Source organism: Quercus lobata, chromosome 4, assembly GCF_001633185.2.
Source record: "Quercus lobata isolate SW786 chromosome 4, ValleyOak3.0 Primary Assembly, whole genome shotgun sequence".
NCBI lineage: Eukaryota > Viridiplantae > Streptophyta > Magnoliopsida > Fagales > Fagaceae > Quercus > Quercus lobata.
In genome coordinates, this window is record NC_044907.1 from 14,344,341 (window position 1) to 14,562,215 (window position 217,875).

A 217,875-nucleotide genomic window follows, 5' to 3' on the forward strand; every position below is an offset into this window, starting at 1 on the left:
TCATGGACAAAACAAGACAAGCCCATATATGGGCTTTGCTACTATGTGGGCTGGGCCTTGGTGCCATGCACCAAACATGTGTGTAGTAACACCCCTATATAGCATACACAATAGTTCTCTTTCTTGAGTGCCCCTGCCCCATGCTTCATCTTCAACAGTGGGCTAGATATGCTTAAGCCCATTATATACCTGGGGTTGAGGTTTTCCTAAGACTTCGATTTGTTCATTCTGAACCTCCTCTTCTCTTATTTGAAAGTGTACATTGTAGGTGAAGCTATTTCCAAACTAAGAAACAACATCTATATCTGAACTATCTCGCACGAGTTGATGTTACTAGGCCATAATTCCTAAACACCTCCCACGAGTATATATATGTCACTAGCCCAATATTATTATTCAGCCCAATGAATTTTTTCTTGTCATCGGTAATCTTGACATGTTTCCATTTAATGGTTTAGAGTATATATTAGAAATCTAAAAATGTATCCAGTGTCTTATTATTTAAATTTTTGAATAACATGACATTATGTAAATTATTAAATCTAGAAAATATAATTTTAACAGTAAAATAGGCTCTTTATTTTGATTGAAGTGGAAAATGATTTAGTTATGCTTATTTACAACCTTTTAAAGACTATTTTTTATGCACTACTATATTTAACAAAATTTTAACAATTAAGCAATCAACAATTAGTAACATCCAAATGCATGGCTAACTCAACTCAGGTTAGCTCTAAAAACCAACGAGTTGGATGGGGTCATCAGGTTGAGGCCATATTCATAATCCTAGAAAAAAAAGAAAACAAAAATTTTCAATCAACTATTTAAACTTAATATTCAATAAATGATTACAATTTATAAAATTGGGTCTAACATTCTAATTTAATCAAAACTAATATCAACATAAATCAAACTAATAAATTTAAACTGAGTCCCAAAAACCCAAAATAGATCAAATTAATAAATTTAAAAAAAACTTAAACATATTAATTTATTACATCAAGCTTGTACGTAAGTTTTATGCTTATGACTTTAATTTAACATTTTATTATTAAATCTAAAAACATCAATGTTCAAACAATGATTTGACAATGTAAGGTCTAGTGATATTGGGAGTTCCACTCCAATGTAGCTCTGCAAATTGTTGGTAAACCTTTTCGGAAAAGTGAGCAGAGTCAAAGGACAAATAGTCACTAACCTTCGCACATAATTCGTACTCTTTGACTAATCTCTTTCCTCAACAACTGGGAATTCCCCTGTATGGACCAGTTCCAAAACATGCAATCTTCACTTCTTTGAAACCTTTTTACAACAAAATTAAATCAAAGATTGATGCTATTGCCTATTAGTCTATGAAAAAACAAAAAACAAAGTACAACTACAGTAACATACCTACTGTACTATGAAAATGGAAGTGACAATACATGTGACATACCATATTTTGAAGGGTTATTAATTCTTTCAATTAGAAAAGTGTAGAAATCGGCTATTGAATATTTGAATCCTTTGAGCTCTCTCTCTAGCTTTGGAAGGACTTCAAAAAGTGCTTTATTGTGTAGTTTTACTATTGTTGTAAGTCCGTCGATGCATGCACCTGTGTTTCCTGGTTCTAGTGCTTTAAAAAGTGGGGTACAACCCCATGGTGCCAAGCTAAGGAATACATATTTTCTTCCTCCTTTCTTATACATTTCCTAGCATACCAAAGTATAATTATAAGCAACTTGGAAACGAAAACAAAATAATCTAACACAAAATTGTTTTATACATTGAATACAACAAAAATTGTAATTACTTTGATCACAATCGTCAAGTTGCCAATCACCATTTTACGTATTCTTCGTCAGAGTAGGTTTGAAGCAAACTGGGGTTTGTCGTAAAGGCACAAAATAATCGATGCTTCCTATGCTAAAAGGGTAAACAGCTTTGGCCACCAACGCCTTTGCTTCTTTTTTACCTATTTCATGCCTCAATAGAGTCTCCACTTTGTTGAAATAATTGAGTTGAGTGTTTAGGCTTATGACCTGATATGGAGGGAGTAAGAAAAGCAAAATATGAGGTCAATGCAAGGATTTGAAATTCGATTAGAACATCACTACAAAACGCGGGGGCATTAGGCCGCGTTTCTAAAAACGCAGCCCTAGACGGACTAAAGCCGCGTTTTTTAAAAACACGGCTTAATGTAAATACAAGAGCCGTGTTTTAAACGCGGGGCCATAGATCAGTCCTGAAGCCATGTTTTTTTGATCTATAGCCGCATTTTTGAGGGTGGACCTATGGCCGCGTTTTTTAAAAGTAAAAAAACGCGGCCATAGGACCTTCCTATTTAATTTTTTTGGCAAACCAATTTTATTTATTTTTTTTTTCCTTAACTATGGCCGCATTTAAAAAATGTGGCTCTAGCCCTCCTAAAGCCACGTTTTATAGACGTGGCTTTAAATTTGGTCTGAAGCCGCTTGTATAAAACGCGGCTTTAAATTTGTTCTGAAGCCGCGTTTCAGAAACACGGCTTTAGTTTGGGATGGGGCTGCGTTTCTTAAACGCAACTTCATATTTTGCCTATGGCCGCATGTTAAAAACACGGCTTTAGGCCTTGTATAACTAGTATAGTAAAAATTTCCAACCCTCTCCCATCGCACATCATCAACCTCCATCTCTCAAGCCCTCACCCTCCATCCGATCTCAACCCTCACCCTCCAAGCCTCCATCTCTCAAGCCCTCACCCTCCATCTCCGATCTCAATCTGTAGCTTCCGCTCATCACCGGGCTCGAGGCCCAGAGGCAACAGCGCGCCATGAGGCTCTAGAGCGTCTGAAAGCCCTTCGTCAGGGCAGATCTTGCCGATCAGAATCCAGTTTTAAACGTGGCCATAGGTCCTGGTCTTGGGCCACGTTTAAAACGCGGCCCAAGACCACAACCTTAGGTCGCGTTTAAAACGCAGCCTAAGACTAGACCCTTAGGCCGCGTTTTAAACGGGGCTATAGGACCTAGTCTTGGGCCGTGGTTAAAAAGTGCGGCCATAGGACCGTTAGTTCTATAGTCATAGGTTTTAGGCCACATTAGAAAACGCGGCCTAAAAAAACGCGTCTATAAGTTATAGTCACGTTTTTTTGACATATAGCCGCGTTTTAAAAATGCGGCCATAGAACCTTTTTTTCATAGTGCATGCTTATTTATAAGAACAGTGTCTGTATCAAAATATGATGGAATACATAAGAAAGGGGTCTTAAATTTTATAAGTAACGTGTTGCAGAATGAACAATAAGCATCTTGAATAATAAAAAATAAAAGAGAGAGAGAGAGAGAGAGAGAGAGAGAGAGAAGCATATGAGGTGAATGCAAGGATTTTGAAATTCAATAATATATAAACAATACTTACAAAAGAAACAATGGCAACCCTTCCCTTTCATGAGAAATGTAGGGGGCACATTTCACAGTTAAGAACTTATTTTTTGGATCGTATAGAGTGATTGGAATTTAAAATGACATTTCACTTATACACTCATAAATTTGTAATATCTAAGGAGCCTGTACTTAATCAGATAGAATGTGTACCAATCCTTTACGAGTTTCATCCAGAACACCAGCTCCTATTGATGCAAAGTTAGACCCATCAATATACCGTTTATAACCAGGTTGTAGATATGGTTGAAGTAGTGGCAATTTTGCATACTCAGCCGCAATAATGCTTCAAAAATTAATTGAGCAACAATTCAAATCCAAGAGAGAAACAACACTTAATTAACTATAGTCTTACCAATGAAATCTGTAATTAGACGGCCATTGGAAGATCTCCCAGTTGGGTACCTGAAGAAGTTTTCCTCATAAGGTGAATAATTTGCCTGGAAATCAGTAGTGGTATTGATGTAGTTATTGTTTCCAGCATCCACTTCTGAATCCCCAAAAATGAATAAGGCAACATGATTCTTTGGCAGAGAGATTTCACCATGGCATTGGGTTGTCTGGATACTAATGCTTGCATGCAAAACCAAGAAGCAAAGATAGAACCTTAAACTGATCATCACGTCAAATCTTGTTCACTTTTTATAAACTTCTTTTTAGTTGGTATATATAGGGTGCTTAATTTCTCATTTATGTGAGGAAATTGCTCCAGTTGAACTTTCATGACAGCTGGTTGAGCTGGTCACATACGTTAAAGATTTGAATAAACGCCTATCAAAAAAAAAAAAAAAAAAAAAAAAAAAAAAAAAAGGAAAAAAGATTTGAATAAACAATATCTAAAGACAAACACAAATACCTATAAATAAATAAATAAATAAAGAGAAACACCAATAAACATCCAATTACATGTACTCTGCTAAATTTTGACTAGTACAGGAGTTCCAGTTAAGTCTATGATAAGTCTTTTGCTTTTTTTTTTTTTTTAATCATGATAAGTCTTTTGTCTTCAAATAAGAGATTTAAGATTTAAAGTTTATCTACATAAAAAATTAACTGTTGTCATAACCTGATGATAAGAGTGATCATCATAAAGTAAACACTAGCTATAGATATAAATTTACCATATTTATCCAAATGTTTTTGAATAAGATGGCATTACGACACTATCAATAAAATTAAAGACAAGCACAAAATAATAATAACAAAAAAAAAAGTAATTATGTTGTTGATTTTTTTTTTCGTGGGTTGAGAAAAGGGAATTATGGTGTTGACTTCAACGGGGGCACATGTACTAAGACTATTATTTACTACCATTTTTGTAGTTTAAGTATTATTATTACTGGTTTGTCAAGAAAAAAAATAATTATTACTGGTCTAGCATATATCTGTTCAAAGCAAAAAAATTTGATTGCATATTAATTGAGAAAACTGCATAAACCTCCCATGTGATTTTCTCTTGTGAATCACACCCTCTTTTTTTTTTTTTTTTTTTTTTTTTTTTTTTTTTTTTGTTTAAAATAAGACATTCACCTTCATTAAGATGCAAATTATAAACATTGACCCTGGATGACTAAAAAATGCTTTAAAAAATTCATCTAATTGATAAGCAAGAGAATGGTAATACACTGCCAAGTTAAGGAAACGTTGCATCCAATCCTCAAAACTATTTTTTGTAGTGTTTGCCACCACTGGCCGAGTTGCACCTCTAATTTGATCTACTGTCCAAATGTGAGAGTATATAATATGATGATTTGACTTATTACACAAATTAATTTATTAAATTTAGTCTGCAAACATACTTAGATGGATGTTAACCTACCTTTTGTTCCAAGGATTGGCAAATATTTTTTGGTTGGAGAAAAATATAACTAGCATAATTCCTCAAATTTATGTCAGGCGGGTTCTTCCCTATCTATTAATTGATTCCACAGAAACATATAGACATAGTCAGTGATTTGGAGGATCAACTACTTTGATTTTTAATGTGGGTTTTAAGCACATAGTTGAATTTAAAATCTTGGGGCTTCTCAAAATTTAAAAACAAAAGAGCCTAACCCAAGGGAGCTTCAATAATTAATAATTTTGACTTGTAAATAATTGATACTAAACATATTCTGAATTCAAAGTCCATGTTTGTCATTAGTGTTTAGAATGCTATCCAAAATTTAAAAACAAATGAGCCTAACTCAGCGGACTTGGAGACTCAACGATTAATAATTTTGACTTGTAATTTATACCGTTATACTATAAAAATATTGAATGAAAGTCCATTGATGTTAACTCTCAAAAAATAAATCCATTTATGTTATTTTACTTATTTCTACTTTTGGAATAACAATCAAATTTCTTCTATATAAAAAAAAAAAAAAAAGGAATAACAGTCAAATTCTCTCACTCAAAAAAAAAAAAAAAAAAAAAAAAAAAAAAAAAAAACAAAAAACAAAAAGAAGAATAAAAATCAAATTAATATGCACAAGGTAGGATAGGGTAGCAGTGACCATTCTTTATTGTTTGAAGCCATCCAATAGTGCTCTTAGTTTAAGAATAATTTTGTGTCCACGTTATTGATCATATTCTATAGATTTGCTAGATCGACTCGTTTGGCCAATTCAAACATTGATATGCAGTTTAACACCATAAAAATGCAGTGCCAATTTTTTCTGTACACTGATATATATGGTTTCAACTTTCAATCCCACAATATATTTGGAAACACTACAAAATGGACGCATGGTTGATTACCTTAACAATATTCTTTCCTTCTAAGTTCCAACCGAACAAACAATTAATAATAATAATAATAAGGCATTTGAAAGGCCGGCCACTCATAGGCCTTTTTCTCTGGTGGGAAGGTCGACGACTACACGGACTCTATACTAAGTCATGAGCGATAGCACAACTCCAAAATTTTCTAAAAACTTTATAATTTATATAAATTTTGCAATTTTTTTTTTTAGATGGGTTCAAATTACACCTGGTGTAACTCTTTAGAATTACACTTTTTTTAAACCGTTAGATTTAAGTAGATCCAATAGTTAAAAAAAGACTATCATTATTTCAAATATTCTTATTAAAATCTCATTAATTACCCTCATTTATTACATTTTAAACCTATCTCTAAACCCAAAAATGTTTAATGTCTGATTCTCTCTCTCTCCGTTTCTCACTCTTTGTCTCCTCCACCATTGTTCCACCTCTACAGGTTGCCAGCAGAAGGCAAAAGAAAAAAAGAAAAAAAAAAAAAAAAAAAAAAAAACAAGCCGAATAAGAAACCAAGCCGAATAAAAAACTAAGCCCAATATCAAATTTGATAATCTATGCATCGGAAGGGAATAAGAAAAAGAAACCAGAGGATACCAAATTGATCAAATATATGGAACGGTGAGGGTGCCCAATTGTTTACTTTCCCAGATTTTAATAATTCCAATTCATTCAAAGTTTCAACTCAAATAAATAAATAAAATTTACTTTAAAAAATCATATTTACCACCAAAAAAAAAAAGTCAAATGATGGATCATTGACATTTTTGTTCATAATACGGAAAGAGAGAAAATGTTATTAAAGTGGTAGTGTATTTTAGATGTAGACTATGGTATTAAAAGATCGTTAAATGCTTACCTTTCTTTTTCTTTTTGGGATAAATCATGCTCACCTTTGAACTTCAGGAAAGGATTCATGGATTGTTGTTGAAATTTTAGAGGGATCACAGCTTTTTGATCTGTTTGGGAATTATGTTTCTATAAGCTCCTATTATTCATGTACTTAAGAACCATTGTCAAGGCTCATTCTTTCATTTCGAGCATACGTGTATACTTGTCTACAGGTCTTGTCAAATATTTACTTTTTATTTTCTAATAAAATAATCGAAGTAAGTTTTTTAAGAGAGAGACCTATACTTTTTTGTGTTTTTTAGGTTAAGAGATAGGTATTAAATGCAATAAATAAGGGATAATTAATGAGATACTAATCAGAATATTAGCATTAATGAGTGTCTTTTTTTTACCGTTGGATCTACTTAAATCCAATGATTTAGAAAATGTGTAACTCTAAAGAGTTACACCAGGTGTAACTCTAAAGAGTTACACCAGGTGTAACTTGAACCCATCTCATTTTTTTTAGATATTAGACATTAAAATTGATAGTTGGCCCCTCCAAAAAATAAGAGCTGGTCTGCAAAAAAGTATTGAACAACTAATTAAACATTGAGTTCTAAAAAATAATTGTTAAGAACAACAAACTATTTGCCTTGTAATGAAAAAAAAAAAAAAAAATTCTTTTTAGTTTTCTTCTCTCTTAATTGGTATGTTTTGGTTGTTGATTACAAATAGTAACTTTTTAATAAAATAAATTTCCTCATAGAGTTATTTTATTTTATTTGGGACTAAGTCTTTCGTTGTTGTTAATTTTTGAATTGTTTGTCAATACTTGATTTAGTCGCAAAATGGTAAATGAAAAAAACTACATACTTTGAGAATATATAAGTGACAATTCCTTAAAAGAAATTTTCTTTTGGAAATAAATATATATTTTTTATTTCATTTTCAATTTGGGACCAAGTCTTTTGTTGTTATTGCTATTGTGGTTAAGTTTCCAATTGTTTGTCAATGCTTCATTTATACTAAAAATGTTGAATGAAAAAATAGAGGATATTTAATGTTAGGGTTTGATAACACCAAAAAATAAAAGATTTAAAAAATTATAATTAAATAATGGTAAAACGTTTTGTACATATTAGTGGCAAAGTAGACAATTTGTGTATACACATTAAAGTTTATATAAAATGTATGTATGTATGTATCAATAAATGTAGTTGTGTAAATGTATGTATTTACAAATATGTAACTTGGCCCCTCCAAACCAAAATTCCTGGCTCCACCCTTAAGCACAGCTAAGACACCGCCACCTATAGGTGAAGAGGCAAAAGCCCGATGCTAAAGTAAGAAAGAAAGTACGTTAAGGTTATGAAGTAAAGTCTTATTAGAGGATAGAACTGACAAAACAATGCAAATGACCATTTTTATACTCTCTCTCGTCACTTTTTATTTTCCAATAATTTGATAATTAAGGGAGAGGGAATTTAAATCATGAATGTCACTAATCTCTATTGGAACTTGGAAACATTAAGAGGTTTAAATCAAGCTATTGGAAACAACATTAGTATTAAGACTTTTATATGATAAGTTAAGAAATACCAAACGAAATTAAGCAAAATATTATTCAACTTGAAAAATCATTCGATGTAGTGTCCAAGTGTTGAGAGTACAATATGAAGATTTGATTTACATATTAATTTATTTATTACATTAAGCTTGTACATAAGTTCTATGCTTATGTTTTTTTATTATTTAACTTTATATTATACATTAGTGTTCAAACAATGTTTTGAGATTGTAAGGTCCTGAGACATTGGGAGCTCCACTCCAAATTAGCTCTGCAAATTGCTGGTAGGCCTTTTCGGAAGGATGACCAGAGTCAAAATACACATAATCATTAACGTTCTCACATAATTCGTACTCTTTCACAGATCTTTTTCCTCCACAACTCGGAGTTCCCCTATATGGACCAGTTCCACAGCATGCAATCTTTCCTTCAGTGAAGCCTTCCCAACATAATTAAAACAAAGATGCTATTAGTCTGACATAAATAAAATACGAAGTACAACACTGATAAAATACTCTGCACTACGAAAATGTCAATGAGAATGTGACATACCATATTTCGAAGGGTTGTTTATTCTTTCACTTAGAAAAGTGTAGAAATCAGCTGTTGAATATTTGAGTCCTTTGAGCTCGCTCTCCAGCTTCGGAAGGACTTGAGAAAGTGCTTTATTGTGTAGTTTTACTAGTGTCGTAAGTTCTTCTAAGCATGCACCTGTGTTTCCTGGTTTTACTAGTGCTTTAAAAAGCGGGGAACAACCCCATGGTCCCAAGCCAAGGAACACAAATTTTCTTCCTCCTTTCTTATATATTTCCTGAAAAATCAAAATATAATTATAGCTTACTTAAAATTTAAAAAAAATAAATAAATAAATTAAAAAAAAAAAAAACAAGAATAATCAAACATAAATTTGTTTAAAATATTGTATACAACACTAATTGTTATTACTTTGATCACATTTGTCAAGTTGCCAATCACCAAATTCACATATTCTTCTTTAGAGTAGGATTGTAGCAAGCTGGTGTTTGAGTTGATGGTTACAAAATAATCGTTGCTTCCAATGCTAAAAAAGTAAACAGCTCTGTCTAGTAAGACCTTTGCTTCCTTTTCACCTAGTTCTTGCCTCAATAGATTTTCCAAGTTGTTGAAATAATTGAGTTGAGCGTTCAAGCTTATCACCTGACAAAGAGAGAAAGAAGAACACAAGATTATAATGCTCAGTATTATGTTATAAGAACAGAGTTTGTCTCAAAATATGATGGAATATAAAAGAACGAGGGCTATATTTTGTAAGTAATATGTCCCAACATATGCAAAAGCATATGGGGCCAAGGCAAGCAAATATTTGAATTTGGGTAATATATAAACAATTCTGACAAAAGAAACCACGACAAACCATCTTTTTCAAGTGAAATGGAGAGAGAGTTCATTTCACAATTAAAATTTTATTTCTTGGATGTTAGACAATTTGCAGAGTGTTATATCATTTAAAATTTAAAATGACATGTCATTGGATATGCACTTAAATCTGCAATATTTAATGTGACTTGAACAGAATGTGTACCAATCCTCGACGAGTTTCATCAAGAGCACCAGCTCCAATTGAAGCAAAGTTAGCCCCATCAATATACCGCTCATAACCAGGATGTAGATATGGTGGAATTAGCTGCAATTTTGCATACTCAGCTGCAAAAAATGCTTCAAAAATTAAGCAACAATTCAGGTCCAATAGAAATCAACACGTAACTATTATCTTACCAATGAAATCTGGAATTAGACGGCCATTTGAAGGTCTCCCAGTTGGGTACCTGAAGAAGCTTTCCCCATAAGGTGAAAAGTTTACCTGGAAATCAGTAGTGGTATTGATATAGTTATTGTTTCCAGCATCAACTACTGAATCCCCAAAAATGAACAAGGCAACATGGTTCTTTGGCAGACAGATATCACCAAGGCATTGGGTTGGGATAGTAATGCTTGCATACAAAACCAAAAAATAGAACCTTAAACTGATCATCATGTCAAATCTACTTCACTTTCTATTAGCTTCTCATCAGTTGCTATTCATTTATATAGTGTGCCTTAGTTTGTCCTTTAGATGAGGAAAATGTTCAATTAGACTGATTGTGTTGAACTTTCATGAAAGGCTGCTATAGTTTATTGGCTGGGTGATGAGCTAATCACATATGTTAAAAATTTGAATAAACAATGTTTAAGGACAATGTTTATTCAAACTTTGAACATATGTGATTAGCTCATCACACATGATACATGCATCTTCTAAATTTTGACTTTTACATGGCTAAATTCAATAATTCTTTGCCCAAGTGTGTTTTTTTTTTTGGTTCCCCTTTTTATTGTTTAGTTCTAAGAGCGCAAATTTTGATTTTGATTTTGAATTTTTTGATTAATTTTATAATTACAATGGGAAGAAGTAATTTGAACCTTGTATTTTTTATTGGAAATACCAAGAAGTACCAATTGAGACAAATTAATGTTTACGGTTTACCTTAGACCTTTTATATTATATAAGTTAATGCCATCCTTTGAAAATTTCCATGTTCATATATGTAGTTTATATTTTAAATGGAGTAAGATCCAATAAAATTTCTATAATGACTTTATACTGAAGTTCTTAAAATCTTACTATTCATTGTAAAATGAGTTGATTTGATTTTCTCACATCATCATTATCGTTACCTAAATAGATACCAAAACAGTACCAATCAATATTTCTCATAATACAAAGCCCAATCAACTCACTCAACACTTTCACATTCCTTTCCGTGTAGAGATTTGTCCTACAATCATCTGTTTGGAAGATTTCCCACATGGGTAACTACATCCTCAAACTTACAAATGTATGTATCTCAAGTGATAGTACTCTTTTCTTTCATATCTTTTTCTAAATTTAACACCTAGGTATGAACACCAGGTGCTATTGACAAACACCTAACTGATTTATTTTAGTATATGCCACATGAATGTAATTGAAGAATGCAATTAATTTATTCTAGCCATATAGTAATTTAAATAATATCAATAAATACTGTTTAGAAACTTGAACTTGACTTTATTCATTCTATGGGTGTCTATCTATACTAGAGCTTTTGGAAATGATGATTAGCTGCCTCCAAAGAAAATTTCTAATGCTTCATTTTAAAAATAAGAAAAGAAAAGAAAAAAAAGAAACATCATGTTAACTAGGTTGACAAAGATGGTGTAAACTATTTAGGTATAGCCCATTCTGCATGGTTCTTTTCTTTTTATTTTTTATTTTCTTTTCCTAATTAACTGTTTTCCCCTATTTTATGAGAACCTACAAATGCCCTTCACAATACCTCAGTGGCTGTTAACTACTGATTGTTGAACAATGGTGACTTCAGGAGCCAATGCTCGTTTGTAAATATTGGCTGTACTAATTTTTTAATTTATTCTCCTATATATCATCTCTAACAAGTATCAGTTGTGATAGTGACAAAGGATCATTGGATAAAATTATGTAGGAATTTGGTGGCAAACAACTTCAAATTTGACAAATCAAACATAAGGTGAGCAATACGTGAGTTCCAGTTAGCTCAACTAAAGTTTCTGATTGTTAAATAAGAGATTTGGAGTTCAATCTCTGCTTACACCAAAAACTAATTAGTGTCTTGATCTGAAGATAAAGAGCTAAAACTCTAAAAAAAAAAAAAAAAAAAAAAAAAAAAAAAACATAAAGTGAGCTATGGTTACTCCTCTCACCCTTTTTTTTTTTATAATTTTTGTAATTATTGAAATGAGTTGTTGGGAAAAATATTGTATCTATGCACTTACTGACTTTCTGACTTTAAAATGAATTCTCATTAAATTTTGTTCCTTATCTTATAATCATTAAGACCTGATATTATAAATGGCACAGTCTGGATGGAGACCGACTGCCATTTGTTTATTAGTCAATAAATTATAATAAAAAAAAGTGTGATTAAATAAATAAATGAACTTTCCAAGCTACTTTCTTCTTGCTACTTGACAAAAAATGTAATCAATGCGGTTTAATTATTTCCTATAAAAAAAGAAGGCGGTTTAATTATAGGCCTATTTTATGAAATAAATAGGACTATAATAAAATAACACCTAACCATGTTAGGTTTCTGTTTCTTTTAATAGAATAAATCAAGAGAATAAATTAATAAAAAAATCTTCTTAGAAGATTTAAGAGGAGTTGATATTCAAAAAAAAAAAAAAAAAAAACTAGAAGTTGACTGTCAAGAGACTCAAGACTTAAGAGTGTAACTAAATTACTTGGCACTTCCTAAGCCTTTCAAGACATTGTTCAAAGTCCTATAAGGGAAAAAATTTTCGTATTTCCGAAACAATACTTCTGACTCTCACAAATGGGTGAACCCATAAACAGTTGCATAATACAAAAACTTATCGAATGAGACTTGGCTTGGGCACTAGAACCAAGCCTTACCCATTCTAAATTTCATTGATGAAGTGCACTTTTTGACTTTTTGCCAGGTCTAAATTTGATGAAGACTGATTCCTAAATTATAATAACAAATAAAAAGGGAAATTTACAAAGTCTTGGAGTATATTTTGATCATTTGTTTAGACCCTTTAAACCAAATTGTTTAACCTAATATATTAATCAAGTGATTACTTAGGTTAATTATTCAAATCTAGGTTAAACAATAATAAATCATATTATGTACAGTAGCGGAAAAGTAAATAACATCATGATATGATGAACTAGGAAAACTAGTAAAACGAATCGTTTCAAGGTAAAAACCTGTGGAGGATTTAACCTAGCAATCCTCAAGGTAAAACAACTCCACTATAAGAGAATTGAAGTTTTTACAATCAGATTTAACCCTAAATCTATTGCTACCTTAAGTAGTAATTTACTGACACGACCACATACAAGTTTCGAATCCACAAACTCCTTCTCTTCTTGGATTTACTATAACACAAGCACCCACGCTTGTGACTTTGAGATCCCACTCAAAAGTTTCAGATCACCTTCAGTTGTTGATCTTTGTAGCAATAACTAATTTCTACCATCGCTTGATTGTAGATCTTGCTCCAGTAGACGCTTGTGTAGTTAGAAGGTACAAAACCTTTCAAATCTCACAAAGACTTGTACATTTTTAGACCCCTTAAAACACAAGTTGTTTAACCTAGTTATTTAACCAAGTGATTACTTAGATAAATTATTCAGTTCTAGGTTAATACACTCAAATCATATCATGTAAATAATGCAGAAATATAAAGAATACACATATGATAACCCAAGAAAACCAAACCAGTAAAAAACTTGGGGAAGATTTAACCTAACTATCCTTAAGGTAAAACAGATTCACTATGAAAGAATTGAAATTTTTACAATAGAACTTAGACCACTAAGATCATATTACTACCTCGAGTAGAAAACTTACTATCACGACTACGTAACAGCTTCGAGGTCATGGACTACTTCTTTTTTTGATCCACTGCAACCACAAGTTCTCCTACTTGTGACTTTGAAACTCCACTCAAAGATTTCAAATCTTCTTTAAGTTCTTTATGCAGCAACTGAAGCAATCACCAAGTTTTTGACATGAATATTGATCTTGATAACCCTAAGTGTGTATGAAGGTAAACACCTCTATATCACACAAGAGATTCAACACACAACACATCAAAGACTTCTAAAACATAGGTAGGGTTTTTCCTTTTATATTTGGAGTAAAACATAAAACTCTACACGTCATATGGGCTTGGGCTGAATTGGAAATTCTGCAGAAAAATAAATCTGCATGAGATTCGATCGATCGAGTCTAATTTTTGATCGACTGAGACTTGCAGATTTAGTCCAATAAATTCTGCAATCACTCGATTCCAATTTTACAAATAAACACAATTTAAGCAGCCTAAACCTAGACTCTATGTTTTGATCATGGTTTGCCAACACATTACAAATTGAAGTTCTACTACATTTAGTTCCTAAAGTCTTAGAACCTAACAAGAGTAACATAGAAGTCTTCCAAAAGTCTGCAAAACGTAGCTAGGGTTTCCCTTTTATATGTGGACAAGTTATATTGAAACCCTAAACGTTTTTGCAGGCTTGAGGTTGGTTTATAAATTCTGCAGAATTTGATTTCTACAATTCTCGATCGATTGAGCTTGGTAGATTCTGACTCTTCTTTTCTGCAGTTAGCTCTAACTTGAAGTTTGAAACTTACACCTTTGAGCAATGCCTAACACATAGACTAGACATGTTTTTGTTCTTGGTTTGTCAAAACACACAAAATATAATTTTAAACATTTAATCTTAAATCTTTAGAACCTAACATATTTAATATGTATATGTAGGTTGATAGAAATTAATCATTCCAATCCAGTTTTGAATAGCTCTTCTGATTGAACTTTGCAGCCAACAACCTTCTATAGTTGGTGATTGAAGTCGTGTACTGTGATCCGCGCAATTGATTAGTCACGTACTTGGAGCCGTGCATCAAAAGGAGAAATTGTCACTACAGAACAAGTCCAATTGGGTATTGGGGTAAGGGTTCAATTGTAGGTTGGTATAAGGTATTGGGATTCCTTTACTTGTAACCGCTTGTTGTGATAATAGTGGAATTTCGGGAGTGGTGACCTTAAAATCACCCAGTGGAGTTTTTGCCGTATTGATTTTCCTCATTCGTAAACAAATCACCGTGTCAAATTTATTTTCCGCTGCATACTTAGGTTAATTGGTGATTTGTTTATGCTACCATGTGTTTGCATGTTAATTAACTTAATTAATTCACTTGGTTAATTAATTGGTTAATTAATCACAAGGGATCAATTCGTTTTTGGCTTATCACAGAAATCCAACAAATTGACCAAATTGATCATTATACATGATAGATGACAGTTTATAATGATGAAATCAATCAATCAAACCAGCCAATTTCATAAATTAAAGCTCAATTGAAAAAAAGCCCCAAATCAGGTACTTTCAAGCCCTAGAAATTTATTATTTTCCAATTCATCAAATTGATCAAATTAAACACCAAGGAACAGTTTAATAACATCCAATAAGAAAAACCCATCGATCAATTTTGAAAGAAAACATAAAAAACCCCAAATTTTCTTAGGTTCGAAAATCACCCTTAAATGCATGAAAAATGCATGAGGAATGAAAATAAATGAAAAAAGAGGGGTATAAAGGTCTTATCGATGTTTGAAGACAAAAATCCTTGAATGCAGCAACTGAATTGATCACCAAGTTCTTGACATAATCTTGAAACTTGGAAACCCTAAGTATGTGTGAAGGCAACCATCTCTTGATCTCACAAAAGATTCACACACACAGCATAAGGAGCAACCTAAAATGTGGCTAGAGTTTTCCCTTTTATACTTAAGACAAAACATAAAACCCTACACGTTAAACGGGCTTGGGTTGAGTTGGAAAATTCTGTAGAAAAACAATATACACGAGCTTCGATCGATCGAGTCTAATTTTCGATAGATCAAGCCAGGCAGATTTACACAGTAAATCCTGTAGAACACTCGATTCCAACTTTACATATAAACACACGATGAGCAAGTCTAAAACAAAGACTAAAACGTTTTGATCGTGGTTTGCTAACATTACAAATTGAAGTTCTAATACATTTAAACCTAAAGTCTTAGAACCCAACAAACTCCCCCTTTGACAATCCGTGACAAAACACAAACTAAACAAAATGCTCAAAGTTACATAAAAACAGCCCATTACAAAACTACTGCCCAACACAACAAATTCAACCTAACTACCATCTATTAATTGCAAGTGTAGATAGCAGCACGACTGAATCAACCTATATATTTCCTGAAACACTCAACAAACGCATAAACATATTTGTGGAAAATACAAGTAAAACAAAAATAACTTCTTGATTTCACATAACACAAAATAAAGACATATATCATGAATAACCTCATAAATATAAATCAATAAGTAATGTGAAACAAGAAACATATACAAATCAATGCATCTCCCTCTATCATGAATAACTCAATCAAAACAACGAATACATCATGAGCCAAAAAATGTAAATACATACTGAAGCACCTAGATACAATCTAATAGCTCCACAAACTCCACAAATTCCAAAATCTCCCCCTAATTACAAAAACTCCACAAATGTACTCTCCCTTTTTTTGACAGAATGCTAAAGGGAATCAGAATCCATCATCAAAAGGAGGTGGCGGAGGCGACCATCGAAGATGCTCCAAATCTGCTCGCAAAGCACGAAGCTCATCAAGCATGTCCACCAAAATTTGACCAAGAGTCGCCTAAACGGTCATGACGGTCTTCAACATACGTCGAATGACTGAATCATCCGAGGTAGAAGGTGGAGGAACAGCAGTAGCAGTAGGATCAACAGACTCCTCAGCCGTAGTATCACATGTAGAAGAGGGAGGAGGAGGTGCGACACCAGAAGTCTCTACCCTAGGGCGTTTAGAACTCGCTCTCATTTGAGCAGCCCTTTACCTAAGAAAGGTGGCACCTATAGGAGCAATAATATGGACAGGCTCAGAAGCAAGAAACTCATTTAATCCTAGATGCAAAAGAATTCGATGAATAAAAACGGGGAAGAAAAGAGCATGAACAGTAGAATTACTCCTGTGAACCTCAATCAAAGAACGAATGAAAAGATGAGGAAAACTAATAGGAGCAGCAGTAACAAAGGCATACAAAAATGCACAATGCTCCAAAGAAATGGTGTGCAAATGAGAGATAGGCCAAAGAGAATGACAAGCAATCCTAAAGAAAAGATAGTGAATCTCAGTGAGCTCAGCAGTAGCGATTCGAGGATCAAAACCCCATAAAATAGAAGACCCAGTGATATAAGACATGATGTCGTCCAGGTAGGAGACTCATCATAAGGGTAGACAGGATGCTGGACCACTGACACCCCAAGAGCAGCAACCACTACTAAAGGGGTAATGGTGTACTCATCACCCCGTATCCAACTTCTCACAAGAGTGTTGGCATCATAAGAGTGGACAGAGAAGTTCGAATAGAACTCTCTGATCAAGGTAGCCGGAGGAGGATGATTAACATCCAATAAAGGTAACCAGCCCCTACGCTCAAAGTTACGCCTAATCTCAAGATCAAGTTCATCTAACAGAACCTTTCTCTGAGCCCAAATGTTCCTCTTAAGGTTAAGTTTCTCATACGCTTCCTAATTTTTCTCACTCAAAAACCTCTCACTACTAAAGGTGGGGGAAGGAGTAGAGTTGGAGGTCCTATGGGCTCTAGTCTTCCTAACCATGATGCTAAGAATCAAAGGATAGACACAAAAGAGAGAGAAAAAGAGCAAGAAGAAAAACCAAGGGCAGGCTGCAAGTTAGCACATAAAATATAGAAATAACAATTCTATATGATGCATGAACAGTATAAGCAAATGATGCATGCTCTAATGCAGTGAGAATAAGTTCCATTTAACTTTAAATTCACAAATTTGGCTTGAGCATAGAGTTTGTATCAAGAACAATACCAAATTTGAAAACCCATTTTTAGAAATCTAACAAATTGACCAAATTGATCATTATACATGATAGATAACAGTTTATAATGACCAAATCAATCAATCAAACCAGCCAATGTCATAAATTAAAGCTTAATTGAACAAAAGCCCCAAATCAGGTACTTTCAAGCCCTAGAAATTTAAAATTTTCCAATTCATCAAATTGATCAAATTAAACACCAAGGAACAGTTTAATAACATACCATAAGAAAAACCCATTGATCAATTTTGAAAGAAAACATCAAAAACCCCAAATTTTCTTAGGTTCGAAAATCACCCTTAAATGCATGAAAAAATGCATGAGGAATGAAAATAAATGAAAAAGGAAGGGTATAAAGGTCTTACCGATGTATGAAGACAAAAACCCTTGAAGAAATTTGGTCGAAAACGACAAAAATCTTGCTTTGACCCTTAGACCGATCGAATAGAGAGAGAAAGTGTTTTTGAAAAAGTTTGAATAGTGAAGAAAACGTGAGAAACAAAGGTTTTAAAAAACTCTCTATACAATTTTCGATTGATCGAAAATTAGATTCAATCAATCGAAAATCACTTTCGATTGATCCAACAGCGATCGAGTAGGTCAAGACATATGTGATTCACTTGTTAGGAACATATGTCACTATTTTATGGAATTGGCTAATCTTTTGACAAAACACACTTTACTTGTATTTGGGTAGATATAGGATGTGTTTAATACTTCAAGAAACTTTGTTTCAAGATTAAGTGTTGAAAACATGCAAGTCTGTCCAAGAAACAAGCTGAAGAAGTGCCTGTCATTAAAGCTCGACAGCTAGCTATCCATCGAGCTTAAGAAGCTGTTCCAGCCTCGTGGCTTGACAGCATCTCGACAAACAGGTATCTGTCGAGCTTTATGAAAAACAGAATTCCAGTTCTGTTTTGACTCAAATCTGGTTTTATGTGTTTGGGCTTTCTTTTCTCACAACCCTAGACATATAAAAGGATTATTTTAAGGGCCGTTAAAGTGTTCACAAGTTTCACAAGTGTTGAGCAAAGTTTGTTCAAGCAAATAGTGACCGGAGACAAAATTTGCCTTAGTTCATCGTTCTTAAAGAAGTTTCTGTGTTTGTGTACCGTAGGGTTTTGTGACCAAGCATCTGCTTGATCTTCATCGTTGGGATGAACTTAAGAACTTTGCAGCTAACAACTTTCTCTAGTTGGTGATTGAAGTCGCGTACTGGGATCCGCGCAATTGATTAGTTACGTACTTGGGAGCCGTGCATCAAAAGGAGAAATTGTCACTATAGAACAAGTCCAATTAGGTATTGGGGTAAGAGTTCAACTGTAGGTTGGTATAAGGTACTGTGATTCCTTTACTTGTAACCGCTTGTTTTGATAATAGTGGAATTTCGGGAGTAGTGACCTTAAAATCACCCGATGGGATTTTTGCCGTGTTGGTTTTCCCCATTCGTAAACAAATCACCGTGTCAAATTTATTTTCCACTGCATACTTAGGTTAATTGGTGATTTGTTTGTGCTATCATGTGTTTGCATGTTAATTAACTTAATTAATTCACTTGGCTAAATTAATTGGTTAATTAATCACAAGGGGTCAATTCGTTTTTGGCCTATCACAGAAATCCAACAAATTGACCAAATTGATCATTATACATGATAGATAACAGTTTATAATGACCAAATCAATCAATTAAACCAGCCAATTTCATAAATTAAAGCTTAATTGAACAAAAGCCCCAAATCGGGTACTTTCAAGCCCTAGAAATTTAAAATTTTCCAATTCATCGAATTGATCAAATTAAAAACCAAGGAACAGTTTAATAACATCCCATAAGAAAAACCCATTGATCAATTTTGAAAGAAAATATCAAAAACCCCAAATTTTCTTAGGTTCGAAAATCACCCTTAAATGCATGAGGAATGAAAATAAATGAAAAAGGAGGGGTATAAAGGTCTTACCGGTGTATGAAGACAAAAACCCTCGAAGAAATTTGGTTGAAAACAATAAAAATCTTGCTTTGACCCTCAAACCAATTGAATAGAGAGAGAACGTGTTTTTGAAAAAGTTTGAATAGTGAAGAACACGTGAGAAACAAAGGTTTTAAAAAAACTCTTTATATGATTTTCAATTGATCAAAAATTAGATCCGATCGATCGAAAATCACTTTCGATTGATCCAACAGCGATCGAGTAGGTCAGGTTCAAACCAAAATTTTAATCACATTTTCGATCGGTCGAAGAACAAGTTCAATTGATCGAAAATCTAGAAAACACAATTTTTTGAAAAACTGAGCAATTTTATGCAGAAACTTCTCAAAGCATTGAATTTTATGAATAAAATGCATGAGTATGAGATGAAATGCTTTTCAAAAACACTTGTTTTGAACCCATTTTTTCCAAAATTAAGATTTTCAATTGATTCTCCTTAAATTCTTAAGCTTCAAACACATTTTGCATAAAATTCAAGGAGTTTTCAAACTTGGTTGGCCAAACCAAAATCACACACTGTAACATATACAATATTTAGCAAAGAGTAACTTGTGTAGTGTGTGCAACTAGGAAAAACTTGAGATACATGTGAGGTGATAAGTAAATAGAAATCATTCACAATTTCTACAAAATTCATCACATAAATTTGAGAGAGACTATCACCTAAAGAGTTGCATCATATATAACTCTCACATCTCCTAGAATAAAAGCTTGCAATCATGTAAGTTTCTTGATTTGTGTAGTCTAATAATTTGGTTCCTAATTCCATTTTCTATAGAGAAAACTCTAAGCATAAATGAATGTGGGGAGTGACGTCTCTTTTTCCACAGGGTCCCATCATGGAAAAGGAATGCAATAAGCCAATAACAAAGACAAAAAAATAGAAAATTAAATAGATGTGATGTGACTACAATGATTAAGATAACTTAATTTTTGAACCATGGCAAAAAACTGAAAGTATGAGAGTCAAATCCAGATCTATCTTCTCCTTCTCATGAGCGTTCACATTAGGGATTTCAAAAAATTTAGCACTAAGCATCTCAAAACCTACTTTATATATTTTAATAATTCACTTTATAATACACTAGGGCTGGCCCTAGGCCTAGGCCATTTAGGTCATGGCCTAAGGCCCCTCGACATAAAAAGGCCCCCAAATATTGGGTGGTAAGTTATTTTTTTTTAATTAAAGAAAAAGTGTGAGTTAGGTGTATATTTTATCCCAATTTTAAGAAGGCCTAAATTATTAGAGTTATACTAGTTTATTACAAGTTTTATTACATAGGTCCTACAAATTGATATGTCACCAATAAAATAATTCAATACTCATTTATTATTTTGTTGAAGTGCCACCTTATTGCCACATTAGTTTGTAAGCTTTTTGTAGTGAAATTTGTAATAAGTTTAGCACTTTCTCCACAAAAAAAAAAATGAATTAATAAAAATACAACACAGTCACCATTAAGTGTATGAAAAATGCTAAAGCTAATACAAATTTAGGAAAAAAAATTTACAAATTGATGTGACAGGAATATGGTCAGTGTTACTAAAATAATATAATAAAATGAATATTTGAATAACTTATCTTTTGTTGGTGGTATGCCAATTTGTAAAACCTATATAGTAATTATCATTAGCTCACTTTGGGTGAATTAGTCATATTAATAAGTAAGAATTAATGATGGATTTAAAATTAAATAAAAAAAAATATTATTTAAGTGATATTTAGATGTAAAAAGGCCTCTATAAAATTCTTGCCTTAGGCCTTAAACAATCTTGGGCCGGCCTTGCAATATACCCAACATCAAAGGTTTCATATCTTTTACCACTTCATTAAAATATTATTATTTTAATTATTTTTTATTCTCAATCTCAACTCTTCCACTACCCACAAATTCATTGCCATTGCCCACACCCATAAATCCATTGTCACTACCCACAATCACTGCCACTAGCCACCACTGCCCACACCCACAGCCACAGCCACAGCCACAGCCACAGCCACCACAGCCACAGCCACAGCCACAGCCACAGCCACAGCCACAGCCACCACCACCCAACTCCCAACCACCAATATCACAAACAAAAACAAACCACCAGCAAACTGACAGTCACCACCAACCAACCCAAACCACAGCAAGCCCAACCTAGCAAACCCATAGTCACCATCACCCACCCACTTGCCACCACTGTAAACCCCAACCCAAAATCAATCCACCACTAGCCACCACCACTACAAAACAACCACCAAATCACAAAGCCATCAAACAACCAATTACAAACAACCACCAAAACCCAACCATCACAAATCACCAAACACAAAACAATCACTAAAACCTAGCCACCAAATCACCAAATAGCAAATCACAAAACAACCACCAATGAGAAAGAAAGAAAAAAGAGAGAGAAACTAGTGAAAGAGAGAAAAAAAATAAGAAAGAAGAGAGAGAGAGAGAGAGAGAGAGAAGATATTTTAACTGAAGTATTAAAAAATTATTATTTTTATAAGATTTTGAGCTACAATGGATTGTCATAGATAACAGTCCACTATAGCTCAATTGCTAAAAGTTCTAATAATAACACATTTGTTGTAGTGTGCTTTTTTAGAATGAGATGCTAAAAAATAGCATTTTTATCTTTTGAGAGCTTTAATGTGAATGCTCAGCAAAAAGAAAATCACGTCTTCTTGAAATTGATTACCAAGAGAAAGGTACATGCATGTGAGCAATAGATGGGCAAATGATTGATGGTCCATGCATAATTTCACATCCTTTGGTGGCTTCATAAAACTAGACATGGCAAAACGGTCCTGAAAATTCTAGTCCGACCAGAAAAATACTTGACCCGAAACCATATTTTTTGACCTGAAACTAAAACAAGTTGACCCGTGATCCAACTCGATTTTTTTGCGAGTTAACCCAGTACCGTGACTCAACTTGTTTTAATTTTTTTTCGCTAAAAAATATTTAGACTACACCCTTGGGTGCTAGGTGCATAAAGCACAAAGCATGGCAAGCTGGCAGCCTACTACCTAGCCAGTACCCAATAAGAGTAAATAGTGACATGAATCACAAGACAGTGCATTTATTTATTTTTTTTATTTTTTTTTATAAATAAAAGAAGTTAAAATGAAAGGAAAACAAGTAAACAATGAAAATAGAAAAACATTAAAATCAAATGAACAATAAGAGTTTAAGACATTTGATTTGACTATACACTAATAGTAACGCTACTGAGTCACTCAGTGCTCCAGCTCCTTGAAAATAATATTTTTAAATAATCTAAATTTATTGTTATTTTAAATGCAACATGAACATGTGCACTTAAGGAGACTGATAACCTGACATAGTCCATGACATTTAGTTTTTTTTTTGAGTAATTGTGCCAAAGTTTTTTCCTATAAAAAATAGTGCTAGACATGGTTTGGCACAATCGGTGTGGGGGGAGGTTTTTGAGCCATGCGACCTCATTGAAAACCTTAAAAGACAAACCACCACCATGTTGCTTGATCGGAATTCTGTTTGTGTTGGTGGCAGTTTGGGTTGGTATGGTTGTCGATTGCTTCAATCATTAGGAAAAATAAACAAATTTGAGAACCCAACAACCAAAAGTCAGTATATCTAATAATCCAAACAACCAAAACTCAATAGATCTAATAACCCAACAACCAAGACTCAACAGATCTAACAACCCAAATGACCAAAACTCAATAGATCTAAAAACCCAACGATGAAAGAGGTGAGGGGGAGAATGATAAATCCAGTTTGAACAAAATCTAGGCAAAGATGAGACTTATGGTGGTTGTAAGGAGGAAAACTCACAATATGCAGTGAACAGAGTCAGTCAGAATTTAGAGAGAGGAACCACTAACCATATTGGTCAAAGTTAGAAATGTAAATACTTCTTTGACAATCACTCCATTCACTAGTAATAGTTCTATTACTAGGTTCGACCCGAGTTGTTTCGGTACAATTTGTTGGGTCAAATAGGGGCTTGAAAAGTCCTAATAAAAAATACTAACAAAAGAAACCATGACAATGTTGAGAAATTATTCAATACACTTGTTGTTCATACTACACTTCCCTTTCACATAAATATAGGTTCATGTGTGGGAGCTACATATGGCTAGTTATGTACTGGATTTATTAGTATCTTGATGTAAATAATACCCATTTTTCATTGAAAAAAAAAATCACCTAAAGAGGGTAGAGTTCTTAAACAATTTAATTATAGGTAAATACATGCCAAAAATAAGAAGTTATACTTTATTTTAACTGGATGTTTATGTATTGAATGATAGGGTAATGATTCTCTCATACTTATTATTTCATATCCACTTTTTTTGTTTTAAATGTAAATATCTCATTTTTACCCTTTTAAAATGTGTACGTCAACGCATGCAATATCATAAATATTGTGTAACGGGTTATATGTAAAATGAGCATGAGATACTATTTAGTGTATGTTTGGATAGTGTTGAAAAGCACTTTTCAACTGCGTTCCACATTTTTTAGTGGGTCCCATGCACTGTTTACGAGATCCGCAAGTACTTTTTTTCAGCAAAAACAACTTCAAAACGAAGACGCATTGTACTATTTACACATTTAAAAATTATTTTGTTATAGTATTTTTAGTTTTTAGTTTTTAATTTGCAGCAATAAGCGGTATCCAAACACACTCTTAGTCCAAATAATACCATGTTTAAATTTTGTACCCCCAACATTAAAAATATTAAAAATCTCAAGTGCTGGACTTCGCTCAGTAAGGAGTTTGGTGTTGGAATTATACTTGAAAAGTAATAATTCAAGAGAAACAAATATAATACATATATCAATTAACTATTATATCATGTGCATATGTAATAAAAATCAACAATAAGATGTGAGAAATTTACATACTAAATTATATTATTCAAGGACCTTACAAGCAATTAGGATGCTCTCCCCATCTGGTCAGGATTAACAAAAGCTTTATTTTCTCTTTCACACCCCCTTGCAAGTGTGGCCTTGACAATATTTATAATATTTAGAAAGGACATGACTAGCCATAAAATCCTTCCTATCGTAATAACACTTCATGTAACAGAAATGTTACATTTGTTAATAAACAACTTTATTAATTAGATTCATTAATGAAGATGTTCATTAATGTGTTATTACTTTTGTAACTCCATGCTAATACATGGATTCATCTATCGTTCATATCCAGAACTACTATAATGACAACACCTTTAATAGGAGTTCAAGTTACTGGTATTGACACGATAGATTTATTAAAGCCAACACTCAACATGCATGAATCTCATTATGGAAGGACTTCCGAGATTATTATGCACTAACCATCGAAAGACTAGCCCTTATTGTCTTCCATAGTCTGAGCAATTTTAACTTGCACCTCCCTTCCATCATGGTCCAACAATGTACCTATCAGAATAGGTTACATCATGATGGATATGGTCAAGTCAAGAACTACAATGAATGCATTCATAATCTTAGTCTACTAAATCAAGTAGACCTATATCAATATATCAATATCTTACATCATAAAAATATTGCATAATTTCACAAGAGACTAAATATTTATTTGTTAATAATAAAGGCATCATATATATATATATATATATATATATATATATATATATATATATATATATATTATGTTGGGCCACATTATTCTAACAGTTGGATCACATGTGAGATTAGTGCTAAAATAATAGTAAAATTAATAAATTTATCATTAATTAACAGATTGCTTTGGAACAAGTGGCTATTGTATCACTAATATATATATTATATCACACAATACCAAAAATTCAAGGTCGACTTCCTATAAAGTCTAAGTCTAATTTTTTTTTTTTTTTTTTTTTTTTTTTTTTTTTTTGAGAAACAGTCTAAGTCTAATTTGGTTCCCATTTTCTACGGAGAAAATTCTAAGCATAAATGAATGTGGGGAGTGACATCTCTTTTTCCAAAGGGTCCTATCATGGAAAAGGAATGCAAGAAAGTAAAAAACAAAAAACAAAAAACAAAAAATAAAGTAGATGTGATGTAGCTATACAATTATTAAAATAATTTAATTTTAGAACTATAGCAAAAGAACTGAAAGTATGAGGGTCACATTCAAATCAATCTTCTCCTTCTATTGGCAAAAAGAAAAGTACATATCTTCTTGAAATTGATAAGCAAGAAAAAGGAACATGCATGTGAGCAATGGGGTACAATCTTGAAAGACGTGTGAACCAATGATCGATGGTCCATTCATAATTCACATCCTTTTGATAAAATATCTTCCAGTGGAGCCGCCTCTCATTTCAAGGAATATTTTTAATTTGTTGGGTACGAAACAATGGATAATTATTTTAGGTTTCTATTCCTCTCAGTTTTAAACTATATGCTAGTCAAAATGACCGAGAGATTTGAATATGGATATCAAGGATACATAGACTAAGAGGTGCTAAATGTTGAGAGTATAATAAAACGATTTGAATTATTAAAATATTAATTTATTAAATTCAATCTATAAATAAGCTCAATAATTATGTACATTTTTATTCCACAATTAATTAAATCTAAATATATCAGCGTTCAAACAATGTTTTGAGATTGTAAGGACCCGTGATATTGGGAGTTCCACCCCAAATTAACTCTGCAAATTGCTGGTAGGCCTTTTCAGTAGGATGACCAGAGTCAAAGAATACATAGTCACCAATGTTCTCACATAATTCGTACTCTTTTACTGTTTTTCTTCCTCCACAACTCGGAATTCCCTTGTACGGACCCGTTCCGCAACATGCAATCTTCCCTTCCGTAAAACCTTCCCAAAATAATCAAAACATAGGTGCTAATAATCTTTGATAGAACTAAGATACAAAGTACAACAATAATAAAACACTATATATATATGCAATGAAAGTTGGGACAACGTGACATACCATATTTTGATGGGCTATTTATTCTTTCAATAAGAAAAGAGTAGAAATCGGCCATTGAATATTTGAATCCTTTGAGCTGGCTCTCTAGCTTCGGAAGGACTTTAGAAAGTGCCCTATTGTGTAGTTTTACTAGTGTCGTAAGTTTCTCCATGCATGCACCTGTGTTTCCTGGTATTTGTGCTTTTATATATGGGATACAACCCCAAGGTGGCAAGCCTAAGAACACATATTTTCTTCCTCCTTTCTTATATATTTCCTGATAAATCAAAGTATAGTTATAACCAATTTAAAAATGAACACAAGAATAATCAGACAAAAATTTGTTCTAAATATTGTATATATAAAACACTAATTGTTATTACTTTGATCACAGTTGTCAAGTTTCCAATCACCATATTTACATATTTTTCTAGAGAGTAGGATTGAAGGATGCTGGGGTTTGTGGTGAAGGGGACAATGTAATCGTTGCTTCCAATGTATATTAAGTAAACAGCTTTGACCAGCAACGTCTTGGCTTCTTCTTCACCTAGTTTTTGCTTTAACAGTGTCTCGATGTTCTTGAAATAATCGAGTTGAGTGTTTAGGTCAATCACCTGATAATGAGGGGGGAAGAGAACAAAAGGGAAGTACTCAACCATGAGCACAAAGTAGAAATATACAAATTAATCTCACAAGAACATAATCTATAGATTCTATACAATGAATAACTTCACAGCAACCCTAAATCAGATACAATGATTTTAATCAAAAGGATAGATGTTATAGAAGCTCTATCGAACTAATTAAGCAAAACTATGAGCCTAATTGTACTCTATTTATGGAAATCCTAATTAGAATTCATTTTTAATTAACCCTACATAATCAAATAGAATGCATACCAAACCTTGACGAGTTTCAGCAAGAACACCAGCTCCTATTGATGCAAAGTTAACCCCATCAGTGTACCGATTATAACCCGGATGTAGATATGGTGGAATTAGCGGCAAGTTTGCTTGCTCAGCTGCACTAATGCTTCAATTGTCAATTAAGCAACAGTTCAGGCCGATCAAAGAGAAAACAACACATAACTATACCTTACCAATGAAATCTGGAATGAGGCGGCCATTGGAAGCTCTCCCAGTGGGGTACTTGAAGAAGCTTTCCCCATAAGGCCAAAAATTTGACTGGAGATAAGTAGTTGTATTGATATAGTTATTGTTTCCAACATCAACTATTGAATCCCCGAAAATGAATAAGGCAAAATGATCCTTTGGCAGGCAGATGTTACCAAAACATTTAGTTGGGATAATAATGCTTGCATACAAGATCAAGAAATAGAAATGGAACCTTAAACTCATCATGTCAAATCTTGTTTATACTTTCTATAAACTTGTCATTTATATAGGGTTCTAAATTTAATGAATATTTGAACATTCATGATAGGCTGAATGAGCTGATCACATACGTTAAAGATTTGAATAAACATTATCTAAAGACATGAACATGCATTATTCTTACCTTATGTAGTTACATGCTCTGAATTTTGACTAGTATTGCATGGCGACATCATCAATAAAGACAAGCACAGACAAAATTATTCCAGCCTCATCCAGTCACATGTACTAAATTTTGACTAGTATGACAGGGCAACATATTCAATAATTTATGGCTAGAGACCATTTAACAAGATAATTTTCACTGACAACTGTGTAACTCAATTAGTCCCTAGCCTCATGATATTTCTAAGAAAGTTCAAACCCCTTCTTCCCACTGTAAATAGTTAATTATAAAAAAGATTAAAAAAAAAGTAGAAGATAATTTTCCAGTTGTAGTCATGGTTACCTGGATCAAGTCTACAACTGAAAGTGTGAGTGAAAGAAAAATGTGTTTTCTTGGAATTGATAAAGTATACAACAAATTTGACAACTTTTTTCACATATATTGAGTTGACAGGGTTTTATTAGTTCTTATCTAGACCAATCATTGATATTATATTTTTATTTACCACACTAACTATTTACCATAGTCAAACTGTCAATTTTTAGTAAACTTTTTTTCTACTGTCTTTTTAGACTTTCCCAATTGATAAGCAAGATATGTGAACCAACGGTGGTCAATGCATAATTTCACATCCTTTGGTTGGTGGCCTTCGAAAAACTAATACACAGGCAAGCTTTTGAAAAAATATCTTCTAGTGGAGCCACCTCTCATTTCAAGGATTATCTTTAATTTGTTGGGTACAAAACAATGATCCCACACCCCTGAATTATTTTAGGTTTTTCTTACTCTCAGTTTTTGACCATCTTCTAGTCAAAATGACTGAGGCTCTTAGGCAAATACTGAATCACTGATGATCTCTCTCTCATTTTTTTAAAATATATTTTTGATAACAACGAGAGATGAGATATTTAAACCGCGATCGATGTCATGGAGAAGTGTTAATTCTTGCCATTTTTTAAATTTTTTTAGAAAATTTAAAATATTAATTTAATTAAAAAAAAAACTAAATAACCAAAAGTTCTAATAAGTTTCTAAAATTATTATTTTAATCAACACCTATAAGTTTTAATTTTAATGAAATTCGGTTTTACAGGGTGTGCTTTTTGCAACATCATTTGGGATACTCTTGTCACGGCTTGCATTTTCATTTCAAATGAGAAATGGTCTTACTAGCATCCAATCGGTCTCAATAAAAACATTTTCCTTAATGAATTGTGTGCATTTGGATTGAAATGGAAAATAAAAATTATTTTACTATTAAGCTTATTTTTGCTATTATTCATGGGGCCCACTGCACTTTTTGGCACTAGTTATAGGCTTTACTGTATTATTTCTATTAAATTTTACCTTTATCTACAGTATTTTCAGTAATAATTTTTCAATTTCAACAAAATTAGTGGTATCCAAACAAACCCACGTATACCAGACTTGCATTCATAACAAAATTGGAAATAAAACTTCTATTTTTGGGACAAATGAAATACTAAAAAGGTTTAAGTAAAAATTATTCACATTGAATTCATAGGCTTCACTGTACTATTTCAATTAAATTTTACCTTTATCTACAGTATTTTCAGTAATAATTTTTCAATTTCAACAAAATTAGTGGTATCCAAACAAACCCACGTATACCAGACTTGCATTCATAACAAAATTGGAAATAAAACTTCTATTTTCGGGACAAATGAAATACTAAAAAGGTTTAAGTAAAAATTATTCACATTGAAATAATGTACTTTCCAAATGTTGAGAGTATATAATCAAACAATTTGAATTATTAAAAATAGTAATTTATTAAATTCAGTCTATAAATAAGCTCGAACATTTTTATTGCACTATTAATTAATCTAAATACTTTAGTGTTCAAACAATGCTTTGAGATTGTAAGGACCTGTGATATTGGGAGTTCCACTCCAAATTAACTCTGCAAATTGTTGGTAGGCCTTTTCGGTAGGATGAACAGAGTCAAAAAACAAAAAGTCACTAACTTTCTCACATAATTCGTACTCTTGGATCTTTCTCCACAACTTGGAATTCCCCTATATGGACCACTTCCGCAACATGAAATCTTCCCTTTCGTAAAACCTTCCAAACATAATTAAAACAATGGTGCTAATTGTCTATGATAAATCTAAAATATTGAGTACAACAATAATAAAATGCATAATGTACTATGAAAGTTAAGGACAATGTGACATACCATATTTTGATGGACTATTTATTCTTTCAGTACAAAATGAATAGAAATCGGCCAGTGAATATTTGAATCCTTTGAGTTGGCTCTCTAGCTTCGGGAGGACTTTGGAAAGTGCTTTGTTGTGTAGTTTTACTAGTGTTGTAAGCTCCTCCATGCATGCACCTGTGTTTCCTGGTATTTGTGCTTTTGTATATGGGACACAACCCAAAGGTGGCAAGCCTAGGAACACGTATTTTCTTCCTCCTTTCTTATATATTTCCCGATAAATCAAAGTATAGATATAACCAACTTAAAAATGGAAACAAGAATAATCTTACACAAATTGTTCTACATATTCTATAAACGGTAATCGAATTACTTTGATCGCAGTTGTCAAGTTTCCAATCACCATATTTACGTATTTTTCTGGAGAATAGGATTTAAGGACGCTGGAGTTTGTAGTGAAGGGGACAAAGTAATCGTTGTTTGCAATGCATATTAAGTAAACAGCTTTGACCAGCAATGTCTTGGCTTCTTCTTCACCTAGTTTATGCTTTAACAGAGTCTCCATGTTCTTGAAATAATTGAGTTGAGTGTTCAGGTCTATCACCTGATAATGAGGAGGAAGGAACAAAAGGCAAGTAAGAAAATATTAGAAATATACAAGTGTCATAAGAACATAATCTATATGTCAAAATATGATAAATAGATAATAGAGAGAGCTTTTATTTAACAAATGCCTTCTAGGCCAATGCATTGATTTAACCTTGGGTAGTATATTAAACATTTTTAATAATTCAAGTAGGCTAGGTTCTTTAGCTAAATTTAATAATTCAAACATATTGTTGTATAGAATATAATCGTGCTTAAAAAGAAAAAGAATTTTTTGTTTGTACTTTAGCTAGTGCAATCATGTATTTGAATTTAGTTGGGAAATATAATGTACTGCATTTAAGAAATTGTTCCTAAGTTTGTTTATTTATTTTGGAGTAACTGTGCCAAAGTTTTTCCCTATAAAAAATAGTGCTAAATATGATTCAGTAGAGTCAGTGTGGGGGGAGCTTTTTGAGCCATGTGACCTCATCAAGAACCCTAGAAGACAAACCGCCACCATATCTGATAGGTCAAGAATATATTGATCCCTTGTGATGAATTAACAAATTAATTAGTAAAGTTAATTAATTAATTCAATTAGCATGCAACACACGTGGTAGCACAAAAAAATCACCAATTAACTAAATGCAATGGAAATTAAATTGACACGGTGATTTGTTTACGAATGGGAAAAACCTATACGGCAAAAACCTCACATTAAAGACTGTTTCCCTTCTTGGACTTAATTTGTTGAGGAACTAAATATGGCAGATTAATCCCCCCTTTCCTTCCTTAGTTGTAATTAATTGTGCATTAACCGTACTTCCATCATATTCACATAGTCGTTTTTTTGTTTTTTTATTTTTTTTTGGTTTGTTTTTGTTTTTGTTTTTGTTTTTTTGTTTTTTGTTTTTTGTTTTGTTAAGAAAATGGTTTAAGTGTGATCTTTTACTAGCAGTAGACATATCCTTATCATATTATGTGCCTCCTGCCATAACATTTTTTGTAACAGTGTCCTTTGCTGTAAGCGAGTGATCAAGATCTTGGTGAAGGGATCCTAGCTTGCGCACAAGTTGGCTTGAGGTGGGTTTCAATCAAGCCAGTCTCGTCTCTCCTACCCCAAAATTATTGGGCCACAGTGCGGTAGGAAGCAATCCAACCCAAAATACAAAAAAGCCCACCACAATCTACCAACCCAAATGACTAAAACTCAATAGATCTAAAAACCCAATGATGAAAAGGCGAGAGGGAGAATGAGAAATCTAGGTTGAGCAAAATCTAGGCAAAGAGGAGACCTATGGTGGTTGTAAGGAGGAAAACTCACTATAGGCATTGAAGAGAGAGAGTTGGAATTTAGAGGGAGGAACCAACAACCATACAGGCCAAAGTCAGAAACCTAGATACTTCTTTGACGGCCACTCCATTCACTAGTAGTAGTTCTATTGCTAGGTTCAATCGGAGCGGTTCCAATACAATTTGTTGGGTCAAATTGGGGCTTGAACAACCCTAATAAAAAATACTAACAAAAGAAACCATGCCAACCTCGAGAAATTATTTAGTACACTTGTTGTACTTACTACACCTCCCTTTCACATAAACGTAGGTTTCATGTGTGGGACCTACATGTGGGATTCTCCTTCCCTTATATGAGAGGAAAGTAAACTATAGTGGATGTATTGAATAATTTCTATAGTTATTTAATACACTTGTTGTACGTATTGCACTTCCCTTTCACATAAATGTAGATTTCATGTGTGCAACCTATATGTGGTATTCTCCTTCCTTTATATGAGTGGAAAGTAAACTACAGTGGATGCTTTGAATAATTTCACAGCAACCCCTAAATCAATTCCATTGATTCTAATCAACAGGATAGTTGTTATAGAGGCTCTATCGGACTAAACAAAACTTTGAGCCTAATTGAACTCCATTTTTGAAAATATTAATTAATAACATTCATTTTTAATTAGCCTACATATAATCAGATAGAATATGTACCAATCCTCGACGAGTTTCAGCAAGAACACCAGCTCCTATTGATGCAAAATTAGCCCCATCAATGTACCGATTAGAACCCGGATATAGATATGGTGGAATTAGAGGCAAGTTTGCTCTCTCAGCTGTACCAATACTTCAATAGTCAAATTAAGCAACAGTTCAGGCCGAAGAGAAAATAACACATAAGTAACTATATCTTACCAATGAAATCTGGAATGAGACGGCCATTGGAAGCTCTCCCAGTGGGGAACTTGAAGAAGGTTTCCCCATAAGTAAAAAAAATTTGCCTAGAGATTAGTTGTGATATAGTTATTGTTTCCAACATCTACTATTGAATCCCTGAAGATGAAGAAGGCAACATGATCCTTTGGCAAGCAGATGTTACCAAAACATTTGGTTGGGAAACTAATGCTTGCATACAAAACCAAGAAACAGAAATAGAACCTTAAACTCATCGTCTCAAATCTTCTTTACTTTCTATTAACTTCTCATTTGTGCAATTTTCATTTATATATATATATATATATAGGGTGCTGAATTTGTTCATTAGGTGACAAAACTGCTTCCGTTGACTTTCATGATATGCTGGATTTGCAGATCAAATACGTAAAATATTTAAATTTTTTTTGAGGGGATAAAGATTTGAATAAATATTGTTTAAAGGCAAACGTAAACAAACAATCCCGTTACATGCACTTAATTCTGACTAGTATGGCATTGTAACATAATCAATATTTTATGGCTGCTATGGAGACCATTTGATAAAGATAATTTATACACTAAATTTTGAATAGCATGCCGATCGTTTGATAAGATAATTTATAGCATAGCGACATAATCAATAATTTATGCACTAAATTTTGACTAGCATGGCATGGCGACATAATCAAGATGCTAGAAGGTACCATCGTGCACCCTTGGCATGATGGTCACTTTACAAGTACAAGTTCTTATGGATTAGGGGAGGGTCAAGGGCTGGAGTTTCAGTTTTTAGGAGCGAGTTTCACACACACATACACTTAGATTATACTAAAGTAAAATTCCATCTCAGAGCAAAAAAAATAATAAATAATAAATAAATAAATGCTAGGAGGTGATGGCTTCTTTGAAATAAGGCAAAAAGTTTGGTGACTACGTAAAGGCATTTATTACCAAATCTTCACCAAAAATAATTTCAAGATGGAGAAGGTTTATGTAAGTTTTTAGACTCCTAGAAAACATAGTGTTTAACTTAATTTATTAGCCAAGTAGTTATTTTGGTTAATTATTCAGATCTAGGTTAAACATTCATCACACATAACATGCACATCGGAAAACTAAATAACACAAGATGTGATGACTTAGGAAAACCAATGAAAACTACTAATTTCAATTTAAAATAACCTAGGGGGAACGATCCCAAGAGAACAATCCACTATCTCAAATTGGGATTTACAGTCAAGAATACCAATTTGTAGTAAATCTAACTACAGTTATCAAACGGAGCTCTGAACCCCTCACACTTCTTTGAGGTAGATCTGCTCTCACATGAACCTTGAGTTCATGCTTTAGATCTCCCACATAGACCACCAGTCTATGACTCCAAGACCACCCTTGAAGGTTTAGATCTAACACATTTGATAATCGGTATGTAGCAACTTCAGATCTACAGGTTCTAATAATACATAGATTGATTTTCGATAGTGACTTTGAAAGGAAAAGGGACATAACCTTTTAGATCTCAAAAGAGAAGCTCCCTAGTCTCTACAGTACGTATCTTAGGATTTCCTTTAAATACTATGTAAATTAGATCTAAAACCCTAATCACTTACTAGGCTATTGGGATGAAATTGAATTATTTAGATTCGTCTTTCAATTGGTTGAACTATCTTCCCAATCGGTTGAGCTTGGCATGTTTTGAATTCTTGAACCTGCAACTTGTTCTTTTATTCTGACTTGCAATACCTTGAGCATTGTCTAATATACTCTATAGAATCTAAGATCTATATCTAGACAAGTTTGTGCGCATGGTTTGCCAATTATTCTAAACTTTTAGAACCTAGCAATCTCCCCTTTTGGCAATCCATGATAAAACTTACATACACAATGAAATGCTCAAATACGTACAAGAACAACCCAATTACAATAAAATGTCCAAATACATCACAAATCTTAATCTAAGACTTCTAACTTAGAAGTTGCAAGAGGAGGCAGAAGATCTTGATTCAAATGTACTTGTCTTCTTGAAACACTCAAAAGAGCACATCAATGCAAGTGTGGAAATAAAAACAGATAGACAACAAATGACATATATGCAATAACAACATACATAAAAAATAAAAATAAAAACTTTTATTTTCTCCCCCTTTCAAAAACAATTTCATCTCCCCTAAATAAAAACAGTTTAAAAACCTTTAAAACATAATTCCCAAAATTCATCTATTTCTCCCCTTTTTGTCATATATTGACAAAGACAATCCAATCAGAATGTATAAAACAATATACACAATAGATGTCAAGAGATAATAGAGAATCAAGTAAACACAAAAAAATAAGCTCCATAGAAAATAGAGACAAATTTCCCTATGAAAAGCAACAATTCCCCCTATGAACATCACAGGTTTTAAAAACAGCTTTCTCCCCCTACAAAAATATAGGCAAAACAAAACAAGTTTGTGGGAAAAACAATTTTCAGGAAAACTTAATTAGGAGGTGGGGAAAAAATAAAGAAACACAAACCAATTTTTATTTTTTATTTTTTTTAAAGAAAAAATTAAGGATTCACATGAATACAAATATTCTCTCTTTCAATATATGCAAACTTGACACTATGTGACCCATAAACAGATGCATGCAAACACTTCCAAGCACAATCAGTTTAGACTATACAATATAAGATCTCAATGATATAAAAGTTTAGCATGTAATGTGTTTTCTAGTGTCAAGGTGTTTTGAACTCAAATCAACCTCAGGAGTAAAGAAAATATTTGCACATTTATTATCCACCATAACTCTCAAAAACATTTTTAATAGTTCACACATCAAGAAAAATAGCATATATTAAAATGTACAAAACTAAAAAATTAATTAATCATTTTTTTAGATCAAGTTGAGTACCCAATTTGGCAAAGTGTACACGTGTTATGTGTGAATGCAAAAATATAAAGGAAACAATGCAATGCATGTCCTAAACTATATGAGTAGTGCATGTGAATTTAACCACAATGATGCATGAAAAGATTGATTAGTTAGGAGAATAAAAAGAGACATTTTTAAACTTCAATCAATGAAGAGGAATTGAAAACAAAATTTAAAAATTTTCGATCAATCAAAAACTAGGCAGTAGCAATCAAGGGAGGCTGAAGGTTTTATGCACAAAAGTTCATAGTTTAGATTGGTCAAGGGAAAACTTCAACCGGCTGAAGCAATGAAAATCTTCAAAACTTTAAAAATCTAGAATTTTTTGCAGAAAAACAACTTAAAAAGTAGTTTTTAAGACTCAATGCATATGAACATAATTCAGAAAAGTTTTAAAAACATGATGCCACTCAGATGCAAATATCAAAACCACTCAAGAAGTTAAAAACATAGACTTGAAGCTTAAAATCATAAAAGGATAAAAAATAAAAAAATTCTTCAAATCTCCCAACTAAATTTTTTTTTAAAAAAAATTGCATTTACACAGCAGACTATATGCTATTAAAGATGGTCAGATTATACAACACACACAGTCTCATGTACTTGATTTAGCAAAGATTTGTATGTAGTGTGTAATTAATATATGTACAAAACACAAAATAGGTGATATGTAGATAGAATTCAAACAAATTTTCTATATTATCAATCACATTAGTTTGAAAGTGACTATCACCTAAAAAGGTACATCTGATATCTCCTATATCTCCTAATGCAGAGTTACAATCTACTGACTAATGCTTTCATGATTTGTTTAATGCTTAAAAGCTTAATGCATAGTCATAAGCAACGGCACATATATTTTTCTTTTCTTTTATTTCGAGCCCACTAATGTACACTTTTAAAAAAAAAAAAAAAAATTGCATCACCTTTATTCAAGGTTTTTTTCATGAGATTTCTCTTGAATTCAAAATATGTGACGTCAAAATCAAGATCCTTTGATCAAAAACTAAAAAAAAATCACAAAATTAAGCATAATATAACACGAATTAGTGAAGTGCATATCAAAGCTAAATATGGTACACAATCATGAATGTAAAGTTTCAATGGCCAACCTTAATCATACACCAAATGGTGTGCAATACAAAAATAAATAAATAAATTTTATGTTTTATATGATGATCAAAAATCAAAAAGTACACATTATGCTAGATGAGCAAAAGACAAAAGTAATGCGTGATAACATGTAATGCATGAATGGCTACCTTAATAAGTGCATAGACAGTGCTTAACTAAGCTATAGAGGGTACACAAACAAGAAATATCAAATTTCTTAATTAACCCATTAATACATGTACAAACTAGTGCATACTCATACAAAATTAAAGATATCTTTTTCCACTATCTTTTCAACATGTGTGAAAAATACTGAATTTAAAAAAAAAAAAAAAAATACATATCAGTGCTTAACTTAAAAACTCAAGGTTCTCAATAAATATTCATTTGATAAAAATTAACCTACAAGAGAGTCTTCAAATGAGTAACAAGTATGCAAGTGCTTAAACATAAAACTTAATGCATACATAACTTTTATACAATTGACCCCACAATATGTATTTATCTCAAAATAGTCATGCACTCAGTTATGCAACACATACTTTTCAAGTTTCTCCACAATGTCAAGCAGCTCTAAGTCAAGAGAGAGACATTAGAAATCATGTAATACACCTCAAGAAAAATAAAACAAGACACAAAATAAATTTTTTCTTTTTTTGTCCTTTTGAAAATTTTCAATGTTTCTGGATTTTTGAATAATCAAAACAACCTAAGATAATAAAACACCAAAAACTGAAAGAAAACATGTTCACAAATAATTGAAATAATTAAATTTAGGACAAGTAAACAACACTCACCTTAGAAAATCTTTTCTCACCCATACAGCAAATGTCTTTGGCTTTGTGGGTGAAGAACCATGAAAACCAGTGTATTTAAGGGATTACAAAATTCTTTTGAGAGAAACAAAAATCCTGCAATTTCCTTTGACAAGCCAACATACTTAAAATTTTCAAAAGCATATGAAATAATTTTTCTGGACTTGTGGCAGGAGATATATTATCACATATCCTAGACTGAAACACAGAATGCTTAACTTTCAATGTATGATAATTTGGACGAATGTAACCAGAAACACCACAAAAGTGACAGACTGGAAAATTTTGGAAACAGCAATATCCCAAGACAAAGATTTTAATGACTACATAAAGGCATTTATTACCAATTGTTCACCAAAAATAATTTTAAGATGGAGAAGGTTTATGTAAGTTTTTAGACCCCTAGAAAACACAATATTTGACCTAATTTATTAGCCAAGTAGTTACTTAGGTTAATTATTCAAATCTAGGTTAAACATTCATCACACATAGCATGCACAATGAAAAACTAAATAACACAAGATGTGATGATCTAGGAAAACCAATAAAACAAACTAGTTTCAAGGTAAAAAACCTAGGAGAAACGATCCCAAGAGAATAATCCACTTTATCAAATTAAGATTTACAGTTGTTAGGACATATGTGGAACATGTTATGAACACATGTCATTTAGAATTGGCTAATCCTTTGATAAAACACACTTTACTTGTAATTGGGTAAATCTATGATGTGTTTAATACTTCAAGGAACAAGAGTTCAAGTCTAGTATTGAAGCCATGCAAATCTGTCCAAGAAACAAGTGAAGAAGTGTTGTTCATTAAAGCTCGACAGATAGCTCGATAGATAATATCTATCGAGGTCTCAACAGCTGCTCGACAGATACAGTATCTATTGAGATCTATGAAATCAGAATTTCTAGATTTGATTTTCGGCTCATGCTTATGTATTTGTGTAGGATTTTTTTTTTCTCACAACCCTAGACATATGAGAATACATGGAGAACACATGCAAAAAGTGACCGAGTGCCTTATTCTCTCTGAAAAAAGCTACTACGTCTTTGCGCCTTAGGGTTTTGTAATCAAGTGCTTCTTGATCTTCATTGTTGATAAAGTGAAGAACTTTGTAGCCAACAACATCTTCTTCAAGATGGTGAGTTAGTCACGTATTAGGAACCGTGCATCTTTGGTTAGTCACGTACTGAGATCTGAGCAAAAGGGTAGCGTTCATATATTGAAGAATTAAGAAGTTTTGAAGCGGTAGAAGGTTTCTACTATAAGTTAATCTACGGAGATTGTAGAGTCTAGGAACAAAATTTTTGTACTAGATCTAAAACTTCTCTTTGATAGTTTTTAGACCCCTTAAAACAATTGATTTAACCTAGGTAATTAGTCAAGTTGTTACTTAGTCCAATTTAACAAATCTAGGTTATCACAATAACAAAGATCATATCATACAAAGCAGCGAAAAAAAAAATAACACAAGATATGATCACCCAGGAAACCAAACTAGTAAAAATCTGGAGAGGATTTGACTTAGCTATCCTCAAGGTAAACTTGAATCCACTATTTTGAAAGAATCGAAGTTCATACAATAAGACTTACAAGCCCCCACGCTCGACTTCTTATTGCTACCAACCAGTAGAATTTATTGACACGACCACGTGCAAGCTCCGAATCCACGGACTCCTTCTTTCTTGGATTCACCACTAGACACAAGCACACCCGCTTGTGTTTTCTTTAAGTTTTAATGGCAGCAACTAAGTTGATTATCAAGGTATAGATAAATCTTCTCATTAAAAACCTTAAGTTTGTGTAAAGGAAAGCTCCTCTAGATCTCTCAAGAAATTTACACAAACCGCAATATGAGCAACATTAAAACGTGGCTAGGGTTTGCCTTTTATACTTAGGACAAATTAGAAACCCTAAAAACGTTTTAAAACAACTAGGGCTGAGTTGGAAATTCTGAAGAAAAAACATTCTACCCGAGCTTCGATCGATCGAGCCAAGCCGAAATGCATAATGCTATCCTCCATTAGCTCGATTCCAACTTTACATAAATGCACAACTTTGAGCAAGACTAAAACACTTCTAAACACATTGTTTTGATCATGGTTTGCCAATAATACAAATTAGAGTTCTAAATACATAAAATCCTAAGTCTTTAGAACCTAACACTCTTTATTATAGTGGATTTCTTTTCGGGAAGGTTTACCTCTAGGTTTTTACTGTGAAACTAATTCGTTTCATTGGTTTTCCTGGGTCATCATATCTTGTCTTATTTACTATTCCGCTATGCATGATTTTGACATAATATTGATGTTAGTTTGTTTTAACAAGGTTTATTCATAATAAATCTAATTAACAACTTGGGTTTAAAACTTGTTAATTCTATCAACCGGAGTCTAAATTTCCCAACAACAGTCAAGAATACCAATTCGTAGTAAATCTAACTATGGTTACCAAACTAAGCTCTGAAACTCTCAAACTTCTTTGATGTAGATCTGCTCTCACATGAACCTTGAGTTCACGCTTTAGATCTCCCACATAGACCTCCAGTCTATGACTCTAAGACCATCCTTGATGGTTTAGATCCAACACCTTTGATGACTGCTATGCAGCAACTTTAGATCTACAGGTTTTAATAATATGTAGATTGACTTTTGGTAGTGACTTTGAAATGAGAAGGTACAAAACCTTTAGATCTCAAAAGAGAAGCTCCCCAGTCTCTACAAAACGTGTCTTAGGGTTTCCTTTAAATACTATGTGAATTATATCTGAAACCCTAATCACTAAGTAATTTCATTGAGCAAGCCCTTGGAGTGGCTCCAAGATGCTTGGTAGGACTTAGGAGTTCTGAACACAAGCCTCATGGATTTCATGAGATCTCGGTAACCACTAATTATATCAACCACTTGGAGTTATTATAGTGAGGAAGTTATCTATCAAAATTGTGGTTAAATGATTAAATTCACTCTTTCTCACTAATTAAGTTTTTGGGACAAGTAATAGTATATCATAACTAGCTTAAATCCCATGCTTAGCACCGACACTTATTATTATTATTATTGAGAAGTATTTTAATTGCAGGACTATTTTGGATAGATTTGATTTTTTTTTTTTTAATTTTTAATTATACTTCTGGATTTTGTTACCTAATATGAAGGATTCTTTAGTTTTTAAAATTGAAGATTTTCTCAAATCTTTGATTTAAAATATTATATTAGATATTAGATATCATTTTTTAGATAATATTAGATACATTTATAATAAATAAACTTAGCTTATAACCTGCACTATTTGCAGAGCGTGTAAAATGATTAAGTATTAAAATTATTATATAGCATCAATATTGGAAATTATAGTGAGTTTCTGTCATTGCCCAGATATTGCTGGGCATGGGTATGGCAATTATAATAGAGCAATCACGGTGTTGACTTCAATGGGAACGCTTGGAATTGAATAATTAAAGTAATATTATTACTGGCCTAACAAAGATATGTTCAAAGCAAATCAATTTGATTGCGTGTTAAGATCTAACATAGATATGTTTTAAGTAAACGAATTTGACTGCATATTAATTTTGGAAGGTGATGCAAGAGGAAAATATAGAAAATCTTCTTATAATTTAACTACAAGAACATGTGCTTCACCGGGTTGCATCCAATCCCCTGTATCATTTTTAGTAGTGTTTGCCACCACTTGCCGAGGTGCACCTCTAGTGTTTGGATCCACCTCTAATTTGGTATATTGTCCATATGTTGAGAGTATAATATGATGATTGAATTATTAAACTGTTAGGTTCTAAGGAATTAGGAACTAATGTATTAGAACTTCATTTTGTAATATTGGCAAATCATGATCAAAACATTTTAATCTTGTTTAGACTTACTCAAAGTATGTGGTTTTATGTAAAGTTAGAATCGAGTTACTGCAGGATTTACTGTGTAAATCTTCCTGGCTCGATTGATCGAGAATTAGACTCAATCGATCAAAAGTCGTACAAATTGATTTTTCTGCAGAATTTCCAACTCAACCCAAGCCCGTTTGACGTGTAGGGTTTTATATTTTGTCTTAAGTATAAAAGGGAAAACCTTAGCCACGTTTTCTTGTTGCTCTTTATGCTGTGTGTGTGAATCTTCTGTGAGATCTAAAGGTGTTTGCCTTCACATACACTTAGGGTTTCCAATCTCAAGATTGATGTCGAGAGCTTAGTGATCAATTCAGTTGCAGATTCAAGAGGTTAAAGATACACAAGCAGGAGTGCTTGTACTTGTTGGGAATCCAAGAAAGAAGTAGTCCATGGACTCGGAGCTGTTACGTGGTCGTGGTAGTAAGTTTCCTACTTGAGGTAGCAATAGGATGTTAGTGGTCTAAATCGCTATTGTGTAAATTTCAATTCTTTCATAGTGGATTCAGTTTATCTTGAGGATAGCTAGGTTAAATCCTCCCCAGGTTTTTTACTGGTTTGGTTTTCCTGGGTAATCATATTGTTGTGTTCTTTATTTTCCGCACTTTACAATAATATGATATATGTGTGTTAACATAAATTTGATAATTTGACTAAGTAATCACTTAGCTAATTAATTAGGTTAATCTGATTGTGTTTTAAGGGGTTTAAAAACAAACATAAACATATAAATTTATGGGTATAAGGGTTCATATATTAAGGATTAATAATTGCTCAATTTTGAGTAGTACAGTAATGCACATTTTTCAAAGAAGAAGTTACATTTGTTTTAATGATTTATTAGCTTACATGCATAATTTCATTGTGGTTATTGTGTGTGATTTTTGGAATATATGCGTACAGTTTGTCTGTAATTTTTGTAAAACTGTAAATAAAAAATAAACATTAAATACATCTTAACCACTATCCTTATGACATTTGTTAACAAAATCATTAATTTATTAAACTTTAATATGCTCCATGTTTACAAGTTTTTAATTTTACATTTATTAAAATTTTAATGCAATCAATGATCAAACAACTCTTTGAGACTATGAGGTTGTATGACATTGGGAGTTCCACTCCAAATTTGCTCTGTGAATTGCTGGTAGACCTTTTCGGAAGGATGAGGAGCATCAAAGAACACATAGTCACTAATGTTCCTACATAATTCGTACTTAGGACCAACTGCTCTCTTTCCTCCGCAACTATAAATTCCATTATATGGACCAGTTCCACAACATGAAATCTTCCCTTCTTTAAAACCTTCCCAACATAATTAAAACAAAGAAGCTATTAGTCAATGGCAAAAATAAAAAGCAAAGTACAATTATAAAAAAAAATACATATTGCACTATTAAAATGGAAGTGACATACCATATTTTGAAGGATTAACTATTCTTTCACCAAGAAAAGTGTAGAAATCGGCTATTGAATATTTGAGTCCTCTCAGTTCACTCTTTAGCTTCTTAAGGGCTTTAGGAAGTGCTTTATTGTGTAGTTTCGTAATTGATGTTACTTCCTCCACGCATGGATTGGCGTTTTCTGGTTTTATTGCTTTCACAAACGGGAGACAACCCAAAGGGTGCAGGTTTAGGAACACATGTTTTCTTCCTCCTTTCTTATATATTTCCTAACAAATCAAATTATAATTATGACCAATGAAATCATGAATAACCTAACACAAATTTGCTCTAAATATTGAATAAAACACTAATTGTAATTACCTCGATCACAGTTGTTAAGTTACCAATTACCAAATTTACATATTCTTTTGGAGAGTATACACTGGAGTTTGAGGTAAAGCGGAAAAGGTAATCGTTGCTTCCAACGCTAGTTAAGTAAACAGCTATTGACAACAATTTCTTGGCTTCTTTTTCACCTAGTCTTTGCTTCAACAGAGTATCCAGCTTCTTGAAATATTTAAGTTGAGTATTTAGGGCGACCACCTGATAAGGAGGTGAAAAGAACAAAAGAGAAGTACACAACCGTGAGAACAAAATAGACATGCTTATATCATAAAAACATAATCCAAATCTCAAAATATGATGGAATATAGGAGAAAAAAAAGCTTATATTTCATAAGTATCCAATAATATATGAAGCAAATGCAAGGATTTGAATTTGGGTACGCAGTATATCTAAAATGCTAAGAAAAGTAAACAGAGCAGCCCTTAGGTTATCTACGTTGATTCATGTTAAAGATATCAAAGGAAACATGACAACACTTGGGTTAGATTCTTTGATTAATGCATGTTAAAGATATCAAATCTTAATCTTAGTCAAGGTCCAAATCTTAATCTTTGTCAAGATCCAGTGTTTGGTAGTATAAAAAAAAAAAAAAAAAGTCAAAGGAATTGTTTTCCATTAAATTTTTTTGGAAAACTACTCTATCTCATAGCAAATTAAATAAGGAAAGCTAAAAGATTATTTTTTAACTCATTTAAAATAATTACTAAACATAAGAAAATGAGATAATTTTACGGAAAATACTTTTAAGAAAATGACTCATTTTCTAGAAGATATTTTTGCCTAAACAAACAGAGCATTAATATCTGATTTAGAATGCTTGCAAAATAATCTTGCAAGTAAAGTAATTTTGATCTTACTCAGAGTACAAGTAATAAAAAAATCATAATCCTTCTTGAGGTGCAAATAATGTAACCATAATATTTAGTCTTCTATAATTATCCTTTATTGGGTTCATTATAATACATAGAACCAAATATAAAGGTGTAAGTTGTAACCATCAAAGGTTCCTGCAATTAATGGAGTCCTCTAAGGTTAAACAGAACTATAACTAATCATTCATTGTTTTCTCTCTTTTTTCCTTTCACTATTTTCCTTCTTTATATTCTCACGTACTTTCTCATTATCTCATAATATTGTTTCAATTATTCTACCATGGAGTCAGAATTTCTTTATCTTTTCTGTTAGTTCCAATCAATAGGAATATAGGATATATAGTTGTTAAGGAAGAGCTCTATAGGGCTATGCAAACAAACTTTAGCCCTAATTGTGCTTCATTTCTGAGAATCCTAATTAAAATTCTTTTTTTAGGAGTGTACATAGTCAGTAGAATGCATACCAATCCTTGACGAGTTTCATCAAGAGTACCAGCTCCACCTGATGCAAAGTTAGCCCCATCAACGTACCGATGATAACCAGGATGTAGATATGGAGGAATTAGCTCCAAGTTTGCATACTCAGCTGCAATAATGCTTCAAAAATTAATTGAGTAACAATTGAAGTCCAATAGAAAACAGCACATAACTATTATCTTACCCAGGAAATCTGGAATTAGACGGCCATTTGAAGCTCTCCCAGTTGGGTACTTGAAGAAGGTTTCCCCATAAGGTGGAATATTTGCCCGGTTATCAGTAAGGGTATCGATATAGTTATTGGTTCCAACATCAACTAGTGAATCCCCGAAAATGAATAAGGCAACATGATCCTTTTGCAGGCAGATGTTACCAAAACATTTAGTTGGGATAATAATGCTTGCATACAAAATCAATAAATAGAAATGGAACCTTAAACTCTTCATGTCAAATCTTGTTTATACTTTCTATAAACTTCTCAATTTTATAGGGTTCTAAACTTATTCAATATTTGAACATTCATGATTGGCTGAATGAGCTCATCACATACGTTAAAGATTTGAATAAACATTATCTAAAGACATGAACATGCTCTATTCTTACCTTTTCTAGTTACATGCTCTGAATTTTGACTAGTATTGCATGGCGATATCATCAATAAAGACAAGCCCAGACAAAAAATTATTCCAACCTCATCCAGTCACATGTACTAAATTTTGACAGGTATGACAGGGCAACATATAATTTATGGCTTGAGACCATTTAGCAAGATAATTTTCACTGAGAACTGTGTAACTCAATTAGTCCCTCCTGATATTTCTAAGAAAATTCAAACCCTTTCTTCCCACTGTAACTATATAATTATAAAAAAGATTTAAAAAAAAAAGAAGTAGAAGATAATTTTCCAGTTGTAGGCATGGTTACCTGGATCAAGTCTACAACTGAAAGCGTGAGTGAAATTCATATCTATCATTCTCCTTCTATTAGCTAAACGAAAAATGTGTTTACTTGGAATTGATAAAGTATACAACAAATTTGACAACTTTTTTCCACGTATGTTGAGTTGACAGGTTTTCATTAGTTTTTATCTAGACCCATCATTAATATTATATTTTTATCTATCACTAATTATTTGCCACAGTCAAACTGTCAATTTTTAGTAAACTTTTTTTTTTCCTGTCTTTTTAGACTTTCCCAATTGATAAGCAAGATGTGTGAACCAACGGTGGTCAATGCATAATTTCACATCCTTTGGTTGGTGGCCTTCGTGAAACTAATACACAGCCAAGCTTTTGAAAAAATATCTTCCAGTGGAGCCACCTCTCATTTCAAGGATTATCTTTAATTTGTTGGGTACAAGACAACGAACCCAGACCCCTGAATTATTTTAGATTTTTCTTACTCTCAGTTTTTGACCATCCTCTAGTCAAAATGACTGAGGCTTTATAGGTAAATACTGAATCACTGATGATCTCTCTCGCCTTTTTTTTAAATATATTTTTGATAACAACGAGAGATGAGATATTTAAACCGCGATCGATGTCATGGAGAAGTGTTCATTCTTGCCATTTTTAAAATTTTTTTAGAAAATTTAAAATATTAATTTAATTATTAAAAAAAAAACTAAATAACCAAAAGTTCCAATTAGTTTCTAAAATTATTATTTTAATCAACACCTATAAGTTTTAATTTTAATGAAATTCGGTTTTACAGGGTGTGCTTTTCGCAACATCATTTGGGATACTCTTGTCACGGCTTGCATTTTCATTTCAAATGAGAAATGGTCTTACAAGCATCCAATCGGTCTCAATAAAAACATTTTCCTTAATGAATTATGTGCGTTTGGATTGAAATGAAAAATTAAAATTATTTCACTATTCAACTTATTTTTGCTATTATTCATGAATCTCACCGTACTTTTTAGCACTATTCATAAGATCTACTGTATTATTTCAATTAACGTTTACCTTTATTTACAGTACTTTCAATAATAATTTTTCAATTTCAACAAAATAAGTGGTATCTAAATATACCCACGTATACCAGACTCGCATTCATAACAAAATTGGAAATAAAACTTCTATTTTCGGGACAAATGTAATACTTAAAATGGTTTAAGTAAAAATTATTCACATTGAAATAATGTACTTTCCAAATGTTGAGAGTATATAATCAAACAATTTGAATTATTAAAAATAGTAATTTATTAAATTCAGTCTATAAATAAGCTCGAGCATTTTTATTGCACTATTAACTAATCTAAATACATCAGTGTTCAAACAATGCTTTGAGATTGTAAGGACCTGTGATATTGGGAGTTCCACTCCAAATTAACTCTGCAAATTGTTGGTAGGCCTTTTCGGTAGGATGAACAGAGTCAAAAAACAAAAAGTCACTAACTTTCTCACATAATTCGTACTCATTGGATCTTTCTCCACAACTTGGAATTCCCCTATATGGACCACTTCCGCAACATGAAATCTTCCCTTCCGTAAAGCCTTCCAAACATAATTAAAACAATGGTGCTAATAATTGTCTATGATAAATCTAAAATATTGAGTACAACAATAATAAAATACATAATGTACTATGAAAGTTAAGGACAATGTGACATACCATATTTTGACGGAGTATTTATTCTTTCAGTACAAAATGAATAGAAATCGGCCAGTGAATATTTGAATCCTTTGAGTTGGCTCTCTAGCTTCGAAAGGGCTTTAGAAAGTGCTCTATTGTGTAGTTTTACTAGTGTTGTAAGCTCCTCCATGCATGCACCTGTGTTTTCTGGTATTAGTGCTTTTATATATGGGACACAACCCAAAGGTGGCAAGCCTAGGAACACGTATTTTCTTCCTCCTTTCTTGTATATTTCCTGATAAATCAAATAGTTATAATCAACTTATAAATGGAGACAAGAATAATCTTACACAAATTGTTCTAGATATTCTATAAACAGTAATTGCTATTACTTTGATCGCAGTTGTCAAGTTTCCAATCACCATATCTACGTATTTTTCTGAAGAGTAGGATTTAAGGACGCTGGAGTTTGTAGTGAAGGGGACAAAGTAATCGTTGTTTCCAATGCATATTAAGTAAACAGCTTTGACCAGCAATGTCTTGGCTTCTTCTTCACCTAGTTTATGCTTTAACAGAGTCTCCATGTTCTTGAAATAATTGAGTTGAGTGTTCAGGTCTATCACCTGATAATGAGGGGGAAAGAATAAAAGGCAAGTAAGAAAATATTAGAAATATACAATGTCATAAGAACATAATCTATATGTCAAAATATGATAAATAGATAATAAAGAGAGCTTTCAAACCCTAGTTCAAGCATGAACAAATGCCTTCTAGGCCAATGCATTGATTTGAAGTAGTATATTAAACATATTTAATAATTCAAGTAGGTTAGGTTCTTCAACTAAATTTAATAATTCAAAAATATTGTTGTATTGAATATAATAGTGCTTAAAAAAAGAATTTGTTGTTTGTACTTCATTAGCTAGTGCAATCATGTGTTTGAATTTAGTTGAGAAATGTAATGTATTGCATTTAAGAAATTGTTCCTTTTTTTTGGAGTAATTGTGCCAAAGTTTTTCCCTATAAAAAATAGTGCTAAACATGGTTCAGCAAAGTGGTGGGGGGAGGTTTTTGAGCCATGTGACCTCATCAAGAACCTTAGAAGACAAATTGCCACCATATCGTTTAATCGGAATTCTGATTGTGTTGGTGGCAGTTTGGGTTGGCATGGTTGTCGATTGCCCTAATCTTTAGGAAAAATAAACAAATCTAAGAACCCAACAACCAAAACTCAATAGATCTACCAACCCAAATGACCAAAACTCAATAGATCTAAAAACCCAATGATGGAAAGGCGAGGGGGAGTATGAGAAATCTAGGTTGAAAAAAGTCTAGGCAAAGAGGAGAACTGTGGTTGTTATAAGGAGGAAAACTCACTTTAGGCAATGAATAGAGGGAGTCAGCATTTAGAGGGAGGAACCAACAACCATACCGGCTGAAGTCAGAAACCTAGATACTATTCTTTGATGGCCACTCCATTCACTAGTAGTAGTTTTGTTGCTAGGTTCGATCAGAGCGGTTCTAGTACAATTTGGTGGGTCAAATTGAGGCTTGAACAACCCTAATAAAAATTATTAACAAAAGAAACCATGACAACCTCGAGAAATTATTTAATACACTTGTTGTACTTCCTGCACTTCCCTTTCATGTAAATGTAGGTTTTCATGTGTGAGACCTACATGTGGGATTCTCTTTGCTATATATGAGACGAAAGTAAACTACAGTGAATGCGTTGAATAATTTCACAGCCAGCCCTAATTAAATCAGATACATAGATTCTAATCAACAGAATAGTTGTTATAGATGGACTAAGCAGAACTTTGAGCCTAATTGAACTCCATTTACGAAAATACTAATTAAAATTCATTTTTAATTAGCCTACATATAATCAGATAGAATATGTACCAATCCTCGACGAGTTTCAGCAAAAACGCCAGCTCCTATTGATGCAAAGTTAGCCCCATCAATGTACTGATCATAACCCGGATATAAATATGGTTGAATTAGAGGCAAGTTTGCTCTCTCAGCTGCACCAATACCTCAATTGTCAAATTAAGCAACAGTCCAAGCCGAAAAGAAAAGAACACATAACTATATCTTACCAATGAAATCTGGAATGAGACGGCCATTGGAAGCTCTCCCAGTAGGGTACTTGAAGAAGGTTTCCCCATAAGGCAAAAAATTTGCCTGGAGATTAGTTGTGATATAGTTATTGTTTCCAACATCTACTATTGAATCCCCGAAGATGAAGAAGGCAACATGATCCTTTGGCAGGCAGATGTTACTAAAACATTTGGTTGGGAAACTAATGCTTGCATACAGAACCAAGAAACAGAAATAGAACCTTAAACTCTTCATCTCAAATCTTCTTTACTTTCTATTGGACTTTTTGTAGCAATTTTCATATATATATATAGGGTGCATAATTTGTTCATTAGGTGACAAAACTGCTTCCGTTGACTTTCATGATAGGCTGGATTAGCAGATCCAATACGTTTTGAACAAACATTGTTTAAAAACAAACATAAACAAACAATCCCGTCACATGCACGAAAGCTTTGATTAGTATGGCATGGCGACAAAATCAACATTTTATGTCAGCTTAGCTATGGAGACCGTTTGCCAAAGATAATTTATGCACAAAATTTTGACTAGCATGCAAATCTTTTGATAAAATATTTGATGGCACACCGACATAATCAATAATTTATGGCTGCTAAGCAGACCGTTTGATAAGACAATTTATGGTATGGCGACATAATCAATCATTTATGCTCTAAATTTTGACTAGTATGTCATGGCAACATAATCACAATGCTAAGAGGTTCCAACATGCACCATTGGCGTTATAATCATTCTATATATAGACAGACACAAAGTTTAGTGAGTATAGAAAGACATTTATTACCAATTGTCCATCAAAAATAATTTCAAGTTGGAGAAGGTTTATTTCATGTTAGAAATGAAATAGTTGAATGAATTTGTAACAACCTTAAATTGTGTTGGGTTAAGATAGCTTAACCCTATTTAATTAATTCAATTACTCAGGTTGATTAATTAGGTCAAATTACATGCAAATCGTGGAGACACTAACAAATCACAAAATAAACTAAATGCAACAGAAATTAAATTGACATGGTAATTTGTTGACAAATGAGGAAAATCTTTCGCAAGGCAAAAACTCCACTAGATGAATTTAAGGTCATCACTCCCAAAAATCCACTAATCAATAATTAAATGGTTACAAGTATGAGGAATCTTACCACTACCTTGACTTATCCAAAAATATCAACATACAATTAAACATCGCTCCAATACCCAATTAAACTTAATATTGTAGTAACGTTCTTTCTTTTGATGCACAAATCTCCAATTTGTGACTAACTCCACAGCAACCTTTTGATTTGATTGTTGTAGTTGATTTGCAATAATTTCACATAGAAACACCAATAAAATTTTCAATATTGGTGCTAGAGACTTTGCTTAATTACAAAATTCAAAGGCATACAAGAAACGCACTAGTTGAAATAATGCACTGTTCAAATGTTGAGAGTATGTAATCAAATGATCTGATTTATTAAAAATAGTAATTTATTAAATTCAGTCTATAAATAAGCTTGTACATTTTTATTGCACTATGAATTAATCTAAATACTGTCTATAAATACCTCGACCATTTTTATTGCACTATTAATTAATCTAAATACATCATTGTTCAAACAATGCTTTGAGATTGTAAGGACCCGTGATATTGGGAGTTCCGCTCCAAATTAACTCTGCAAATTGTTGGCAGGCCTTTTCGGTAGGATGAACAGAGTCAAAAAAACAAAAAGTCACTAACTTTCTCACATAATTTGTACTCATTGGATCTTTCTTCACAACTTGGAATTCCCCTATATGGACCACTTCCGCAACATGTAATCTTCCCTTCCGTAAAACCATCCAAACATAATTAAAAAAATGGTGCTAATTGTCTATGATAAAACTAAAATATTGAGTACAACAATAATAAATACATTATGTGCTATGAAAGCTAAGGACAATGACATACCATATTTTGACGGACTATTTATTCTTTCAATAAAAAATGAATAGAAATCGGCCAGTGAATATTTGAATCCTTTGACCTGGCTCTCTAGCTTCGGAAAGACTTTAGAAAGTGCTCTATTGTGTAGTTTTGCTAGTGCTGTAAGCTCCTCCATGCATGCACCTGTGTTTCCTGGTATTAGTGCTTTTATAGATGGGGCACAACCCGCAGGTGGCAAGCCTAGGAACACGTATTTTCTTCCTCCTTTCTTATATATTTCCTGATAAATCAAAGTATAGATATAACCAACTTAAAAATGGAAACAAGAATAATCTTACACAAATTGTTCTAAAGATTCTATAAACAGTAACTGCTATTACTTTGATCGCAGTTGTCAAGTTTCCGATCACCATATTTAAGTATTTTTCTGGAGAGTAGGATTTAAGGACGCTGGAGTTTGTAGTGAAGGGGACAAAGTAATCGTTGTTTCCAATGCATATTAAGTAAACAGCTTTGACCAGCAATGTATTGGCTTCTTCTTCACCTAGTTTATGCTTTAACAGAGTCTCCATGTTCTTGAAATAATTGAGTTGAGTGTTCAGATCTATCACCTGATAATGAGGGGGAATGAACAAAAGGCAAGTAAGAAAATATTAGAAATATACAAATGTCATAAGAACATAATCTATATGTCAAAATATGATAAATAAATAATAAAGAGAGCTTTTATTTTGAGAGCCAAGTGTCCAAGTCCAAGCATGAACAAATGCCTTCCAGGCCAATGCATGGATTTGAACTTGGGTAGTATATCAAACATATTTAATAAATAGTCGCTAACCGGTGCAATACACGAAAAACTAGTAAAAATGAGATCTTAAAAATTATAGTGTTAATTTTTCTATTAAATATGTCCACCTTGTTCTTTTTCTGTTTTTTTAATTTCACATCCACTTTGTTCTAATGATATTTTTTTTTTTTAAATCTTATTTTTAAGGCCAAAAAAAAAAAAAACCAAAATTACACATAATTTAATTCTCACCAAACTTTGATGAGTCTGAACTAAAAAGCAGCCAATACACCACAAAGAGAAATGAAGTTTAGAAAAACATGATGTCATCCAAATATATTATATAGTTGTTGCAAAACCGTGCAATCCATGGGAAAGATTTTGAGTATAAAATATTATTTAATCTTATTTTATTTGCAATAGTCATCATATCATAATTGCACAATATATTTAGAAATATGAGGTAACTACAAATTTTAGTAATTGAACCTACATAATAAATTATTTTAAAAAAAAAAATAACTACATAATAAATTAAGTACTATTCGCTCATAAAAAAAATCTATTCAGCCAATATTGTAACTCTTTTGTGATCAACGTTAAGTGCGCACAGTTTTTAGTAATTTTTTTTTCTAAAATGTATATAAATGTTTTGTAGATGTAAGTTTCATAAATTTTTTAAAGAAGATCTAAACAATTTTTTTTTTCATTTTTCTTTAATTGCACATTAGGATTCCAATCTCAAAAATCCCTAACTTCAATATGAAACATTCAATTTCTAAATGAAAAAGTTCAAGTAAACAAAAAATTAAATAAAATTAGAATATGAAATACAAAAGAAAGAAAAGCCATGAAAAAAAATTCACATACTTTAAGGACAAAGAAATTGTAGAAACAAAAGAATTAGCAAAGACAGTTTTGATGTGGTGTGTCATATATATATATATATATATATATAACATAATTTTACAATATGTTCATATGTAATTGAGTAGTTTTAATATCACAAATTATTCTACAATTTTTTTATCATAATTTTAATGCAAAAAACTATGAATATTTAATCAATAATAACATATAAACCCATTATTTTTACTTCATCGATCACGTTTTTATTTTTACTTCATCGATCACGTTTTACTGGGATATAATTGTTGTAAAAAATTGTGAAAACTATGTGACTCTAAACTTTTTTGCGTGAGTCAACCCACCAGTCAGTACAAAATGATAAGAGAAATTTATTTTTTTTATTTAAAAAAAGTTTGATTTTGAAATGAAGCTCACGTTGGAGGGTTGTCAGTGGCATTAATGATTACATCACCGCACAAAAAACTAAAAAGCAAGATTGAATAGAAACCAAGAGACACATTGAAAAAGAAGCAAAAGAAAGAAACATTTTTTTATAATATGTGGGAGCGCAAGAAGAAAGAAGAAGGTGGAGGAGGAACATGGTGCATGTGGTGTGGTGACAACTACAACAAAAACATGTTGATGATGACAGCAACGCGAGCAAGAGCTAGTGAGTACTCAGTAAGTTACAAAGAATGGAGAGAGATATTTTTAACTCTGAAAACCTTTTTTTTTTTTTTTGGTTTATGTCCGGTATGAAATTTCCGGTGAAAATCCAATATGTTTTCCGGAATGGGTCGATTTTTAAGTCAGCACAAAACATAGGCGTTTTTGTACTGGATTAGGTGCCGATATGAAATATTTCGGCTCTATTAATTTGATCCAACCCCTGCACCATATCCTAATCCAACAACCCATTCGACCAAATCATTTAACACCAACAATTTCATCATCCCCAAATTCTCAAATTCTATAATCAACCCAAAAAAACTACCCACATCTCCTAAGTTTGAAAAAAAAAAATCTACATTTGATGATTTAAAATCATAAACTATCAAATGCATACAATAATAACAATTAAATGAAAATATTGTTTGAAAAAAAAAAAATGTATTGCCTTTACCAACACTACCCATTGTGAAGGATAAAAGCCTCTTTCTACCCTTGCACTCTTTGCAAAAGTCTCTTTCTACATTTGCTGGCTCAGTAACTTAAATCAAAATACTAAAATAGAACATGGCGTTCAAACCCCAAAAGTTTGCTATATAAAGAGAAAGGGTGAAGAATGAATTCTTGTTTTGTTTCTGTTTTGTTTCGTTTTTTTTTTTTTTTTTTTGGGTCTAAAGAAAATATAAAGTGAAAATTTATAAGGAACGGTGTTAAATTGATAACTACCCAACAGAATGATGATGCAATTGTACACCGGCAGTAGGAAAATAGTCACGTGGTGCCATTAATTTTGTGTTTTAATTGCATATGTGTCATTAATTTATATAGTCACGTGGTGTAATAAGACGTGGTAAAAAAAAAAAAAAAAAATCAAACATTTCGATTATTAGTTATTATATAAATCCAAGTAGGTTAAGTTCTTCAACTAAAATTATTAATTCAAACATATTGTTGTATTGTATATAATTGTGCTTAGAAAAAATTGTTGTTTGTATTTTATTAACTAGTGCAATCATGTGTTTGAATTCAGTTGGAAAATTGTTCCTAAGTTTTTTTTATTTTTTTGGTAATTGTGCCAAAGTTTTTCCCTATAAAAAATAGTACTAAACATGGTTTGGCATAGTCGGTGTGGGGGATGTTTTTGAGCCATGTGACCTCATTGGGAACCTTAGAAGACAAACTGCCACCACATTGGGAGGTTTTTGAGCATGTCACTTAATTCAAATTCTGATTGTGTTGGTGGCCGTTTGGATTGGTATGGCTGTCAACTGCTTCGATCATAAAAAAAAATAAGCAAATTTGAGAACCCAACCAAAAGTCAGTAGATCTAACAATCCAAACAACCAAAACTCAATAGATCTAGCAACCCAAATGACCAAAACTCAATAGATCTAAAAGCCCAACGATGAAAAAGGTGAGGGAGGAGAAATCTAGGTTGAAGAAAATCTAGGCAAAAAGGAGACCTATGGTGGTTGTGAGGAAAACTCACTATAGGCAATGAATGGAGAGAGTCGGAATTTAGAGGGAGGAACCGCCAACCATACCGGCTAAAATCAGAAACCTAGATACTTCTTTGATGGCCACTCTATTCACTACAGTAGTTCTGTTACTAGGTTTGACAGGAGCAGTCCCGGTACAATTTGTTGGGTCAAATCAGGGCTTGAACAATCCTAATAAAAAATACTAACAAAAGAAATCATGACGAACTCTAGAAATTATTTAATACACTTGTTGTATATACTGCATTTTCCTTTCACATAAATGTAGGTTTCATGTGTGCGACCTACATGTGGGATTCTCCTTCCTTTATATGAGAGGAAAGTAAACTACAGTGGATGCATTGAATAATTTCACAGCAACCCCTACATTAGATACATTGATTCTAATCAACAGGATAGTTGTTATAGAGGCTCAATCGGACTAAACAAAACTTTGAGCCTAATTGAACTCCATTTTTGAAAATATTAATTAATAACATTCATTTTTAAATAGCCCGCATATAATCAGATAGAATATGTACCAATCCTCGATGAGTTTCAGCAAGAACACGAGCTCCTATTGATGCAAAATTAGCCCCATCAATGTACTGATTAGAACCCGGATATAGATATGGTGGAATTAGAGGCAAGTTTGCTCTCTCAGCTGCACCAATACTTCAATAGTCAAATTAAGCAACAGTTCAGGCCGAAGAGAAAAGAACGCACTAGTAACTATATCTTACCAATGAAATCTGGAATTAGACGGCCATTGGAAGCTCTCCCAGTGGGGTACTTGAAGAAGGTTTCCCCATAAGGAAAAAAATTTGCCTGGAGATAAGTTGTGATATATTTATTGTTTCCAACATCTACTATTGAATCCCCGAAGATGAAGAAGGCAACATGATCCTTTGGCAGGCAGATGTTACCAAAACATTTGGTTTGGATACTAATGCCTGCATACAAAACCAAGAAACAGAAATAGAACCTTAAACTCATCGTCTCAAATCTTCTTTACTTTCTATTAACTTCTCATTTGTTGCAATTTTCATTTATATATATAGGGTGCTTAATTTGTTCATTAGGTGACAAAACTGCTTCCGTTGACTTTCATGATAGGCTGGATTGGCAGATCAAATACGTAAAAGATTTGAATTTTTTTTTTTTTTTTTTTTTTTTGAGAGGATAAAGATTTGAATAAACGTTGTTTAAAGGCAAACATAAACAATTAATCCCGTTACATGCACTTAATTCTGACTAGTATGGCATTGTGACATAATCAATATTTTATGGCTACGATGGAGACCATTTGATAAAGATAATTTGCTTAATGCATAGTCATAAGCAAGGGCACATATATTTTTCTTTTCTTTTATTTCGACCCCAATAGTGTACACATTTTTTTTAAAAAAATTGCATCACCTTTATTCAAGGATTTTTTTGCATGAGATTTCTCTTGAATTCATATTTATATATAAATAAATATATAAATATAAATATATATATATATATTATCAAAAACACATAGATTGCTCTACACTAATGGTGAGATGATTATTTATGCCTTTCTCCTAAGATTTTTTTAGTCCTTATGATCAATATATGTGACATCAAAATCAAGATCCTTTGATCAAAAACTAAAAACAAATCACAAAATTAAGCATAATATAACACAAATTAGTGAAGTGCATATCAAAGCTTATCAAAGCTAAATATGGTACACAGTCATAAATGTAAAGTTTCATTAGCCAACCTTAATCATACACTAAATGGTGTGTAATACAAAAATAAATAAATAAATTTTGTGTTTTATATTGTGATCAAAAATCATAAAGTACACATTATGCTAAATGAATAAAATACAAAAGTAAAGCATGGTAACATGTAATGCATGAATGGCTACCGTAATAAGTGCATAAACAATGCTCAACTAAGCTATAGAGGGTACACAAACAAGAAATATCAAATTTCTTAATTAACCCATTAATACATGTACAAACTAGTACATACTCATACAAAATTAAAGATATCTTTTTCCACTATATTTTCAACATGTGTGAAAAATACTGAATTAATATATATATATATATATATATATATCTCAAAGCATGACTTAAAAACTCAAGGTTCTCAATAAATATCCATTTCATAAAAATTAACCTACAAGAGAGTCTTCAAATGAGTAACAAGTGTGCAAGTGCTAAAACAAAAAACTCTATGCATACGTGACTTTTATACAATTGACACCACAATATGTATTTATCTCAAAATTGTCATGCACTCAGTTATGCAACACACTTTTCAAGTTTCTTCATTACATCAAGTATCTCTAAGTCAAGAGAGAGACATTAGAAATCATGTAATACACCTCAAGAAAAATGGAGAATCTAGCCTTTTGCCCTATTTGGCAATATGCCCCTGTTTGCAAACTATATAGGTGCGTGCCCCTATTTCAAAACTTGATTAATTTAAAATCGAGTTTCAATGAAAAACTCGATTGGTTTAAAATCGAGTTATGCCTGGTCAAACTTAAAATAATAATAATAATAATAATAATAATAATAATAAAAAATGCATAGAACTCGATTTTATGGAGATCGAGTTCCAAAACGCCACTATAGGGCTCCCTCAAGCTGCCATGGGACAATTACATTTATAAAAAAAATTTGTAGGAAAATACCGCTATAGGGCTTTAAAAAGTCACTATAAGACCAAAAAATGCTACTATAGGGCTCCCTCAACTTGCCATGGGACAATCACAGTTGAAAAAAAAATTTGCAGGAAAACGCCGCTATAGGGCTTTAAAACGTCACTATAGGGCTTAAAAATTCTACTATATGGCTCTTTGAACCTAGTATGGGGTAATCACACTTATTAAAAAAAAATTTGCAGAAAAATGCCACTATATGACTTAAAAAGGCCACTATAAGGCTTAAAAACGCCACTATAGGGCTGCCTTAACCTTGTATGGGGCAATCACGCTAAAAAGTTTCTTGCATGGAACTCAAGTTCCATGCAAAATTTTTTATTTTATTTTAAAGTTTGATCGGGCATTACTCGATTTTCTACAAATTGAGTATTTAATGAAACTCAATTTGAAGGTAATTGAGTATCGAAACAGGGGCACGCCCTTATATAGTTTGAAAACAGGGGCATATTGCCAAATTCTTTGCCAAATAGGGGCAAAAGGCTAGATTCTCCCAAGAAAAATACAACAAGAAACAAAATAATTTTTTCTTTTTTTGTCTTTTTGAAAATTTTCAATGTTTTGGGATTTTTGAATAATCAAAACAACCTAAGATAATAAAACAACCAAAAACTGAAAGAAAACATGTCCATACAACAAATGTCTTTGGCTTTGTGGGTGAAAAACCATGAAAACCATAGTGTATTTAAGGGATTACAAAATTCTTCTGAGAGAGACAGATATCCTGCAATTTCCTTTTACAAGCCAACATACTTAAATTTTTCAAAAGCATATGAAACAATTTTTCTGAACTTGTGGTAGGAGATATATTATCACATATCCTAGACTAAAATACAAAATGCGTAAATTTCAGTTTATGATCATTTGGATGAATGTAACCAGAAACACCACAAAAGTGACAGACTAGAAAAATTTAGGAACGTCAATATTCCTAGACAAATTTTGGTGATTGCATAAAGGCATTTATTACCAATTTTTCACCACAAATAATTTCAAGATGGAAAAGGTTTATATAAGTTTTTAGACCCCTAGAAAACACAATATTTAACCTAATTTATTAGCCAAGTAGTTACTTATATTAATTATTCAAATCTAGATTAAACATTCAGAACACATATCATGCACAACGAAAAGCTAAATAACACAAGATGTGATGATTTAGGAAAACCAATGAACAAACTAGTTTCAAGGTAAAAATTTTGGAGGAACAATCTCAAGAGAAGAATCCACTATATCAAATTGAGAGTTACAGTCAAGAATACCAATTAGTAGTAAATCTAACTACAATTACCAAACTAAGCTCTGAAACCCTCAAACTTCTTTGATGTAGATCTGTTCTTACATGAACCTTGAGTTCACGCTTTAGATCTCCCACATAGAACTCCTGACTATGACTTTAAGACTATCCTTGATGGTTTAGATCCAACACCTTTGATGACTACTATGCAGCAACTTCAAATCTACAGGTATGTAGATTGATTTTCGATAATGACTTTGAAAGGAGAAGGCACAATACCTTTAGATCTCAAAAGAGAAGCTCCCCAGTCTCTACAAAACATGGCTTAGGGTTTCCTTTAAATACTATGTGAATTATATCTAAAACCCTAATCACTTACGAGGCTTAATGAGCTATTAGGCCGAAATTAAATTCTGTAGATTCGTCTTTCGGTTGGTCGAACTATCTTCTTGATTGGTCGAGTTTAGCATGTTTCGAATTCCTGAACTTGCAACTTTCTTATTCTTGTATTCTAACTTGCAAAACCTTAAGGATTGTCTAACATATCTTATAAGATCTATGATCTATGTCTAGACAAGTTTGTTCTCATGATTTGTTTATTCTGTTCTAAACTTTTAGAACCTAATAGTTTATTTCATGTTAGAAATGAAATAGTTGAATGAATTTGTAACATGCATAAAGTGAATAAAAAATTTACAGATATAAAGGAAAGATAAACCGCATCCTCCGGATTTGTGTGATCCCTCCATCCTATATGCACTAAGTAATTTCATTGAGCAATCCCTTGGAGTGGCTCCAAGATGCTTGGTAGGACTTAGGAGTTCTGAACACAAACCTCATGGATTTCATGTCGATAACTACTAATTAAGTAAACCACTTAGAGTTATTATAGTGAGAAAGTTATCTATCAAAATTGTGGTTAAATAATTAAATTCACTCTTTCTCACTAATTAAGTTTTTGGGACAAGTAATAGCATATCATATCTAGCTTAAATCCCATGCTTAGCACCGACACTTATTATTAGTATTATTATTATTATTATTGAGAAGTATTTTAATTGTAGGACTATTTTGGATAGATTTGATTGTTTTTAAAAAAAAAAAAAAATTTAATTATACTTCTGGATTTTGTGACCTAATATGAAGGATTCTTTAGTTTTTAAAATTGAACATTTTCTCAAATCTATGATTTGATATATTATACTAGATATTAGATATCATTTTAGATAATATTAGATAAATTTATAATAAATAAACTTAGCTTATAACCTGCACTATTTGCAGGGCGTGCACAACGATTAAGTATTAAAATTATTATATAGCAACAAATTGAAAATTATAGTGAGTTTCTGTCATTGCCCAGATATTGCAGGGTATGGGTATGGCAATTATAATAGATCAATCATGGTGTTGACTTCAATGGGAACGCTTGGAATTGAATAATTAAAGTAATATTATTACTGGTCTAACAAAGATATGTTCAAAGCAAATCAATTTGATTGCATGTTAAGATCTAACATAGATTTGTTCGAAGTAAACGAATTTGACTGCATATTATTAATTTTGGAAGGCAATGCAAGAGGAAAAATATAGAAAATCTTCTTATAATTTAACTACAAGAACATATGCTTCACCGGGTTGCATCCAATCCCCTGAATCATTTTTAGTAGTGTTTGCCACCACTGACCGAGGTGCATCTCCAGTGTTTGGATCCACCTCTAATTTGGTGTATTGTTCAAATGTTGAGAGTATAATACGATGATTGAATTATTAAACATATAAATTTATGGTTATAAGGGTTCATATATTAAGGATTAATAATTGCTCAATTTTGAGCAGTAATGCAGATTTTTCAAAGAAGAAAATACATTTGTTTTAATGATTTATTAGCTTACATGCATAATTTCATTGTGGTTATTGTGTGTGCTTTTTGGAATATATGCGTATAGTTTGTCTGTAATTTTTTTAAAATATAAATAAAAAATAAACATTAAATACATCTTAATCACTATCCTTATGACATTTGTTAACAAAAGCATTAATTTATTAAACCATAATATGCTCCATAAGTTATTTATTTCACATTTATTAAAATTTTAATGCAATCAGTGATCAAACAACTCTTTGAGACTATGAGGTCGTATGACATTGGGACTTCCACTCCAAATCAGCTCTGCGAATTGCTGGTAGGCTTTTTCGGAAGGATGAGGAGCATCAAAGAACACATAGTCACTAATGTTCCTACATAATTCGTACTTTGGACCATCTGCTCTCTTTCCTCCGCAACTATAAATTCCATTATATGGACCAGTTCCACAACATGCAATCTTCCCTTCTTTAAAACCTTCCCAACATAATTAAAACAAAGATGCTATTAGTCTATGGCAAAAATAAAAAGCAAAGTACAATTAAAAAAAAAAATACATATCGTACTATTAAAATGGAAGTGACATACCATATTTTGAAGGATTATCTATTCTTTCACTAAGAAAAGTGTAGAAATCGGCTATTGAATATTTGAGTCCTTTCAGTTCACTCTCTAGCTTCTTAAGGGCTTTAGGAAGTGCTTCATTGTGTAGTTTCGTAATTGACGTTACTTCCTCCACGCATGGATTGGCTTTTTCTGGTGTCATTGCTTTCACAAGCGGGAGACAACCCAAAGGGGGCAGATTTAAGAACACATGTTTTCTTCCTCCTTTCTTATATATTTCCTAACAAATCAAATTATAATTATGACCAATGAAGTCACGAATAACCTAACACAAATTTGCTCTAAATATTGAATAAAACACTAATTGTATTTACCTTGATCACATTTGTAAAATTACCAATTACCAAATTTACATATTCTTTTGGGGAGTAGACACTGGAGTTTGAGGTAAAGCGGAAAAGGTAATCGTTGCTTCCAACGCTACTTAAGTAAACCGCTTTTGACAATAATTTCTTGGCTTCTTTTGCACCTAGTCTTTTCTTCAACAGAGTATCCAGCTTCTTGAAATATTGAAGTTGAGTATTTAAGGGGACCACCTGATAAGGAGGTGAAAAGAACAAAAGAGAAGTACACAGCCGTGAGAACAAAATAGACATGCTTATATCATAAAAACATAATCCAAATCTCAAAATATGATGGAATACAGGAGAAAAAGATCTTATATTTCATAAGTATCCAATCATATATGAAGCAAATGCAAGGATTTGAATTTGGGTACGCAGTATATCTAAAATGCTAAGAAAAGGAAACAGAGCAGCCCTTAGGTTATCTACGTTGATTCATGTTAAAGATATCAAAGGAAACATGGCAACACTTGGGTTAGATACGTTGATTAATGCATGTTAAAGATATCAAATCTTAATCTTAGTCATGGTCCAACTCTTAATCTTAGTCAAGGTCCAGTGTTTGATAGTATTAAAAAAAAAAAAAAATTAAATCAAAGGAAAACTATTTTTGATCAATAAAAAAAATATGACTTATTTTTAAAAATTGTTTTCCATTAATTTAAAAAAAAAAAAAAAAAAACAACTCTATCTCACAGCAAGCTAAATATAAGAAGTTAGAAGATTATTTTTCAACTCATTTAAGATAATTACCAAATATAAGAAAATGAGATAGTTTTACGGAAAATACTTTGTAAAAAATGACTTATTTTCTAGAAATAATTTCTGCCTAAACAAACAGAGCATTAATATCCGATTTAGAATGCTTGCAAGTAAAGTAATTTTGATCTTACTCAGAGTACAAGTTAAAAAAAAAAAAAAAATTCTAATCCTGCTTGTGGCGCAAATAATGTACCATAGTATTTAGTCTTCCATAATTATCCTTTATTGGGTTCATTATAATACACAGAGCCAAATATAAAGATATAAGTTGTAACCATCAAAGGTTCTCCACAATAAATGGAGTCCTCTAAGGTTAAAACAGAACTATAACTAATCATTCATTGTTTTCTCTCTCTTTTCCTTTCTCTATTTTCCTTCTTTATATTCTCACATACTTTCTCATTATGCCATAATACTGTTTCAATTATTCTACCATGGAGTCAGAATTTCTTTATCTTTTCTGTTAGTTCCAATCAATAGGAATATAGGACATATAGTTGTTAAGGAAGAGCTCTATAGGGCTATGCAAACAAACTTTAGCTCTAATTGCGCTTCATTTCTGAGAATCCTAATTAAAACTCTTTTATTTTAGGAGTGTACATAGTCAGTAGAATGCATACCAATTCTTGACGAATTTCATCGAGAGCACCAGCTCCTCCTGATGCAAAGTTAGCCCCATCAACGTACCGATGATAACCAGGATGTAGATATGGAGGAATTAGCTCCAAGTTTGCATACTCAGCTGCAATAATGCTTCAAAAATTAATTGGGTAACAATTGAAGTCCAATAGAAAGCAGCACCACATAACTATTATATTACCAAGGAAATCTGGAATTAGACGGCCATTTGAAGCTCTCCCAGTTGGGTACTTGAAGAAGGTTTCCCCATAAGGTGGAAAATTTGCCTGGACATCGGTAAGGGTATTGATATAGTTATTGATTCCAACATCAACTAGTGAATCCCCAAAAACGAATAAGGCAGCATGTTCCTTTTGCAGGCAGATCCTACCAAGGCATTGGGTTGGGATAAAAATGCATGCATACAAAACCAAGAAATAGAAATGGAACCTCAAACTCATCATACCAAAACAGTGACTACTGTTTCCAAGGGTTAATTGTTTCAATGTAAAATTCAAGGACTATTTAAAATGCGAAACGTTCAAAAATGTTTCTAATAATAGTACTTCTAAACCCTAAAAATAGAAAAATAAAAACTAAAAAAATTAACATTTAAAAAAAAATGTTTAAGTCAAGTCCACAACAGTTGCCACGGATAATATTAATGATAAGGTACAACTAACTAAGGATAATGTTAAGTTAATTAGCAAACTCCCAGAGACTAACTAAACTCTAGGAAATTTATATGTCATTGTTTAAATTTAGATTTTTGTACATTAGTTATCCAAAACTCTTGTAAATTGAATTCGTCATAAAATTATATATACAGATAGCCTTAATCATAATCCTGATAAGGTAGCACATTACCTTCATCCACTAACTAAACATTTTGTGGAGATTAAAATTCATTACCTCATTATTCTATCTCATGGACCATTTTCACACAAAACAAAGAGTCAATTGATATGAAATATATTTTACTTTAAATAATTATATAAGTATAATACAAAACTATCAAACCAAAATTAGGGGATTTTCTTCCAATTTCAGGTCTTAGGCAATTGCCTAAATGACCAAAAGAAAGAGCTAACTCGGAACTTAAACTTTCTTTTCTCTCATTTCCTTACTAAATTGGGAGGAAATGAACGATTTCCTTCTAACCAAATAAGGAGTTTGTTGTGTTCGCGTGAGCTCTAACACTATCTCATTGGTGCCTTGGACCTAAACAAGAACACTTTTTTTTTTCTCTCACAAATTCCAAACACTACTTGTTGGTTGCTGTTGGGAAATTTAGACCCCAGTTTATATAATTAATAAGTTTTAAATCCAAGTTGTTAATTAGATTTATTATGAATAAACCTTATTAAAACAAATTAACATCAATATCATGTCAATATCATGCACAGCGGAAAATTAAATTGAATTCATTGTAAAATTATATATACAGATAGCCTTAATCATAATTCTGATAAGGCAGCACATTTCCTTCATTCTTAGAGGTTTCGCTTACTTCCATTTGCTTTTCAACTAGACATCTTTTTTCATTTTTTTATTTTTTTTTTAAATGATAAACTGACACATCATCCACTAACTAAACATTTTGTGGAGATTAAAATTCATTACCACATTATTCTATCTCATGGACCATTTTCACACAATACAAAGAGTCAATCAATATGAAATATATTTTACTTTAAATAATTATATAAGTATAATACAAAACTATCAAACTAAAATTAAGGGATTTTCTTCCAATTTCAGGCCTTCCAATTTTTACAAATTTTAGCTACGTTTTTTCAACAACTTGATTTTCTTTTTAAAATTTTCTCCTATTGAATATCTACAATATTGTGTACATAAGTTTTAGACAAAACATAACAATACTTCTATGATTGAGTTTTAAATTTGTATTTTGCTATTTCTTTCCTTATTAAAAATAGCTGATGTGATGCAGTGAAAGTATGAGCAATTGCTATTTTTAGGGCATAGTAGCTAATACATTATGATCATTTCCCATAGCTATTTAAACTTCTTGAACTGGAATGCTAATAGCCATCTTCTCCAAGGCAAAAACAATTGATAAGTTTAGCAAGTATCCACTAACTTTGACCACAACATCATGGCAATATAGGTGACTCACTAGCTTAAAATTCATATATGCACTATTTTGATTCTTTTTGGAAATTTAGAACATTGATAAAATGAATGTATAGGCAAGCGAGTGATTTGTATATAGACACATTGATGAATGTGTGTAGTGGACATGAGTAGAATCAATGACACGTGTTTGACAATTTGGTCTTTGATGGAAATTAGTATAAGTGAGGGTCTATTAAATTTTTACCTCTTTACCTTCCCACTACTCTCTACTTTACTATCATACTTCTTTCATCATTTTCTCTTTCTTCTATTTTGACTCTTCTTCTCTCCATTCTATTTTGTATGAATTTGATATCATTTATTCCATTTAATCCATATTCTCCCCTCAAAAAACTGTAAGTACTCTCTCTCTCTCTCTCTCTCTCTCTCTCTCTCTCTCTCTCTCTCTCTCATGTGGATTATTTTTCTTTCTTGTAATTCTGATTAAGGTTGATGGTTTTTTTTTTTTTTAATTTCCCATTACAATGTCTTCTTTCTCCCTTTTATAGCTTTGGTTGAATTTTGATTTGGGCTAATACTTAGTTTTTTCGGAAATAGGAGTTTTAGTTTATTTCAAAACACATTTTACAAGGCTATGAATTTGAATATGCCTACCAATTTTGAGTAATAAATTACTATAAAGTCTATCTTTTATTCCTTTTGTTTCATTTCAATTTTGGTCAAGATAATATTGTAATTTTGTGATAAATTTTTATTATTATGATAATCTCATTATTATGATAAATTTGAAACTTATAAAGTTTTGTTATATATCAAATATAACACACTATAACAAAAGTTAGAAAAGTATAGTTCACCTAAAAAAAATATTAATTAAATATATAAAATATAATAATACGATATATTTGTACTTTGTAGATAAAAAAAAATACTTGTAGAAATCTTTTTAAAAAATAAAAAATATTTAAAGTAATCGTTACTTTTTATATATTACACTCCATTATAAAATATTTATATATTCTCACGCATCGCGTGGGTCTGCGACTAGTTCTATTAAAACAGTAATTATAATTACCTTGATCACAATTGCCAAGTTACCAATTACCATATTTACGTATTCTTCTCGAGAGTAGGATTGAAGCACACTGGAGTTTGTGGAAAAGAGGATATTATAATCGTTGTTTCCAACGCTAAATAAGTAAACAGCTTTGAACAACATCTCTTTGGCTTCTTTTTCACCTATTTTTTGCCTCAACAGAGTCTCCATGTTCTTGAAATAATTAAGTTGAGTGTTTAGGTCTATCACCTGATGAAAAGGTGAAAAGAACAAAAGGGAAGTACACAACCATAAGAACAAAATACACATGCTTATGTCTTAAGAACATAATCTATGTCTCAAAATATTTCATAAGTAAACGTATCCATTCATATATGAAGCAAATGCAAGGATTTGAATTTGGGTACGTAGTATATCTAAAATTCTAGGAAAAGGAAACATGGCAACCCTCAGGTTAGACACGTTGATTCATGTTAAAGATATATCAAATCTTAATCTTAGTCAAGGCCCAAGTCTCCTGTCCATGTTCATTGTATCTAATCTTACTTAGAAAGCATGCAAAATAATGTTGCAAGTAAAGTAATTGTGATCTTACTTGGAGTACAAGTAAAATGAATCCTGATCCTTCTTGTATTGCAAATAATGTAACCATAGCATTTAACCTATTATAAATATCACTTATTGGGTTCATTGTAATACATAGAGGTAAATATAAAAATGTATCCCCTCTCTTAGGCTGAACTGAATCATACTAATCATTCATTGTGTTCTCTCTCTTTGCCTTCTTTATTTTCTGACATACTTTATCATTATATCATATTAATGTTTCAAATATTCTACGATGGAGTCGGGACTCTTTTTTATCTTGTCTATTAATTCCAATCAACAGGATATATAGTTGTTATGTAAGAGCTCTATCAAGCTAGCAATGCAAGCAAACTTTGGCCCTAATTGTGCTTCATTTCTAAGAATCCAAATTAAAATTAACTTTTTTTGGAGTGTGCATAGTCGGTAGAATGCATTCCAATCCTTGATGAGTTTCATCAAGAGCACCAGCTCCTCCTGACGCAAAGTTAGCCCCATCAATGTACCGATTATAACCAGGATGTAGATATGGAGGAATTAGCTCCAAGTTTGCATACTCAGCTGCAATAATGCTATGAAAATAAATGGAGCTATAATTCAAGTCCAATAGAAAACAGCACATAACTATTATATATCTTACCGATGAAACCTGGAATGAGCCAGCCATCGGAAAATCTCCCAGTGGGGAACCTGAAGAACCTTTTTCCATAAGGCGAAACATTTGCCTGGAGATCAGCAATGGAGGTATTTATATAGTTATTGTTTCCAACATCAAGTATTGAATCCCCAAAAATGAATAAGGCAACATGTTCCTTTGGCAAACAGATGTTGTTTCCAACATCAAGAATCAAATCCCCACAATTGAATAAGTCAGCTTCTTCATTTGGCAGGCATATGTTATCAAGACATTGGGTTTGGATGATAATGCATGCATACAAAACCAATTTTGCCTCAATTGAGTCTCCATGTTCTTGAAATACTTGAGTGTTTAGGTCTATCACCTGATAAGGAGGGCAAAAGAACAAAAGGGAAGCAGTCAACTGTGAGAACAATTTAGACACACTTATGTCATAAGAACATAATCTTCGTTTCAAATTATGACGGAATATAGAAAAAGAGTGCTTATATTTCATTTGTAGAGTGTCCAATCATAAACAAAAGCATATGAAGCAAATGCAAGGATTTTAAATTTGCGTAACTCATCAACATTACCTATTACAAGAAACCCTTGGCAATCCTAGATTCGATATCTTGATTCATATTAATGATACTTAAGCTTTATCCAAGTCAAGGCCCAAGTCTCTTGTCAATGTTCATTGTATCTAAAAATGCAAGCAAAATAATCCTACAAATAAAGTAATCATGATCCTACTTAGAGCACAAGTAAAGAAATCCTAATCCTATTTGTATTGCTGAAGATGTAATCATAGGGTTTAGCCTACTATAAAATACTCTTTAATAAGTTCATTATAATACATAGAGCCTAATAGTAAAGATATAACCATTAAGAGTTTTCCATTGTGGATGTAGGCCTGTTACACCAAATCATGCTCATTCATTGTGTTCTCTCTTTTTCTTTCTTTCTTTGCATTCTTTCTTTTCTCATGTACTTTTTCATTATGTCATTATTATGTTTCAACTATTCTGTCATAGTATCAAATGTCTTTTTTTTCTTTTCTTTTTTCAATAATTCCAATCAATAGGATTGCTGTTATGGAAGAGCTCTATCAGGCTATGCGCACAAACTTTGACCCTAATTGCGCTCCACTTTTTAGAATCCTAATTAACATTTTAAGGAGCATATATAGTCAGATAGACAGCATACCAATCCTGGACGAGTTTCATCAAGAGCACCAGATCCTGCTGATGCGAAGTTAGCCCCATCAATGTACCGATTATAACCAGGATGTAGATATGGAGGAATTAGCGGCAAGTTTGCATACTCAGCTGCAATAAAGCTTCAAAAATTAATTGAGTAAACAATCCAAGTCCAATAGAAAACAACAGATAACCATTATCTTACCAATGAAATCTGGAATTAGACGGCCATCATCAGGTCTCCCAGTGGAATACTTAAAGAATGTCTCCCCATAAGGCCAGAAATTTGCCTTGAGATCAGTAGTGGTATTGATATAATTGTTGTTTCCAGCATCAAGTATTGAATCCCCGAAAATGAATAAGGCAACATGTTCCTTTGGCAGGCAGATGCTACCAAGGCATTGGGTTGGGATGATAATGCATAAATACAAAACCAAGATATAGAAATGGAAACTTAAACTCATCATGCCAAATCTTGTTCACTTTGTATTAACTTATCATGACTTGCAGTCTTGATCTATATATAGGGTGCATAACTTGTGATTTAGGCTAGGAAAAAAGAGACCTGCGTTGATATATTCTTCATAAACTGGCTGTGTGAGCTAATCACATGCGTCCAAGATTTGAATAAACATTACTCTAACGTCGTCCAGGTACATGTACTAGATTTTGAATTTTATGGCTACGAATGCAATAATTCTTTGTTGTCTGCGCGAATGGAGAGCGCAGCTTGAACTTTCAGAATAGTTGGGCAAAATGACGCTTACCTTTCCAAATGTATTAATACTGTGTTGCTTTTACCTGCCACTTTCCCAACCCACGTCTCTTTAGTTCTCATTATTATTATTATTTTTTTTCTTTTTAGAACTTGTAATTTCTTTTTATATTGTTAAACTTATAATTGAGCCTACAAACTTGCTTGTAGCTTAAGATTATAATTTTACTTAATATATCTTTTTAATGAATGCAAATATTGACAAATCCACAATTAGATTACATTTTCTTTAACTATCGTCCATACTTACAAAATTTCTAGAAAATCAAAGATTATTAACTATATCATCAATTAATTATTTAAATTGTAGGTTATTGTAATCTAATATTACACATAAAAGAATAAGTTTTTAAATCATATAGTAAATAACATCTAATTGGCACAAAATTTGACATGTGCGTTAAGAGCATGAAACATATATAATCTAACCGTTAAATTTTCAAAATATGTAATAATATTAATTTTTTTAAAGAAAATTGTACCCAAATTTTGTTTTTTTTTTTTTTTTTAAATACAAAATGGGCTGTGGCATATTGAAATAGGTATGAAATTCGCATTTGTAAGAATTTATATGTAAATAATATATACTATTAACATATTAACATATAAATATGATTTTCTCACTGACAATGTTGTGCTCTCAACATAGGAGGAAATATTATTACACTTTCACGTATGGTATGCTCCTTTCTCCTTATTTCAATTGTGTTAACTGATATATTGTCTTGAAAAATAAGTTCTTTTGTTAACTCTGGGGTTCTATTGCATCGTCAAGTTTTACTCTTGATCTGTGGAATATAATGTGAGCATTATGAGCTTGAGCATAATCTAAATTTGATGCTTTTGGATTCGAAGAGCTTGCATACATTATGAAGTGCTCCACACAAATGGTACCTTTAAAAGAAAAGGATAATATAATTTGTTGCCCGCTGCTAATGGAAGTAATATATTTGCCAATTCTTGTAATTTTTGTTTTTTTAGAAAGAAGCATCCAGTACTAATGTCAATTTTCAGGCACTGTTGCCAATCAGCTTGTTTCATCTAAAAATGGCAAGGTTAGTTGTAACTTGTAAGTCCTTCATAGATAGTCAGAGGCAATGAGTGTTTTTGAAAGTGAACTTGGGGAAATTTATTTTGACCGTATATTTGTTGAATGTGCTTATACAGCTAGTACCTGGAAAGTTCTGCTGAAAAGATGCTTAATTCAACAAAGATGTAAGAAGGATGAGGAAATAGCTTGGGCAGTAGAGTGGGTAAGGGGCATGCACATATCTTCATTTGCATTAGTCCAGACTCCAGAGCCTTCAATAGGTTGTGGTGAGAAATTGGAGCCACTAATTAGATATATCTTGGGGAGGGGATTACAAAAATACCCTCACTAAATTTATAATGCCATAAACCTTTCTTCTTTTTTTTTTTAAATGGGCTTGGGCGTCACATTGCTTAAGTAATATGTTGCCAACCAAATCTAGAATCTGAAAAATTGGAGCTATGTGAAACCAATCTCTCGTTTGCTCATCATTGTACCAATGCACACATGGAGGTCCAAACTTGATATGAAGTAAACAGAACAAGCTGGCAGGACAGACATGTTTGGAATTTTTTATTGCAGAAGGTCAAAGTTGATTAGAAGAAACCAACCTAAATCTTAAAACCAAGCCTATAATTACTGTATTCATCAATAGGACGATATCAAGTAATTTTTAGGTACAAATTGTTGGAAGCCTCAACATGTTGCACATATTGTGCCTGGAAATCTGAAGAACAATTAAGATTTAAATATCATTCATGATTGGAGGTCCAGATTTTATACACAAATCAATTGAACAACACTAACAACCACTGAACGCCCTCTGGTTTGAAAGCAAGTACTGGTAATTGCAGGTGGTGACATGACAGCCTCAAGAATGACAATCTTTCATGGAACGAGCACCTGAGCTATCTTGGGACAGTTTTCCCCTCTTTGCCTCTGGCTCCACTATCTCAGCATAGGACAATTTAGAATCCTTCATAGCAAGAACGGAGTCGGACAGCACCTTCTGGTGAGGACTGCAAGGACAACGAGATCAGTGATTTGCTGAGCCTTTTGAGCACTCAGGAGTGTGGAAGAGAAGAAAGAACCAAAATTCTGGAGAGGACTTTTTTCTTGCTCTCCACCATCAATTCCCAAAGCTCATAGAGAGGTTGCTTGTTAATCTGATGATGTAAACTCGATTTAAACAGGTGCTTATGGAATACAAAAAATGACCTTGCCATTGTGGTAGAATAGCAAATATGTTTCCATAACAGCATGCATGATGGTTTTTTGGTCATATCAACCAAGGTCATGAACATGAATGAAAATAACATAAACAAAACAAAATACTGCAAAAAAAGGCACATAACTTGGCAGTATCAAGCACCAAAAGATTCCAGAAGTAGTTAGTAGAAGTGATGAAGAAATTTTTTAGTAACAAAGGATCTGTTCAAGAATGCTACTGTAATCTGAAAATAATGATAAATCGGTCGTAATGAGATGAGCTTACCTCCTTTAATTGCATGATCCATCCAGCATGGATTTGTTGTGCTCCAAGACTTGCAAGCCCGCATAGTTTCCATTAGAGACAACGAACGAGATAAGAATTCCAAGCACGGACCACCAGCAGAAAAGACTCCATTATGATTTCTTCATGATTACAAATACCAACAGGGGATGTCTTCCACCCACATGTGATGTGTCTGTTACGTCTGGAATGTGCCATTTAGGTAATTAAACAGAGAAAGGCTTGGTTTAAATGAACGAACATTCAACTCTGATTACTTCTGATGATTTCAATACCATTTTTTACTGTCCATGAGAACATTTTACTATTTTTATTCCATTTCCAATTTGTAGAATAAGTAATGTCTGGTTTCCTCTTTTCAGAAAAGCAAAGGTAAAAGATAAGAATAGAAGCAGTGTAAAGCTTACCTGCATTGTACAATCAAAAGAACATCCCTCACTAAGACTGAGAAGTGATTTTCAATCTCAAAAATGTGATAATGGTAGCTACAAGTCTGCACTAGGTTCCATCTGCCACTTGTTAAGTATGGATTAAACAGGCAGCCATATTTCTCTATAAGGTTGAATTTAATCAACCATTTTGTTGGTTTTATTTCGTGCCAAATTTGCTTGTATTTCAGCATTTAGTAACCCTGTATTTAGGTGAGTTTGTTGTAAGGGTAGTGAGTGAGATAGAGTGTTGAATGCTCAAGAGTGTGCAAGAAAACAGAGTCTCGCGGCTGGATCTCGCGGGTGACTCGCGGCTGCAAGCCGCCAGAAGCAACACACGTGCCAAGCATGCCAGAAGTTGAATTGTCATACTAGCTGGAGCACTACAAGACAAAATAGGACAACTGACCATTCGGTTATCTCACGACTAGATCTCGCAACTCAGTCAAGCCGCGAGCCAGCCCTGTTTTGAAAAACCTGATGTTTCACATTCTTCTCTCACCCTAGTATATATACCCCTTATACCCACAAAAGAAAGAGAGCTTCCAAAGAAAATTTTGAGAGAGAAACCCTAGAGTAAAACAATATTGATTCATCTACAATCTTTACATAAGAGTCTCTTCAAATTCCTCAACTCTCTTCCTCTCTATTGTCAAATCTTTGAGAGGCATTTTACCAAAATCTTTTTCTCACTATATCCATTACTGTGAGAGGGCTGTTCTGGAAAGCAATTAGGAAGGAACCAATTTACATTGGTTGATGCTATGACCAAATAGCGGAATCCGAGAAGCTAGAAAAGAAATAGGTTCGGCGCAACCTCGTTGGAGCAAGAAGCTTGGAGGGCTTAGGTGCACTAGTTAGATTAGGCTTGGAGGGTCTATTGATGTCCATGTATCCCAACTACATTTTCTAGTGGATTGTTTACCGCTTAGAGGGCGGCGGAGAGGTTTTACGCCGAGGGCTTCGGTTTCCTCTTCGATAACACATCACGTGTTGTCCTTGTGTTTGCATCTTCCTTCTCTTTTATCTTTACCTTTTATTATCTGCTGTGGGTTGTGATTTTAGATTGGTTTAGATTGTTTACCAATTCTGTTTTATAGCTTTTGTTCATTTTCCGCACACTTGTTGTTTGACATAAAACTTGAATTGGTTAATTTGTAAATTGGAGGTCTAAACGTTCAAGGGTGTTTTTACACTATTTGAACTTTCATTCTCAATCGCACTTTATAGTCTAAATTGTTAAAAGAATCAATCTGTTAGAAATGAATACTTTAGCTTAAGGGGGAAAAAATGAAACTACTAGAGACTTGCCATTCCCTCAATCTTCCTTTGTCTTGTTGTACCACTAGGAGTTTGGACTTGAAATGAAGGTGCCGAATAATACTGCAAGTCCCTCCAGTTGGAATGTGGGCAGAGGATTCAAATAACCAAAAATCCTCAAGATAAGAAGTTTTTTTAGTGACCTGGAAATGTATAAGAAATTTAGGAGTGTGACTGATGCAAGAGGAACAATAGGCACTGATATTGCACCAAATAAATGCCAGGCTTGTGTTTTAAACTGCTGACAAATTAAAGTGAATCCTAATCTGTATTCAGGTTCCTCTCTTGTAAATCATTTTACTTTCCTCTCAAAAACTTTAAATAAATAACATGGGGCACTATGGAATACTGACCAGCATCATTCATCCCAAAGATTCCCTTGCATAAAAGAATTAGCTGCTATTTGAAGGTATTGAAGCAGAAATAGCTTCAAATTGCCCCAATGCCTACCGTAGATTAAATAGCCTGTCATATTGTGCTCAAGTCAATTGCCAACATCACATAAAGCAACTCTAGACTTTGTTAGTCATCAAAAGAAGAATGCTGGAAAAACTTACCACTGAGATTAGTAATTTACTCAAAAGTCTTTGTCTATGCACTTCAAAAGTCCAAACTTGAAATTGGTGTATGGATCTTGGATAATGAAGAAAGAGCACTCTAGCAAAAGTGAGAGCAAGGGACTCTTTGATAAAAAAAAGAAGATGTTTTACAGATGCTTGAAACATAAATAGAAATTTCATAGTTTATACAATGCAAGAGGATCAGCGGCACTTGGTAGCACAAAATCGATGTCGGGTGCATGTGTGAGGCACTTGTCTGAAAGTGACATTGCAAAAGAATAGGAAAGGAAATGATTATATGCATTGAAATCCCACATAGAAAATAAACTAGTTTATAAAAGTTTATGTTACCACACCATTATTTGAAGCTTCTCTTTTTTTTTTCTTTTTTTTTTTTCTTTTTTTTGCAAAAGGAAAAAGTATAGTTAGTACTAGAAAGTGAATTTCTTTAACAAGAGTAAATTTTGTAGTGGATGTTCAGGAGATATTTGTGGAGAAAGTGAATTTCGCCCAGATGCAGTCCAAACATTTTTTTTTTTTTATATTTTTATTGGTTTTATGATCAAATTTTCAAGCTTCTTGCAAACAATACAAGTTAATTTAAGAAATCCGCCACATTCATTTATGTTCACACTATCCAAATCAAATGTGCCATGAAAACCAATTTCTTTGAAAATGAGTTTTTGATTATTTCAGGCAATGATTTTAACTCAAAATTGAGTGATAAGCATATGGTATTAGTGCAAAACAAGTACTCACCTTTGCACAGAAGTGCTTGTCAACTCATAGCTCGTAGCTCATGTTATAACTTCATTTTCAATCTGTATGAAAGGGATGTGTGAAATTTTAGGCCAATCTTTCCCTTTATCTCTTTGACACTGTCGTTTTAGAAGATGGCATCCTCTGAGAATTAGAGAAGAAAGAGAAGCAAGCAAGCGCTCTTCTGTTAAGTACCGGAAGCCAGAGCAAAACTTAATCTCCAAGCGTTGAAGAGAGGTGAGGTGTTGAAATCCCTTGGAGTTGAGTGATTTCAGATTTGAAAACCCTCCAATGGTAAATTCGGTAAGGGTGGAAGGCAGCAATGCCTCGTCCAGAAATGACTCCACTTTTTCGATTCCATTCCAAATTTTGAATTGTTTGAGGGAGTGAAGACGTTGCAAACCCCACTCCATGCGACGGGAAAAGAGTTTGTCACATTTGGAAATGTCAAGGGTAACTAAATTGGAGGGCAAACTGCCCTTAGGAAATGATTCTAGTTCTGGACAATTAAACAATTTCAAAGACTCAAGAGATGGGAGAAGGGTGCACATCCCATCAGGTAGTGACTTAAACTTTTCACAATTGAAGATACTAATCTCTGTCAAATTTGGGGCACACAATCCTCCATTAGAAAAGGACACAAAATTTGGGCAAGAAAAGATAGCAAAATAAGTGAGAGAAATAAGATCCCGGTGAGATCCCTTTGATACCAAAAGAGATTCAAGACTTTCACTTCCAAACACAAAAAGATATTTGATCTTTGGGTAGAACTCCAATGGAAAACACCAGAGTGAATCAAAACCACCTCTAATTGCCAATTCTTCAAGTGATGGATAGTAATGCCTCCTTGGCAACAGAAAGTTTTTTTAATGTAGTGGGTAGACCACCTCCTGGGATAGACATCATAAGCTCTACAAAGGATTGTAGGATACGACCTTCTCCAACTTCAAGCTCTAATAGCCTGGGTGGTAATTCCATCAATAGTAACTCATCACAATTACTTAACTGCAATTTACTGAGATTCGGAGTTCTAGGAACCGAAGCAACAAGCTGCGGACAATCTTCAATTTGAAGTGCCATTAAAGCAGGAAGGTGGTTGGGTAGACCTCTGCTTAGTTTAGGACATTTAATTATGCAAAGCTCTTGGAGATTATAGAAAACACCACCTTCATCTTCATCTTTGCCTTCAAATAAAAACCATTCCTGCCACTCTGGCATGTCCTTCAAACTTAATATTTCAAGAGATCTAAATGGCTTAACTGCAGAAGAACCACCCCTGTAGAACTCACGATCCACATGTGATACCACATGAAAACCTTCAACAAAGAGTTTCTTGAGGTTGGGCAGATCCCCAAGTGGAGGCCAGGAGTAGCAATACTTACAATTGGCAAGCCGTATGTACACCATATTAGAGAATGAACAATCTTGTAACCATTTTGGAAATCTTGTACCCCCATAATTTTCAATGGTGAGAGATTCGAGTTTTGAATGAGGACACAAATGTTCAAGCACATTTATTTCATTTTTTGAACTGCCCTTGTCATGACCCCATTCAAGCACCAACTTATATAGGTGTTGCTTATCCTTCAAATTAACCTCCATTGCATCTCTAGCATGTCGAACATTTTGTAAATTTAATATAGACAATGCTCCAGAAAGATGTAGCAGTTCCCCCAACTCTTTAATATTAGACCTATTATGTTTGCTCACAACAAAAGTAGTTAAACTCCAGAGATTTCTTAATTTACCCATATGCAGTGGCATCTCTTCCAATTTTGTTTTAACTATATCTATGTGCCGCAAGTTGACTAATCTCCACATCTTGGAAGGTAGCTTGGTAAGGGACTTGCATTCCAACAGTAGCAAGGTTTGTAAATTATACAAAGTACATAGAGAATTTGATAATTGTTAAACTGAAGTGTAACTAAGATTTAGATAACGTAGATGTTTCAAATTACTAACTGATTTAGGTAATTCCTTCATGTTTGTATAGGTAGAAAATGATAGCACTCTTAAGCACTTAAATTTCAACAACAAATCATTTATCATCATTGTTGATATGTTATTCGACATCCACTCAGGCGGTGACAAATCAAATCCAAGGAAGGTTTGCAAACCCTTGGCTTCGTAGGACACGTTAAATTTCTTAAAGGCATCAAATTCAATTCTAACATATGAAAAATGATGAGTCTTTCTTGTGATTACACCAAAATTATCAATCCCCAGCTTGAAACAAAATTCTCCAGATATAAATTTTGCCAAGTCATTGACCAAGTCATGCATCATGAAACATGATTCGTTGTTACTTGATCGTTGAAAAAGTAATCTAGATACCAAATCATCAAAGTATTCTTCACATATTTCTTCCATCCTTCTATTTCCTTTTGATTGCTGCAATAAATCTTCTGCCACCCACAATTTGACCAATTCCTCCTTTTTAAATTCATAATCCTTTGGAAGAATCAAGCAATAAGAAAAGCAACGCTTCAAATGTGGTGGGAGATAGTGGTAGCTCAATCTAAGAGCTGGAATGATACTAATATTTCCTTTTGGTAAATCCCATATATCACTCTTCAAAATCTTTGTCCACTCTCTTGGATCTTCTTCAAAACGCAACAATCCCCCTAGTGTTTTTGCAGCTAAAGGCAAGCCTCCACACTTTTGGACAATTTGCTTACCGATTTCCTTTAGTAATGGAAATTCACCAGAGCTTCCATTTCTAAATGCATGCTTTTCAAATAACAACCAACATTCTTCATTTGACAATTGATTTAGAAGATAAGCTAGATCTGTGCATACATTAGATGCAACTTTTTCAATTCGTGTCGTAACAATGATCTTAATTTCCTGTGCCCACATTTAAAAACTTTAAGTAACTCAATCCAATAATCATAATTTTCATTCCAAACATCATCTAAAACTGGTAGCCAATAACTGGTAGCCTATGATTTGTTCTTGTAGTCTTTGTGACATGGTAGCCTATAGCTTTATACTTGAGTTCGAGTTTGTATGACATTTGTAACTTGGCATATATATATATATATATATATATATATCTGGAATTTGGGATCTATTTTAGGGGATCTAGTGGATATCCTTCTGGTTTACCATGTAAGTAATGTAATGTCACAATGTACTATTTTGAGTACTTTTATGCTCCATTATTTAAAATGCAATTAATGTATTATCGTATTGAAAGTGTTATTGTTGAATTTAACTCAAAGTCAGGAAGTTATGACATGCATGCCAAAGTAGTCATCATTATGAATTTGTCATCTTATTATGCACAGTAACATTGCTACTTACTGAGCTTTGTCTCACTATTGTTTAATTATGAATTTTTACAGAGCAAGTAGTAACCTTTTGAGTCAGATGTTATGTCTTGTAGTAGTTAGGCAACTACTTTCTGGAGGCTAGACTTTTTTTATTATAGACCTTAGGTGTATGAGACTCTTAACCTAATGTTGAAGCTGCACACATTAGGGGGATTTTGCACAATTGTTTTGTAAGTAATTTTGGCAAGGGCTTTTATCCCGTCTTAGAAACAAGATATTTATATGTAGTTAATTTAGACCTCCATTCTTTTGTGGCCAATTGTCATTGTAATTATTGCATAGAGTTCTAACTTACTTTAGGAATATCTTTAATGAAATTATTATGGAAATTCTTAACGTTGGTACTTGGTATGGACTATTTGGATTGAATTGTCAAAAAGGAAAAATCTATAGGTAGCTTTGGGTTGTGTTTCTCATGCTTTGGACTCTTTTGGGTTTGAGGCATGACACTCTCAGCTGATATATTCTTTAAAAACTAGCTGGGTGAGCTAATCACATGCGTCTCAGATTTGAATAAACATTATATATGGACAAACATTACCCTAACCTCATCCAAGTACATGTACTAGATTTTAAATTTTCTGGCTACTTAGTATTATGTAAAATGCTAATAAATTTGACGCCTTTTTTTTTTTTTCCTTTTTGAGAAAAAATCCTTTTTAGTTAGACAAACAAATGGCATAGGAAGAAAATTCATTCAAACTCTCTCTCCTTCTAATTTATATATATAACTAGATTTTTGATGATTTATTTATATTGAGCTCTCTATTTTTTGTACTGAATTAACTTATTTGACTTGAAAATTAAAAAAATTAAATGGGACATATGATCCAAAATTAGACTCCAATTGAAATTTAATTTGAATTCTAATTAGATTTTCATGTTCACTTTTTGGGGGTTAGATAAACTCTCACTCCTACCTATCTCAGTGATTGACAAATGCATAAATTTCATTAGACTAACGCATGGTGTTGGACTGATCATTTCATTAATGCTTTGACCAAAAATACTTACATAGTGTTTGACTGATTGAAATTCTAATGTCTGGAGTTATTTGCTTAAATATAAAATTCATGGACTATATTTAAAACTAGTTGTTGAAGCGTGGGTTTTTATTTTATTTGTAAATTTGAAATTATTAGTCCTTAGATAAGCACTGCATTATTTTTGGAGGCCAGATCAAATCTCATTTTTTGGAGGCTAGATCAAATCTCACTCCTACCTATTTCAGTAATTGACATGCATAAATTTCATTAGACTAACATAGTTTTTGACTAATCATTTCATTAATGCTTTACCCAAAAATACTTAGAGTTTGGCTGATTTGAATTATTAAACATATTAATTTATGGGTGCCGGTGATGAGTGCCTTGACGTCACATTTGAAGAATTAATAATTGCTCAGTTATGAGTTTTAATTCACATGTTTTAAAGAAAAAATATATATTTGTTAATAATTCATTGGCTTACAAGCACAATTTCATTAGGGTTGTGAGCTTTTTGAGACATATGTGTGCTAGTTGACTTTATTTTTTGAAAGAATATATAAAAATATTATTTAATAAAATATTAAATGCACATTAACCACTACCTTTAAGGCATTTGTTAACAGAAGCCCTAACTTATTAAATATGGTTTACAAGTTTATTACTTTTCATTTATTAAATCTAAATACATTAGTGTTCAAACAATGCTTTGAGATTGTAAGGTTCTATGACATTGAGAGCTCCACTCCAAATTAGCTCTGATAATTGCTGGTAGGCCTTCTCAGTAGGATGACCAGCGTCAAAGAACACATAGTCACTAGATTTCCTACATATTTCATACTCAGAACCGATTGATCTCTTTCCTCCGCAACTTGGGAGTCCCCTATATGGACCACTTCCACAACATGCAATATTCCCTTCCGTAAAACCTTTACCAACATAATTAAAACAAAGATGCTATTAGTCTATGAAAAAAGAAAATGTGAAGTACAATAATAATACAACACATCTTGTACTATAAAAATGGAAGTGCATACCATATTTTGAAGGATTATCAATTCTTTCACTAAGAAAAGTGTATAAATCGGCTATTGAATATTTAAATCCTTTCAGCTCACTCTGTAGCTTCGGAAGGACTTTAGAAAGTGCTTTATTATGTAGTTTTACAAGTTCTGTAATTTCCTCCATGCATACATCGGTGTTTCCTGGTTTTAGTGCTTTTGCAAACGGAATACAACCCAAAGGTGGCAAGCCTAGGAACGCATATTTTCTTCCTCCTTTTTTATATATTTCCTAACAAATCAAACTATAATTATGACCAACTTAAAAACATAAACAAGAATGATCTAACAAAAATTTGTTCTAAATATTGTATAAGTACTAATTTTAATTACCTTGATCACTGTTGTCAAGTTGCCAATTACCATATTGACGTATTCTTCTCGAGAGTAGGATTGAAGCACACTAGAGTTTGAGGTAAAGGGGAAAAGGTAATCATTGTTCCCAATGCTAATTAAGTAAACAGCTTTAAATAGGAGTTCCTTGACTTCTTTTTCACCTAGTTTTTGCCTCAATTGAGTCTCCATGTTCTTGAAATACTTAAGTTGAGTGTTTAGGTCTATCACCTGATAAGGAGGGCAAAAGAACAAAAGGGAAGCAGTCAACTGTGAGAACAATTTAGACACACTTATGTCATAAGAACATAATCTTCGTTTCAAATTATGATGGAATATAGAAAAAGAGTGCTCATATTTCATTCGTAGAGTGTCCAATCATAAACAAAAGCATATGAAGCAAATGCAAGGATTTTAAATTTGCGTAACTCATCAACATTACCTATTACAAGAAACCCTTGGCAATCCTAGGTTCGATATCTTGATTCATATTAAGGATACTTAAGCTTTATCCAAGTCAAGGCCCAAGTCTCTTGTCAATGTTCATTGTATCTAAGAATGCAAGCAAAATAATCCTACAAATAAAGTAATCATGATCCTACTTGGAGCACAAGTAAAGAAATCCTAATCCTATTTGTATTGCTGAAGATATAATCATAGGGTTTAGCCTACTATAAAATACTCTTTAATAAGTTCATTATAATACATAGAGCCTATTAGTAAAGATATAACCATCAAGAGTTTTCCATTGTGGATGTAGGCCTCTTACACCAAATCATGCTCATTCATTGTATTCTCTCTCTTTTTGTTTCTTTCTTTACAGTCTTTCTTTTCTCATGTACTTTTTCATTATGTCATTATTATGTTTCAACTATTCTGTCATAGTATCAGATGTCTTTTTTTTTCCTTTTCTTTTTTTCAATAATTCCAATCAATAGGATTGCTGCTATGGAAGAGCTATATCAGGCTATGCGCACAAACTTTGACCCTAATTGCGCTCCACTTTTTAGAATCCTAATTAACATTTTAAGGAGCATATATAGTCAGATAGACAGCATACCAATCCTGGACGAGTTTCATCAAGAGCACCAGATCCTGCTGATGCGAAGTTAGCCCCATCAATGTACCGATTATAACCAGGATGTAGATATGGAGGAATTAGCGGCAAGTTTGCATACTCAGCTGCAATAAAGCATCAAAAATTAATTGAGTAAACAATCCAAGTCCAATAGAAAACAACAGATAACCATTATCTTACCAATGAAATCTGGAATTAGACGGCCATCATCAGGTCTCCCAGTGGAATACTTAAAGAATGTCTCCCTATAAGGCCAGAAATTTGCCTGGAGATCAGTAGTGGTATTGATATAATTGTTGTTTCCAGCATCAAGTATTGAATCCCCGAAAATGAATAAGGCAACATGTTCCTTTGGCAGGCAGATGTTACCAAGGCATTGGGTTGGGATGATAATGCATAAATACAAAACCAAGATATAGAAATGGAACCTTAAACTCATCATGCCAAATCTTGTTCACTTTGTATTAACTTATCATGACTTGCAGTCTTGATTGCATAACTTGTGATTTAGGCTAGGAAAAAAGAGACCTGCGTTGATATATTCTTCATAAACTGGCTGTGTGAGCTAATCACATGCGTCCAAGATTTGAATAAACATTATACTTGAACAAACATTACTCTAACGTCGTCCAGGTACATGTACTAGATTTTGAATTTTATGGCTACGAATGCAATAATTCTTTGTTGTCTGCGCGAATGGAGAGCGCAGCTTGAACTTTCAGATTAATAGTTGGGCAAAATGACGCTTACCTTTCCAAATGTATTAATACTGTGTTGCTTTTACCTGCCACTTTCCCAACCCACGTCTCTTTAGTTCTCATTATTATTATTATTATTTTCTTTTTAGAACTTGTAATTTTTTTTTATATGGTTAAACTTATAATTGAGCCTACAAACTTGCTTGTAGCTTAAGATTATAATTTTACTTATTATATCTTTTTATTGGATGCGAATACTGACAAATCCACAATTGGATTACATTTTCTTGTTATATTTTCCATACTTGCAAAATTTCTAAAAGATCAAAGATTATTAACTATATCATCAATCAATTGTTTAAATTGCAAGTTATTGTAATCTAATATTATGCATAAAAAATAAGTTTTTAGATCATATTTAAATAACATCTAATTGGCACAAAATTTGACATGTACGTTAAAAGCGTAAAACACATATAATCTAACAGTTAAATTTTGAAAATATATAGTAATATTAATTTTTTTAAAGAAAATTGTACCCAAATTTTTTTTTTTTTTAATACAAAATGGGCTGTGGCATATTGAAATATGAAATTCGCATTTGTAAGAATTTATATGTAAATAATATATACTATTAACATATAGATATGATTTTCTCACTGACAATGTTGTGCTTCTCAACATAGGAGGAAATATTATTACACTTTCACGTATGGTATGCTCCTTTCTCCTTATTTCAGTTGTGTTAACTGATATATTGTCTTGAAAAATAAGTTCTTTTGTTAACTCTGGGGTTCTATTGCATCATCAAGTTTTACTCTTGATCTGTGGAACCATTATGAGCTTGAGCATAATCTAAATTTGATGCTTTTGGATTCGAACAACTTGCATACATTATGAAGTGCTCCACACAAATGGTACCCTTAAAAGAAAAGGATAATATAATCCGTTGCCCACTGCTAGTGGAAGTAATATATTTGCCAATTCTTAGAATTTTTGTTTTTTTAGAAAGAAGCATCCAGTAATAATGTCAATTTTTCAGGCACTGTTGCCATCAGCATGTTTCATCTAGAAATGGCAAGGTTAGCTGTAAGTCCTTCATAGATAGTCCAGAGGCAATGACTGTTTTTGGAAGTGAAATTGGGGAAATTTATTTTGACCGTATATTTGTTGAATGTGCTTATACAGCTAGTACCTGGAAAGTTCTGCTGAAAAGATGCTTAATTCAACAAAGATGTAAGAAGGATGAGGAAATAGCTTGGGCAGTAAAGTGCATGAGGGGCATGCGCATGCAGCGCATGTCTTCATCTGCATTAGTCCAGACTCCAGAGCCTTCAATAGGTTGTGGTGAGAAAATGGAGCCACTAATTAGATATATCTGGGGGAAGGGATTACAAAAATACCCTCATTCAATTTATAATGCCATAACCATTTTTTTTTTTTTAATTAAATGGACTGGGGCGTTACATTGCCTAAGCAATATGTTGCCAACCAAATCTAGAATCTGAAAAATTGGAGCTATGTTCTCTCCTTTGCTTATCATTGTGCCAATGCACACATGGAGGTCCAAACTTGATATGAAGTAAATAGAACAAGCGGCAGGACAGACATGTTTGGAATTTTTTATTGCAGAAGGTCAAAGTTGATTGGAAGAAACCAACCTAGATCTTAAAACCAAGCCTATAATTACTGTATTCATCAATAGGACGATATCAAGTAATTTTTAGGTACAAATTATTGGAAGCCTCAGCATGTTGCACATATCGTGCTTGGAAATCTGAAAAACAATTAAGATATAAAATATCATTCATGATTGGAGGTCCAGATTTTATACACAAAGCACAAATCAATTGAACAACACTATCAACCACTGAACACCCTCTGGTTTGAAAACATGTACTGGTAATTGCAGGTGGTGACATGACAGCCTCAAGAATGACAATCTTTCATGGAACGAGCACCTGAGCTATCTTGGGACAGTTTTCCCCTCTTTGCCTCTGGCTCCACTATCTCGGCATAGGACAATTTAGAATCCTTGTTAGCAAGAACGGATTGGACAGCCCTTCTGGGGAGGACTGCAAGGACAACGAGATCAGTGATTTGCTGAGCCTTTTGAGCACTCTGGAGTGTGGAAGAGAAGAAAGAACCAAAATTCTGGAGAGGACTTATATCTTGCTCTCCACCATCAATTCCCAAAGCTCATAGAGAGGCAGCTTGTTAATCTGATGATGTAAACTCGATTTAAACAGGTGCTCATGGAATACAAAAAATGTCCTTGCCATTGTGATAGAATAGCAAATATGTTTTCATAACAGCATGCATGATGATTGCTTGGTCATATCAACCAAGGTCATGATCATGAATGAAAATAACATAGGCAAAACAAAATACTGCAAAAAAAAGGCACATAACTTGGCAGTATCAAGCACCAAAAGATTCCAGAAAGGGTTAGAATAGCTTCTGTAATCCGAAAATAATGACAAATCGGTCGTAATGAGATGAGCTTACCTCCTTTAATTGCATGATCCATCCAGCATGGATTTGTTGTGCTCCAAGACTTGCAAGCCCACATAGTTTCCATTAGAGACAACAAACGAGATAAATATTCGAAGCAGGGACTGCCAGCAGAAAAGACTCCATTAGTTGATTTCTTCATGATTACATATACCAACAGGGGATGTCTTCCACCCACATGTGATGTGTCTGTTACGTCTGGAATGTGCCATTTAGATAATTAAACAGAGAAAGGCTTGCTTTAAATGAACGAACATTCAACACCAATTACTTCTAATGATTTCAATACCATTTTTTACTGTCCATGAGAACATTTTACTGCTTTTATTCCATTTCAAATTTGTAGAATAAGTAATGTCTGGTTTCCTCTTTTCAGAAAAGCAAAGGTAAAAGATAAGAATAGAAGCAGTGTAAAGCTTACCTGCATTGTACAATCAAAAGAGCATCTCTCACTAAGACTGAGAAGTGATTTTCAATCTCAAAAATTTGATAATGGTAGCAACAAGTCTGCACTAGGTTCCATCTGCCACTTGTTAAGTCCATTAAACAGGCAGCCATACTTCTCAATTGCACTTTATAGTCTAAATTGTTAAAAGAATCAATCTGTTAGAAATGAATACTTAAGCTTAAGGGGGGAAAAATGAAACTACCAGAGACTTGCCATTCCCTCAATCTTCCTTTGTCTTGTTGTAGCACCAGGAGTTTGGACTCAAAATGAAGGTGCTGAATAATGCTGCAGATCCCTCCAGTTGGAATGTGGGCAGAGGATTCAAATAAACAAAAATCCTCAAGATAATAAGTTTTTTTTGGTGACCTAGAAATGTATAAGAAATTTAGGAGTGTGACTGATGCAAGAGGAACAATAGGCACTGATATTGCACCAAATAAATGTCAGGCTTGTGTTTTAAACTGCTGACAAACTAAAGTGAATCCTAATCTGTATTCAGGTTCCTCTCTTGTAAATCATTTTACTTTCCTCTCCAAAAATTTAAATAAATAACATGGGGCACTATGGAATACTGACCAGCATCATTCATCCCAAAGATTCCCTTGTATAAAAGAATTAGCTGCTATTTGAAGGTATTGAAGCAGAAATAGCTTCAAATTGCCCCAATGTATACCGTAGATTAAATAGCCTGTCATATTGTGCTCAAGTCAATTGCCAATATCACATAAAGCTACTCTAGACTTTGCTAGTCATCAAAAGAAGAATGCTGAAAAAACTTACCACTGAGATTAGTAATTTACTCAAAAGTCCAAACTTGAAATTGGTGTATGGATCTTGGATAATGAAGAAAAAGCACTCCAGAAAAAGTGAGAGCAAGGGACTCCTTGATAAAGAAAGAAGATGTTTTACAGATGCTTGAAACTCTAGAAATTTCATAGTTTATACAATGCAAGAGGATCAGCGGCACTTGGTAGCACAAAATCAATGCTGGGTGCATGTGTGAGGCACTTTTCTGAAAGTGACACTGCAAAAGAATAGGAAAGGAAATGATTATATGCATTGAAATCCCACATAGAAAATAAACTAGTTTATAAAAGTTTATGCTACCACACCATTATTTGAACCTTCTCTTTTTTTTTCTTTTTCTTTTTTTCTTTTCTTTTTTTTTTTCTTTTTTTTTGCAAAAAGAATAAGTATAGTTAGCACTAGAAAGTGAATTTCTTTACCAAGAGTAAATTTTGTAGTGGATGTTCAGGAGATATTTTTTGAGAAAGTGAATTTTGCCCAGATGCAGTCCAAACACTTTTTTTTTATTGGTTTTATGAGCAAATATTCAATCTTCTTGCAAACAATACAAGTTAATCTAAGAAATTTACCACATTTGTTTATATTCACGCTAACCAAATCAAACGTGCCATGAGAACCAATTTCTTTGAAAAGGAGCTTTTGATGATTTCAGGCAATGATTTTAACTCAAAATTGAGCAATAAGCAGATGGTATTAGTGCAAAACAAGCACTCACCTTTGCACGGAAGTGCTTGTCAACTCATAGCTTGTAGCTCATGTTATAACTTCATTTCCAATCTGTATGAAAGGGATGTGTGAAATTTTAGGCCAATCTTTCCCTTTATCTCTTTGACACCATTGTTTTAGAAGAGGGCATTGTCTGAGAATTAGAGAAGAAAGAAAAGCAGGCAAGCACTCTTCTGTTAAGTACCAGAGGCCATAGCAACACCAAATCTCCAAGCATTGAAGAGAGGTGAGGTGTTGAAATCCCTTAGAGTTGAGTCATTTCAGATTTGAAAACCATTGAATGGCAAATTCGGTAAGGGTGGGAGGCAGCAATGCCTCGTTCGGAAAGGACTCCACTTTTTCGTTTCCAATCCAAATTTTGAATTGTTTGAGGGAGTGAAGACCTTGCAAACCCCACTCCATGCGACAGGAAAAGAGTTTGTCACATTCAGTAATGTCAAGGGTAACTAAATTAAACTTTAACCCCATTTAAGCCTCACAACATTGTGCTTGGGATTTAATATTGACTGAGAGTTTAAATTGTTACTTTCTGAAATCTCATTGTTTAATTTTACTATTGAAACTATAAGATATAATTTGTTACTTTTTGAAATGGGCTTTTATTTGTTAATCACCCTAATTATAGGGTTTAAAATGTAAACTTCCCAAAGGTTTGTTTCGGAGGGGAGGAGGACTCTACCTACAACCCCCAGAAGCCATCCATGAAAAGGATTTACCTTACAAAGGTAGGAACAACCTCAACAAAATATGAATGTAGCGGGATTTGAACCCAAGCATTGAGCAAGTAGCTCAGTTGCAGGCCTATTCCATAAAAACAGAGGATCTCTGATTTACCACAAAGACAGGGAAATCACCAGAAACAACATCCATCTCAAACCAGAACAGATGGAACTGTCCAATTTATTCAATATCATTTTCTAATGTTCAGCAACCTAAAGTTTTTTTGTCAATTTGATGTAAAGTCAGCACTCAGCATAGCCTCCTTCAAAATAGGTCCTCAGGGCACATCTCTTACTTGTAAGCAGCAGCTTTATAAGCTCAATAATGCAACAGAGATTGGAAGATGATTTTATATATGTATAAGCATCTATTTTACTGCCTCCAGTAAACTCAGTATAGAATACAATAAGGTACCATTCCATGATGGGTACACTACACGCGTGCTCCTTTAAGTTATACCAGCCACTTGATTCAATTGCTATATGTGTAAGTGCTAAATAGAACAGATTTACATACATCTTTTTCTTGCACTGACATTTTCAATTTCAAAAGTTACGCTTTAGCTTCACCAATGAAATATGTGTTAAACATACAATTACACACTTGAATATAGGCACAACCATTAAAAAAAGTAGACTATAAAATTTAAAACTTACCCAACAAATGTCCAAAAAGCTAAACTCAACTTGCTGTAGGAGATCTTCGTTGCACCACCAAATCATCAGCAGAGTAATAATCAGCAATCAGCTGATACACGTATGATGGATTGTGCCCCCCTCTGTGAAGGAAGTAAAGAGTAATTTACTTGTAACAGTTACAGGATAAAGGAATTTGAAATATCAAGATCGGTATGAAAGTATTCAAAATTTTCAAAACCAGACTAAAAGCATACAAAAGTGAGCAAAAAGTTTGCATCCAGACAAGAACAAGTACAGGATAGCAACAATTCCATAATGGGGCACAGGAAAGGTTTTTTAAATGAGCTCCAGAATATATATAATTTTGGAACCCAGGTAAATCTTTTCTTTCTTGAAATTTACAAAAGATTTTGTTGAACTTACGTGTCAGTAATAAAAAGACTAACGGGCTTTGGTGGCACATAATCAAATGTTGGATTGACCACATGAAGAAGAGGGGAAGCAGTGCCAGTTCCAAAATCCATGCAATCTGAGAATTCTCCAAAATCTCAGCTCATTCAGTAAGACCTCAGGATTGTGTGGATACAGAGGGCACAACTGTAATGTAGATGAAACAGCACTTCATGAAGGTACAACAGCAATAATTGGAACCAAAAAAAAAAAAAACCAATAATTTCAAAATTTTATGAAATGAGATACAAAACTTAAACATTTCCACTTGCTAGTAATCAACATGCCAGGAACTAGAGCAAAACATGCATTTCAGTATTCACTATTCATTAACTCCATCAAAATAAATTTTAGCTAAAGTAATTGCAAATTTGTGGCTATTTCCATTGCATTACATAAAAAATTCTTAGGCCACTTAGATTTCAGTTATTGCTAATTTTGTTTATTCACAACGCACAAAATCTGATCCCTGCTTTGACCCAGAAATGCAAAACAAAGTTGAACAGCTTAGAATACTCTCTATGGACGTCAGATATTCCAAATAAAATCGGTTACTTAAACTAATAGGCAACTAAAAATGAGTTGATTTGATTTATCCAAAAAAAAAGGTGTTGATTTCAGAAGAATGTATCACTGATTACTTCACACCTTCAGGTTGATTAGCGAAGTGCATATTAACCCGAAAGAGGAAATTTGGGTTAATTTCAAATGGTCCTTGTTTTGGAATCATTAAGACTCCATGCAGCAAAGAATTTTAGTCATTTCATAGATTAAAGCTGCTGTAAAGCAAAGAATTTTAATCACTTCAAAGCATAAGAACTAAGAAGAGAGCAAGAAATTTAGGAATGTACAAGAAGAGACTTGGTTTACTTATCAAAAGAAATTTAGGAATGTACCAGAAGGTACCAAATGACCTTGACTAGCAGCAAGTACAACAAAAGGGACAGCATGCCTTTGAGCTGCAACTGCAACCATATTCAACCCAACAGGTGCTATAACCCCACCATTGGCCATGACAGCATGTGCTCCAAGTATAACCTTTAGGAATTACAACATTGAAGCCAAAAATCAGTCCAGGAAATGCTGATCCAATTGAGGAAAAAAACAAATAGAAGGAAAAAAAAGGCTTAAGGCCATCAATTTACCATGTTCACACAGGAAATCATGGCAAAAACTGCAGAATCAGTAGTTAGTGTAGTTTGTAAACCTCTTGTGACCAAATCTTTTGCAAGAAGATGTCCCTGATACCTAATTTTAAAATAAATGGCATTAGAGAGAGGAAAATTACACCACCTAAAAAATAATATGCAGTTGCACAAACCTTGGAGCTCCCTCTGCTACAAACACCCGAAATGGTCTCTTTTTCGGGGAGCCACTAATTAGAAATATCTTGGGGATGGGATTACAAAAATACCCTCACTCAATTTATAATGCCATAACCTTTTTTTTTTTTTAATCCTAAGCAATCTGTTGCCAACCAAATCTAGAATCTGAACATTGGAGCTATGTGGAACCAATCTCTCCTTTGCTTATCATTGTACTAATGCACACATGGAGGTCCAAACTTGATATGAAGTAAACAGAACAAGCTGGCAGGACAGACATGTTTGGAATTTTTTATTGCAGAAGGTCAAAGTTGATTGGAAGAAACCACTCTAGATCTTAAAACCAAACCTATAATTACTGAATTCATCAATAGGATGATATCAAGTAATTTTTAGGAAGAAATTGTTGGAAGCCTCAACATGTTGCACATATTGTGCCTGAAAATCTGAAGAACAATTAAGATTTAAATATCATTCATGATTGGAGGTCCAGATTTTATACACAAAGCACAAATCAATTGAACAACACTATCAACCACTGAACACCCTCTGGTTTGAAAACATGTACTGGTAATTGCAGGTGGTGACATGACAGCCTCAAGAATGACAATCTTTCATGGAACGAGCACCTGAGCTATCTTGGGACAGTTTTCCCCTCTTCGCCTCTGGCTCCACTATCTCGGCATAGTGTTAGAATCCTTGTTAGCAAGAACGGAGTTGGACAGCCCCTTCTGGTGAGGACTGCAAGGACAACGAGATCAGTGATTTGCTGAGCCTTTTGAGCACTCAGGAGTGTGGAAGAGAAGAAAGAACCAAAATTCTGGAGAAGACTTATTTCTTGCTCTCCACCATCAATTCCCAAAGCTCATAGAGAGGTTGCTTGTTAATCTGATTATGTAAACTCGATTTAAACAGGTGCTTATGGAATACAAAAATGTCCTTGCCATTGTGGTAGAATAGCAAATATGTTTTCATAACAGCATGCATGATGGTTGTTTGGTCATATCAACCAAGGTCATGAACATGAATGAAAATAACATAAACAAAACAAATTACTGCAAAAAAAAGGCACATAACTTGGCTGTATCAAGCACCAAAAGATTCCAGAAGTAGTTTGTAGAAGTGATGAAGAAATTTTTTAGTAACAAAGGATGTGTTCAAGAATGCTTCTGTAATCTGAAAATAATGACAAATTGGTCGTAATGAGATGAGCTTACCTCCTTTAATTGCATGATCCATCCAGTATGAATTTGTTGTGCTCCAAGACTTGCAAGCCCACATAGTTTCCATTAGAGACAACAAACGAGGTAAGAATTCCAAGCACGGACCGCCAGCAGAAAAGACTCCATTAGTTGATTTCTTCATGATTACATATACCAACAGGGGATGTCTTCCACGATCATATGATGTCTGTTACGTCTGCAATGTGCCATTTAGATAATTAAACAGAGAAAGGCTTGGTTTAAATGAACGAACATTCAACACCGATTACTTCTAATGATTTCAATACCATTTTTTACTGTCCATGAGAACATTTTACTATTTTTATTCCATTTCCAATTTGTATAATATGTAATGTCTGGTTTCCTCTTTTCAGAAAAGCAAAGGTAAAAGATAAGAATCGAAGCAGTGTAAAGCTTACCTGCATTGTACAATCAAAAGAACATCTCTCACTAAGAGTGAGAAGTGATTTTCAATCTCAAAAATGTGATAATGGTAGCAACAAGTCTGCACTAGGTTCCATCTGCCACTGTTAAGTACGGATTAAACAGGCAGCCATATTTCTCAATTGCACTTTATAGTCTAAATTGTTAAAAGAATCAATCTGTTAGAAATGAATACTTCAGCTTAAGGGGGGAAAAAATGAAACTACCAGAGACTTGCCATTCCCTCGATCTTCCTTTGTCTTGTTGTACCACCGGGAGCTTGGACACGAAATGAAGGTGCTGAATAATGCTGCAGTTCCCTCCAGTTGGAATGTGAGCAGAGGATTCAAAAAATCAAAAATCCTCAAGATAAAAATTTTTTTTAAGTGACCTGGAAATGTATAAGAAATTTAGGAGCGTGACTGATGCAAGAGGAGCAATAGGCACTGATATTGCACCAAATAAATGTCAGGGTTATGTTTTAAACTGCTGACAAATTAAAGTGAATCCTAATCTGTATTCAGGTTCCTCCCTTGTAAATCATTTTACTTTCCTCTCAAAAAATTTAAATAAATAACATGGGGCACTATGGAATACTGACCAGCATCATTCATCCCAAAGATTCCCTTGCATAAAAGAATTAGCTGCTATTTGAAGATATTGAAGCAGAAATAGCTTCAAATTGCCCCAATGTATACCGTAGATTAAATAGCCTGTCATATTATGCTCAAGTCAATTGCCAATATCACATAAAGCTATTCCAGACTTTGTTAGTCACCAAAAGAAGAATGCTGGAAAAACTTACCACTGAGATTAGTAATTTACTCAAAAGTCTTTGTCCATGACTTCAAAAGTCCAAACTTGAAATTGGTGTATGGATCTTGGATAATGAAGAAAGAGCACTCCAGAAAAAGTGAGAGCAAGGGACTCTTTGATAAAGAAAGAAGATGTTTTACAGCTGCTTGAAACATAAATAGAAATTTCATAGTTTATAAAATGCAAGAGGATCAGCGGCACTTGGTAGCACAAAATCAATGCTGGGTGCATGTGTGAGGCACTTGTCAGAAAGTGACACTGCAAATTTATATGCATTGAAATCCCACATAGAAAATAAACTAGTTTATAAAAGTTTATGTTACCACACCATTATTTGAAGCTTCTCTTTTTTTTCTTTTTTTTCCTTTTTGCAAAGAGAAAAAGTATAGCTAGTACTAGAACGTGAATTTATTTACTAAGCGTAAATTTTGTAGTGGATGTTCAGGAGATATTTTTTGAGAAAGTGAATTTTGTCCAGATGCAGTCCAAACACCTTTTTTTATTTATACTTTTATTGGTTTTATGATCAAATTTTCAAGCTTCTTGCAAACAATACAAGTTAATTTAAGAAATTTGCCACATTCATTTATAATCACGCTATCCAAATCAAACATGCCATGAAAACCAATTTCTTTGAAAATGAGTTTTTGATGATTTCAGGCAATGATTTTAACTCAAAATTGAGCAATAAGCAGATGGTATTAGTGCAAAACAAGTACTCACCTTTGCACGGAAGTGCTTGTCAACTCATAGCTCGTAGCTCATGTTATAACTTCATCTTCAATCTGTATGAAAGGGATGTGTGAAATTTTAGGCCAATCTTTCCCTTTATCTCTTTGACACCGTTGTTTTAGAAGAGGGCATTGTCTGAGAATTAGGAAAGAAAGAGAAGCAGGCAAGCGCTCTTCTGTTAAGTACCGGAGGCCATAGCAAGATTGAATCTCCAAGCGTTGAAGAGAGGTGAGGTGTTGAAATCCCTTAGAGTTGAGTGATTTCAGATTTGGAAACCCTCCAATGGTAAATTCGGTAAGGGTGGAAGGCAGCAATGCCTCGTCCGGAAAGGACTCCACATTTTCAATTCCATTCCAAATTTTGAATTGTTTGAGGGTGTGAAGACCTTGCAAACCCCACTCCATGCGACGGGAAAAGAGTTTGTGACATTTGGCAATGTCAAGGGTAACTAAATTGGAGGGCAAACCGCCCTTGGGAAATGATTCTAGTTCTGGACATTTAAACAATTCCAAAGACTCAAGAGATGGGAGAAGGGTGCACATCCCTTCAGGTAGTGACTTCAACTTTTCACAACTGAAGATACAAATCTCTGTCAAATTTGGGGCGCACTATCCTCCATTAGGAAAGGACACAAAATTTGGGCAACTAAAGATTCTCAAAGAAGTGAGAGAAATAAGATCCCGGTGAGATCCCTCTGATACCGAAAGAGATTCAAGACTTTCACTATCAGACACAAGAAGAGATTTGAGCTTTGGGTAGAACTCCAATGGAAAACACCAGAGTGAATCAAAACCACCTTCAATTGCCAATTCTTCAAGTGATGGATAGTAATGCCTCCTTGGCAACAGAAATGTTCCTTGAACTGAAAGTGTTTTTAATGTAGTGGGTAGACCACCTCCTGGGATAGACATCATAAGCTCTACAAAGGATTGTAGGATACGTCCTTCTCCAACTTCAAGCTGTAATAGCCTAGGTGGTAATTCCTTCAATAGTAACTCATCACAATTACTTAACTGCAATTTACTGAGATTCGGAGATCTAGGAAGTGAAGCAACAAGCTGCGGACAGTCTTCAATTTGAAGTGCCATTAAAGCAGGAAGGTGGTTGGGCAGACCTCTGCTTAGTTTAGGACATTTAATTATGCAAAGCTTTTGGAGATTATAGAAAACACCACCTTCATCTTCATCTTTGCCTTCAAATAAAAACCATTCCTGCCACTCTGGCATGTCTTTAAAGCTCAATATTTCAAGCGATCTAAATGGCTTAACTGCAGAAGAACCACCCCCGTAGAACTCACGATCCACATGTGATACCACATGAAAACCTTCAACAAAGAGTTTCTTGAGGTTAGGCAGATCCCCAAGTGGAGGCCAGGAGTAGCAATACTTACAATTGGCAAGCCGTATGTACACCATATTAGAGAATGAACAATCTTGTAACCATTTTGGAAATCCTGTACCCCCATAATTTTCAATGGTGAGAGATTCGAGTTTTGAATGAGGACACAAATGTTCAAGCACATTTATTTCATTTTCTGAACTGTCCTTGTCATGACCCCATTCAAGCACCAACTCATATAGGTGTTGCTTATCCTTCAAATTAACCTCCATTGCATCTCTAGCATGTTGAACATTTTGCAAATTTAATATAGACAATGCTCCAGAAAGATGTAGAAGTTCCCCCAACTCTTTAATATTAGACCTATTATGTTTGCTCACAATAAAAGTAGTTAAACTCTGGAGATTTCTTAATTTACCCATATGCAATGGCATCTCTTCCAATTTTGTTTTAACTATATCTAGGTGCCGCAAGTTGACTAATCTCCACATCTTGGTTGGCAGCTTGGTAAGGTACTCACATTCCGACAATAACAAGGTTTGTAAATAATACAAAGTACATAGAGAATTTGGTAACCGTTCAATTGAAGTGTAACTAAGATTTAAATAACGTAGATGTTTCAAATTACCAACTGATTTAGGTAATTCCTTCATGTTTCTATAGGTAGAAAATGATAGCACTCTTAAGCACTTAAATGTCAACAACAAATCATCTATCATCATTGCTGATATGCTATTCCGCGTCCACTCAGGCAGTGACAAATCAAATCCAAGGAAGGTTCGCAAACCCTTGGCTTCGTAGGACATGTTAAATTTCTTAAAGGCATCAAATTCAGTTCTAACATATGAAAAATGACGAGTCTTTCTTGTGATTACACCAGAATCATCAATCTCCAGCTTGAAACAAAATTCTCCAAATATAAATTTTGCCAAGTCATTGACCAAGTCATGCATCATGAAACATGATTCGTTGTTACTTGATCGTTGAAAAAGTAATCTAGATACCAAATCATCAAAGTATTCTTCACCTATTTCTTCCATCCTTTTATTTCCTTTTGATTGCTGCAATAAATCTTCCGCCATCCACAATTTGACCAACTCCTTCTTTTTAAATTCATAATCCTTTGGAAGAATTGAGCAATAAGAAAAGCAACGCTTCAAATGTGATGGGAGATAGTGGTAGCTCAATCTTAGAGCTGGAAGGATACTATTATTTCCTTTTGGTAAATCCCATATATCACTCTTCAAAATCTTTGTCCATTGTCTTAGATCTTCTTCAAAACGCAGCAATCCCCCAAGTGTTTTTGCAGCTAAAGGCAAGCCTCCACACTTTTGGACAATTTGCTTTCCGATTTCCCTTAGTAATGGAAATTCACCAGAGCTTCCATTTCTAAATGCATGTTTTTCAAATAACAACCAGCATTCTTCATTTGACAATTGATTTAGAAGATAAGCTAGATCTGTGCGTACATTTGATGCAACTTTTTCAATTCGTGTCGTAACAATGATCTTAATTTCCTGTGCCCCACATTTAAAAACTTTAAGTAACTCAATCCAATCATCATAATTTTCATTCCAAACATCATCTAAAACCAGGAAAATTTTCTTGTCTTTGAATGTCTCTCTAATTTTAATTTGCAGCAAATTCATGTTTTGAATATCACACATAGACAAAGTGGCATCCTCCAAAATAGTTTTTAATATCCTAAAACAATCAAAGTTTTCTGAAACGCAAACCCAAGCTTTGTGATCAAAACTATCCGTTACTCTTTTGTCATTGTATATAAATCGAGCAAGAGTTGTTTTACCAACCCCACCCAGACCTACTATGGGAACAACACATATACCATTATCACTTGCATCACTTGATTGAAACTTCATAAATATAGCCTCCTTATCTTTGTCTCTGCCAAAGACACCATATTCTTCCGGACAAGAAGTTGTCAATGGTCGTGAAGGTATTCCAACCGCAGCAACTTTTTCTAAACGAAGAACATCCTTTTGTTTTGAAATAGATTCTAATCGGTCTAGAATATTTTTCAGCTCTGATTGTATGCTTTTGTCAAATGAACTAACAAAAGTAGAGATCAAGCCCCTTACCTTACTAGTGGATTCAGCTTCTAACTTGCATCTCAAAGCTTCATAGGCAATCTCATCCAGGAGGTCATCCGCAACATAAACAGCATCTTTAAGCTCGTCAAGCCACTCTTTCACAGCAGGGTTTGTAATTTGCTTCTCCTCTGCATCAATGAGCACTGCATCAGCAGACATCAGCTCTATCTTCAGCTTTTGCACCATTCCATCAATGTGTTTCCTTCCCTTGAGAAAGTCTAGGACCTCAAGAGAAGCCACTCTGTCAAACGCCACCTGAAGGAATGCAGAGAGAACCGCTCCACCCACCAAAGCTTCAGCCATAGTGATGAAAAGGAAGAAGTAAAGAGAAGTGATAAGATGATAAGATTCAGTGAGAGTCGATTTGTAAAAAGGGTGTGCACTTCTTGCAAGAAATAAAGTAGAAGATAAGGTGCAGGTTCTTTCTCTAAGTTTTGGTATGGTCGCACATGGGGACAATCTCTAGCCACCCTGGTTGAATTGGCGTGAATGATCAACAAAGTTGACAGATGGTGACATGACCAATGTGCATGATTGGTGCACAGATTGAATAATATAATCTATACTGAAGTAAAATCCTATGTTCTAACTCCAAGAACTTCTACTTGTTTTTAAATAATAATTCCAGAGTTCCATAACCCCAAATATCTCAGTTGAAAATACGAAAATTTTAAAAACGTTATTAGCCAATATATTAGAGGTATGGTGTTGTGCAGAATATGTAATTAATTTGTAACGGATTACTAATTAGATTTTGTTCTTTGCAACTTATGCAAGTTAATATATTATAATTAACCATCTTTAACAAATTATTTATGCTAAAAGAATTTTTCATTTTAGCTGAAATTTACAAAACAAACTAAGTGTATTTAAGCATAATTAAAAATTTTTTTTTTTAAATCCATAATCATATCTAAGGTAACAATATTTTTTTTCACCAGAGAAGTTGTTAAGTTCTATTGTGAATGTTCTATTTGGGGTCTGTTTAGTTAGATGTTTTTGGAGATTAAAAGAGCATTTTTAAAACTCAAACTTTATTTTACAACCACAACTCCTCATAATTTTTTTTTATAAATACTAATTTTAAATTCAAAATACAGTTTTCTAATAGCTTATAAAAATGCACCATTAATCAAACATATATTACTTGTTACATTTATTTCTTTATTTCCATATACAGATTTTTTATTTTTTATTTTTCCTTGTGTGTGTATATATATCACCCATTATGGATTCCACGTACGTTGTATCTAGGCCTAAGAAGAGTCTGCCACTAGAACCCAAGCCTTAAGGGGCAAAGGTTTAAGTGTATTGCTAAAACAGTACCCTTCACCCAAGGCTCCGCTTTCACACAAGATGACAAGCATAACTATTTCAATAACGAGAGAAACCACGCACACAATAGAAGTATACCTATAGTCTTCTTTCTTCTTTTTTTGGAAATAACTATTCACTTTAGAGATATATATATATATATCATCAAAATTGTTTGGGGAGCGTGAACAAAATTGAATATGAGATTATTGATGAAAAATCACAATAAATGACATTATTGTCTACTTTACTAAATCTTTTTTAACACATGCTAACTAACGATATTGTCTCCCAATATTATGCTAGCCTGCAAATTACCCCTTGATTAACATGATGTCTTTGACATCTTTGTTGAGTGTGCTTAAGAAAATTCAGGCACAAGTGTATGTATGATAGAGGAAATACATGAGAGAACTAGGTGCTCCTTTTCTTCTCTCACTCTCTTTTTTCTTTTTCTTTTTTCTTTTTCTTTTTAAATTTAATCAAAATGTTTTTTTTTTTTTTAATTATGACAAATTCCAACCAACTCAATGCTCATTTGAAGGTTATGAAATTTAAACTTCAATTCATTGTCAAGTTTTCAACTTGGAATGTTTGGAATGAAGGAAAGAAAAAGAATGAAATATAATGAATGTAAGGACAGAATTTGGATTGGACCCAATATAGGATTGGATTTTAGCTCAATAAGCCGAAACAATGAATTTGTAGAGTGTGGGTATAAGAACTAGTTCTATTTGGTAAGAAAGACAATAACAGTTGTTTATTTAAGAGAATCAAACACAAGTGAAATGAGAAAATTTGTCCTCAGCACGGTCCAAGGAGCTATATTATAATATCCAGTTGATGATCAATGTTACAAGAGTTCAAAGGATTATTACAAAGATTTCTTAATTTTTTTTCCTCCCCTCCTTTGGGCCACTTCTTCATGCTATATACTATAATTTTGGTATCATCCCTACCATACACGTGTAGGTTAGTTTCTAGGAACTCTTTCTTGTCCCATGCAACACCTCTCAGAACCTTCAACTAGCAGCTGTAAGGTTGCTTAACCACTGTTCAGGTATCACATCCACATTAATGCGGCCAGAGAGTTAGCTATGATGCATTTAATGTGAAGGTAGCAGCTTTTGAATATCCAGTTGATGATCAATGTTACAAGAGTTCAAAGGATTATTACAAAGATTTCTTAATTTTTTTTCCTCCCCTCCTTTGGACCACTTCTTCATGCTATATACTATAACTTTGGTATCATCCCTACCATACACGTGTGGGTTAGTTTCTAGGAACTCCTTCTTGTCCCATGCAACACCTCTCAGAACCTTCAACTAGCAGCTGTAAGGTTGCTTAACCACTGTTCAGGTATCACCTCCACATTAATGCGGTCAGAGAGTTAGTTAGGATGCATTTAATGTGAAGGTAGCAGCTTTTGAAGATATTTGTTGCCTCCCTTTACTCATCTCTTATCCAATGTCTGACTTCCAATCGTGATGCAACATTGAAGGATGTCCAGAATGATAAGACATTCTTATTGTCCCCGGATCTTTGTTTCCGAAATAAGTTTTCTCCTCGGACGTATTTTGGACTATCATATACAATCCTTATTCCTTTTTCTTATACCATTTCCATTATAACCTTATTTGACCATCCTTTTATTAGTTAATATCCTCGGATTGAACCATAGACCCAATTCGTATAGTTTTAATAGTACCTTCTAACTAACTGGCCCCCACAATAAATATTCTATCTATTCTCTTTTTAACATATACATAGGAAAGAAAATGAAATATGGATAGAAGTATGTATAGATCGGATTAGAGGATTTTTTTTTAATCTAATTCGATACGTCAGGTTGAGAAATTTTCAACCCAATCCAACCCCACCCAACCCATCATGTGTGTAGGAGGTTGGGTTGCTTGAACTTAAATATTTCATAACTTGTAAAATAAATAAAAATTTAAAAAAAATTAAAAAAATTAAAAAAAAAAAAAAACCATAAGTTTTTATCAACTATTTAAAACACATTTTTTGATAAATTATTAGAATTCACATAATATGCCTAAATCATATTCTAAATTTTCAAACTTACCAAAAACGCTTTTTCTCAAAATACCAATTAAATCAAACTAAAAATAAAAATAAATGTTATAAAATAAACTTATATATCAAGTTGGGTTGGGTCAGATTGGTTAAAAAATATATTTACCCGAACTTGACCCAACCCAAAGCTAATAAAAAGTTTCAACCCAACCCAACACCCAAAAAACCAACCAAAAGCATCAGGTCGTGTTGGTTTAAGTCGGTTTTTTGGATTAGTGAGTTGGATGCACATCCCCAAATATGATTTAATTTTTCTAATTTGTTTGGGAATTGGGGGCTTATAAGAGAATGAATTAAAGCAAAATAAATATGTATATTTATTAGTATTGCTTTTCTTAAATCCATATAAATTGATATTTCTTTTCTAACCATTTCATTCATTCGTACTAAATATAAGGATTGAGTGTTCCTTTGTTCCTCTCACTTTTAGGAAGAATGCTTAAGAGGGAATGGAATGGAACGAACATTCATTTTATCCATTTTATTCCTTCCTACTAAACGTCTAAACAACATAATTGATGAATGTCTATTATAAATCATTTTTATTCTATTATTTTATTCCTTTCCATTCATTCAAATAGGCTAAATAGCGATTGATGATAGACGACCCTAACACTAAAAGCTCGAATTCATGGAGGAGATTGCATAACAGCATGGGCAAGGGGACAAAGACCAGCTCTCCAATTTTTGTAGAAGCTCTTGCATTGAGACGAGCAATACAAATTGTCTTGGAAATGAATATTTCATCAACTGGTGGTTGAACAATGTAAGATGCATTAACAGTTACATGTGCAAGCTATAATAGAAAGAAGATATTAAGCAGCTAATGGCAAAACCTGTATGAAGTGTAGCAGATTTATTTAGTAAAAAATCAATATCAAAATATACTAAAAAAATTAAAAGGTCAATTCACTCTTTTTGGTAATTGTATACGAGCTTTCCAAATTAAAACTAGTGTATTGTTGATGCTATTGTTAAGATGCTTAAGTTGAGTTATTGTACATTATCATTCTCATTTTCTATTGGAAAAGAATGTTTTTTTTTTTTTTTTTTTTTTTTTTGTTAAAGAAGATTTTATCACTTTTTTAGTTGATTAATTCTTGATCACATATTATCAATGATTTTATATAAAAAGTAAAATCTCATGATTCTTAATCTTAATATATGATAGGATCCAGAAAGCCCTTTCATCAACTAGGATCTTGATTTTAACAACCATGTTGACAAAAGGGAACAAAAGAAGAGGCCTCGTTTTAACAAATGAAAAATATTAGTTATGAATATTTCCCTAAGATCTATATCTCCCAAAAACTCTTTCCTTCCTAAAATTAGGTTGGAAACAACCAAAACTGATCTTAAGAAATATCTAAAGCTTTCATGTGAAGTATAACACAGCCTTAAGTAAGGAGATTGGTTCCAGGATCAAAACTGCTACAAGATTTTCAGCTACACATGCAATACAACAATGCTGACTGTCTATTTATATGCCACAGTTTGCTACAAGATTCTCAGCCCCTTGCCCTCTCACAATGACAAAAATCATCTTCCTTTGGCGGAGCTGTTTCCCCCAATACAGCTCTTGACAACCAGGAAAACCACTATTCCTTTTTTCCCCCTTGATTTTGTCACATTTCTCATTCTGCTCTTATCCATCCAAACTGCAACTTTTTCCGAGTCTCTTCCAGCACTAAAATGTGATCTACATTCCGTACAATTTAAATTTCATTTCTCAATGTCCACTGCTTATCAAACTATATTTCTGAATTATCTGAAAGATGAACATGGGATCTGTCAATAAAATAATCACCAATCATGACTATAATAATGATTTAAACACCAGGCATGAATATGTGAATCTGAGAAGCAATGTCATTACAAAAATGGAGCCGCCTGAAAATTGAACAAGTGATTCTTGTACAGAATTCCAGTAAGGATGGGGAGAAAAATGAAATCAAAACAAAACAAACGATAATTGAGTTCGTTAGTAATGGCAATATCCAACACAACATTACATATTCAGATGATTGGGATAGCCAAGTGCACAGACTGTAATGTACTAAAATATTGCAAACCGAAATGTATTCTCTCCCAACTGCATACTTCAGTTAATGAGCTAACCCAAATGCCATAAAAAACCAAACTGAGCCAACAAGGCTGAAGAACCAAAGAATAAAAACCTCCTAACTTCATACCTGATGATAACGCAGCATCAGATTTAGATACTGTTGACCATATCAAGGCCAGCAATGAATTGTATTTAAAGAGGCGATAAGCAACCCATTTTATGGGCGTTTCTGAAGGAATGGTTTTGTAATCATGGGGGTAGAAGCTTCTTTTGAGGAAGCTAATATTCATTAAGTATTGTCTTCCCATACAGAGGCCAGGATTAAATGAAAATGGGCAATAGGCAACCTATTTCTGAAGGAATGGTTTTGTAATAACAGGAATGGAAGCTTCTTTCAAGGAAGCTAATAATCATTATTTGTCTAGTTTTTTCCTCATATTACTATTCTATATGATCTTATCAAGATCCATATCTAATACCTATAATGAAATAACTACCTTGCAAGCACAATGTATGCTGTCCATGCACTCAGTAATATATTTGTTACCTTGTGCTGTGCATACATTACAACCATGTTAGTGATTTGATAACAATAGTAGCTTTTTCAATGTCTAACAAGTCCAGTTGGTCACTATCCAATATGTACACACACACCCAAAACCACAAAGAACACGCCTAGTGCCAAGGGGCAATTTGTTAGTGATCAATGCCAACAAGAAATCTGCAGTTCTAGATTCCTTATCTTATGGGCTGGGTAAAAAGGTTCTGGGAAAATTACATTTTAATCTCTATAATTGAAGGGTGTCATAAATTAAATCCTATAGCTTTAAAAAGTAATAAATTAAACCATGTAGTTTCGTAAATAACAATTTTATAACTTACAAAAAAATAAAAAGTAATAAATTAAACTTTATCCCCATTTAAGTCTCATGACATTGTGCTTGGGATTTAATATCGACTGAGAGTTTATGTTAAACTACCGATTGTCCCAAAAATTTAAACTGTTAGGAAATTGTGAATTTAATTACTTAACCATAAGTCTAATACATGTTAAATTACCGATTGTCCCAAAAACTTAAGCTATTAGGAAATAGTGAATTTAATCACTTAACCATAAGTGTAACACTCCCCCTCACTTGTGGGCCGACACTTTCCCTTAGTAAGTGGGGGTCCAACAAGGGGGAATTTAACATTTTAAATGGGAGGTAGAGTAAAGCCAGAGATCGAACTCAGGATCTCCTGTTTTGATACCATGTTAAACTACCGATTGTCCCAAAAGCTTAAGCTATTAAGAAATTGTGAATTTAATCACTTAACCATAAGTCTAACAGTTTAAATTGTTACTTTTTGAAATCTCATTGTCTAATTTTACTTCTAAAACTATAGAATATAATTTGTTACTTTTTGAAATGGGCTTTTATTTGTTACACACGCTAATTATAGGGTTTAAAATGTAAACTTCCCAAAGGTTTGTTTGGGAGGGGAGGAGGACTCTACCTACAACCCCCAGAAGCCATCCATGAAAAGGGTGTACCTTACAAAGGTAGGAACAACCTCAATGCAATAGGAATGTAGTGGGATTTGAACCCAAGCATTGAGCAAGTAGCTCAGTTGCAGGCTTATTCCATAAAAACAGAGGATCTCTGATTTACCATGAAGACAAGGAAATCGCTAGAAACAACATCCATCTCAAACCAGAACAGATGGAACTGTCCAATTTATTCAATATCATCTTCTGATGTTCAGCAACCTACAGTTTTTTTGTCAATTTGATGTAAAGTCAGCACTCAGCATAGCCTCCTTCAAAATAGGTCCTCAGGGCACATCTCTTACTTGTAAGCAGCAGCTTTATAAGCTCAATAATGCAACAGAGATTGGAAGATGATTTTATATATGTATAAGCATCTATTTTACTGCCTCCAGTAAACTCAGTATAGAATACAATAAGGTACCATTCCATGATGGGTAAACTACACACATGCTCTTTTAAGTTATACCAGCCACTTGATACAATTGCTATATGTGTAAGTGCTAAATGGAACATATTTACATACATCTTTTTCTTGCACTGACATTTCAATTTCAAAAGTTAAGCTCTAGCTTCATCAATGAAATACGTGTTAAACATACAATTACACACTAGAATATAGGCACAACCATTAACAAGTGTAGAATATAAAATTTAAAACTTACCCAACAAATGTCCAAAAAGCTAAACTCAACTTGCTGTAGGAGGTCTTTGTTGCACCACCAAATCATCAGCAGAGTAATAATCAGCAATCAGCCGATACACATATGATGGATTGTGCCCCCCTCTGTGAAGGAAGTAAAGAGTAATTTACTTGTAACAGTTACAGGATAAAAGAATTTGAAATATCGAGATCGGTACGAAAGTATTCAAAATTCTCAAAACCAGACTAAAAGCATACAAAAGTGAGCTAAAAGATTGCATCCAGACAAGAACAAGGACAGGATAGCCAACATTCCATAATGGGGCACAGAAAAGGTTTTCTAAATGAGCTCCAGAATATATATAATTTTGGAACCCAGGTAAATCTTTTCTTTCTTGAAATTTACAAAAGATTTTCTTGAACTTACGTGTCAGTAATAAAAAGACTAACGAGCTTTGGTGGCACATAATCAAATGTTGGATTGACCACATGAAGAAGAGGGGAAGCAGTGCCAGTTCCAAAATCCATGCAATCTGAGAATTCTCCAAAATCCAGCAGCTCAGATGGGGATCTCAGCTCATTCAGTAAGACCTCAGGATTGTGTGGATACAGAGGGCACAACTGTAATGTAGATGAAACAGCACTTCATGAAGGTACAACAGCAATAATTGGAACAAAAAAAAAAACCATAATTTCAAAATTTTATGAAATGAGATACAAAACTTAAACATTTCCACTTGCTAGTAATCAACATGCCAGGAACCAGAGCAAAACATGCGTTTCAGTATTCACTATTCATTAACTCCATCAAAATAAATTTTAGCTAAAGTATTTACAAATTGTGGCTATTTCTATCGCATTACATAATAAATTCTTAGGCTACTTAGATTTCTAATGTTGTTTATTCACAACCCGCAAAATCTGTTCCCTGCTTTGATCCAGAAATGCAAGACAAAGTTGAACAGCTTAGAATACTCTCTACAGACATCAGAAATCCCAAATAAAATTGGTTACTTAAATTAATAGGCAACTAAAAATGAGTTGATTTGATTTACCAAAAAAAAAAGGTGTTGATTTCGGAAGAATGAATCACTGATAACTTCACGCTTTCAGGTTGATCAGCGAAGTGCATATTAACCCGAAAGTGGAAATTTGGGTTAATTTCAAATAGTCATTGTTTTGGAATCATTAAGACTCTATGCAGCAAAGAATTTTAGTCATTTCATAGATTAAGGCTGCAGTAAAGCAAAGAATTTTAGTCACTTCAAAGCATAAGAACTAAGAAGCGAGCAAGAAATTTAGGAATGTACCAGAAGAGACTTGGTTTACTTATCAATCATCAAAACCTCTATTATTGTACCAAATTACCTTGTGACTGCCAGCAAGTACAACAAAAGGGACAGCATGCCTTTGAGCTGCAAGTGCAACCATATTCAACCCAACAGGTGCTATAACCCCACCATTGGCCATGACAGCATGTGCTCCAACTATAACCTTTAGGAGTTACAACATTGAAGCCAAAAATCAATCCACGAAATGTTGTTCCAATTGAGGAAAAAAACAAATAGAAGGAAAAAAAAAGCTTAAGGCCATCAATTTACCATGTTCACACGGGAAATCATGGCAAAAACTGCAGAATCAGTAATTAGTGTAGTTTGTAAACCTCTTGTGACCAAATCTTTTGCAAGAAGATGTCCCTGATACCTAATTTTATAATAAATGGCATTAGAGAGAGGAAATCATAATTACACCACCTAAAAATAGTATGCAGTTGCACAAACCTTGGAGCACCCTCTGCTACAAACACCCGAAATGATCTCTTTTTCTCCTTTGCGGCACAAAGAAATTCCAATACTGTTCTTGAACTTCCTAAAGTTAATATTACCTCACTGAAAAAAAAAAAAAAATATATATATATATATATATGCAATTAGAAGTGTTTCAGAGATAAGAAAAAAAGGTTCTAGAAATAAAAACCACAGAAAATTATACATCACACAAGCTGATGTGAATAAGACTGTATTTTCAGATTGATTAACAACAATAAAAAGACATAACTACATGGAGCTGTATAAGTACTTTACAAGTATTTCTGGAATAACAAGTAAAAGGCGAATATAAATAATGATAAGAAATTATCAAATGGCAAGTTAGCCCACATAAGACAAATAATTCCCAACCTAGGTGCACTAATTGACCTACATAGGGAGACAAACCCACTCTTCATCTGTGCAAAGGTTATCTGGAAAAAGATTAACCTTGAATCAGTGGATTGACATTATGTAATCCACAGATTGCAGGCACTCTCCCATTTTCCCTAATTGGACAACACCTTAATACCTCTCACCTTTATCATATTAATGCCTGCCCTAGATCATGTAAGCAGCAACCATTTTCAAAAATTACAAAATATGGCATAAAGGAGTTGTTGAACCTAGGTAAAGTACATTAATAATGCTACTAATACTGAGCTGCAAACCACATGAATTTCTTTTTTTAACATTTTACATTACATTTCTTAGCCTAATAGACAGAAACATATCCCAAGATGCAACATTTGTGTGTGAGTGTGTGTGGTGTGGGGGTAAATCTCAAGACATATTGAATATTAATCCACAAACAGCTTCTGCACTCCCTGTATGAATCAGTCACTTAGATACAAATTATGCATCACGCAAGCAACTATGTGGTCCAGGGAATGACAGTGATTCACCATTCTCATCAGAAAAACCATTACGATGTTTAAGGGATTACAACTTTTTCATATAAGAAATGGTAAGCTGTTCTGAATCATCTTATAAAAGTCACATGCAGCACTATAGAGAGGAGACAACTCAATGCAAAGGGATGATCATATCCAGAAGAGCTTTGTTCATCCTGAGAAATGTGTAATATGGCCAAATATCAGACTGTTTAAATTTTTATTAAGTGGATCAGCTTGGCATGCCACGTGCCATCCAATTAAACAAAAACCTATGTCGGTTCTCAAAAGGTGGACATAATGCCTGTGACTTAAGTTAACACCAAGATCAAGGGTTTTCTTTTTTTTTTTAAGTAAGAAAATTATGTATTAAAAAGAAATACTAGACAAACCCTAGTACATGGGGAGTATAAAAGAGCCCCACCAAAAAAATAACATCTCAAATTACAGAGATCTAAAAAATTAGTAAAAGAACAACAAACATGATTTGAATATCCCTTAGCCATCCTAATAAATATCTCAGAAAAAGTCTAAATTGAAGCACCGCTGAACACTAAAATGAAGTCAATTAATTTTCAACATTAGTGCTTTTACTGCAAGTTCAAATTTAAAGGAAAATATGGATTCCCTATCAAATCCACAGTTTCAGCCATGTCAGACTGCATTTTATGTGGAATTCAGCTTCTAGTCTACAGCATTCGATACTCCATTTCAACAAAAAAATAAGATAAAATAAAATAAAAACAATTCTTTTCACAATATAAATCATAGCAATAAAGGAAGATTTTTGGCAAACAAATGAATCATTTCATGCATAACAACCTCAACCATAACTCTTCAAAAATAAACAAATAAATAATATATATATATATATATAAAAAATAATAAATAAATAAAAACACATAAACGGTTATTCTCAAAGAAATTTGATTTTGAATACTCTTGTCTTTGTTAACATTCCATCCCTAACACCAAGTTTTCTTATAACGCCACCTCTAAATCTTCAGCTCTTTCACCTCAATATAAATCATAGAAACTTTACAAGCCATATCCTAGGACCACAAACAAAACATATAAGCCACCACAGACTGTTGAAAATTACAATAAAATCAACCGTCAAAGAAATTTGAGGATGCATACAAACTTTATAAGCACAAAAAAGTAAAATTGCAGGTACTGTCAGCTCTTTTTTTTTTTTCTTTTTTTTTTTATAGATAACACATTGTCAGCTCAAAATTATATAGATCAATTCAAACAATTTTCAGACCACCCACATAATTATTTGCTTATGTATGATTACATGATGCCAAAGCAAAAAAAAGTATGTTTTTTTAATTGGTTTACACCTTACCTTCCACCATTTTCTTAAGGGGAGAGGTGTGGCCCAAAAATAAAAGGTCTTTTCTAGAGGCAAATTAAAGTTAATATTACTAGTTAAAAATATTACTTTTGATGAATGTGCTCTACTGCTTGCTCGGCAATCAATTCATGGCAAGTGGTAATATCTTGAATGAGTTCATTTAACGCTTCAATGACATCATGTTTCAGCTTCCGACTTCTGGAACTTTTATCAGCAGCTGCCAAGGAAAATAATTTATCAACCTCAAAAACTCATCCGTTTGCAATTTATTATGCAAACAATCACATTCAATAACAATTATATTATTTGAGTTAATTAGATAGAATGATGTTTGTTTATGAACTTATCAAACTTAGATTTACAAACAGTGTAATGTTAAAAATTATATACAAAATGGACTATTTATATTATCACTAAATTACAAATAATAATTTGATATCTAATGAACTTATTTACTGACTTACACAACTCAATCCCAAGTCTATATAATATTAAATAAGCATATAAACATATAAGTTATATATGCTCAAATCGAGCCTTATACTCACAAGTTTTTTCACAAACACAATTTTAAGTTTAAGCTTGGCTCATTTAATTGTCGAGCCTAAACTTGTGCTTAAGCTTGGCCCATTTGCTAAAAAAACTAACATGAACAAGCTTGTTCTAAAGCCAATCCTGAATTGTTCATAAATAGCTTAGTTCATTTTCAACCATATTCTAGATTGACTAAACAGAAATATAATATGTGAGGATAGAAGCATTTAAAGACAAGCATAACTAAAGAAAAATAACAATAATAACAACACTACTACAACAACAACGATGAATACAAATAAAATTATGGAGCTCACACTTGCTTTTTCCTTCAGAATCACCCCCAGATGAAGAAGTGTGAGGAACAGCACCCGAGTCAGGCACATCCTCAAGAAGAGTTTGCAAGGAAGGTGGACGCAAAGTGCTTCTTGCAGCCGCAGCGACAACAGCAGCTGATAGAACTGGATGATTATCCCGCTCAGCATCATCTTCATCATCACTAACACTTGATAAACCCAAACCAGCAACAGCAGCCGTTGCAAGAGACAGATCCTCCTCCCTAATAATGTGCAAAACGCGCCTCACAATATTACCGACGGCAAGCTCTTCAATTAAGAAAACAACTATAAGTCTTACTTTTCCATATAAGTAACCTAAAAATTACAAGTCATCCTTCATGATAACCATCATAGTAATGTGATTAGAAAATATCCATCATCAATATTGAAGAATCAAGCAAAGATATTCGGCCCATATAAAGTATAAACATGCCCTTTTATATAACATGCTGGAGTTCATAATCTGAGAAAAAGGGAAAAAAACACAAAACTACATATAAATTCAGAGAAATATATAACTTTTTCTGGAGAGAGAGAGTAGATAGACAGATAGAGGCCATAGTTCTCTTGTAACAGGCACAGCAAAAGGTTGTGTAACATTCTTGCACATACAACAGCGATCAATAAAATACTTTTTTGTGATTCAGCATTAGAGAAAATGCCTAGCATCAGAGCGCACTCTATACATTCTGTAAATTTGATGTTGTACATGACAACATAATAGCCTAACAGATGCCAAAAAATGAAAAGAACAGAGAAAATAGCTTACGTGCACATGCATAAGAATCAATGTGGAGATCATTGATATTTTCCAAGTGAACAACAGTGTCTATTTATTTTTATACAGGGAACAATCCTCTGGGTCATATCCAAGAAGATTCAACTTGAGATATCAGACAACAAGTTTCTCAGAGCAACACTATATGAACCCTTCATATCAAATAAACAAAAATAAAGAAGGAAGGGATTGATACAAGAGTTACAGCTTCAAGGGCTCAGGACTCCAAATAATTACTTCAAGGGCAATTAGCCTCCAAATAAGAACTCTAGAATATCACTCAGTGGTGAAAAGCCATATGATCTATCTTTATATAGGGCTCAAAACCTAATTCACATAAAAACCCTAAACCAATAAGGAAATAAAAATAAAAATAAGGCTCCTAGCATATTCTAGACTGTTGGCCTAAACTAAATAATAAAATTACAACTACAAAATAAATAATAATAAAGAATATAGTGGCAGCAGTAATTACAGAATCATATGTTCCTCCCATCACAACAAAAACTGAAGGACTTGTACCTTTTCACAACTCATGCATCTACAAATCAATAGGCAGCTAGCATGCAAATTACTAACAGAGCTTCACAAACGAAATACTCATCCTCTTGGGTGAGCAATGTAAAAAGCAGTGTTTATTTTGCACATTTCTCTTAATGGAAAACATTGTGATACATGATTCATTAAATTTTTGCAAACATGCTTGATTGAGGGTAAACTAAGAAAAATTAAGCTTTGACTGATTTCAGAAGGCATCCATGATTACAACTACAATTAACTAAAATTTAGCTATCACATACATGTTTACAACTACAAAACAAACACACACAAAAAATAAAATAAAATAATCTATGATAATTCAATAGTTGGGGGATGGGATTGGAATCTTGGACATCTCCTTTGGGAACACTAGGAGAAGCTAGTTGAGCTGTACAAGGTTCTTGGCTAAGAAGAAAATCAATATATTACTTCCACAAAAAAATAATAATAATAATAATTTGCCTTTCTGAAGCATCCACTACAAGTCCTCACATCCATTACAAGTCCTCACATCCATGCAACTACCCCCCCCACCCCCAAATAAATAAATAAAAGGAACCTCACTTGTAATGCTTGTGATAAAAAATTTTGTACAAATACTAAGCCCATACACCGCTATAAAATCGTCTAGTAGACCACTGGGAGTTCAAATTACCAATTCCTTTTAAAGTTGCTTCAGTCATGAAACTTAAGAACTACAGGGCCTATGATAAGAATAAGAAAATAAAATTCTAATATAACTTTAGTTATATATAGATATTCACCCAACATGATGCTTTGGCTTCTCTTTTGGCTTATTTACAGTTTTCTAAAGCCTCAATTTTTTCTAGCTACAACTATACTTTTGCCAAGCCTTTTTTTATTTTTTAAAAGCAAAATAAGCAATAGAAACTACCCTAATACCAAACCAAGCTGAAACAATCCCCTCAAGAACACATACTACTGAAAATTTTCTAGTCATGACTCATGATTAGCAATTTAATTCATACACATACCAACAGGATTTGCAGCAATCAGCTGCTCCCCAACTGCCCTAACAGCATCAATCAAAGCTCCAGCCTGGTTTGTGTAGGGCACTCGTGTCTGTGAAATTACCGACCGAAGCAGTTCAGCCGTCTGCCTTGATGTGGCCTGCGAGCCCTCAATTTTACTGCCACCCAAAATATATCAAAACATAAACACACAAACATATACTCTTAATCACAGCCTTCATATACCATATGTGCAGCCATACAAAACAGTGCTGAAAAATGTTACCGCTTTCTAAGCTTGTTAATGAAATCATTCACAAGGACCTGCACGTCCGGCATGATTGTCACCAAATTTCACCTAAAAAACATTGGACACACATAATCACAGTCAAAATTCTTCAGCTTTTTAAACTAATACATAGCAGAACAAAGCACATAACATAAAAATATCAAAACTTTCATTTCCTTTCAAATTTCCTCAGTTTTCTAAGGAACAAAAACAGAGACTACAAATTTGCCACTACAAATTATCCAACAACATAAAATTATGCACATCCGGCATGATCATCATGAAATTTCACCTAAAAAAACATTGCACACATATAATCACAGTCAAAATTTTAATTTTAAGAAACTAAAATTTCACAGATTCCTCAGCATCTTAAATTTAATACATAGCAGAACAAAGCATATAACATAAAAATATCAAAACTTTCATTTCCTTTTGAGTTTCCTCAGTTTTCTAAGCAACCAAACAAGGACTACAAATTTGCCACTACCAAATTATCCAACAACATAAAAATCATGCACGTCCGGCATGATTGTCACCAAATTTCACCCAAAAACCGTTGCGCACATATAACAATCACAGTCGAAATTTTAACTTTAAAGAAACTCAAATTTCACAAATTCCGCAGCTTTTTAAACTAATACATAGCAGAATAAAGCATATATAACATAAAAAGATCAAAATTTTCATTTCCTTTCGAATTCCCTCAGCTTTCTAAGCAACCAAATAGAGACTGAAAATTTGCCACTACCAAATCATCCAAAAACATAAAAATCATGCACACCCGGCATTATGCTCACCAAATTTCACCTAAAAAACATTGCAAATATAATCACAGTCAAAATTCAATTTAAAGAAACAAAAATTTCACAGACTCCTCAGCTTTTTAAACTAATAAATAGCAGAACAAAGCACATAACATAAAAATATCAAAATTCCTCTCAAATTTCCTCAGCTTTCTAAGCAACCAAACAGAGACAAAAAATTTGCCACTAATACCATTTCTCCAGCACTCCACTGTTTGGCTACTCGGAAAATGCAAGGAAAAAAAAAAAATTCCACTCCTGATATTTTAATTTTGAAGAAACTAAAATTTCATAGATTCCTCAGCTTTTTAAACTAATACATAGCAGAACAGAGCACATAGCATAAAAATATCAAAACTTTATTTCCTTTTGAATTTCCTCAGTTTTCTAAGCAACCAAACAGAGACTAAAAATATGCCACTACCAAATTATCCAACAACATAAAAATCATGCATGTCCGCCATGATTCTCACCAAATTTCACCCAAAAAACGTTGCACACATATAATCACGGTCAAAATTAATTTCAAGAAACTAAAATTTTAAAGATTCCTCGTCTTTTTAACTAATACATAGCAGAACAAAACATATAACATAAAAAATAAAATAAAAATAAGATCAAAACTTTCATTTCCTTTCGAATTTCCTCAGCTTTCTAAGCAACCAAACAGAGACTAAAAATTTTCCACTAGTAGTAATACCATTTCTCCAGCACTCCACTGTTTGGCTACTCAGAAAAATGCCCAAAAAATAAAAATTCACTCCTAAATACGTGAAACACGTAGACAAAAATTGGATTCTAATACAAAAATAAATAAATAAATAAATTCTAATTATTAAGTTTATTTAAGCTCATTGAATTTCCATGAAACAAAAAAGAATAATAATAAGGAATATGAAGCTATTAACAATAAGAGCAAAATTCGTTGAGTTTTCTTTATTGTTTCAATCATTTTTTTTTTCTGAGTAACCAAACACAGAACAAAGAATATAAGGAAATGGAAATATATATAAAATGATGCTATCAATCTGAGAAGGGAATCGTGAAACAGTAAAAAGGAAGATTAGATTGGAATTTTACTGAGAAAGATTTAAAAAAAAAAAAAAGGTTTATGAATATTTGCTTACAGTTGAGATCGAAGACGCATATGAGTGCAAAGTGCGAGAGGGGTTTTTGCGTTTTGGTGATGAGAGAGAGAGAGAGAGAGAGAGTTTGGGTTTTCACTTTCAGAGCTTCGATGCTCACAGCTCACCTGTGTGTTAGAATACGCAACCTCTTTTGAGTCTGGGTTTTGGGTTTTTGGGTTGGGTTCTTGACCCGGATCCGAACTTGCTCTGTTTTTTATTTTAAATAAATAAATATAATAAAATTTGAAATAATTTTTAGGTACTTACAGAGTATAAATGATAGTATTCCCTTCTCTCACATTCATGATAGGGTTTGTTCATTAAATTTATAATAGGATCCATTATGAATGTAAAGGATGAGGTTTGAGTCTAATGTCCAGTTGCACTGGATCTATTTGAGATTATAACATGTGTCCACTTTTAAACATATATCAACGTCTTAACGGATCTAGTACACTACATGGACTAGACCTAAGCCTCACCCGAATGTAAAAGTAGGAGCACCTTCATTGTACTTGTAGAATGTCTAAGAATTTTACTAAAATTTGAAGTTATCACTTACCAAGATTATGTCCACCACCACTACATAATGAATAGTAGGCCAAATCCACATATTTATCTGGCTGGGCAAATACATTTTATTGGATTTGGGCCAAATCCAAATCTTTATTCTTTAGGTTATCCAGATAATGGGCTTGGTCCAAATCCAAATCTTTATCCTATTAAACTATCCAAATAAGGGGCCCAATACATTTTATTGGATTTGGCCCAAATCCAAGTTTTATTATTTAAATTATTATCCAAATAAGGTATCCTAATTTAAGTACTTAATAAATGCAACAACCCAAAAGTTGGTGTATTTATTTGGAAAAAAAAAAAAAAAAAAAAAACTTTATTATAATTGTTTGCTAATCTTCAATGTGTGCTAATAATTGTTTCATTATAATTGATAAGTTACATGCAATCACCTATTCTTGTGAAAGGTTAATAGAGTTGTAAATAAATTAAGTTGTTTTTGAACAATTTAAAATAAATTTGCGAACTTATATATATGCTCGTCTCTTTAGCAAAAAACTAAGTTTAAGTCCAAATTGAGTTCAACTATTAAACAAGTTGAATACAAACATAATTTTGTATTTATGAACTGGCATTGACCATTGTGGGTACCTGCCCTCCATTAATCGGTGTTTGTCCGCTTTGGGGAGCCAGGCCCTCATGTGCTGAGTACTGGTACACTCATGGTCGTTCTAAAAGCTTATAAACCATGAGTGGGAGGGTCACCTAGGCGATGTGGGACTCGGGTGAGCCTAGGTGTCAATCACTTCATGGCAAAAATCCTGTGCTCCCACCCCTTCGTGACAAAACCGTGAGGGCCTGGCTCCCCAAAGCGGACAAACACCGATTAATGGGGGGCAGGTACCCACAACCATCTAGTCCATCTTTTTTTTTTACTTAAAAAACACAATATTGAGGTATCTATCTTTTAAATATTAAATTGAATCAACCATTTGTTTTGGCTAGTAACCTAACTCTTAAGTGTACTTAATGTTTAACCATTTCATGGAATACTAGTTCTAAATAATTTAATTCCAAGATATTGGCTTAGTGATTTTTAAGGGCTCATAATATCAATGAGATCCTATTTCAAAATGTTTCCCCAACATTTTAAGACCACTCTAATGAGATTCATCTTTGAAATAACCTAGTACATGTGGGATAGGAAGATTGCATACACTCAAGGAAATAATTAGATACTCAAAGTAGCTTCCATACCCTTTAGGGCTGTAAACGAACCAAGCCGTTCATGAACAACTCGAGCTCGGCTCGATAAAAAGCTTGTTCATGTTCATTTGTTTACAAATAAGCCAAGCTTGAACTTTAGTTTTAGGCTTGTTTGATAAACAAGCCGAGCTCAAGAAAAAAAAAATTGTTTGTGAACAAGCTCGTGAACAATAGGGCTCAATACAAAACATGTTGAGCTTAACCTCGTTTATAGCTTGATATATGTTTATTAAATAAACTTATTATTATGGCATTACACATATATTTTGGAATGTTAATTTATAGCTTATTTATTCATATATGTTTTGGAATGTTAATTTATTTAGATTTGTGAAGATTATAGTTATATGAATGACAAATGTGGATGTAAAGATTGTATTTTAAACAATTACTCAAGCTATAGACAATAAATGATGACGGATGGATTTAATTATGTAAAGTTGTAATTTGAACAAATTCTAATCACAGTTGTTAGAAGCATGATAAAATGAGTATATTATATTATGTTTTATATATATATGTATGTATATTTGTTTACTTGATTTTTGGTGATGTAAGCATTTGATAATACAATTTTTTTGGATCCCAAGCTAAAAAGCCTAACTTGAGCTTGAGTTTGAGCTTGATATGAAACTTGAGCTTGGCTTGACTAAATAATCAAGCCAAACCAAGCCGAGCTCAAACTTTTAGGCATTCTCACAAGTTCGAGTTCAAATATTGTTTTTAAGCTTGTCTCAAGCTCAAGCCAAGCTTGAGCATTTGATTTTTCTTGACGAGCCAAGCTCAAACACACACTACTCAACAAAACTTGGCTTGTTTATAGCCCTAATACCCTTATTTAAAAAAAAAAAAAAAAAAAAAAAAAAAGGAAAAAGTTTGAAACGAAACAAACATTAAAAATGAAACTTTGTGACATTAAAGATGTGAAAATCTTAAAATTTAAAATGTCAAAATAAAAATAAGCCCAAATTTTGACTTCGAAAATAAAACCATTTTTTTTTTTCCTTAAACTTTCGCGGGTTAGCATATTCATAGGTTCTTTTCCTTCAACTTCTCCTTGGTGACGACCAACACAGTCTAGTTAGAAGGACAAAGGTAGTACCTTTGATGCTAAATAATAACAAAACATCTAGTGCCCAAACAAAGATGAAAACTTGATCGATGTTCAATCTCTCTCTAGTTGCCTCCGCCGCCGACCGGTAACCTCGTCCTCTTCTGCCTCTCTTTCTTGCCGGTAAGTACACACTCTCTCTCCTCTTGCTTGTCTGTTTGCAACAACTTTTTTTCTTTTAGTAAATAGCATATTTGTTTAGGTACAGTTTCTTTAAAGCCTCACTTTTTTTCTAGGCATAACTATGGTTTACAACTATACTTTAGTCAATTTCCATCAAATATAAGCTTTTAGCAATAACCTACATTCAAACACACACAAGTGATTTTCAAAAATTGAACTTTTATTTTGATTTATCATTTGATCGTTACAAATATAAGCTTTTGCTTAGGGAATGAGCATAAATCTACGTAGCCCATCAGGGGTTAGTGCCTTTGGATTACCGGACAACTGGTTTTGGCAGGTGGGATCCATTATGCATAGGTTTTAGTAGTTTTACTAGCTAGAGGCGAGTCTAGAGAGCTCTTATTTAGAAAAGTTCCCTGCATTGAGTTTTTATTTCGATTTGTCATTTGATGCTTACAAATATAAGCTTTTGCGCGTAAACTGCTTAGCCCGTCAGGGTGAACACCCTTGGATTAGCCAACAATTCGTTTTGGTGGGTGGGGTCAATTATGCGTAGAGGTTCCCTACATTAAGCAAAAACCTACAATTGATGGTTATATTGAGGTTTTGTTGATAAATTGGAGGACTTGATGCGTTGAAAGTATTATGGCAGAAGGGGTGTTAGATTGTTAGATATTCACAGTCTGCTAAGTTGTTGATCTATTTTGGATTCCATTTGGGAACACTGAATATTTAAAAGAATTCCTGGCATTCTTTACTTTTGACAAGTTTGTGAAAGTAATAGTGAGCCACTTATTGCTTGATTTATTTTACAAAAATCCTTCTTCGGCTTTGTTATATGCGTTTTGATTGGCTTATTTGCTGAAAGTGGATATAAGTAAAGTTATAACAACAACAACAAAAGTGAGGCTTTAAAATGTTGTACTTAAATAGATAACCTAAATAAGCTCCAAAAAAAGCTAAACCAAATGCACTAGTTAGAGAGAAACTCTTTCTTAATCAAGAATTCAGTTTCACAACTTACATTAAAAAAAAATTACCGGATCGAGTTTGTTCCTATGGCTTGCTGGTGATGCCAAGCAACCCTAGGTTGTGAAGTGAAGCCTATGGTTTGTAAACTGTTCCTCTAGTTCCCCTATTGTTTTCGGAATTCTTGGATCTGACAGCGTACACAGTGCCATTTCATTTAAAATTGTGACACTGGATACACCTTTAGATTTGTAATATTTAATTTGAACCATGAATTGGATTTATTTCAAATGGAGAGGATCCTAATACATTGCTTTCTACTTGTGTTCCTACCAGTACCAGTGGTACATCGTTTTTATTTTTATGTCAACTAAGATAGGTAAGTTTCTCAATTCAGGTGGCAAGAGGGATTTGGGAAGAAGTGGTAATGGAGAGAAATTCTACTGCCTGTGCTATGGAATGGAGTATTGAGCTGGAGAAGGCCCTCCGCTCCAGAAAACCTGGTTAGACCTCATTCTATTTTCTTTTTTACAGATAATTCTCAGCTCTTATTATTATTATTCTTTTGTGTCAATGCTGATCTGGATTCTTCAAACTTGTGCATATGTCCAATTAAGAAAAAAGTGTACCCAAATTGCTTTATTTTGCTATAACTTTTCAGTTTGTTTGTCACAATTCAGGTCAACCTGTTGAAGCTATATTACAGATTGGGCCAAGGCTTGAGCATTGGAGTAGAGAACCTGAACCAAGTATGGCAGTATATGACATGTTTGGCTTAGTGCCAGGGGAGGATAGGCTTTTTGCGAACACCATCCTATTAAGGCTTGCTGATGCGTTTAGGCTAGGTGATAAACACTCTAAACTTGCTATTGTTAGGATTTTCTTATCTGAGTACAGAAAACATGACAAGAAGAATAAAAGTAAAGGAAAGAAAGGGATTTTGTCTAAGGCCAGGCTGCACAACCATCTAGAATTGTTGACAAGAGTAAAGGATGTTTTTGATAATGGGGAAGTTGAGTCAAGAGCATTGGCTTTAGCTCTCTTCGGTTGTTGGGCAGATTTTGCAAAAGACAGTGCTCAGATAAGATACGTGATTCTTTCCAGTCTAGTTTCTTCTCATGTTTTGGAGGTGAGATTAGTATTTTTTGCGTGTTAAAATTTGTGATTTCATCATCAGTATTGTTTCTGCAACTTAATTTTTTTTTGTCGCCACCATCATCATCATTGTCAAGGTCTACAACTTTACATTCTTTGTAGAGCAAATCATAATATTTGAAGTTCATTCACAAGAGAGTTAATGCACCTGAAGGCCAATATTGACTTATTTTCAGTGAATTCAGGCAGGCAGAATTAACCAACATATGTATATGATAAAAGTGCTTTTTGTTGAGTAGAAATTGAGGAGAGGGGGGTTTTTTTAGTTGGCTTAATAGTTGGGTTGATCATATTGTTTGCATTGCTGGTCCCATGGAAAAGATTGCCACACATGTATAAACTCTGAAGCAATAAGAAGTTTCTAGAAATTTATATGGACAACTTCATCATGGAACGTGTGTCAAATCATTTTATGAAATCTTTGACACATGTACAATTATATTCTTTGGTTTCAAGTTTTCAGGGGCACTTTATTCCCTTGCCCACCACCCCCTTCTTCTTGGACACTCTTTTCACAATGTACTTGGTTCTATTTCTTAATTGATTATCTACAGGATTTTGTCTGGAATCTGAAAGCATTTTATTTGGTTTCTACAGGTAAAAGCATCATTATTTGCTGCTGGTTGCTTTTCTGAGTTATCAGATGATTTTGCTTGTACTGTACTGGAGATGCTGGTTAATATGTTGACTTTATCTGAAACATCACCTGCTGTAAGGTTAGCTGGGGCACGAGTTCTTGCAAAAATTGGGTGCTCATATTCAGTTACAAATAGAGCTTACCAGGTTCTGGTTCTCTTCTGTTTTTGTTTCAGTTTCAAATACACATGGAAATCACTGACTAAAAAAGAAAACTATACACATGGAAATCTGCATAAACGTATAGATTTAGTTTCTATGTGAGATGCCATGCTACTCTTTTTTTTCCCCTTTTGCAACAAAAGAACTAGGCGATGATAAAAGGCCATTTTGAGGATTAAGTCAAGTAACATATGATATGATCATATTACATGCGATGGGATGGTATTTTGGGTTTTGACAAATTTATATTTAGTTGTGCTTCAAGCCTTCAACTGAAATTTTAAGAAATTATTCACAACCAAGTGCGATGTGTGTCTGTGTGTGTCTTTTGCATTATGATAGATATTTATCTGTGTGTCTGCTGCATAATGATATATATTTGTCTGTGTATATCTTTTGCTTTATGATAGATATTATCTTTCTTAATTCTCTTGATTTTCATCCAAAAGTCATGGTGTTATGTGATGTCTGGAAAAACTTGAGCACTTGTCTGGAACAAAGATTTGGGCTAGCTGACCATAAGCATGCTGTTTCTTTTCTCTTATCTGACTTCCAAAGTAGCAGTTCAGTGGTTGTGAGAGCAACACATACTAGACATGAGTTTCTATAAAAAGGAGTTGCTTTGGAGTACATGGATAGTCAAAACTAGTGGAAGCAATAATCATTTAACCTTTATCCTAACTAGTGTTTTGTAGAACCGACATATAATAGGTGAAATCATGAACTTATAGAAGCATGTAATACCTCTTTAATTTCATACACAAAGTCATCTATTGTGCGGTTTTTTTTCCCTGATTTAAGTGGAATCATATTTTTGGCTTGTGTACAGGGTTAGAATGATACTGATAATTCATATGTTGCAGACAGGTCTAAAGTTGGTGTTGGACTCTACAGAAGAGGATTTTTTGGTCGCTTTGCTGGTTTCACTCTCAAAACTTTCTTTCAAATCAACAGTTCTTATTTCTGAACAGGTACCTTTCCCAACATCTTATGGCATCTGTTGTGTGTTGTTGTTGGAGAGGCAGGATTCCTATATGCACAGATCAGCTTGTCCACTTTCTCTTGATGCTGAAAAAACTTTCCAATATATATTTATATATGTCTATATATACACTATGTTTGTATGTCCGTAGACTTCCTACATCAGCCCTTCACAAGAGATATGCTTATAAATTGAGCCTATTCTTATCTGGAGTGAATACCATTATGAGTTTGAGGTTGTAACTGGCAACAAGCTCAAAAATAATGTGGGTGAAGTATGGTAGGATTAAGTTGGCAATACCCGCTTGTTCATATAAGTGGTCAAAGATTATAATGTTATTAAATTCTGTTTTTCTTTTTTGAGAGAGAGAGAGAGTGAGTTTTTAACTGCATCTGGGATTGATTATTTCTAATTTACTGTTGACATCATAATGCAGGTGGACCTTCTTTCCTCATTTCTTAGAGGAGAAAAAACTACGCATATGAAAGCTGCTGTATTAAGATGCCTGCACTTCCTTTTAATAAAAGGACCGTGCCATTTCCCTGTTAGTGCAGATCTAGTCAAAGCATTATTCAGCACATTAAATGATCCTGAACTTCCAACAAACATGCAATGTGAAGCTCTACAGATTTTGCATAAGGTAATAGCTGAACTTATATCGATGAACTTGTGATTTAATATTGTCAAATTTACAATCTCTTGACCACTGTTGGGCAATATGCAGATACTTCCTTATATGTCACCTCAATTGCCTTGTCTGGACACCCCTGAATTCACTAAGCTTTTAACCATTGCTGAAGATTTCTCCCAATCTCCAATTGCGTTGAATGGTTTCTTTTTGATTCATGTTCTGGGAGATATATCAAGGAAGCTTGGGGGGAAAATGGAAATGGAATCTGGTATGTTTGGTTCCTCTCTGTTGTCGAGGGTGATCTCATTGGTTATAGATCAGATGACCTTGCTGGTAAAGCCATTAATAGATCTTTGCCAGATTGCCTCCAAAGTGTTTCAAAGAGTTTGTAGTCTGCTCAACCTTCTTCTTCTTTTGGTTGGAGAACATCCAGATCAGGGTCCTTTGGTGCTGGATAAAATCTATTTATTTATTGAATATGTTGTAAATATGCATGACCACGTCATGGCTACAAGACATTCAAATAGACTGGGTCCTGACTTGGACTTAACAAGAGAAAAGAGCAGAGTGATTAGGTCAAAGCTTGTATTGGCTGCATGTAGATTTATTGTTGCCTGTCTTGAAACTCTCACTGAGGCTGGCACTGCCACAACCACAGTATTTGAAAAAGTAAAACTTCTGGTTGAGCGTGTGTGTCAGTGCAGCTTATTTGATTGCTATATACATACAATCCTCTCTTTATTGTTCCACTGTAAAATAATTTGGGGCTTTTTGGTGAATGAAAGTAAGGAAACTTGTGATCTTAATAGAAACTCTGTTAATTATCACTTGATTGAGAAGGAAGTTCTTACCCTAGAGTGTGCAAATAAGATGTTGAAAGAGAGGTATAACTGGCCTGCTTACAGAGCTGGGATGTATGCTGCATGTCAGGGAGCATGGTTCACAGCCACTTTCATATTTCAACAGTTAATAACAAAGGTTCAGTCTGATATCTGCTACTCCTGGTTAAAATCTATAATTCAATTGGCTCATTCTGAGAGGAAAATCCAGCTACTGCTTTTACCAAAACAGGGGTCTAATTTAGTAGAATGGTTAGAGAAGAATAAATTTCCTGTTAGTGATGATATAGGTGAAATCAGCAGAGATACAACTGGAAGGTCTAATGAGCCTAATTACAGTGAAGAGCTTCTTGGGGCTTATAGGGGTATCTGCTCTGCAGGGGAAACATTAGAACGTGCTGTCTCATCAGGTCAAGAATTTTATTTCCAGAGATGGTTTTTGTATCTAAGAGCTAAACTTCTAAGAACTTTGGTGGATTTACTAAGAATTCATGCAACCATTCAGTTTAGCTTGGACAGGATTAGCAATAATGGAGAGGTTGAGTTCCTGAAATCTTTTGCAGAATTTATTCAAATATCTTGTCAGTTTAGGAAGCTAGCAAAAGAATTTGATTTAATAGCCACATCTTCCCTTGGTATAGACAGCCAAAGTTCAATAGTCATTTCGTCACTTGCACTAAGTTGTTCACTCTTGGCCTTCAGTACCGGTTTCATACTTTTTGTACCAAATCTTGCTGCCTATGAAACTGTTACAAGTTGTGGTGTAGAAAACTCAGAATACTGTTCACGTGCAATGTTAATACAAAATTTAGTTGGGCGTTTGTGGCATATAGACCATGAGACAAGTAGGAATCTCTGTCAGATTTTATATGTCAGTGCACAGCTTAAGAACTGTTTACATGCCAGTGGACAGCTTAAGAACTGTTTCAACTTGCAGTCTAGAAATAAACTTTTGAAAGTTAGTTGTGAAGAAAAAGATATTCTTACTCTTTGTAGTTATGCTGTTTCTGGGGTTGTTGGTTTGCAAGAGGCAAATAGAGAGCACAATGAAGACATGTTACCCGAAGTTATCAAGGATGGTTTACAACTTCTTTTGAACGTTATTATGAAATGGATACAAATTTCTTTTCGGACCCCCAAATATCTCTTTAAAGTAAGGTATGTTGAGCAGTTTCCCCATTCTCTGAGCTAAAGATTTATAGCATGGCATATAGTATTAAACAGAACGATCTAAACTGAATGACTCAGTATCTATGTATAAGGTCCAATGCTAAGGCTCTTCTGTTATGAAGCAACATATTTACTAGTATTTCTTCCTAACTCTAAAGTATTAATAGATGAGACACATTCAAACCTAAGTAGATCTTGTGTGTCAAAGCATGAGAAACTTAAATTATATATTAGGATCTGAATGAGAGATCAATGAAAGAAACTTTTACGTCAGTAGGTGGGGTTCACTGCTCTAGGATTCTTAAACATGAGATTACTTAATTTGCTTCTTCTTACCCGACTGCATGCATCTTCTGGCTAATCTATGGATTGTCCTGTTTAGTTCTTTTTATGGCCAGAAAGTAGTCAACTTGTACTGTTCAGAGTGTCAATGTAACAGCAGCTCTTTCTTTTTCTTTCAAAATATTAGGAATTGGTGGCTTGTTTCACCATTTGGAATTTCATTTTTAATTATGATGTGCTCTTTGAGTCACTTTGGTTCTACAAATTACTGTTAGGATGTATAATTTGTTTGAATGACTTGAATTTTTTTTTCTTTCTCAATTTTTTGAAAAAATAAATTTACTGTTTTTATATGGGTGAAATGATACAAGGGCTCTCAAATACAAAGATCTTGGTTCTCCTTTAGATTCTTTTTGTTCCTTTTGTAATGTAAGCTTTCGATTTTGCTAGTTTAATGCTTGTAAGTTTTACATGACAGGCCTTGCACTGGATCAAAGCTCTTTGCCCACAACTCAGACACTAAAAGCTCAGATAATATATCTGTATTGCCAGGCTTCCATCTATCATTGAACCTGTGTCTTCAACTGAATAATTTGCCACCAGATCTCCCAGCTCGGCTGACCAAGTTATATTGCATTCTTTATTGTAGAGTATCCTTTCAGGAGCACAGACCAAGTGAAGAAGACAAGGAAAAAATGCAGTGGGGCTGTCGAGCTTGGGAAAATGATGATATGGTGGAAATCAATGAAATGTTATTTCGTTATGTGACAAATTTACATACAAAAGGAATCAATAATAGTAAGCGCAGGAAGTATGATAAAAATGAGGACGGGGTTGTTTATGCATTTGTGCATTTTGAACCAAATGAGAGTGGCCAAGGATTTGCAAATTGCTTGCTTGATATTTCTAGTTTTCCGGTAGGTTCTTATAGAGTTAAGTGGCATAGTTGTTGTATTGATGATGAGGGTTCTTATTGGAGCCTCCTTCCTCTGAATGCTGGACCTGTAGTTACTGTTGGCAGATGATTTTGTGAAAAATCTGCTGATACATGTAAATGATCTTGTATGCTGCATATAACGTAACATATAAGTTATTTCCTTAGAAATAGATTCATCATGTATTGTAACAGATTTGTTAGGTATTGTAACCTTAAGGATTGTATCTGAGACTATCCACCTTGTGTGCAAGACATAAAAGAATGGTATCCCTTAGAAGAGAAATAAATTTGCTTTCTATTCATTACTTTGTTTTAACTAGTAGCCATGAGCTTTGTAACTTAAGTGGCACCCTTTGGTATTTCTAACAAATACATTCAGGATTCAAATTTCTTCTTCCCATTATATTAATCAATCATCAAAAACATATTGAAATTGGTAATTATTACACGTTTTGGTTTGTGAGTAAAGCTAAGGCTGAAGTTTAGAAGGTATTCAAGATAAAACTAAAGCTAATTTCTTTCCTTTTTTCTTTAGCATTAAAAAATAATAATAAAGTAAAGTTGCATTTCTATTTATCTATTTATTAATGTCAGATTTTTATGTCCTAGTTAATCAAGTTGGCCCCTACATTCTTTTTTTTTTTGCTGAAGTTGGCCCCTACATTCAGGCTAGATTGTACAAGGCCAGCACATATGTTACTCTATAATTGTTCAATAACATATGAATACCCATTAGGTGGATTCAATTATAACCTCACCTAACTCTCAGTAGAATTATGTAGTGAGCAACAATTATCCCAGGCAAACTAATGTTGTTTTTTATGAGAATTCATAGGCAGGACCTACCAGTGGTCATAATCACATGGAAGTAACTTTTTTTTTTTGAAAAATCACATGGAAGTAACTTGCAACTTAAACCACCCTCCAGTACATACGAAACTTCTCAAATTACATACCAAACAAGTTTCCATTCTTCTCCAATTACGTACCAATACCAAAGACAGTGAATTACATTTACACCTTAATTTGTCCTTTGTTGTTGCTGTCCCATTAATGTTCTTCTTCTATTTTTATTTATTTACATTGATACATTGGAAAATAAACAATTAACATAAATAAATAAATAAATTTTTGGCATGGATCAGAATGGATAATCCTTGCCCCTTGGTGCTAATCTCATCCTTTCATTCAATGTGTCTCTTGGATATCATAGCAAACCACTCTTTACCGGCCACACCAAGAATCCTTCATTCATAAGATATTTCCACTAAGGAGTGAGGAACCAACCACTAGATCATCACCTACCAGGGTTATTTTTGGGTGAAAAACATAATATCTAAAGTCCAGACCTCTTCGAGTAACTAATTCTTTCGGGTGTTTGTAGTCCTACCGTTCCACACACATTAGGTTATAATAAAGAATCACTTACTAGTTAACCAAGTAAAAATCAATTATTTGGGAGATATACAATGTGGAAGGCAGAACCCCATTTTTATTGTATATAATTTTCCATGTCTATACAAGCAGTATCTCTTTAATTTAAGTACACTATTGACATTATTTTTATTATGCTTCAATCACAATAAATGTGTCAAGAGCATTTGTATTGGCAGAGGCATATAGTTAAAATGCTAAATTTAGCAACTAGATATAACAAGTGGCACAAAGACTAACGCATGCATTGGTGGAGCTATACCCATATCATTTGGCTGTTGTGCATTGTAGTTAAGAAGGTAAAAAATATATATATATATATATATATTAAAAGATATATTATTTTATTGTGTTAGTGGTGATGATTGTTGTTTATTATAGTAGATATATTATTTTATTGTGTTGAATGTTAAAATGAAACAAATATTAAATATTTTATAAAGTAAAATAGTAAAATAAATTGCGTAATTTTTTAGGGTGTTAAATTGCTAAACTGGAATTTTACATCATGGTAAACTTGCCATGGTCCTACCTAAAGTAAGAAGTTGGTAAACTGCTTACTTTTTTGTCAGGGAAAAACGAATCAAAACGCTGAGAGGCCCTTGTCATTTCACCTCGCTTATCTCATTTACAAAAAGTACCAACAAACATACATAAAAAGAACAGAATGTGGATGCCTCACCACACACGATCTAATATATAAATAAAGTTCTCACCAGTTACTATTTCCTTATCAAATCTTATAGCTTAGGCCATTCTCTTTCCATGTCCCCTCTCTCCCTTCTTTCACTCTCTCTCACTCTCACATAAGGGGGACAGTTTTTTTTCTTCTCAACAACGTGTCTTTAAGACTTTCAACGTAGGAGAGAAAGAGATGGAAGAAGCAAAAATGGCAAGAAAAGCTCTAATATGGTCCATGGTTATGGGGTTAGCCCTTAGTTTCATTGCAAATCATGTTTATGGAGAGCATTCTCTGGTGGGTCAATTTTCTGGTAGTCATTATCATGACCAAATACGCAAAATGCAAGCCTTCAAGGACTCCTTTACCCAGCCATCAATAGCTCCTTCTCCTAGCTATACTCAGCAACCACAGCAGGTACAAACACTCCATGTTTCTCTTAACCTTTTCGCTAATTTTGGTTCTTCTTGCTTGACATATATAGTTTGTTCACCAATCTTAAAATCTTACATATATATTTACATACATTTGATAATAATAGTAACATATTTTCTTGGCTAAATATTTCATAGTCATGGCTAATATTGCTTGCTAGTGATTTTGATAAATGATCATATGCTATGATGCATGGTGAAGCAGGCTGCATTCAGTGCACGTGTGTATCACGTGACATCATATGGTGCAGATCCAACAGGAAGAAGGGACAGTACAGAAGCAGTGCTTAGAGCTATATCAGATGCAGTCCAAGGTTCAAGTGAAGGGTTATTGATGGAGGGAATAAAGAATCTTGGTGGTGCACAGGTTAATCTTGATGGTGGCAATTACCTCATTAGCCGACCTCTACGATTGCCGGCCACCGGGTTAGGCAACCTCATGGTACATATGTTCACATCCTTACATGCACACATAAATTACGAAAAATTATTGTTTTTACTATTTAATATCCACAATGTGTATACTTTCATTCCGCACTTTCACTTTTTTTTTAAATGTCCATATATAACATATACTCTCACACAAAATTACTTGATCAATGCCTTAATTAAGCATTGTTTTCCTCATTTAAAAGATCATCCTGTATACTTCGATTATCACAAATGTGACATGATTAGGATAAATGCTAAAGTAACTTGCTAGAATCAAAACTTGTGGTCTATACAGATTATGAAAAAAAAAAATTTGTGAACAATTTTGTACCCTTAGCATTGCTTTAGTAGACAGGACCACTGGGGTTCGGCAAGACCAAGTGCCTTGATAGACACAAAGGTCGTCATGTTCATTAGGTGTCAGTTTAAGCCTGCAAATTGTTTAATGTTTAAGCAGTTGGTCAAACACTCAAACATGACTCAGAATAGTTTACTTTTAAAAAAAATTGAATAAATTTTCGTTTTCCTAGGTTCTAAACTTCTTCTAATTACAGTTTGGAAAGGATTGTATTTGTATTTGTCACACATACCGTGACACCTTGAAACCATGAGAAAGAAAGTTATCCTTTCGGCAGCTTTTGGAAATACTTTCCTCAAATATTGCTCCATGATTTTGACTGAAATGCAATAAATTTGTCTTTTTGGATTGTTTAATGAATCTAATCTTCCCTACTTTGCTTTCAAAAAAAAAAATCTTCCCTACTTTAGATCCTCCATGTGTGAAAAGTTTTGATGCTATGTAAAGCAAAATGCACCAAATCCATACAATAGGTGAAAAACCACAAAAGAGATTGCATTTATAAAAAGACACCTAGAAAATTCCTGGTGATTTGAAGGAATATTGTTTGATTTGATTTTATTTTTTTTAAGTTAATTATTGAGTTACAGAATAGTAATGACTTTAGCATAGGACTGAGATGAAAAAATATGAGTGAATTCAGTAGTAAAATTATTGAATTTATAGTGAGGCTTTTATGGCAGTCAACCACAAGTCAATGAAAGTTGAGTGCCATTAAGAAAAGCCATAAAGATTTGCGGATTGAGATCCGATCTAATTGCATCGTACAACGAAGACCCCTTTTTCTCACAATATTTTTTTACTAATTTTACTTTCTTTCTTTTTTATTTATTTAATGGTTGAGATTTAAAGTTGCAAAATGCAACTTTAAATCTCAACCACTTATTGTATTAGGAGCAATACCTAAGTATTACACCTGATCTCAATCCAAGATTTTCTCTTTCTTACTACCATCAAAGAGAATATTTATGGCCATTTCCTCCAAAATACTGCTAAAATTGTAATTTTTGTATTATAATTATTGGGTGATAAGTTTTAATCATAAAAATATCATTTTTATTTGAATCCACAACTAATACCATAACTAATACCACTTTTATTTAGCACTAATCATAACATATCATCTCTCTTTTATAAATCCCATGGTAAAAATAATGGGAAATCTATTCAAAAAAAAATAATGGGAAATGGGAGATTTCAATCTTGGTTCTTCTTGTTAAGTAGAGTAAGTTACAAGATTTTTGGCATGTCATCTCAGCTTTTGTGGCAAAGATTGTGAAAAAATGTGACATTAGAAGTATTTTTCCAAAAATCATTCTTAGTGACATTTCACTTTTTATAAAAATAAAATAAAATATTCATTTCCTAATTTTGCAGCTGAAAAATCACACTCCCTAAAATATAAATTATATGAATATTAATAATTGAAGTTTTATTTAATCCTACACTTTTATGATGTTGTGTTGATTTGATCATTTAAATTTAACAGATACATGGAGGAACACTGCGTGCCTCAGATGATTTTGCAACTGATGGGTATCTGATTGATTTGTCAGCTTCATCAACTAGCAACAATAACGAAGGAAATGGAGGGAGCTCCGTGGGTGCACAGCTATCCTCATCATCATCCTACAATTATGAGTACATAACCCTCAAAGACCTCATGTTGGATTCAAACTACAAGGGTGGAGGCATTGCAGTCAGAAACTCACTTAGGACCAGCATAGACAACTGTTACATTGCCCATTTCACTAGCAATGGGATTTTAGTCCAAGGTGGCCATGAGACCTACATAAGAAACTCCTTTCTTGGCCAACACATCACTGCCGGTGGTGATCATGGCGAGAAAATGTTCTCAGGCACTGCAATAAGCCTAATGGGCAATGATAATGCTGTCACAGATGTGGTAATTTTTTCAGCTGCTATAGGAATATTAGTTTCTGGTCAAGCCAACATAATTTCTGGGGTACATTGCTACAATAAGGCCACTGGCTTTGGTGGCACTGGGATTTATCTGCAATTGCCCGGTTTGACACAAACGCGGATCGTTAATTCTTACTTGGATTACACTGGTATAGTTGCTGAAGATCCTGTGCAACTTCACATCTCTAATACATTTTTCCTTGGTGATGCATATATTGTCCTGAAATCAATAAATGGGGTGGCAAATGGGATCAACATTGTTGATAACATGTTTTGTGGTTCTGACAAAGGAGTTGATACTGTTCAATTGGATCAATCCAAACGACCTTTCAAAGATATCAAACAAGTTGTGATTGATAGGAACAATGTCAAAGGGATGAACATAAAGGCCACAGTTGCAAGGGGGTCTGTGAATGGGGTAGGAAACTCATGGGTTGTGGATTTCAACAGGGTTCTAGTTTTTCCTAACCTTATTAGTCATGTGCAGTACTCGTTAAGTTCTACTAGCAGCCAATTCCCTAACCATGCCTTGAGGAATGTATCCAATAACCGGGTCCAGATTCAGACAAGTTTGAATGTTTCAGCTAGCGTATTTGTTACAGTGGATCAATGGGTAGCAAATTAAGCTGTCCTAAATTGTTGGATCAAGAAATTTTGACTGGCAACTGTGAATAGCTTGCAAGGAATTGATCCCTTTGTCAAAAGTCTTATCTTCAAAGAAATTAATGTTGTTAAAATTTGAACTTGTATAATTAGACACATTGAATTGAACTAAAGAAAAGGTTCTATAATGGTGTAAAAGTCTAATAGGTACAGACGTACAGTTCAAAAAGTATTTTCTGTGAAGTTCGCCTTTTGGAACTAGGTGTCAATTGACAATGATTTTAATCAAAATTGTTGGAACAGTGAAAGCTCTGTTACCAAATTTTTGTAGAAAAATGTCCCTGGACAGCACTCACACACACAAGATTGGTTGTGAAAATATTATAAAAGTTTTAAAAAACACCAAAAATTAAGTAATAGGAACAACGAGAACCCAAAAGAAAATAATAGACCTTCACACACAAGAAAGAGCACCGAGAATTTACGTGGTTCAACATTTGGCCTATATCCATGGGTTGCGGCAAGACAAAATTTCACTAAAAAATATTGAAAATACAAAATGCTCTAATGGCACTCTCACAGTGCCCAAATCCCAATACACCGAAATTATTCTCTTACACAAATACAAAGTTCTCTCTCAATACAGTCGTTGGGCTGAATACAAAGTTAGGGGCTAATAAATAATAATTAACGAAGAGAAGTTTTCTCATCTTTGCACAGCCCCTCCACAAAGCCCCCTTCAAAGATATCTTCCACTCTTACATTGTGAAAGTGATTTTTCTCACGTGAGTATGGGTGGAATTCGTAAAATAATCCATGCTTGACTTGTTTAAAATGACAGCATGGTAAATTAGAGTTTTGACCTCAAAGCGTGGGTTTGCATTTCAAAACATTTTGATAGTTTTAAGATATTAAAAAGCATTCTTACGAAGGCTACTTTGTATGCCTGTGATATTCAAAATTTGAATTTGTTGCGAACTAAAATTAGAGACTTTGATGGGAAGAAATTTCTCCTAATTTTATATGATGTTTGGAACGAGAATTATAATAAGCAGGACAAGTTACTTAGGGTTTTTAAATGTGGGACACGAGAGATTAAGATCATTATAACGACACGCAGTGAAAGAGTTGCATAAAAAATACGCATTGTTCCAACTCATCCTTGTCTAAAGGAACCCTCAAATGACTAGTGTTGCTTTTATTTGCACAACATGCATTTGTAAATAGAAAGCCCTATGAATTTCCAGAGCTAGAAGCAACTGGTAAACAAATTGTCAAAAAGTGTAGAGGCTTCCCTTTAGTTGCAAAAACAATTAGGGATTTGTTCTGTTCAAATCAAAATCCAACATATTGGACTAAAATTTTGAAGAATGATTACCTGAAACTAAAAGTAATATCTTTCTAGCTTCGAAATTGAGCAATTATTACTTCCTATTATATTTGAAGTGATGCTTTTCTTATTGCTCAATTTTTCCAATGGATTATGAATTAAAATTGATGTGTTAATCATGTTGTGGATGGCAGAAGGTTTATTGTAGAAATGAAGAGAAGATAAGGGTATGGAATTTGAATAAATAGATGAAGAATACTTAAGGGTCTAATATCAAGGTTAGTTCTCACATTTCATAATGCATGATCTTATTAGTGACTTGGAAAAAATATATATCCAAAAAAATTTGTTATAGGCCAAAGAATGATGAATCTAATGAAACAACAAATAAAGACATGTCATTTGTCATGTTATAAAGCTAAATTTGATGCCTCTTAGAAATTTGAGATCCCTAGGGTTTGCGAAACTTCTTGGGAGAAGAATAGTTATCATTTACGTGGTGTGAATATATCACAACAAAGTGAAGATCATGGACAATTTTCTAGGGACATTTAAGTGCTTGCGGGAGTTCTCGTTGTCTAGTTATACATGCATAAAAAAGTTTTGGATTAGAGAATTGCTTGTTTCTATTAGTAACTTAAAACATCTACATTATTTGAATATTCGTGACACTGAAATCAAAGACTTGCCAAATTCTGTACGTAGATTGTAAAATTTGCAAAGCTTAACATTGTCATGTTACATTACTGATTTGCCTAAAAACATGGGCAAACTAGTTAACTTGCACCACTTGGACAATTCTAGAACCAATATAAAAGAGATGCCACCACAAATTGGTAAATTAAAAAATCTTAGAAAATTACCTCATTTTGTTGTGGGAAAAAATGGGGGGTCTAGCATTAGAGAGTTGGGAGTGGTTCAACATCTTTTTGGAAAATTATCTATTGAACTTTGAAAATGTTCATTGTGCTAATAAAGATACTAGGGAGTTTATGTTAAAGGATAAACAAGATTTTTTGAGTTGGGGTTGAAGTGGGAACGTGTTCATGACATCAAGGGAAAGAAATATGCTTAAACAATTGTGTCCTCATACAAACTTGAATTCTCTCACCATCGAACGTTATAAGGTATGAGCTTTCCAAATTGGTTACGAGATTGTTTTCTCATTTCTTTAACGCTTTTCAAATGTAAGTGTTGCTTCTCCTTGCCTCCACTTGGACAACTATCTAAACTCAAAATTAAATGTTTTGATGTTGAACAGCTATCTAAACACAAAATTGAAGGTTTTGATGAATTATTAGTCATGGATTTGAGTTCTATAAAAACAGTTCATCTGCAATTAAGCCATTCAAATCCCTTGACTATTTAAACTTTGAATCTATGCCAAAGTAGTAGGAATGAGATATATTTGAAGACGAAGTTTTCTCTTGTCTTCTAGAGTTTCACAATTCTTGTTGTAAACTAATTAAGGTTTTATCTAATCACCATCCCTTTTAACCAAACTTGAAATTAAAGGCTTTCTGTTACTTATTTGGGTATCTAGAATTTCCCAAATTTTGTATCATTTCCTAATATAGGAATATGTGGCCAAAAATTGACAGAAATGAAGCTTAGTAATTGCAAAAAGTTAATGCTTGAAGGGACAATCTCATTTCCCATCGCATGGAGTGGGGAATGCAATAGAATCTATATATTACTAAAAGCTGAAGCATAGCGTTTAATGTTACCGTGCTCACGTTAAGTCACATCAGCATCCATGTCATTATCCTTTTTCTTTTCAATTTTCCTATAATTGTTTTTTAACATTTACTTTTTTTTAATAATTGCACTTTCTCCAACCTTTCTCATGCCTTTACCTTTCCATCTCCCCACTACCCTCAACCTTAATATCACTTTTCATCTTTCTTTATTTTGTCTCTTCATCTTTCCCTCTCTTACCTTTTCATCTCCCCACTACGCTCAACCTTAATGTCACTATTCATCTTTCCATTCATTTTCGTTTATTTTGTCTCTTCATATTCACATCATCTTCTATAAATTTGTTATTCTCTCTTCCATTTTTTGCATAGTTTTCCATCACATCTCTCTCTCTCTCTCTCTCTCTCTCTCTCAGACACACACACACACACACACAATTATTTTTGGAGTATTTTTTTTTCCTTGCATCTCTGCTTAAGTTGATAAATTTTTGTGTTTGTTATAACCAGGGCCAGCTCAACAAATTTGGGGGCCTTAGGTGAAAATTTTAGGCAAGGCTTTTTCCAATTATTTAAATATTAATTAAATAATATTTATTTAAATTTTGATTTTTTATTTATTTAGAATCTATATATCATTCTCTTTGAGATGCAAAATTATTAATTAAATTTTTACATTCAAGTTTCATTAACATTTCCTTTTACTATCACTTAATCTTTTAGTAAACATTTATAATTAAAATAAAACATGATTTATAATAGAAAAATTATAAATTATCTAGAATAAAACAAAAATTAAAGTATAAAATAATAAAACCTGGTTTATCAAAACACAATTGCAACCTTAGAAATTAATATGATCACTTTACACTCTAAACCTGTACAAATAAAAAATTATTTATCACATAACTTAACAAATTAATTTTAATATAAAATATATTATCCTAAACTTATAATTTTATTAAATTAAGATAACACTCGCACATATAACAAATTAATGACTTTCTAAATGGATGGGAAAAAAAGCAAAAAATAATAATAATAATAATAATAATTACTAGATAGTCAAAGTCTAGATGTAGGTCGAACAAATAGAAGCACTAAAATAAAAACAGGTGACCGGCCAACAAGCAAACCTGAATGAAGATCAAAGAAGAATAGCTAGAAAACAACGAAGAATGCTATAAAAATAGAATCAAGATGGAGACTAGAGAGAAGCAAGGTGAGCAGGAAAAAAAAAAATACTAATTTGATTTCTTGAGATTTAAGATGGAGAGAATACGTTTTTTTCTGTCTATTTTTTGCTTAGATTCAAGTAATAAATGTTAGTTTTTATCAACAAAGTTATTTATAAAGCCATTAATTCAGATTTTAAATAGGAACATTATCTCTTCAATTTCTATGTTTTGGGAAAGGGGGCTTTAATTTTTTTTTTTTTTTTGATAAACCATCAGTTACAAAGGGGCCTTATTTTCTCTCTTCAAGGGCCCTAATTTTCGTTCTTCATATCAATTTATTTCTATTAGTGGTGCCTTAAATTTTTTTTCCTAGGTGAAGGAGCCGTAATTAATTTGTATTGAGGGGCCTTCTTTTATATGGGGGCCTTAGGCCATTGCATCAGTTGCTTCTATGGTTGAGCCGGCCCTGGTTATAACTCTACGTTGGGTTGGTACGATTTAGTTTTGTGTTTTAAGTTTTTTTTTTATTCTCTTTGATTGTTAAATATTATACTATTGCGTTGTAAAAAAATTAAAAAAGATAATATATAAGAATATAATATATATTATTCTATTACATAACATGATTTGGGTAATTTGGTGTTTATTGTTATATATATATATATTGTAAGGACTCAATTTGTAACGATCCCAAACTCATATTGGGTTCAATTGCTAAAGGCCCAAACAATAAATTTGTAGAGCGTGGATATAAAAGAACTAGATTAAATTCAAAAGAAAAACGATTAAACTTAACGTTTCTAGATGGATTAACACAAATATTACAATCAATTTCTCCTTGAAACAAGCTAAGTTCTTTATTTCATAAGATTTTCTTCTAGGCACTACTCGTTTAGAAGTCCCCCCCCCCCCTTCTCTCAATGCATTCTTCCATGTTATATACTGCCCTCTTGGTGTCATCTTTACCACACACGTGTAGGTTGGATTCGGGGGATCCCTTCCTGTCCCATCCAACACTCCCTGGAACCTTCAACCAGCAACTGTAAGGCTGCTTCATCACTGTTCATGCATCACCTCCACATTAATGCGGCCAGAGAGTTGGTTGAGAGACAATTAATGTGAAGGCAGCAGTTGTTAAAGATATTTGTTTATCTTTTCTTTCTTACCCTTGGTCCCATGTCCCACCTTTAGTGGTAATGTAGCTTCGAAGTGCGTTTGTAACAATATGGCCTTCAGGTCGTCCTCGGACACATATTGCCGAGAAGGATTTTGTCCTCGGACGCATACTGGACCCATCTCATGTGATATCTACTCCTCTCTTCATTTGATTCTCCTTATAATCTTATATGGACCTTCTCGGATGGTTTAACGTTCTCGGATGGGTCACAGGCCCAGTTAACACGGTTTTAATATTTATTGATTAACCGGCCCCCACATATATATTATTTTTTTACTTTTTTAATCTTTTCATCTTATTTTATTCAATATTTAAACTCAGTCACATCTTCCATATAATTAAATTATTTATATTTTTTTTAATTAAGCATATAATATTTTATTTAAATTTAAATAAATTAAATTGTACTCACAATAACACTCATCACATGACACTCATCACACCCCTAGGTTTTTTTTTTTTGTGATTGAAAAATGTAATAATTCAAAATTATAATAAATGTTCTAAATTAACCCTTACCCAAAAAATAGAAAAGCTTCTGAGCACGCGCGTGAGCGCGTGCTCAGAGGCTAGTCCCACGTTAAACATCTGAAGTTTCCCTTTTTTTTTTTAATACCTTTTTGGTGTTGTTGATGTTGTTGTTTTTTTTTTTTTTTTTTTTTTTTCAAATTTTGTATATAACAGTTATCATTTTTTGTCATGTACTATTGCTCAAAATCGCACTTTAAATTTAGACCAAAGCATTAAACTAAGTATATACTCCTCTCTTAATTTAATCTTTAATTTACTTTTTGAAATAAATAATACGTTTTTTTAAGTGAAAAATGAAATCGTTTTTATTGTTTTCTCATTTTCGAAAATTCAAAGTATTTACATCTTGTACTTTATATTTACTATTTTAAAAATCCTACTTTTTAGCATCTCACGTTTTCCTTTTTAATTTTTTTAATCTCTTCCATATTTTGGAAAAAAAAGACTCCTACAATGAAACTACTACTATAATTTCTCCTTCCATATCCTTATATTTAGGCACTAACATAATTGATTTTGAAAGAAAATAAAATGCTAAATTTTAGGGAAAAAAATTTTAAATCTAATATTCCATTCTTGTAAAGTCTCTCACGTTCTCTCTCTCTCTCTATCTATGTACTATTTAAAAAATTTCCACTTTCTATCCCACGTTAAACATCTCAAGTTTTCATTCTTCTTTTTTATTTTTTTTAAACGTTTTTGGTGTTGTTGATGTTGTTTGTTTTTTTTTTCAAAGTTTATGTATGACAGTTATCATTTTTTGTCTTTTCCTAAAATGTAGTTTTTTTAATCCTAAAATTTAGTCATTTACTACACATCCATAACATAAGTAAATAAAACTGAAATTGGAAATTTTATGTGAAGAGATACATGTTAATTGTATACAAAATAAATCTCACGTTTTCCTCTTTTTTTTTTTCTTTTTTTTTTTAGTGTCGTCCATATTTTGGAAAAGAAAGACTCCTACAATAAAACAACTACTATAATTTCTCCATCCATATCCTTATATTTAGGCACTAACATATCTGATTTTGAAGAAAAATAAAATGCTAAATTTTAGGGAAAAAAAATTAAAAGTCTAATATTTCATTCTTGTAAAGTCTCTCACGTTCTTAGTGTTGTTGATGTGGGTTTTTTTTTTTTTTTTTTTTTCAAATTTTATGTATGACAGTTATCATTTTTTTTCTATTCGTAAAATGTAGTATTTTTAATCCTAAAATTTAGTCATTTACTACACATCCATAACATAAGTAAATAAAAGCTTAATTTGAAAATTTTATGGTAAGAGATACACGTTAATTGTATATAAAAGAAATATAGTTTCTATTACAAAAGAAATTTTTTTACAACAGTTTCTTAGATAACAACCACTTTACGTGAGGTTTAATACATATAATAATTCTTGTAAAGTCTCTCACCCGAACTTATCTAATATTTCATTCCAATGACTCGTCAATGCAATCCAAAAAGTTTGTGCGTACGTGAACCTGAGAGAGATAAAAGAATTAGGGTTAAACCAAGTATTTTAAAAAAAAAAACTTTAATTAACAAACCAATGTTTGAATGTATAGGTGTAGCAATCCAACTTTTACAATTACCTTCAGTTATATATATTTTTTTGAAACGTAAGATATATTGGAGAGTTGGAACTAAAAATTTAGGATCAAATAGTTTGTAACGGAAGATGTGGGTTTTTTTTTTTTTTTTTTTTTTTTTTCTAAAAAAGTGTGTTTGTTTTAATTTTAATTTTTTAAAATGGATAAAGTAATTTGAAAACTATTAGGAGAGTGATCCTATTTTGTAGGCAACATTTTAATGGGAGTTGAAGATGTATCTACTTATCAAAAAAAAAAAAAAGGTGTATATATCTAAAGGTGTGAAATCTTTTTTTGTTTTCCAGTGTTTAATTCATTAGCCTAGTGGGGGAGTCTTATTTAAGAAAAAATAATCCTATCCCATTGTGGTTAAAAACCTCCAAGAGTGCGTTTAGTTAAGTGCCTAATTTTAAGGGAAGAGATAAGGATTAAGGAGAAAAATCTGAAAATTTAAACAACAAAAAAAATTAACGTATAGTTAATTTATACAACAAAAACGTAGGTAATTTAACTAATTTTTCTATTAAAAAAAATAAACGTATAGTTAATTTGAAGAAGTGGGTTAGTAGGAGAGTGTTTCTATTTTGTAGGCAATCTTTTAGTATAAGTTAAACATGTTTTAGTCATTTACCTCACGTTCTCTCTCTCTCTCTCTTCTTTTTTCTTTTATTAAGATTTATTTTTTTAGTTTTTTTAACTTCACTTTCCTTAGTCACGTTTAAAATTATTTAGTCACCACCAACATTTCAAAATTAATTTTTTTTAAAAAGAAAAGAGAAAAAAAAAAGGTGTGATTGGAAAATTATTTCTCCACACACTCATTACACCCCGAAGTTTTTTTTTGTGATTGAAATACTATCCCACGTTGAAATACTATCTCACGTTCTTTTTAAAAAAAAATAAAAGAAAGATACCCCGGCCACCCAAAAAAAAAAAAAAAAAAAAAAAACACTCCCACTACACCAAAACACTCCCCACCTTCATCAACCAAAAAAAAAAAAAACTCCCCACGTTCAAATCACGCTCTATCAATTATCTACCCACGTAATCTATCAAAAAATAAAATAAAATTATCAGTTCTCACAAATACAAACTCATCCCAGTAGTTAAAAAAAAAGAAGAAGAAGAAGAAAAAAAAGAGTTAACGTGATACATATAAGAAAAAAAAAAGTAGAATTAAAGAAAGTCAATCATAAACAAAATAAAAGAAAATAAAGAGGAACTTGCAAAAAATAGAATCTGAAAATTTGTTGAAGCCTCTGACAATAAATGCCTTTAATCTGAAGAAAAAGAAAAGAGGCTGAAGAAAAATGAGAGAGAGAAAGTGAGATAGAAATTGCAAAGCGTACGTGAGTTTGTGATTTTAAAGTGTAGGAGTTTTAATTTACATATCTATCCCCGGTAGTTGAAAACTTGTAAGTGAGTATGATGAGGGTATCTTAGGCATGAAAAATATGGAACACATCCCTAAGTTTTTTTTTGTGATTGAAATACTGTCCCACGTTGAAATACTATCTCACGTTCTTTTTAAAAAAAAATAAAAGAAAGATACCCCGGCCACCCAAAAAAAAAAAAAAAAAACACTCCCAGTACACCAAAACACTCCCCACCTTCATCAACCAAAAAAAAAAAACTTCCCACGTTCAACTCACGCTCTATCAATTATCTACCCACGTAATCTATCAAAAAATAAAATAAAATTTCAGTTCTCACAAATACAAACTCATCCCAGTAGTTAAAAAAAAAAAAAAAAAAAAAAAAAAAAAAAAAAAAAAAACTTCTCAGCAGTTGAACTTCTCACAAATACAAATGCATAATATTCATCACACTCTAGAAATTTTTTGTAACTGAAAAATTAAGTAATTTCAAATTAACTGAAATAGTAAGGGAAGTCATACTGTTTAACTGTTTATAAATGATTTTGAATGCTTGGATCACAATACCTACAACATGAAATGACAATTCATTAAGAAGTACAATGGTAGAGTATATGAAGGAACCATTTATTTCAAAATTACATTTAAAAAAATAAAAAAAGAAGAAAAAAAAGAGTTAACGTGATACATATAAGAAAAAAAAAAAGTAGAATTAAAGAAAGTCAATCATAAACAAAAGAAAAGAAAATAAAGAGGAACTTGCAAAAAATAGAACCTGAAAATTTGTTGAAGCCTCTGACAATAAATGCCTTTAATCTGAAGAAAAAGAAAAGAGGCTGAAGAAAAATGAGAGAGAGAAAGTGAGATAGAAATTGCAAAGCGTACGTGAGTTTGTGGTTTTAAAGTGTAGGAGTTTTAATTTACATATCTATCCCCGGTAGTTGAAAACTTGTAAGTGAGTATGATGAGGGTATCTTAGGCATGAAAAATGTGGAATCCAAACAGGGGAAGCCCCTTAAATAGTAGTATAGATGATACGCTTCAACTTTTAGATAAACAAGAAGTTTCTAATCTCCCAAAAAAAAAAAAAAAAAAATTGTAGAAGGAGATCAAGGAATCATACCAACAACGGGTGAGTCTCTTTTTCTTTCTCTCTCACATCATCAATTTTCTTAATCTCTAGTATTTTTTACATTTGAGAGTTTGCTATTTTTTCCAAATCTAATCTCCAGTATTTTTTTTTTCAGTTTTCTTTGAGAGCGTTCTCCGAATCTAAGAAAGTGAAGATTAAAGAGTGACCGCATGTGGTTTTTAACCATCACTCCCCAGGTAAACATCATGATTTTTATAAAGTATTATGCATTATTTATTAAATAAATAAATAAAATATTATATAACGTATAAATAAAATAAGCCTATTAAATTTATAAAAATATACAATATATATTATAAAAAATAAAATAATATTAATTAGTTATTTGATTAGATTTTTTTTAATACATTTCATGATCTGTTGAGACTTAGCATTTATATTAATAAAATGAGTAATGAATGAATTGAGACTTAGCTTTGACTTTGAATATGTGCATGTAATTCTTGAATTTCATGAATATATACTAATTTAATCTAATATTAGTGAAAATAATTCTTTTATTCTGATTAATTACTAAAAAAATTTGTAAAAAAAAAAAAACCAAAATGTCTTTTTGGGACACCAAAAAATACAATGAACAATTCTAGGAGCCTAATACAACTATTTGGCACACCTAACAAAAAATTTTAAACTATGATCTTTATCCTCTCACACTAATTTACCCTCAAAAATTTAGTTGGGACCCAATAGTTTTTTTCCATGAATATTATCATAGTTCCATTGGGGACTTTTGTTGGGCACCTATAAAACCTTTAGTAAAAACAAAAAATAATGCATAATTTTGAAGAGAGAGAACATAGGTAAAGATTCAATGCACCATAATAACCAACTGGTAAAATATAATAATTTTAATAAATTAAGTGATTTTTAGTTTCAAGAGTTGGATCATTTAACTATTTTAAATTTTCCCTCTTTTTAAAAAGTTGTCATTCATTCATAGAGTTTTTAACAGTATTCTATGTGTAGTGTGCTCTTGCTTTTTCAAACATTAATTTTATTTGCAGACATATGTGAGTAATTATCTATAGTAATATTTTCACATAGATATAACAGGAAAATTATTAAGTACTCCTGGAGTATCATATTTGCGTACTCCCCCCTCTCACATAAATGGTGAGTGCCACCATGAATTTAATTAGTGGGACCCACCATTCATGTGAGAGGAGAGAGTACGCATTTATAGTACTCCGAGAGTACACAATAATTTTTCGATATGACAATGGAATGTTTCGATTTAGTTGAGGTTGAAAATTAATCCCAACCACGAGGTTCATCGCATGACTCATCAATTCCTAATTAATCATATGACATATCACGACCTGATCATTCACTTGACCCATCAACTAATCAATCAGGGGCTCTATTAGAGACTCACCCTCAAGTTGATGACTATTCATATGAAGAATATATGGAAGTAAAATTTCAAATTATAGCTAGTTATGAATATGATTACTTATGTTTTTAGTCCTTATAGCACGTAACACTCCACGGTCCACACTCTAAGAACTAATTACTATCTTAAATATTTATAATCCACTTAATAATATAGAATTTACATAAGAAAATAAGTGAAAAAAAATTACCCAGTACTTGATTTTTTGAAAGTAAAGTACCATACAAAAAGATAAAGATAAATCACTCCACGGTTCACATTCTAAAAACTAATTACTATTTTAAATATTTATAATCCACTTAATAATATAAAATTTACAAAAGAAAAAAATGTGAAAAAAAAAAATTACCCAGTACTTGATTTCTTGAAAATAAAGTACCATACAAAAAGAAAAAAGAAAAGAAAAGATAGAGATAAATTACTCCACAGTCCACACTCTAAATATTAATTACTATCTTAAATATTTATAATCCACTTAATAATATAAAATTTACAAAAGACAAAAAAGTGAAAAAAAAAATTACCCGGTACTTGATTTCTTGAAAATAAAGTATCATACAAAAAGAAAAAAAATAAAAATAAAAAGATAAATCATTCTACAGTCCACACTCTAAATACTAATAACTATCTTAAATATTTATAACTTACTTAATAATATAAAATTTACAAAAGAAAAAAAAAAGTGAAAAAAAAAAATTACCTAGTACTTGATTTCTTGAAAATAAAGTACCATACAAAAAGAAAAAAAAAGAAAACGAAAAAGATAAATCATTTCACAGTCCACACTCTAAATACTAATAACTATCTTAACTATTTATAATCCACTTAATAATATAAAATTTAAAAAAAAAAAAAAAAAAAATCCCAGTACTTTATTTCTTGAAAGTAAAGTACCATAGCATACAAAAAGAAAAATCACTCCACACTCCACAATTCATAGTCCACACTTTAAATACTAATTACTATCTTAAATATTTATAATCCACTTAATAATATAAAATTTACAAAAGAAAAAAAAAAGTGAAAAAAAAATCTACCTAGTACTTGATTTCTTGAAAGTAAAGTACCATACAAAAAGAAAAGAAAAAGATAAATCACTCCAAAGTCCACAATCTAAATACTAATTACTATTTTAAATATTTATAATCCACTTAATAATATAAAATTTACCCAAGAAAAAAAAAGTGAAAAAAAATTTACCAAGTACTTGATTTCTTCAAAGTAAAGTACCATACAAAAAGAAAAAGAAAGAAAAAAAGATAAAGATAAATTACTTCATAGTCCATACTGTAAATACTAATTACTATCTTAAATATTTATAATTTATTTAATAATATAAAATTTACAAAAGAAAAAAAAAAGTGAAAAAAAAATTTACCTAATACTTGATTTCTTGAAATTAAAGTACCATACAAAAAGAAAAAAATAAAAATAAAAAAGATAAAGATAAATCACTCCACAGTCCACATTCTAAATACTAATTATTATCTTAAATATTTATAATCCACTTAATAATATAAAATTTACAAAAAAAAAAGTGAAAAAAAAATTATCCAGTACTTTATTTCTTGAAAGTAAAGTACTATACAAAAAAATAAATAAATAAAATAAAATAAAGATAAATCACTCCACAGTTTACACTCTAAATACTAATTATTATCTTAAATATTTATTATCCACTTAATAATACAAAATTTAGCTGCACAGATCTTTAACATTTTTTTAGGATAAACGGCAGAGATTATTTAACCTTTGATGTACATAACTATGAGGGTGGGTCAAACCTTGTAGGTTTTGAATTACACGTGGGTGGAGAGTTCAAACTTGGGTCATAAATCATAATGGCTGGGCTTGGGCTTGTTGTCTATTTTGAAAAGGTGGTCATTTGCTTTTAAATAATTATATTTGTTTGGTCTAATTGTCAACCTCAGCCCATGTCAATAACTAATAGTAAAACTAAGTTACTATAAGTTATTTTTACTATAAGTTATTGGGTAATAGTTTAAAAACTTAATGAAAAAAATTTTAAAAACTAAATGAAAGCTTAGAGCATCACATGACAGGATCTCATGCATTCTCACATGAGATCTCTACTTTTATATATAAATATATATTGATGATATAGATAATTAATAAAGTTATAGATGAAAAATTGACAAGAACAATTAAGCTATGGTATCTATCTAAAAAATTACTATGAGCAACTACCTGACAATTAAATAGGACGTTCATTTGGCACAACTACTGGTTTTAGGCTAAACTTTCATTATATAGGTTTTTTTTTTTTTTTTTTTTTTTTAATGGCCACTACTTACATGAGTTAAGATAGATTATATTTTGGGTTTGCCACGTAGGAGGTTGCCGTTGTAGGTTGACGGTAAAGACCAAAATAGAAACGATTTTCTTTTTTTAGGGACTACATTAGTAGCGAAATCAATTTTGAGATCAAAATGAGAATTGACCCAAAATGTAGGGACCAAAAATGCATTTTCGCCTATATTTTATTATTTCACTATTGGTAAGATCATAGTATTTATTAATGTCCTAACTCTTTGATTCTATTTTTAATGGCCACTGCTTGCTTGATTTTAATTGCTTTTGAGGGTTTGTGTAAAACATTTTATGTACAACAAATTTAGCTCTTCTTTTATTTGGCTCACAACCAGCCTATTATTGGAATCATCATGTTATGTAAAACTTCACAAATAACGGACAAAAATTAGAAATTTGTTGTCTTTGAGTGAATTGAATTTGTCAAGATAGATTACAACTACAATATCACTATTTCCTTATAGGTAAGGTCAAGTCATGGATTAATGTTACCTCACGTTCAACCTATTATTAAAAACTTAAGATATTTAGCAAAAAAGAAAAAGAAAAAAAGAAACTATATGTAGAAACTCGTTATTTGCAAACTAAGTTTACAAATCCAGACATTTATTTATGGACAAAGGGAACATATAGCATGAGTTTTGAGAGAGAGAGAGAGAGAGAGAGAGAGAGAGAGAGAGAGAGAGAGGCGTTTTCTATTTCAAAGGATATGTAGGAAAATTTTAAGGAGATAAAAATATTTTAAACCTTAAAAGTTCTTATTAAAAAAAAAAAAAACCTTGAAGTGACTACAAGTTTACAACAACAAAAACAACAATATATAAGCATGTGAAGATAACTTTGTAGCTCACAATCTCGCTAGACAGGGGTGGAGTCAGGAATTTTTGTTTGGGGGCGCCAAATTGCAACTCTAATATATTTATTAAGACAACCCCCACATACACATATACACGCACTTTTTTATTTGATAAGTTATATATATACAAACACCAAATAACAACAAAAAGAGTTTAGTAATTTCAATCAAAATTATATTTGGTGGCGATCTTTTATAAAATAAAATTCATTTTTACTATTTTTATAGTGAAATTCTTAAAAAAATTCATTTTTGATGCAAATTATCAAATTTTATACTAAAGTAAGTAAAAAATCTTTCAATTTATGTAGTAACTAAAGAGACATTTCATGTGTAGTTTTAGTGACATTATTTTTTTAATGAGTCAATGACTTGTTAATTGTCACATAATTGGTTGAAAAAGATATAGATTCAAATATGTTTGGTGCCAAACTTTATCAAATATTTAACAGATATAAAAGCATAATTTACAATATAAAAAAAAAAAAAAAAGAATTGTGAAAAATTATGTTATGTCTCTATAATTATTAGAACATTTTTTTTAAGAGCATCATTGGACTAAATCAAATATTTTTGGGGGGGAACTCTTATTTTTGTAGACTATAAATTTTGAAAACATTAAAATAATTATATATATATATATATAAAATTTCAAATGTTGGCCCCCCACCCTTACACATAGCTATGCCCCTGTCGCTAGACATGAAAAACATGTCACGGATTATTTGATGTGGATGGAAGATGTTTCACCACACCTCAATGTTGTATTCCTAGCCGATATGGCTTTTCTTTGATGGAAACAACTGTCCTTTTTCTCCCACATTTAAAAAAAAAAAAAAAAAAAAAAAAAAAAAAAAAAAAAAAAAAAAAAAAAAACATGTAAGCACAAGACATTATCTCCCTAAATTTGGAAATAGAAAACACCCGCCTCTCTCTCTCTCTCTCTCTCTCTCTCAAACTCAAAACTCAAGCTATATATTCCTTTTCAATCCTGCAGAGACAGAAAGAAAGACGGCAATTCAAAAACAATGAAGGCCTTCTTGGGATTAAGCGTCCTAATACTGCTGTTGGCAGAAGAAGCTCTATGTTCCTCTAGAGAGCAAAGGCTATCAAAGTTGCTAGAAAAGGTTGAAGCCAGAGTAGCCTCTTCTCCTACTGGTAGACTTTTGGCACCACCACCACGCGAGGCTGTAGACAACTCCACATGGGTAAAAGAAAATTACAGTCACATTTTTATTATATTATGCTTGCTAATTACTTTGTTTGTTATTTTGATTTTTCTATTCAATGTTTTGGTTTGAATGTGTTATAGGATGGGAGGGTATTTTATCCGATTGGGTATGGAGCAGACCCAAGTGGGACACGAGACAGTAGTGATGCCATATTGCAGGCTTTGGGTGATGCTTTAAAATTGAGAAGTGGACTGCAATTGTTGCCTGGGATCAGTGACATTGGTGGTGTGATCATTGATTTGCAAGGTGGAAACTACAAAATTAGTAAACCAATAAGGTTCCCTTCTGGTGTTGGCAATATTGTGGTAAGTGTCTCTCCTTTTTCCTTCTTGAATTCGTGATTAATGCTTTGTTAGTCTCTGCCTTTAACATCAAATCAAGGACAAATCCAAGATTTCAAGTTAGGGAGATTGGAGTATAAGAAAAGAAAAAAAAAAAAAAAAAAAGTGCAACGTCCACAAAATTTTCGCAACAAATTCTAAATGATTAGCTATTATTGTTTCTAATTTGAACTTATTACTAAAATTAGTTTTTCATCCATCTATAACAATTAGTAACAACTGTCACTTAAAATTTATTATGAACATAATATTTTTATTATTATTTAAATAGTAATAAAAACTTCTAACAAGCATCCATATAATTTTAACAAATAATCATTCATATTTTTGGACTGAGGATTTACATGAGTTTTGACTAAACTGGACTAGATTGGACTAGTGATTTTAGAGGGAAGAGAGGCCAAGCTACATAGAGTAGGGACCTAAATAAATTTTCTTTTTTGAGGCTGAAAATATACCTAATATAATTTTTTTTTTTTTCAAAAGTCCAGTGGGGTTCTAGGCCCTTTTGGGCCGCCTCCTGGGTCCGTCTTTGCATCAGATTCAAACTTTTTAACATTTTTTTCTCTTTTTACAATTGCTATTAATATTGGGCCCATTTTCGCATCAAATTCAAACTTTTTGACATTTTTTCTCTCTTTACAATCGCTATTAGGTCTGGACCCTTTTGGGCCCCCTCTTGGGTCCATCCCCGCATCAAATTCAAAATTTTTTACCTTTTTTTCTCCCTTTATAATCACTATTAGTCTTTTCTTTTCTTTTTTCCTTCCTATTAATAGCAACTCTTAGAGTATTTGTAAATGAATTTAAAAAAAAAAATTATTCCATTTTTATGAGAAATAGAAAAGGCTATTAAAAAATCAATTGCTTATTTTCTTTTAACATAAAAACTTTCTCAAAATAGTTTACTAATAAGTGCCCTTAAGATATCAGTTAATTTTTCCCTTTAGCGTATCCACTACTTTAGTCAAAAGCCTAGTATTACTTTATGTGTGGGTGGGATGAAAAGCCATATACACTTGAAGAAAAGTCAGGTACTTGAACATCTCTTCCCAATCATTTTACGTAATGGAAAAAGTTAACAGATGCCTTCAAGACATTGGTTTAAAATATATTATTATACACTTTTTATGAGAAAAAAAAATCAAAAAGCAACTCATTTTTTTAATAACTTTTAAAACTTTCTAAAACGGTCCTTAATAAGGACACTCGTTAATTGGACCCATAAATAGTAAGTAGTCCAACAAGTTCATTCTCTTGCACCCACAAACAATTACTTTAATGTAAATAAAATTGGCATGGTCAATTAGGTACAAGGAGGAACTTTGCGAGCATCAAATACATTTCCTATTAATCGACACCTCATTGAACTATGGGCACCAAATTCTCGAAACATAGGAGGAAATAAGGCCCAAAATGGTCGTATTCGCTATGAGGACATCACCTTCAGGGACATCCTCTTTGATTCAAGCTACCGAGGAGGAGGGATTTACATTGTTTATTCTGCAAGAACTCGTATAAACAATTGCTTCTTTCTCCATTTCACTACAGAGGGAATTCTAGTGCAACAAGGCCTTGAAACCTTCATTTCAGGCTGCTTTCTTGGACAACAATCATCCATTGGTGGGGATACAAATGAAAGGAATTTCTCAGGCACTGCCATTGATCTAGCAAGTAATGACAATGCAATCACTGATGTTTCAATTTTCTCAGCAGCAATAGGTGTTGTATTAAGAGGTCAGGCAAACATGCTCACAGGGGTACATTGTTACAACAAGGCATCAGCTTTTGGTGGGATTGGAATATTATTGAAACTAGCTGGATATTCACAAACTAGAATTGATAATTGTTACTTGGATTACAATACTTTAGTCATGGAAGACCCTGTTCAAGTCCATGTTAGTAATGGATTCTTCTATGGGGAAGCTACTATTGTCTTGAAATCAATTAAGGGTATAATCTCAGGGTTAAATATTGTGGACAACATGTTTAGTAGTGGACCAAGGCAAGCGAAGGTTCCAATGATAACATTAGATGGAAAATTCACTGACATTGATCAAGTGGTGATTGATCGGAACAATGTGAATGGTTTGAACTTGAAATCAACAGTTGGAAAACTAAGCGTGGCCGGAAATGGGACAAGGTGGGTGGCTGATTTTTCGCCCGTGCTGTTATTTCCCAACAGGATTAGTAATTTGCAGTACTCATTGCACACTCAAGGAGAGCCTAAATTTACAGCACATGCAGTGACCAATGTGTCTAATAATGTGGTGGTTGTAGAGAGTGAGAAGCCAGTTAATGGAGTGGTCTCCTTGGTTGTTTATCAGTAATGTATACATAAAGTTCTGCTATCTTCATCAATTAATTGTTGGTGCATATTTATTTGAAATAAATAGAAGACGAAAGTCTTGCCAAGTCTTTACTATGATTTTTTTTGCTTTTGAGTTTTAATTCTTCTATTTGCTGACTTTGGTTCTTGCATTTGCTCTTAACCATGGAAAAATTCTTTATAGATTTCCAAGAAAAATTCTTTATAGATTTCCAACTTTTCTACTTGCAGCTAATGGAAAAACTAACGATCAACTATGTGCTTTTTTATTTTTCAAATTTGTCTGAAGTGACGAAAGAACTTGGAAGACACAAACCATGTAAAGAATTTAGATTAGACATTGATCTAGAGTCAAGAAAGTTTCTAAAGTAAGGAACCAAAGCTTGGGATTAGTGTATGTTTCCCACCTCAACAACTTTAAATAGGCTTTGCATGCAGGTTTGGATGCTAAAATATTTTCAAAAGAAGATTATCCTACTTTTTTAACTTTTGCTTCCTCCTTATGATAATGAGTCTAATCACGTAAAAGCTTTTATAATCATTAAAATAATATTGTGTGATTAATGTATAACAAAATAGTGTTATGGGTGATTATGTTAAAATGATATTGTTGCAATTACAAGAACTCAATCGTTAGTTTAACAAGTTATGAAAAATATTATAAATTAGAAGAGTAATGTTAAGGACATGTCCTTAACAATACTCCTCTTTTAATGCCCCAAAAGTATACTAGCAAAAAAAGGTTGGAAAAAGATTCAATCTTTGAACGAATTTAATCTCATACATTATATGGCAATTAAAAAACTAATCAATTTTTTTTTTTTTTTGAAAAAAGAAAAAAATAATTATTCACTTATATTGAATAAATTGATCTATTCAAAGAATATATATATATATATATATATATATATATCACATGTATGTGATTATATATATAAAGGGTAAAGTTGAATACACATAACTAAAAGCAACTTTACTTTGTTAAGAGTCTCGTCATTTATTTGGTAGTATTATTTGATTTATGGAACTTGATGCAAATATAAGTTTGAATTTGTGGGGACATGTATGGTGATTGGTGAGATATCCATCCATCACGCTAATTGATTTATGCAATTTGAGTTTTTTTTTTTTTTTTTTTTTCTTTGAGAAGAATCATTCGAGTAGTGTCATGACCTTTTATGGATGATTTCTTAGGTATGAATAGTATCATTGACAACATGGTCGCTTGTTATTTGTATCAATGTGGGAAGTGAATAAAATTAAAATTGAAAAGGTTCTTTTGAAAAAAAAAAAAAAAAATCTTGCTATCAGTAGATATCAATGTTGTATGTCTTGGATTTTTTACTGAGAGTGGAATCAATTGATCACTTTCAGTCTTCCAGTTTATGCTTCAAACATCGTAAATGATCAAAAGCATCAATCTTTAAAAAAATTAAATTGAATGCAACTACATAATATTTGAATTTAATTGAAAAACTTAATGTACTAAGAAACTGCACTTAAGTTTTAAGTTTTCTTCACTAGCTAAAGTACAAAAGCTAAAGTACAAGGGTATGCCCTAGATAAATCTTGCTTAAAATTGAATATGGTGTAGAAGTTTCAATTCCTAATAAGAGAGTCAAAATAACTTGGTACACATTTTGAAAATCTATTGAAAAATATGAATTAGATCCCAAAATTTTAATTCATGGACGACGCTGGTGGGTTCCAGCATATTGGTTTATCAAATAGATGATAATTATTAGAATTTAAATTTTAGGTGTTCTAATACTTTTCCTAGTTGCATTAGGATTATTTCCTTCTTCTTCTTCTTCTTCTTCTTCTTCTTCTTTTTTCAGTTGAATTAGCGTTTTATTTGTTTTTTCTTTTCCTAATTAATTTGTTTTTCTTTTTTCAAGTAGAAGTTAGTTTATTATTTGTTTTTCTAAGAGAAGTAGGAGAAATGGATTAATATTATTATTTGATTATTAATGGGTAGCAATTTTTTTTCCCAGTTAGATTTAGAGAAAAGAAATTACAGTTTATTTTAGAGAAAGTAAATTCACATATCACACACTCAAATAGCGAGCTCTGAAATCCCCTACTACAGTTCACACTCAAGATTAAAAATCCACCATGAACCATATATGGTCTTGTAAGAGTAGAGAAATAGCCCAAGGCCCACTTAGAATAGTGGTGTTAGGTGTTTTTGACCCAGTGCAATTAATTTGTAAGAGAATGGGTTTGCAAGGTCAACTGTAATGCTTTGTTGTGATCCAGATATGAACTCAGCGGAATTAAGGCTTGTAAGATGATAAAGAGAAGCAAAACATAAGGATAAAACACTTACTCAGGCCTGGCCGAGGAGGCAATGTTTATATAAAATTTACTTAAGTGTTGATATAGGGTCATATTCTCTTCCTTTATGATCCAGCCCCTTTCCTAGAGGGATTCCTTTCCTTTATATAGTTCCTCTTATTGCATCTGAGCCTTCCACCTATACGTCTCTGGGTAGCAATTTAGATGCTTGTCCCATTAGGACTCTATTAGAGGTGGTAAAATGTGTTGTGAGCTGTGGGACTACTTTTCATGTATCATTTCTTCATTAATGTGGTTAGCTGAGTTGGTGCAGTACATTGAATGCGAAGGTGATATCTACTTTCTCTAGATATTTCCTCTCTTCTTTACTTGCATGTCTCTGATGTTTTCCATGGTGTCTTGCTCTTTGGTGCAAGTGGCCAGCTGAAGTATTCTCAAGGTGCACTCATTCCTCAGGCTCCTCAGACAATGGGTCTCTACGTCTTCTCTCCTCAGACCTTAGTACACATGTCGAGTCCAGATTGGTGCACAAATGGGCCTTTTCCCATCCTCAGACTGGGTTCATGGGCTCTATGTTGTGTTTGGATCCTTCCCTCCCACAAGTCTATTTTGTTTGTTTATTATCTTGTTGTTCAATTGGCACAGAAAACTCTCAAACAATGTAACTGAACAACTAAAACCTATTTTGAATCTTACCTCTCATCTTGGGTCCCCTATATATATATATATGAGACCTAAAAAGTTGTAATAATTGTGTATTATAGATTTTGTTTTTATACACATCTACGCTACATCATAAGGTAAAGTTTGAATCTCTTGAATTTTTTTGACTAACATGAGTATTCTAAAGTTTGAATTCTAAAATTCAGCTTTTCAAATGGAGTTAATACAATTCAAATTAAATAAAATACAACCTTATAACATATTATTTTAACACGTGAATTTAGCCAACAATTTTAAACTCATCTATTTTGTCATAAGTTTTTGTAGAGAGGGAAAATTCCCGACCTATCACAAGCTGACACGTCACATTATCAAGTCCACAAAATACAGTCGATTACAGAACACCATGTATTGCTGCTAGGTTTTGCTATCACTATTCAAAAGCCAATGGAAATTCGCCAAGTGTCATGCAAAAACCAATCACGCATCAGCATACGTGTAAGCAATGACACAAGCAGTCCAACACGTGTAAGCGATGACATAAGCGGACCAATCAGGCTGTGACACGTGTCACCAATCAGACTCCGTCATGTGTCGCTCACCACCCTCCAAACTCCTATAAATAGAAGCCTTCCTAAGACATTTAGGAGGACCAGAATTCAGAAGTGAAAAAACTCTGCGAAGATCAAGCCTCAAAGCCTTCAAGAACTTCAACCCCAAAATCGGAGAACATTCAAAACAGAATCATCCAGATCATCTGCCTAGATCCTAAAGTTTGCAGGAATCAAGCCAAAAGTGTCCGAAAATATCAACAAATCACAAATCAGTGAAGCTCAACGGATTCAAGCCTCGAAAGCACCGAAGAACTTCCACCACAAACCTTCGAAGACGAAGAACGCACGAAGAACGTGAAGAACAAAGGATTTCTAAATAAGCTCATAGCCAGAGATTCATTGTAATTCCGTTTCAGCAATCTTCGATCCATCCCTCAACCAAATTGAAGGATATTTTGTGTTCAAGTCAAAACCACATTACCACAAATCTAATCAATAAGTTTTGCAAGGAGATCGAATTAGAGGATCACTCTTTTGTAATTTCAGAGAATTGTACCACACAATCATAAATACAAATTCGCATTTGTGAAACTATTTTACTTGTTTGATTTATTTCAAACTAGAAATTTAGTCGTTTACAGTTTTCATCAATCTCCGAAACATATTATTAGCCTTTCTTTAGGCGGATGGAAAGAAGTAATCCCTTCTTCCGTATTGCTTTTAATTTAGTTTTCACATTTGATTGCTCACAAGTCACTAAGTTATGAGTACTTTTTTTTTTTTAATTTTATTTTATTTATTATAGGAAGTTATGAATACTGTTGAATAATAAAATTGTTCCAACTTTTTTTTTTACCTGAATCCTGATACTTGAGAGCTTGTTCCTGCTTTTAATTTCTTTATTGGTGCTCCAATCTCTGAATTCTATGCTACAATTGTTCTTTCTTTTAAAGTATCAAGGGTAGATTACAAATATATAGTATGTATATCATATATTATTTTTATTTTACACGATATTTATTTGAAAAAAAGAAAAAAGAGAGAAAAGAAGAAAGAAACAAATTTTGATTTATGAATTTATTTCACTTAAACCCATATGTGTTCATGGTGAACTAAGTAGAGCCATACCTTAGCCTCAAGATTGCCTCCTGCATTGTGTCACTGAACCTATTTAAAGCAAGCAGCAATAAGCCTCCCCATGTGCAGAACCTATCTCTGTGGTTGGCTCGATCAAAAATCGATCACATAGATAGTGGCTTTGTCACTATTTATGCTTGTGAGTTGTGATGATAAGTACAAAGTAGTCCACTAGTATTACAAAAGTCGTGTATCAAGATAGAATATAATAAGTGAACTTTTTTTTTTTTTTTTTTGATATCATCTATTAAGATCTTGTAATTATCCAAATAATTGATAAAGTTGTAGACAAAAAGTTTATAAGAACAATTAAGCTATTGTTTTTGTGAACAATTAAGCTATTGTTTTTGCCTAAAAAAAAATTGCTTTGAGTTTGAACAACTACTCTACAATTAAACAGGATGTTCACTTGGCATATGACAAAACTAGGAGTTTTACGCTCAATTCTTATTATACAATATATAACATGATTTTTCTTTTTCTTTTTTTTCTTTTTTTTTTTTGTTTTTGTGGCCACTACTTACATTTGTTAAGATAGATTATATTTATATAATCTTATTTCATTCTCGGGTAAGATTAATACAATATTCATTAAACATTAATGTCCTAACCTAACTTTGGAATTATATATATATATATATATATATATATTTTAAATAGTGTTTATTACATATAAACTGTTTTACACTGTTTTACACACATCTTCAAAAGCAACTGAAATCATGTGTGTTAAACAGTGTAAAACAATTTGTATGTAACAAATTTAACCCCTTTTTTTAGGTTCACAAACTGCCTATTATTGGAATCATGATGTTATGTAACACTTCTCATTATGGACAAAAATTGGTTGTGTTGTTTTTTGAGATAAAAGGTATTTGTTGTCTTTGAGTGTATTGAATTTGTCCAGATAGATAAAAACTATAATATCACTATTTCCTTACCTTATGGGTAATGTTAAGTCATTGATTAATGTCCATATTAACGTTGGGATTCCGTTTCTTATTATCTTAGCCTCACGTTCAACCTATAATTAGAATCTATATGTCACGCACCTCATCTTAGGGTTAGGCTAGAGAAACTCGTTATTTGCAAACTAATTTAACAAATCCAACTTATTCACAGTCACACACTATATTATATATCTAGCTAACTCTTAAATAATAATTAAAAAAAAAAAAAAAAAAAAAAAAAAAAAAACAACAACAACAACAACAACCACAATTTTTTTTTTTTAATTTATGGAACTTTTTTTTTTTAAAGAAACGTAACATTCTCTCCTTAAATTATTATAATCTTATTATTTTCTTTTGGGTAAGTTTAAGTCATGGATTAGTGTCCATATATATTAACTTTGGGATTAATTCTACTTCTTATCTTAGCCTCACGCACAACCCATTATTAGAATCTATATGTGATATGTCACGCACCTCATATTAGGTTTAGGCAAGAGAAACTCGCTATTTGCAAACTAAAAGTGCTTATAAAAAATAAATAAAAAATTAAAAAAAAAAAAAAAACCCTTAAAAGAGATTACAAGTGTACAACAATAACAACAACAAACTATAAGCACGTAACATTCTCTCCTTAAAATTTTCCTAGAAAACCTTAGAAATAGAATACACACCTACCTACTTCTCTTTCAAACTCATGCTATATATTCCTTTCCAAGCCTGCAGAGAAAAAAAAAAAAAAAAAAAAAAAAAAAAAAACAAAAGATAGTAATTCAAAAACAATGAAGGCCTTCTTGGTATTAAGCTTCCTAATATTGCTGTTGGCAGACGAAGCTCTATGTTCCTCTAGAGAGCAAAGGCTATCAAAGTTGCTAGAAAAGCTTGAAGCCAAAGTAGCCTCATCGCCTACTAAGCCACCTTTGATACCACCACGAAAGGCTAAACACAACAAAAAAAGGGTAAAAGAAAATACTCCCCATCTTTATTAATTATTATTATGCTTGCCTTCTTTCTTGTTTGTTTTTTTTTTATTTTTTCTTGTCAATGTTCTGGTTTGAATGTGTTATATAGAATGGGAGAGTATTCAATCTCATTGCCTATGGAGCAGACCCAACTGGGACAAAAGACAGTAGTGATGCAATATTGCAAGCTTTGGGTGATGCTTTTCAATTGAGAAGTGGACTGGAATTGCTGCCTGGGATCAGTGACTTTGGTGGTGTAGTCATTGATTTGCACGGTGGAAACTACAAAATTAGTAAACCAATAAGGTTTCCTTCTTCTGGTGGTGGCAATATTGTGGTAAGTCTCTCTCTCTCTCAGCCTGAGTGTGAGTTCTTCTGCTATCTCTCTAACTGCGTGTGAATTCTGCTGTGTGTGCCTATCATTTTTAGAATTGTTTTAGCCTTCTAGGACTAGGACAGCAATCTTGCAATAAATTAAAATTATAGTGACAATTAAAATTCATAACTTCACATCATCCTCCAATTAATTTACTTACCACACACTCCCAACAATCTATGATGAAAGATTCTGTTATAAGTAGTATTATATAGAGTTTACAAATTAATGTAATATTGAATGGGATTGATATATGTGTTTAACCACCTCACAAATGAATATTTGCATTACTTTTTTATGAGTAGTGATATGTAAATTTGTAAACTCATTATAGTAAAATTTGTAATACCTTATTTATATTTTTATTTTAATCATTCGTATGTAAAAATTAGACAAAACTACGTAAATAGAATGTTGTGAATTTTTTATCGTGACTCTAGCTCTCGCACCTATCGGTTATTGTTTTAAGATTAAGGCATGGTTTGGCTGCTTAGTAGTAGCAATTTTTTTTTTTAATGACTTTTGTGCAAGATTGTTTAAAATGTATTATATATATACTCATTAATTTTGTATCAATGTCCTAAAGGTATAAATTAAAGAAAATAGCAATTAAGGAATAATTTATATTTAATTATTATTTTTAATATAAACACAAATTCATTGTGATGGTGTGTTTTTTATTTTTATTGACACTATATATAATATAACCATTTAAAAAAAAAAAAAAATCTAGTACAAGATATTTAAGGAACTTTTGTATCGTTGAATCCGTTTTTGATACACGTGCATTTCATAGACTAACATTCAAAGTGTTGCACGTGCCACGTTGCATTGCATGTTACAGCCTGTGCTCTGCCTTCCATGCAGGGACATGCATTAAACACCGGAACTGCCCCTTTTTGCTACTTAATATTTATCATTAATGCTTCGTTAGACTCTCTACCTTCAACATCAAATTCATTCAAAAATTCAAACTTTTTGTCCTTTTTGTCTCTTTATAATCCCTACTAGTTTACAACAATATCAGAGAAAAAAGAAAAAAAAAAGTCATATGATTAACTGTTCTCTTAGACCAATTGTTAATAGATAATTTAAAGATATTAGTTTATGAAATGTTTTTAAAAAATTTTAATACAAAAAGAAAAATACAATTGATTTTTTTAACATCTTTTTACATTTTTTCATGAAATTTATATCAAAACTTTTTTTAAAGTCTAAATCAATATCCTTAAAACACGTTAACTTTTTTCTTTAAAAAATAATGACTTATAATATTTTAGTCAAGAGTGTATTACTAGATATGTGCAATAGGATAGAGAAACTATATACCCGAAAGAAATAATCAAATACTTTTGAAGATCATAATGAACTTTTTTTCCCAATTGTTTTAAATAATTAGTAGTTCAACAAGTTCTTTCTCTTTCACCCACAAAAAATTATTTTAACTTAAATAATATTGGCATGGTCAATTAGGTACGAGGAGGAACTTTGAGAGCATCAGATACATTTCCTGGTGATCGACACCTTATTGAACTATGGTCACCAAATTCTCCAAATACAGAAAATAAGGTCCAAAATGCTGGGTTTTACTATGAGGACATCACCTTCAGGGACATACTCTTTGATTCAAGCTACAGGGGAGGAGGGATTTACATTGTTGATTCAGCTAGAATTCGCATAAACAATTGCTTCTTTCTCCACTTCACAACCCAAGGAATTCTAGTGCAAAGGGGCCATGAAACCTTCATATCAAGCTGCTTTCTTGGACAACACTCAACAATTGGTGGTGATAAAAATGAAAGGAATTACTCAGGCACTGCCATTGACCTAGCAAGTAATGACAATGCAGTCACAGATGTTGCAATTTTCTCAGCAGCAATTGGAATTGTATTAAGAGGTCAGGCAAACATAATCACAGGGGTACATTGTTACAACAAGGCATCATTTTTTGGTGGGATTGGAATATTGGTGAAACTAGGTGGATATTCACAAACTAGAATTGATAATTGTTACTTGGATTACAATTCTATAGTCATGGAAGACCCAGTTCAAGTCCATGTTACTAATGGATTCTTCTATGGGGATGCTACTGTGGTATTGAAATCAATTAAGGGTAAAATCTCAGGGTTAAACATTGTGGATAACATGTTTAGTAGTGGACCAGGGCAAACTATGGTTCCTATAATAACATTGGATGGACAATTCACTGACATTGATCAAGTGGTGATTGATAGGAACAATGTGAATGGTTTGAGCTTGAAATCAACAGTTGGAAAACTAAGGGTGGCCGGAAATGGGACTAGGTGGGTGGCTGATTTTTCGTCGGTGCTGCTATTTCCCAACAGGATTAGTCATTTGCAGTACTCATTTCGCACTCTAGGAGAGCCTAAATTTACAGCACATGCAGTGACCAATGTGTCTAATAATGTGGTGGTTGTAGAGAGTGAGAAGCTAGTTAATGGGGTGGTCTCCTTGGTTGTTGATCAGTAAAGTATAATTAGGAAAAAAATTGTACTTATTTTAACAGAAAGTTGTACTATCTTCATCAATTGTTGGTACAAAAAGAAAAGAGACGAAAATCTTTGCCAGGTCTTTATAATGATTGGTTCTGCTTTTGTGTTTTAATTCTTTTATTCTCTGACTTTGGTCCTTGCATTTGCTCTACCATGGTCAAATTCTTTACTAAATTTCCAATTTTTCTACGTGTAGCTAATGGAAAAGCTAATAACTATTTGCTTTTTCAATTTTCAAATTTGTCGGAGTTGATGAAATTAAGAACTTGGAACTTGGAAGACACAAACCATGTAAAGAATTGACATATGATAATGACATTGATCTAGCGTCAATTCTAAAGTAAGGAACAAAAGCTTGGGAGAAGTGTATGTTTCCCACCTCATCAACTTGAATAGGCTTTGCTTTGCATGCGGGTTTGGATAATCTTTTCATAAGAAGATTGCCCTACTTTTTACTTTTGCTTCCTTCTCATGATTTTAAGTTTAATCAAACCAAAGTTTTTTAAATCATTGAAATGATATGTTTTGATTGATGTATAATAAAATGGTGTTATTAATTGATGATTATATTAAAATGATGTTCTTGTAATTACAAGTTATGAAAAAGATATTGTAAATAAGATTATGCCCTTGACATTTCCCATATAATGCCTCAAAGGATTCTACTAAAAAAAGAGTTAGACAATGCTTTAATATTTGAATGAATTTCATCCCATCCATTATATGGCAATCAAATAACTATTCAATATTTTTTATTTAAAAAAAAAAAAAAAACTATTCACTTATATTTGAATAAAATGATGTATTAAGTGAATTAAAAAAAATAACATGACCTTTTTAATAAGTTGATTTATTATGTGATTTTATGTGTGTATATATACATACATACATATGAACACTCAGTGTACATGTTAGAAGAATTTTTCCCCATACCAATTTGAAAGAAATTAAAATCCTATGTAAATGAAAATTTATATATAATAAACCCAAGCCCAAAGAATAAACCAAATTGATATAAAAATTACTAATTTACAAAATCAACTTCCTAATTAGAACTCAAACAAAGCATACAGAAAAAGAAAAATAAATTAAATGAAAACTTAAGAAAAATTACGCGTTAGTACTTTTTTAAATAGACAATATTTTATAAACATTTTAAAATAAGTTAATAATCAAACAAATGAAAGAAAGAGGATAAATAATAGTCAGGACTCTCCTAAGTAAATTTATCTTGTTAAAAGTTTTGTAATTTAGTAGTATTATATGATTTCATGAAACTTAATAGAAATACAAGTTTGAAATTGTGGGGACATGGATGGTGAGATGTCCATCCATCATGCTAATTACTTTATGCAATTTGAGAGAATCATTTGAGTTGTAGTTTTTTGTTTTTATGTTTTCTTTGAGGAGAATCATTTGATTAGAAGTTTCTCATGAGTCATGAGCCTATATGGATGATTTGGTCGGTATATGAATAATATCATTGACATTTTGTGGTTTGCTTGTGCTTTCAAAAGAGAACATGGTTTTGTGGGCTTGCAAAAAAGTACGATGGTGATGTGAAGAGTGATTGTGTAGCTTTATGTTTGTATGATTGTATAAATGTGCGGCAGTGGATGAAAATGAAAATTTAAAAGGTTCTTCCGTTGGGACTGTCCTAACCAGTAACCAAGTGGTCAATTATTACTTGTTTTGTTTATGATAAATAAAAAATAAAAAAATAAAAACTCTGGCCGTCAGTACAAGAATTTTTTTTTTTTTGATAGGGTCAGTACAAGATTTTGATCTCCTGGGCTAAAGGCATCAATGATATATATGTCTTGGATTTTACTGAGAATGGAATCAATGGATCACTTTCAATCTTCCAGTTTATGCTTCACACAACCCATCTACTCTGTCACTTTTCCCCCTACAATTTAAGATGGAGATAAATTATATAGATTATACCTGGTGAAATTAAATTTTTTTTTTTTTTTTTTGGTAGAATACCTAGTGAAAATTTTAAGGTGAAAGAAATTAGGTGAGTATACCTGAAAGTAAATGCAATAATAGAAAACCTCAAAGTCGGTAAGAATAATTTTCCACCAAAAAAATTTGTTGTGTGAAATTTTAAAAGTAATTGGGGGGCGGTGAAATTATACTCACCTACTTTGAGTTTTTCTATTATTACATTTACTTCCCCTCTATCTTTTAGGTTTTTTTTTTCCTACATTACTTTCAACAAAGCATCAATTAACTTATTTTATTTAACTTTTACCTTTTATCTATAATATATATTTTTTAAAAGTTAGCAAAATTCTAAATAGACTATTTCCAAACGGACATATAACTGTCTTAAAAAAAAGTAAAAAGAAGACCATATGTTGGAAATCGCGGGTGCAAAAAAGTGCTTCTATGACTTGTGTCTACTTTGTGTGCAATAGTGCATGCACCTTGCATTATGTTAGATTTTTTAGTCTAATCTTTTTTTTTTTTAATTTATCACTCCAATAGTATTTTTAACCATTTTCATAATTCATGCCAATTTTTTTATTAGTTAGACCCACAATAACTCGTATTTAAAAAATACTTTATCATACTTTTTTTTAGAGAGTTTCAACTTATGTGACTTGTCTATTTTGTGTGCAATATTGCATGCACCTTGCACTATGTTAGATTTTTTAGTCCTTTTTTTTTTTGGTTGCATTTATCACTCCAACAGTATTTTAAAACATTTGCATTAATTCATGCCATTTTTTTATTAGTTGGACCATAATAACTCGTACTTAAAAAACACTTTACCATATCTTTTTTTTTTTTTTTGGAGAGAGTTTTAACTTATGATGTCTGCTCCTGATGATAGCTCTTTATCATTAGACTAAAACACCAATTAATTTTTGGTGTAGGTGGGGATTGATCTCCAGATCCTTTATTCAAGCATCAGATATTTTACTAGTTTTTTATCTATTTATTATTTATTTTTTTATTATTGTTGAAATTTTACCAATTAAACTAACTAGAACTCACATCTTACCATACTAGTTAACATTTCCCATACCATTTTTTTAGAAGAAAACATTTCCTATACTTTATTTATTTATTTATTTTGATAAATAAAAAATGGGTAGTGTGGGGGCGACTATTGTGACTTTCCTACTTGGACGTGACCATAGTAGCTTTTGGGCAAGATCCTATACTCTCTGTTCTATGTGAGAAAATCACTTATTTTTTAAATTGACTATTTAAGATAGAAATGAGATATAAGGCGCAACAAAACATAGCTAGTTGTTTGACGCTTGAACCTAAATTCTGAAATTTGTTAACCTGGTATCTTACCAACTAGGCCATCCGAATGTTGAGGGCCCATTCGATAGAGGAGTTTAAGTAATATTGATTGTATTTTTTTTGAAATACGTGTGGATGAAAAAATGTATGAAAATATGTGTAATATTACTTAAAAATTGAAAATATGTGTTCAAGATACGCTACCGGGACCTGATTTTCCCATATTTTATTACCCTATGTGGATATGATTAAGTAAATTTTTTTTTTTTTTTTTTGGGTAACTTTGATTGGTTGTCTATTAGTAAAAAAGCTAACAAACATAGTCACTATGACCCTGTATGTCGCAGAAACGCACGCGCAAAAATTTCGCGTGGGAAAATCATCAAAACTTTTACTTAAACCGTGACGCAAAGCCGCTACAGCATTTCCGGGCCACTGTTTCCCTCTCTCTCTCTCTCTCTGTCTCCCAAGATTCAATTCGATTTCTGAGCTCTCTTTACGGTCCCACACACCTTTTCAACATTTTCCTTTTTGTATTTTCTCGAGAAAAATTTCTCTCTCCTCCCAAAACCCCTACTACCACCCTCCGCTCCTCTCTCTCTCACAACGGCTTTAATTTGAATTGAAATTCTCTCATAGACGCGCACTTCTCTCTCTCCTTTTCTACCTTGTATTAATTACATTACACAGTACAGTACCTCACCACCACACCACTGCACATTTCTTCAATACATCTCTCTCCCTCTATCTTAGGGTTTTCGTTCTCGCTTCGCGTTTCGCAATGTCCTTTTGAGTTTTTCGGGTACGTTCTTCTCTCTCTCTCTCTCTCTGTTTTTTGTTGTTGTTTTGATTCTGTTTTGAAATTTTCCTGTGATTTCGGGATAAGTTTCCCCTGCTTCTGTGAATGTGCGGAATATTCTAGATCTGTTTTGCGAGTCAAAGCTTTGACTTTGAATGCGCTTGCGCGTGATTGTAGGGTTTTGTTATAATCGCCATTTGAAAATTCTTTGAATATATATATATATATATACACACACACTAATTTTGGTTTAGGATTTTGTTGTTCTCTGTTACGGTTCGCTTAGTTTTCGTAAAAAGTTTTTGTTCAGGGATTCGAAGTCGTTGGTGATAGCGTAAGTGTTTCGTTCTTCGAAGTTAGGGTTCTAATGGCATTGAATTTGATAATGATTTGTTGCGTTAATTTGATTTTTGTGATGCTTTTTTTAAAAAGAACTTTTTGTAATGGTTACTGTTATAGTTACAGTATCCACCAATTACTGTTCATATTGAGAGAAAATTTGACTTTTTGTAGTTTTGAGATTTGAATTTTAGAATGCTGCTCCTATGAAAGCATAGATTTTATTTATTTATTTATTTTTCCCTTTTTCGATTAGGAAATATTTTTAGAAGTTTTTATGGGAAATTGAAAAAGCATTTTTTTACAGCTTTTTTTTTTTATGTCCAATGAAAGTGGTATTTAATTTTTGAGGTATTAGAACTTGGAACTTAGAAATCAGGGGCTTAAGACCTACTCGGCCAAGAGAATTTTAGCTCAACTAGCACCTCGTCATTGCACCTCATGGTGTGTTAAACAGCGCTTTATGAAATGACGATGTGAACATGGGGAATTTTTAATTAAAAAAAAAAAATTCTTATTTGATCGAGAGATTATGAATTTTTATTGTTATTGATATCTTTGTTAGGTTCTGGACTCTGGAGTTCCTGTCCACTTCATACCTTGTCGAAAGAAGGCAGGAAATTAAAGTGCAAAACTAAATTTGTTGGTAAGAATATCTGGTAATGTTTTTATTTTATGCCTGAAGCTAGTTACTACTTTCATTTTAGTTAATGTTATTGATTTCTTATAGATAATGATCCACATTCATGGGCATGTAAATCTTTATTTAAATTTTTTTTTTAATTTTTATATTGCAATAAATATGTTGAGATGCCTCTTTTTTCTAGGGTGTACTATATGTTAGTAACTATAGTTAAATGTTTAAAAATGTCAACATATATTTTTTGTGTTTTTGCTATATTGTTGATGTATAATAGTATGACAGATTGAATCATTTTTTTCTTATCCTTTTGCAGTTGGGGTTATTATGCCTTATATTGGAAGATTAATAGTATGACAGATTGAATCATTTTTTTTCTTATCGTTGTGCAGTTGGGGTTATTATGCCTTATATTGGAAGATCGGTCCTTAAAAATAGTGATCCACATTCATGGGCATGTAAATCTTCATTTTAAAATTTTTTATTTTTATATTGCAATAAATATGTTGAGATGCTTTTTTTTTTTTTTTTCTAGGGTGTATTATATGTTAGTAACTATAGTTAAATTTTAAAATGTTATCAACATATCTTTTTGTGTTTTGCTATATTGTTGATATATAATAATATGACAGATTGTATCATTTTTTTTTATCCTTTTGCAGTTGGGGTTATTATGCCTTATATTGGAAGATTGGTCCTTGTTTTACTATTTTTTCATCTTTATATATAAGCCTTTTTCCTTTCTTTTGATGAATCAATTACTGTTAGTGATGTAACTACTTGCCTCATGCTTGATGGGATTTGATTGGTGGTTTATTAGGCTTCTTTTCATGGAATATGAGAGTTATAATCTGTTCTAGTGTTACTTGAAATTACATGTTGATCTGATTGCTACATTTATTACAAAAATGTTTTTCTTGTCTACGTTCTGTTTCAGATCTCATTTCTTATGAGTCATGGATTGATGTTATTATGTATGTATTTGTCTTCCTAGATTTTGCTTCTAGAGTTAGCCACTGTAATACCTGGATGGCATCTGGAAATCCATTTTTTGATGAAATGCGGAGCAAACCTGAGGTCATTGATCCTCCTCAAAGTGAAGACATGTTGGATGTTGGTGAACATGTGAATGACCCAGCTGCTATTTCTCTAAAACCTAATTTAACTGTTTCTAGCAGTGTTCGTGAGCTATTAGAGTGTCCTGTGTGCTTAAATGCCATGTACCCTCCTATCCATCAGGTTTGTGTCAAATTGCCATGTGCCCTTTTATACCACATTCTTAAATGAACAAAAATTATCTTGTTGAAATGCATTTTACCAATTTGATGAACTGCCCTGTACATCAATTATTATGTCAACATAATAGTTGGAGTTAATTTTTTTTTACCCATCGATTCATCTTACAAAAAGGAATCTGTTAGGGTGTTTAGTTGTTAATGTGTTTAAGTTTCTTTTCTTTATTTTTTTAATAAACAACTGCTTAGTTTCATCTTGATGCATTCAATCATTTTTACACCTTTGGCAGGCTTGGTCAGTCGCTTTGCTTCCAAACATGCAGTAGTTTTGATCAATAAGGCCATTGATTGGGTAGATTATGTTGAGATATATATAGTTAGAAATTAACATTACCTATGGGCTATTAGGAGATCTTGAATTAATGTTAATATTCATTAACCTTCTATACATCTTGATTAGTATTTTATTTGCACAAATCAATATTTGAGTTAATAACTGTGCCATTTTCACAAAGAGCTGTCCGAAACAAATGGGCTTCACTTATTATGGTTATGCATAAAACTTTGATATTATATTCCTAATATAGATTTCTTTCTTAGCTTACAGCATTTCATCAATTATTTCCCAGCCATAGGCACCTCTTTACTCATACTATTTTAATAAATTTCTTTTGCACCATGTATTTGGATTTATGATACATGGAATTCCACTAATTATTGTGTAAATTAGATATTTAATAAAAGATCACTTATACTCAAGTCACTAATTTATTACTAATTGGTTTCTGTTGTAACTTATCATTATTCTTTTTATGCTTAATGTGTGGCTAATGTACTTCGTTTGAACCTTTTGTGATACTTCCTGAAAAACCATTTGTTTGAAATTTTCTTGCAACCATTTTTTTTTTTTTCAAGTCATGAGTCATACTGAAATGTCATTTTTTACACAATAGGGTCTTGCTACATTGTCTATGACAGGTAAAAAAGTAAGAGTCAGAGAGATCAAATTTGAAAGATTTAGAAAGCCTTTGTCCCAATGTGGGGGTTCCACACTCTATGCTGCACCAACCACTGTCTGCCATATTTCCCTGTCTTTTCTCTTATAAAGTAACCAAAATATAAAAGGGAAAAAAATAGACATGTAGCATACTGTAATTGGAGTATGAAGTGGAACACTCATAGTAGCATACTGTAATTGGAACATTCCCCCCCCCCCCCGGGGTGCGTTCTTGCCCAATATTCTTTCCAACCTCCCAAAAGAACAACACAACTTAGCATGGAATTCCTCTATTGAGGTTTCTTTTATAAAAGAAAGTCTTTTTTTATTTTTCCCTGTATCAAGATAATTATTATTTCTATCTAATTGAAAAGAAAATGGATGCAAATTAAATGCCAGTTCCAACTCATTGGTGCTCTACTGCTCCTGCTGCAGTGTTCAAATGGTCACACGTTGTGCTCTGGTTGCAAGCCCAGAGTGCACAACCGGTGCCCCACATGCAGACATGAACTTGGCAATATTAGATGTCTTGCATTGGAGAAGGTGGCTGCATCTCTGGAACTTCCTTGTAAATATCAGAGTTTTGGGTGCTTGGGCATATACCCTTATTACAGCAAACTTAAACATGAATCTCAATGTGTCTATAGACCCTATAACTGTCCCTATGCTGGATCAGAATGCACAGTCATTGGTGATATACCCTATCTGGTGGCCCACCTGAAAGATGATCACAAAGTTGACATGCACAATGGCAGCACCTTCAACCATCGCTATGTCAAATCAAATCCACAAGAGGTTGAAAATGCCACATGGATGCTGACGGTATAGTGTTTCTTACTTGTCCTTATCTCATTGTCTTCTTTATAGTTCTTTGCTTGCTTATGCTTTAGCAGAGGTGGTACTGTGTTTATGTTGGTGCAATGTCAATAGTAGAATTATGTCAGATGCATTCATATCCACTAGTTAATGTGGATACAGAATTTTGTTTTCCCGTGAGGGGTCTAATCCATTGTTTCAGCTAAAATTGGGTGAAATATTTATCAGTACTTTGTGGAGCTATTTTTAGGAACTGGAATCTTTTAATTGACGGGCTTGATAATTAAGAATGCAATCATATTTGAAACAAAAGTCAATTTAACTATAGAATTGTAGTAAAACCCATCCATATGGGATTTTTCTGTAGTTTTGCCTATATTGGGATGAAATACTTGTGTCTTTGTCCTGTAGACCCATTGTTTATGGAAACAGTGCAGCTTTTAAGTACTGAGCTTGATAATTCATAATGCTAATATGTTAAAGACAACTTTTAATATTGGCTTATTGTCTCTGCCACATTAGGGTGTGTTATCAAATGTTGATGGTGGAGTGGGTGAATAATTTGTCGTGGAGTGGCTACACTTTGTAGTAGTATGTTATATGCCACATTTATCCATATAACTCAGTTAATTCTAGCATTTACCGGACAAATTGGGGTAGTTACTGATCACTGAATTTCTCTGTTATTTCTCTAGGTCTTCAGTTGCTTTGGCCAATACTTTTGTCTGCATTTTGAAGCTTTCCAGCTCGGGATGGCTCCTGTCTACATAGCATTCTTGCGATTTATGGGCGATGATAATGAGGCAAAGAACTACAGTTACAGCCTAGAGGTTGGTGGAAATGGGAGGAAGATGACTTGGCAGGGGGTACCTAGAAGCGTTAGGGATAGCCATAGGAAGGTGCGTGACAGTTTTGACGGTCTCATCATCCAACGCAACATGGCTCTGTTCTTCTCTGGGGGAGACCGGAAGGAATTGAAGCTTAGAGTGACAGGTAGGATTTGGAAAGAGCAGTGATAAAGAATTTCTGCATTTATCTTCTTTCCCGTTCTATTCAACCTTATAGTAAGTAGTTCTGTCCTTTTGAGTTTTTGAGTCTTCTGTTCATGTATTTTTTGGAATGTAGGACGCAAACTCTCTTTGCTTGTCCATGCATTGAATGTACATGAGCAGGAAGGCATACCTGTTATCTGTAATTACGATGATTATCTATTTGTAGATGAATTAGTCTGCTGCTGGTAGTTTCTTCTTTGGTGTTCTTGTGTGGGTGAATATATCAGTTTTGGGATGGCTTTTGATGCACGAGCAATTAAAATTGTGTTATCATACAAATTAAATTGGGAATGGTGTATTCTAGCTTTTGGAGATAAACCATATGAAAAAATAATAAATAAAATAAAATAATATAGAGGGATATGCAGGTGCAAGAGAAAGAAAGAGTAAACCTAATTTGGTTTCTATACTCGTGGTTCTGCTTATCAAATAAGATTGAAGCATGATATTTAGGCCTTGTTATTATTTAAAATATTTCTCTTTATTATTGATATTTAGAAGGACAAAGTTTGGTTCTATTATTTTTTTCACCTCATTACGTGGCAAATTAATATATCATGAATGGTTTCTTCAATTGCCACTTAATAGGTAAGGTTGAAGCAAGATAACTTTAAACATGTTTGGAGCTAAATTTTTTTCCTATTTAGAATAGAAAAAGGTAATCGGCAAGACAAATGTCAAAATTATCATAGATGGGAATAACATAGAATTCTCAATGCAAGATACCAAATTACTGAAAATAAGCTGAATAGATGGTATTGAAGTACCATAAATATTCAAATTAAGGAATATTTCAGAAGACATCCAATCAAACTCACTTGGAAAATGTTCAAGATCTAGATGTGTTGATAATATCTGAAATCATATGGCTTGCATGACAATAATGAAAAAAAAAAAACCATAATGCCAAGCCTTAATTGGCCAAACACTAACGTAGTGTAATTTTTTCTATTTTTTAATCGAGAAAATTGCACACATGGAGTTGCATTCTTGAAATGAAGTAAATAGAAAAATGCTGGAAAGAAGAGGCATCATTGCTACTAGTTTGTCAATTAGTTCTTCGGAAGTTCTTTTTGCATAAGGTCAGTTTAGTTAGTAGCAACCCCCTTATATCATAATACCAAGAAAATAATTGTTGGATTCTTCAACGGGATGATATGAAGCAGTTTCCAAACACACAATAGTAAAATGTCTCAACTTGTTGCACATCTTTTATCTGAAATCCTGCATAATAATAAATTACAAAGATTAAAATAATTTATGATTAGAGGTCCAAATTGTATACAAAGCAACACAACCAATTGAAAAAAACTAACAAACTTCGAGCACCTAATATTAGAATATATTTCCATATACAATTATAACTATAATAAATGTTTATTAATTACTACCATAAACAAATCTTATATTTAGATTATGCAGCTTTAAATTAAATTCTCCAACAAATAGCTTCATAGTTGTAATACAATACAACCATGTGCTATATATCAAGTTTTTCAATTAAATTTAGATAAATAACTTAAATTTATAATGGAATTCCTTCTTATTAAACTTTCATAAGAATGAGTGGTGGATTCTAATACCTCAATTGGTAAAATCTCGTGGTAACAAAAGATTTGGGGTTCAAACCCAACCTACAAAAAAAATCAATTGGTATCTTAACCTAATAATAAAGTACAATCATTATAGAGCTGAATCCATAAGTTAAATTTCTATCGTATACTTATTGAAAAATAATATATATAATTTTTCTTAATAAAATCCTTTTCAATCTATTATTTTACTTTGTTTAAATAGAATTTTGAATTGGATAAAAAAAAAAAAAGAATAATGAATGGAATATTCTCAAATACAATTTTTGGTAGAGTGATCACTTTAAGGAATTCCACTATAAATTTAACTTATGTATTTGGTAGTGTGATATCACTTCACCGATGACCTAGTTCATAATTATTAAAAAAAAGGGTTTAAATTAGAAAAAAACAAAATTAAAGGTCTTGTGAGAAGTAAACAAAGCTTTGTTTCAGTTTCCCACTCAAATGTCAAACCGCACTCCTTAACTCCCTCAAATGTCAAAGTTTTGTAATGAGCTTTTTATCAAAGAACGGTTTATGAACAACTTTGTTTATTTACAATCCTAACATGGATGGAATATTTTTGCTGAAATTTTTTTCAATCTATGATTTTATTTCTTCAAACGGATTAACAAAAATGAATGGAATATTCTGAAATAGAAGTAATATTTTGGTAGAGGGATGACCTCGTTATAATTATAAAAAAACTAAATTGCAAACTACTGCTTTAAAATTTAGAGATATTTAAATTTTACATCTTAAAATTTCGAATTTAGATTTTATCCTTTAAAATTTTGAGCATTTAGATTTTACATCCTCGGCTTTTTTTTTTTTTTGGATAAGTTGATTCGGTTACTAATTGATGGAGGAGGAAAAATAGAATTGATTCTTCACGTTTTACTGACAAGTTGATATGTCACATGGTGAATATCATCATATCAATCTCTAGTGTCATTCTCCGACATATATATAATCGCGTGGGGTTTAGTTTTGTGGCCCAAAGAAAAAGAAAGATAGTTGGCTTGTGTTTCGGCTTAAAGCAAGTGCTAGTGGATGCCACAATCACTATGGCCTTCACTATTTTTTCTTTTTCCTTTTCTGTTTTTCACTAACTAGCCAAAGGCCCAATAAGGAAAAAGATATTGTTGTTGACTTTATTACGGCGAATATTTAATTGTAGGCATATAAGTAAATTTAATTTGAAAATCTATAACATATGCAAAAACAAAGGAGTTGACATTTATTGGATGTCATGTTATTGTGTTTCATGAGGTTTTGAGGAGTAATTATAGTATCATAATTGTATGGAAGTCAGCCTATTACGTGGATAGTTGTGAAAAAATTGTGAAATATTACTTTATGGTCGTAGAATTTTTTGCTTATAAGACCTCATAAAATTTATACATTATACATTATTATTATTTTAATATGAATTTTTAATTGAATTTAAATTATATTCTATATTTAAACTGTTTATTTGAATCTATAATTCCATATAGAAATACAATTATAATAAATGGCTTAATATTAGAAATTCTTAAAAAAGTGCATAATATTAGATTATATATTCTTTCATATATAATAACAATCATAATAAATATTTGTTAATAATTACCATAATTACACTAACTACATTTGTTTGTATGTTACAATGTGCACCACATTTTTTTGAAAGAGAGTTTTAACTTATGATGTCCGCTCCTGATGATAACTTTTTATCATCAGGCCAAGACACCAATCAGTTTTTTATGTAGGCGGAGATTGAACCTCAAATCTCTTATACAACCATTAGAGATTTTACTAGTTGAGCTAACTAGAACCCACCACATTTTTTAATGAAATGTTACAATGTACTTATGTACACTAGCACATTGTAAATGTTTCATGGTTTTTTTTTTTTCAATAGAGAGAGAGAGAGAGAGAGAGAGAGAGAAAATAAATGTTTCATAGTTTAAGATGAATAATTGTTAAAAAAAAGATGAATAATTTTCCTGAGGTACATTCAATTGTGCAACTATATGCTTCTCAAAAAAAAAAAAAAAAAAAAAAAAAAGAAGCAACTATACAACTTTAGATTAGTTTCTTTAACAAATAGTTGCATACCTACAATATAATGCAAATGTGGGGGCTATGGCTCAAAGTAACGAGTTGGGCCTTGAGCCCGTCCGAGGAGGCAACGTGGCTTAGACGATCCACGTTAGGCCTTATCATGGGAAAAAAGGAGAAAAGGTCCGAGGAGGAATTCCTCCTCGGACACTGAAAATCTGGAGCGGAGGTATGTCCAAGCCACTGAAACGCATCCCCTAAATATGTGAAAAGGAAGAAAACACAAAATATCTAAGCAAAAACTGCCACCACCACATTAAATGCACTACAACTACTTTCCTGACCGCATTAATGTGGAGAATACTCCTGAATAGTGTTACCTTGGCTACCACAACTCACAAAAGACTGAAAGAGGTGTCTGATGGGATAGGTGTTCAAGTGAAGGCTTGGATGATCAACAAGTGTAAAGCCCAGATGATAAGGAAGAGCCTATATAACATATAGAAGCCCCTATAAAATAAAATAAAAAAAAAAGAAAAAAAAAAAAAGAAGGGGGAATAATGTAGCATGCAAAAGAATCTTAAAGTAGTGTTCTATATTCATAAATGAAACTCTGTGTCTCCTCGGACCGGAGGTTATTTCATCATGACAGCTTTTGTTCTTGTTTATGTGTTACTTAATCTCATGCTAGCCTCTACTTAACTTATCCGAATTTAGTTTTTTAACCCATACTCTACAAATTTCACTGCACTAGGCTTTTTGAACCAGGATTCCATACAATACAGGCCTGGGTTCCAAATTTTGTCCTCACAGCAAACAATACAGTACTACCATTATTATTAAGTTCTTTCAACTAAATTCAAATTCATAATTAAAATTCAAAGTGGAATTTTTTTTCTTTTATTAAACTTTGAATACGAATGGATAGATTATTTTTCATAAAATCCTTTTCAATTTTTTTATTAAAAAAAATATTGAAGGGAATATTCTCAAATACAAGTAAATATTGGTGGCAATTTTTGTTCGAGTGTCGGGTTCGTGTCATGTCAACTTATGAGTATTTGACTATATGTGTTAACATTAACCTAATACGTTTATTAAACACATCAAGATTCACCAACTCTAACACGACTTGTTTATTAAACAGGTTAATCGTATCAACCCGTTTATCTGATTTTATCAAGCGAAAAAAAAAATACAAATTTTAATATTAACCAAATTGATTTAAATTGTGAAAAACCAAAAAAAAAAATTAAAAAATTAATACAAAATTCAGAATTAACGAGTAATTGCATTACAATTAATCATTTAAAACTAAAATATACCTCAATATCACAAATAATCAATCACAATTTGTCAAAGAAAATAAGCAACAGCAAGTCAACAACTAATAAGTTTATATACCTAGGATTTAATGGGTATATTAGTAAATTTTCATTTAGTTAAACGGGTCAAAAGGGTTTCATAGGTTGGACACGAACGCAACACGTTTATTAAACAGGTCAATTGTGTCAACCCAAATATAACACGAATCTGTTATATCTCAACCTGAATATGACACAAACACAACACTTTTAGTTAACAAGTCAATTGTGTCAACCTGAGTATGATACGAATGCAACATGTTTATTAAATAGGTTGTAGGGATTTGATACCATGTTTTATATCCATGGTAATGTCAATTGATTAATAATGTAAATAATTGGGCTTAATTAAACAATTAGATTAAAATTCGACAATAACTGTAACCAATTAGGATTGGGCATATGCCTTAATATCTTTTAACAATTACCATCCTAAATCATCATTTTTGGCCGCAGCAACAGAGCAAACTATCTTTTGTTTGAGTCATGAAGATGAAAGGATCCAAGCTTAAAAACTGAAATGAGTAAAGAACTGTTAATTACATAATTGAATAATCGAAAAAACAAATGTTTCATAAATTCTTGTGCAAGTAGCATTTGTAACGAAGCAAGGAAAATTTAATACTATTTGACCTTCGATTCGGTTACTAATTTGGGAAAACCAGCAAGCGATTCTTCACATTGTACCGACAAGTTAATTATCATAATATCAATTTCTAGTGTTCTTCTCCGACATAAATAATCGCCAAGCAAAGGTGGGAGGTCAACTTTGTGGCCCGAAGAAAAAGAAAGATAGTTGGCTTGTGTTTCGGATGCCATAAATAATCACTATGGCCTTCGCTATTTTCTTTTTCTTTTTCTTCTCTTCAATAATTAACCAAAAGCCAAAAAGGAAAAAGATATTGTTGTTGACTTTATCACAGTGAATATAAGTAAATTTAATTTGAAAATCTATAATATATGCAAAACCAAAGGCGTTGACACTTATTGGATGTCATGGTTTTGTATTTCATGAGGTTTTGAGAAGTAATTCTAGTAATACAATTATTTATGTAGGAGATTGTGAGAGGTCGTTTATCATTTTCAGATGAACCTATTACTTTTTTTACACCATTTACAATCTGTTAAGTGAATAGTTGTGATAAAAATTGTAGGTTACTTTGTGGTTGTAGAATTTTTTTACTTTTAAGTGGATAGAAGTAATTTTTAATATGAATTTTTTAATTGAATTTAAATTATATTCTATATTTAAACTCTTCATTTGAATCTATAATTCCATATATGAATACAATTATAATAAATGGCTTGATATTAGAGACTCTAAAAAAATGCATAATATTAGATTATATATAATAACAATCCTAACAAACATTTGTTAATAATTACCATAATTACACTAATTGCATTTTTTTTTTTTTTTTGAAAAGACACTAATTGCATTTGTTTGTATGTTAAAATGTGCACCACCTTTTTTAATGAAATGTTTCAACGTACTTATGTACACTAGCACATTGTAAATGTTTAATAGTTTTTTTTTAGAAAATAAATGTTTCATAGTTTAAGATAAATAATTTTCCTCAGGTACATTAGATTGTGCAACTGTATGATTCTAAATTTTTTTTTTTATTAGATTGTGCAACTGTATGATTCTAAATTTTTTTATTTATTTTTTTAAAAAAATCAACTATTCAACTTTAGATTAGTTTCTTCAACAAATAGTTGCATAGCTACGGTATAATGCAAACCATACAGTACTACCATTATCATTAAGTTTTTTCAACTAAATTCAAATAAGTGGAATTTCTTCTTAGTAAACTTTGAATAAGAATGGATAGAGTATTTTTTATAAAATCCTATTCAATTTGTTTTAATAAAAAAATTGAAGGGAATATTCTCAAATTCAAGTAAATATAGGTGGCAATTTTAGTTCGCATGTCAAGCTCACGTCATGTTAAATCATGAGTATTTGATTACATGTGTTAACACTAAATATGTTTATTACGCTCTGTTTATTTCGACGTAAAATATTTTCAAATGTAAAAAATTTTACATGTAAACATTTTCAGGAAAATTTTTTCAATTATTTGGATTGTCCTCAATACTAGAAAATGCAAATACAAACCAACAACCACCAATCACCACAGTCACCACCAGCCACCTAAATCACAAATTGGAGAGAAAAAATCAACAAAAGCCAGCTAGCCATCGCAGCACACCCTACCACCACTACCCATAAACCCACCCAGCCACCCACCGCAACCCCCAAGCCATCCCAGAAACCCATATCGTGAAGGAATGAAAAACTCACTCACTCTCAGCAATTCCAGATCAGAGATCTTGGCAGTGGCGTTCGTAGATTTCAAAACCACATCCAAGCAACGAGGAACGGAGCGGCGGAGATAAGGCTCACCTTGGGCCTCTCACAGTGACTTCTCCGATGACAAAACAGATCGAGATCTGATGGTGGTGCCACCAGAATGGAGGTGAAGGGTGGCAAAGGGTGTTGACAGAGTGGAGGCAAAGAGTGGTATGCTAGTGGGTGTTGTTGCTGGTTTGGGCAAGTGTAAGAGAGGACGAGTAAAGTATGAGAAAGGAGGAGATAGTCGGGTGTGAGGTTGTGAGATTTTTGTAAAATGTTTTACACTTGCTTTTTTGGTAAAATATTTTACAAATTTTTACGTACAAAATTTTAGTCAAAGTAAAATATTTTACAACTTTGACCATATTTTACATGCAATCAAACACTTGAAAATGTAAAATATTTTTCGTTTTAGTCAAAGTAAAATATTTTACAACTTTGACCATATTTTACATACAATCAAACACTTGAAAATGAAAAAATATTTTACGAAAAATATTTTACGTCGAAACAAACAAAGCCTTAAACACGTCAAAATTCATCAACCTTAGCACAACTTGTTTATTAAAAAAGTCAATTGTATCGACCCGTTTATCTGATTTTATCAAGCAAAAAAAAAAAAAAAATACAAATTTTAGTATTAATTAAATTAATCTAAACTGTGAAAAAAAATATATAAAATTCAAAGCTAACGAGTAACTCCATCACAAATAATTATTTAAAACTAAAGTATATCTTAATATTACAAATAATCAATCACAATATGTCAAACAAAATTAGCAACAAGAAGTCAACAATTAACAAAAAAAAAAGTCAACAATTAATAAGTAAATTGTCAAAAGTGTTCCATAAATTGGACATAGACACAACACATTTATTAAACAGTTCAATTATGTCAAATTTTAATAACCTTGTTTATAATTAAAAAAAAGAAAGGTGTTAATTGGAAAATATTAAAATTTAAAGTCCTTCGAAGTAATCAAAGCTTTTATAACTTGTTTCTATTTCCCACTCAAAGCCGCATTCTCTGCCTCATCTTCCCCTAAAAGTTACAATGATTTTTTAGTGGAGTTATTACGTATCAATATGCTAGAACCCTTTTCTGCTCCCTTATGTAGATGTGTGTTTGTTTCTTAAAAAAATAAAAAATAAAAAATAAAAAATAAAAAATAAAAAATAATTGTGTCACAAGAGTATACGGTGTACAGTAATAACTTACACCACCCACGCGGTAGAATATCTTGATGGTATAATATCTTTCCCTCTTTATTGTACGTTTGTTTCTAAAAAAAAAGAAAAACGCACTCCCTCACTCCCCTTCACAGCACATTTCACTATCACATTCCCTACATATTCAAATCCTCACTCTCACTCTCAGTGTCAGAGCCCCAAACCAAAAGACACACACTCTCTCACAGCTTCGAAAAATGTCATTGTCGCCGTCAATGGAGTCGCTGATCCTCCAACTCCACGAGATCTCCGCCGTGAAGTTCGGCAGCTTCAAGCTCAAATCCGGAATCACCTCCCCAATCTACATCGACCTCCGCCTCATCGTCTCCTTCCCTTCTCTCCTCTCCCAAATCTCCCAAACCCTAATCTCCTCCCTCCCTCCGACCACCGCCTACGACGTCGTCTGCGGGGTCCCCTACACGGCCCTCCCGATCGCCACCTGCGTCTCCGTCTCCCGCCAGGTACCAATGCTCATGCGCCGCAAGGAAATCAAGGACTACGGCACCTCCAAGTCCGTCGAGGGCGTTTTCGCCAAGGACCAGACCTGCCTCATCATCGAGGACCTCGTTACCAGCGGCACGTCGGTGTTGGAAACGGCGGCGCCGTTGCGCGCCGCTGGTTTGGTGGTCCGCGACGCGGTGGTGTTGATCGATCGGGAGCAAGGAGGGAGGGAGAATTTGGAGGAGAATGGGATTAAATTGCATTCGATGTTCAAGTTGACGGAGATGGTTAGGGTTTTGAGGGAGAAAGGGAAAGTGGAGGAGGAGATGGAGAAGACGGTGGCGAGGTTTTTGGAGGAGAATCGGCATGTGGCGGTGAAGGCGGTGGAGAGGCCGGTTAGGGTTAAGGGATTGGAGTTCGGAGAGAGAGCGAAGCTGACGAAGAATGCGACGGGGAAGAGGTTGTTCGAGGTGATGGTGCAGAAGGAGAGTAATCTGTGTTTGGCTGCCGATGTTGGAACTGCCAAGGAGTTGTTGGATTTGGCTGAGAAGGTATGGGAATTCTGGAATTCATAAAAGTCCCAGTTTTTATTTTTTCTTCTCCAATTTTCTTGGGAAAATTTAGTTTTTGTAGGAACTGGAAATTCTAAACAAAACGGTTTTATTAAGAAAAAATTCTTATTGGGTTGGATTTGGCTGAGAAGGTATGGGAATTCTAGATTTGAAATTCTCAGTTTTGTTCTTTTCCCACTTTCATGGGAAAATTTTACTTTTTTTAGCAAAATGAAATTCTAGACAAACAGTGAAAGTCTTATTAAAATTCTTTTCATTTTCGCAAAGGCTGATTTTTTATTCATTTATTTTTTCTCTAAGTTTCTCAGGATAATTTAGTTTTTATAGGAAAAGGAAATTCTAAACAAACAGTGAAAAAAAAAAAAAAAAACTTATTACCTACCATGACAACATTTTTTTTTATTACTTCTAAAATGTTCTGTTGTGAATTTTTTTTTTAATAGAATTCTGTTGTGATTGGTTTATAGTAAACGTGGTGTTAGTACTGGATTGAGGTAAAAGTGATGTTACTTCAAAAATATTGTGGTTCTTGTTCTTACCCACCATGTCATCTTTTGTGGATAGCACTCATTATGATGACCAGAATGGTTTTTTTTTTTTTTTAATCTTAGGCTTTAATTTTATGTTCATAGAGGAATAGTGGGTACTATACCTCAAAAGGAAGGTATCGTAATTTTTTCTTATTTATAAATATGTTATTTTCGAGAATAATTATCTAAAGACAGGTTTTTTTATTTTATTTTATTTATTTATAGGTTTGACCTATAAAAAAAAAGGTTTTGTTGAGGTGTTTAGTGTAGACCTATATATATATATATATATATATAAAGGTTTTGTTGGTTGTGGTTGAATATGAGGATGACAAATTCTAAGGAAGCTGATTTAAATGTTTTATTTTGTTAATTTATTGATGAAGACATTATACATTGACCATGCTAAGTACAAATTTAGAATATTATTTATCTATGCCTTACGTCAAAAACCCTCATGTGTTGTCAAATGTCGTGGTAACTGGAGATTTTATTTATTTATTTTTGATAAGTAAACTTTTATTGAAATAAAAAAGTAAACCACGTACACAGGATGTGTATGCAGTATACAAATCTAAACAGTAAAGGAACAAGCATCATTCATCTCAAGCATAGTATCAGAAGAGCATAGAGTGGAGAATTTATTAAGCAGGCTGCTTCTTGATTTTTGTAGTGGTACTTTTAACTGAGAAAGGTTATTGTTTTGTAAATTACAATTTGTTTGTGAAGTTGTCATAAAAGGAAAGACCCACTTTGGGAAAATGCAGTTCAAAAGGCACTCTGTGTATTATATGAGCAAGTAAATAACTTCAGTATTCATACATCATAACTCGTAACTCCATTTCTACAAGTATTTCACTAAAAGCTGAGTTCATCAGTGAAGATTTGAAATGCAGATTAAAATAAGTTGACCTTATTGGCTGATTCTGTTAAATTTTAATGCAGGTTGGCCCGGAGATATGCATGTTGAAAACCCATGTTGATATATTGCCTGACTTCACCCCAGATTTTGGTTCTAAACTTCGCTCGGTATAACTTGCTTATTTCTTATTTTATCCCACTTTGACAAAGTTGTCATTTGATAATTTATAGGTCATTGTTGTATCCTTAAAGCCAATCTCTGATCATTCCTTTCATTTTGCCATTTCCAAGGGTTAGATTTAAGTAATTTATTAAAGCATAACTTCATGGTAAATTCTGTTGGAGTGCAGATATAATGATTTTACTTTCATGTTGAATTAACAAATGTTTTATTTATGAAAAGATGCTGTTTTGGTAATTTTGTTTTCCCTCTATGTTAATTAAATAACATACTTACAAATCTCTCTTTTTGAATTGAAAACCTAGCTATTGTTTCAAACTGTGTAACAGATAGTGGCCTTGCTAATATTTTGAAACTTTTTGCTTTTCTGAATACGTTTCACCTATACTCTGTCATGTGGCTCCTATTATTTTTTGTTTAGTAGACTTCACTGCCATTCATTGCTCATTGTGCTTTATTCTTTTGAAGATTGCCGATAAATACAATTTCTTGATCTTTGAAGATCGTAAATTTGCAGACATTGGTAACACAGTGACGATGCAGTATGAAGGGTGAATGAACTTTCCTCTATATTTTCTTAAATTCTTTTCTGTTGTATGCTTGGCCTCCTGACATCTTGTGGCTCTGTCGTTTGCAGAGGTATCTTCCATATATTGGATTGGGCTGATATAGTCAATGCTCACATAATCTCTGGTCCTGGAATCGTAGATGGACTGAAGTTGAAGGTTTAAATAATTGTTTTATATAGACTTTAATAACTTTTTTATTTTTATTTTTACTTTACTAGTTAGCTGGATCATAGTAAGGCCTCATAGAATCTCTAATTTTGAGCACTCTTTTGTACTGTACTCAGGGTTTGCCTCGTGGAAGGGGCCTGTTGCTGCTTGCTGAAATGAGCTCTGCTGGTAACCTTGCCACAGGAGATTACACTGCTGCAGCAGTAAAAATTGCTGAGGATCACTCTGATTTTGTTATTGGCTTCATCTCAGTTAACCCAGCATCATGGCCAGGGGCACCTGTAAATCCAGCACTCATTCAGGCAACCCCTGGAGTCCAAATGGTAGCTGGTGGTGATGCACTTGGCCAGCAATACAACACTCCATATTCTGTAAGTTCTGATCAGTGTTCCCTTTATCTCTGCCTGTTGTTGTACTTTTTTTTATTGGTGTCTTGACCTGATTATAGAGCAATCATCATAGAATGGATGTCATAGGTTTTAAATCCCATTGTCTCTTTGAAAAAAAAGGTTTACACATGCACTCAATGGTCATGAAGACATGAACGCATGCCTTGCCTTCCATATAGAACTTAGTGAAGGAGGTACTAGTTCAAGTTTAGCAAGAGCTCATTGCCATACTTTTTCATCTTTATTTTCTTGGCAAAAAAGTGAAAAGATCTCTTAAGTGGGGGTGAAGGAGAACCAAATTCTGGCTAAGTCCAACATCACGAAGGTAGAGGGAGTCATTGTGCCTTATATGGAGGCCTTGGATTCTTAATTGGTAAGATAAGAAGCATTTTAAAATTTTGAGGGATGAGGCTCTGTGTCACTCCCAAAGAGAGTAATATCTTGCCAAGTGATGAGTTGGGGCGTGACAGAAATAACTAGTAAACCCCAAAATATGGCAACTTGTTTTCTTATTATGTACTTTGTTAAAAAAATTTATTCAAGTCCTTTAATTTTATACTTTGTTATTATTACTTCTTAAAAAAGGGATATATTATCCTTGTGGCTAGATCTATTAGACTGCAGGACTGTTTCTGCATATGTTTTACCATCTATGATTCTTAAGTTTCATAAGTGGAACTATAAATACTTATCAAACTATGGTAGATGATAGACTCACATTCCATGACTATTCTTCTCTTGATTTTGAGTTGAATTTCTGTGTCTTGTTATTACAAATTGTCGCTGCTGTCATAACTGAGATAAATCATATTACAGGTCATCTATGACAGAGGTAGTGACATAATAATTGTGGGTCGAGGAATAATAAAGGCAGCAGACCCTGCACAGGCTGCTCGTGAATACCGTCTACAAGGATGGGATGCATACTTGGCTAAATGCATCTAACTTTATTTAAATCTGCTCCCATGGTTTGCTTATGCTAGTATGTTTTGCTCATTGATGGATGAGTAAAATTTTTGTCTAATTTAATGCATGGATTGTGCAATAAGTTATATGAAAGACCTGAAGCTTGCAAGGTATTCTCAAAACATTATACGTTTAAGTGCCATAATTTTGTTCTGCTTGATAGCGTTTTTTGCAAGCATTTCTGCACTCACTGCTAGTAAATGCTTGTTAGTATGTATTTAGTACTATACCTTTTTTTTGTGGAGAATTTATTTTCTCCGTTACTCTCTCCTGCAATACATGTACATATTTGAGAGTAACCAACGACAGCTACAAAACGCCAGAATTTTAATTTCAACTTCAACGCATAAAATAAACTATTATATCCGTTCTTGTGGTTTTATTTTTACTCTTGAAGGTTTCAGCTGTATTCCAAGGTTTTTTACTATAAGCGTTACTCCATTGCATTAGAGGAGGGTCAGTACTGTATAGGATTGGTTGAGGATTTAATTCTCTCGTATCTGTATGTCCTTTTAGGAGGGGAGCTAATTTGAGGGGTTCTCTTGGGGTTTTATATACTTATTTTGGTTTAAATATTCCTCTTAAGTATGGAGTTTAATATATGATGATGTAAACAGTAGGTCAAAATTTGGGTCTGACTCTTTAGGTGAGAGCATTAAAGTTCTCAAATTAAAAGGGAAGTTATATTTTACCACTCTAAATTATACTATTGATTACACTTTACATCATAAATTTATCAAATTCACGTTTTGTACTTTAAATTATGACTCTTATTATACTTTGTACCTTGACATTGAGTATTATGATAACTTAGATGGAAAAATATGACACCGTGTGAAAAGACTTAATTACTCATCTTTTCAATACTTTAAAAACAAAAAATCAATTATACTTTACTATTATAAATTATATTCCTGATTAAAATTTACACCTTAAATTTTGAATTTTCTTCCAAGTTAACAAAAAAACTTATTGTTAGGTGTAAAGTGTAGCAAGAGACATAGTTTGTGGTGTAGAATTTGAATCCAAAAAGTTTAGTGTGTAAAGTGTAATATAATGTATAATTTAGAGTGATAAAGGATAATTCTTCTCAAATTAAACTCAAACCCCCGGACGAATTAGCCAATGCAATATAATCAGTTTTATGTTTCCGAAGGAGAATCAAATTAAAAGCAGTTAGATATTTGAACGTAACTGAACAACTTAATGTACAACACCAATCAATGTTTATAGTTTATACACCAAAGTAACAGTATATAAGTTAAAGGCTTATCAATGTTTATAGTTTTTATACGTTCCTCTCTTTTCAACCTACCTCTAAATAAGAGGAGTAATATCTTCTTTACTCTTCTCCCATCTTCTCTCTCTTTCTTTTAATTTTCCTTTAAAAAGAAAAAAAAAAAGAAAAAAAAAAGGGACAAAGATTTGGAAACTCTTACCCAAATCTAGATATACTCACAACATGACTTCCCAACCATCACAATGACTGGCCAACTCACCCCAATGCAAGCTGAACTAGCCATAATCCAAGCCATTGTACCTCTGACCTAAAATTCTCTCAAACAAAACCATATGCCACCAATTTTGACTTCATAGCAACCTGACATGCTATCATTTGCTTCCCACCACCACCACCTCCTGAGGAAAAGATCAATGCCAATTGAAACACCAATAATTGTGTCACACCCCCACTATTGTCGATAAACAACGCCCTAGTCATGCTTTTTGCCCAACTATTAATTTCAGACCCCACAATCAACATCTCCATCAAGTCCACCATTGTTGACTCTTGCACCACTACTATTCTTTTCCAGCCTGAATATGGCATTGTTTGATTGAGATCTTCAACCATTACCTTTTATATTTAGGAGGTGTAACAATTGGGTTGACCAACTTTTATTGGTTTTTATTTAGGCATATTATTGACATTACACTTTTATTTAACAATGACTTGCTAGTTTTTTTTTTTTTTTATGCAAACTAATTGAATCAAAAGTGCATGAAGTTCTAGACCTTTTATAAAGACTATGAAAAAAAAAAACACTACAATATATTGATTGATATTTATAATGAAGTAAATAAAAAATTGTAATTAATTATCATGCAAAATCTAATATAAAAACAAACCATAATTTATTTTTTCATTCTTAGTTTAATTTATTCAATAACCTTTAGTATTTTTTCATATTTTGAACTCATGTTTACGCTCAAGATTCTCCATAATCTCAATTAACTATAACTATATTTTTCACATCATTATAATAAGGAAACAAAGTAACCAATTCATAGTTACTAACAATCAAAGAATGTGGGTGCTAGCTCAACTAATAAAACATTTTGTAATCGAATTCGAATAAGAGATATATGGTTCAAACCCTGCATACACAAAAAACCAATTGTAATAGCCTAATGATAGACACAAGATGATAAAAACAATCATCATGGAGTAGATGTCATAAATTTAAATTTTACCCTATCTAAAATAAAATAAAAAGTCATAGCATGATATTTATCTAAATACATGAAGTTTAGATATTTATTTTTATTTCTTAAAATAAATTAATATAAAAGTGTATGGAGTTGCTTTGGTATGGTACAAGGACATTAGGTGTTTTTTTTTTTTTTTTTTTTTAATTTCAAAAATGTGTGTGTATATATATGTGTATGTATGCATGCCTGCATTTTTTTTGTGTGTAAAAACTTGGTGTCAGAATATTAGATCCATTGATTGAGTTGCCATGACCCGTGAGAAAGGGGGAAAAAAAAAGGATTAAGGGGGCTAATTGTTTAATGTAGGACAGTAGGAGGATATATTTTTGGCTTTGTCCCCGCCGGTCAAGCAGTTTGGTTATAGTAGGAATGCTTACTTGGTTTCTTTTTTTTTCCTCATATCAGGAGGGGTCAAGACCTTAACTTGGTAAGTATTTAAAAGACTTTTAAGGGGGGCACTTGCCCCCTCTCGTCCTTAGCTCCGCCCTTAATATTTAATGTGGTATGATGCACTGGACCTAATGGGATGCTATCATGTGACAATTCTTGAACACATGGTAGCATTCTATCGAGTTCAATGTACAAGATATTGGATTCGTTGGGATGATGCCATATGGTAATTCTTGGATACATTGTAATATCCTATCGAGTCTAGTGCACAAAACATTGGACCTAAACTGAACGTTATATGTTATAAAAATTACAAGAGAGTGGGGAGGGAATTTTTAAAAGCCAAGGTTTTATTAAAAAAAAAATGATAATATTTTTGTGGGGGTAAAGTTCATCAGTCAACAGTGGGCCTTGGCACCCATGCGGGGCCCAACCATAACAAGAAGTGAGGACATGGCCAGAGGACTTCCAGCCCAACCTTGCTGGGCCGGGCCGGGCCTGTTTAAGAGGCATCCGAGGAGGAATGTCTCCTCGGACGCATCAAATGGGAGTCCAACACACACCCTTCACATAGTGGGAAATCGTCCCAAATCGAAGGAAAATGCTGGACGCACAGGGGGGCAACCACAACTGCCGCATTAAATGCAAGGAAAATACTTTTCCAGCCGCATTAATGTGGAGAGGACAGGAGAACAGTATTATCTTGGCCAGTGCAACTCACAGAAAAGGAGGATGATGTCCTATGGGACAGGCACTCAAGTAGAGGCCCAGATGATCAACAAGTGGAGGGTCATTATCATTCGGAGGATGCTATATAAGAGAAGAAAACCCCCATGATCAAGGGATCGGAAGCTGGAGAGCAAAAAGTAAGGAAAAGAGAGAGAAAAAGAGAGAAGTTCTGTAAGAAAAGCCTAAGTTGTTGTTCCATGAACTGTTATCCCAGGAGGCTTAATAAAACGTTCCCACGTTTAAATGGTTGCATGGCTTACTAACAATTACGTGCACTCTGTCTTGACCTAGTTCTTCGACCCACTCTCTACAAATTCATTGTTGAGGGTCTTTTGGGCCAGAATCGCCTGCTCACTGGGCCTGGGCCCCAAAATCCACCCTTACAATTGGCGCCATCTGTGGGGAGAATTTGTGTCTCGACAAGTCAACAGTAAGAAATGGAAGGATCAGGCCCGCGCCAAACCGGACGTGCAGATTCTTAACGGCAGGACAATTTTTTAAATGTCGAACGAGGGAACGACTAAGATAACCAACGAGAGGGAAGCGTGAACACCTCTTATACGAGTAAAAGCCGTTCAAAGGGGAAGGATCATGCATCCTATGAGAAAAACGATCGAAAGGCTTTACGAAAAGAGATTGATGACTTAAAGAAAAAGCTGCGCCGAGCACAGCAGAAACGTCCTTTACCCTCCTCGGGCTCTAGCAGTGACGAGGATAATGAATATCGGCGAAGATCAAGAACCCCCCCGAGCGAGACCTTTTCCTACGAGGAAGAGAGACCTCGTAAACGCAGCCATAAGAGCCCATCTTACCAAGGCCTGGCCAATGATGCCATGAGTAAGGCCCTGGATCGCATCTCCCAGTCGCCGTTTACCCGTAGGATAGAGAGGGCAGCGCTTCCTCGGCGGTTCCATCAACCAACGTTTGCTATATACAATGGTCGGACCGACCCAGTGGAGCATGTGAGCCAATTCAATCAAAGGATGGCCGTCCACACCAAGGATGAGGCGCTAATGTGTAGGATATTCCCATCTAGCTTGGGACCCATGGCGATGAGATGGTTCGATTCCCTCCAGCCGAATTCCATAGATTCCTTTAAACAGCTGACGCAGGCTTTTGGTTCCCGTTTCATCAGCAGCACTAGAGCCCCTCGGCCCCTCGACTCCCTCTTATCCTTGTCCATGCAGGAAGGAGAGACACTGAAGGCCTACTCGGATAGATACTAGGAAATGTATAACGAGATCGATGGGAAATATGATGACGTCGCCATCAGCACGTTCAAAAGGGGCTTGCCGACAGAACATGGCTTAAGAAAGTCCCTCACTGGAAAGCCAGTCACCAGCGTACGCCAACTCATGGACCGAATTGACAAGTACAAAAGGGTCGAGGAGGACCAGCAGATGGGAAAGGGTAAAGCGAAGGTCGTCCTTCAGGAGAGGAGGGACTTCAGATCGGAACGATTCAACAACGGTAACAGGCCGAGAAGGGACTACGTAGAGCAGTCCGGATCTACTGGGTCTCAGGCAGTCCATGCTGTGTTCCGAGAACCACTTCACAAAATCCTAGAGAAGGTGAAGTATGAGCCTTTCTTTCAGTGGCCGAACAAGATGGCTGGCGACCCTTCGAAGCGTAATCAGAACCTGTATTGCGCATACCATCAGGAGCCCGGTCACACTACTGATGATTGCAGGAACCTGAAGAACTATTTAGACCGGCTCGTCCGAGAAGGGAAGCTGAGACATCTGCTGCATCGCTCTGAAGGATGGCAAGAACCATCAAACAATGAAACCAGACAAAGTGCATCGAGGCCACCCATTGGCACAATTAATGTCATTCTCGCCGCTCCTGGGAGGACAGGCTCTGTCCCCTTCAGGGTAATGTCAGTGAGCAGTTTCCCAACTAAGCCAGATGACAGGGAACCCAAGAGGGCTAGAATGAGCGCCACGCCACTAATCGGGTTCACGGAGGAAGACAAACAAGGAACTATCCAACCCCACGATGATGCCCTGGTCGTGATGCTCAGGATAGGAGGTTATGACGTTAAAAGGGTGTTGGTTGATCAAGGTAGCGCGGTGGAGATAATGTACCCTAATTTGTATAAGGGATTAAACTTGAAGCAGGAAGACCTGTTGCCGTACGATTCCCCCCTGGTTAGCTTTGAAGGAAAGGTCATCATCCCGAGAGGCATGATTAGGTTGCCTGTGCAAACAGACTCAGAGGTGGTAGAAGTGAACTTCATTGTCGTAGATGCCTACTCCCCTTACACAGCCATTGTGGCCCGGCCATGGCTTCATACTCTAGGGGCTGTGTCGTCAACCTTGCACCAAAAGGTGAAATATCCGTCAGGAGGTCAGATTAAAGAGATAATAGGGAACCAGGGAGTTGCTAGGCAATGCATGGTGTAGGCAATCTTGCGGCAGCAGGATCGCATAACTTCCACGCCGGCCAAGAGCGGCTTATAGCAATTAATGACTACGGTCCCAACTGCGGGCAGTGGAGGACCAGCCATGGAGGTGAACTGTGAGGAGTTGGAGAAAGTACTCGTTAGATCTGACCCTGAGAGGTTTTTTCAAATTGGTTCGGAATTGCCGCCCCAAGAGAAGTCAGCGCTGACTGCCTTCCTCCGACAGAATTTAGACATGTTTGCTTGGGACCCCTATGAGGCCCCCGGGGTCGACCCAGATTTCATCTGCCACCGCCTTAATGTGAACCCGGCCGTAACACCTAAGAGGCAAGCTCCTCGACGACCGTCGAAAGAACATACCGACGCCGTGATAGAAGAGGTCACAAGATTGAAGAAAGCAGGGGCTATCAAAGAAGTCTTCTATCCCGAGTGGTTAGCCAACACGGTGGTGGTAAAGAAGAAGAGCGGGAAATGACGAGTCTGCGTAAACTTCACCTACCTAAACAAGGCGTGCCCAAAGGATCCCTTCCCTATGCCCCGGATAGATCGATTGGTAGATTCAACTGTCGGACATCCTAGAATGAGCTTTCTAGACGCTTTTCAGGGCTACCACCAGATACCCTTGGCCGCCGAAGACCAGGAGAAGACTGCTTTTGTCACCCCAGTTGGGAATTATCATTATAAAGTGATGCCCTTCGGCCTAAAAAATGTCGGGTCAACCTATCAAAGGATGATGACCAAGATGTTTGAACAGCAGATGGGTAAAAACATTGAAGTGTACATAGACGACATGGTAGTTAAAAGTAAATTGGCCCCCAACCATATTGACGACCTTGGCAACGTTTTTCAAATACTAAGAAAGTATAAACTACGGCTGAACGCAACCAAATGTTCATTTGGAGTGGGATCTGGAAAATTCTTGGGCTATATGGTGACTCACAGAGGCATTGAGGCTAACCCCGACCAAATAAGAGCCATCCATAACTTGCAGCCTCCTCGGAACCCTAAAGAAGTCCAGAAGCTTACTGGTATGATATCAGCTTTAAACCGTTTCATCTCGCGCTCAGTAGATAGATGCAAGCCATTCTTTCTCCTATTACACAAGTGGAAAGGATTTGAGTGGAATGAAGACTGCGCTGTAGCTTTCCAACAATTAAAGGAGTACCTCGCCCGACCACCAATTATGTTCAGTCCAAATGCCGACGAGGTTTTGTTTGCCTACATTGCGGTAGCCTCACATGCGGTGAGCTTGGTGCTAATCCGAGAAGACAACGGCACACAGCGACCGGTCTATTACGTTAGTAAATCACTACAGGAGGCAGAAACACGTTATCTTCCCCTCGAGAAGGCTATCTTGGCTGTCGTGTAGGCCACGCGAAAGCTTCCACACTACTTTCAAGCGCACACTGTGGTGGTGCTGACACAACTCCCCATAAAGTCTGTCCTACGCAGCGCCGATTACACAAGCAGAATTGCAAAGTGGGGAACGATCTTGGGTGCTTTCGATATTAGGTACATGCCTCGTACTGCTGTAAAGGGCCAGGTCCTTGCCGACCTAATAGCAGAGTTTGCAGAGCCCATGCTAGAGGAACAAAACGTGGCGGGACCTCTAGGGGCTGATGAGAAGATGATCAGCATGGTCTCCCAGCATGAAAACACCTGGTGGAAAGCGCACGTTGATGGCGCAGCGAACCAAAGGGGCTCAGGGTTAGGACTTGTCCTGCTCTCACCTGAAGGGATAACCATAGAGAAGTCATTGAGACTCGGGTTTGCAGCCACGAATAACGAAGCCGAATATGAGGCGCTATTGGAAGGAATGGGAATGATCCGGAAGTTGGGGGGAAAATCCATAGACATGTTCTCGGATTCAAGACTTATTGTGGGGCAGATAAATGGGGACATGGAAGCAAAGGACGAAAGAATGCAAGAGTATCTAGTTCGGGTTAAGCACCTGCAGACCCAATTTCATCACTTCCGCCTGACGCATGTACCCAGAAGTGGGAACACTCATGCTGATTCTCTCGCGACGTTGGCTACCTCCTCGGCTCAACCCCTACCCCGAGTCATTCTGGTAGAAGAGGTCCTCCGTCCATCAACAGAAAAGGCAAATGGGATTGGAATACATAACATCAGGGCAGGACCGAGCTGGATGGACCCTATCGTTCTGTACTTAAAGCATGACACATTGCCAGACGATAAGGTTGAGGCTGGCAAAATCAGGAGAAAGGCTACTCGATTCTGGTTATCGGAGGACTGCCAGCCCTTATAGCTTGGCCGGGGTCCACCAAGGATCGAGTGAGAGGAACGTAGTCCAAAATCAAAGGAGCCGACCGTAATTGTCCGTCCTCGCTCACGAAAATCTCAGATCGCAGGAGGAAATTTAGAGCCGGGACGTTGACCAAGCTCAGCCAAGGGGATGTTCGCTCCTTGTCTGCAAAGGCCGTTAAAGGGTTTGTGTTAGTCCGAAGAGGCATGCAACCAAACCAACAAGTTTAAAAAGGAAAAGAAAGAAAGAAAAACAAAAAGGGGGGAGAGCTTGAAACTAAGGTCCTCCCCACGAAATTTAACTCTATGACACCCCACCTGGCTCTCCTGCCCTAGTCGGACAGTGAAGGCCGTCATGCCATGGTCCGAAGACGATCAGATGGTCGTCCTTCAAGCCTTTGCTGGACTTGGGAAGACAGAATATCAACCTCACTTCGTCAGTCCTGGACTTTAGGTAATATGAGTCGCTGAGCTTATGGCATTCATAAAGATGAACCACGTCGTGCCATGAAAGGCCGAGGTTCATCTTGTCGTTTAAGGCGTTGGCGCACCCCAGGATCCGGAACAGGTTCGCGGTGCACTGGTGTGGGGCCAACCTATGACAACGTAGGTTGTCCCTAGTTATTCTCCCCATTGGAATCGTCATTCCTCCTTCCACAAAGGTTATCATTGGAATTGCGACTTCCCCCGTTCTTCTCTTGAACAAAATTTCCTCCTGGTGGCAATACTCTAAACCTACCTTCGGTGGAATACGATACTTCGCCCTGAAGCCCGCCATACCGGCCGGAGAGTTTACCATTTCTTCAAGCCTACCCATCCCCTCTAATCCTAGACAACGTGAAGGCAGTTTGTCTAATGAAGAGTAACGAAGAAGAAGCGTGCACTTACGGGTAAGAAGCTTGACGAAATCTTCAAGAGAACGGCGGCGAAGGTAAGAACGCGCTGAAGGAGAAGGCTCTAAGGTGTTCTGAATACTGGAGTGTTCGTCAAAAGCGAGGAAGGAACGCCTTCCAAAACCTTATATACTCAGAGGGAGTTGGACAGACACACTCCCGCCTAGAGCAAAGGAAATGTTGTCCACCGTTGATCTGGTCTCCAACCGTTGGATTGAAAGAACGTATAACCCCAAAAGCTGCAGTTACTTCCCCAGGGTCAATAAATGCCTGCAGCATTAATGAGGCACATAAAGGCACGCCTCCGCACGTGCAAAGCAGGGATCCCCAGCGAACTATCCAGTGGGTATCAAAATCCCGCCTTTCCTCCTCGGATCAAGAAGAAAGAGTCGGAATTTTGAGGGGCTATTGTGGGGGTAAAGTTCATCAGTCAACAGTGGGTCTTGGCACCCATGCGGGGCCCAACCATAACAGGAAGTGAGGACATGGCCAGAGGACTTCCAGCCCAACCCTGCTGGGCCGGGCCGGGCCTGTTTAAGAGGCGTCCGAGGAGGAATGTCTCCTCGGACGCATCAAATGGGAGTCCAACACACACCCTTCACATAGTGGGAAATCGTCCCAAATCGAAGGAAAATGCTGGACGCACAGGGGGGCAACCACAACTGCCGCATTAAATGCAAGGAAGCTACTTTTCCAGCCGCATTAATGTGGAAAGGACAGGAGAACAGTATTATCTTGGCCAGTGCAACTCACAGAAAAGGAGGATGATATCCTATGGGACAGGTACTCAAGTAGAGGCCCAGATGATCAACAAGTGTAAGGCCATTATCATTCGGAGGATGCTATATAAGAGAAGAAAACCCCCCATGATCAAGGGATCGGAAGCTGGAGAGCAAAAAGTAAGGAAAAGAGAGAGAAAAAGAGAGAAGTTCTGTAAGAAAAGCCTAAGTTGTTGTTCCATGAACTGTTATCCCAGGAGACTTAATAAAACGTTCCCACATTTAAATGGTTGCATGGCTTACTAACAATTACGTGCACTCTGTCTTGACCTAGTTCTTCGACCCACTCTCTACAAATTCATTGTTGAGGGTCTTTTGGGCCAGAATCACCTGCTCACTGGGCCTGGGCCCCAAAATCCGCCCTTACAATTTTGAATTTTGCCGACTTCACTTTGGATTTGTTGATACTATATTTGGCTCATAATCATTTTCTTCTAGAAAATCTGTGGAGGATTTTGAAGATTCCTTTCTCTTTTTGACTTCCATTTCATCATCACTACTATCAAATGATTTTGATAATTATTCTTGAAGCTTCCCACCATTTGATGCGAAACGTAAGGAAAGGATGGGGTGAAACGTGTTGGAGGAAAGTATCAGGGTATGTTTGGTAAGAGTATTTAAATATAGTTTTTTGTTTTGCAATCTATAAAATGATGGGTCTTACACTTGAATTTATTATTTGACTGATATTTTTTAAATATAGTTTTCAAAAAACTATATCTTATTGTGGGGCCCGGCCCAAAATAATGGGCTAGTTAAATACGGGCTCGTCCGAGAAGCATCGTGTCCGAGGAGAAGCCATAGCCAAAACATTATTCAAGCCCAATTGCAGTAAAAGAAACCTGTCCGAGGAGTAACATCTCCTCGGACATTATGAAGTCCGGACCAAGAGCTCGCCCCAACCATTGCAGTTCATCCTCCAAGCATATAAAAAAGAATAAAACCAAAAATATCTCATGGAAAGCTGCCACCACCACATTAAATGTGTCACAACCACCCTCTTGGCCGCATTAATGAGGAAAAGACCCCTGAACAGTACTACCTTGGCCACTGCAACTCACAAGGGAGTGATAAGGGTGTCTGATAGGACAGGTGCTCAAGTGGGGGCTTAGATGATCAACAAGTGTAATGTTCAGATAAGAATGAGAGAGCTATATAATGTAGTGGAGTCCACCAAAGAGGGGGACGAAAAATGTATTCGGTACTCAGGAAATAGAATCTTCTGTTTGATATCCATGCTTGTGTTTTTGTTTCTGCAATAGTATTGTCCATGCATCAGACTGACTAAGTTCACTGAGGCTAAGTTATTTGACCCATCCTCTACAAAGATCTATTGTGTATTGCGCCTTGGGCCAAGGCCTGATCAATAGGGTTTGGACCAGGAAAATCGTGCAACTACACTTATTTTCCTGGTTTAGAATAGGATTTGGAATTTCTCAAAAAAAAGGAAAAAAAAAAAGAATAGGATTTGGAAAACTGCTAAAAGAATGTTTTCAAGATATAGAAAATGTTTTTAATGATATAGTTGTAAATAAATTGAAAATAATGAATTCCACATATTTATCCAAACTCTTTTATATCTTAGATTAAGGAGCTTATTTTTATTACAAAAAGAATTCTCACACTTCAAATTTGAAACTTATTATTATGATTTATGATGAGCTCTACTCTCTTATCAATATCCACAAAAAAAGGGTAGTCTACAAATTCTACACTTTACTTTTTGTAATTTTTTTTTTTTAAATCTCAAAAATAGAAATGGTCTCTCAAACAATTATTTCTTATTTTTAGTATTTTGAAAATTGTTCTTAAAAGTGAGAGCCAAATACTTATAATATAAAAATTATTATCTAAAAACTAATTTCAAGTTCAATTTTTTGAAAATTGTTTTTATACTATTTTGAAGAAAAAAAATCCTCCTACCAATTAAGCCCTTAATCTCACTCACAAATCCAAAGATAAACTAAATTGGACCCCAAAAATAAAAATAAAGAAAAAGAAAAAGAATATTGAAATTTCTATATAAGAAATCATCGTTGTTCAAAAGTTTGGAAGGCTTGCTTAACATGTGGGACGCTAGATTTGATTGCTTAATACGTGGAAGCTAGATTTTAGTGACTCCAAAATAATTCCAAAAAATAAAGAAGATAAGAATAATGTTATCTCTACTATATTTTTATAATATTTTTACAATAAATCATATATGATAGATTGTTACAGATTATTATTGATGGGTAAAAAAATAATTTCAATAGTAAGATTAAATTATAACCAATTACATCTTATTATTATGGTAAAAATATCACTTTTGGAATAAACCATTATATGATGGATTTTTTAATTTCTCATCGATGTAAAAAAATAAATTTAAAAAAAAAATTAAAAGAAAAAAAAAAAAAAAAAAAAAAAACTCCCATTGTTTTCTAGAAAAAGAAGACAAAAGTAAAGGAAGAAGAAATGGTCTCAGCAATCGTCGTCGCTGTCGGCATTCAGACAGAAACGGTCGTTTATGAAATTGTGCAAACCAACTAACGTGCGCAACACAATCTAATCTACTCACGCGCACGTGCCAACTTGTTTGAATTTAAATTTAAATTTAAATTAATTATTAATATTAGTGGAGAATATTATTCCACTGCTTGCATTGATCCCACGCGCCATTAATTTTTTTTCTTTTTAGACAATATTCCTAATTTTACTAAGCTAATTAATAGTTTCTAATTAGATTAAGATTTAAGTAGAGTACTTAAATAATTACATAACTAAACCTTAAGAGGGAAACTTAAGGAATAGTACCTAAAGTACTGTACCTAAATTTTGTTCTTCTAATTATATTCATGAATTATATAGCAATGGTTCGAGTTTTCCTAATTCTTCAGCAACTTATTTTTATTGGTTTATTTGCTTAAAAAAATATGTTGAATAAAGTACAATTTCTACTTCCACCCAAAAAAGAAAAAGATATTTTAATTTTTTTTAAATGATATATTTTTTAAAAAATTTATATATTCTCTTTTCGAATGAAAATAAGATGAAGCAAAAATACCGAACGTAAATAATCTTATATTAAGGAGAAAAATTATGAAAGTTTTGTTTACTGTGTTTGGAAGTTTATTAAAGAATGAAATGGAAGTTTATTAAAGAATGAAATGAAATTGATACTAATTAGTTTTCTCCACTCCACTCTTCTTTGCTCCATGTGAGATTTTCCCATCTCGAAAAGGTGAAGCAATTTGGTTTTACTCATCCAACATATCTTGCACTTTTCCTTGAATGCGTATATATGCTACTCAAAGTATCTGTTTAATATATTTAAATTTTTAAAATTTTTTTTTTATACATATACTATTTATAATTTTATTTGTTATAGATATTATATTACTATCTCGCAAAACACTTATGCTCTCTCTCTTTTATCTGTACCTCATTAATATTGAAGTCAATTGTTTATCAAATATCTATATATAGATATTGAAGTCACCTTATTAGGAATTAAAAGATTACTTCTAAACTACCCTATCTTTGACTTGCCTCACTCCTATCTTGCACAGGTTTTTCCTGTCCTAAAAAGAGGTCAAAGTAAGGACAAAACACCCTTAATTTGACTCACCCTATCCTATGGCCATCTTTAAGTAGACCATAAAGGAATGAAATAGAATACTACTTAGATTTTTTTCTCTTCTCTAACATGTTTGGAACTAATTAAAGAAATCACGAAATAGAAAAAAGAATTATAATTTTGTTAATGTGCTCTTTAAATTTCATTTTTATTTTCTTAAAATAGGTATAAAATGGACTATTGCATGTTAGCTTATTATAATAGTGGACTTTTTATATTATAGATATGTTATATGCTTTTTGAAGAATAGACGAGGAAGCAGGATAATATGTTTCTTGCCTAGAGTTGTTAATGATTAGAACTATGAAGTGAATTGAATAGTCACCAATTCGAAAGACAAAAGACTAAAATAATAGTTTGTGATCTTTTTTGTGCAACTATCATTAATCATATGACTTGACTAAATGTGAGAATCTCCAAGGAGGAAATCAGACATGAAAACGAGAACAAACTATGCATCACGTTACCTGACTACAATGTGAGAAGAGGAAATCAAGAATGAAATTTAGAAGAATCTATAAGAATGATGTAAGATGCAAAATTATTAATTGGATGTTAAAGTTTAAAATGACCATTCAATATAAAATATATGCTATATTTGTTAGAATTTCTGTTTGTGTTTTTAACAGAGTTTGGTTGTGACAGTTTATTAGAAAGTTAACTGTCGTGTATTTTGGTTGTGGCTAGTTTATTTGTTAGTAACTTTCTATACTACTATATAATGTACCTTTATATATTTCTTATTTTGACTGAATACAATTTTTATTCATGCAAAATGGGCAACAATTATGAATAAACGAGGATAGTGCCATCTAATCAAGATTGAAAAGGTCCTTTGGTTTCATGTAATGGTGATGGTGGGGTTCTTCATTCAATATATAATATTTATATTATATATAAAAGAGACAACAATATAAAAACTACAAATTAAATCATTCTTTTCATTTTTTTTAAAGAATGATGCTTTTAGGGTCATACATACATACATACATATATATATATATATATATATTCACCATAAAAACATTAAGTAAAAATATTAAAATGATTTTTAATTACTAGAATGATAATTAACATTCGCAATGGACAGTTTTTTTGAAAAAATAAAAATTAAATTTGGAATACTCAATGTAGAATCTTCTTTTTAAGTTTTTTGGATGTGTTCTTTAAGTTTTAAGCTGTTGAAAAAGTATATTTAGAATTGACTTTGAAGCAGCAGTTGTACTTGTTCCATTTTAGTTTTCATTCCAGCAAAAGAAATAGTTGTACTTGTTACTTTTTTAGTTTTGGATTTTGTTAATATGTGCCCAAAAGAAACATAATAATTAATTATTTTTGGAAAAAAAATTTCGAGGATTGAAAAAGTTGTTCAATACAATATTTTCAAGTGCACACATTAAGCAAATTTTTTAGTTTTTATAGTTTATTGATGACAATTTATCAAATATCAAAAATTTAAACTTGGCCCAATATACGTAATAAATTTCATAAAATTTAATTGGGTGATAATTTTATCAATTCAAATGTTTTTTTTTTTTTAACTCATTGCAATTTATTTGTTGAAAAATACAAGAAAAATTAAAACTTTCAATGAACAAAGTCAGAAAAAATGAAAAAAATATTAAGAAAGAGCTCTTTTTTCTTTTCTGGAAGGTCCACAAATTTTCTTAATTTATTTTTAAAATTTTTCAATAATTTATTTCACAATTGATTGAGTTGTGAATTTGCTGGAGCTTTCATTACTAATTTACTATTATCCACCAATCATTGCCAAAAAAAACTTGTGACTTTTGTTTTTTGCCACTAGATTTTTAAATGATAAAAAAGTTTTTCATCAAGGTATACGCGCCACATAAGCGCGTGGGAGTAGTTCACTTTGAACATTTATCCGGTTGTTGGTGTTATCAACCACAAAAGCCGTATTTTTCTGACCTTTTAGGTGGCACTCACATTCTATTATTAAAGAAACAAGAAAAACAAAAAAAGCAATATATATATATATATATATATTTTTTAATGTTTAAAATTTTTGTGAAAACAGTATAATTCCATATGATTTTTGTGAATCTTTTCTTGCGTTGTCTCTCTACAATTCCATCACTAACACACTTTAAATAAATAATCAAAAATATAAACATTCCTTTTTTGGATTATCCATTTGTTTAGTACTTTTTTTCTTGGCTGCATATATGGTTGCAAAGTCTGAGCTTCAATTTCCAACCAACAAAAATTCTTCTTCTTAATCTGTAAGATCCTATGAACCATATTTGTATTTGTTTGATTTTGGCTTTTCTTTTGAATGCCCATTTTCTTTTTTGTATATATGAAGGCTTTATGTTTTTGTCTGTCATGATTTCTTCAAAGAAATGTTCTTGACATTTTGCTTTTCTTGATTTCTGAATTATATATATATATATGTCCTGTGCAGTTGCTAAATTTGGATTTTTTCTGTAATGCTTGTGTTATTGGATGCAGATTAGGAAATGATATAAAGGGTGTTTTCAAATAGCAGTTTTCATGATTTGGGTTGGAAGCATTGTAGGCATGGAGATCTCAACCCAACAAGAGAATTCTGATCCCAACAATGTTTCAGGTTTTTGGGAGAATATTCTTAATCATATGATTGATCCTTTTTTGTCTTTTATGTTTGTCATTAGAAGCAAAGAATATTTTCGACAGAGAACTTAGTGGTTGCAATAGCAAATCATGGATCTTTCTTCATGATAACATCTGCACAATGCAATCATGGCAGTAATTTATCCCCCTGAAAAAATTTGGTTGCATTTTTTTTTTTTTTGGTTGAAAATGAAATTATGCTTTTATCAAAATGTTTCTGTTGAATCATTTAGTTTGATGAATATTGGTCATGTTATTCTTATAAAATGAAGAAGCTTGTCCTATGTGATAAAAGCCAAATTGTAAGGCAATGCATTAGTCTTGAGGAACAACGATTAAGCCTTATCTATTTGTAAAAAAGTTAGAAAGATTTTTGATTAATATTGTTATGTATATTTGTCAATGAGCTCTAGCTGAAATAGGACTCTCTCTTCCCACAATGGTGGATGGAAGGTGAGGTTGTGGATTTAAAATCTTTACTTTCTTTCAACGTATTTTAGAAGCTTAGTAACATGATAGGACAAAGCAAATGATTGTTTCACTGAGACTGGGTTAAAAATTATTCTATTAGGAAAAATGGCTAAAAACATTAAGAAAAAAGAAAAGCCTGGTGAAGAAGGTATAAACCCAGCAACAAAAGAAGCTGATCTTGTCACCTATTTCTGTTTGTTTACTTGTCATTATTATTTTTTCCTTAATAAAAATCGGGTTCACATGAGCTGATAGATAAAAAGGCATAAAAGTTGTGTGCATTGATATTTTGTTGAGTGTCTAAGGATGCCTCAATTTGAGTATTTTGTTGAGCCATAAGAAAGTGTCTTAAGAACTTGATCTTGTGGTATGTGTGTTCTAATGCTTCTAAAATGTGCAAGTCTATGCACTGGTGCTTCTCTCTTGTACACCTTTTGAGTAATTATATTAAAAAAAAGTGTGTTTAAAAATAAGATTCACATCAATATGATATTATGATCCAACAAAGAAAATCATTGATATTCTATCATTGACCTTGCTGAAAATCATTTTGTAAGGAAAAATGCTGCAATGTATCTGGCAATGCATGGTTGAAAAGTTATAAAGCAATTTACGAAAGAAATATATCACATTGAGTGTTAAAGAAAAAAAAAACATTAGTCATTTTTATAAAGTAATAGGTGAGCCTTGTATGTCGGATTGGATGTCAATGCGTTGTATCAACTGTAGATGCCCACAACTCAATGCTTAAAATGGATGCCATCCTTTAATATCATCCTGTTACCGCTCTATCTTAATACATGGTTATTTTGTTCTCTTTCTACTTTGATTTTAATGGCGATTTGCATATGCATTACACCCAATTGATGACCATAGAATGTGGACCTGCAATCATATGACAAATGTATTCACTTTCACTGCTCATTTGTTCTCTAGTTCTACCCAATAAGATAGCACTTCTTGGTGGTTCTCCTATTTCCAGTTTCAATTGAGAGACTCTGTGAAGCTCGTATATACTCATCTCTTTTTTGAATATAGATCATCTATTTAATTGTTCCAATATTTTGTTTTTGTTGATTTTTTTGAGAAGGTGTGCGTTATCAATGTATTACTAAGCTTCTTAGGTTTATGCACATGCTGTAACATCTTGATGCTTATTGTATCATTCCATTAATGCTTAATGCTAATCAATTTGTAGTAGCATTCTATTTTTTTTTTTTAATATATATCTGAACATAGCTTTCCCACAGTGCATAACTTTATGATGTGATTGTAGCTTGTTCTTGCCTAAATATTTTTTTTTAAAAGATGATCTGATTAGAAATATTTGATTTATAGTAGCTACGTTGAGCTTATATGATCTCCTACGCTCAGATGCACCAAATTGGGGTAGCCAAAAGGATCAATCGTCTTCTTCATGTATGTTGAGACTCAACGTTTGAATTTTTTGTTTAAAACTCTTTGCTTCTCTTATCAACCTTTTCCTTGTTTACCCATATGAAGGTAGTTAGTATCATTCTTAAAGTAAATCAAATTATGAATGCCAGTTGTAACAAATTGTCAACAAATTATAAGTTTCTGGTAAAGAATATCCTAAAGATTGATGCAGTTAATTAGTGCAGTAAAAGTGAGCTTATTTACCACTACAAAATGAACTATGATCTGACTTACAACACTAGGTGTTCATTTTATATTTTCTCAAAGATATGATATTTACCAAACTAGGTTATTCATGTCATATTTTCTCCAAGATCTGAACTATTTATTTCACTGAATGATCTTGTAATTCTTACAAGACTTTCTGGCTGAAAATATTGACAAATGCTTGCTTTTTATGTTTGTACTTGCCATAAAGTACTCAAATGTTGTGATATTCTGCAACTCTCCGTATTTAAATGAAATCTCCTTTAAGACTTTCTGAACAAAATCACATGATAAAGTTCAAGTAGCCTCGTGTGACTTTCGTAACCGCCATTTTTCATTAATCAGGTCCACAGCTAAGGCTGGAGAGTCTGTTACGTCAATCCTGCAATAAATACTGTGCAGATTGTGGATCTCCAGATCCAAAATGGGTGTAAGTTATCATACCCCTCTAACTCTACTATGGTTCACTTCTGGTAGCAATTGTAGTTGACTTTATCAGAAAATTACTTAAAATTATTTTGAGTCCAAAGTTCTCTTATTCTTATTTAACAATATCCTTTTGCTTCTTGAGCTGACTAGTTCCGGGTTGCAACTATATGTCATGATATAAGACTCGAATTTAATTTGGAATTAGCATCAGTTTGTTTAGAGGGATAACGTAAACCACATCTTTTATTTAGAGAATTTAGCATGTTGGGAAACTTCACATATTAGAAAACAATGATAGTTAATGACAAGCAATTGTATAGTATTTATAGTGTGAGAAAGGAAAAAAAAAAAAAAAAAAAAAACTGCTCTAGCACTGTGAGGTGGGATAACATAGCAAATTTGTTGTTTTTCATACCTGCAGTATCCCTTGTGACCATGCTTGCATACTATGGATACTACCATCTCAATATTGATCTGAAGAGTACATTTTTCTACCTGACCTACATATTACAAAATTGTTAACATTTTCATCTACTCATGCTTTTGATGCACATGATGTTATTCAAGTTTATTATGGACAAATCAATAGCTCATATTCACTTGTGTCCTAATTATTTCATCTGGTTAATGTCAGATCCTTAAGTCTTGGAGTATTTATTTGTATCAAGTGTTCGGGTGTACATAGAAGCCTTGGCGTGCATATTTCAAAGGTATGGTTTCTAGTACTTCTTGACAGTCTTGCAAAGTACAGCAACAACAACAGCTACAGCAAGAAAACCTTAAGGCTTGTCTGGCCCTACATCAAGTTGCTCCTAAAAAAGTTTTAGGCTCTTTTGGCAAGTTTTTGTCCTCGTTTGGAAAAATTTAAAAGAAATTTTAGGTAGCTACTAAAGAGCTTTAAGGCTGGTTTTGAAAAGTTGGGTTTTTGAAACTAATACCCTTAAGTGCTTTTAAGATCTACTAGTTGCAAATCCACGCAATGCATGGGAATAGATAGTATTTTATAATTGTGGTATAATGTACAATTTGTTCTCATAAAATTTGTTGAAGATAATTTGTTCTCCCTAAAAATTAAACCATTTCTAAAAATAATTTCCATCTTGAATAGACATCTGATGTGAAAAAAAAGAGCAATATAAGGTTGTTAGCAGTTTAAAAGTGAGTCATATTACAGTGGCAAAAACTCTGTAGCTCAGCCAGTAGTATGTCAATTTTAATAAGTGATTTATGGGAATCTTTTAGGATTTCAATTGCAGATTCATTTACAATTTGAAAGGCTGATATTCTCTCTCTCTCTCTCTCTCTCTCTCTGTGATAGAGTCGGGAACTAGATGTTCTAATTAGATCTGAAAATGTGCCAGGTTCTATCAGTGAAGTTAGATGAATGGACCAATGAAGAAGTTGATACTTTGGAAAGTTTGGGTGGAAATATTGTGGTAAACAAGAAGTATGAAGCTCATGTCCCAAACAGCCTTAAAAAACCAAAACCAAACTCCTCTATAGAGGACCGCTTTGATTTTATTAGGTATGGAACTATAATACTTGTCAAAATTTTGTATGAGAAACCTATCCTATTCTAAATCTGAAACATTCTTGAATACTCAGGAGAAAATATGAGCTGCACCAATTTTTGAACTCTGATGAAAATATGTTCTGCCTCTACCCACCATCTCATAAAAGGAGTGGTTCATCCCCAAGCAGTTCTTCAAGCAATATCTCTATGCAAGATAAGAAACAATACGAGAAACAAGTAACCAGAAATCGTATTGGGCATGCATTTCGTAACAGCTGGGGAAGAAAAGACTCTAAGAAGAGAAGCTCACAGGTAAATGACCATTCCATTTCTTTTCTTATCAGGTATCCGCAGAAGTTTGGATGCACTTTTGTCTTTGCAGCTGGCTATGGAAAGTCAATATGCTACTTGAAATTGCATTTTCATTTTTAAATATTTGTTTGAAGATTTGATGCTTTTCAAGCACCAAAACACTCATTTGATAAACATGCTGGCTGTTTTAAAATATTTGTAAATTGCAAGTTTTGATTGTCACACAGAGAAAAGGGGGAAGTAGGGACCGATGAAAAACTATCAAACAAAAGGTTAAATGATAGTCACATACAATACAATTATTTGTGCAACTGGCCATGACTGTCTATAGATATATAAGCAAGCCCAGTTGAGTTAGTTCAAGTCACTCATCTCCATAATCCTTTTCTCTTCAGAGAATTCAGTTCCAGACATTTGACACAAATAAGTACTACTATTTTGTGGAGTTGAATTGTAAATTTCAAATAATGTCTTGAAGACTCAAAAATCCATATTTGTAGTATTGAGATACTTGTCCCACCTCCAAGTGATAATTGATTGATTACAGAAGTCTATTATACATACATTGTGTATAAGGGCTATGATTATTCACTTGCTTATTGAAGTGCATTAACAAATATGAAGTAAATAAAAATTTAAAAAAAAAGTCTGAAGTAGGAAGAAGTAATGACTTCTCCATAATAAGTCTACTAATGGCAAGTATAGTATACCTTCATTTTTAGGATTTGCTATGTCAGAATGTGAATGTGCTGTATCCATGTTTGTGCAGTTTAGTCTTATGCTAAGTTTGAATCATCCATAGAAAAAAATAAAAGAAGATTTTTTTTTTTTCTTGGTATCTTCTTCTACTCGTGTTTGGTTTCCCATGGTGAGAGAGAAGAAAAGAAATGTCAGGACTTGGCTCATTGGCCCACCAAAAATTTATCTCCTGAGGTCAGATTTGGAGAGAAAAGTTGCCTGTGAGGAATAAAAGATACTAAAGCTTTATTTTCTCTTGATAATTAAACAATAGAATATGATAATAAGTTTTCAGTTTCCTCTATCTTTCTTAACTCAATACTCTCTCGAAGAAAACAAATCTGCTATCTAAATAATTCAAGTTTTGGTTTGATATGGATGATAAAATTGTACTTTTTATAGGCAGGTATGGTTGAATTCATTGGATTGATTAAGGTCAATGTGGTCAAAGGCACCAATCTAGCTATTCGGGACATGATGACTAGTGACCCTTATGTCATTCTTTCTTTGGGTCATCAAGTGAGCCTCTTCTCCTTGTAATCTTCTTATTTCACTAAGAAATGGATTCAACTATGTTCATAATATAAGTTCTCTATGTATATTTTTTGTAGTCAGTAAAGACTCGTGTCATCAAGAGCAACCTGAATCCAGTATGGAATGAAAGCCTAATGTTGTCAATTCCAGAACATATACCTCCTCTAAAAGTGGTAAGTTGGACGCTTTGCCATGAAAAAAGAAAAACCACCATATTGGACCATCACCTGCACTTTAGCTAAATAGATTTGAACATTGTTTGAGTATGTTTGCAATTTTTGGTATCCCATTGGTACCACTCTTATGCAAATATATTGATCGGAGTTTATTGGCTGTTATTTAATGCCAAAGTTTCTCCCCATTCTATTTGTAAATTAATTGATCCTTTTCTTATGTCACCCAACATAATGAAGCTTTTGGAGAGGATAATAAGTGTATTTCATTGCCAAATAGGAATGAAGCTTTGAGGCAGGATAATATTTTCTTTGGGTCTAAAATTGAAGGAAAAAAATAAATCCTTGAGGCTGTCAAATGCAAGTGTCTTGGTATCATTTGGAAGGTTAAAACCGTATCATGATCTCGCATTTGAGGACCCCATCCTAGGACTCTACATTGGTCAGGACCACCCAACGCTTAACAAGGACCTTTTTATTTTATCCTTTAGTTTAGGCTGATAATTCTCAGTTGCTAAGGACCTAAGTAGATGAAGACTATTTTTGAATTGATAGGCTACACAGCACCTCCTCGGAAATCCATTATTTCATTTAGCTCTAGTTCAAAGGCTAAAATTCTGGAGGATTGGTACAAGTCTTAAAAACAATCAAAGCTGAAATTTTGTAGTATACAGTCTACCACCCCACTTCCGCTCCTCCCCCAGCAATCTTTTCTTATATGTATATGTGATCATCATGCATCTATAAACGTCATTTTGCAGAAGCATGAAATGATTTCTAGTTGACACTATGATAATAATTTGCACAAGCTCCACTTTTGGTTTTTCTGAATGGTTTTATGCAGGTTGTGTATGACAAGGATACGTTCACAACTGATGACTTTATGGGTGAGGCGGAGATTGACATTCAACCCCTAGTTGCTGCTGCCATAGCCTACGAGAAGTCCACAATCAACGAGTCAATGCAGCTTGGAAAGTGGGCGGCAAGCAAGGATAACACCCTAGTTAAAGATGGTGTCATTAACCTAGTAGATGGGAAGGTCAAACAGGAGATCAATCTCAGACTGCAGAATGTTGAGAGGGGAGTGCTGGATATTGAGCTTGAGTGTGTTCCTCTAACTCAATAACAGGGACAATTAGAATTCAACGAATACAAATTCTTGTGCTTTCGTTCTACCCATCAGCCTGGTTAAGGGTATCCCCTCCGATGTTTGCTTGTATATTGCCGTTATTCTTGTTTCATAATTCTTATGGAGATGAAGAGGAATTTCTGATGTGTATTAATTTGTATTTCTGATGAGGAATTTCTGATGTCCATGGTTCAGTAGATATTAGTCGAGCTGCGATCACCTCAATTATTTAAACTGCACAGTATGGTAGGCAGTGGGTGACTGATAAACGCAATGTAATGATTGAAATGTTATCATCAAACTTATTCTTGGTAGGTAAGTCAGTAGACTAAATACTAGCTTTTTGCGAAGCTGTTGTACCTTTTGTTATTTTTATGGATGAAGCAATCTATTGTATATAAATAGTGGTGATGGGTATAAACGATCGCACCGCATAAATTTTTAAAGGATTAGACTTGTTGCGCACAAATTGTTTTACATACACACTCAAAAGCAATTGAAATCATGATGATTTCTAATCACAGTTTCAGTGTAGTTATGAGAACTATATTTTATTGAGAAGCCGTTGGGAATCTAAAATTTTATACTTTATTGTTCAAATTCAGCAGAGGATGAAACTGATCAAGCTGAATTTGAGTATTATGACATGTAAACAATTAGAATCATCCAAAAGGAAAATCAAGAGCCAGACAAACTAAAGATTTTATGTCAACTGTAAAATTCATGAAAATCTTCTTTTATAGAGTTTTTCAGCCTAATCGTTTAGCTAGGGGTAATCCTTCAGAATTCATGGGAATCCAAAAGAATTCTTGAGAATCCCCATGTTTAGTTGCAAATTGCTCAAGGAAATCTAGATGCCTTTAGAGTTTAGACATGTCGACTCCCACCAAATTCACTTTTGTAAGGCTGTGGATTTCTTAAAAATCTGAGTATCTACATTCTCATTACTTAGGAATGTTCTATTATTCTAAAGTGGCAATTATACTTTCAATCTAATACATTAACAGTAAATAGAACTCTTTTTTAAACAAAAAATGACGTAAAGTGTGAAGAAAAAGAGTTGCCAACTCCAGCATAAGGGATTGCGAAATCGCTCCTTTGGTTGCATAAATCAAAAGAGAAAAAGAAAGGGGAAAAACAATGTCTAAGAACCTACCAAAAGATTTGTGGTCCGTTTGAATGGAGGGGAAGTAAAGTAGAGTAGAGTAGAATAAATTTGACTCAAAATTAGCTTAATTTTAGTCAATTCTACTCTACTTCCCTCCACTCCCCCTCCTTCTCCCCTCCATCCAAACAGGCCCTTCGCTTATCAGTAGTAGCTTATAATAGTAAAACGATGATGAACAAACCCTGGCCATCATGAAATGTGGTGAAAGCATCCAAATGATTATATGGGTCAAAAGTATTATACTTCTCATGGTTAAGAAATGATGATGAGCTGCCTTAATAATTACAAACTTTGGTGATGAACTAAATGAAAAAAAAGGAAAAAAAAAATCAAAACAATAGCAAAGTTAATTAGAATATGGGGAAAAAAATCAGGAAAGGAATTTTATCAAAATTCAGTTGTGAACTTGTGATTTTATCCAATCCAAAAACCATGTGCTAAACAATATGCAATGTTTACCAAAATCAGTCAAAATTCATTTTGATACCATAGACTCATGTTGCAATACTTCTAAAGGGGACAACTAAAATCAATCCCCTGAAGTTGAACATTTCACTAGAGACCCTGGTTTTAAAATTCAAAAAATCAAATCAAATCAAATCCAACCCCAAACTGACGCCCACATCATATATACATGCATAGTTCTGTTATTCAACATCAACAAAAGCACATCCAAGTGCATAAACTGGTGTGAATGGGGCATTAAACAGACCCATTCTCATTCAAAGTATGTTTTGGCTATGACTATATCCTATAGTGGGGGGAACATGTTTGTACAGTCATAATGGCAAAGGATATTCTGCCTAATCCCCCCCCCCCCCCCACCCCTTTTCTTTTTCTTTTCTTTTTTTTAATTTTTAATTTTTAATTTTCTGCTTGTATTTCTTACATCAAAAACACTCATGTACGTTTACCATATGAAGTTCTCTGACTGCAATTATTTTCTGCTTTGCAGAGACTCTGACAGCAACAAGTTCATCAGTTGCCAATCCATGGAGATTTCTTCTTGGATGGACTACAAAGCAAGGGGGAAAGAAAAAGAACGTTGGGGAATTTTAAAGGTAATAGAATTAACTCTAGAAAATGCCTATGTTTGCAAGAATTAGAGTGCAGAATAACCATACCTTCTTATATGATTAGGATCAAAAGGTGGAAACTCCTTCACATTAGGAAGATCCACACGCACAGCCTGACAAATGTCATGCCATGGGAGCATATCGATTTTCTCTACTTTCAAATCACACAACACACATCTCTGATCGGAAGCTCCAGCCACCTGTATGGCCTGTAGTCTACAATCACTGCACCACAGCAAGTGTTGGCATGGAAAGTTTGCCCAAAGCATCTTACGCTGGTTGCACGCAAAGCACATTTCCCGGTTGAGGCTTTTTATATAATCCTACACACATACACCAGCCTCAGGTCAACAAAATTAAAACAATTAGATGCAATATTAACAAAATAGCATTGAATGTCAGCACTAAAACTGAATCTAGTTCACTGCTTACTGTGTAGAAGCCAGGGTCACGAAGAAAAAAAACTGATTTGTTGTTCCTTTTTCTAAGAAGGGCATCCAAAACCAAATGTCTTTGTTGATGCCTAAAATTGTTCTGTTTAATTCCCTCTACACACCCTCCTCTTTCACCATAAATGTCTCCAATCATGTTGCTTCCATTTCGTAGCCATGGTCGACCATGGAAGAGATGGTCCGGCTTCAAGAAGGAAATAAGCCTCATTGGCACACCGGGCATTTTATTATTCCGATCTGAATTCACTTCAGGGTACTCATGGGCTAGGTTCTCCATAATGTTGCTATCAGCAAAGATAGCCTTTTCACAAGAGCCAGAAAGAAGGTCCTGACAACATTTAGATTTTTCAGAATCAACACTCTCATTAATTGATGTAGGATTAGAGGGTGTGTATGGCATTGTGAGTGTGTGCTTCATTTTGTCATGAGGCTTAGGAAGGTTAGGTTTGAGGACCAAGTGAGTGGCAGTTCCACATTTTCCTATGGGGCCCACTTTCATGTGACAAATATCAGGGAAAGATCTCATGAAGTCACTAAGTTTAGGGTAGCCAAGAGAGGCATGATCCAATTCCAGGCCGAATTTTGCTCTGAAATCCCCTTTGAGAGATGAGAGAGCATATTCTCCTTCCCTCAATTTTGATTGTTCTTTCAAGTGGAAAGGTAGCCACTTCTTGAAATTCTTGAACCACGCAGGCATGCTTTGATCTACACGGCTGGGGCTAATGTGGCCTTGAACTTGAAGCTCATTGGAACATGTCTTTGGTTGACCATGGAGTAATCTATCAGCCCAAGACATTTGTTCAGGTTTAGCCTCTTCTATAATCTTCTCATTGGGTGTCTCTGGTTGAGGTTGATTATCGCGATTCTGTTCTTTGTCATGTTGTCCTGGTGACAGTTTCTGGTTCTCAATGAGTAAAAGACATTTTGGAAGTACAGATTTCATCTCAACTTGCTTGCCCATAATGCTGACAAAGTGTGTTTCAACAGCTGCTGAAACAGTTTTTTCTTCTTTAAACGTGACAAATCCGAATCCTCGAGATTTCAATTCATTTCCTACTTGCATACCAAGAACTATAGCATCTTCTACTGCACCAAATTGCTCTTCAAAAAATTTACGCAACAAGTCTGCTTCACAACAGGGAAAGAAGAGAGTATTGTTATCCTAAACAGACACAATAATGTTCATTTTTAAATTAAACTCCCATGTCTGATTACTCAAAGTCTATAAAGCTTAAAAATGTACTTCATAAAGCTTTTGATAGGTTACTAACCAGAGTCCAACGTAGGAGGGAGACCTCCAACAAAGATTTTCCTTCTGAGGTCCTTGGTGGTAGTAGGAGAATGTGTTCCCTGCTTCTTTTGCCGAAGTTCCTTCTCACTATGTGCATAAAAACACTTATCTCCTCTGACACATCCACGAGGAGATGCAAAGTATTTACAGATCTCAGCCTTTGTGCTAGAGCAGCTACTGAAATTTCACAAGCAGCAGAAAACTATGAGAGCGTGTAGACAAAGGGAGGGGGAAAGGGACAAAAAGTTCATACTAATATTGATGCTTTACTAAGGGAGGCCACCTTTCAGTAGTGTTTTCTTCTGTCAAGATTAGAAGTGCATCACAGGTGCCTGAAATTATCTCATCGCCTTGAAAATAAGTGGTATAATTCGGTTGATCTGGCGAGGTACGATTCACTGCACATTACATCTCAGGACATAAGATCGTAGGAAAGCAGTGACATTGACAAGCAACAGTTGCTTTATTTTGCTGTGTTATAGCATTCGCAGATTCTACTTACAGTGGCTAAAATTGGTTGGACTCAGCTTGTAACGCATATCTTGAGACTTTGCCAAATCTATAGGTCTCTGTCTACTGGTAATGATAATAGTTGATAAACACACGCAGATAAAATATGTTAACATTGGAAATGGAATTCACAACTAATTTAACAGAAAATGACAATGATGAACTGCATGGAAAGGCATCAACTATTTCCTACCGCAAGTTGAGGACTTCATTACTTGCTCCCCATCGTAAAAGAGCCTCAGCACATTTCATATGGTCATTCTTCACTGCAAAAAACAGTGGGGTTTCTTTCATTTCTGTTCTATAGTTGATAGCATCTGGGTCTTCCAATAGAAAGACCTGTTGGGTCAATGTCAAAAATACAAAATCTTTCAGATATAAAATAATAAAATTCCAAACTTTGGTTGCCGATAATGCAGTTGATGAATTACAAAGATTAACCGAAGAGCTAGCAGTCATATTCACACCTGGAGTGCATCTACATTGCCATTGGCGGCAGCAATATGAAGAGCAGTCAACCCCAACTTATTCCTTTGGCTGACTTTGGCGCCGTTGTCCAGCAGTAGCCATACAATTCTGGGTACAAGTGCACAATCATAATTAGTATGTATATTTACATGCTTTTATGCGTGCGTGTGTATGTATTTGAGAGAGAGAGAGAGAGAGAGACATTGTCTGGTGAGTGAAATTCTTGAGGTTGAGGGACCAATGAAGTGCAGAGTTTCCTTCAGCGTCGGTCTCGTTCACATCAATGTTTGTCTTAAGAAGCAACTCAATGACCGCGACATCACCGGCCTACAACAAGCAGCCAAATATATAATTATCTAACTAAAATCAACAGTGTTACAAACGCAACAACTTCACAACTTTTTCTCATAACAATAAATTAATTATTAAGATAATATTTTTCTTTTTCTTTTTTTACAAAGAAACTATAAAATCGGCTTAAATTACAAGATAAAAGTGAGGTGGAACATCTTCCGACCACAAAAACTATATTCCTTGCCTTGTAAAGTTGGACTAAAAAGTATTATAGTTAACTGTATCTAATCTAAAATCAAGCCATATTCGTGCAAATTTATACAAAATAACCTTATCTATAAATTAGATACCTACCCAATCAAATTAAAACTAGGAAGTCCAATCGGTCACATACATGAATTTACGAAATTACCCATATAAAACCAACCGAATAGACATAATTGTTTGGGCAAATATGTCAATGTGCTGTGTACTTCACATTTTAATTTTTAATGCCATCTCTCATGCATGTTTTGCTTCATTTATTCCCATCCAAAAAAAAAAAAAAAATCAAAAATCGAGGTTTTAAGCTTTTTAACACAAAAGACAATAATATCTCTCTGTTCTTTTCTCACCTGCGCTGCACGGATCAGTAGTGACGTCACCTTCTTATCCGTACAACTGCCACTACTACTGCAAGCAACGGCTCCGAACAGTTGCAACAACTCAATCTCTCGGAGCAAGAGCTTCCTCCTCTCCGCCGCCAAGTCACCATCCCCCTCTACCACCTCAGCTCCTCCTAACGACGCCGCTTCGGGTCCCAACGACAACGCCGTCCTTACCACGCCCTCGTACACGGTGGCTTTCTCCTTACTATTATTACAACTCACCTCCACAACCGCATCGTTAATCTTACTCGCCGCAACAACGAGAAGCGCGGCTAACGGAACTATGCGGCCGTTAACGGCGTTAGCGTACGCCACCTCAGCTGCTTCCTTCGTTTTCTCGCTCAACAGTTTCACCGCCGTCAAATCCTAACAAAAAATGTCACAATCAAAAAAAAAACAAAACAAAACAAAAACTTTTATTACAACGACGCGCATTTCACGAAATTGGTAACGAAAATTTGTCAGAATGTAAATGAGTTATTGGACCCTATAGAACCGAAATAGAAATACATAGCGACACCGTTTTTGTTTTTTTATATAAAATAAATAAACCTTTTCGCTGAGAAGAACCAACAATTCTTCAATGGAGAAATCATCAGGATTCCAAATCAGTTCCAATCTGAAATCACAGAGAGAGAAAGTAATCAAAAAAATTCAAAAGTATTTGTAAAATAATGAAAAAGCGAAGCGTTTTCTATTCTAAGCCAGTTTCTGCGTAGTGTTACATTGGGAAGGTGAAGCTTTTTCCATTTTTGTTCAAAAAAGCGAAAACGACGTGTTTTTTAATTTGTTTTTTTTGTTTTTTTTACCTTCTGCTAATAAAGGACAGCTCCAGAGGGATCAGAGAGCGACCGTCCTTGGTTTTCAGGTCCGTACGACCGCGTTTCTTCAGGAGCAGCTCAACGCAGCGTTTCGAGTGAGACTCGGCCGCCGTGTGGAGCGGCGAGCGGCCTGTCTCGTCGTCGAACTCGTTGACGAGCGGCAGAGTTCCGAGCTCTCCGTTGAGCAATGCGGCGGCGGAGTCGGCGGAGTCCGAGGCGCAGCAGAGGTGGAGGAGCTTGGACACTACTCGCCGGTCTAGTGGATCCGAGCCGGTTTTGAAGAGCCGGTTCGCGTATGTGACGAGCTCGGCCTTGTTGTCCTCAAATATGGCTCGGATTATGCTCTGTTTCGCCTCGTTCTTTGTGTTTGTGAGCTCCGTCACAGTCGAGCATCGTTTCTCCGGCGAAAAACTAGGGTTTCCGCAAATAACTTCCATAGAAAGTGAAAGTCACTACACGGCTAGAAAAGCAAGTGTACTAACCATAAGCAAGAAAATAAAGTACATCTGCCGAGAAACTGACGGATTTTCAGAGAAAACGCTGAGAAAGTTTGAAAACTTTGGTGCAAAAACTTCACTTTCAACACTTTCAGTCGCTGATTCAGTAAAAAGCTAACGCATTTTCCGTGGAAAATCAAAGATCAACCAAAGCTCCAGCCACGCCTCCCAAAAAATCATCCATATCTGAAACTGAAACCCTAATTTTTCAGCTCCAAAATCAAACCTAGCTGAGTGTAAAACTAAAAATGCACAATTTTTAACGTCAAATCGAGCTTGATCTTGAAGAGCGAGCAGTGAATTTGAAACCCTAACTTTCTAAAGCTTACAGTGAAAGAATCTCTATGAACTCAGAGAGAGAGAGAGAGAGAGTTTCTTTGTGAAAAATTTTGGTTTTTCTCTGATGAAACAAGAGGAGGGAAATATGAACTTGAAGCTTTGTAATGCTAAAGAACAAGATGGGGACGATGGTATTTATAGGGGCGGATTTGAAAGGGATTTATTGAACTGGATTTGTGGATGGGGGCTTTCGCGTCCGTAAATGCGACCTTTTGGACTAAAATGCCCCTTTATATGGGGTGTGTCTTTATGTGAAATGAAGTAGATGCCAAAAGAGTATAGGGTTAAATTGGGAACCAAAATTTGTGTACGAAATTATGACCGGATTGGTAATAATATTGATCCTAGAAAATCCAAAAAATGTAGTATCACAACTTTTTTTAGGCCACAATCAATAGGTGACAAACTAGGAATGGCGGAAGAAAAGTTGTAAGTACATATAAAGAGTAATTATAAAATTACAACTTATTTTATACACTTTGTCACAATTATTCTATGTGACAATAGGTGATTGGCTGCCAGTCATTTTTATATGAACCGTCACTTTTTCTCCACTACTCATAACCAGTTACGTAAAAGAGAATTGGCTGCCAGTCATTTTTATATGAACCGTCACTTTTTCTCCACTACTCATAACCAGTTACGTAAAAGAGTTATAGCAAAGTGTGTAGAATAAATTGTGATCTGAGAATTTTTTGTTATGTGAAAGGAAAAATGCTTAAAGTATTACAAATTTTACTACATAAAACTTACAAAATTGATGTGATAATAAATATGATTATTGAGTTTTAACTACCTTATAAATGAATATTTGAATCAAATTGTCTCTTTGTGATTGATGACATCAACTTGTAAGCTATAGTCAAAGTTGTAGTATTAGCACTACTCATGTAAAAGTGATAAACAACCACTCACAGTCTGCCACATCAGAATAATAACAAAGTTATGACATAAAAAGTTGTGGTCCTATAATTTCTTTATGCATCAACACAAAATAAGGAAAGTAGTAAAGAGATGTACTTGTTAAAGTGTTTTTTTTTTTTTTAATGCAATTAATTTGAAGGAAAAAAAAAAGTAAAAATGTTTATTATTTACAATCTTAAACTTATTGAAATGAATTACTTCTATTTAGATTTTTTTTTTTTTTATTGAGAAAGAAAGAAACACGCACAAGAGAAAGAGATTCTATTTAGATAGTTTATTAATAATCATATACGACGGGAAAAAAAGTTTAAACTAACAATCATCCTTCCTATTTTAAACTAATTATCCTTATATTGGTTGTAAATTTGTAATATGTGTGGATAAAAGGGAAGAAAAAAAAAACATTAACACCACCGGTATATTATAATTAGACTTAATATAGCCGATTTTCAAGAATTGATACTTCACCCTTAAAATAATTCTTTAAAAAAAAAAATGACGTAGTGTCAATTAGTTTGATCATTTAGTGGCAAAAAGTTATTTCTTGAAAATTAGGTATGGTAACTTGGTAAGTCTAACCTTGGTATACCTTGTGGGAGTCCATTTTATCTACCATAGAAAATATTATGCAGGCTTGTTGGCATACAAAAATGTGTAGATTAATATACCGGTGAATAAATGACAAAATAAATTTTTTTTATGTAATGTTGGAAGGAAGCAAATTAGTGAATATGAATAAATGACAAAATAAATTTTTTTATTCATGAATTCAAAATGACCAAAGTAATAATATCAATATGGAGTTCCATGTGTTTTAAAGCATGCAAGCGTTACCGTCCATTATGTTGTTAGTTGGGCTTCTGACTGTAACGTTCGTGAAAACTGAAAAGCTCCCTATTTTCTCTGTCCCTTTCTCTGCCAGTCTGCCTTAAGAGTTTTCGATAAGCATGAATTGTGATCCCTTTTCTGGGATAAAATTTTTTACTAAGAAAAATGGATCCAGACTCGGAAATGTTGCAATAATTTTGTTTCTAGTAATTTTAAAGAATGAGAAAACACAAACAAAGGTTATTAATTATAGTGTAAACTTATATAAATTGGAAAATAATTCAATACTTTGATAGCAATACTTCCCTCTTTTACATAATTTAATGGATCCCACAAAGGAAGAGGTCATATTGTTTCCAAAATATTGAACAATTACTCTTTTAAAAGAAATAATTTTGCCGAAAGTTATGTAGCTCAATTGGCACTCTTTGGTGTTTCCACCGGAGTTTTGTTTGTTTGTTTGTTTTTTTTTTTTTTTTTTTTTGAGGAAGATCCACCAAAGTTATTTAAAGTTCAAATCTGCCTACCTTTATTGTAACTATCAAGTTATAAAATAAAATTTTAAAAAGGTACTTTTATTTAGATAATTAATAAAATATCATCTTTACTTTCTCATTAACGAAATGCTCCTATATACGTATATGAAAGATAAAAAATAAAAAAATAAAAAATAAATATAAAAAAAGCGATTAAGTGGCTAATAGAGACAATATTGTGTAGCTCAATGCACTCACCTATTTGGTTTAAAGTTATTTATTTTGTTCGTGAGACCATTCTGGTTTGTTCATTCAAACAATAAATTTCGATACTACTTTATTTTGTCATACCATTTTGGAGTTATCACTAATTTTCATATAAAACATATATAATAAAATTCAATCACAATGATAAATTAAATTCATATTAAAAGCATGATTTGAACTAAACATGAAATACTTAATAAATATAACAATCATGAATCGATAGCTCAACTCATTAATCAATAACTCTAGTGTTAAATAAACAAATACTATAATATAAAATCAAACTCAAATATCATATTCTAAGGGGAAAAAATGACCGATAAAAAAATTGCTCAAATTTCTTATTTGGAAACCCAAACTAAATCAAGTCAATAACCATTAATCAATAGCTTAATTAAGAAGCATTTGATTGTAAAAAAGATGTGATAATAAAAATACCTGCAATAAAGAATAAATCAAGTGGGTCCAGACTAGTGATCTCGATCTTTACAAGAGGGATGGGTGGGTTCTCACAGAGCCTTCTGGATTCCCCCCTTTCACGTCCCTTTCAAAATCAACTTCAATGTCAAAGAAGATCTCACTCCCTTACTTAGTGGTGGACGTGGAAGCTTTGGCCTGTAGAAGGGCTGTAATTTTTGCTCGAGAACTTGGTATTATTGAAGTTGAAGGGGATTCAGCCATGGTCATTGATTTCATCAATTCTAAAGGCTACTGTATGGTAGGTTGTGGTCACATAATTGAAGATTCGCGATTAGCTGCAATTGATTTTGGCTTTATTTCTTTCTCTCATGAAAAACGATCCGGTAATTATGTAGCTCATCATTTAGTGGAAAAAACAAAAGATTTGTTAGAACATTAGTTTTGGTTGAAGGAGGTGCCTAAAGACATCATTTCTTTTGTAAACCATGACAAAGTTTTGATTTAATAATACTCATGGTCTTGATTCTCAAAAAAAAAAAGGGGGGGGGGGGGATGGGTGGGTTTCAAGGTGGAAAAGGTAGGTTTTCAAGGCGATAAGAATGACCAGTACTAGATCGGCAGTCACCAAAGTGAGAAGTGTAAACTAGTTAAATAAAAGAACCCTTAAATTTTAGAAGGATATATAGGGAAAACTGGTTGATAAGTGACTAAAAGAAAGAAGGCAATTGGCGGAAATTTGAGGTTGTTGTAAGTTTTACGTGGGTATTGGATTTGCATACTTGCCATATATTGAAATGAACCAAAAAATGGGTTGAAGTTTTGGTCAAGATTGCACATGAGGACCATGAGGTTATGTATACAGATTTATTGGCAAGTACAAAAGTTTTATCCGTTTTTTGACTGGAACATAATGAAATTGACATTTTTTATTTGCTTAGCTAGTGGAAAAAATAGAATGTATGAATACATAAAGGAACATATTGAAAGTTTAATAGGTATAAAATCAAAATTTCCAAACTAATCAAGATGGTGCCCTCAACATTGAATTTTTCAATTTATTTATTTATTTATTTTATAATTAATTGTTGCTACAATGAGGGTTGGGGAATTTGAGACGTGACTGTTTCTGTGGGAAACACCAAAAAATGTTAGTTGAGTTATAAAGACTCTTGACCATTTTTCAATTAATTTAAAGGATCATAAAATAGATAAGTGTACTTGTATATAAATGATGAATAAATTGTCATCCTTAGAAATTTGACTTATGCATAAACTCAAAAAATACCAAAGATATAATGTTAATGGATCAACATTTCCATTCCGCTATGCTGTTTTGGCTCTCTTCTATAGCTTGTCTATCTTTGTTCCTACTTATTGGGTCAATAGAATACAAATCTTTTATACCATTTTTATTCTACCAATTACAACTTATTATGTATTTTCTTTTTCTTATAAAATAACCAATATTTAAAATGAAATATAAAGTGGAAACAAAAACTGATATAGAGGATTTGTATTCGGATTAATCCCTGCTTGAAACAGTTACCCCTACTTTTGCCGAATCACAACCCATCTACTTGAGTACCACTCTACTTTCGGCCAAACCACTAAATCAAAGCATCTTCTGGTTTTTATGGGCACCCACCCGAACATATACACGCTACTCCAAACCGAACCCAGCTACATAACCCAGCCCAACCACACACTGAGTTTCTCAACTTGGGCCCAATCCACATTTAAATCCCTCTCACATACCTTACTGGGCACAACTAAAGTAAATTTATCGCCTAGCTAAATTTCAATTTAAAATGGCTAGTTTAAATTTTGGAGGGAATATAAAAAATAATAATAATAATTTAATCCAAATATTCATATACACACACTAATAGAATATTAGAATTTCTTTGTGAAAATTTCATGTTTCTGTCCTCAGAATCATGTTGACAAATTTACAACCATAGTTACCAAATTCAACCCATACTATTAAGAGATTAAAAAATGTGTTATTTATTTATTTGTTTAATTTGATATAATTTGAATTTTATAATTTAGTTTAAATTTTCTAATTGATTTATTTTGGTATTTGAAAGACAAAATTTTAATGAAATTGGAATATTATGCCAAATTACGTAAGTTATATTTACTTATTGAATAATAGGCTTGAATAGTTGAATGAAAAACTGAAAACCCATTTTTTACTAACCAAGAGAAAATGGTTGACACAACTCAACCCAATCCCTACATTATATATTGGATTGGGATTGGGTTGGAGTTTCAATTTGAGAAAGTCGGGTTAGGTTAAAAGTACCTCAAACCCAATTTGTCCTAACCAATGCACACCACAAAATTACCTAATAATTTATGTGTCTCACGAAAAGTTTTAGTCGAACCTACACCCCTGAAGTTTGCCCTGTGAATACAATTGGTCCCTAAAGGTTCAAGTGAACACTTTTAATTCCTTAAGTTTAAAAAATGAGCATTATTAATGTTTCTATTAACTACCATTGTTAATACTAATATGGCTAACGAAGTAGTGACATGGCATCCTTTAAAGTTACGTGGCATTTTTTTATATTAAAAAAAAAAATACAAAACTCAAATGACACCTCA

General features: G+C 33.3%; 21 protein-coding genes, 2 long non-coding RNA genes and 2 pseudogenes across 44 annotated transcripts; 9 read left to right on the plus strand and 16 right to left on the minus strand.

The window, feature by feature from the left end:
- Positions 1-1,023: 1,023 nt before the first annotated feature.
- LOC115984646 lies at positions 1,024-7,077 on the minus strand (annotated as a pseudogene).
- A 1,686-nt stretch (positions 7,078-8,763) lies between these two features.
- LOC115987981 (GDSL esterase/lipase 2-like) lies at positions 8,764-10,574 on the minus strand. Its single transcript, XM_031111598.1, has 5 exons — positions 10,316-10,574; positions 10,122-10,243; positions 9,506-9,736; positions 9,113-9,371; positions 8,764-8,999 (listed from the first exon to the last, which is right to left on the minus strand). The coding sequence occupies exons 1-5, from the start codon at positions 10,572-10,574 to the stop codon at positions 8,764-8,766; spliced, it is 1,107 nt and encodes a 368-aa protein (XP_030967458.1).
- Positions 10,575-26,597: 16,023 nt separating this feature from the next.
- Positions 26,598-28,311, minus strand: LOC115987581 (GDSL esterase/lipase 1-like). The gene is made up of 5 exons (XM_031111163.1): positions 28,050-28,311; positions 27,850-27,971; positions 27,334-27,564; positions 26,972-27,227; positions 26,598-26,853 (listed from the first exon to the last, which is right to left on the minus strand). Exons 1-5 carry the CDS (start codon positions 28,309-28,311, stop codon positions 26,618-26,620), a joined length of 1,107 nt encoding a protein of 368 aa, XP_030967023.1. The 3' UTR covers positions 26,598-26,617.
- A 1,995-nt stretch (positions 28,312-30,306) lies between these two features.
- On the minus strand, positions 30,307-33,673 carry LOC115984647 (annotated as a pseudogene).
- A 9,562-nt stretch (positions 33,674-43,235) lies between these two features.
- LOC115984648 (GDSL esterase/lipase 1-like) lies at positions 43,236-45,755 on the minus strand. Its single transcript, XM_031107671.1, has 5 exons — positions 45,494-45,755; positions 45,297-45,418; positions 43,936-44,157; positions 43,586-43,841; positions 43,236-43,474 (listed from the first exon to the last, which is right to left on the minus strand). The coding sequence occupies exons 1-5, from the start codon at positions 45,753-45,755 to the stop codon at positions 43,236-43,238; spliced, it is 1,101 nt and encodes a 366-aa protein (XP_030963531.1).
- Positions 45,756-47,577: 1,822 nt separating this feature from the next.
- Positions 47,578-50,244, minus strand: LOC115984649 (GDSL esterase/lipase 1-like). The gene is made up of 5 exons (XM_031107672.1): positions 49,989-50,244; positions 49,819-49,913; positions 48,279-48,509; positions 47,926-48,181; positions 47,578-47,807 (listed from the first exon to the last, which is right to left on the minus strand). The coding sequence occupies exons 1-5, from the start codon at positions 50,242-50,244 to the stop codon at positions 47,578-47,580; spliced, it is 1,068 nt and encodes a 355-aa protein (XP_030963532.1).
- A 1,459-nt stretch (positions 50,245-51,703) lies between these two features.
- Positions 51,704-56,692, minus strand: LOC115987567 (GDSL esterase/lipase 1-like). The gene is made up of 5 exons (XM_031111148.1): positions 56,440-56,692; positions 56,239-56,360; positions 52,294-52,524; positions 51,931-52,193; positions 51,704-51,818 (listed from the first exon to the last, which is right to left on the minus strand). Exons 1-5 carry the CDS (start codon positions 56,690-56,692, stop codon positions 51,704-51,706), a joined length of 984 nt encoding a protein of 327 aa, XP_030967008.1.
- Positions 56,693-61,742: 5,050 nt separating this feature from the next.
- Positions 61,743-69,876, minus strand: LOC115984650 (GDSL esterase/lipase 2-like). Its single transcript, XM_031107673.1, has 5 exons — positions 69,618-69,876; positions 69,420-69,541; positions 67,028-67,258; positions 62,093-62,348; positions 61,743-61,981 (listed from the first exon to the last, which is right to left on the minus strand). Exons 1-5 carry the CDS (start codon positions 69,874-69,876, stop codon positions 61,743-61,745), a joined length of 1,107 nt encoding a protein of 368 aa, XP_030963533.1.
- A 2,409-nt stretch (positions 69,877-72,285) lies between these two features.
- On the minus strand, positions 72,286-72,821 carry LOC115986434. The gene is made up of 2 exons (XR_004090744.1): positions 72,713-72,821; positions 72,286-72,383 (listed from the first exon to the last, which is right to left on the minus strand). It is a non-coding gene; the product is annotated as an uncharacterized LOC115986434 (long non-coding RNA).
- A 1,602-nt stretch (positions 72,822-74,423) lies between these two features.
- LOC115986433 lies at positions 74,424-75,293 on the minus strand. The gene is made up of 3 exons (XR_004090743.1): positions 75,036-75,293; positions 74,832-74,943; positions 74,424-74,621 (listed from the first exon to the last, which is right to left on the minus strand). It is a non-coding gene; the product is annotated as an uncharacterized LOC115986433 (long non-coding RNA).
- Positions 75,294-75,835: 542 nt separating this feature from the next.
- LOC115984651 (putative disease resistance protein At3g14460) lies at positions 75,836-77,618 on the minus strand. Its single transcript, XM_031107674.1, has 2 exons — positions 76,733-77,618; positions 75,836-76,617 (listed from the first exon to the last, which is right to left on the minus strand). The coding sequence occupies exons 1-2, from the start codon at positions 77,616-77,618 to the stop codon at positions 75,836-75,838; spliced, it is 1,668 nt and encodes a 555-aa protein (XP_030963534.1).
- An 87-nt stretch (positions 77,619-77,705) lies between these two features.
- LOC115984653 (putative disease resistance RPP13-like protein 1) lies at positions 77,706-78,656 on the minus strand. Its single transcript, XM_031107675.1, has one exon. It carries the CDS (start codon positions 78,654-78,656, stop codon positions 77,706-77,708), a length of 951 nt encoding a protein of 316 aa, XP_030963535.1.
- A 2,130-nt stretch (positions 78,657-80,786) lies between these two features.
- LOC115986432 (GDSL esterase/lipase 1-like) lies at positions 80,787-83,037 on the minus strand. The gene is made up of 5 exons (XM_031109452.1): positions 82,771-83,037; positions 82,573-82,694; positions 81,513-81,743; positions 81,156-81,411; positions 80,787-81,047 (listed from the first exon to the last, which is right to left on the minus strand). The coding sequence occupies exons 1-5, from the start codon at positions 83,030-83,032 to the stop codon at positions 80,809-80,811; spliced, it is 1,110 nt and encodes a 369-aa protein (XP_030965312.1). The 5' UTR covers positions 83,033-83,037; the 3' UTR covers positions 80,787-80,808.
- A 1,867-nt stretch (positions 83,038-84,904) lies between these two features.
- Positions 84,905-98,070, minus strand: LOC115986429 (putative disease resistance RPP13-like protein 1). 14 transcript variants are annotated; one of them, XM_031109434.1, is made up of 16 exons: positions 94,102-98,070; positions 93,368-93,636; positions 93,164-93,275; positions 92,790-92,953; positions 92,559-92,666; positions 92,134-92,335; positions 90,913-91,804; positions 90,737-90,839; positions 90,506-90,629; positions 89,565-89,738; positions 89,160-89,281; positions 87,031-87,274; positions 86,827-86,938; positions 86,224-86,616; positions 85,797-86,000; positions 84,951-85,510 (listed from the first exon to the last, which is right to left on the minus strand). In XM_031109434.1, the coding sequence occupies exon 1, from the start codon at positions 97,860-97,862 to the stop codon at positions 94,719-94,721; it is 3,144 nt and encodes a 1,047-aa protein (XP_030965294.1). In that variant the 5' UTR covers positions 97,863-98,070; the 3' UTR covers positions 84,951-85,510; positions 85,797-86,000; positions 86,224-86,616; positions 86,827-86,938; positions 87,031-87,274; positions 89,160-89,281; positions 89,565-89,738; positions 90,506-90,629; positions 90,737-90,839; positions 90,913-91,804; positions 92,134-92,335; positions 92,559-92,666; positions 92,790-92,953; positions 93,164-93,275; positions 93,368-93,636; positions 94,102-94,718. The 14 variants fall into 14 exon arrangements, with proteins under 14 accessions (XP_030965301.1, XP_030965300.1, XP_030965304.1 ...); XM_031109446.1 differs by having other exon boundaries at positions 86,224-86,309; positions 86,453-86,616; positions 90,737-91,804; XM_031109443.1 differs by having other exon boundaries at positions 86,224-86,325; positions 86,453-86,616; positions 90,737-91,804.
- Positions 98,071-102,190: 4,120 nt separating this feature from the next.
- LOC115986430 (translation initiation factor eIF-2B subunit beta-like) lies at positions 102,191-114,771 on the minus strand. Of its 4 annotated transcripts, XM_031109449.1 has the most exons (12): positions 114,651-114,761; positions 113,518-113,527; positions 112,715-112,786; positions 112,453-112,607; positions 110,119-110,406; positions 109,355-109,484; positions 106,988-107,095; positions 106,808-106,910; positions 106,575-106,700; positions 105,634-105,827; positions 105,229-105,350; positions 102,191-102,738 (listed from the first exon to the last, which is right to left on the minus strand). In XM_031109449.1, the coding sequence occupies exons 3-11, from the start codon at positions 112,765-112,767 to the stop codon at positions 105,254-105,256; spliced, it is 1,254 nt and encodes a 417-aa protein (XP_030965309.1). In that variant the 5' UTR covers positions 112,768-112,786; positions 113,518-113,527; positions 114,651-114,761; the 3' UTR covers positions 102,191-102,738; positions 105,229-105,253. The 4 variants fall into 4 exon arrangements, with proteins under 4 accessions (XP_030965309.1, XP_030965308.1, XP_030965311.1 ...); XM_031109448.1 differs by lacking the exon at positions 113,518-113,527 and having other exon boundaries at positions 114,651-114,771; XM_031109451.1 differs by lacking the exon at positions 113,518-113,527 and having other exon boundaries at positions 110,125-110,406.
- Positions 114,772-117,511: 2,740 nt separating this feature from the next.
- LOC115987534 lies at positions 117,512-125,737 on the plus strand. The gene is made up of 8 exons (XM_031111108.1): positions 117,512-117,666; positions 119,036-119,141; positions 119,319-119,767; positions 120,391-120,576; positions 121,455-121,562; positions 122,010-122,213; positions 122,298-124,201; positions 124,974-125,737. The coding sequence occupies exons 2-8, from the start codon at positions 119,066-119,068 to the stop codon at positions 125,518-125,520; spliced, it is 3,474 nt and encodes a 1,157-aa protein (XP_030966968.1). The 5' UTR covers positions 117,512-117,666; positions 119,036-119,065; the 3' UTR covers positions 125,521-125,737.
- Positions 125,738-127,592: 1,855 nt separating this feature from the next.
- Positions 127,593-131,569, plus strand: LOC115987128 (polygalacturonase QRT3-like). Of its 2 annotated transcripts, none has more exons than XM_031110598.1 (3): positions 127,593-127,962; positions 128,182-128,421; positions 130,259-131,569. In XM_031110598.1, the coding sequence occupies exons 1-3, from the start codon at positions 127,741-127,743 to the stop codon at positions 131,315-131,317; spliced, it is 1,521 nt and encodes a 506-aa protein (XP_030966458.1). In that variant the 5' UTR covers positions 127,593-127,740; the 3' UTR covers positions 131,318-131,569. The 2 variants fall into 2 exon arrangements, with proteins under 2 accessions (XP_030966458.1, XP_030966459.1); XM_031110599.1 differs by having other exon boundaries at positions 127,594-127,962; positions 128,185-128,421.
- A 15,309-nt stretch (positions 131,570-146,878) lies between these two features.
- On the plus strand, positions 146,879-149,850 carry LOC115988161 (polygalacturonase QRT3-like). Its single transcript, XM_031111805.1, has 3 exons — positions 146,879-147,120; positions 147,225-147,449; positions 148,796-149,850. The coding sequence occupies exons 1-3, from the start codon at positions 146,941-146,943 to the stop codon at positions 149,813-149,815; spliced, it is 1,425 nt and encodes a 474-aa protein (XP_030967665.1). The 5' UTR covers positions 146,879-146,940; the 3' UTR covers positions 149,816-149,850.
- A 6,338-nt stretch (positions 149,851-156,188) lies between these two features.
- Positions 156,189-159,350, plus strand: LOC115987973 (polygalacturonase QRT3-like). Its single transcript, XM_031111589.1, has 3 exons — positions 156,189-156,375; positions 156,488-156,715; positions 158,228-159,350. The coding sequence occupies exons 1-3, from the start codon at positions 156,199-156,201 to the stop codon at positions 159,242-159,244; spliced, it is 1,422 nt and encodes a 473-aa protein (XP_030967449.1). The 5' UTR covers positions 156,189-156,198; the 3' UTR covers positions 159,245-159,350.
- A 3,628-nt stretch (positions 159,351-162,978) lies between these two features.
- On the plus strand, positions 162,979-168,607 carry LOC115987081 (E3 ubiquitin-protein ligase DIS1). Of its 4 annotated transcripts, none has more exons than XM_031110531.1 (6): positions 163,121-163,333; positions 164,235-164,315; positions 164,702-164,767; positions 165,304-165,548; positions 166,977-167,363; positions 168,053-168,607. In XM_031110531.1, exons 3-6 carry the CDS (start codon positions 164,713-164,715, stop codon positions 168,371-168,373), a joined length of 1,008 nt encoding a protein of 335 aa, XP_030966391.1. In that variant the 5' UTR covers positions 163,121-163,333; positions 164,235-164,315; positions 164,702-164,712; the 3' UTR covers positions 168,374-168,607. The 4 variants fall into 4 exon arrangements, with proteins under 4 accessions (XP_030966393.1, XP_030966391.1, XP_030966394.1 ...); XM_031110532.1 differs by lacking the exon at positions 163,121-163,333 and adding an exon at positions 163,572-163,664; XM_031110533.1 differs by lacking the exon at positions 164,702-164,767 and having other exon boundaries at positions 162,979-163,333.
- Positions 168,608-177,079: 8,472 nt separating this feature from the next.
- On the plus strand, positions 177,080-181,997 carry LOC115987785 (uridine 5'-monophosphate synthase-like). The gene is made up of 6 exons (XM_031111387.1): positions 177,080-177,974; positions 179,471-179,554; positions 180,036-180,118; positions 180,205-180,292; positions 180,421-180,675; positions 181,510-181,997. The coding sequence occupies exons 1-6, from the start codon at positions 177,180-177,182 to the stop codon at positions 181,636-181,638; spliced, it is 1,434 nt and encodes a 477-aa protein (XP_030967247.1). The 5' UTR covers positions 177,080-177,179; the 3' UTR covers positions 181,639-181,997.
- Positions 181,998-186,875: 4,878 nt separating this feature from the next.
- On the plus strand, positions 186,876-187,673 carry LOC115984654. Its single transcript, XM_031107676.1, has one exon. The coding sequence runs from the start codon at positions 186,876-186,878 to the stop codon at positions 187,671-187,673; it is 798 nt and encodes a 265-aa protein (XP_030963536.1).
- Positions 187,674-188,600: 927 nt separating this feature from the next.
- Positions 188,601-189,941, plus strand: LOC115984655. Its single transcript, XM_031107677.1, has 2 exons — positions 188,601-189,037; positions 189,125-189,941. Exons 1-2 carry the CDS (start codon positions 188,601-188,603, stop codon positions 189,939-189,941), a joined length of 1,254 nt encoding a protein of 417 aa, XP_030963537.1.
- A 7,314-nt stretch (positions 189,942-197,255) lies between these two features.
- LOC115987026 (probable ADP-ribosylation factor GTPase-activating protein AGD11) lies at positions 197,256-205,137 on the plus strand. 2 transcript variants are annotated; one of them, XM_031110468.1, is made up of 10 exons: positions 197,256-197,474; positions 197,704-197,821; positions 199,657-199,734; positions 200,305-200,389; positions 201,023-201,098; positions 201,750-201,913; positions 201,994-202,213; positions 203,354-203,470; positions 203,563-203,658; positions 204,503-205,137. In XM_031110468.1, the coding sequence occupies exons 2-10, from the start codon at positions 197,746-197,748 to the stop codon at positions 204,782-204,784; spliced, it is 1,194 nt and encodes a 397-aa protein (XP_030966328.1). In that variant the 5' UTR covers positions 197,256-197,474; positions 197,704-197,745; the 3' UTR covers positions 204,785-205,137. The 2 variants fall into 2 exon arrangements, with proteins under 2 accessions (XP_030966328.1, XP_030966327.1); XM_031110467.1 differs by having other exon boundaries at positions 197,257-197,474; positions 199,654-199,734.
- Positions 205,138-206,832: 1,695 nt separating this feature from the next.
- On the minus strand, positions 206,833-212,071 carry LOC115984656. Its single transcript, XM_031107678.1, has 12 exons — positions 211,503-212,071; positions 211,246-211,312; positions 210,661-211,059; positions 209,955-210,079; positions 209,752-209,860; positions 209,478-209,623; positions 209,277-209,350; positions 209,058-209,172; positions 208,755-208,951; positions 207,464-208,608; positions 207,080-207,354; positions 206,833-206,970 (listed from the first exon to the last, which is right to left on the minus strand). The coding sequence occupies exons 1-12, from the start codon at positions 211,949-211,951 to the stop codon at positions 206,934-206,936; spliced, it is 3,138 nt and encodes a 1,045-aa protein (XP_030963538.1). The 5' UTR covers positions 211,952-212,071; the 3' UTR covers positions 206,833-206,933.
- Between the last annotated feature and the right edge of the window lie 5,804 nt (positions 212,072-217,875).

Coding starts and splice junctions, on each gene's coding strand:
- LOC115986432 (XM_031109452.1), bottom strand. CDS start 83,032: ATGATGAGTTTAAGGTTCCATTTCTATATCTTGGTTTTGTATTTATGC. Junction 81,744..82,572: donor ATGAAACTCGTCCAGGATTG/GTATGCTGTCTA, acceptor CCTCCTTATCAG/GTGATAGACCTAAACACTCA. Junction 81,048..81,155: donor TGATAATCCTTCAAAATATG/GTATGCACTTCC, acceptor ATGTTGGTAAAG/GTTTTACGGAAGGGAATATT.
- LOC115987081 (XM_031110531.1), top strand. CDS start 164,713: ATGCCTTATATTGGAAGATCGGTCCTTAAAAATAGTGATCCACATTCA. Junction 164,768..165,303: donor TGATCCACATTCATGGGCAT/GTAAATCTTCAT, acceptor TTGTCTTCCTAG/ATTTTGCTTCTAGAGTTAGC. Junction 165,549..166,976: donor TGTACCCTCCTATCCATCAG/GTTTGTGTCAAA, acceptor CTCCTGCTGCAG/TGTTCAAATGGTCACACGTT.
- LOC115984650 (XM_031107673.1), bottom strand. CDS start 69,876: ATGAGTTTAAGTTTCCATTTCTATATCTTGGTTTTGTATTTATGCATT. Junction 69,542..69,617: donor TCTAATTCCAGATTTCATTG/GTAAGATAATGG, acceptor GCTTTATTGCAG/CTGAGTATGCAAACTTGCCG. Junction 67,259..69,419: donor ATGAAACTCGTCCAGGATTG/GTATGCTGTCTA, acceptor CCTTTTCATCAG/GTGATAGACCTAAACACTCA.
- LOC115984655 (XM_031107677.1), top strand. CDS start 188,601: ATGGTGACTCACAGAGGCATTGAGGCTAACCCCGACCAAATAAGAGCC. Junction 189,038..189,124: donor AAGGCTATCTTGGCTGTCGT/GTAGGCCACGCG, acceptor TGTCCTACGCAG/CGCCGATTACACAAGCAGAA.
- LOC115987026 (XM_031110467.1), top strand. CDS start 197,746: ATGATTTGGGTTGGAAGCATTGTAGGCATGGAGATCTCAACCCAACAA. Junction 197,822..199,653: donor TGATCCCAACAATGTTTCAG/GTTTTTGGGAGA, acceptor TTTGATTTATAG/TAGCTACGTTGAGCTTATAT. Junction 199,735..200,304: donor GGATCAATCGTCTTCTTCAT/GTATGTTGAGAC, acceptor TTCATTAATCAG/GTCCACAGCTAAGGCTGGAG.
- LOC115987581 (XM_031111163.1), bottom strand. CDS start 28,311: ATGATGAGTTTAAGGTTCCATTTCTATTTCTTGATCTTGTATGCAAGC. Junction 27,565..27,849: donor CTGAAACTCGTCAAGGTTTG/GTATGCATTCTA, acceptor CCTCATTATCAG/GTGATTGACCTAAACACTCA. Junction 27,228..27,333: donor ACTTGACAACTGTGATCAAA/GTAATAACAATT, acceptor TTGATTTATCAG/GAAATATATAAGAAAGGAGG.
- LOC115987785 (XM_031111387.1), top strand. CDS start 177,180: ATGTCATTGTCGCCGTCAATGGAGTCGCTGATCCTCCAACTCCACGAG. Junction 180,119..180,204: donor GTGACGATGCAGTATGAAGG/GTGAATGAACTT, acceptor TGTCGTTTGCAG/AGGTATCTTCCATATATTGG. Junction 180,293..180,420: donor TAGATGGACTGAAGTTGAAG/GTTTAAATAATT, acceptor TACTGTACTCAG/GGTTTGCCTCGTGGAAGGGG.
- LOC115987128 (XM_031110598.1), top strand. CDS start 127,741: ATGGAAGAAGCAAAAATGGCAAGAAAAGCTCTAATATGGTCCATGGTT. Junction 127,963..128,181: donor ATACTCAGCAACCACAGCAG/GTACAAACACTC, acceptor TGCATGGTGAAG/CAGGCTGCATTCAGTGCACG. Junction 128,422..130,258: donor CCGGGTTAGGCAACCTCATG/GTACATATGTTC, acceptor TAAATTTAACAG/ATACATGGAGGAACACTGCG.
- LOC115986429 (XM_031109447.1), bottom strand. CDS start 97,862: ATGGCTGAAGCTTTGGTGGGTGGAGCGGTTCTCTCTGCATTCCTTCAG.
- LOC115984654 (XM_031107676.1), top strand. CDS start 186,876: ATGGCTGGCGACCCTTCGAAGCGTAATCAGAACCTGTATTGCGCATAC.
- LOC115987534 (XM_031111108.1), top strand. CDS start 119,066: ATGGAGAGAAATTCTACTGCCTGTGCTATGGAATGGAGTATTGAGCTG. Junction 121,563..122,009: donor CAGTTCTTATTTCTGAACAG/GTACCTTTCCCA, acceptor ATCATAATGCAG/GTGGACCTTCTTTCCTCATT. Junction 124,202..124,973: donor AAATATCTCTTTAAAGTAAG/GTATGTTGAGCA, acceptor TTTACATGACAG/GCCTTGCACTGGATCAAAGC.
- LOC115984656 (XM_031107678.1), bottom strand. CDS start 211,951: ATGGAAGTTATTTGCGGAAACCCTAGTTTTTCGCCGGAGAAACGATGC. Junction 211,060..211,245: donor TGGTTCTTCTCAGCGAAAAG/GTTTATTTATTT, acceptor ATTTTTTGTTAG/GATTTGACGGCGGTGAAACT. Junction 209,861..209,954: donor AATTTCACTCACCAGACAAT/GTCTCTCTCTCT, acceptor ACTTGTACCCAG/AATTGTATGGCTACTGCTGG.
- LOC115984649 (XM_031107672.1), bottom strand. CDS start 50,244: ATGAAGAGTTTAAGGTTCTATTTCTGTTTCTTGGTTCTGTATGCAAGC. Junction 48,510..49,818: donor TTGCATCAATAGGAGCTGGC/GTTTTTGCTGAA, acceptor CCTCATTATCAG/GTGATAGACCTGAACACTCA. Junction 47,808..47,925: donor AAATACTCCGTCAAAATATG/GTATGTCACATT, acceptor TATGTTTGGAAG/GCTTTACGGAAGGGAAGATT.
- LOC115984651 (XM_031107674.1), bottom strand. CDS start 77,618: ATGTGGAGATTAGTCAACTTGCGGCACATAGATATAGTTAAAACAAAA. Junction 76,618..76,732: donor AGAGCTTGAAGTTGGAGAAG/GTCGTATCCTAC, acceptor CATCACTTGAAG/AATTGGCAATTAGAGGTGGT.
- LOC115984648 (XM_031107671.1), bottom strand. CDS start 45,755: ATGAAGAGTTTAAGGTTCCATTTCTATTTATTGATTTTGTATGCAAGC. Junction 45,419..45,493: donor TCTAATTCCAGATTTCCTGG/GTAAGATAATAG, acceptor GCATTATTGCAG/CTGAGTATGCAAACTTGGAG. Junction 43,842..43,935: donor ACTTAACAACTGTGATCGAG/GTAATTACAATT, acceptor TTGATTTGTTAG/GAAATATATAAGAAAGGAGG.
- LOC115987973 (XM_031111589.1), top strand. CDS start 156,199: ATGAAGGCCTTCTTGGTATTAAGCTTCCTAATATTGCTGTTGGCAGAC. Junction 156,376..156,487: donor CTAAACACAACAAAAAAAGG/GTAAAAGAAAAT, acceptor TGTGTTATATAG/AATGGGAGAGTATTCAATCT. Junction 156,716..158,227: donor CTGGTGGTGGCAATATTGTG/GTAAGTCTCTCT, acceptor ATGGTCAATTAG/GTACGAGGAGGAACTTTGAG.
- LOC115987981 (XM_031111598.1), bottom strand. CDS start 10,574: ATGATGATCAGTTTAAGGTTCTATTTTTTGGTTTTGTATGCAAGCATT. Junction 9,737..10,121: donor ATGAAACTCGTCGAGGATTG/GTACACATTCTG, acceptor TCTCTTTGTCAG/GTGATAAGCTTGAACGCTCA. Junction 9,372..9,505: donor ACTTGACAAATGTGATCAAA/GTAATAACAATT, acceptor TTGATTTTTCAG/GAAATATATAAGAAAGGAGG.
- LOC115987567 (XM_031111148.1), bottom strand. CDS start 56,692: ATGAGTTTAAGGTTCTATTTCTGTTTCTTGGTTTTGTATGCAGGCATT. Junction 52,194..52,293: donor ACTTGACAACTGCGATCAAA/GTAATAGCAGTT, acceptor TTGATTTATCAG/GAAATATATAAGAAAGGAGG. Junction 51,819..51,930: donor CCGTCAAAATATGGTATGTC/ATTGTCCTTAGC, acceptor GGATGGTTTTAC/GGAAGGGAAGATTACATGTT.
- LOC115988161 (XM_031111805.1), top strand. CDS start 146,941: ATGAAGGCCTTCTTGGGATTAAGCGTCCTAATACTGCTGTTGGCAGAA. Junction 147,121..147,224: donor CTGTAGACAACTCCACATGG/GTAAAAGAAAAT, acceptor AATGTGTTATAG/GATGGGAGGGTATTTTATCC. Junction 147,450..148,795: donor CTGGTGTTGGCAATATTGTG/GTAAGTGTCTCT, acceptor ATGGTCAATTAG/GTACAAGGAGGAACTTTGCG.
- LOC115984653 (XM_031107675.1), bottom strand. CDS start 78,656: ATGTGGGCACAGGAAATTAAGATCATTGTTACGACACGAATTGAAAAA.
- LOC115986430 (XM_031109448.1), bottom strand. CDS start 112,767: ATGCCGGACGTGCAGGTCCTTGTGAATGATTTCATTAACAAGCTTAGA. Junction 107,096..109,354: donor GTAGAGCACATTCATCAAAA/GTAATATTTTTA, acceptor TTTTTTTTTCAG/TGAGGTAATATTAACTTTAG. Junction 105,351..105,633: donor AGTCTTTTTATTACTGACAC/GTAAGTTCAAGA, acceptor CTTCCTTCACAG/AGGGGGGCACAATCCATCAT.